The 210,740-nt window shown below is 39.2% G+C and overlaps 4 protein-coding genes and 3 long non-coding RNA genes across 10 annotated transcripts; 5 read left to right on the top strand and 2 right to left on the bottom strand.

Annotated features, from left to right (window-relative positions):
* Window positions 1-1,671: 1,671 nt before the first annotated feature.
* On the top strand, window positions 1,672-37,063 carry SEL1L (SEL1L adaptor subunit of SYVN1 ubiquitin ligase). The gene is made up of 21 exons (XM_014869841.2): window positions 1,672-1,834; window positions 8,856-8,893; window positions 9,250-9,472; window positions 12,882-13,049; window positions 13,615-13,720; window positions 15,451-15,613; window positions 17,058-17,111; window positions 17,218-17,277; window positions 17,882-17,963; window positions 18,264-18,418; window positions 19,166-19,222; window positions 20,222-20,290; window positions 21,879-21,956; window positions 23,076-23,138; window positions 23,906-23,993; window positions 24,267-24,415; window positions 24,990-25,155; window positions 26,611-26,685; window positions 28,296-28,468; window positions 31,753-31,881; window positions 33,100-37,063. Exons 1-21 carry the CDS (start codon window positions 1,741-1,743, stop codon window positions 33,301-33,303), a joined length of 2,394 nt encoding a protein of 797 aa, XP_014725327.1. The 5' UTR covers window positions 1,672-1,740; the 3' UTR covers window positions 33,304-37,063.
* A 7,247-nt stretch (window positions 37,064-44,310) lies between these two features.
* STON2 (stonin 2) lies at window positions 44,311-114,740 on the top strand. 2 transcript variants are annotated; one of them, XM_014869834.2, is made up of 7 exons: window positions 44,311-44,364; window positions 61,304-61,512; window positions 61,945-62,199; window positions 68,315-68,512; window positions 100,947-102,782; window positions 108,823-109,025; window positions 110,284-114,740. In XM_014869834.2, exons 2-7 carry the CDS (start codon window positions 61,425-61,427, stop codon window positions 110,365-110,367), a joined length of 2,664 nt encoding a protein of 887 aa, XP_014725320.2. In that variant the 5' UTR covers window positions 44,311-44,364; window positions 61,304-61,424; the 3' UTR covers window positions 110,368-114,740. The 2 variants fall into 2 exon arrangements, with proteins under 2 accessions (XP_014725320.2, XP_088023562.1); XM_088167436.1 differs by lacking the exon at window positions 44,311-44,364 and adding an exon at window positions 57,839-58,046.
* LOC148223385 (uncharacterized) lies at window positions 92,602-129,771 on the bottom strand. The gene is made up of 3 exons (XR_015804653.1): window positions 129,517-129,771; window positions 108,263-109,382; window positions 92,602-106,849 (listed from the first exon to the last, which is right to left on the bottom strand). It is a non-coding gene; the product is annotated as an uncharacterized LOC148223385 (long non-coding RNA).
* GTF2A1 (general transcription factor IIA subunit 1) lies at window positions 128,503-154,876 on the top strand. The gene is made up of 9 exons (XM_014869839.2): window positions 128,503-128,685; window positions 135,769-135,870; window positions 137,523-137,727; window positions 139,981-140,045; window positions 142,184-142,259; window positions 144,079-144,212; window positions 145,111-145,431; window positions 147,282-147,371; window positions 150,338-154,876. The coding sequence occupies exons 1-9, from the start codon at window positions 128,656-128,658 to the stop codon at window positions 150,443-150,445; spliced, it is 1,131 nt and encodes a 376-aa protein (XP_014725325.1). The 5' UTR covers window positions 128,503-128,655; the 3' UTR covers window positions 150,446-154,876.
* Window positions 154,877-156,912: 2,036 nt separating this feature from the next.
* On the top strand, window positions 156,913-165,513 carry LOC148223384 (uncharacterized). Its single transcript, XR_015804654.1, has 3 exons — window positions 156,913-158,613; window positions 159,157-159,208; window positions 165,405-165,513. It is a non-coding gene; the product is annotated as an uncharacterized LOC148223384 (long non-coding RNA).
* On the bottom strand, window positions 160,156-209,273 carry TSHR (thyroid stimulating hormone receptor). Of its 3 annotated transcripts, XM_014869836.2 has the most exons (10): window positions 209,078-209,273; window positions 198,330-198,401; window positions 195,110-195,184; window positions 185,494-185,568; window positions 184,247-184,321; window positions 181,468-181,545; window positions 180,414-180,482; window positions 174,055-174,132; window positions 165,387-165,575; window positions 160,156-164,608 (listed from the first exon to the last, which is right to left on the bottom strand). In XM_014869836.2, the coding sequence occupies exons 1-10, from the start codon at window positions 209,245-209,247 to the stop codon at window positions 163,204-163,206; spliced, it is 2,286 nt and encodes a 761-aa protein (XP_014725322.1). In that variant the 5' UTR covers window positions 209,248-209,273; the 3' UTR covers window positions 160,156-163,203. The 3 variants fall into 3 exon arrangements, with proteins under 3 accessions (XP_014725322.1, XP_088023563.1, XP_088023564.1); XM_088167437.1 differs by lacking the exons at window positions 195,110-195,184; window positions 198,330-198,401; window positions 209,078-209,273 and adding an exon at window positions 187,265-188,197; XM_088167438.1 differs by lacking the exons at window positions 184,247-184,321; window positions 185,494-185,568; window positions 195,110-195,184; window positions 198,330-198,401; window positions 209,078-209,273 and adding an exon at window positions 182,148-182,408.
* Window positions 190,119-205,616, top strand: LOC148223383 (uncharacterized). The gene is made up of 2 exons (XR_015804655.1): window positions 190,119-198,787; window positions 201,103-205,616. It is a non-coding gene; the product is annotated as an uncharacterized LOC148223383 (long non-coding RNA).
* Window positions 209,274-210,740: the final 1,467 nt, after the last annotated feature.

Below are 210,740 nucleotides of genomic sequence, written 5' to 3'. Positions count from 1 at the left end.
TCAAACTGTTAAGCCATGTGAGCTGTTTAGCTGTACTGTTATAAATGAGAGACAAAAGTCTCGATATTCAGCAAAATTTTAGATTGCTTTATTTGATATAGAAAGAGCAAGCAGCACGCTAGGGAACGCGAGGGGTCACCGCCCACGCTCCACCGAACCTTGGTTTGCAGCCTCTTCTTATACTGTGGGTTCTCATTGTTCACAAATTCACAAAGCCTTTGGGTGATAATTAGTCACAGATAGCCATCCGGTCCTTGTAGATGACCACCAGGGAAGTTCTGGAGGTCTGGTCTTTGTAGATAACCATCAGAGAAGTTCTGGGAGTCTGGTTTTTGGGATAGGCAGTATTGATTAGACAAAGGTAGGAAGGGCTTTTTGGGAAGTCCGACTTCGCAAGCTGGTAGCCGATACAACTTATTTGAAAAACATAACATAATATAACATAATGTAATGTAACATAATACAACATAACATAACAAGGTGATTTTAAACAGAATTATTTAATCATATAATTTCCTTTATCTAGTGTCCATGCTTCACTTCAGAGCTTAGTATTCTGGTTTATGCAAACCCCAATGCTTTTGTGATTAACACGAATCTTTTATCAATTGTCACAGTACTGTAGCTGAAAATAATTGACTGGTACTTCAGTATTCTCCTACTTAAAACCAGAACCACCTGTTATTTCTATCCAAGGCGCTTACATGCTCTTTAGACACCTCCTGCCTGGAGCAGTGCAGGCATTCCGTTGCATGCAGACCCTGCCCCAGCAGACAGAAAATCCCTCAGCCAGCCCTGTGTGGGACTGCACGTGCCACAGCTTCTGCCACTGTGTCCCATGGGAGAAACAGCCTCTGGTGGCCACTCTCGCCCTGCAGAGATCCCAAGTGTAGACCTGTAAGGCTGAGGTGGCTTTACACTACTGAGATAGTGTGGGAAAAACCCAATTTATATTCAGCACAGCACTCTTTACGGTATAGTGCTGTAAGGCGGTGACATTTACCACCCAGCCATGTTTCAGTCCGTTAAAGGCTGGGTTGCTAGTTCTCTTCCTCGTTTGCCTTTTAACTGACCCATAGAAAGATGCAATTCCTATGAGAACTGAAGAGTTGCATCTCACAGCGCTACATCGTTTTCTAGAACTGATGCCTTTCTGAAGATAAAGTTGCACTAAACTCTTTATGTTTCACATACTCCTGGTTTACGCATACACTTAATTTACTGCTGCTTCCATCCTCCTAGTTAATGAAGCGGATCCCATTCCCCGAAATTCTGCGGTCTAGAGTGGGCGGGGCTGCAGGCGGTGACGCCGCGCTCGCGCCCTGCGCCGTTCAGCGCGGGGAGTTGTGGGTGACGTAGTCCCTGCCCCTACGCTGGCCTCTGGGGGCACACGCTCCCAGGTGGCGCCGCAGCCCTCGCAAGGAACTGTGGGTGCTGTAGGAACGACGCAGGAGCCAATGGAAGAGGCCGTTTCTGTAGGACCTGCTCGCGCAGGGGCCCTCGCTGAGATTAGTGCGGCGCTATTTGCTAATGGAAGGGCGTGACGGGCGAGCCGGGCCTCCGCCAAGCCAATCGGAGCGGGCCATGTAGAGCCAGCCGTTCCCCGAGGTTGCGTGTGCTGCTGCCAGCGGCCCGTAGTCGGCAGTCAGCGCGGCAGCTGATTGGCGGCGCCGGTGCGGTGGGCGGGGCGAGAGAGCCGGAGTCGGGGGCGCTCGGCGCAGCCCCTCAGAGCCCAGCGGGATGGGGCGGCGGGCGTGCTGGGTGGTCGCGGTGCTGTGCTTGGCCGTGCTCTCGGCCGGTGCGCTTCCCGCGGTCGGAGCGCTTCCCGCGGCCGGTGAGTACCGCGGCTTCGCCTCCCTACGCCCCCCTGGGCCCGAACGCTGCGGCGGCATTGCCCCCCGGGGCCTGCGGCGGGGAGGGGGGGCGCAGAAGTATCTGTGCGAGTCTTGACGTCTGCACCGGGGTGCGGAGGCGGTGACAGCGGGGCAGGCGATCCGGTGCTCCCGCTGGGGCTTTGGGGTGCTTGGGGGCAGCACCGACCTCGCTGAGGCGGCGGAGCGGGGCTCCTGTCAGCTGCGTGGCCGCGGGTGGCCGGACCGGGCTGGCTTGAGCTTTGTTTCACCGGTGCTGCTCCATAGGCCTGGTAGGAGTCGACGCATTGCTCAGTGCGGTGCCTGCCTTATGAGCCCACTTTTTAGTGCTTGCACTGTTTAAAACCGAAGCGAGGCGTTTTTTCTCGCTAGAACGCATTTTCTCCCCAGGCCTCTTGATAATGCTGTTTTCAGCCTTATCAGAACAGTTTCCTCACCTCGATATGTAGAGAACATTTATGTGTCCTGTTTTATGTCCCCATAATACTTTTTCCCCTATCCCTATTTTGTTTTTATGCAGCTCGGGTTTTGTCTGATTTTCATGTGTTGTCATCTACTTCCTTTTCTGGGGTTTCTACCTCCCACACCCTGCTTTCCACCATGGGCTGGGGTGGGGGGGGGGGGATGTGCAGTGCATTTATTTATAAAGCCAGAAGCCACTACATTAACAACAGCCATATGCCGTGCTACTGGGGATTTGCTTTTACGCTATTTCAGGAAAGTAACTTAACATTTTTTCTAGAGGTAAATTCAGTAGTTCGTGGTTTATTTTCCTGTATGCAGTATGAGGTTGAAATTTAAAGTAATATTACTGGCCTTCGGATTACGTGAGCTTTGTAGGTCACTTGATAAGCCAGCAGGGCACTTTTGAAGTTATGGAAAGGATACACACAAGTTCTGTGAAACCAGAGAGATATAGCCAAACTTTTGAACTATATGGTCTCATTTATAGTGTATGTAATGAAAAAAGCTAAGGTGCAATGAGGCTATGAATGTCAGATGAACCATCTGTTGTGTATATGGAAGTTAGGCAATAAGGGCTGGTCGAGTGTGCATCAGGGGCTGTACTACCATGCAGCTCTTCTGTCTTGACTGTTTGTCCACTGTCACAAAGTTGTTTGTGAGCATGAAGTTTTGATAGTTTAATTCAGCCTGTGCAAACAAAATGTTTAGATTCAGTTGAACTAATATAATTAATAAGCCAAAGAAAGCACAATACATGAATGTAGGTTTAGGAGCTGCTTGCAAACTTAAATTGCTACTGTGAGATCAAACTCCTCATTGATATCCACAGTTAATTAGGAGAGGGTGTTCAGAGTCCATATTTTGACAGAAAACTATGAGAGGAATACATGTCTTGCTCCAATTTTTGACAAGAATCATTCTAAAAGTTGTCCTCACTTAATGCTTTTATTTCCCACAGTAACAGTATGGCTTCCTGTAATAGAGACTGGTATAAGCCTTGGGACTGTATATTAAATGCTTCCTTGAAGGCTTATTTGTTTTTAATGTCTGAGCTAGAAAGAGTCATCTGGGATGTGAGTATAGTGGGAAGGGTTTTCAGGAGAATGAGTAAGAATTCGCATTGCCTAGCTTTAGGAAGAGCATTTAATGAGGATTTTTTTTAATTTTTTTTTAGTAGTGAGCATTTTAAATATAACTTGAGCATTTAAAATATAACTCTTTTGTCATAAACTTTGTTTAAATCAATTTATTGAAAACTTGACTTGAATGCAAGAAAGTTCAGGCCTAAGGAAAGATGCACTATATTTTTTTAAACATATGATGTTTTCTGCAGGTTATGAAGGCATTTAAAATTGGGACTGGGGAAAGATATTACAAAGCACTGGCAAAAGCAGCTGAAAAATGCTAAGTGTGTGTGTTCTACAGACAAAACTGGCTTTCTGGTCATCGCAGCAGTGATGGCCTTCCCCTGCTGATCACTCATTAAGAACATTGAAAAAAATCCCTTTTTTAAATTTTTTTGTGATTGCCAGTATTATTTGATTCATGGGATTTTTTCCTCTTGTTCACAGACTAAGAGGTAAAAATGTTCTCGTTCTGCCTGAAGAGAGGAAGTGATGCTTCCTCCGACTCCCTGTGTGTTTCATGGCTGACTTCAGCAATAGGCAGATGTTTTTGTACTGTCCCACTGATTAGTGGGACAAATAAGCGCACTCATATACCTGTAGGGAACTTCAGCACCTATTCCTCCATAAGACAGAGATCAGTCTTCCCTGACCTTTCTGTTTTAACTTACCTGATTGAAAAATATTCTCTAAACTATTTGCCTTGCTGCCTGGTTGGGAATCTCAGTTCCTACTGAGGAACTGCTGGAGAGTAAGTTCTGTAACTAGTTAACCAGCAATTGCAAAGACGCTGGAAAAAAGATTTTTATGCAAGGTGAGGGTTGACCTATATCTCAATCTTCTAGTTGAACTAAAATGAATATGTTGCACAGATTGTAGCTGGGAACAATTTACTTGCTGCCAAGGATGCTTTGGAACTATTCTTGCTGAATAGGTGCCACTTAAGGATTTTACTTAGCTCACTGCTTGTTTTAAAGCTTCGTGTAATGAGAATAGCATCTATGCTATTGCATCTGTTTCTGTGCTGAATATATCAGTTGAAAATTTGGTGAGAAGAAGTCTGAGGTAAGATTTCTTTTTTTCCTGCAAGCAGTGGATAAACAGAATTTTTATTCTATTGCAATGTTTATCTAGTCACTTGCACAAAAACAGCATTGAAAAAAATTGCCAAAAATACTACAGGAAGTCTCCCACGGATGCTCTAAAGCAGTCACTGCCAAGAAGATTTTTGAGCTTGCATTTTACATGTATTTTTTGTAAGTTGAACATTCATGTGCTCTTGTGCTAACATATTATGTACCTCGTAAAGCATGCACAAAAATACAAATGAAGAAAGAATGAAAGAAAGGTGGCATGACCATTGTATTAAGAAAAGTTTTATGTGTTAAGAGTCCAAAAGGTATGTTTTTCCTGCAGCCCTGGTGGGTTGGCTGGCATACTCCCTGAGGTGTGCATGTTCCAGTTGGGAAATCCCTGCTCTTAGCAGAATCCCACTAGTTGCTTTGTTGTCATTGCATTTGAGGCTTGAAGAGCTTGGCAAAAACTAGAAGGAAACTGGCAACTGTAATCAGGGATTCATCAGAACTGTGGGAGACTGCTTTGCTTACTCAATTTTTGGCTACTTCCTGAATGTGAGTGACCATTTTAACATTGAAACTAGTCATATTTGTTGTAGCAGCAGCCCTTTATGGTATGTCAGTTGATCTGTTCTTCTAATACAGCAAAACTTTGAAACTGTTGAACTCCCTCAAGCTAATGATGTTATTGCTGAATCACACTGCATAGCTTTTCTGGTTTCTACCCTTCTCTTCTTAGTGCTCTCTTGAAAACAGTAATTCTCACAAAATGGTAGGACCTTTATCCAACATATGGTAGGATCTTTTTCTCTAGCATAAGCTGCCAGAGTACTTCTGCTGTATTTACATAGCATGCTTGAACACTGGTCTTTCTAACTAAGGAAAAATTAATACTTTTTAAAGCTGATTTTAATTATATATGAACTGCTGGATGGTTGAAAAAGGATTTTGGTTCTGTGAAGTGCTTTAAAGCCCTAGCTGGGCACTCGACCACCCAGCAATGTATGTAGCTCATCACCATTTGTAACTGAAGCATTCTGTACGACATTGTCAGCTGCCCAATTGAGCCACAGAGATTTTTGCCTACCTTTTCCTTTTGATAAATCATTTGGCTCACTTACTTGTTTAACAAATTGTGAAATTAATTCCACTTGGCCTTTTTAGAGGAGGTTTATAGGATTGGACAGCCTTGGTAACAGATCCAAATTAAAAGAAAAGAAACACAGTTGCTTTTTTAAATTGAACAGTGGAAAAGCAAGCTAAACTATCAGCTTTAATCTGTCTCTGAAGCAGGTGCATAAACATAACATCTGTGACTGTTCAATAGCTGAACCTTGACTAATAATCTGTTCTTAGGTCCAACTGTGACCTTTCATAGACCTTTCATTAACACTTTCAGAATAGTTTTCTTAACGGTTTCATAAGAGTAAACACACTTCTGTAAGTAGTGGGTGCATGGTAGTCAGCCAGCACTTCCATGAAACAAGGCTGTAAGTGATCCCTCCTTTAGTCGTATATTCATTATCTCTGCAACCTCATCTGCCTACCTTAGAAGTCTCAAAGCTAAGAAAAGTTAAATTAATATTTTGGTTTTGCTTTAGTGCCTTTTGGAGCCAGTGTACGTTCGAGTACAACTTCTCAGTAACAAAGCTGGTTTCTTCAGAGAAAATTTAAATGATGCAATAGAAAGGAAATAGATTTATTTGCTTTCAAGGAAGAAGAGCAAACAGTGAGCTCTACGTTATGTTGCTCAGCTGTTTCTTACGTTTTAATTTAGTAAACCTTTTGCTTTGCATATGAAGTTAAAATAAAGTTGTCCTTTCATAGATGTGCATAGACAGTACAACCTGTTTATATTTCTTCGTCTGTGGTCTTTTGACGTGACGTGAACGAACCTACCACCACATTGAAATCGGTGAAGCCTTTTTCAAAATGTTAGAAAGCTCTAGTGCTGTCACACGTATAGGCTGGTTTTGTACAGACAAAAACAATCACCCTAGGTGGTGTAGCTGTTAAAAAAACCCCAAACATGTTTCCTATTACAATAACAGGTACTTTATAAGTGCTTTGTATATATTAGAAGGAGCATACAAGCTACTGGGTAGGTTTCTCTTAGTTTTCCTTCTCTCCAGAAGCGTATCTGGATGCCTTGACAAGCTCGGAAGTTTGAAAGTGACATTTGGTCTTAGGTCAAAATTATTTAGTATAATAGAATGTAATATGTGGGAAATACAGTAAATGACAACTTCTTTCTTAATTTCGAGATAGAAACACCAGCAAGTATGCTAAATGTATGTGTATTTTCACTGAATTTAAAGACCAGTTGTCATATCAGGATCTGGAGTGTCAAAGTTCAGTGGTAGAACTCCTTATAACTTATCACGATCACCCTTATTTTTAGATTCCTCAAGCTGCTAAGCCCTGGGGTCTCTGCCAAAAATGCAGCTAGCCTTGTTCTTTCCTTATGCCTTCATAATGGTTTTTTTTTTCCAAACTGGTGTTTGTTCTTACCTGGCCTTGGTTGCTCCTTGCAGGGTCTGTTTCATCTGGAGTGCTCTTTGCTGTCTCCACAAGTTTTTCTGAAGTGCTCTACACATTTTCATTTTCAGGCCTGTAGAGTACAGCTGCTTAGCCACATCAACTGTTCTAGGTCCTTTTTAGTTCCATGTTTGCTGGCAGTCAAACTCTTTGAGCTTTACATCCTCTTCACCATCCTCAACAGGCTATTATTTATGTCTCAGTTGTACTCTCAATCATCTCATTACCATAATTCTTCAGCTTCATTTACAAATAAGACTTTGCATTTTTTAACTTCTATTACTCTGTTACACCTTAAAGTTGAATTCTCCCTTCTCTTGTTACTTGTTCCAATCAAAGGTTGTATTTCAAATAACAATATGGAATCTAGATTCCAGAAAGCGATTTCCAAGATTAACCCTTTTATTGTAAGGGTTATAGTACTAGACTTCAAAACATGACTCAATGAAGTGTCATGTTTGGAATTTGCCACTTCAGAGATGATTTATCTCTGGTAAGTCACCTTACTTGCATGAGAATGAAAATTGTACAAGTTCAGTTTGCTGCTAAGTGCTTACAGGAGTCGGCAGAATTCTATAAACTGTTGGAAGTGTTTGTGCAGGTAGCCTTTCATGGCTAACTGTAACATACTAAATGTATCTCATGTAGGGCATTATCTTCTATTAGGTTAGACACCTTTTCCAGTCACAGTGCAGGTCTCCAGCCCAAAAGTGCTTTGCCACTGCTGCGGGGCATTGTGTACCCCAGAGCCTCAGAAAGGGGGATTTCTAAACGCAGGAGGAGTTAGTGGCAACTTTGCTAAGTGGTCTGTTTATGTTTTGAGCTTTTATTTCAGTGTAAGTGAGTTGTGTACCAGAGAGAGGGAGGCCTGTATCACCTTCTTTGAAATGTAGGGGGATTTGTTTGCTGAAATGAGGTGGTATCAGATACAGATTACTGAACCAGTCACACCTCAGTGATGTTAATTTTAGAGGCTTCACATCAAAACGATAGCACAAACCCAGTTGTGTGAAGCACAATGAGTAGCCCATTTTAGTTAAAGGAACAAAACAATTGTTGCAGAAAAATTTCTGAAGAACAATGGTAAAGCTGTCATAAATAAGCTTTTCTGATTATCTTCACCTTTTCACCTGTATTATTTAGGCATCTGCCTAATAGCCTTTCTTCTTTACTACGTCTTCCAATTGTTCTAATGAAATATCATATAGCTTTTAGACAAGAAAGGTGACAGTTAAACAAAACTTGCATCTCTTGAAGAGTATCTTCAAGACAAACTAATTCCTCACAGATTTGAAGAGAAACCTCTATATAAAGGTTTGAATATGCTGGTGAGGCAGCAGGAAATGGCATTCTATAAAGGACAGTGTTTAATTACAAGCGTGGAGGTATTGATGCAACTTTCTGGCTGCTACTGAAGCTATTCATACTAAAACTGACTTGGTGACTAAAAACCTTACATTCCATAGGCCTTTTTCACTTAATGCACACCTTTTTAAGTAGTTTAATTGGACTCAAACCATTCAGATTATGATTTGGGTGTAGAAAAATCACACTTTTTTCCACTGTGGAGCACACAGTTGTGTTGGCATAATTTAAGGAAGAGGATCACCTGTAAAACATTTGTTTCTTCCTCATCAAAGCAATAAAGTTTTTCTGAAATGTATTAGTCAACTTAGTACACTAGAATATTTCAGAACCATGGTACAATATTGTAACTAAAGGTTTTATTTTTGAGATAGTTACTCATGGAAAAGCATTTTACTGACTTATGTCTCTTCTAGATGAAGAAGGAAATCAAGATGAATCACTGGAGTCAAAGGTGAGGAGATAAGTTTCTAGTCATTCTGTTTTACCTGTGGAATGAGAGCAAAGGTCTGACATTCAGAACAATGATTTGATTTTAGATTGTAAGCTATTCTGTAGCTCTTGCTGTCCCATTAATTTTTTCTGTGCATCAGAGAAATTAATACTGTGTTACAAGTTTGAAACTTTTTTTTTTTTCAAAGACCTGAAAGGGATAGAGGCAGTAAGAGTTGACAGAGGTAGCTCAGCTTACTTTTGCTTTGGCTCTTTAAGTTAATTAACCATATCTTTTAAGAAATTTTAAAATTGATTTTAAGCTAGCTATGCTTCTCAGTTTCTAATCTTCTAATTTATGTGGGTACTTTCCTTCAGACTTTATCTGCGGAGGATCAGGTAAAGGATCATTCCACTGGAACTCGAGTGGTAGCAGGCCAGATCTTTCTTGAATCTGGGAAATCGGACTCTCAATCAGAGAATGAAGAAAACTTTCAGAGTCAAGAAGAGGAAAAAGAGAATTCACTAGAAGAGTTGAACTCTCTAGAAATGTCAAATCTATTAAATAAGGATGTGGAAGAAGCAGAAATACAGAGTCCAGGTAACTGCTCATAGATGTTTGAACAAGTTGCTACATAGATGAGTCTGAGTAACTCCAGCATGTGGGTAAACACAAACAGTCATTTTGAACATATGAAATAACTAGTGTCTTAACCTTTCTGCAATGGAATGGTAATTGCTGCCTTTTTCATGAGTGAACAGTATCAAAATGTTTTGAAATATATCGTTATACTCTTAAAATGAGTAGTTATTTTCTGTGCTCTGTATATGTATACCAGATCCTGTGCTCTGTATATGTATAACAGCAATACAAAGAGAAATTTGCATCAGTCTTTTCAATCCCCTGGCTGTTTGCCTGGTGAGTCAATTGACAGAAACGGAACAAATAGTAGTGAAAAGACAAGCTTCCTGGAACAGCATTGAGAGCCTCAGGACAGCATCTAAATTGCATGTAAACTTAATGAAGGCTTTAAATAGAGGTAAAACCTTATATCCTGGGCCTAAATTCCCAGGAAATTCTTATATGGCTTTTTTACTCCATAATTTTATGATTTTTTGATTTGCAGTTAATAGTCAATGACACCTGGATGGCATAGTTGAGTACCTTAACCTTTGCAGCAGACTTTTCCTTTTTACTTGTACATAAAAAGTAAATCTTCAGTATTACTGAAAAATACAGTTATATGGTACTAATGATATTTGTCTTCTCAATTCATATTGAAATGGTGGAAGAAAGCATGAGTTAGTAAATGAGCTCTATCAGGTAATGGCCAAGTGTTTTCAAAGCTGTTTCCTTATTAGAGCAGAGCTAATATCAATTTGTGAAAACTCAGTGATAGGCTTAACCATTGCTTTTGATGCTGTATTGTACAGGAAGAAAGTATATAAAATCTAAATATCTTTCTGCCACGAAACAGTGAGCTAAGCACCACATTTAGTCAGTGTAGTATATTTCAAAAGTAAGCTTTAAGATACTTTTAGTCTCATACAAAAATATATCCAGCTGACTGGCTCCTCGGGAACTAAGGTTTTTAACTCTACCTATCAACATACTGCAAGTGACTTTCAAAAGACATAAGTTTAAGTCTTTCACAGTTGTTGGAACATCTTATGAATTAGGTAAGCAGTGTGAATAGAGGGTTTTTTCATTTTAAAAAAGCAATTCTCAAAGAAAAGTACATGTTTTCTGTTAGGAGAAAAGAGTGCTAAAGGACAGCTTTACAAACGTTTTAACTCGGCATCTGTCTGAGGTACAGATGTTACACCTGTAGATGAGCTACTGGTGACAGGACTGTATTAAGGGACATAAAAGCTTTCCTAAAAACAGGTTAGGTACTGTGTATGGTCATGACATTGCATAGAACAAAAGTATATTCTGCAAATTTCCATATATATTTTGTAGGATGTAGAACAAAAAATCAGCAATTTAGAATTAGTGCTACTAAAGGTTTTAACTTTCTAATTAAGTTGTCTTGCTCTCTTCTGATGAGTGATTGTTTGTAGCGAAAATGATATTTTTTTTAGTTATTGCTATTTTGTGCTCTAGGGTTTTATAACACTAAAGTTCCATACTAAAAATTTTTACTGAAAATTGCTCATAAGTTTATACTGAAATGGCAATTCCTGTTGTATTTATTTTCATATTGGAAGACTCTTATATTGCCAGTACTTATAAGTAGTCTATATTTGGGTTCCCTGCAGTATAACGTATGAAACGAGACATAAGTAAACTAGGATAAAATATAATGAATTACCACATATTTCATTCAGAGATAGTAAAGAGGTAGATTGCTTCTGGAGCATTTGATTTGACAAAAGCTAATTTATCCTCTGGGTAAATTGTCTGCCTCACTTAGTATTTATCGATGTTTAAGTACATAAATAACTGTCGTGAGCATTTTAACCTGTGATTGCATTGCTCTATTGCTCTTGGGATTAGTCTTTGTTATTATCTGGTAGCAAAAACAGCATTATGGTTGAACTTAGAATTTAAAAAATGCAAAGGGGAGCATTGGGGCAGAGTAATTTCAAAACTTTAGTATGCAGCTACGTCTCATGCAGAGGACTGTGTAAAATGTCTTTCCACACAGGAGACAGGTACAAAACAATACAAGTAAAACCATGAGTTCTCGAGTTATGCTGATATCCTGGACTTGGAGCTTGTTCAAATGACAGTGATAAGTGGTCTCATAAGTTGTAGTTACATGAACCGTCAGCAGGCGTTTGTATATTACTTGGTAGTTAACAAATGTCTGAAATTATTCCAGACTAATTGCATCTTAACACATTATTTTTGAGTGCAGTTACTGAAAATAAGTTTTTCTCTTGTGATATAATTAACTTGGAGTGATGTGGTGGAACCTGTGCCAAAGCATCCACTTATGAAGAGCAGGTCCAGCTATACCTGAAGACTTTCTATTGCTTCAAAAAATCAACATGAAATATTTAAACTAGTATAGTCTTTAGGCCTTTCAGTAATAGACCCTTTAAAAAAGAACTAATTTTCTCTGTAACTATAAAAATTACAAAGTTAATTTGAAAAAACTCTGTAATTGACATTCAGCTGCACGATTTTGCACGTTTTCAAATGAAGCTGAATCCATCTGTTGGATTTAGCTTAGTGAAAGAGGAAAACTTTTATGAAGAGGAAAACCTTTTGTAAGTCTAACTTAAATAATTCCATCTTCAAAACCTAGAGAATTCTTAGTCTTCATAGAAGATTGATTTTATTTTAAAATATTGTGATCTTGGAATCAGTAACCTTTGAAGTTTTATTGCCAAAAAAAGATAAATTGTGCTGTTCAAAGCCATTTTGAATGCTATATATATTGGCAAAATTAAATAACGATTTTAATTTAATTATTTTCAAGAGTAGAAAATTACCAAACTTAGAGTGGTGAGAATCCTTTCATCTACATCATAGTGATTTTACTTAAGTCTTTTCATATAGTTGTATGTTCCAGTATAGTCCCTGCTGGTACACCAGTACTTTCAATATAGCATTTTGTGATGTGTGGTGTTCTGTCGTGATTTTGTCTAACCCTGGGGCTAAAATGAATGTGCTCTGGAATGCACTTCAAGTGTGCATTACAAGGTCTTTTGCAGAGAATAGGAAGTGCAAAGAAACATTTTTATTGCCTACCAAAATAAATAGTCTGAGATTTGCCTTTTCCAATAAAAATGATATTTTCTTTGCTTAGAATTAAGAATATAAGAAACCATGTACCTTCTGCTTCATTTCACAATTAAAACTAAGAATTATATTTTTCAAGTGCTATTTAGAAAAACTGCTTTTTCAAGCTTTTGTAAATTAGAAATTTTACTGAAAACTTGATTAATTGTAGTTCATAGAAATTAAAACCAACATAGGAGCACTTTCCTGTATTTAATATATGATTTTAATTTGGGAATAAAGGAGAGTTGTCTAATTGCTGGGTGTGTATTTTCAGTTTTGACAGCTATTGGAGGCACTGCAGATGGTGAGCCCTGCCACTTTCCGTTTTTGTTTATGGAGAAGGAATATGCAGAGTGCACTGCCGATGGGAGGGAAGATGGCAGGCTTTGGTGTGCAACAACCTATGATTACAAGAAAGATCAAAAGTGGGGCTTCTGTGAATGTAAGCAACCTTTTGTTCCAGGAATGCTTTTTTAGGCTAGTGTTTTAACACTCTTTATTTCAGGATCAAAAAATCTCTGGCCACTTCATACCACAATAAACAGGTAATTACAAAGGCAAACTTTTCATGGTAGAAGAAGTTTTAAAAAATGCCAGTTCCCAGACCTGATTTGGAAATCTTGCAGTGAAGACATCTATAAAACTGTTTCTTAGGCTGTAGGAGGATAGGGGTTTGACACTTATACTTATTAATTCGTTGCAAAAGGCAGCTCTTCTCTGGGAAAGGTGCTTCTGGACGGAGGAACCTGCACAGCTTGCTTTTGAGCAATGAATGAAAACGTTTTATCAGCAAACTTGTACATGAGAGACGTCACACAAGAAGAAACCATCTATTAATATATCAAACACATCCATTAGACAGCTTTTTGTAATCATTGAGTTTGTTTATTAGTCTTCAAAACAATGTTTCTGGCTATACTTACCCTTTAGAACGAATAGGAATTTTGAGAGGATAGTCTTGAGTGGTGTAACTGGAACTCTTAATGCACACCTTTTTTTTTTTTTAGCTGAAGAGCAGTCTAATAAGAGAAGGCAGATGCAAGAAGCTGAGGATGTTTATCAGATTGGAATGAAAATCCTTAATGAAAGCAGTAAAAAGGCTCAGAAGAAAGTGTAAGTATACCTCATCTACCCCCACAGGAGAGAGATGATATGGCTGGTCTATTTGCTTAACTCGAAAAGAACTTGAATGACCTGCCCTGAGACTGAGGTTTATTGGACTCAACATCAAACTATGCAGTGATAGAAGATAGATAGTAAATTCGGGGTATTTAGAAAAACAAATTTATGCCTGCATTCCTTTGAACGCAGTAAAAATCGTGTAAGATTAATTTCTGAAGAGTGGGTGTTATCAAAACATTGACTTAATGCAAGATGATGCTGCAGTTCTCTAGCCCCAGTTTATACCTGGCAACTGCCCAGGAAAAAACTGAGAATGTGATATAATCGCCCTTTTTCAGATGTTTCTAACAATCTGGTTGGCATTCTGCTTCAAAGATGAAGCAGGAAAAATTGGCATTTCTTGTCCTACTCTGTTTTTTCTCCTGCTTTCTGATGGTATTGGTCACCATAAAAATAGTATTAAACTTAAGCTCAACAAATCATTAAAATTCTAATAACGAATGTTGTTAGAAGAGAGTAATGCTTGTAGACAAAACAAAAAAACAAGTAATTAGTCTTAATTGTTGTCTCTACTTTCTCATCTGTATGCATCCAATTACTGATTAAATAGGACTATAATTTAGAATTGCTGTGTTAATTTAGGTCTTCCTCCTATTCATGTTGACAACTTCTTCAGTAAGTGGTGACTTCCGCTGATTAATATGTGAGGACTATTACTATTTTAAATTTGTTTGTGGAAATAAGGCAGCGTATTTCTTTGTATTGGGGAAAGTGAGACACACTTAAAGTTGTCTGCACCTTTACAAAGACCAAGGGAGGCTATATCTGTTGGAGTAGTATCTTTTAGTATAAAACAGTGTAAGAATTCTAAAACAATATTAGGTGTTAGTTCTCTTGTACACCTTACACTTTCTTGAAAGATTAAGTTCTGTGAGGAGCTAGGTATGCCTCAAACTGTCCTAAAGTACAAGAGCAAAGCTGAGAACAGAAAGGAGGAGAGGTAAATGAAAATCTTGGGAGTGCTATCAAAGGTCCCTGAGGCTAAGCTGAAGCAGGCTTGCTGATACTGTAACCATGTGTAAAAGTTAGGAGGTTTTTAATTGCTGTGAAACCAGCTGCTGTGAAATTACTTTGAAGGGCTACTGTACGTTCTGAGACTGAAATAGAAAGAGGAGTTTCCAGAGATCCCCCTCATTGTTAGCATGGCTTTTTCAGCACAAATTGATTGTATGCAGCTGTCTTGGGCCCGAGGCTTGGTATTTTCACTGGAGTGATCTTGTACTCAAATTGTAGAGACTCCATCGTCTTTTTCAGGCTTGTTCTTTTTACCGTGATATACGAGACTGTTATGGGAGTGGTTCTACTGGATACCTAGTACAGGACTAAAAATTGTTGCTACAAAAGTAGGATCATTTCTTGTATAATAATCTTAAATAATAATAATCATCATCTTAAATTTCTTGTATATCTTGGAGAGGAAATGCATACTGCTTTGTTTATGGCGTAGAACAAACATTAAAATTCAGCATGTCCATTAACTCAAGTCATGAGTTATGGCTTATGTGGATGATTTGTAACTGGAACAAATGACTGTAGGTAGATGCATTTTTAGAAAATAAAGGCTAAAACAGAGAAACAAAACCCCTCTCCAGAATCTTCAGGTTTATGAATGGAATTTGCTGCTTTGCTTCAAGTTGACAAAGAAATTGTTTTCTCTTAAGAGCATATCAGTATCTTCTGAAAGCAGCTGACATGAATCATACCAAGGCCATGGAGAAAGTGTCTTATGCATTGTTGTTTGGGGATTACCTGAAGCAGAACATCCAGTCATCAAAAGAGCTATTTGAAAAACTAACAGAAGAAGGTTCTCCTAAAGGACAAATGGTGTGTATATCCTTAGATTCTACAGTTGCTTCTATAGGTTTATAAATGGTTTTTAGATTGTACTTCCTCTAGGGTGCTTTTATAGATGGCACCTGCACCCTCAAAGTAAACACAAACAGATCTTCTGTTTGAGTTTTAAAAAAAATCTTTTAACTACCAGTAGTATGGGATGGTGGTGATCTTTTAATTTAATTTTTTTCCCATTATATGACTGACAACACTGGATGTATAAGTCAAAAAAACAGGTAGATACAGATGACTCCAGCCAACAAACTTCCTGAAACTGTGTACTTTTTATGTGTTTTTTGTGCAATGTTGTGGCTTTTCATTTGCGGTTTTATCTGAAATAACACTGATTTACAGTCTAGGAAATAAAAACTTGGGAACTTGACATATTTAGTGGATTGGGACTTGCTTTGTCCCTGTGCCTTTGAACACAGAATTATTCATACTTACTCTTACAAAATATCCTAAAATATGGGTATTACTGATTTTAATGTCTCAATATCTACATATTGTTCAGTTCTCACTTGTTTTGGAAGTGTCAGCTTCTTAAGGAGCTATTAACTTTCTCTTTGGCTACCAAACCTCCATCTGTTCCCTGTTTAATGGTGGAGTACTGATTTACTGTAGAAAGCAGGAACATGTTTTCTGTAGAGACTTGATCTCTCAGTGATGACCGACTTTTATTGATCTGGAATTCAGTACTGTCTGCATGAGATAATTTTTGTGTATGCTTTCAGATTGCCTAGAATAGTCTTAGAACACCATGAAATATAGACATCTTTACATATACACTATCTTCTTTGCTACTAGTTTCTATTCTGAGCTACCAGCTGTAACAGGTGTGATAGGTAGAGCAATAACTATGTAAATCTTAAGAACAAAAATAACTTCTGAAAGCACCTCAGGCAAATTGCTCAGTGCATTCTGATTGTTTATATTTATAGTCACGGTTATGAGTAACCAGTGGCAGAACAGATGTAAAACTAAATTCTTAGGATCTGTGAATCAAAGTCTTCTATGCAAGGCTGTGGTTCACAGGTATTTACACTGGTGTCTGAGACAAAGTGGGTACATGAATAACCTGACAGATACTTCTTAGCTTCACTTGAGGGTCTTTAAACTGGGATACTTTCACTGTTTAGGACCTTTTGATTTGCACTTGATATTCAAGTCAGTAGTAGTTTGTTCCTTGCATTTAATTCGCTCATCTGAATTGTGGTGAAACACTAATTATGTTAGCATCCTAAGCAACTGAATAATTTAAAAACTTCATACTTTGAGAGGGACAGGGAAGACTATAGATACAGGCAGCACCAAACTGAAGGTAGAGCTTGGCATACTCTTTGCAGCTTTGAATCTTTATGCCTGTGTCTTCCAGGAAAACTCATCCTTGTTTTTTTTTTGAAAGGTGTGCTGACAAACTTTATTTTATTTCTAGGCTCTTGGATTTCTATATGCATCTGGCCTAGGAGTCAATTCTAGTCAAGCTAAGGTAATCTTGAAATTTTCAGTGTATGGACTTGTATTTTCTCATGGGGGCTGATGTTAAATAACTAATATTTAATAACTAATAATATAACTAATGATTTTGTTTTAAGGCCCTGGTGTATTACACTTTTGGAGCTCTAGGAGGAAATCTGATCGCTCATATGATCTTGGTAAGTAAGATGGTTAATAACTTTAAACATGGAAGAGTATTTTTATACTTCTGCATTTTTAGTGTTAAGATTTCCTTTCATATGAATAACCTGTCCAAGTACTAGATCATTTTATATGCATTGGGTGAGCAGTAGTATCTTCCCCATTATTCTTTTTTAATTCAAGGATGAGTCTACTCATTTTAAAGTATATGTCGCTGTGAATTTAAATGGACCATGTTTGCATCCCTTGACTTAAATCAGAATTGTCAGACTTAAGATGTTTATAATCTAATGAGAACTATGACAGAGATCTTTACAGAAAATGCTTCAATCAGTATTGCGAGATTTAAGACAAAGTGCAATATGTAAAGAAAAGGCTTGACATATTCACCTTTAAGTATCATTCTGCTTATTTTCTTTATCTTGAGTAATATCTGAAATGTATTGGCCACATTTAACCTTTAGGATTGTTAGTAGTTCATTTTTTATGTAGCTACAAAAGACTCATGGCCTTTGTCCAGCCTGTTGTCTCTTCAAATCCTGATAAAGTATTGTGAAAAAGATTTGTTACATGGCAGTGTGTTCTCAAGATAGTCCCATACTTACTTCATTTCCTTTCTAGGGTTACCGGTACTGGGCTGGGATAGGAGTCCTTCAGAGCTGTGAATCTGCTCTCACTCACTACCGACTTGTTGCTAATCACGGTAAAAGCTTTTTACTGGGGTAACGTTCTTGACTTTCTGTGTACTTCTGTATCATGCAACTGGAAGATACTAAAGTGCTCCCAACACTATTCTCTATAAATAGAGAATTCCTGCTGTTGAAGAAGTTTGCCATTTGGCTCTCCATTACGATATACTCTATCTCTACTGAAATGTCTTAGAGGCTATCAAAGTAATTAATTATCTCTTGAGTAACAGCTTGAAGCTCTGGTTTCACTAAGTTATGGTGTAACTTCTGCATTGAAAAAACATGTCTGAAAATTTATCTCATCTGTTTTCCAGTTGCTAGTGACATTTCCTTGACTGGTGGCACAGTGGTTCAGCGAATTCGCTTAGCAGATGAAGTAGAAAATCCAGGAATGGCAAGTGGAATGCTAGAAGAAGACTTGATCCAGTATTACCAGTTTTTAGCAGAGAAGGGAGATGTACAAGCACAGGTAAGATTCAGTTCACCTGGTATCATTCAGACATTTTCAAGAATTACAGGAACAGCTTTATGAAATACAGAAAGATATTGGAGCTTTAGTGTTCTCTTCATCCAGAATCAACCTGTTTCCTATTTCCCCATTAGTTTTTTGTTTTGACTTATATTTTAGTGTGTTTAAGGTAGAACTTGGACAGAAAATGCAAATTTTTTTTGAAAAAAAATCCAAAATGTTACAACTTTAGCATCTTAGGAATGAGATCTTGTTTTCACTAGAAACTAGCCAGACTATTTCAAGGATAGCTTCAGATGTTGTGGAGGAAGGCTAGATTAAAAAAAAAAACTGGTGTTGACAAGGATTTTAATTTCTCACTGCTCCTGCTCTTGTGTGACTTCTGCATTCTGCAGGCTGGACCTCTTCTACCCACAGTGCAGGAGGGGAGGATGCTAACAGAGGCAAATTGTCCCAAGCCAACTTGGTCATATAGGGTTTAGGCAGGATTCAAATGAACAGTTGCTACTTTACATCTAGGACAATATGTTGCTTCCATCTAGGATAAATTTCCATTTAGACTAGTATGAAAAAGTAGGAGTGTACTGTAGTTATTGAAGCAAATTTGTGCCTTCAAACTTTGTGACATCTTTAACTCTGATATTGTCTATCTTTGTGCATGTAATAAGCTCACCCGTATCTGTATTGCTAGAAAAAGGAAGTCCCAAGGGAAAAGTGACTTACTTGCAATGTAAAATTTGTTTTTAGGTTGGCCTTGGACAGTTGCACTTGCATGGGGGAAGAGGAGTAGAGCAAAATCATCAGGTACCATTTCTCTATATCTCTTATGCACATTATACTAGGAAGAGGGTGAAAAAGTATAATGGAGAAAACAGTGATGCAGAAGTGTGTAAGTACTGCTGTATGTAACAATTTCAGTAGCCTTGTTCAATAAAACTTAATCTTTATGCGACTAGAAGATGGAACTGATTTTTTTACATAACTTGTTTAAGACTAACCATCTTAGAAATGAGAGTGTCAAAAATAAAAACCGGTTTTATCAGGTAGTACTGGAGCTGGCTGAGCTTTTGTAAATGTAGTACAATCTTCATGATGCAGTGGGCACGCATTAGTAATCACAGTGTAGTTTGTGGCTTGCAAGAATATTTTGCTTCTGTAAACAAAACACTGCAACTTTAAATACTAAAGATATTAAGTGTGCATAGAAAATAAACTGCTTATGTAAGCTAGATACCTTGCTTCTGGAAGTTAAAATAGCTAACCTAGTCTTGAAGTACTTACTGAAAAAATGGAGAGCTAAGGATGTGCTGTCCTGAGGATTTCATCCAGTACAGTAATTATTTAACAGAAAGTATTTATGGTTTTATCACATTTAAAATACCTCAAAATGACTGCTTAAGGAATGTTCAGAGATGATAGTGAGTGGTCAGAAGGAGTATAATCAAAATCTGTGTAAAAGTAGAATAGGAGCTGGAAAATCTCACCTATTCTAAACAGAGTCTCATGGTACAATGAGAAAGTAAGATTTACCTCTGTAGGTAGTTCATAGTAATAGTTGTAGTTTGATAGTTTTTCCCCTTCTGGTTTTTGGAATACACTGGTTAGAGGGATTGCCACTTAATATTGCAATTACATAAGTGAAGAACCCTGTCATAGATTTTAAATTAGGTGGAGTTGGTAACTCTTATGCCCAGAAGAACCTGGTAACTTGGCAAACAAATCTACCTGCCTCTACTCCATTTGGAAGAAAAGTTACTCAAATCATAGTGATGGTGGTTAAAACACTTGATTTCTTCTCTACAGCGAGCATTTGAATACTTCAATCAAGCAGCTAATGCTGGCAATTCCCATGCTATGGCTTTTCTAGGAAAGGTAAGATATGCAGTCTCAAAAGTAAGAAAACTGCCTTGTAATGAAAAATAGTAAATGTTTCCTACTTTCTGGTATCAGACTATCTAAAACTTGAATTCTGGAATCTAAGTATTGCCATTTAGCTCCTGCTTTGAATTTTTCTGCAGGATTTGTGTTGTAGTGTTGTAGTCTGTTATATGTTGTCTGAGCTTACTTTAGGAATTTTTGGAGTTTTTTTAAATAGTGCTTGAACCGGAGGGGTTTTTTTTTTATCAAACAATTAAATATCTAAATGTCCTTTTTCTGTCGTGAAATTCAGAACTCTAAGTAGGCAACTATTTTTTTCCACATAATATCTGGGAAAAACTAGGCTTCTCAAAACTTTGCCCAGCAAGAAATAGTAAGTTGGGAAAGGAAATAGGAAGGAAATTCTTCCACTTTCATTCTGTGTAGAGAACGGAGGCATCCGAGTCAGAATTGCCAGTAGGCCTGTACTTTGCACTAAAGCCTGAATCTGTCTGCAGGGTGGGCCATTGTTTCAGTTATCAGATTTAAGGCCATTTTGTCTCGGAGCAAATCCTACCTGACCAATCTGGTTGCCTTCTGTGATGGTGTGAAAACAATGGTCAACAAGGGAACAATGTCTGATAGCAGCTGTCTAGACTTCTGTAAGGCCTCCAGCATGGTCCCATACAACATCCTTGTCTTCAAATTGGAGAGACGGGGATTTGAAGGGTGGAATGTCCGGGGGATAAGGAATTGGCTGGGTGGATATAGCCAGAGAGTTGTGATTAGTGACTCTATGTCCAGGTGGAGGCCGGTGACAAGTGGCGTCCCTTAGGGCTCTGTCTTGGCACTGGTGCTCTCTAATACCTTTACCAGTGGCACAGACAATGAGATCAAGCTCAGCCTCAGTGAGTGTGCAGATGACACCAAGCTGAGCAGTGCAGTGACACAGCTGAAGGATGGGATGCCACCCAAAGGGACCTGGACGAAACTGAGAAAAACCTGAGACAGCCTCTGAGGAGCTAAATCCTTATTACTCCATTTGAGTACCTGCTAAGGTTAGGCTACAATAAGCACCAGCTCTAGCTCATCTTTTTCAGGCTGTCATTGTAATAGAGGATTCAAAATTAATGTCCTTAAGACCTAAAACAATAGCATAATGTACTGTTCAGGGCACCTGACAGAAGAAATTGCAATTCCTGCCTTCTCTGTTGAAGTGAAGTGTGTTTAGTAACCAATTTTTGCTTTGTTTTCGCAAAGTATTTTGACTGCCAATACAGTTTGATTTCTACCGGTCTCAAGATTTTTGCCTGATTGCATGTTTTTCACTGCACAGTGGTAGAAATTAAAAATGAAGGGTATTGTCATGAAAAACTTCTAATTTTATGGGCAGTTCATATTCCATTAGAAAGTTAAACCCTCTGAATTTTACAGCAGAGAGTATTTTTTGCTTCTGGACAAGTTTTAGTGATTATTCAATAATGCAATAGTCAGAATAATCTAAGTACAGTAACTCTCTCAATATGTGTGCTGAAGATGCTTCATGGTCTTCATGCTAAACTGACTACTTCAGCTGTTCTTCAATAATGGCCTTCTCTTTCAGATGTACTCAGAAGGAAGTGATGTTGTACCTCAGAGCAATGAAACAGCCCTTCAGTATTTCAAGAAAGCTGCTGATATGGTATGATTATCTGTAAGGTGGAACTACAGCATGTGCACTAAGAAATTGTTTAGTTCTGAAATGCTGCAAATACTTCATGTGCTCTTCCATGTGCACACACCCACTCTCGGCTTCTGTCCCAGATTAATTAGCCCATAATCTTGCTTGCCTAAAATGTCAAAAACTGCTCTGGCCGTGGTTTCATGAAACTATGTTCAGCATAAGGAGTCTAACTCTCATGAATAGAGTCTAACTATTTCATCAATGTGAAATGTTGTCCACCTAAATAGTCTGAAATTCTGTGAACTGCTAGTGTTTGTTAATTTGAAGTTGTCTTGTCACAGGAATTTACAGTGCTTTTGTTTTGTGAATATATAATAGTTTTGTACCTCTCGTTTCATTGACTGTTTGCTTTTTGGGATGATGTTTTTTGATTAAGTTAATCCCTCATATCTGTCTTTGATCTATCTCTTATGGTACTGTTTGTACAGTTAAAGCATTGAGTAGTCCTCGAGAAAGGGTGTTTAGCATGTGAAACACAGTAGATTGTTCTGAAGGTACTGTTGCAAGATAACTACCTTCAATCAGAATGCTGTTCCACATCTCTGTGCTAAAGTGAGGATTTCTCTATGTGCTCATTCCTTGCATTCACTGAATTTCTGATGTATCCCATTGCCTATCCTGTCACTGAAGGAGTGCCATAGTGCCTCCTTTTGCAGGGTCAGTGCTTATAATGTAGCCCACAGGACAGCCACCATTCTACCCTTAACACAGGTTCTTGGAGTTCCTGGAGTTGTTTTGGGAGCTTCTGTAGCACCCAAAACATTTTGAAGTTGAAAAACTAAAGATGAGTAAGCTATTAATGCCCCATCTTTCTAGGGTTAAGGGTTCTACATCTTGTATGACACTGTAAAAGTGCACAGTAGACTTTCATAACTAATATAGAAAGTTTTTCCCTATTTATCAGCTGTGTAGTTACTGAATAAAAGTTACTATAAATGCTGTTTCCTCCCTAAATAAATATTACTGGGGCAGAAAATCATTCTCACTTGTTTTAATGAGGTTAAAGACATACCAGATTTGAAAGATATAGGTGTAGGTTTTGGCCTTCTTTACAGAAGTGTTTTTCTGTGTTTTCAGGGTAATCCAGTTGGACAGAGTGGATTAGGAATGGCTTACCTCTATGGAAGAGGTGTGCCAGTGGTAAGCTTTTGACAGTCGTCTTTTTAATCATAGGTGATTGTGTGACTTTTTGTTGTCAACAGATTTTTTTCCTCTAGAGGGAAGTACTGTAGAAAGTTAATTGTGAAGATTCGTTACACTGAAAATTCCTCGAGGAAATCTGTAATGTGGAAAAAATGTACTATGGAATTAGCAGCTATGAAAGAAATACCCTGATTTTGCTCTCAGAGGTTTGAAAATGTGGCTTAAGTCATTAGAAATGCATAGAAGTGTTCATTTTAGCAGGAGATTTGAGCTTGTCTACAATTTTCTTATGAAATAAAATAAATCCTAATTATCCCCATTGGTGTCTCTTGTGGGAGTGGAGGAACACTGAAACTTTTATTTAGTTGATTTGTTTTATTGCTTTTCCCATAGGAAGATTTCTTGTCAAATGTTTTATATTTAGGTATGCAAACTCAAGTTGAATTAGCCCAAAGTTGAGGAAATAAGTAAGTATTCTAGAAACAGAGCAGAGCTTCCATTCTGTTAAGCATAACTGTTCATAACAATGCTGTATGTAGATGCCAGCTTTGAGACAGCTGCAGAATTACAACAGGAGAAATATCATTGTAGTCTATTTCATTTTTTGCTTCCAGATTTTTAACAGAGGAATATTTTTACTGGAAAATCTTGCTGTAATTTTTCTGTAAAACAGATCTGTCCTTTCACATCTGCACATGCATATTTTCTCTCTTAAACGCTGGTGTATTGCAAGGCTCTAATGACTGGACCAAATCTTCCTACAGAACTATGAGCTAGCACTGAAGTATTTCCAGAAGGCTGCAGAACAGGGATGGGTTGATGGACAGCTTCAACTAGGTTCCATGTATTACAGTAAGTGGGATCAGAACTATCTGCCGGTCTAAGCACCTGTCCTTTCAGTCACTGTTCACTAGGTGGCGTTAGAAGTGTGTACACACTGCATGTAGAATGGGCTTACTACATTGAACCTGTATTTCATTCTGTTTTTTCCTAACATTTCATAATGCTTTTCTAGAGTAATTTTCAAGAGTACTGTATTTCATACAATGCTGCTTTTCAAGAAGCATTCAAGAAGCATCTTCTTTTCAAGAAGAATAAATAGCAATTATTTAATCTTTCTTTTAGATGGCATTGGAGTCAAGAAAGACTATAAACAAGCTTTGAAATATTTTAACTTGGCCTCTCAGGGTGGCCACATTCTTGCTTTTTATAATCTGGCTCAAATGCATGCTACTGGCACTGGAGTGATGCGGTCCTGTCATACTGCTGTTGAGGTAAGGTCACCTGTTTATAAAGATCAGTCATACTGACTTGCAGGAGATTGGCTATAATCACATCAGCCTGTATAGGACATTTCCAGCAGTGACTGCAGAGTCAAGGCTACCAAAAGGAAAAGTGATATGTTAGCAAACTTGTTTGTGTTTCATGAGAAATTTTTGGCTTTTATGTTATGTCAGGGTTAGATTTCCTTTATGAACTTCGAAGAAAATCAAATAATGTAATACAGAGCAAGCAGCAGTAACTTATAAGTACCAAATACTTCCTTTATACTTCCATTTCAGTGTAACAAAACAAAGATACTAAGTAAATCTGAGTAAGCATCTGAATCTTACAAGTTACTATCTTTACTTACTAAGAATCTTACCACTTACTAATCATCTATCTGCTTAGCAATTTGTGTCTTAAAGTGAGCCTGTCTTAAACAGTGGAGTTTGCTTGTCATGTTTTTCATGTGAAATGTAAATATTTTGAAAAGGCATCAGAACGTTAAAATGTTACTTCTTGCAAAACCTAAATTTTTGAAGTTCCTGACAACCAGTATCCTCCCCCTTCCTTTTTCCTCTGCAGTTATTTAAGAATGTATGTGAACGGGGGCGTTGGTCTGAAAGACTGATGACTGCCTACAACAGCTATAAAGATGGTGATTCAAATTCTGCTGTCGTTCAGTATCTTCTTCTGGCAGAACAAGGCTATGAAGTTGCACAAAGCAATGCTGCTTTCATACTTGATCAGAGTAAGAATCTGAATATGTACTGAAAACATTTTTTTCTGCAAGTGGCATGTTAGAACTTTAATGAATCTCTTGTCCTTTTTCGTGGTCTTCATGCTGGAAAGTAATCAGTTTTCATTTTTACTTCTAAGGATGACTTCATAGACTAAAAGTTAAAATACATTTAACATTCTGACTTAGGGATTTTAAAGTGGCCTAGGCAGAGAGACTTTAGAAACCTTCACAGTGCTGAAAATTCTCTTCCCTGGATTTCCTAAGCACAGTTGTAAAAGTAAGAATTACATTAGGTTTACCTTTGACATGTACTATGCACAGAAGTCTCAGTGTCCTTTGTTCTTTCTCTTGTAATGCATTTTCTCAGCACCTTCTTCTTTCAGTAATTTTACTGATGCTACTCTTGAAGCAGGACTAAGGAGCTGGGCAGTTGGTTCTCTTAGATATGAAAAAAAACTTGTCCCATGTGTCTTGACTGGAACTAGATGGCTAGAACTTGGATTTATTGGAGTTGGAAGTCATTGGGAGACAATGGAAGTACAATGGCAAATCTTTCTAGAAACTGCAAAACTCAGTATTTTAAATTTTCTCTATACCAAATCTAGGTCTCATTGCCAGCTTAGTATTGAAAGTACCTATTGGTGGCTGATGGGCTAATCTAACATCCTTATTTCCACTTCGTGTTTTTCAAAGGTGTCTGAATAATCTTTAGATAAGGTACAGTACTTACAGTCTTGGCTGGAAGTGCATGCTTGCAAAGAAACAGTATTTTTCCCTGAGTTAAAAAAACTCTTGGTTGTCTTTACTCAGATATATCTGCATCTCCACTGGAGATTGATTTAAAATTACTTCATATGTTTTATACAGAAAATCTTTGTGTCAGCTGTGGGATAGTACAGCTAAAACTATAATTACAGTAGAAGTTCAAGTTATAAATTCTTTGATTTGTCTGAATTCTGATAGTTCATGAACCTCCAAATTGTGACATGAACAACTTCTGAAGTAGCTGAAGCACTACCATGTGTAAGAGAGATTGCAGTCTCTGGCTGGTTAAGGAGTTTAAGCCTTTGTTTTACTGACTAGTCCTGGGTTTCAGATGGCCAAAATATAACAGGTTATACTTCAGCCTTGTATTTGTCAAAGTCCAAATTATGTTCTTTTAAGACTTGCATTTTCTGTCATTCCTCAAGTATGCATCAGAATCTCCTACAGCTGGAATGGGAGAGATGCTTGGTAAGCCATAGTTCAGGTGAAATTCTATAGTTTGTTCCTAGCTCTCTTATGTGGGCAGAGAAATGGAAGGGAGTTTTATAAGTTTCAGATGGGTTGAATCTCCTTTGTTCTATAACACAGATTGCTTCAAGTTTTTAACTTATTTCAGCAGACTGAAGATAAGCAGGGAGTTTCTGTGGCTATGTGTGCATATACCATAATTCTATTTAACTGGATTATTTTCTTCTTTAGAAGAAGCTAGCATAGTAGGAGAAAATGAAACCTATCCTCGAGCTTTGCTTCACTGGAATAGAGCAGCTTCTCAAGGTATGTCTGTACCTCACAATTCTAATCAGTTTGGTTTTTATGTTGAGAAATACATTCAGTGTAGGTTTGCAGCTCCAGTGTGAGCTGCAGGTTGAGCTCTGGGGGAGGAGCCCGAGGCAAGGGGCCATGAACTGCGACCTTTGCATAACAAAGGGCATGGGGACCTGTAGCCCTGCCAGGTGAGGAGACACAGCAGGAGCCAAGGACCCCAGACTTAAGTGTCAACAGACTGTGAGGGTATAAAATCCCAGGAATTCCTTCGTTTGGGATTCCGTCTCAGAAGTACAAGCTCAGGCTGTTTTTTGTATTACTGTGCTATTATTAAATTGTTTAAAAGATTCAGGCATCTGACACTCTGCTCTTGGAAACCCATGGTCAAAGCAGTATGGAAAGGTTGTCTGCCTGTGTGAGAGTGGGACAAGCAGGGAGTCAAGCGCCCATCTGAAGCCCTTGCAGCCCTCCAGTAAGAAGGGGGAGAAGGAGCTTCAGTCCCTGCAGTAACGGTCTGTAGTGGTGGAAGTGTGATGGCCAGAGTGCCTCCCATATGGTCAGACAGGAAGGTTAACTAAAGGTTAAGGTCCTTAACATTTAGTAGAGCCATTAACGTCTGATTTCATGTTTTGCTATGAAACATGTAAAGAGGGAAAGTGTAGCTCCTCCTGTTCAACAGAAGCTGTATCCCAGGTAGGGTAGTTGGCATTCTTTGTTCTGTTGTTAGCTGTAGTGTCATTACAATATCCTTGCATGTCTGAGCCTTTCTGTGGTTCTGAAGGCTAAAAGGACTAAAATACAAATGTACTGTTTCTTTTGCTGTTCTATATGGAATTATAGAGCAGTGTTAAACAACATTAGCAATGTTTACACTGACTTTTCTAAAAAGATATCTACCTGGAAAAATAGATCCAAGATCCTTAAGAGTAATTTGTTACTTTTCATCCTTTGAAAGAAATGCAATTTCCTATTCAAAGTAAGCAAAGTCCAGTGATGAAGAATGAAGCCTTGATGTCCAAACAACACAAATTTAAACTCTGGTGCTTGTGATCCTACCCTAAAATAAGCAAAAGTGGACTTAATGATTAAATATCTTGAGGTATCTAACTTCCAAAGGGATGCATCTACACTACTAGTTTTTGACTTTAGAGCAAGAGTACCATGCAAATTCAGACTTTCAAGGCTTTTAGTTGGAAGTTAAGAAACTGAGATGATGACATGGATGATGAGACACTTTTTTCAAGTTTCCAGTGTCACTACTTTTCAAAAATAGTTAAATCCTTTAAAGGCCATATAACAAATGAAATTTTTTTCTGTAATAAGTGACTAATTATGAACACGTTATGGGTTTTCAGTTGATACCACTTCATAGCAATAAAAATGTTGTTAGGATTACTAGGAAAAGGTCTTACCTGCAAATAGAAATTGGTTGTGTTTTGATTAGCTTAACCAAACTTAAAAAAAAAAAAAGGTGTTTATATGAACGGGTGGTGAAAGATAAACAGTTTGTACAAACCGTGAAAAATAATACTAACACTCCTACTGCATCTTCATAGGAAGCCAAAAGGGTTTTTTTGCCTAGCTATTATATAATTTTTTTGTTATTTCTTGATTTATAGGATATACTGTTGCAAGAATTAAACTTGGAGATTACCATTTTTATGGTTTTGGTACTGACGTTGATTATGAAACTGCGTTTATTCACTATCGACTGGCGTCAGAACAGCAACACAGTGCTCAAGCAATGTTTAATCTGGGCTACATGCATGAGAAGGGATTGGGCATCAAGCAGGTGAGTGAGCTGTAGACTGAGAATCTGCTTTGTTAGAGTACATTTGCTAATATTCAGTTAAGTCCATAACTACTACTGGGTTTTGGGTATTATGTAACCACTTAATTGGAATTAACCATGTCTCCCAATAATTCAGCAATAGGTAATGAACAAGTATATTGACTTCACACTTAACTATGTGAAGTAATAATGCATAGACAGGGAAGAAACATTTGCCCAAAACCCTGAATTTTGGCAAAAGAGTGCCATATGCTTCAGTAATGCTTTCGAGACTTTGAAGTGTAGTGAAATTAATACAAATCAATTTCAGGCTCAGGGTATTTTAATACAGGATTTTTCTCATCCTCTGTTAAGCATTGGTAAATTGTTTCCTATATCATGACATTTTGAAAACATGGTAATAAATCATAACCAGGACCAAGTCAGCTGTAGCTTTTCAACTTAAGCAAACTATACCATCTAAAGAAGACCATGTCTCTGATTCTCCTAGGAAGCCATGGTGTGTTGCTGTCCATGAGTTAATTCTTACGGAATCTAAAGCAACATATTTCTGTATGTGTCAAAATAATGTAATTGGCTATTGCATCCTAATTTTGAGCAGCTTACCTTAGTGTATAACTTGACCTGAAACCGTAAGAAATTACTTCATTTTCTGTATTTTCAGTGAGCTTCAACTTTTTTTTGTCTACATATGCACCTTTTAATTATTCTGTTGGTCTGTTAAAAGTCCAATTTTTGCTTCTTGACAAAATATGAAAAAAATGCAGAGCAAATCACAGGTCAGTATTGTTACTTTGGCAGCATCAGACAATCAACATTTGAAAAATGCTTAATGACCTAGATGTAGAAGTGACAATACAGTACACAAACTGCATTTTTTTTTTCCTAAAGCTTATTTTCAGATGTTACTTGAGGATGGTTTTCCCTTTGTAACTGAGCCCTCAAAAGTAGCTAAAAGCAACAGTTCAAAAGTTAGAGGTTTTATTAAAAAAAATTCTTTCAGGCATGGAACCTTATTCTTCTGTCTTGAATACAACACAACTTAGATCAAATGATAAAAAGTTTGGAAAGGTTATTGCATCGTGTTCAGCATGATGAGAAAAAGGATTCCCGATGCCATCATTTGTACAGAGTATTCTCCAGCCTGAAGCATAGATGGCCAAACACAGAGAGCCAAAATGAGTGCAGAGAGGTTATGATGAACATATGTAGTCTTGCTTTATGGAGAGGAGTAATACTTCTCTACTTCAGATCCACCATGGAATGAAATGTTGAATTACAAGGGAAGTAGAGATAGTTAATATAGGTATAGGAAAGGAGCACTGAGAATGTCTAAGCAAGGAAACTGCATGTGTAAAACCAGTCTTAGTTATTCTCAATATATAATGTCTTTGCTTTCTGTGTTTTAAAATTTTACAACTGTAAGATGAGAAGATGGAGATTTATGATTTTAGATAAGGCACAGGGCTGGGCCAGGATATTCTGAAAAAGGCTAAGACTGAGTTTTGCATGAAGCAGAATATTTGGCTTTCCTTTCACAGAATGGAAGTTGCTGAATTTTGAGCACCTCTGAAAATGACTGACAGTGAAAGTCATATTTCCCAATGTAGTAGGATGTCAACCACTGAAGTCTGCTCTTCCACTAGAGGATTCCAGATGGGACATAGAAACTGTAGTAGCACTGTAGCATGTTACAAAATTGGGGATTAGTGTTTTGAAGAAAAGGATGTGTACTTTAAATCTTTCCTCACCTAGATCCATGTCATTAAGATTGCAAACACTCCAGAGCTAGGGAGAATGTTCCAATAAGATGGCCTGCACAACTTCAATTCACTGTTCATTCTAGATAAATGTGGTATTTCTTAATGTGGGAGTTTTATTTTTTCCCACCAAACAGCTTGTCTTACTCTGACTTTAATTATTGAATAAATAGTCTTTTTCTTACACTTCTTGTACCAAGGTGATTTTCAAAGTCAGACCAGGTCAATGCCACATACTAAGCCCTTTCAGAAATGTAACACATACACTTTGACACTCTTCACAAATTTAATGCTGTCAATCTCTGAGGCTGCATGTCAGAATGAAGACTGTTTCCATAAACTGCGCAAAATTAAGAATGAGTTTTATTACAGTATCGTGTTAAAATTTGGTGTGGTATTTCAGTGCTATTTGTGTATTATAGCTCAGACTCTACAGTTTGCACTTTTCTGTCAAGTAAGGGTAAAGTATGCATAAGCAGAATGAAGTGCTTAATAATTAGAAATGAAAAGAAGCCATTATTTAGGATCTCCTTTGACACCAACACTAGCACAGTGCAAAGGAGGTAAGGAATCTTTTAAATAGTTACACAAAAGGCCAACTTTCCAGCCTTAATGAGTATTAAGAATTGTTCTATTAAATTAAAATACTAAAATGTGAGCTACTACATCTTTCATTTAAAATGTCGATTTTCATACTGTTATTTCCACGAGTGTTACGGAATTAAGCTTTTCTGTATCAGCGAGCAGTAAACCATTATGGTATTTCACCATCAGGAAATTATCAAATGGGCATGTGCCATGAAGTCCTGGAGATTTCTCTTATTTTAAGTGTCCAATTTGGAACACTTTCAGAGACACGTCTTAGACGAGCCTGTTCCTCACATCATTGGGTGAACATAGCCGGTTTGTATCCAAATATGCTAACATTGAACAGGATGTATCTGAAGCAGAGCCAAAAAAACACTGAAAAAACAAGGAAAGTTAAGTGATTCTGTGCGTGTAGCCTCAGTTCTTACAGTCACCAGCTTGTTTCAGTTGCTACCAAAGAGGGCACTAATTTAAGCTCTTCCTTAAATTGCTCTGTTTGTGCTCATACTTTTGCTAGGCTGCTCTCATTAATGCCAGTTATGTGCATTTTGGACAAGTAGTAAAATCTAATTTGTGTATATGTGCAGAAATGGTTAGAAGCTGCACTATGCAGCAGGCGTTTTGTAGTGTAACTGAGAAGAAATGCTGCTGCATATTCCTCTGAAACTTGGGTTTTCTTAGTCTTTTATGTTTCTTGTGATATTAGAGATGTTAGAATACTAGACTTACTGAAATATTTGCCTTGGTTTACAGTGGATAGGTTGAATATGTTACTAACCTGTTTGTGAACTTCAATTCTAGCATCAGTTAAAATAGCTTCATCTTCAAATTGAAGCTTCCATTTACTTATGTATTCAAAAGTGAACATAACTCAGAAAAAAAAACCTATGGTTAATTTTTCAAGTTCTTCAAAGCTTTTAATTTTCTTAACTTTAGGATATTCATCTTGCAAAACGATTCTATGACATGGCAGCTGAAGCAAGCCCAGATGCTCAGGTTCCAGTCTTCTTAGCACTTTGCAAGCTTGGAGTGATTTATTCCTTCCAGTACATACGAGAAATCAATGTAAGTAATGCAGAATTAAAAGAAAACAGCAGATGTGTTTTCCATTTTTAAAAGAAACTCAATTTGTAATCTTACTTGAGTAGAAGTATTGCTTCAGCCTTCTGCAAACTTAGGATAGATTTGTTTTCTACTGTTGATATTAAGAAAGTCAGTGAAGCTTTCATTCCTATTTTGCAGCTTTGTGAAACTGAAATGTGCACAGGCAGTGCTCTTCTGTGCTGTTCTTCCTTTGAAGAGAATTTCTCAAAATTGCTTGACTGTTCTTATCCATGACCATCTGCTATCAAAATGAAGCAGATTTAATTGACATAATTGCTCAGGGGAAAAAAAATATATCCCTAATTCTCATGATATTTTATATTCAGCTGTAACAACCCCATTGGAGTTGTGTTTTATCTCTGGGGTGGGGAAAATATATTTGTATTAGATAGTTTAGGTATATTGTAGTGTTTCTACTGGGAGATGGCCTGGAAAAAATTTATCTGGAATCAAAGGGAAGTCTTTTCAATATTTCTCAATGTTCTGACATCTTACTGCCTTTTTGGATTAGTTAATAAATTAAAATGATATGGAAGTTATTACCACTTAGAGCCAAAGCAGTTTGAGACAATTCAGCAAAGTTTGACAAATTATAGTAGTCTTGAGGCTGAGGACAGTCAAATGCTGTAAGTTAGTTGGGCAAATAGCACTCACAGAAGCAAGTATGCAGAACGCAGCTTTCCCTGGTTTTAAGTCTGCTGCTGCATATTTAAATTAGCAGTGACTGTGTAGTACCATCAGATACAGTACAGAAGTGCATGTTGGTTAATCCTTAAGCAAATGGAGTCTTACAAAAGGACACTTGAATCTAAACTAAATCTAAAAATCTAAATCACTTTAATTTCCCTGTCCATTACCTGCACAAATCTCAGCATTATACCACACAAGTGTCCTGAGGTTTAATGATCTGTCATTCATGGGAAAGCCACAAAACTCCATAATGAGAACTTTCATCTCTAGAATAGAAAAAAGAGTACCTCCTTCTATACAGCATGGCTCTTAATCCTAATCATATTTTAGTTCCTGGAAGCTAAGTATCACTGATGTGATACTTTTTTGAGAGGAAAAGAGCTACTAAGTTGTAAAACTGGTACTTGTACATGAAAAGTGTTACAAGTCAAAATCAAGCTAATTTTCCATTTGTGTTCTTTGACATGATGTGGACTTTTTCTTTCTTAGATAAGAGAGGTATTCTCACATATTGATATGGACCAGCTGCTGGGGCCTGAGTGGGACCTCTACCTTATGACTATCATCGCCTTGCTCCTGGGAACAATTATAGCTTACAGACAAAGGCAACACCAAGCAATTCCCAGACCAGCAGGACTGCGGCCAGCTGTGCCTCAACAAGAACCGCCTCCAGAGCATCAACCACCGCAATAGCAACAAGAGCCTCACTGAAAGAACTGGATTTTTCCAAAAGGAACAATTTTCATTGTGAATTAGGACTTTGGATCAACAGTCCCTCCCCCAAAAGAGGCACAAAGAAGTTTAAAAAAAGATGTTTGAAAGCTGCTTAGAATGATGCCTTTTTTCAGGGATAAGAAAATTATTTTGAAACTGATTTGAATGTTATTTCAGTGCCAATGGAATAACACTATGGCTTTTTTCATGGAAACACAAGAGTGCTACTACAAAAATGTTGCCTGCTGTATCTAGTTCCTCTTTATTCAGAGTCCTTTTCATCTCCCAGAGAGACAGAAAGCTTAACAGTGGAAAGGTTTTGCCTGCGTGATAGCAGTTGACCTTTATAAAAGTAATAATAATAAATTTATGGCAAATTTAAGTCCAAGAAGCCAAACTATATTCAAATTCTGAAAAGATTAGAGCTGTTAGGAACTTAAATTCTGACCTGCATCCCAGGTATTTCTATAGCCCTTAGTTCATTTTTTTTTAGTACTTCTTACACTTTGGTCTTTTAGGCTGTGTTGGATGGTTTAACATTAGGTTATTGTTAAACCCTGTGAAACTAAGCCAGCAAACATGCCACTCTCCATTTGTGTATTTTCGTTTTGGGTATTTTTCTCCATTCCCCTTAGACAGTTGTCAGCAGTCAGTCTGTAGCCCATGAAGTGGAGTGGGACAGATTGGATCTGTAAAGCTTATCTATCAGTTGAAAACTGTCCACACAGCACCCAGATTTCACATACTTCTAAAATTTTTCAGGAGCCTGTATACTTTGCAATCCTTCATGATATGAAACCATATTGGTAGTGTTTCTAAATTTAATCTATCTTTACTAAGAGGCTGAGTCTAGATTGCAGAAAGCACCAGTATTACTGCGCACACTGAAGAAAGGAGAGAGCCAGAAACCTCAGTGAATTAGCTGACTTGCTTTTAGAATTGGAAGTTCTGTGCTTAATTTTCAACAATCCTGTTAGTGATTTGCACTGCAAGAAAGAAATGTGTGTATCTCATGCATGCATCTGCTTAATGCATCTACAAAAATGAGCCACAAAAATGCATACTCTCTACAGAAGGGCATGGGCTTAAGCCAGTGATGCTACTCCAAAGCTACAGGGGTGCTCCAGCTGTCACCAACCTCTCTTGGACCTGGCATAGAGGAAAGTCACAGTAATGTTTCTGGCCGTGCCATCTCGAGGACCCCTTGTAACAAGAAAATCCAAAGAGAAAGAAGACTAGTGGTTTCTTGATGCCACCAGGTCAGTGTAAAGGCCTTTTAACGAGTGTAAAGAATATGACCTGTGGACTGATGATTTAAGACTGCAAGAGGAATCTTCACTTAGTGATGATTTTCATTAAACTATAATTTCCGGGGCTGGGGGTGGGAAGCAGTGGCAGAATAGTTTAGAAGCACGAAATGCAGAAGTGTCTGTTCTTATTTACCAATGGTAGTTAAATATTGGTTTCTGTACTAGCATTAAACCCTCTGAATATACTATCATAAAGTTGAATGAATGCAAATGAGGAGGCTTTAGCTGCTTTCTGACAAAAGGTGTTGTGTTTAAAGGGTTAAGGGCGTCTTTTCATGCAGATGTTTTTCCAGTGTATTGGCAACAGTGTATCAATACACTATTTAGAATTGAGATTTTGGTATGGTTTCATACTTGGTGTATTTGCAAGGAGATCATTGCACAATAGATCTCTAGTTTTGGGATAGAGGATTAGCAATCCATTCTTTTGTAAATGGAAATGTCACAGATGACTAGTATTAAAGGTACTAGTATTACATGTAGAACATCTCAGTACATCACAATGCTTATGCTGGTCATATAAAGACAAATCTTTAATTTTGGTGTGGAGGGTTGCAGCATGTCGTACAGGGATGTCTTGTTCAATCTTAATCATCATTAGCAGATGAAACAGTATTGAACTTAAATGTAGTGTCTTATATGTACAGCATTCCCCAGCTGCATTTCTAAGATACCATCTGTGATTTCTGAACACTCCCGCTGAAATACTTTGCCACTGTCACTTAATATCTCTTTTTAGCTTGGCATGAGTAAATTAAAGATGATATGGAAGATGTTTTTCAGTTAAATACCATTAGTTCATTGGTATTGGCCTCCTAGGCAATTTAACAATTTCATTACTGCATTATTAAAATGTTTTGGTTGTTGATCTATTAGAACTAAATTCTAAAAGCTCTATTGTACTTGCATGAGAATCTCTCATCGCTGCTGCTATGTGACAGTTACAGATGACTTTCAGTGAATCTGATGCATTTTTACATCCAAGAAATCAGCAGAAGAAAACTATTGAAGATCAGCAAGTTATTTCATTTTAAAAAAATGCTTTTTGAAGGAGCAATAAGGAATTCGTTCTCCTGCTTTTCTCCCTTCCACCAAATTACTACCACTGACTTTTCAGATGACATTCATTTGAATGTGGTGGTAGAAGAAAAAAGGTACTTACCATAAATAATGGCAAGTTAACTCAGGGATTAAAGAAATTAATAAGTTTTGTAAATCAGTTATCTACACCATGACTTAAGTTTGTGACAATCCCTTACTACTCTGTTCTGAAACTTGCATTTTGAGGAAAGTATATTAAATTCTTACTAGCAATATGTTCTTTGTTGTTCACTCAGTTAATCAAGCATCTTTTTCCTAAAGAAGCTCAGTTGCTTACTTTACTGCAGTGAAGTACTTTTCCCTTTTGGTAGTACACAGGTTATCTTATAGTTTATATGCAGGAGTATTTTAGAAGGGAAACTGGATTTAAGAGAAGCCTTTCTGGGTGTGTTCAGCATGGTTTGAATGGAAAAGTTTTATTGTTTGTGTGTAGTAACATGGGCCAGAGCCTGCTTATTTGATCTTCATAGACACGTGCTCTTCTTTCCCTGCACAGAAAATGGAACTACAGAGCAGTAAGTGTTATTGGTGGGATTTTTATATGTAGGAAAACTATGGGAAAATATGGAGAAATGCATTATTCTGCATCTCAAATTATTAATCAAAGACATTAGCTGTTCTTGCTAGTTCAAAGAGACACTGAACTGTTGAGAAAACAGGATTTTAGTTCATCACTGGTGAAACTTGTCCCAGAGCTATCTGTTGAAATAATTTTCTTGCTTTATATTGTCCATGATGGGACAGTGTAATAGAAGGTAAGGCCTTTGATACAAACATCCTAGTGAGACTCTAGTGAGATGGTTTTACTCACTTTTTAATCATCTTCCATAAGTCAGCTACTCTTATTAAAAAAAAAACAAACTATCGAATGTTTTAATTTGAGGGAAGAACATTAAGATATGGCTTGTGAAAGGACTTTTAAAGACTATGCATTATCTAATTTCCACCTATTATATGCTAGTTTTGGCCTATAAAAGGGGATTACACTTACCTTTGCAAGTTGCTTTCCTTTTAGATAGGCAACAATGAACTGAAATTCTATTTTTGTTTCAGAGAATATTAAACTGAAAAGATTTAGTTTGATTTGAACTACTGCAAATGCATATGGCAAATAGGGACTATTGGGGGAACCCTTTGTTTTTATCAGCTACAGTTCTTTAAAGGGTCTTGTAGGAGTTTTGTAAATTTATTTTGTATTTAAAATCAGTATAAAGGCTGGTCAAATGTAATATAATTGTGTAAACAAATTCTGTTAATAGAAAGATGTACAGATTCATTTTGTACTGTATCTTTAATCTTGTGAAATAAAGATACCACCTGTGTGGTTACCTGCAGTGTTTACAGTGGTTATGATAACAGAAGATACGAATTGCTTAGTTACATGAGCTGGTATATGCTGCTGTTCAATGCTTCCCTTCCTATAAGGATTCTCATACTTTCACTTCCATTCCTTAGGAAGGACAAAGAAAGGGGAAATGGATCATTAAGCATTTTGTCTTCAGTTATGCTATAAACTTGCCCTCTGTGTGTGTGTGTGTGTGTAAGATGGTGTATATAGCATTTGTACCATGCCTGGCAGACACAGAACTGCTGTGTGATTCAAGAGTAGTACCAGTAACTTTAGAATTACTACTGCATTTTCAATACTGATGCAGGGATAATTCAGTCAGTTGGAACAGATACTGGGGGAGGGACTACTCCAAGCTGACAAATCTGTTTCCTTTTCAGACCGTTTTTAGACCCATTCATCCCTTCAGGCTCTACCTGTTGAGACCAAGTCCTCCCTTGTTAAATTTATTTTTCCAGTGTGCTTGTTCATTGGGGAGAAGGAAAGTAAGGACAGTGGGGGAGCCATAATGGCTAGGAAAGGCATCAATAGGTAAGTGATCCTGAGCATCAGCCCAAATTACATAGTTTTCTGAAGTATTTGGAGGCTTTCCACATTGTCTGCTCCTGCCAATAGCACTTGTTGCAGGCAAAAGCAGAACTGCAGGTATTAAAGCCAGCTTGAGTTTGACTAATAAAGCTCAAGCTTACTGAGGTTAACCCTCCCCTTCCAAAAAAGTCCACTATTGGAGATGTGATGGTGATATACTCAGTTGAGGTGGAGTCAAGTATAGATACTTGATCTTACTTTTAGGCTGTAGTCAATATGGAGCTGTGTTCTGCAGAGCGAATTGAGTACCAGGTAAATATATGTTGTGGTGTGAGGCAGTGTTGGGTATTTCTGTTACTTGTTTATTTTAGGAAGCTCCAGAATAATGTTCATTGAAAACTAGTATATTTTGTTTGGGTTTGGTTTTTATATTGCTGTATTATCTGTATTTTAGACTTGAGAGTAAAACCAATTAAAATATAGAAACTATATTCTCTAATAATACTTACAAGACCTGTTTGATTAGAACATGTTACTTGATATAATGACAAAATGTTCTTCCTCTTCTCTAAATTATCATGATTGTAGTGGATTTTCATGGAATGGAATCATGACTTTGATTCCTTTTTTATAAAGAATAATTGAGGAAAATAGCCTACTTATTGTCAAAAATCTTCAGACAACAGTAATCAACTTCTTCTAAAGCCAAGGATGAAGGAAGGCAGTGTACCATCTATCCAGATAATGAAAACTATAACAGATAATCTTAAATCTTATTTTCAGAAAGAAAAGTAAGTGGAGATGGACTACCATTGTAGTTGCACTTCAGGCAGTAAGAGAGATAGATGTCATTTAGCTTCCACTGAGATGAGTTGCTCACATTTATATTTCTTTGGTGTACAACTTTGAGCTTTCCATATAACATGGGTTGCAATTCCAGATTTTTGAAAATAACATCGAAGATCAGTTTTTTGTGTTCCAAAATACTGAAATTATGGCTCTTCAATTCTGCTGTTAATAATTTTCTATATTTCCTTATTTTTAATATGCTTGTTTTTCTTCATTCTTCCTCGTGAACACAGGCTGTTCTGTAAAATTAGTTGTTCCAATTCCCATCTGTTATAAATGTGGCTCCATTTCTGTACAAGATTAATACTAGCTTTTTTTATTGCTTCTAATTCACTGCTTTTGCTGGGGGGGGATATAATATTGTACCTAGGGTGTGTGTTTGTAGCCACAAAGGAGTGTTGGACAATAGTGGCAACTTGGACTTGTTAAATACTTGAGGTCTCAAAGATTGGAAATGGAGTAACTGCCACACTTTGAGTCACTGTCATATTTCAGAGTATGTATGTGTGTGTATACACACACACATACAAAGAGATATAAGAAGTCCTTGGTGTCAGGAGCTTTGGAAACTTAAAAAAAATTAAATAATTCAGTACTCTTATTTCCCTCATATTAGTGGAGCAAAAGTTCAAAATTACAAATCACTGTAGCTTCTGGTAAGACCTGGTAAATAATTACCTTCCCATGACTATTCAAACTTTTTTAGTATGTAAATCATTCTGAAATGTGCCAGGCTGTCTTCCATTGTTTGAAATATTTTGTACACAGCTTCCAGGGGAGTGACCTCTTTTGCAAAGTTGAATCCCTATTTTCTTAGAGTACAAAATCTTTCCCACTAAAATAAGTGAAAATGTTTAGCAACAGGTGATGAAGAAATGTTTTTAAATCATTTTTCACTAAGATCATTTGGTGCAATATTTGAGTTATCCAAAGAGCTTGAAAACTCTAATTAAAAGTATTCTACGTTATTTGTTTCTGTCCAATCTTACTTAAATGTTTGTTAGGCTCCAGACTTTGCTATATACTGAAATTCTATAATGAATGGCATTTTAGATGCTTCTAAGTAATTTATTACTACTACTATTTGGAAAGTTTCCCAGGTGCAGTCAACAATAATTTTAAAGGAAAAGCCAATTTGCATTGCTAGTATTAAAAAGGGATATGTGATAAAGTCAAACATACTTCATAGACTTTGAAGTCATTATTATAGCTTATGTTAAAATTACCGAAGAAATATGTGGAATGTTGCAGTTTAAGGGTTATAACTTTGCCTTATACAAAAGATATACTTGAACAGTCATCCAGCTTTGAATTCAAAGGCTGAAGGCCTGGTGAGTTTTCCAAAGTGATTTTGTTACCTTCGTTACTGGGGCTGTGAGATCAGGAGGACTTGAGTTACTTCTTTTTGGGCTGTCTTTTAGTTTCGTCCCCAATTTTGATCACATTGGTTACAGGACTGGACAGTCCCTTTGGAAGAATAGCCACACCAAAATATGTATACGTTTTCTTGTGGAATCCAGTCTTACGTTAATGTTCAGCTGTAATTGGACAACTAAAGGATTTAATATTTTTTACAAATAATTCTGTGTTTGATTTGGTTGTTGAAATCTGGGAAACATTGCACAGAAGGGAGGTGACTCTAGTAAGAGAATTCAGACCCAGTGAGATAAATGTGGTGATCTCACTGCATGCAGCTGTGTTGGCTTTTCCTGCCTCTTTGCTAAACTAACAGCCTTACTGAGTTCCCTACTAGGAGTCCAGTTCTTTGGAAGTCAAAGACTGCAAGTAGGTAGGAACTCTCAAAACAGCAATAAAGGATTTCTTGATTGATGTAATCTCTCAGCTAACAAGCTGAATGTTGTATATTAACTGTTTGCCTACTCTATCTTGCATATTCAGTGAATAGCTCCATAGAGACACAAAAAATACTTCAGTTTTTTTGCACGTGTAGTTGCAAAAAATTGGCCTAATTATTTTGTTTGGGATTACAAGCCCCAAAGAGTTTACTCTTCACTACATTTGTCATTCTTAGTTCAGTTCCAAAAGATAGATTGATAAGAAATATTCTAAATGTTTCTGGCGATACTAGTTCAGCATCATGAAATACAGCTCTCAGGTTTAGAGTAAACAGTTTGCAAATAATCCCTTGGCTGAAAACTGAAAAACTCTATGGTAAATACTGAAAATTAATAGGAAAGTAAATTAAAAATAAATCCCCTTTAAGATTTCAGATCTAGTGTGCAATTAATGCCATTTAGCACTGTGAAAGGTGCTAGAACAAACAATATTCTCTGTCATCTTAAAATACTATTCCTTATTTAAACACAGCAAATAAAATATTTCCACTGTCTCATTGGAATTTCTAAATGCCAAATCATAAAGACTTTCTTGTAGTTACAGAAAAGGAAGCTTTCAAATTACATCAAATGAGTATGTTTGATAAGCCTTTATAAAGCTCTATGCTTATATTAAGCATTTGATGGTTCCAGATTTCTCCACTAGCCATTACACTCCTGGCACTGCTGTTCTACAAACTCTTCAGTTGCTCAGGTTGCAGGCAGAACAAGCTCTGCAAATACTGGTAATTCGGTTTGCTGCTAGATGGCAAAACAAGGGTGTCTGGTCATTGAGAATTGTCTTTCTGTGGGGAAAATACCGTCAGTGAAGGTGATGGCCTGCCATGCTGGAAATAGTGCATTTGTCCCAGCAATATTCGTTTTAAACTAATCTTGCCATTGCTGAGATGTGCAATTAAACAAATCTCTCCTGAAGTATGTGATCTTCCAGGCTGGGCTGTGGTAGCTGGAGCAAACACCATTCAGGTGAATGCACATGGTCTGAGGTAAGGGAGCCAAGCAAACAATCTTTTGGCACTACATATTTATTTTCTTTTACTGTTCAGTGTGTCAATAGCAGCTCATTGGCTGAGAAGTAGCACTCCTGTGAGACTACTTTGTGATACAGTACAAAGAAATGTGTGAAGTACAGACTTAATTGTGGAAGCAGGTCCAGATAGATAAAGAAAATCTCAAAGTGATTCCATATACTTCTGAATTGAGACTCTGTTGGCACACCAGTAAGGGTTAAGTCACACTGCCTCATTTAATATGATGACATATATTGAACTCTGTTAACTGACAAATTTAATTAAATTTGCAGTAAAGCTTGTGTGGGAAGCATGATTTTGTATTGGAATAAAATAGCATCATTTTCCAGGATATAATGTATTATTAATATCTTTATCATAAAATATTAACATAAAAAACCCTAGTTAGCTGTTAAGTTGAAAGAACAAAAAGGCAGGTGATGTGTATATTCAAAATAAATTAGAATTGTAGGAGCAGCAATGTTCAACCAGGAATTGAATATACTTATTTAAATAGAATAATTTTGGTTTTGGCTCTCTACTGTAATAAAATATTTCAGTGGAAAGGACCTATTAATAGTCATTATGACTATTAAGTTCAACTGCCTGACCACTGCAGAAAAGTGTTTTCTGTAATTTAGGTTCCGAGAAAACTCGAAAATGTGCGAACCTGTATCAGGTGTGTTAACCTGCTACTCCTTCCATTGCAGATCTTAATAGTTAAAGAATTTCAGAAATATAAAGCAAAAATTTCTTGCAAGTCCAAACCAAATAATAGTAGTAAACAAGAGTTGTGTCATATTGTGGTAATGATGTCGTAACTTGGATGGAATAAATAGTTTAAGAGAATCAAATGTTGTAGAACACGTTTTTGCTCTCCCCCTCCTCCTTTTTAAAAGGGTGCTTAATACAGGAACTTCAGTTTACCTAATATCAGAAAACTTACTTGATGCTAGAGCAAATTTAAGCCTGGTAATCTACATAAAAGAGGAAAAAGTGCTAGAAAGCATAATATATTATATGCAAGCCTTTTTCCTTTAATGGTTTCTTAAATTAGGAAACATCCCTTAGCCCTTAAGCCATCTAAAGGCTATCAGTAAATATGCTCTGTAGTGAAAAGAACGCAAGGATGGAAAATATATTTCTGGTGCTAAGTCTTAATCTCAACCTGATTGATGGCATTTCATGCTTTGTGCTTTAACAATGCAAGATACAGCAACCACTGCCACTGTTGGACTGCTTGTGACAGCATTTGTAGCTGCTGTCATGACTAGACGTTCAAATACTGTTTCAAAAAGTTACTCTGTAATAGCTTTTACTTCTATTCAGAAAACAAAGAAGAAGAGAAAACAAAGAAATGAGGTTCAGGACTTGACCAAAACCAGGGAAGGACTGATGATCTTCAAGTCTCTTTCTAGCCAGGATCTTTCACAGTACAGTACATCAGAGGTCAATCATGTTATTCTGGATTCTGGTTTTATTAAAGATAGGGAAGATAAAGGGAAACAATCAGAAAACTAATCTGTAGTTCTTTTGGCTCACTAAACAATCCTGAGAAGAAACAAAGACACCAGTTATACCTGAGTAGAACTATCCATGTCCTTGTTGAATTTACCCTGTACACATGTAAATGAGTGTGACAACCAGCCAAAGCCTATTTGGGCCCATGGGCAGATAATTCAACTAAACATCTTCCAGGTGATTGGCTTTGTCCGGGCAATCCACATCTTTTACTGCTGGATAAGACAGGAGTTAAAGTCCCGTTTGGGAATGTGCGAGTTGTATGCTCTTTTCTCCCAGCCACCTCTAGCTGGCACTCGAGTCAGTGCTTTGGGACACGCGATGTCCCCCGCTTGTGCCACGGGGGCTTTGGGCTTCGGTTCAAGTGTTCTCTGTAATGTGTGTCCCCACACTGCTCTGCACCAGGAAAACCCCTTCGAAACAATCAGGTGAACCAGACATGCTAAGCTGCGGAGTGTAACAGTTGTAATTACATGGTTATCTTACACTTTGCATTTGACATTTTCCAGTGTTTCTGCACTTAAAAAAAAAAAACCTCGTAGTTCACCCAGAGAAGAATAAAACTTGTGATTTGCTTTTTTTTCCCCCCTCTTTTTGCAGTCAGTCCCCATTACTAATTAAGGTTGTTATTGTACTGTTTATTGCAAGTGTTAACATTTCTCAGCTTACAAGGTTCAATTTTCGAGGAAGCTCTTTGGTGACTTGCTACTCCCTCAGCTCTCCAGAGTCCTTCTCTGAATCTGCTAATGGATGTAAATGTGCACATCTGTGCTCACGTTTGGGCTAATGATGCACATGTTCATTTTGCATAAGCTTCCTTTAGCTGGAGTCTTGGAATTGTACTGGGGTTAGATGTTAATTCCTCCATAAAGATATTTCCATATGCAAATTTCTTTCTGAACTATTTAAAGACAGAAATAAGATTAATATTACCATACAATTTATATAATTAGATTTGTAATACTCTTACAGTTTAACAGCTTAAACACGAGTTGGTTCATAGACATTGTATTAACTTTTTTATACTGCCTAATCTATAATCCGCGAAATTCATCAGGGTCCAACAAAATAAGTGAGGTGCGTGTTGTGTTAAGAGTGTGTACACGAACTCACCAGTTACAGACAAATACCGTTGTATTTAAGCGTGCCCCTTGAATAACCCCTACCAGAAGGATATTTTGTTTGCATAGCGCTTGTTATTTGCACATTGCTATTTATTTTTGCCCGTGGCTGAGCGGCGACGGCAAAGTCCGTTGCCTTTGAATCGTACTTGGAAGCGAGCCCTAAGAAAGTCGGGAGGGCTCATTGTCGGGAGCCCCTGGGCCGCCACCTGTGCCATGGGGCTGGGGGAACAGCGCCCGGCTGGGCTCGGGGGGCGGGCCGGGCCCGGCCGCTGCGGCGCCGCCTCCGCCGGGGAGCGCCCAATGGCGGCGGCGCAGGCGGGCCGGGCCGGGCCGGGCCGGGGCCGATCGCTCCGCGAGAGCGCCCGCAGCGCCCGCGGAGCAGCGCGCCCGCCGGTAGGTGCGCGGGGCCGGGGGGAGCGGGCACCGTGTTCTGCCTTCGGAGCGCTGGGGAAGGGGGGCCGCGGCTCGGGACTGGCGGGCAGCGCTGGCGCGGGCGGAGGACATCAGAAACTGGATCCGAGGAGCTCTAAAGCGAAGGCAGCCGGCCCTGCTGGCGGAGCTGGGGCTGCCGCCTGCCCCTTAGTGCCGGCGGAGCGGGGCCCCCCTCGGCTGCGCGCCCTGACGGAGCCGAGGTTCCCCTCCGCGCTCCAGCCCTTTCCCCGGCCGGCGTCCTGGCACCGCTCCCAGCCGCCACCATCCGTACCGAGTGCGGACCCGCTCCCCTCGGTGCTCGTTCCCCTCAGGGCCGCTCTCCGCGCACGGTGTTGGTGCCGGGCAGCCCAGCACCTCCGGGATGTGCGGCTGTGCCTGTACGAGCGGGTCGGTGCTGTCCGGCTGCGGAAGGGTTAACGCTCATTAGCGGCGGCACGGGGAAGCTGCTCGTATCCACCTACCCCTCAGCTGCTCCATGTAATTACTCATGGTTTGGATTTTTTTCTTGCTTGGGTCCGCTGAATTGTGCTGCTTTTGCAGCGTTTGTCTGCGGTTCAGATATTGCAAAGCAAACAAAAATCTCTCGCTCATCTTTCTGTTGTCGCGTTTGAATACACACTATGTAAATTACAGGTTTAAAACGTTCAAATTACATATTTCCATGCAAAGTGGATTTTTGTGTTGATATACGATATGACAGCCTTTTCTCTGCCCATTTGTTTAGTTCGTGCGTTAAATACTCTTTCTGTACTGCATCTCCACTTTTCTCTAGGGATTTTTGTTAGTTGTTTTGTGGATTAATTGGTTGTAATCAGCCTCAGATTCTCTGATTCTTTTTCGTATGGCTTAATCTTTTTGAGACTTCAGGTTTCCAGAGACGCAAAAGTTTAAAAAATGCTTCACTACTTGACTAGATCGGGTGATGGTTTGCAGCTCATGCTTTCTCATACTTTAGTTGTGACTTTTGCTGGGAAATGTCTTTAGCATAATATTGCAGTATTGGTTTGAGGGCACTTTTAGTATTGTCAAGGCAGGAATTCGGCAAACATTGACATTTCTTTATTTGTCAGTCAGATATGAATCATTCTTTTCTTCTGTGAAATGTGTATTTTGCAAACTTACTAGTCTGGGCAAGTAAATTTCAAACTACAGGTTCCTTGGAAAATTATTGTGTTTGCTAATTTTGGCATGTGACTGTGATTTTGTTTTTTCTTTTCTCTGCCAAGGTGATGGAAACATACCATGCATTACGCAGACAAGTGAGATCTGGACTTTGCCTTAATATTGTCCAGATAAACAGGTTTATTTTGATAAAGTTTGTGTTATCACCAAAAAGCTTGAAGAGCAGTTTCCATCATCTCAATGAGATGTATTATGCAGGGTTATGCAACGCATCGAACTTTCCTAAGTACTTAGTTTACTAGTGGCTAGGTTGTCTCTTCTCCAAGAATTTTCAGATTCGGTTGATTATAATTTAAAACAGTGTTTGCTATGGATTACTTTGTAATGTCATGCTTTTTTTTCAGGTAAATATTTGACATTTTCTGTATATTATTAATGGCTTTTTGTTATATTCCTATGATGCTTTGAAGTACAAAGTGAGCAGCAGTAACTCCCTAGCAGATCTAACATACAGGTTTCCTCACACGTAGGAACACAGCTAGCAACTTTAGCAATCTCTACTCTTTTATAGTTTTGGCTTTCAAATTGTTTTTAAAATATCAGTATCATCAGGAGCATGACCATTAAACTTTCCAGTAAGAGAAAAGGGTCGTATTTTTTCTTCTCTCACATGATGCAGTATATGTCAGTTCTGACTAGTTGTATGCTCTTATAATTTGTGTCTTTCTTTATCATTAAGAACAGAATAACATACCTTGGTCTTCAAATGCAGAGCTTTCCTTAATTTGAGTTCCTTGTATCCCTCACTGCGTCAGTGGCATAATTAATGCTCTGTGGTGTTGGTTTCGATTACAGTCCAAGGGATGCAAGGTAAAAAGGTAGCAGCTGCATCTCAGGAGTGGCCAACTCCTCATGTCGAGTTTGTGCTGCCTTGCCAGCTATCTTGTTAAGAACTAGCAGTTGGTACAGTTCCTTGGTTGAGAAACCCAGACTGTGTGTGGGTTAAAACCATATTGTGAGTGGGCTAAATACATCATGTTTATAGAGTCCATAATTTTCAGCTGTCTCAAGTCTGGCATCAGCAAGTGAGGATGAAAAGTGGTATCTAAGTGTGTTACAAACCTCTCAAGACGTTTTGCTCTGCAAGGCTTCTGTTGCCCCTGAAGCAGTGACTTTTCCAGTCAGTGAGACAGTTTCCAAGGTGGCATCAGCTATAAGGTCATGGCTTGTGGATTCTCCTGCTCTGACACTTGGCTCCTGGTAGTACCCTTTCTTCATGCAGCTTCTAACCCAGATATTGCACTGAGGCTTTGTACAGTAAGCTAATAGAATCAATTTTGAATTGTTGAAGTCCTGTTATTGGCCATCCTTCCAGCACCATCAGCTTTCTCTTTGGAAGCTGGAAAACCAAAAAGATCATTAAGAACTAAGCTGTAGAACTATAAGGATTCATGTGGTGGTGGCAGTCTTCTAACATAATCTTTGCCATCTGAAAGTTGTGTTTATCTAAGACTAGGAAAGGACAACCTTCAAAAGGCAATTCTTGGCCAATTTGTCTGAACTATTAGTTGCATTACTCAAAAAAAAAAAAAAGGTACTCAACTGCAAAATCAGATTATTTTATCCTTAGATGTCTTAGTACATTTCTTTGGAGTCTGTAACGAGGGATGTTTTCTTACAGGATTGTGAATTCTGCTAATGGATGTAACTTCACAAGTGGTTAACCTCAAGGAAGGAACGTCTGTTTTTGTATGTGTCGGGTATGAGCATGTGTTATCTTCAAGACTATAGCTGTAATTATGACCACAAGAATTTGAGTCCTAGGAAATTAGAAGCCTTACAACTCCGCTTGTGCATATGGAAACTTCAGGTATTAAATCTTTGCTCCTTGTAGGTGGTGAATGGTTTACCAAGGACCTTAAACAGGGCCAGAAATCCATCTACAGGTGTCTGTCTAGGTGAGACTGCTTCCCAAGAAGGGATTATGTATCCTCTATTGATTTCTGCCATCAATTTTCATTATCTTCTAAATGTTTAAATAAGGTCAATGGTGTGGAGTGTCCTATTTTTTTCAAAACTGAAAGGGGGGTAAAATTTCAGAAACTGTGTTTGAAAAAATTGAAAAGACGCAGTCCTGTGGCAATACCAGGGAACATACATCAGCGTTCCGTTTTTCTTTTCTGAAAAGAGTATGGATGCAAATACAGAAGTACATATTTAGAGGAGGAATGCACTTTTAAAATGAATGGCCTGATCACCTGCATTTCTGCAGTTGAGTTTGCATCTCGAAGCACATAAACTGATTCTGTTTGGGATAAAACTGAGCAGAAGGAAGAGCTCGTTTAATGTACTCCAAGTTCTAATGCAAATTCAGTCTACAGGATCATTTTGGAGATAATTGTAAGTAAAAACCACAAAAAAGGTAGTGAGAAAGTTGTGCCCTTAATGCTAAGTATTTCACTCTACCACTCTGCTCCTGCTGGTAAGGTTTTATGCTGTTTATGAGCATAAACTTAGGATATAGTCTCTTGGCCGACTTGACAACCCATTTTTAAATTTGGCATAATCATTATTATATATTAACAGAAAAAAAAATACAAGAAAAAGAATAAGCGTCATAGAATGATGCTAAAAGAGTTAATAGTAGACACCAATGCTAGGACACTGTGTCCCCTAGATAAACATAGAAACAAATAGTGCTTTTTTAATAGGAAATTATCTTAGAAGAAGATTACTGGAATGTATAGCTTTCGTATACATCAGTTCTGTAGAGATACAGTTTCTGAAGGGAAACCATAAAATTAAAGAGCTTTTGCTCTCTTCAATCCTGAAAATCCTTCAATAGGTGCTTTTTTGACAGGAAGTATTTCCCATAATACTGAAAATATTTCTCAGCAGTGATATATTAAAGTTTGTCAGTCAGCTGCAGTGAAATGTCTAGAAATGTGTGTAAGACTTCCTTGACGTTTATATTCTTAGGTGTGAAAAAGGCATGCAAGTCTAAGTTAGTTACCATACTCTTCTTGGAGGGGGATTCACCTCATTTGAAAATAGATCAGGCAGAGGACCCTCTGGAGGTGTTACGTTCCTTCTATTGACTGTAAGCAGAGCATCAGGTGACTATCTCAGATGTCTGACTGGGTGTCTGGAGTTAAAGGGTGTGATTCATCTTGCTTTTTTAAGGTAACTGAACTCAATGTCTCAGCACAACTCCTTCAGCTTGAAACAGAGGGCAGAACTGACCAGTGTGCTTCAGGATGCTACAGAGGTGCTCTAGTAGTTCAACACTATGCTAATATTCAAAGAGCAGACAGTGTGCTCCAGAGCTGAGATTCAAAGTGGAGTTCCTGCACCAAGGGTAGCAGACCTGCCTGTTGAGCTAGAGAGAAAGGATGTCTTTTTGCTGAGCTGTTTCTTAATTCATTATGCTCTTTTAGGCCAAGTTTTAGTTGGCATTTAGAGACATGAATATTTATAGAAACCAGTTCTCTGTGGGCTCTTGGGTTTGCCAGCTGTGAAATGAAAGAATTATCTTCAATTTACTTTTGAAATAGGGAGTGGCTATACGATACAGTAATTTTGCTATCTGAATCAGGGGCCTCTGGTGAATAGAAGGTACTATTTTGCAGAACTTCATGGTGGTTTTGTGGTTGTGTGGGTGATGGAAATGCATGAAAAATCTCTACTAAGCATTTTTGAAGAGAAAAAGTATTACTAGCTGCAAAACTGAAACCAGAGCTGGTCAAGCTCCACAGCACAAGGCCTGTTTATTTTCTAAAAGAGCAGTTTAAATTGAATAGCTGTATGGAAGAATTTGGCCTATGCAGTTTAATGATTAGTTGCTGTTTAGTTGCCAGCTGCTCCTAATGACAGAAACTTGCCAACAGAAATGCTCCTTTCTCTCTGATCCTTTCTGGGTTGTTTCAAGTTCACCACAGTTCAAGTATTTACCTGGCTAAAGCTTATATTCTATATATAAAAAATTATACATGGTGGAAATACCAGGTGCATGATCCCAAATTTATCCTAAATTATCCAGTACATAAATTTAGCATGAAGAATGAGATCTCAGTTGATAGGTGCATGGGTTACTTTGGGGACATTCACAACTGTAATCTCAAGTGTCACTGAAGAGGATAAAACTGAGCTAGAATAAATTTGGCAGATCTGGGCTTTCCTCTCCTAAATAACACATCTCTGACCTCTGCAATGTAAATGTCCTAACTCTCTGAATGTAGGCAGCTATATTAGTTTACCACACTGCATGTGGGCTCAGAGTTTGACACCAGCATTCAACTCTTTTTTTCACAGAAAAGTTTGCAGATTCTCCCTGTATCCAGTCCAGCTACTGGTATGAATGTGCTTGAAGCTGAGGCTGATTGAGGGTAGCCACAGACCTTTGGGAGCTGCGGTTCCAAACAGCTATATTAGCTCTTCAGTGACACTGAAACAGGCAATAACTTTCAAGTGATAATCCTTTCTTTTCAGAAAGTTTGTTGTAAAAAAGATTTCTTCTATTTCTGGTATTTTTCAGTAATTTCTAACATGCTTTTTTGTCTGTGTGAATTATGCGTCAAATTTACAATTCTGACAGAGTGAGTGTTGGTAACAGAGTGTCTCTGTCCCTTTGTGGGCCTGTGCCTTTATGAAAGAGGAAGTAGATACCTCAAATATTTTAAAATCTACTTGTCTGTGTCCCACTGTCAAAACTTGTCCACTGGATATGGCAGCCTTTGCCAAAGGTTATCTGGATTCAGCCTCCCAGAGCTGCCAAGAGAGCAGTAAGACTACATTAGCATTGCCATGAACTGGTATTTCCACATATCATAATGCTGTGCTACTGAGGCTGACTGTGGGCTGAGGAGCAGAATAACCATGGTCACTTTTGGCTACGTAAGGCTGTGTGGGAGGTGGGGTAACCTGACTGCATTGCTTCCATTCCCAGAGCAGGTTCATAAAGCAGCCACGCTCTCCAACACACTGCACTGCTGGCAGCGTTACCTAGGAGGGGTTGCACGGGCAGAATATTCAGATTCCAGACCTTGAATGAAGAAAGGCATTGGTGGTATGACCTGAGTGCCCAGCATCCATCTCCAGTGCTTTATATTGTTTTGTTCAATGAAGTGAATGAAGTCTTCAGAAAGTGGTTTTTTTCCTTTGTTTTCCTGACTACACTCCAGAGTTTTCAAAGCAATAGTGAACCTGTCTTAAACTTGTGGTGGCTTGGATGGAAAGGGAGTCTTGGGGTTTCTATGGTGGCTTTTGATCTTGTGTTTTTGTGGGTTTTTTTTACACAGCTGCTCTATTAAAGCACTTGCATAACACAGAAGAGGTCATGCATTAACCAAAAGAAGAAAGTTATGCAATATCAGACAGCACTCAGAAATGTAACATGAATTAAATTCTTGTCTAAAAATTTGGGATACTGCATTCCCCAAGCCCAGCTGGGAGCTGGAATATGTTCATTACTTCACTTCTCTTACCATGTGACTCATCTTACTCTGTGAGTTTCCACATGCATAATGCAGAAGGAGAGCACAGTTCTAGCTATATAGAATGGCTGGTCACCTGCTGTAGTTAAACTTTACGTGATTTCCTCTTCATAAGGAACTGTAGTGATAAGAAGTAGTGGGTAAAAATTGAAATAGGAGAAATTTAGGTTAGGCATTAGGAAGAAATTCTTTACTGGGAGGATGCTGAGACACTGGAACAGGTTGTCCAGGGAAGTTGTGGATGCCCCGACCCTGGCAGTGTTCAGGGCCGGGTTGAATAAGGTGTCACTGCCCATGACAGGGGTTGGAACTAGGTGATCTTGAAGGTCCCTTTCAAGCTTTAGCATTTTATGATTCTACGATTAAATGATAAAATACATGCCAGCTATTTGAAACTGAAGCATTATTTTTTTGAGAAGGAAGGAACAGGGAAATGTCTTGCTTTGCATTTATCTGCTTTTTCCTCTCTTTTCCTTCCTTCTTTTTTTTTTTTGAGTATTGATTTGGTGTAACTAAATTATTATATATCCTCAAGACATGGAATTTTGAAGGATTGAATCACATTCCTATGTTTCTGTGAAAACTGGAGATTTTTTTCCCATGCAAATATAAATAGTGGGTTTTTTTTTTTTCCTTTTTGGTTCTGTGTGGCCTGTGCATCTACACCCAGCTACAGCACTTGTGTCCCACTGGTTCAAGCCAGGCATACAAGAGGCTGCCACTGCAGAAGTTTCCCCAGCAAATGGTTTGGCCTGCAGGGACCTTCCCCAGGGTGTCTGCACAGCTCTGTCATGCACACAATATGCAGTGCTCCCTGCTATTCCAGTTTGGACAGTTTACTTTGGCAGTAATGCCCCTACCATTGAGTAATTAACCATTGTCCCACTCTTGGGGAGCTGGTAAATATGAATTTTGGTGTATAATACTACACATTTTTTAACAACCGAATGCTTTGTAACTGGACGTTTGTGTCAGATTAAAAGATGATCTCATGGAAGCCATGCAATAACATTGGTGTTAATTATTTGTTGCCCTCTAGCATGAGGTGCAACCAGTCCTTCTTCCTGCAGTTGATATCAGACTTGGCCCTGTCTCCCTGTTGTGGCTTCCTCAGCAAAATACTGAGTGTAATAAAATACGAGTCATTTGCTGCTTCCATATGCAAGAGGGGCCTGCACCACTCACACCATGTTCCTCTGCATCCCTTATAAGATTGCACCTTGATAGATGGTGTCTTGGATTTCTCTTTTGGAGTGCACAAGGTTGACTGCTGTCTCACAGGCACTATCGTCGGGGTACTACCATAGAGTACCACTTATTAGTGTGTGTTAGTAAAAAAAAAAGCCATCCAAAACCTCAATAAAACCAAACAACAAAAAGTGAAGGATTTTCTCATACCCTCTGTTCTACATCATTGTAGTGTACTATGCATTCTTATGTTTTGACAGCTAAACAAATAAAATTAGGCACAAATGCATTAGACATTACCATTGCAAACATACTCTTTTGTACTGTGTATGAATTTGACTTGTCAGAAACTTTGTTTCTACTTCAGATATATTTTTTGTAATATTATAAAAAATATTGGCTACCTTTAAATTCAATCTTTGCGCGAGCTTTTATTTTCTTTTTTTTTTCCTAGAGCTGTTTTTTCATTCCCTTGAAACAGGAGCAGCCATGCTAAAGGAATAGAGCCATCGTGTCTAATGGGCCTATATTTAGCCTGTCCAAAATAGAGAGTGACAACAAACATGATATTTGTGGGTTGCCCTGAAGGACTGCAGTGTCCTGGCATCACATTAAGTTGCATTTGACTCTTCAGACACTGGAAATGAGGACAGACTGGTCAGATCATCGAAAGAATTTTCTGCTAGGGCAAGCATGTTCCCTGTGATATCTCTTCCAGAGTACTGGGTTTTGTCTGGCTTTAAATAATCAAGCAGGGTTTCCTTAAACTGGGGGACAGCCTCACATTTCAATGTTGCCTTTATCCATAACAATCAAGAAGGATCTCCTTTGTAACAAAAATCTCTTTTTAAACTCTTTTCATAGGAAGAGTGCTACTGATACAGGTTAGAAGTTATAAAAGATGTCATAGAAATACAATTATAGAGAAATTATTTATATGTAAATAGTTGTTAGCTATATGGAAATAGAGAGAAGACTTGAACAGAAGATGACTTTGCTCAGTGTTCTTAATTACCCATTTGAGCCAACATTCAGCACAAGAAAACTTTGCTTTCATTCAGGGCTGCATCACTTCCTCAATAGTCCTTGTCTTCCTGATGCTTTCACAGTTGGATTCTGTGTTTTTCTCTCACTCTGAATCTGTTCTCCCGTTCTGTGCGTACTCACAGCTCAGACAGATCAATGCCCATCCTCTGCAGGCATACAGCTTCCAGTGAAGCATCTCTCTGCAGAATTCAGTTCCTCCCTTGTCTTGAATGTGGCTAGTGTTGGAGGGCTTGACTTCTTTCTTTCTTGGAGGTTTGCTGTTTTGTTTTGGTTTTTTTTGTTTGGGGTTTCTTTTTTCCTCTTCCCCCAGCTGTCTTAGTCAAAATCAGAGTTTAACTGATACTGACTGATAATTGTATCTACCGTTTCCACTGAAGGTGTTTTTACCTATCTTCTAGCATTTAACTTATTTCTAATCAGAAAATAAAGCCCTGGTTTCATTTGTGCAGTGGAAACTTGAGGCACAGAAAGAATTCTGCTGGCTCTCCTTTTACTGATGGAAGCAGGATCAGTTTTTGAGTTGTACAGTGAATACTTGAAATGCAGTAATTTGTTGCAATGCATATAAGCAGTGCTGGAAGTTAGTATCTGCCAGAATAGATTGGCATTTCATACAAGCCAGGTTGTGTGGTTTCTAAAAGAGCATTTATCATCCAGCATGATATTCCAGTAAACTCATTATTGCTTACTCCCTTCCCTGTTTCTTCTGTGATTAGTCCCAGTACAGAAGAGGGACAGATAGATAGGATTTTATGGTCTGTGTTCACTTCTTGATGGCTTTCTTCAGTGATGTCAGGCTGTGATGACAGTAGTTGATTCTACAGTGATTAATTATCGAACATTGTGCTTTTTGTGTTAATAGTGAGATAATTTAAAAAACCCACTTTGATAATCATCACAAGAGCAAATAAAGTACAGGAGCTCTTGGAGGGTTTGGTAAATGGTATATATCTGGCTAGCTTGTTTGTGCTGAATTTAAAAGAGAACATATGAAAGCATCAATATCAGATGTGCAAACCATGCCACTCAGTGGGAATTTTCTTTTGAAACACACGTTCCTTGTATGACTCACTTTTTGAGGTTTGAAAGAAGAAATCAATTCTTAAACACAGTTCCCTCCACATAATGTGGATTGGAGCATCAATTTTATATTGGCTACTGCAAATTCACCATCAGAAGAGAAGCAGAGAAGTATCTGTAACACACATAATGGGCAGGTGTTGAAGTCTGGAATCCGAGTGCTGCTTTGGATTTCTGCCCTGTGGAGGCCTTGAGAAAACAAGGAAGAGTAGTAAAGACCCTGTACCCACCATCTCCTAAGGGGATGTTTGGAACCTCTCCTCCCTTACTGCATTTAGATTTCCTGTTGCCTTCTGTGATCACTAACAGAATTTTGCTGAACAAAGTAAAACCTGATCTGAACTATTCTAGTCTTCTGGAAGAAAAACTTTAAATTAGTGGTTTTTTCTTCTATTTTTTGTCCTGTTTGTACAATACTGACTGGGTGAAAAAAGTGCCAGATTTTAGAGATGCAAATGTTCTGCTAAACAAATTGACACATTGCCTCTGTGATCTTATCCCAGTCTAGTTTTATTGCATTGTTGCTCTATATGGTAAGAGAAGCATTTGACTGATTGTTGCCTCAGATTCTAGTTTGAGTTGAAAGGTTGGCAGTTTGGGAAGTTGTCCTTCAAGTTCCCGTGCAATTACATGGCTTCAGTTACACTTTGAATGAATCATGTCCCCAGAGTGAGCTATACTGAAAGTCCTGAGATGCAGAACTTCTGTTTTCCTGATGTGATTGGTGATGTGAACTATCACTGTCAAACATTTTGTCGCACATCTCCTCTCTTGGTTTTTGCCTGCTGTATATTACTTCTAATAGTAAAAATAAGTAAATAAAAATTCATATTTTGTTTTTCACTGTTAGTTTTCTACAGTGTCTTTCTACATTTCTCAAGTTTTTAGGAGTACAAGTAATAGAAGAGGTTGTACAATTTTTCTCCGACATCAGACTTTGTCTCTCATTATGAGGCATCCAGAATCCATGAAGTATTTCTGAGGCATGGCCTTGACAGGAGAGACATTATTGCCTTCTGAACTGCCTAAATATGCTGGTATTGCCTGCAGGAGAGCTATTTAGGTGTCTTTTCTCTCTCTCTGTGGAAAACAGAGGAGCTTCTGTGGCAGATAAATTTTGGTGCAGAGAAAACAGCAGCTGTTGACCTTCCAGATATTCGCCTTGATGCAAATATTCCTGAGGGAGATGCTTATGACTTTCTTACCAATGCATCTTGTACAGACTCTCTTCTCTTACTGTCACTGAATTGTGAGCTTCCAGGAAAGCTGGGATGTGTGTTTGTGGCCTATGGTTTTATGTGTCCTGGTTGTGCTGGAGAAAATAAGGTCATTCCAGGTCACCTCAGCTTTAACGCTGCTTCTGCCAGGGCCTTGCAGCGTGGATTTAGGCAGATCACTTTGTATCTGTTGGAATAATTAGGAGTGGTCATTAGTATGGCTGCACTGGGTCCTGGGCTCAGGCAGACCCCCAGTCTGCTTTTCTGTCATTCAGTGTGCCAGATGGCTCTAGTCACCTTCAGTGCCACACTCCACCTTCACTCCATCTCTGTCTAAAATCACCTGGAGACAGCACTAATGCCATACCTTGTAGTGGCACAAGGTGGATTTGCTGTGGCTCTGCAGACAGCACTGCCAAGGCTTTCGTTACCGTTCACTTAGGGAAATCCATAATGGGAAAAGCCATCCTTTCTCCCAGAGTGGCTGCAGGAGTTTTATAAGGCATGTCCATTTGTCTCCCTTTGGGCCCGAATTCTTCCTTTCATATTGAGAGCTTTTGTGTGGCTGTTCCATGCACCAAGTAGTGACTGAGCTTCTTAAGCTACATCTGAAGTCACGGAGCTCATATAAAAGCATTTATCAGAGTGAGTAAAACTGGCCTAAGATCTAAAACAGAGTTTTACCAGAGACTTTCCCAGAGCAATTTACTAGCTGTCAGAACTGCATACATGGAGAAATATTGTCAATATTACAAATACAATAATCAACCAAATATAACTTTATTTCTGTCATCATCTAGGTCATTCATAAGGAAATCTTACCTCAGGCATTTAGGTAGAGGTTGGTAAAATGATTTTTTTTAGTAAGAATGATATCCAAATCCACTTATTTTATTTCATTGGGCTTTTCAAGTTCATTGTTTTGGTTTTTTTCTTGTTGTTTAACACTGTGTTTTGTTTATGCTGTTGCACCTTGAAGTACTTGGGACTTGGTTTTGATGCTGAAGAGCAGAGTTCCAGTTTGGAGTTTGTTTGTTATTCAGATCATGATGTGCTGATGGTCAGTGTTTATTTACAGGTCAGACTGAGAGGAAAAACTATGAGCTCTCTCTCACTTGGAAATTTGCCCAAGGCAGCAATCACTCCTCAGTTCATGCTACTAGAATAGTTTCATCTGTACAGGTTTGCCAAACACATGGTCAAGATAAAATTACTTATTTTTCCTTGAGATTTCCTGGTGGGAGTGAAGCATGCTTGTTACAAGAAAAGCACTGGTCAGAGTCTTTATTTTTCTTACTGTCCCTTTGGCTTGGTTTCTTTTGTCTTCTGTGTGGAATTTAACAGTTTGCCTAGTTGTTTTGCCACAATGGTCTCCTTCAAAACCAAATGCAAACCACCATAACCAGTGAATATTTCAGTTTCTGGGATTGTAAGGGAATGTATAAGCAAGAAAAGCAGAATCATTGTATGGATTACAGGATTTTTTTCAATTATGTTGCCATGTAAGGAATGGAGTCCATGTGCTTAGCACAAGCATGTTATTGATATTATATTTGGAAAACAAGAAAGTGAACAACTGAATTTTATTCTCAGTATTTTCATTCTGATTTTTTTTCTCCTGTTTTCCCATATAACTGTAACCTAGTAACTGTGTAGTGATTGGAAAACTGACTGCAGCCTGCATCATATGGATGTAACTTGAACCAATTGGAGAAATGACCCTTAGTGCTTAAAATTATTAACTGTGCTAAGCTGTTTCTACTAAGCAGAGTTGAAATCTCCTGAGAAACTGTTTGAGTTTTCTGTCCGAACACGAGTAATTAAATACTTCAAATGGTATGTTTACAAGAACACCATGCAATCAATTACAGATATTTCTTAAATCCATTATAGATACTTCTGATACTTCTAAACCTCAATAGTGCCACAAACATTTCTATTCATCAACATTACTACTGTTGGTGTTTGTACTCACATAGTGTATAAAGGTCCCACCTAAATGAGGGCTCATTGTACAAGGAGCTGGGTGTCAGACTTCTGGCACAGGATAATTATGTGTGTCTTTGTCAACTACATGTTTTGGTTTACCAAGATAAAGGGAGAAGGACAATGATATTCCTTTTCATCTGTTGCTGGAGTGGTGCTGTACAAGAGGGCAGACAGGTAATCACATCACAAGAAGGAATGGCTGTAGACTGTGTATTTACATAGTTTTGAAATTAGAGGTTTCTAGTTATCAAAGTTTTGTCATTTTAGAATGAACCTTCATCACTTTTAAAAAGGGCTTGTGTAATGTGTTTTATCAAAACATTGGGAGGACTAGAGACAAGGAGTTTCTCCTTCTGGAGAACTGGAAATAACTGTCACCTACTTGTCACTCAGATTTGCATGCACCACTGTGAAACTGTAATGTGAAAAAGGGGCACTTGAAGCAGAAGTTTCAACTTCTTGGAAGGTTTTTTTGCCTCATGGTCAAGTCACTGCCTTGGAATTGATGGTAAGGATAATTGGGATTAGTAGGTATAATATCTGCTTTACCTTGTATTTACTTTGTAGTGGTAGGAAATAAACAAACTTCTGATTCACTGTTTTTTACCAAAAATCTGATAAATTAGCTTACTTTTTTTAAAAAAACAGATCAGCACCAAAAGATTAGTGCACATAATAACACAAATCCAGAAGTAATGATCTAAACAATCCTGTTCATGTAGAGAGAAATAATGCTGGTGTGGCCTGGTAATATCTTGTTCCAAGAAATGTGTTTCCATCTGCTCTTGTGTGGGCTGTGCAGCATAAACTTTTGCTTTAATTGTAGCTCACTTGGAGTTTAAAGGATCCATTTGTTCATAGTACTAGTAGGCTCCAAAATTCATTCCTCTTCAAATAGCCAGCGATGTTTGAGAAGTCTGAAGAACAGAACACTCTGAAATTCACGTGTAGAGTACTCGCTGCAGTGTTTAAATAGTGGTGCTGACTGCTTTGTTACAGAGAGGATTCAGATTTACCCACAATTCAAATGTTCTTCTGGAGAGATTTATCTCTGTAGTAGTTCTGCACATTGCAGCATCGTTGTGTTAACTGAATGCACAGTAGCACTGGTATTGTGCTGGCTGAGGCTCATTGGCTCACAGTGGCAGTGGCTCAGGTCTTTCTTGAAGGAGGATTTTGGAGAGTGAATGAGAGGTGAAAAATAATTTGTGGATGAAGTATTTTGTCCACATAGTTTGCACAGGTGTTAGCTATACATGATTCAAATTCTGTACAGGCATTTAGGCCAAGGGGTGGGATTGAGGCTTTTTTGTGAATGTTGAAATAATGCCAAATTCTTTTTCTTTCTTTTTTTAAAGCCTAACATATGCATCCTCAAAAAGCCTCTATTCTGAATATCTTTGAAGTTATTAGATACTCAGACTGGCTTTCCTCTCTTTTTCAGGCAGCTTGTCTGAAAGGGTGTGATAACCCTGATAAGTCAACACAATTTCTCTTATTTAGCAAACTGAGAAGTCTCTAGAAAATTCCAGTCATGGGGAAGTTGTATAACCCTCAATGCACAGTATTCTGTTGCTTTTTTGGGTTTATAGAGCTCACTATCAATTTTAAAGTGCTAGTTTGTCTGGTACTAAGTGGATTTTAAGAATTATGTTTGTGACAGGACAGTAGGGTACTACAGGAAATCCATCTTAAAATGTTGGTTTCATTCTCCCCCATATCTGCACTGCTGAAACAGTCCATTTTCTTGCCTCCTTTCATATCTTTCTTCCCCTTGAAATTAAAAAGAAAAAATAAAAATAAAAATGAGCTCTACTACAGTCTCTGTGCATCAAGGGCAGGCTAAATTGTTTTCTTTTTTCATTTCCTGCCACTTCATGCTTCTGTCAGGACTTTTCCAGGAGAAAGGGCAGGTCAGTATACAGTTGTCTGGGAAAAGAAAACTTAGCTACAGATATTTAAACAAGCCCAAAACAAACAGCTTAATTGGTCACATGAGGGAAACAAGATGCCAAGGACATCCTCTCCTTCCCTCATATGGCATCCAAATGACTCTAAAACATCTGATTTTTTTTTCCTCTTAGCTTGCTTCTATGTTTAGCTTTGTAAGTTTCTATTAACAGCACCCAAAATAGATGTTGTTCAAGGCAGGCAGGTGTACCTGCCCACACTGCATGGAGACAGGGGTCCTGCCATGGCAGTGGAGGAAAAGAGGCTCAAGCAGCACTGCTCCTCCTGCAGTAGGAAATTGGTTGTGTAACAATGGAAACGTGCAGGATGACTGCTTAGGGGGCCATAGGCTCTGCAAAGTCTGTGGCAAGGGGATCAGTCTTAAGGCAATTGTACTTAACTATCGGGATTATCTCTAGGAACCCTTTTTTTGTGTTTGCAGGAAACTGTCCATTTTGCATTTTATTCTGCTCAAAAAGATTCATCTTTAGACACTGAGCATGAATTCTATCTAGTTGTAAGGCATGTTTGTGACTTCAAAACTTTCGAAGTTTTCAACTCTTTCTTGATTGCTGATCTGCCTTCAGCAGACAAAGGACTGTGTGGCCCTGAGGAGAATAATAATATTGGAAGCTACTTGATGATCTGTCTCCTTCAGAAATTTTTAAAGATGGAATGCATTTAAATATGTCTGCTTTTTAGGCCCAAATTTTATATAATTAATATGGGGTAAAGAGAAGTCTTGGTGAAGTATCTGTTTTTGTACACTAACATGAAGTTTCACCTTGAAAAACCCTTTAGTTAGGTGAGAGACAGGAGGCCAAGAAACACTGTTCAAAGCTCTTTCAAACAGTCAGGTCTGAGTTTCAGTATTTTCAAGTACTTCAATACCATGGCAACAAGAGCTTCAATGCTTGAATAATTGGGGACAGAATTAGCATATTTCCCTAGGAAGTCTTCGAGAGTTTTGAAGTGGTTTGCAAAACTGAGGTAGTCATGGGTGCTTGTTAGAAAGAATTTCTCTGCCTGGACCTGACTCTCCCAGTTACTAACTAACAACCAGAACACTTTCCAGTGCTTCATTCCATCTAGCAGATTCACAGATCTGTGTGGGGTGCATACCATTGGAGGGCCTACTAAATTCAGTTTCTGCATCTGGGAAAATATTTGCTGAGCTACAGCAAAATCATGCTAAACTGTGGACAAGGTCTAAGATGATTTTTAAAATCAAAATGTGAAGTTCCAGTCAAGCAGCAGAGTGGAAAGTGCAGCTAGATGAGAGGGCAGCTGTCTATACCCAGACCATGATAAGAGTCATTGGCCACTCATCCTCATTCCAGAATCAGCTACATAAATGTTATTGATAATGAAATGTGCAATTTATTGCTTGCTCTGGAGAGGGATTAGACATTGTAAGCAGCAATGTGGGCAAAAGACATGTTGACAGCTTGGAGTGGGGATTAAGTTACATCATAATCAAAATTTGCTAAACCTGGGAGAATAACCTCATCTGCTCTTGCTGGGATTATGAGAGGCATGGCTCCTCGAGTAAGGACCAAAATATTGGTTTTGGTGATGATTGGTTTTAACATGAAGATATTTCAAGACCCTCAGTTGCTTTATAAGAAGGAGTTGCTCATGTAACCCTTCTCTAGACACAGGTGACATTGCTGTTTCAAAGGTGGTAGTGCTTTGACAGTACTGTGACTGTGGTACATAAATTGCTTTAACATTCTATATTATAAAAAATGGTGGCACTAGTTTCTTCCATTTAATTTTCTAAAAGGCAAATCTACATCTTTCTTGTCTTTACAGCAGTTGAAAAGAAAATGTGAAGGAGATGTTTCCCTCTATTGGCTCATCTTCACTGTACCTCTCCCATTCTGCTTCCTCCTCTTTATGATCCTCAAGTGAAGATGAGTGACCTGCTGCCAATATGACATCTCTGACAAGTGTCATTGCCTCCCACCAGTCCGAGTGGGTGTCCTTCACTGACGAGCTGCTCCTCCCTGTTCACCCACGAGGTAAGCTCTCTGATTTTCTTTGAAACTGGTGAGACTTTCTTTGTTTGGTTTAGACAACTGCTGTCATATATCCAGCATGGGAGAGCTTGCCTTCTACATGGAAGCAGTTGGTGCAGAGATTGAATTATCTCCTGCTACTCCTATGTAATAGGAGAATTAGGGCCAAAAAGGCAAATTACTCTGCTTGTGTGATGTTATGTATATCTACTACAGGTTTTGGATCTGTCTTTCAAAATTCAAGACAGTATCCAACCAACCATGGAGGAAATCTCACCTGTTATAATCAAGTGCAAGACTGCCCAGTGTTAATCCAAAAACTGCATTAAGTGAAGGAAAATTTCCTACATTTAATGGCAAATCTTAAATGTTTCAATAAGAAACAATGAAATAATGTTTAAGCCTGTAAATCTTTCTATATTGTCTCTATTTTAGGTAGCACTGAAGCTCCTCCGGTGAAATGTTTTCATTCCTCAGACACATCCTCAGAAGAGAACCACAAAGCAAATGGAGAATTTCAAGACCTTTTCTGCACAGAGCTGGAAGAGGCAGCTGAGCAGCCCAAGGTGGATTCTGCTGTGCTTGGTAACCATGTTTGTCCCAGCACTGATCTGTCATCATCCATCAGTGCTTGGGTTCAGTTTGAAGATGCACCATGGGCCAGTGCTTCATCAACCCACCCACAAACAGGTGAGGCAAAAGCAATGAAAAGGTCTGTTCCAGTAAGATAACAAAGTACAGTAAGACCATACAGGATTTTTGCCTTGCTCTTTGGCTTCTCAAAGGTTTAACTTTGAGTAGTTTGTACTATATTTTAACATGATTAATGTTATCAGAGTTTCAAAAAGGGCTCACGCTATCCTTCTGGATTGAACAAGAAATATTTTCTTTTTGTAAAGAAAAGGAAAGCCTTTTGTGATTCACTCCACCTGTGTCTTGACTAAGTCTTGGAGACTGCCAAAATGCATGCATGGGGAAAGAGCATAGAGGTGTTTTCAGTAGTGACATTTCTTTCAAAGAGGTATGAGCAGCCACTGAAAAAGTCTAAAGCCATATTTGCCTCTGTAATCTGGGATTGAAGGAATGGTAATCACCTCTGTGATTATAGCCTTTACCTGATCATAGTTCTCGTATGTTTTTTGCCAGCAGTTAATTGATACCAACTAGTGTGCCAGTGCTCATCAGTGCTTCCTGCTGTCTTCTGATGCTATGATTAAGCAGCTGGAGAATTACAAAGACAACAGAAGTTTACCTTAATTCCAGCACTATATGCACTTTTCTTCAAATAGAGCAGTTCTTTCTGACATACTTTAAACATGCATGCAAATCCTCTGGCTTGCCTCATCAGCTTATGGTAACTGATGTGGCTATATGAGCTTCTAGCTTTCTGCATGAACAGACTTCTCTCCTTCCTTGCACGAAGTTGTGGAGTAATTGCCCAAGAAAACAATAGTTTACTTCTTCATGTTTAAATTGAGATTCTCCCTTATCAATTCCACTTTATGAATGCTATTTATTAAAGCAGTTTAAAGAGTTATAGCTTTCCTCTACTCACTGAGTCCATCAAATATTCCCTGTAACATGAATAATACTTCTGTCAGGAAATTTGGACTGTCAGCTTTGGATTAGGTCTTGGATAAACCCCATCTGGTTTTTCATCTGCTCTTTTGATGCGTGCTACAGACTAGTCCTTTTGAGACAGTGTGGGGTTAGACCTTTGTGCAGAAGTAGGGGAATCTTCAGGCTAAAAGAGATTTCTCTGACCTTCTTTATATTTATTTGTTGGTTCTTAGTTGTAAATAGTTACTTTTCTTTGTGATGTGGAGAGAAGGAGAAGAGTACCCATGAAGTGTAAATATGTAAAACTGATGTGCTCTACTTCTCTCTAGTTTCATGGCTATGTGATCCTTATGCTTACTAATACAGCCACATACTTTTTCAACGGAGCTGTTGGTTGCTCTGACTTGGTATTTCCTTCCTAATGTTGTTATCTCCTTGTTAACTGAAAAACTTGTAAATGCATCTTCTTAGTAGAAAAATAAAAATCTTTGCTGAACCTTAATAAAGCTAATCATAAGAAAAAGACTTCCATAAAACAAATTTTATCGTATATTGCTTGATGTCCTACCCTTAGAGGGACGTAGCCCAGTCTTAAGGTATATGCTTAGCAAAAGCACTGGCTGTTGGTGTGTGTTTTCAGTCACAGGAGACACTAGTCTGTAGGCAGAGGTCTAGGATATGCAGATAAGGAGAGTAGAGTAGACTTTCTGAAAGCATTGCAGTTTTGAAGAAGGCACTCATTTGTGCCCCTGTAGAGGCTTGTCCTGCGTGATCCATGTCACTGAGGGAGGATATTGACACACTAACTTTGGCATCTGACTGAGAGTCACGGAGGAGGATGGTTCCCTAACAGACCAGGATGTACTCCATGTAATTCTTGCGTGGGAAACTATTTATTCTGTATACTAACCCTAAGGAGGTGTTTCCTAAGGGTATTTTAAAATCCTTACTTAGAAGCTGGCCCCACTCATTTTTCTGTACCCTGCATAATAAAAGACCAGACCAGTGCATCTGACAGCCTCTAAAGCAAAACAGAAATGACAGCTCTTTGTTTCTGGCCCTTTACTTTGTGGGATATTTGACAGCAAGAGGTAGGATAAACTTCAGCCTAGTTGTTCTCCATTATTGTGCAGATCACGATTTTTTTCTATGGGTGTACGCTTACGCCCTCAATGGAAAGCCCCTGGTGACAGCAATTATTCATTTCCAGTAGCAAACATTCTGCATAAGAACAATAGCAAATACCCAGACAGGGGGAGGGAAGAGTATAAAGGCCAAGTACAAACAGAAGGATTGGGGTGAGAAGGATGGACACATTTGAAATCTGTTTCCTGTGCAGGCAGCTGTGAAGAGCAATGTCCTGGAGGCTCAGCACCCCTGGTCGCATTCCTGTCAGGGGTCCAGCACTGTTAGGAAATCGTCTGTCTGTCTGTCTCTGCTTGAGTAGCTGCTCAGCTGACTAGATAATTACAGGCTGATGGCCAGGCTGCCTGGAAACACATTTTGAAAAGGGCTCGCAAAAAGGGCTCTGGGATTTCCAGAGTGCCATGGGAGAAAAGGTCCTAGGAGAAAGAGATGCTGTCTTGCTCTGACATTAGGACTACTGTATTTTGGGGCAGGTTTCCCCAGAAGCAAATATTTGTCCCAAAGTGCTCAGAGTCTAAAAAAAATAACAATTTAAAGACAGCTGGAATGTAGTGGTGTTCCTAAAGGAAGTACATTTTAAAGAAAACTAAGGCTAATGCTGGACCCTTGTTGTTCTGGGGAAAGTGAAGACGTTATTGGAGGAGCAGAGGTCAGGGGATTGATGGCAAGAAACAGGGCTGAGCAAACAGGCAAAGAATTTGGAAGATAAAAAGAAATGTCAAAATCTGAGGTACGGAAATGAAAAGCACCCATAGTAAGCCTCACAGTGAAAACTGTCTTTATTTAGTATGTTCTTGTAAACCCTTCTACCAGGTTCAGGCAGAATAAGTGCTAAGAAAAATGTTTGTTTCAAAATATTTCTGCATTTGGGATTTATGTATAGTTAACTGACAGCTGCTAAATCATGTGGATTTCTTCTTAAGAAGCAAAAACTCTTGAGTGGGGCCATAGAAATAGTTACAGAAATTACGTATTGTGGTGTCCCCTTCTCTGTTTTCCTTTTACTGGGAAAAGAAGAAATTTGATTTTTGTTGATGATTATTATCAGCCTAGTCAAACTGTTACTGCTAAAGTGAAAAATGAGATTTTTAGGCTGACCCAAATATTCCTATCACAAATGCTACACAATCTGTAAATGATCACAGCCAGCAGGTGACAAAGCATTAGCATTTGTTACATAATGGGCCTCCAGCTCACAGTCTCATCTTCTATGAATGTTAGCTGCACTCTTCAATTCAATGAGGTATTCTTAGTCACCATAATTAGACTAAGGCAAGATGTGTTACATCATCCATCCTACTCAGCCACGCCCAATTTTTCCCAAGGGCTTTGTCTCGTTTTAAATGGCTCAAATTACTTGGACTCTTACCATTTCCCTTGGGAGGCTCTCCAACAGCATATCTGAGCTTAACTACTTTGTGCTGTTCTCTCTGAAAGTAGGCAATATTTGCAACACAGGATCAGCATCTGGAAACTACACCTGTCACTAGAAAAAAATCATGCTAAAAAATCATACTATGCTAAAATCAGAAAAATCTGAAGTCTTATGTAATAAGAAAGGAAATGATGCTAAAATGGTTTATTGTAATACAGTGTAGGGATCAAGGAACAGGTCTTCAAAACACCAAAGAGGAATTAATGCTTCTAGATAAATCTGCATATTAAAAGCCAATCCATTGTTTTAAGAATAAACATGTCAAGAAAAGTAAAATGCATGTTGAAGGAAATGTTTTTCATTTTGGGAAGCAATGAGTTGATTTTCAGTATCCAGCGAATGCTACAGAATTTGCATTTTAGGGATAGTTCTGGCACTGGTCTTTCAACATAAACAGATTTCTGAGAAATTCCTGCAGCAGAAAGGCCGTGACTCTCCTGCTATTGGTATTAGAGACTGAATTCAAAATTTCTGCAGAAGTGACCTTCCTCGTTTATAAATCTGGCTGCAGTACTTCCAGGAATCTGAAGAGCAGCAGCAGAAGTATCTGAAGAGAGATCTTAAACAGGTGTAGATGTTTACTTTGGCTTGTCTTGCATTTTGAGATTGCTAGATGGTCTTTTGGCTCAGCATAGAGGAAAATGCACTTCTGCTAGTTTTAATAATTAGTGTTGGGGAACCTAGAACAGTCACAGGTAGAAGTCGAATGTAGTAAGAATTTAATGTACATCTGTTGTAGAAAAAGCTGCCCATGGTTTTGGTTTTCCAAAGTGCAAGACTTTTTAGGAAAAAATTATTTTCTTTCAAGATGGCCCAACTTACTTGGAATAAAATTAATTTGCCCTTATATAGAAGCATTTCCCAACACTAGTCCAGTCAGTTGACTTCTTAGACAAAAATTGGGTTTGGAAAGCACAAAACTAGTTGGCAGTATTTGAGTTACTATATCTTACATGTTTCTAAATTAACCTGTTTTTTCATATTGCTGTGACTGACTTAAAACAAAAAGAAATTACTGGAAATCAAAGATTTTTTAAAATAAAATAATTCCACTGTTTCTAGGATATAAAACACACTTTAAAAAAAAAATCTTGGCTCCTGTTAGTGATCCATGTACAAAGCTCAGCTTTTCAGCTTGTCCTCTGTGTCCAAATAAAGGGTTCTGTCTGTCAAAGCAATTTCAGCTGAAGTTTTAAGGATGGCTTTTCAGGTGCCTCATGCTGTGTTTAACAAAAGGACTGAGAGAGGGGCTGACAGATTATAATCATACATTCATCATACTTTCTCTGCAGGCACAACACAGTGTGCAGTTACTGGAGGGAGGAGGGGCGGGCTTTGGCTGTGTGTCTGACAGCTGTCAACTTGTGCAATAAAGAGACAGATGTGACTTTCAGCTCTTCATCCTCAGGAATGACTGCTCAGAAGCCATACAATGTCAGTTGGCTCACAGCTATATATAAAAATTCTACTGCCTGCTTACCTGAGGCTGTCAGTGCAAATACACAAAATAAATCCACACTTCTCAAGAGGCAAGGCAGAGAGCGCTGTTTGGGTATTCTGTCTATGCACACAACAAGGTTTCCATAATGAGGAAGTGTCCCATCATATCACTTGGATGGAGAGAGATAAATCTTCTTTAACATTAATTTGTCATTTCTCTCCAAAGTATCTGTCAACAGAGTAAGGGCTGTTTATTTATTACATACTGAGAAGCGAATCTCTGTGTCAGTAGTTGTTCAGTAACTGTGAGATTTGGGGAGCATCAAGATCTTTGTTGGTTTAACAGCTAAATATAGATGTATTAATTTAGAAAACAGTTATTAAGCTGATATTATACCCATACACTTTTCCTTAGTTCAGGAAGACTTTTTAATCATAACTTTATTGTTTATTAGTATTATTTCCTCACTTGAGCCACCCATTGTTCCTAGCTTTCAAGTGATGTTGTAGGCAAAGAGTATGCAATACAAAAAGTACACAATACAAACTTATAGCAGTGTTCTAAACTCTGGGTGATGGTTAGGCAGGACTGAACTGTTTGACATGCAAGTCTGGCAAATGAGAAGAACAGGATTTTTGGTCTACACTGAGAAGAAATGTTATGTAGTATATTCAGATTGGGACTCTACATTCCGCATGTTCAGAAACAAAAGCCATCCTAATGCACATCAATCGGTCAATTTCAGGTTATTTTTATACTCCCCCTCCATGCAGAGCATTCCTGAGATGATGACTGCATTTGAGTGGGTGTCACAGATAGGGAATGCTTAACTAAATGTAATAAAACCACTTTAAGAAATCTGTGTTGCTGTAAAAACTCCACTGTGTTGCACAACAAACATATTCAGGTCTTGTCAGCAGTGTCAGAAACATGAAATCTTGTTCTGAAAAGTCACAGCTTCTCTGGTACTTGAGCAACAGGAAAGCATATGGCTGCCTGCAGTACAGAATTAAGGCAGTCAGCTGAGTAGTGCTGGAGGGTAACAGTGCCAGGCACTAGCTAAGTTGCTCTGCGTTTGTTATAAAATAACTGTGTTGCTGTGGATGTTGGAATATGTATGGACAGAGTCCCAGTACACTGATCTAGCATGTCTTTGGAATAGTTGTGATCTTTGGGTAGATTGCCCTGCATGTCTCTAATCAATACCTGTTTTCTGCAACCAGTGTCTGCATCAAAAGCACCCAGCTGGACTTCCCCCTCTTCCAACTCTTCTGAGAGGCAAGCCCGTGCCTCAGAGAGCAGCTGGACAACCAACTCAGAGGACACCAGCAGCCCAAGCATTGCTCCCTCCTACACAGATCTGCAGTCACTTAATACCGAGGACTTGACCAGTGGTAGAACATCTGCAGCAGATTCAGCTGGTAAGAGGGAAGCCTCCAAGCTTCCATCTCAATCTTTTTGATGCTACTCAAACTCACTGTTCGAAATTGGGCTACAGAGAATGGATCCAAAGCAGAACAAACTCAAGGATTGGGCAAACCAACATTTTGTTCTACTCTAATTCAAAAAAAATTCACACTTGGATTTTACACAGCACAGACATGCAGGCTCCTGAAGTTAGAGCCAAATGCAACTATGTACCTGTTGATAGACTTGCAGCATTTCTGGTTTTCACATGCCACATCAGCTTAAGCTGATCTAGGAACTAGTATGTTGTGGGAGAGACTGGATGCCTTTTCTGAATTTCCATGCAGAAGTTTTCTCAACAGTGTATTCAGCTGAGGCAGGCCCAGTTCTGCTTGCTCCTCTCTGTCTCAGTGAGTGCCAAGACACAGATCCAGTTTGCTGGAGGCGTTGTTTGCATAGTGCTTTGCACTGTTACTTAACAATAAATGTAGAGAGTGTAAGACATAACATAAGATGGTTCAGTAGCAGATTTTAACCATTTAAGGATCTTAAATCTGACCTTGTAGGGCTCTATTCAGACACAATCCTGATTGTGGAAAAATGTGCTATGTGGCATTGTTGCTTTTTGCTCCTCAGTTGCACTCTGGGTAATCTGAAGCAGGAGAAATAAAGCAGAGTGGTGCCAGTCATGTCATGGAGATTGAGAACTCCTGAATGACAAAGCTGACTTTCACAGTGCATAAAAAAGCTGACATGTCAGGACACAGAAAAAAATTCACAGCTCCAGGAGGAAGCACCTGTGCTATGTTGGAAGCTGTTCAACCCAAGCTGAGGAAGGTCAGTAGCTACCCAGTTTGGTGATGAAAATTGATTCCCTGGTGTCATGACAGCTCAGACCTGGGAGATATTTAATGTGTTTTCTCTCAGGTGGTGAATGCAAAAATATGTAGGAAATAAGATCTGTTTTGTGAGAATGGGCTAAGCCTTGCTGAGGTCATATGTCACTTCTATAAGAAGCATATGCTTACATCAGCTGCAAAGAGTATTATTTGGTGGTTCAGTGAAGCTGGGTTAGACTTCTAGGCAAGTTTATAAACTGCAGCTTGGTAGATGCTGGCTCAGTACTTCAGATGAGCATTTGTGGAGAAGTAGTAGCCACTTTGGATAAGTGCAACTGTTTCTTTATTCAAATAATGAAGTTACCACAAATCTGTGTGACCATTTTTATTTTGGAATACTCTGCTTCTCTGTACCTCTGAGAAAGGTAGAATAGGCAAGCTGGAGTATGTGCTGGATATTGCTATTTTGTTGATTTGGTATAGGCTGCTGTCACTGAGGCTGTCTCCATATGAGCAAAGGGAATGAGGGATGCCCATTCTGTATGTAACTTCACATCATATAGGCAAGTCAAAGGCAAAAGGGCTGCTGGATGTGCCTGTCACACATGTGGGATTATATCCTATATATGGCCCAAAGTAAAGCTGATACTTCAGTAAAAGCTCTGTGTGCAACTTTCTTACTATGTCTTCCTCAGTCAGTCACAAACTGACAAATTCATTAGCAAGATGAGTACAAAAACACACTCCAGTTGCCTAAAAATTTTTACAAGTAAAAAAGGAGGTAATAAAAGTAAGGCTGTGCCATTAGTTAAAATATAAGATACATTAATCATAAGCATAAGATACATAAAACATAAGATACACTTCCAGTACCTTAGTGATGCTGAAAGTTGTCCTGTCACCATGTGTAGAGTTTGCAAAAGGGCAGCATGAACAAAGTGCTGTTTGTCCTGTTCCTGGGATGCCTCACAGTCCACTTTCCGAGGTGGCTGCTGCCATCAGGAAAGTTTGTGGAAGTGGGGAAGCTGAAGACCTAATGGCCAGGGAATTGTTTTACAGTTCCAGCTGCTTTTCTGTTTTTCAGTCCACTGTCATCCCACCATAGCACTGCATAAGTGGACAAAAAATGTATGATCATTTTCTTCTCTCCATCCTCTCTGCTCCTCTCCAGAAATTCAGTTCTTTAAACCGACTTGATTCAAACATTTGATTTGCATTTCTCCCCTTAAAGGACTGGCTGCCTCAGTCTGTAGTGAAGTTGCCTTCATGGCAAAATACATGCCATTTCATTGTCTTGGTGGAGCCTTTAAAGAGAGGAATCCTCATGCTCTGTGCGATGATGAAGGCGCCTTGACTTTCTCACAACTGATAAAAATTTGAGTGTAAAACCTATGGGCTTACCTTATATAATGCATGTGTTTATGCAAAATACGGCCTAGGAAGGTACCTGAGGAAGATGAGAGGGACTTGAATGATGCAACCTGAAAGTTTACCCCTGCTACAGGGGACTGCAGAAAACCTCCCGACTGACGGAGCTGAGATAAGCAGACTGATGTTCTGTAAAGGCTGCAATGTTCACAGTGGTGAAGGTAAATGTTGCATGGGCAGAGCTGAAAAAGATTTGCTTTTCTATCAAAGTGCAGTTAAAAGATGCTGCACTCCATTGCCTATGTTTGTTTGAACTCTGGCACCAAGAAGCTTTTTATTTTATCCTCATCTTTGTCGGCACAGGGGACTCTCTAGCCCACAGCAGCTTGCCAATAAATGTGGGTCAGGTGATAGCATTTAAGTCCATTTAAGTGGGCATGTTTGTTTATAACAGCAAGCACTTTGCAACAGCTGGGGTGTCACAGTGTGTGTGAAGCACACAGCACAGTGTGGTGCTGGTGAAGTGTCCCTTTCCTCAGAGTTCTTACGATGCCTTGCCATGTCGCTCAGCTTGGATCAATGAGCATGAAAAGAAATGGGAACTTTTGGCCTTTGTGCTGTGCTCTGCAAGATAAGTAACACAGGACATCTCTGTTACTGATACAATACAAGTATTTGTTCCTTCTGTAGCAGATGCCTGTCTCAGCTTTCAAAAAAGGCCAAATATCTGCGAGACAGAGGAGCAAGGGAGAGGCCTTCTTGTAACTGTGGTTGTGGATCTGTTCTGAGGTTGTGCCCAAATACCTTACAGCTTGATTTAGATTTCTGCATTTCACCATTTTCTTTAAAATAATTTTATTTATATAAATTAAAATTATATTGTATACAAAATATAAATAATTTTATATGGTCAATATGTATATAATAAAGAAGATTTACATAGCTCATAAACTATATTCTATTATAAACTTAATAGAATATATAATAGAATCTCTCTGTATTATGTAATAAAGCTGTGTGTGTATGACTATGTGTAGGCATAAGTTTCCTCATAGCAATTTTAGGTGCATCATTGCTAATTGTGTTGTTTCTGTTGTGGTTTGTATCTTAGCAAAGCTGCACCTATGCCACGTTTGATGTTAACAGTTCAATTTGCTGGCCAGTTGTTCTCTTTGGCACTTTCTTGTATCTGTGGGACTACTGGGATACTGAGGAAATTTCTCTGTTATTATTTTATGAGAACATCTGCATGTTTGGAAATAGAAGGTTGCATGTGTGACCCCTAACTTCTCAAAATCCAGACAGTTCATAAATAGCACAAGGAATTAATTCTGAGAATGTTGTTATTTTCAAAGTAAAACACATCGATTAATGGGGTTCTGGTGCTTCTGTTCCAAAACTCAGAAATGGCAATATGGCAATTCTGATAAGCTCAGCTTCAGCTATCTCTTGACGGTAATAGAGGGCAAGTAATAACTTTTCAAATCTTTTCTTAATGCTTTTCTGCAGTAGCTCTGTTACATTTCTTCTGTAATGATAGCCAGCTAGATACTGAATCCCGATACCATGGCTGCAAGAATGGTATTCTGTGAGTTCCAACCAAGCAGCTTTGAAGAGACTGTATAGCTGTGCAATGTGATTGCACTGACTGCCATGAAGAGGCTACAAGCTCTGAAATTATTCCATGTTAATTACCGTGCCAAGGGGGAAAATAATATATGCTGATGATTGCCACCTTCCATCCAGAACTGCATTTCATTTATGCTATATAACTATTAACCAGCTTGTGCTGGTGTCCCAGTCCCAGACACATGAAAAAGTTGTACATGAGATCCTGCCAAAGCCAGCTGGAGAGGCTGCAGAGAGGAACATCCAACCCTTGCTTCAGAGGGGAGGGGGACTCCAGAGTACTATGAGCAAATAGCACCTAAAATATACTCTTAAACAACTCCAACCTAGGCTAAGGGCTAGATTCAGCACCAGACACAGGTTTTTTTTTATTTTTCATGTCAATACCAACTAGCTTTATATCCTAGTTGTCATCCCAGGTTTTTCTCATGCATTTTTAGTTTCTTGAAGAGTAATGAAGTAGTGGGACAGATCTGGGAAGTTAAGTCTTGATAATTCATAGCAGTAGAAGTGTTGTGATCCCAGGATAGACCTGTATACTGGGAATTAGCTCTTCTTCAAGGCTTCTTGGCTGCAGTATCCCAATGACCTCTGCAGTAGTGTTCAATCCTCATTCCTGTTTTGCAGTGGGGAAGCCTGCAGCTTGGTTGTGTGAGCTGGACCTAGGTGAAATAGAAATAGCTTTTGCCATGTAGACTGATAATCTTGCTCTTTGATGAAGGCTGCAGGTAAAAGCAGTGGACCAGAGTCACTGTCTCAGTCCCTCCTTTTGGCAGGAAGGAAGGCACAGGAAATCTGCCAGGAGGAAGGGGGAAGTGTTAGAATGAGGAAAGAACAGGTACAACAATAAACAAATGTTTGTTTCTATCTATTCAGTTGAGAGAATTACAAAATAATCTTGGTGTGCAGTCATCTGATTCATAGGCTTTAAAGCCAGAAAGGAGGACTGAACTGTCATTAGTATTATCCAGTCTGTCCTCCTGCATGTCTCCATGAGGCCAAAGAACCTCACCTGGTCATTTCTGCACCAAACCCTTCAGTTTGAAATACCCAGCACAACTGCAGGCTGTGCAGAGAATGCATTGAGAACAGCCCTGAGGAAAAGGATGTGGGGGTGTTGGTGGATGAAAAGCTCAACATGAGCTGGCAATATGGAAGAAATTATTTACTGTGAAGGTGGTGAGGCACTGGAAGAGATTGCCCAGAGAAGCTGTGGATGCGCCACCCCTGGAAGTGTTCAGGGCCAGGCTGGATGGGAGCAAGCTGGTCCAGAGGAAGGTGTCCTTGCTCATGGCAGGGTGGTAGAAACAAGATGATTTATAAGGTTGCTTCTAACACAAGCCATTCCATAATACTACCATGTCCTGAGCAAATATTTGCATAATATCTTTCTGATTAACCTCAGTTGTGGCAAAGTTAGTCCCTGATAAGCCATTTCCATCCCTTCAAAATTTCATTTTTGAAAAGGACTGTCCTAGTGATAACACTTAAAGCAAGCTGAGGTGTCACTGAGCTCAGCTCTGCCAGCTCTTGTGGGGCTAAATGTAGTCTGCTAACTTCAAGAAGTCCAATATCTGCCTCCACTATGCCCCAGAAAATAATAATGATTACTTATCTTCTCTGTTACCTTGCCTCACAAAGAAGAGCAGTTGATACTGCTGTACGACTATCAGATTCTTACTTTTTCTTCAGGAATGATGAGAAATGTCAGGGTGTAGGAGGACAGGATTTAATATGGCTCTTATAGTAAAAAAGGAGTTCAGAAGTGTCTGCTTATACTAATGCCTGCTAGACTGAGTCTTATGGTGCTTACCCCTGTGAATTAATTAGGCCTTCCCTACTCCTCCACGTTCTAGGAAAACCATAAGACAAGGAGGAGGCAAAGTGTAAGAGGAGAAAGTGACAGCATGAAAGAACTGAGTTTAATTTTCCTTATTGCTTTTATTATTGTTTGGAAATGTTATAATTTAAAACTTTATATATATATAAAGATAGTAAGTTTGCTGTTTAATTGAGTGTTTTCTTATCTGCTTGCTAGCACAGAATCAGTTCTGATCTCATGCATATCATTGGCCTCGTGCTGCAAACAGCTAAATGAACATCTCTTAGTTCAGGTGCTGAGTTTTCTTCTCATGGCTATTCAGAAGTGCAAGGTACAGTACCTGTGGATTTGTAGTAGGGTTGTCTTTTATAAGAGCGAAATGCTGAGCCTGCATGGTATTCTTGATGAAGTTCACTCTTTTCACACCTATTCACCAATGTTTTTACATAGTCAGATCAGCTGAAAGGACAGCAGAGAGAAGTCCAGGGCGAGTCACAGGTCTGACCTTCTGATCTGCCTTTATATAGGCAATATCCTGAGAAAACAGATGTGAGTAGATGCTTTGTAGTTTGTCTCAGGCCAGTGAGGCAGACTAGGTGGTACAGAGCCCTTTATTTCTGTTTGTAAGGCTGTGATTCCTCAGCCACAGTGTTTACGTTGGCCCCAATTGGTCTCTAATGCAGAAAGCCACATGCTGATATGATAAGCCTGAGGAGTTCAGCAGGAGATTTTGCAGCTGGACAAGACATTTCAGTGTAAAGCTTAATTGGAGATGGAATGATTAAGTGGAGCAGCTATCTGTGATTGCTGCATTCACAGAGAAACAGCTTGGTTTATTTGGACCAATTCTGCAGGATGCCTTCCAAACTTAAAGCTGCTGGGAGGGAAGAATCAAGATATCTCCCCACATCCAGCTCTTTCAAAGTGGAAAACCTCAGTGGCAGGCTTCAGCGACATCATCTCGCCTGTTGCATTCCATTCCTGGCAGCATGCTGCTGTCCTGCTGACAGGAGGCAGGAATGGCACTGTAGCCATAGAGTAGCTCTGGAGAAGCAGCTCCCAGCTCAGCCAGTGCCCTACAGCACTGGCTGCACCCCAAGGAACACAGTTCTGCAGCTCCTGAACCACAGCAGGATTCACCACAGGGAGAGGTCACCCACCTGAAAACTGGCATTTTCCACCCTTGATTGTACGTGGCAGAGAAGTAAGCAAGACTTCAGCAGTAGTACCAATTAAAAAGAGTTGTAAATCATTGCATGTGCTCTTGATTAGAGATCGAAGTTCTGTGTGGAATTTCCTGTCTGATTATAAAGGGGCAGAATGGAGCTGGCAGAGTAAAACAGCCAGTGAAAAAGCTGGCAGCAGCAGAGAGCAAGTAAGAATGAGAAATTTCACAATACCCAAATGCATGGATCTGCTTGTTTCTCTCTTGCTGTGTTATCATCCAAAACCTAAGAAAGACTCGGGGAATCACTGGACTGCGCATCACAGGAATTGGAAAAGTGATGATGAATGCCTATGGGGGATCAGTTATAGAATCATCTCCTCAACAGTGTGGGATAAAATGGGAAGCAGATTTGTCAAAAACAGGGATAGTGAACAGAATAATTTAAGCAAAACCTTAAAACTATGTTTACAGCTTACTTTCTTGTGCCCTTAGATACTTGTAATAAATGTCCATTTTTATCAGTACTTCTGGTTCCTTTTTTCTTTTATTCAGCCCCAGTGTTAGGGCAAAAATATAACTTTCTGTTCTTTCAAGGCAGAAATGAGCAGAGTTGGATGACGGTACTCTAGGGAAACTGCTGGTTTATGTCTTTACTTAAATATCTGGTTTTTACCTCATCTAACCTTGATCAAACCATATCATAATGGAGCACAGATATGGCATGAATTTTAATAATCATATTCATCTGTTATTAGAAGCAATTTGGTCCTCATGTTTGACAGATGAGACCAAGATCCTCTGCTTATATAAACTGGTATTTGCATTATGACTGTGCGTATTACATGAGAGGAAGAGGAGACTTCATGCTATTTCTTCATTCTGATCTTGGTTAGCAAGAATGAGAATTGTGATTCTGGGTTTTGTCACATGGATTCCAGTCCAATTTACTTGTCAGTACCCTGGTGATACTGCAGTATATTTCACGGATACTCATTTGAACTAATCACTTAGGACTCAATTTTTTAAAACTTAAGAGTGCTCAGTAATTTTTTGTGAAGTCCAGATCTGGGTTTTGCACCTAAAACTGTTTCCAAGATTCTCATGTCCCAGCTATTCTTGTTAGTTGAACAAAATTTTCAGACGCCTTCAGCTCAGTGTGCTCCTCTCCAAATCCAGCCATTTAATTTAGTGTCTAAAAGGGGATTAGAGATCCTGCCAACATATGTCCTGTAACTCTCTGTTCTCAAGCCCATTACTAGGCTTTGTAGAAATTATTCCATTTAAGCGGAGACTTTAGTCAACAATTTATTGAAGCTGCTGTATTTTCACTTGTAGACATTTCAGAGAGCTTTAAACATGATTCACTTAAGATCATAGGAATGGAATCTTTTTCCCAGGACTCTGATGTAAATGTATTCATGACCATTTCCTAGCCATGTGTTCCTGTGCCAATATTGTCTTTCAAATAGCTTTTTGCCCTCTCCAGTGTAATATATTTATATAGGGTAATTATCTCTCTCTCTGTGTTCATTTGCTAAACTGAATGAGACAAACTCTTTAGTATTCTCATTCTCCATTCTCCTCCTCATCCTAGAAAGCTTTTCTCAGCTCACGTTGTTGTTTGAATTAATGTTCCGGGTATGTGGTGACCAAAACTGCAAGACTGAGGTCTCACCTCAGCCTGATATCAAGATACTAGTTTTCCTATCTTTGGGAGTTATCTCCTTGATACATCCCAATTTCCTTTTGTGCCAGTGCATCAGGCAAGTACCCTTGCAGTACATTCAAACTGATTGTCTATGTGTGCTTGCTGTGTCCCGCCTCTGTTGCACATAGGTTTGTATGCTTGGTGGTAGGTGTGAGTCTTCAGGAGGGACTGGGGTGGAAAGGGAGCACATGCCAGCATGGAGTGTACAGAGAGACTCATGGTGCCCCGGGCAGGGCAGACAACTGGAGGGTGTTAGTGCATTTGTCACGGCAGCCACAGTGCCAGCTTCATGGCTGCCTGTGCCTCAGGGCTGCACAACGCTGCCTCCAGCACGGCCAGCTGGCTCCACGAGTGGGACACGAGGGTGGCCCAGGGTGATTCACTGCACCTCGTCTGCAGCAAGCCTTACCAGCCAGACAGAATTAGGATCTGGGTGGGAAAGTTTACATAAAAGAAGTAAGGGGGGGCTTTCCTGGAGGCTTTGCTTTCATGAACCCACCACTCCTCCTCCCCGAGACTGATTTGTTTGTTCAGGCTTGGTTGCCTCCAGCAACACATTATTAGTGCGAACTGTGGTGTATCCTGGGAGACCTGCAGGATTCCCTACAAATCTTTTGAGTTTTTCGTCTCCAAGGAGGAAGAGACACAAAGGCATTTCACTCTTGATGCAGTTGCATGTGCATTGTTCCCCTTCTTTGAGTGTTAGTGTGTCTCTTCAGCAAATGCTGTCATTGGACTGCACAGTCTTCATCTCGCATCTTCGTCTCAGTGAGTAGATTATGCTTTTCTTGGTAGAGCCACCAAACTGCATTGCTTTAAAGGCTGGATTTGAAAACATGCTTAGCTGAAGAGGTTTCAGCAGAGCTGTGTACTTATTGTTGCACACACAGATCTGTCCTTGCTGATGGTGGGTCTCAGGGTAAATCTGGCCTTAAGATAAATACGGATTGTATTACTCATGAGCAGTTTTCCTTGATTTAGCATGGCTGCAAAGGCAGTGAAGACACAGTGACATGGATTAACAACCATATGCTAAGACCATACATCTCTGCTAAAATCAATGCCACTGCAAATTCTTTAGATATAACCAGCGTTATGAGAGCTTCCCCACAATGTGATCAAACTCTGCAGGTATGCTTTTGATCTCTGCTTGGTTTGATATTACCAGACTCTGCTTCAGCTCCTTTGGCTGTTCTGTGTCCCAGGCTTGCAGGGACCAGCCTGTGTGTCACAGCACAGTTCAAACATCATGAGGAGCAGTTGATTTCCTAATTAGTCACGTATGTGTCCAGAGATGGACAGCATCAGATGAACTGATCTCCCATAAAGGTCAAGGCAGCTTTGCTAAGAGAGGTCAGTTCTCTCAGAGGTAGGTAAGGTAACAACAGATGGCATCTCAATGACAGAGGAGTGAGAGGCAATGGGCCTGAGGGTTTTTGTAACAGTGATGCTCTTGGTAATGGGAGGCTGCTGAGAGGGCAAGGGAGTTAGGGAAATGCAGAGAAAGTGTTTTAAGTGTGATCTACTTTCACCAGGTGCTTCAGCTGCCAAGAGACTCAGATGTTAAAAAGTGGTCACTGAGACTTCCGGCCTGTCCTCTGTCCCCCTGCCAAGCTAATCCAGGTCTGCCAGAGAGTGGGGGACTGCTGGAGCAAAAGGGTGAGCTCTGCTCTGCCGAGATTGACAGTCCAGCTGCATCCACAGAACAAAACCAGTTTGTCTCGCATCTCTGAACAACCCAAACCTGAACTAATGGAACAAACAGGTGTGAAAGGAGAAGAGTTTTGCTAGAGCCAGTAGCTCCTTGTCTGCTGGATAAAAGGAAAAGCATATCAGTAGAAATCAACCCATCCGTCATCAGATGGCAGGGAGAACAGTCTCTGTTCAGTGAGCAAAGGCACTTGAGAATAACCTGATTATTCCTGGATCATTCTCAAGTCAAACAGCATGGGACCAGGACCCAGGAGGCTTCTCCTGCTAGACCTGGAAATCCAGCTCATGTGCCTCGATATCTTTCTCCAAGGAAGAAGTAAGGAGGAAGAAAATACAAGGATGGATGACTAGGCTGTACTTTTTCTTCATTGGAATTATTTCTTAGTGAACAGCTTTAATCCTCATACTCTAGCCCATCTCCTGCTTTACAGAAAGGATTCAAGATGGCTCTTAAGCCTCCCAGCTGCCATTGCTCTAAGAAATGCTCTTTAACCCACATGGTCCCTTTTCTTTGCCATGGGATTTTCTCTCTTCCTGCCCATTTTTTCTCTTCTGGGTTCTGGTCTACTTCTATTTCTTTCCAATTTAAAATAACTTAAATGCTTAACAGCTTGTTTCTAGTAGGTGACCTGCTGCATCCTGCATTCCCTTCCAGCAGGGAAGGGAAAAGGAGTAAAGGTACTGTCATTCCCCTTTACTTGGCAGAAGGCCCTTCAGCATGCAGAAGAATTTCTTCATAATCTACTTCAAAACTTAAATTTTTTTCTTTGTTGACTGGATAATTGAAGTAGCAGTGTTGCAAAATAGTGAATGGTAATCTTGGAGAAAATACATACCAATTCTAGCAGTAGCTAATGTTTACTGGAATGCTCTGCAGTGTCATTTAAATTTCATCAATTCAAGTGGCAGTAATTTCTGCACCTTACAGGAATCTGAAGCTGCAATACTTCCCTACACATTTTCTATTTTGTATGGTGCTGTAGGAGTTTGACTCCTATACCTGGATTTCTACCATCATATTAAAAAAAAGCATATTATCTTTAAAACTCAATTTTATGGATGAAAATTTTGTAGATATTTTACTTCAGTAACTTCATTAAATCATTCCCCTGCCCCTCAAAAAAAATCTTTATTTTCTGTACTCAAACACTGTGAGTAGTGTTTGAGTATAGCAATCTTCACTAAATTAGCATAAATTGGGAAAACACCACTCAAGTTGATGAACAAGTTTTGGAGGCAAGTGGTCTCTGTGCTTAACATCATAACCACCTGGAGTCCCCATGCAATAGTCTAGAGAGGCATATAATACAGCCAAATTGCTAGAGTCATAATGAGCCTGTCACCTACCTGAAATAAAAGTGCAAAATATGTTATTGTGCCGTTTTTAATCTAATTGCCTAGTAATCATCAGGAAGTAAATACTCCTCACTATCTTTCCTGAAAAGATTAAGAACTTAACACTCCCTATATATTTATTTAGTTTCTTGTTTCAAAAGCCTCCAATCCCAGTTCTGTTTAGCAAATGCAGTATTTTGTATCTTTTCATATAAAGGGAGCTGGCTTTGCAATGTGTTTAATAAAGTCAATTTCCACTTTGACTATGTGCAACCAAAAGGGGAAGATGCTTAAAAAGAGGACAACACTATGGTGAATATACAGTAATGGTCTCCAAATTGTATGCTGCATCTGCCAGTACAGTTTACTTTAAAGTAATTTTCAAGTAAACACTTGTACAAAACAGTGAACAAATGGTCAAAATGGTGAAAATACAACTTCTGTTAAAAAATAATTTCTAGACTCACTAAGGCAATGAACTGTGTCCATGGCATGTTTTATACTCTGTCTTCTTTGATGAATGGCAGGACTGTTGAGCAATATAAGGATAAAGTAATTTTTAATTCCTGTGAGGAGGTAAGATGGTGGGAACAGTGAAGATCCTCCAACATAATTTTCTACTCTGTGTTTTCTCCCACAGAAATTTGAATACAAAGGCTGCCTTTATCAACTGCATAGTTTTTTTCCCCTCAGCTTCTCATACTTTATAATTTGGCTATGAATTTTAAAGAATGGAGCAGAGATTAGAAATTCGCACCCTTTGTGTCCTGTTGAAAGCATATCAACCCCTCCTCCTTAGACACTGCAAAATTCCTTGCTAATAAGGCTGACTGAACAAGTCTTTATTAAACTGCATGTTGCTGGGCTGGAGAATTTGTCTCCATCAGCCATTCAGACCATGACCTGGACAAATCAACCGTGATGCCTCAGATGTGGAAAGCCTTTGTTTGGCTTCTCACGTTCTGAACACAATTAGTAGCTCTGCAACTCATCCTTTTGGCCAAGGTAGAGTCATGCTGTTCCTTGCTGTAACTACTGGTCTTGAGATAAGTCACTCTGAGCATTCCTCAAGTGATTCAGTAGAATGTGATTTTAACCATGTAACTCCCAGTCCCATGGAAATGAGTGGTAGGTGAGAATAAAGCTGGTTACACACAGGTAGCATAGTCATTCTGTACTGTCTGTATTGGCAACCTAATAGGAAATGTAATTGGAGAAAATTTCCACTAAACTGGGGTAAATAAACTGACTTATGAAATATGTCTGTCATTAAGGTGACTGAGGCTTCTCTCAGCCTCCAAACACTGTGGTCCAGATGTTTACCACTCCTTATTTCAACCATAAGTTACAGTAGATGTGACTTTTGTGTAACATGGCGGAATATACAAGTCCTTCATTAAAAATCACCTTCCATGTGAAGATAAAGTAATTATAAATTATAAAATATAATGTAATATATAAAATAAAGGAGGTGGCTTTTTGTAATAGACATTAAAGGCTTAGGAGCTGTTTCGCAAATATGTAACTCCTTGAGCATGTCAGAGTTTGCTTTGCTCCAGAAGAATGAAAGGCCAGAGTTTTTAAGCTGTATTTCCTCCTCCTAAATCCTGAGGATCATGCATTTACTTTGGCACTGGTTTTGCTGCTTCTTCAGATTATGTCTCTCTTCCCTTCAGTGTTACTGCACTGGAGAAGTGCAATGTCTTCTACTCATTATGGTCAGGAGTTAAGATTTCAGATTTTTTGCCTCAGGCACTGGCTGAAGCCTTTCTCTGTTGTGTGCCTGAAAGTCATAAGGCAGCAGAAGCATGCAGCAGGTGAGCCTGCTTTCTGTCTGTCTGTCTATGCATATAATTAATTATCTGTATTTCTGTATATCTCTGGGGGGTGTGCATGTATACATACTCTTATTTGTAAATTCTTGCAAGACTTCAGACAAAAATGTCAGTTGTGTTTCTTGTTGGAAGAGATGGGTGAACATCATACCAACCCAACCAAGTGTCTCTTTAATCAGACAAGTCTTAACAGTGCTGTGTTCCCCCCTGGCTTCCTTACCCACCCCATCCCTCTCTATGCACACAGATCCTGGTCTCCTCAGCCACAGCACAGATTGCTTCGCAGCAGCAGGAGAAATGTTTTCTGTCATTTGGAATATTCTGAGCATTCTCAGACACTTCTGAACTAGCCTTGTCTTTAGGGCACAGCTCCTGCCTACTGCTCAGAGGCCAAGAAGGGCTTGGTCACTTGTGACAGGAGGTGCATCTGAAGGGATCTATTTCAAGCGGATTTAAATGGCAGGCATGGTTAGGACACCCTTAGGGTTGAAGGAGGCATCTCTCAAGAGTTCTCAGCATGAGAACTGGACAGCTGGACAGTGGTCTGTGACCTCTGAACTTCTCTACACATTTTTCTTCCCACAGACCTTAAAACGCTTATTGGCAAAATGCTGCTTTAGGCATGTGGATTTATGTAACAAGCAGAAACTTGTCAGAGACTGTCTCAGATTTCTCAGGTATCAGTGGGTTTGGCTGTTCATATTTTCAGTCATGAGAAGTTGTATTTAGCTCTGACTAGTGCCTGGATTATACCGTGTGTTACATAGCTGAGGAGTATCTGGCTTTCAGTTAATATTTTCTCCTAATGTATTTTGATGCCTTTCATTCTCTATATGGTGTTTTTTTTGCTTTGATTATATGCTGGCCTAAACCATCTTGTCCTGCTAGGATGATACTACAGAAACCCATTTTGGACTACTGAGCTTTAATTTTGCCATCTTTTCATCCCAAGAAAAGGATCCTGGAATAGCAACTGTTCAGAATTCAGTGGTTGCAAGATAAATGATAAACACAAGCCAAATGCTGCTGACCAAGGATTGTGTTCAGCCTGGGCTTGGTTCCTTCTCTCTTTCTCAACTGCTGCAGGATGAATACAGGCCAGCAGTGATAAGATACTGATCAAGAGCAAGTCCTCATCTGTTATCTATGCTTCAAATGCCTCAGGAAACAGAGTTGAAACAGACTGTCACACAGCTTTCATATTTTGTAAGTATGAATAGGAATAAGTATGAATATTAATCTGAGGTGTGATGAAAATTACACCTTCTCAGGGGTAGCTGGGAGAATTTAGAGACGATTTGCTCAGTGATCTGCTCTGCAATGAGATCCATTAGGCTGCCAAACAGGCCCCAGCAGTAAAAGCTCTATTGGTTAGCCATCTACAACACTATCTGCCAGAAAGGTGTCAGACATCCAAAGGACAATCTTAGAAGTGATGAACTGGACACACAATATTTATCAGCTGGTTTTAGTTTGTCTGTAGGGGTTGTTGGAAAGGTATTATGGCCACACTGAATGTTGACTGAGCTTCCATCAAGATCCAAGGTGGGGTTTTGATAGACTGGACCCAAACTGGCAATAGCAGAGTGGGTAGAATCCTTCTCTAGCATGAGAGACATGAAGTTCAGGTTGAGCTCCTGTGTAAAGAACAACAGAGTTGAACTTAGGTTTCCCACAGCCAAGCAGAGGCTGACTTACTAGCTTAATAGGCATTTTGGAGTGAATTTATCCTTTACAGTTTTCACAAAAGATGTTGACAGTTTTTGAGACATTCTGCTTAGAGATAATAACAGCTCTATAGTGCATGTATTTTTTTGGAAAGCAGGTTTTATTTATTTCCCCACAAATCTGATTGTATCTCTAATTTGGGTTAATTAATGTGCACATTTTAAAAGGTTTTCTTGTATTAGACAAAAGGTCAAGGGACTACCACCTTATGAGGAAAAAATCTGTTTCCTGAGAAACAAGCTTGCTTCAGTATGTCTATGACATCCCAGCACCCCATGCAGTGTTCTGTCGTGGTGGCCACATTAATTATGGATCCTAATTGGGAACAAGAAACAAAAGAGGGAGTCTAGGGAAAGATGACTTCATCTCCCTGCTCATCTTACATACTGTTCCAAACAAAAAGATCGAGGAAACAGACAAAACAGCAAACAAAACTATCTGTATAGGGTTTTCCCTTGGCTAAAGAGAGAAAGGATAAAATGAGAAAAGGAACACTGTTCACCTGGAAAGTCACAAGAGCAAGTCTGAGTTTTCATCTTTTCCAGCCAGCATGTTTGTTTAAGCCCACACCTTTAAAAGTTTTAGTTCAAGCAGTTTGTCCTTGGGCTAATTACTCCATCTCATTGTGCTTTAGCCTCAACTTGCTTTAAGCCTGGGAATTTTAAGCTTCTGTGAGAGAAGCTTTTTTTCACACTGACAGAGAACGCCTTGTCTGCTACATGAAGTTGTTACAACAAGGTGTGGGTGGGAAATGAGGCATGACAATGTTGCATAAGGGACAGCTTCACGGTTGGCAGACCTGGGGGGATTACAAAACAAATGTTCCAGTTCTTCCATTAATTATTTAATTTCGGATGAGTAGTATAGGCTCAACTTGGCAAAGGCCTGGTTTTAACCTACAGATAGGTTGCCACAAGTAAGGACAGCATGTGGCATTTCCTAATTTACCAGTTGTTTTGGGTTTTTTTCTGAAGAAAGGCATCTAAGCGGTGATCCTGACTCCTTGCCTGTCAACACATATGTAACCCTCTAGCAAGGCAGTCGTGTCTCTCCTGCAGGCTGGCAGGCACCAGCTTTGTTGCATGCTGTTGGGCACCTTTCCCACAGAAAAGACCCACACAGTTGTCCCTGCATTCCCTGATCACATTCATTCCATCACCTACCCTCACTTCCTTTCATCATTTAATTGACAATCACCATTGTTCCAACACCCAGAAATCATAGCTAGGCCTTTCATTTTTGCCACACTCCACCATTCAAACCATAAAGCCATTTACCTTCTGTGGGTAATTTCATGTACTTAAAATTATTTCTATACAGATATAATTTAATGGGTAAATGGAAAATCAATAATTTTTCTGTATGCCAGGAACTTTTTGGCATTACTTCCCAATTATCCAGACAACCTTGCCTTCAAACAATATGTCTGTTTTCCTCAGTGTGTCGAAATATCGCATGTATTTTTTCCTACATAGTAATCAATAAGGGGAAATGAGAAAAGCCTGAATAACCCAAGGAATGTCACAGAGGAGCAGAAGGATGTTAGCTGTTTTATCAGAGGCACTGACAGATTGTTCCTGCGGTTTTCAGTCTTACACCTGAACTGCCTGTGGCAGAGCTAAGGGCAAGGAAAAAAAAAATTCAGGCTAAAATAGGACATTTGGGAATACACAGAAGTGTATTTGGCAGGTGGAACACTCTGTGTTGGTGAACCTGGTTGTTTGGTAGGTAGGCTGGGTCTCCTTCTCCTTCCTTTTATGGCAAGAAATGGCAAGAACTTCCTGGATCATTAAGTCTAATTCCTGCTATCACAAATGGACATACCCTGTTATTGATGTCATAAATTGGTCTTGACTGGTGTTTTCAAACAGGTGGCTTATTCCTTTCATTTTCCATCTGTAAGACTGCACTGGAATCTCATACCCTTCCAATGATCAAAAACCATCCTCGAATTTCGGTCCTTTAGTTTGAGATAGACTCGTGTCTATGATTGGAAAACATAGGAAAATGTTTCCAAGAAGATTAGAAATGACAGACTGACTGAGTTCTTTAAAATGTGGTATGTGCTTTGCATTTAAAAGTTTTCTCTACATTTACTCAGTCTGGAGTAAATCCAAAACGTGCACCTGAGAGGACAAAGGGAAATCCCAGTCCTAAAGCCAGTTGGTGATGGAAGAGTTAACGGGACAGTAGTTCAGCTGCTGAAACGGAGAGCAGCCTGCTGCATTTCTGCAAGGTGATGAGCTGAAATGTTTGGCAGTTTGGTTTAGTTTGCCCCCCAAAAAATGCAGTTTTTTTACTGGAGGAAGAAAGCCCAAAACTTCGGGAGTTTTGTTCGGCGGAGTTTAACGTTAAGTTCCGCTCTCGTTCCGCCGGCTGCTCCCTGCCTGTCTGTCCGTGCTTCTCCCAGCTCCCGCGTTTCTGGGTGTGCCAGACCTGCCCCCAACCTGCACATTCCCCACCTCCCCGCCCTGGCCAGCGGGCGGGCCGGCGCGGAGCCGGAGCGGGAGCCGGGGCCGGGGCAGAGCCGCGGCTCACGGGCACGGCGGGCGCAGCCAGCCCCGCGGAGCTCCGGCCGGCCGGACCTGACCCCGCCTGAGAGCAGCCAGCACGGGATCCCGCCAGCTCGGCCGCCTCGCCTTCGCTTTTTTGCTTCGGTGGGAGGAGGAGGAGGAGCAGCGCATAAAGTTCTTTAAGCAGTAAGGTAATGCAGCGCGGGGCCGGAGCGCGCCTGGGCAGGCGGAGGGATGGCTGATACTACAGAGAAAGGAGATGGGGAGAAACAGCTCCAGCCCATGAAGTACAAGGGAACCTCCTGCACGGTATTTTTGACTTGGGAAAGTTTTATTTACAGGCAAAGTTCGGTGCTCTGAGCGCTTCTGGTAGGATGAGGCAGAGAGTTGAAGTTTCGTCCCCTGAGTGATTAAAAAGAGAACTTCACGTTTTATGTATGCAACTAAATCGGCATTTGATTTCCTCCTGTGCCTTATTCACAGCGCCTACTGCACTGGTACGAACGCACCGTGCTGTAGAGCGACGAGGATGTGGGGGAGGAGGGTGGCTTGCTTCGTGAACTTCCATGGGACGCTATTTCTGTCTGATCAGACGGAGAAAAATCTGACTGTTTCTTTGTAGTAGAAGCATGCAAAAAGAGCTGTATTAATATTCTCAAATATTGCTGAAATTATAATAGAAATTTGTGTCTGTTCCCACTGAAATGTTCAAGAAAGGGAAGGTTTGGAAGCAGGTTTTGCTGTGAGATTAACAGCTCTGAGCTGTTCTGTATAGAATTTCAGTGGGTGAGTGAGCAATTCAGATTCGTCAAGGCTGCATTGTTAGGGGATTTCAGTGCCTCGGTATTTGTTGAAAGCACAAGCAGTGTATTGCCCTCGTATGCAGGAATAAGCAGCTGGATTTACACAAAAGTGTACGTCGGGCACTGAATTTTGAAGTGCAAAAAAGCAAATTTCAGCTAAGTTGTGCTCTATAAGAAAGGATAATTTCATGCAAAACATTTTATTTCCTCTGTTATTTTCAACACCATTTAGTACTGCAGTATCATGTGTGTCTGAGTACTTTGAGAGCAGGTTGTGTGAGGACATCCTCACAGGTATGTTTATATTTGGCCTTCTGAATATTGGTCTGGCTTTCTTTGTAACTTGATTTTTTCATTTTTTACAGCCAGTTCCAAGATGCTCAATTTGACATCAACTCTCCACATCTAATTTAGTTTTATTAATATTTTTCTGTGAGGGAGCAGCACTAAAATTCATTCAGCTGTTTTGAAATTCATCACACAACAGGGGAGTGAGATGGAGGTGCTTAAATAACCATTGCTATATTTTTTCCCATGCAGATTAAAAGGTCAAAAAGCTTTAAAGTGATCATGTAGCTGGAGCTTCTGCATATCACAAGGCAGAGCACATCCCTGACTTAGGACCTTTGAGAACTAGAATAATCTCACCTGCCTAAAGCACTCCTGTGACTTCACTGAGCAGGGTTTTGTTAATCAGTTCAGTGGTTGATTGCCTCTGCATGGTTTTTAATCTCAGTTTCTCCGTGTTGCCTACCAACTACCACGTGTCACTTATTTGATCACAGCAATTTTTCTTTTATAATTTTCTGTGTAGGTGCTTACAGACTGATTGTTCCTGAATCTCCCATGGAGCTGATTAAATAGGTTGAGCTTTTGTCTTTTGGTGTGTGGTAGAGGTTTTATTCCTTTATATTGTTGTGAATCTTTTCTGAACAGTTCTCAGTTTTTCTGTGTTCCTGAATTCTAGACAAAAGATCAGGTTCCACCAGGAATCAGACCATACTACATAGACAAATGAAATTATTTCCCATCCCCTTAATGTTTTTCTCTTCCTAAATCCTATTGTATCAGTTCTTTTAGTCTCAAGATCACATCAGATGTGGTAATCATCCAAATCGTCTCCAGAACCACTGTTTCCAAAGAAGCCATCCATCCCATAATGTTGCCTACTTCTCTCTGACCCTCCTTACCTGAGGGAAATCCATGCACACTATCTCTAAGTACATTCTACTGAACATACCATTTACGGTAAAACACCTTTACAGCCAACAGTAAATGAGGTGTACAAAATTATTTCCATCTAAAAGTGTCTCCTACTGGCTCAGTGTAGCAAGAAAGGCTCCCTTTTGCCGCTTCAGCAAAATTGCTGCTTGTGGGATATAGGAGTTCTGCTTTACATATCTTTTATCTGCTGCATCGTGCAAGTGCAGACATCTAAGGAATATATTCACTCAGTAATGCAATCTGCTTGGCATCTGGCCATCCACGGGCAGACAGGGCAATATTCCCTTTCCAGGTGGTCCCTTGTTAGGAAATGAATGAAATAATGTAAATTAAAAGAACCAACCTGAACTTTCTCCTTCCCAAATTTAAGAGCTCCACCGAAGCTGGAAGCAGTTCAGATGAGCTTATTGTCTGTTTTGCAGCTGCCTCAGCATGTACAGGTTCCAGCTGGGACCAACAGAGAATCACTGAAATGCTGTCAGGAATGCTGATCCAGGAGACGCTGTCCTGACCTGAAGTTCATATACTCTTATGAGATCTCCTGTTCTCAAGAGATTTTCAGCTTGCTTTGCAGGTCAAAAAGATGATGAAGAAACACTCAGACTTTTGTGTACTTACATAAAACTTACAGTTTACAAACTGCTGGAGTGGACAGCTGCTGCAGGCAGGATCCTTGTTCTTCCAACCAAATCAAAAGTAAAGCTGGTCTTGGCTGAAAAGGGAATTGTTGTTTCCTCAGTTTCTGTACCCAAGCATTACAGAGAATAAGAAGGGAAATAAGAAGGTAAGAAGAGAAATAAGAAGATAACAAAAGATTTTTTCTTCTTTTTTCTTCCACTAAAGATCATTGAGGAAAAGGTCTTGCCTATCACAAAAACAACCAGAACTTTTCAGTTTGGACAGTGAGACCCAGATGTGGATTTTAAAAGTCTGCATACTGTAGAGCTACATGTACGTAGAGACTCAATGCTGAGAGCCAAAAGTTGGGGAAAGCATATAGGATTCCAGTAGCTGCCCTCCTGTTAAACTCTACCCTGTGTTTACAGAGGATAATGCTATCTATATTTATTCTTTGTATCGCGAAGGTATTGCCACTTCCATTGACTTTTTGATGGTTCGTGCTGTAGCATGCTGTGCTGGAGAAAGAGATAAAGTATGTAGAATTAGTTCTTGCCTTAAGTTAAAGTTGCAAACCGTCCACTCAACATCCTTGATCAGCCAGAGCTTCCTGTGAAATGACTATAGCCAGGAATCTGCCGTGTTTTCCTAACTATTTCTGGTGGACTCTGAAGGATGCCAGTTCCAGGCACGAAATGCTTTTAACGTGTTTGGCGTGTGTTGTTTTGATCTAGTTCAAATTCTGTAATTAGCGCCCAGGCTTGTCCGTACAAGCCGGTCCTGCGGAGGAAGGAGCCTGTCGCGAAGGCCCGGGCTCCCTGCACGGACACACAGCCCCGGGCTCCCTGCACGGACACACAGCCCCGGGCTCCCTGCACGGACACACAGCCCCGGGTTCCCTGCACGGACACCCGGCCCCGGGTTCCCTGCACGGACAGCCGGCCCCGGGTTCCCTGCACGGACAGCCGGCCCCGGGCTCCCGGCACAGCCCCGGCGGCCGGGGAGGGGAGCCCTGCGGGGAGGGCAGCCCGCTCACCCGCTGCTATGGCAACAGGCCGGGAATGCCTCTGGCTCAGCCATCCCGCTCTCCCATCCGAAGCGCCTGCTCTGCAGACAGCTCCATTGTCTGCCGGACAGTTGTCTTTCCATCGGCTTCCAGCGAAATAGCCTCTTCCCGAAGACAAAAGGCTCGGCACAAAGAGACTGAACAGGGCTAAAAGTTTAAAGGGGGAAAAAAATCCCCTTGATTTATGTTTTAACTATAGGGGAGAGAGGAGAAAAATAATTCTGGCTCCTCCTAAGTGATAGTTGGTGAAGAAGGAGAGAAGTCATAATTAGGTTTTGTTGGGATATGGTAATTGCTTCCTAATGCATCCTGAAACTATTCGCAAGGACACTGGCTCACCCACAGGACTGTGGCATGGTTTTTATCCCTACACAGTCAGGCTGCTGCCAATTGACAACTGTTCAGATCATGTAATGAGAGATCTGGATTTCAGTTTGCTTTATGAGTAAGCCAGTTTTCATATGCAAAATAATCAGAGTTGGCCCCAAGAAACAGTTTTGTTTAGATCCAGCTCAGAGAACTCAAGTGCAGATTTGCCAAATGTCAATAGATACCTTGTTTTCTGGAGTATGTTGTGGTGTGGTGATGATGGAGAAATTTAGGGGGGAGGATACTGCTGAGTTAGTAAATACAGGATTTAATCTTGGAAGCTGTCAGCATTTCTAGAGCATTAAAATTCTGGTTCAAATAAACACACTCCCAGTATATTCTCATTTCTTGTCTCAAGCAGAAACATGTTTTCCTGGAGCCAGTGGGAAGACAGAATTCTCCTTCATGACTTCAAGTGCTCTTATGTGTGTTTCTGAACAAAGCCTACAAGAAATGCCATTCCATGTGAGAAGTTAAATTCAAACCTTTCCATAGGGTGCATATTCTTGTCCACATGACTGGCCTTTTTGTTTCCACCATTTGACCTTGATGTGACCTAGATGAGTGGTACAGATCTGCAAACTGAAGAGATGCAGTGCAAAAGATCAGAATACATTACATTCCTAAATGAGTTTAGATCTTTCTTCTAGACTTGTTAACCTAGCGAAGTCCTCTCGTGATACTTTCTCATCTGACAGCTATTTCTGACATTTTATGTAATTCCTTTATCCAAATAGACCAGTGGACAAAAAAATTTCTCCCACCCCCATTTTCATAACATACTGAAGCAATTTTGCGGTATTATCTCATGAACAAAAAAAAAAAAAATCTCTTTTCCTAAGACACATCAGCTCATGAAATGTTAGAATAGAATGCTCACCAGTGAACTGAGCAGTCATTCTTGTCCATAGCAATGTTGTTCTTAGGTAACTCCTGTCAAATTTCCTCCACCAGTCAGTGCTGCTATGTAAGAAACTGCTTTTGAGTATTTCGATTATGCATGAAGTGTTGCCCATATATTTCTTGACTGTTCATTTGATATTTTTGTAGGAATACATTAAAATACATATTTTATAATCTGAGTACCTTTTGTTTAAGCTCAGTAAACTCCTCATGTGCCTCATTTCTCTAATCCCTGTTGTATCCTTTGGGCAGACCTCAGTTCTTTCAGGACTCTTCTGCAAAATCTCACATGGCCCTTCAGAAAGCTGAGCTTTGTTTACAGGGCACAGCAGCTGTGGGGGCCCTGTTGTTTTCCTTCACATTGGTCACATTCTGTGCTCAGCTCTTGTCTCTCTGGCGCCGCCACCAAAGCAGCTACGCAGTTTGGTGATAGAGGCAGTGATGTTTCCTATCACACTGGCCATATCTTCTTTTTTTTTCCTCCCTAATCTTGTCCTGTACCCTGAAGAGATTTGTAGGTGCCTTCCACATTTCCAGAATGCAGAAGTCTATTTCCCCTTAGCTTTCTGTGGTGTATTTTGTATGGGGATTGTCCTATTGACACTATCAGAACTCCACCCTACCCAGCCCTAACACCCTGCCTGATTCCTACTTCTGGTGCCTCAGGACAGAAATTTTCAGGATTCCCTGTTCCTCCCCTCTCTGCATTCCCAGCAAAGGAATGGTAAGCATCATTTGGGGATGAAATAGGACACACAGCTAAGACTAGATGGTGATGAGGGTTGCTAAAACTTAAAAATTATAAAAGAACTCAGTTGTCTGAGAAGTTATTCAGGACTAGCATACAGAAATTTGGACCTTGTATACTCTGTGTTTTGCCTCCAGCCAGAATCATATTGGATTGAAGATGCCTGTTAAAAATGGGAAAATGGGAATTTAAAATCAGCACAGAGGACTGAAGTATAGGTTTCTTCACTTCTCACCAAAGTGCTGTGATAACATAATGAGTTACATCTTTCCATTCTTCTTGTATGGGTCACTTTTGCTCAAACTTTCACACTTAAAAAGAGTCCCATGCCTTTCTGTTCACTGTAATCGCACCAACATGGTCCAAGGGAGGGAGGAGAAAATTGTTTGTTGTATCATTTCTCTTTGGCTGCATCTGTGGAGTGACCCTGAATAATCCTGTGTACCGTGGCAGCTACACACATATATACGAAAAGGAAAAACAAAACTCCAAATGACATAAGATAGGCAACAGCCCAGTATTTGGTTCTGTTTGATTTCCTGCAATTGTGAATAGCAGCACAACAGCTGGGGTTTTATGGTGGGAGCCTGGACTGGTTGTGCTAAGGGAGTCTCAGGCGTGGAGCAGATGAGTGTGGAAAAGAGGGAATGGCCTCATCAATCACAGCAATGTATCGTAAAACGAGCCAGTCTGTCATAGCAGCCTCCCAGGCTGGTCAACAGCTGCCTTGAGGTTGGAGATGACATGCTGATAACACCACAGGATAACAAGACTCTCAGATTTGGGCAGAGGACTGTATAACAGGATGATTAATTCAATCATGTTTGGATGAACAAGCTGACAAGTTTTCTGTCTTCCACCTTCTCTGGGAGTCCTTTTGTTATATGTATGCAATGGGTGAGCTGGGTCAACTCTGTTATTTTCCATAGTTGGCTGAAGTTGTTGATGGTACAGCTGTGCTCATCAGGATAGCAGGGCAGGCACAAAGTCTGACGGTTCAGCTGTGCTTTTCATAACACTCTCCAAGACAACCCCTGTAGCATCACTTTTTTTGGATGGTCAAAATCTGAGATCAGTGTCAGTGTAAAGGAGGCTGGAGTTAGGTTACCAGCAGTGGGAATATTTTCTCCTACTGTGTTCTGTCTCTCTAAATTGTTGTACTCAACGTATATCCAAAACACATCTTTAAAGGCTTCAAGAGGCGAAAACAGGCAGTGCAGCATCCTGACTCAACCCTGCAACCACCAGTATGACTTTTGAAGACAGTAACAGAACAATAGCCAAATAAAGTGGTGCCTATCTGACTATAAGAAGCATGTTTCACGATCTGCAAGCATTTGCTTTCCAAGGTCTTTGTAAGCCTTTTTCACTTGCCTCCAATATTTTTTGGTGGAATCCTCGTTGCCTCTAAATAGTGTGGACAGTATCCTGTTTCTCAGCCTATGGGAGGAGCAAACAGAAAGAAGCATTTCTCCTTGCAGTTCTGGTACATAAGCATTGAGCCTTAGCTGTTTACTCCAGTTTCTCCACCTTTCTCGTTTTCATCCAGATACACTTACTTGCAATGGCCAGTTCACAAAGAACTACTTTGATACACATAAGTTAAGTTTTGCTCAGCCAAGGGCCACAGCTTCTACTCTCTACAATTGTTTTATTCCCTACAGGAGCTTCCCTGCTTATTCCCTTTATTCTGTATGGTTCCTAGAAAACCCGCAAGCTTTCACATGATTTATGATAGCCTATTTATCAAACACACATAACAACAACCATTAACTATTCCTATTACATCAGTATTTTTGCTTTGCTACAGAGAGAAAACTTGTAGAGCAGAGGCCATAAATTGCTAGCTGAAGGTCACTTAGACAGTCACATGATTCAGATTAGCTCCTAAGACTTTTGCAGCCCATTCCTGCGTCATATCCTTTGCATCATCCTGCTTCTCAGACACCTTTAATTAATATTTTTTATTGAGGGTGTGGGTGTTGAGCCGGCAGGTGCATCTTCAGTGGTATCTATGTGGGTCAGGCATTGCATGTGGATCAGGCTGTCCTTTCTGTTCTCTCACACATCTTTCCGGCCAGTTACCTTCAGTCCTTTGTGTTATGTCTCAAAAATCCCTCCAAAATATAAAAAAAAAAAAAAAATCAGATACACGTGGCTTTGTTATAGCTCCTCTCACCTTTGCATTGAGCACCTCACCTGTTAGCTCATAAAACTTCCCTGTAGCCTGGAGCTCACATGTGCTTTGAGTCAAGAATAACTGGCCAAACTTGCTACTCTTATGCAATTACATGGTCTTCTCTGCATTTTAAACAGAAAATGTTTGCATAACAAGCTACAGGGGTGAAAAGTATTAGCATTAGGCAAAAGTTGAGCACTGCTATCTTCCATAAGTTATAGCTGTGTATCAGCTGTGTTGTCTGTGAAACACATTTGTCTTCACAGTTCACCAGGTGACTAAATTATTAAAACACATAACTGAAATTGAAGTTTCCACAGAATCTTACATTAGAAATTTCTAAATGGGTCTTTGGGGTTTTTTTTAAATACCAGCAATGACATAACTTGTTAATCATTTTGATATTGCTCAGGATAAAGGTAGTGTATAAATATGAGATTACCTCTTGACCGCATGACCTGAGATATGCAGACATATCTGGCAGACAGGATGTGAGCTGCTGACTTGATATGATATAAAACTTGATCCTGGGAAATGCCTTGGGCACAGGAATGAGGAAGTTAGTGCTACTATTTTTAAATGTTGTGAGGAGCCAGAAGTGTTTGCAGTAGTGGATTTTGAAGATTTAAAATATCCTGTCTCTTTCTAAATGATGTGCAGTGTTTATTTTTCTAAGCAGCGGGTTGAGCACTGGTACAGGCTTATTCAACATCCCTGTGTACTGACTTGTCTTGTTTTGCTAAAGAATCAGCACAAGACCGAGCAGATATTTGGGGTGACATTGGCTTCAGCCATGCATGAAGTACCCACTCAGGGATCAGAGAACCAGATATTTTGTATTGACTACCAAGTTGTCATCAGGCGATGATACCATTTTTGGTCACTACCAGTACAGTTTCTGAACTGATGGACTGGCAACAGCAAACCCAGAGTGTTTCAGCCACTTAACACACATGATGGTCTCCTGCCTTGGATTTTCCTATTGCTGTGGGAACATTTCTCACATTTATTCAGCAGGGACAGACCCCACACCTATGCAGTACTGCAGCAACCATTTGAATCCATAACTCAGTGCATGAGACCATAGCGTGTTCTTTGCTATCAAAGATTATCCTGCTCAGTGGGACCCCAGGTTCTGAGTGGATGCAGTAGCTGGCACATTTCCACCTGCAGTCTGGTACTGCAAATGTCAGGCTTGTTCCACCTGGTATTACCTTAAGTACTCAAGACAAAACTAACAAGGTCTGCAAACCTCTGTATTTTGTTACTCGTCCATCATATATTGCTTGAAAAGTTATGGCATAATGAGGTAGCGTATTTTCTGTGCATGAGAGATTTGTGTGATTGCCTTTTGTAAAATAGAGCTTGTTCAATGGATGGTAGCATCATCTCCTCCAAGATGAAGTGGGATTGTCTTTGCATTTATAGGGCTGGCTACATACTTATTCTTCTTGCCAAATACCAACTTCGTGAAGCATCCTGGGCTTGCAGATACATTTCTCTTTCCTTATTCACTCTCATTTCTTCATGAGGTCAATAGTCTCATCTCAGTGGCAGTTCCACTATTGAAGTATATGTTGTATGTACTGTGGATTAAAATCAGAGAGAGAGAGGCAGACATCTGTGGAGAGATGCAAAGTCCAAAGTACATTGAGGAAAACTGTCTTCATTTATCTTTGCCAAAGTACTTTTAAAGGAACCACTTTTGAAAAATGCTGTGCATGTCTTGTTCTTCTTATTTGCTCTTTGTTCTCCTTTTGGATGAAAGATGAAGTTGCATGATTCATCCTTCTGCAGAGAATCTCTCATTTTCTTACTGATCTCTCTGCTGAAACAGGTTCAGTTTGGTGTTTTCCAGCTCTGCTCTGTCCCTTCACACACAGGCTTTGTCTTGCCTACCCAAACAGGGAGTGTAAGTATTCCCGTGGCAGTAACAGTGACTAAGCCTAGGGTGTAGTCACTATCTTGGTAACCTCTGGACTGAGCACACCTTGCTGAGAACACAGTTAGATGACATAGTGGTAAAAATATGTCAGTCATATCTGTGCCATGTCTTCAGGGGTAGAAACGAAGGTGCTTTGCAATGAATCATGTAAGTATGCTTACTTGCTAAGACATTTACCTTATGAATATACCTGTTTGTTTAATAGAAATAAGTTCTCAGGTAGAAGAAGGAGGTTTTAATCTTTTCTCCACCACTTAGGTAAGATCTGTTCACAACTTGGCTCTAATTATAAACAAATAGTATTATGTCACATGTAGCATGTGAATTCTCTGAACAGGCAGAGTCTTATCTAAATCTTTTAAAAATCTTGAACACTTCTTCCAATTATATCAGTGTTAATGTACCACCTTCTGGCCAGCTAATGGAAACACACGGACTGACCTTCAGGAGCTTTCCTGACCTGTGGCTCTCAAATGGGCTAAATCCAAAAGGCTCTTTTTCTGTTATAGTTCTGGGACCCATTCACTACCGTTGTGTTACACAAGAGAAGAACTCCACTCTTTTAAGTATGTAAAGAAGTATTTACTTCGATTTCTTTTTAGAGTAGCCATCTTAACTAAAAAAAAAAACAACAAAGCAAGCTGTGTTTAAGTGATAAGCAGTGCTTTTGCTTGGAGTATGAAATGTTTTCTAGCTATGACTAGAAGAATTTTATTCCTTTTAAAAGTAACTGCCTCTAACACGTAATTCCTGCCTCATGTAAAGATGCAAAGTTTATTCAAGACACTAACAACCTTGTCCATTACTTGCATGAACTATGTCTAATTTGGAGTCTACTGTTCAAGTGATAAATTGGTATGAATTTGAGACACAGGCACACTTCAAAGCTATATATCTCTCTTTTCTGCAATGTTCTGGTGATTTTTTGATAGCCTGTGTGCTTGTTCTTGACTATAATTCTGTGTAGGAGTATTAGTACACTAACTTCTAAGTATTTACAGGCTAAAAACTAAGCAGTACATCTGGAAAGAATATTTCCTGAATATGGATATCTTCTGCACAAACCTAATTTATCAGTTTTGTGCACAATGTGTTACAGGTGCTTGGTTTTATCTTAAGACTAGCAAAATACATTCTGATTTCCTAGGCCACTGCATAGTAAAGACTGCAGAACATGTAAGGAACTTTTATAAACTGAGTTGCAGCCAAGATCTGTACAAGAGAAAGGGGAGTTCACTGTACACAGACTATGAATTGCTGAAATATTTTTTCAGTTATTCCGTACCATATCTGACATGCTGGTGGTATGGAATTTTTTTTATGAACCAGAGTTTTAGCTATTCAATAAACATAACACAATAAAAATATTGAGTATTTTTAAATTAATTCATGCAAGAAGGTTCTTCTTAGTTGCAAACTAATTTTGTTATCTTGAACATTTTCTTTATTCGAGGAAGAGTGAAAGGGCTCTGATTGAATTAATTACTTTCTCTAGTTGAATAAAGATAAACAGAGAAGAGAAAAATAATTGATAGCTTCCTGCGTGGTGCAGTGAGACTTACAGCTGCAACTACCACTGTTCTGGCAGTGTGAAACCAGTGTCTTACTGGTCAGTTCAGTCTTTTTTATTGGGAAGATGCTCTTTTCCTTCTCCAAGCAGCAAGGGTGGTGTGAATGGAGGAGACACCAGGCAAATTATTCAGGGCAATGAAGCACTGTAAGCACAAACGCCTCAAATATAGTGATCCTTCTTTCCCATAAACACAGACTTCTGTGTAGAGAGGTAATTGTTAGAAAAATCAGAACATCAATGGAAAACAAAAACAATGGTCAACAAAAACTTCTAGGATCCTTTAGATAGTATGTAGAGGACTGTCCTTTTCAACAGTTTTCTTGCAGTATGAAGGCTGCTGCAACCTAGCTGTGAGGGCTGAGTCATCATTTTCTTGTATTTAATCTTCAGTTTAGTATCTACATGATGGCTTACATTTAAAATGAAATATAGAAGTTCTTATAGAGACTTGTAGGGATAAATCAATGGAACCTAGATGAAATTTATTGTGTTTTAACTAGATCTGGAAGCTCCATGATATAATGCCTTTGTAGCTTCAGATGATTTAACTTCCTTTGACAATTAAACTTCTTTTAGGATTTATGATGAATTTGCAATAGTTAACCAAGTAACAGTCATTGTATTTAAGTAGCCACTAAGCCACTGCTGGGAACAGTCTGTGTAGTATTACTGTAGTATGGATTTGGAATGCAACTACTCTAGGTTTAAGCAGGCCAGATTTATGTGGCCTAAATTCAGACAACTGTGTTCAAAGAGATGTTGTGATTTGGCAGAGTATTATGAATTGAAAAGTTACCTAAGGATGAATCCATTCAACATGAACTGAGAAGTCAGTCAACTGGGAGGAGAATGAATAAGAGCAAACCGCAGAGATCAGATCTGTGACTTCAGTCTTTCATCTTGCACCTTCTTCTGCTGCTTATTTAGTCTGTGGTGATTTTGAAATGTCTCTTAGCTGTGCCATAAAACCTAACTTTTGTACTTACAGTTCAACATGTTGGAGAACTAAATTGCTGTTAAATTTTTGCATGTGATGTGATGTGTTAAATAGCAAGAGTAGAGGGCACGGCCTGTATAAGCAGTCACCTCTTCTACATACCAGAACTTGCAGAGACACTCAAGAGTCGAGGAATGCTTACAAATCTGTCTTGCAACCTATTGCATGTGGGTGATCAAGAGGTTGTGGTTTAGCCAAATAGAAAAATGAAAAGATGATCCATTAAAGAGAAACCAAAGCCTACTTTCCTTGTCAGAAGTAAATTATAATTGCAGGCAGAGAAGAGGTGGTCTGCTCTTGAGCAATCCAGATCTTATAAACACTGGAATTTTGGAAGTCCTAAAAGAAACAGGCAATGTTTTCCAGGAAATACCATAAAACCTTTGTTTTAAGGTGCTGCGTGCTGGACCAAAAGTTCTGGAAAGATGTGAGACAGCATAGGTGACATATTGTTGTGGATTGAGGATCAGAACAATGTCAGATTATTCTTCCTGGGTTCTTTATTACTTTCTCACTCAGGGTGTGATTGTGGATAATAGTCAGTTGGGTTGTTGTTCCCCCCTCCCCAATCTGTTTATAGCCTTGTGGCAATACTTTAGCAGATAAAGAATCCACCACTGCACCTTGTGGTGTGACCAGTACAGGGGCTACAGAAAGGCACTGTGTAAAGCTGGGAGTGAGATGGCAGGGTAGAGAAGAAAATCTGAGAAACTGAGACAATGAAACTTCTTTTCATATACACTTTGCAATTCATGGGTAGTCTGTAAAAGCTATCTGTTCTTGTTACTGCTTTGTATTACTGTGGCTTGAAAAACAAATTGGTATCATTCACCTTCATATATGATTCTCAAGTGTAATAACCCTTAGAACTTGGTTGATATGTTTTGTCCTCAGATCAGAAGGTTGGGTAAACTTACATATTGCTGGAATGAGAGGGCCAGAATATCGAGTTAGCCAAGACATTGTAATGAGCTCATGGCAGCACTTCGGCTAGCATGAATATTCCCTATTTCATATCCTAAATTAAGCTGAAATTAAAATTCAAATTGTCTGTTATGGTTGAGGCAGAATGGAAATCAAGCTCATCTCTTTTGGGAACTGGTGGCAATTTAAATAATGATTTAAAATAGTTTGTTGTTGTTGTTGCAGTAAATTATGCTCAAATCATAGGTGTACAGCTATACTACAGTGCTACATTTTACATTTACTTCCCACTTGTACTGAAGAACAGTGACTTGTGTAAAACATGGGATATCTGGGAGAAGCAAAAAGCACTTCCAGCACTTCTGTATCATGTAGAGCAAACATGGTGCAGCTAGAGAGTATAATTTCATACTGACTGTTCATTTCTAGGAGCACTCTGATTCATTAGCTCAGTAGGAAGAAAGTGGGAAGAAAATAATTAAATTTCTTAACACTGAGAATTTGTGCTCATTTTGGAAAACACCTTATTACCACTACAACAATCCTGGGAAGAGCTGGCACTGAAATAACGCCCTGTGATACAGTTTTCTACAAAGTGTCTTGGCAGACAGAAAAATAGAGAGACTAGAAAAACAGAGACTAGAGAAATAGCAGACAAAGGTGCCTTGTCCTGAGAGAGGATAAGGACAACTTCTACAACACAAATCACAAACATGTTTTCCTTATCCTAACATATATCCCTAGATCACAGCTTCTCCAAGAGATGTTTCAGAGACATCCAAGGACTGTCAGACTCTTGCACACTGGGTACAACAAAGAGTGTCTTTACTGAACACATCCTGGGGAAAAATCACACCTTTTACAGTGCCATCACCATACCCCATGTGCTTTTGTGGTAACGGCAAATGCACAGACAAGTATGTAGGGACAGATTGGAGATGAGCTCCCCCTCAATGTTCATTCCTCTTCCTACTGGATTATTCTCTAGAGCAAAGGGTATGGGGACAGAAGAGGGAAGAAAATGATAACAAGAGTGAGGAAACATTCCAGGCAAATAACAGAAGATAACTGTAGAGAAGAAATGCATCCTGAAAGTTTAGAGAGGGAAGTTTTAAAAAATCACCATGACGTGTGGTTTCTCCTTTAGGTCATTATGTTGGTCTGAGATCAGTACAATCAGTTCTATGATTCCTTTAATATTTCTTTCTGGAATCCTTCTCAGTACTCAACTCTGTATCTTTTAATTAATTCTTGTCAGACTCCTCAGCATTTTAGCCAAGTCTTTTGACTATCTTATCTATTTGAGTATCCTGAGTATTCTTGCCCAACATTTAAATAGCCTTCCTTGAGTGTGCAGACTCTGGAGGTTTTTATGTGGAGAGAAATAGGTAACTTCAGAATAATTATCTGAAATTTTCTCCCCTCCCCTCTTTTTTTAAAGACAATTCCTCATCTCTCCAGGAAGATGAAGAGATAGATATGGAGGCTGTCAACTGGCAGCTGAACAGCACCTCCATGAATGGCCATTCATCTACCCCAACCACAGCTCGCTTTCCCAGCTGGGTGACTTTTGATGACAATGAAGTTAGTTTTTCACCACAGAGCCTTTCTCCCTTGAAAACAGATACCCCATCCACAGAAACACAGGCTCCAGATGTTAACTTTAATCACACTACATCCTTAAAGAAAAGAGAACGTCCTAAAAGCACATTGGGAGACCTCTCCAAAATTCAAAAACTAGATCTCTCCTCTTTAACAAAGTTGCCTTCTGTTGAAACACCACCGTGGAGTGCTACTAATCCCTTTCTGGATGAATCTCTTCGAGATGTCCAACCCTCACCCATCAATCCATTCAGCTCATTCTTTGAGGAGCGAGAGAGGCGTTCCAAAAGTTCTTCTGTCTCCAGTGCTCCAGGCAAAAGCCAAAGAGATTCTCTCATTCTTCTCCACCAAGAGCCTGATACCATCAGTTTTCATGAGGCAAACAAAACTGTAACCCACACAGATGCTGTAGAGCAGCTCAAACAGCTCCAGATTGGAGACCCAGATCGTGTGAGCAGTCCTACCTTGCCTGATGATGACCCACTGATGCCGTATGATCTGGATGCAGCTTTATTTAACCTGGCACCAGCTCAGCCAAAGGATGGATGGCCAATGATGCTGAGGATCCCAGAGAAGAAGAACATTATGTCATCTAGGCACTGGGGACCAATATATGTCAAGCTGACCGACAGTGGGTGTATACAGCTTTTTTATGAGAAGGGACTAGAGAAGCCTTTTCGGGAACTCAAACTTGAAATCAATCATGAGATTTCAGAGCGCAAGCTGCAGAACTACGATGAGAATGGACGGATACACAGCGTGCGGTTGGACCGCACGACGTACAAGGAGAAAAAGAAGTATCAGCCTAAGCCTGCCATTGCACACACTGCTGAGAGAGAACAAATTATCAAGCTTGGGACTACAGATTATGAAGACTTCCTTAGCTTCATCACTGCTGTGCAAGACACACTGATGAACTTGCCAGCTTCATCAACAGATCTGAGCACAGTGGGACTGAATTATCAAGAAGAAGAAATCACTGTGGATGTCAGAGATGAGTTTCATGGCATCTTGGCCAAGGGAGATAGTGTGATTCTCCAGCACAGTGTGCTGACTCATATCTATGTTCTCAGCTTCCTTTCTGGTCTGGCAGAATGCAGACTGGGTCTTAATGATATCCTGATTAAAGGGAATGAAATAGTTGCAAGGCAGGATATTATGCCCACTACTACCACTAAGTGGATTAAATTATACAGCTGCCGGTTCCATTCATGTGTGGATGAGGATATGTTTAATAACTCCCGTATTATCCTGTTCAACCCCTTGGATGCCTGTCGGTTTGAACTGATGAGATTCAGGACTGTCTTTGCTGAGAAAACTTTACCTTTTACTCTGAGGACAGCTGCCAGCATCAATGGTGCTGAGGTGGAGGTGCAGAGCTGGCTGATGATGTCCACGGGGTTCTCTTCCAATCATGACCCTTTAACTCAGGTCCCTTGTGAAAACGTGATGATCCGCTACCCCGTGCCAAGTGAGTGGGTGAAGAACTTCCGCAGGGAGAGTGTCCTGGGGGAGAAATCTTTGAAAGCCAAGGTGAACAAGGGAGCCACTTTTGGATCAACCAGTCTGTCTGGTTCTGAGCCAGTAATGAGAGTAACTTTGGGAACTGCCAAATACGAGCATGCCTTTAATTCCATCGTATGGAGGATAAACCGACTGCCTGACAAAAACTCAGGTGAGTGGCACATACCATCTCTGCAGGAATAAACTAAAACAAGTTATGTATTTTGAAAGATAGGAAATACTGAGTTTAAATGGTGAGAGATATATCATCCTCTGTAGTATACCAAAGGGCATTAGTTAGTTGCACAAAATATTTTTCTGACCCTCAGTGTAATAGTTTTACATATACTACAAATATAGCTAATGATAAAAACAGTTTTAGGTTTTCTAGATGCAAAAATATGTATTCTGTCTCTGCTTGAAGGTATTTAAAAGAGGTAGTTCTTAGGGAAATGGTTTAGTGGTAGACTAGAATTGTGCTAGGTTAATGGTTGGACTTGATGATCTTAAATATCTTTTCCAATAAATGATTCTGTGATTCTGTGATTATGAAACCTAGGCATCAAACATCTGTGTGCTCAGTACTGTTATTGGAACCAGGGCTTTTTCACGTAACTTGCAAAAGCAAGATTCTGTGCTATGGGACTGAATGACAGAATCAGATAAATGTGCTCCAGCACATGTGGTATATTTTCCATGCATTGCCAAGCATACTGGGCCAGTGCTATATATTTCAGTGCATATGCCACAATTAATGCCTCTGAATTATCTGCAATGGGAGTTATAAGAGAACAGAAGACATTGCTCAACCATTTAAAAAAAATAGACATTTCCAAACATCATTTTTTGGCTATGTTTCTTTAATCAGTGCAGACAGAGAATTACAGCTTAAACCTGAAGAGAGAATACCAACATGAAACCCACTTTATATTTCTATCCCAAGTTTTTGTATTTCTAGTAACATGGTCATAATTAAACATTAAAATAATGTAGGCAAGCTACTGTTCCCTTTGGCCATTTCTGCCAGTTATTGTGTTTGCTGCCTGTCATCCATGGTTCACTGTAAAGCTGGGCAACTCAGGTTTATTTTTATTTGTAGTGAATTCTACTTCTTGACCTCTCTGATCTAGAATAGCTTCTTACAATGAGATGGACTTTTCAGAACTAATGCTGTAATAATGCATCTGGGTGACTGGGAGGGTTTCTGTATTCAGTGTTCCCTGAAGGAAAGTTCATTGTGGTACCAGATTTGGCACTCTCTATATGTTTTTCCTGAGTTTGACTTAGAGTGTCAGCAAAACAGTAACCCAGGTGTCCTGATCTTTTGGGTCACATTTCAGCCCAAGAACACTAGTTTACACCACCAGTTACATATTTGGAGGGATATCAGTGGAAAAGGGAAAGCTCCAGGTTTCCTGTAGACTGAGTGTAAGAAGACAGAGCTTGGAAATTTGAGAGAAATATAGCAATGAAAAATTAACCCCAGGCTGTTTATGAGCAATGCTTGTGAGGAAAATCTCAGTGTGCCATCTGCACGAGCTCCGGGAATGAGATGCTGTGAAATTGGGCCTTCTGTGGCATCTTCTCTCCGAAGATCCCAATGTACCATATAGACATCAGCCCTCAGAAAGCCCTCAGACTTTAACACAATCACAGAACATGCCAGTAGCAAACCAGGAGAAGAGGCAAAACTCCTGTCTCTACTTCCTCCTGCAAGGTGATGCTGCCTTACCCATTGCTACTCTGAGGGAGATATTGATCTGTGCCTCTTGTTTCCTTCTTTCCCATTGTGAATCTTTATTGTATATACACTGTGACAGGGGGAAGGAAATACATTACAGATTTGTTGCTGCTTTTGGACTCCTGCCACAGAGCATCTATCCATCAGTGTCATCATGCAAAACACAGGGCAGTTGGTATTTGTTTACATCCTGCGAGGAAGAGAGTGTCCTCACCCCTCCGGTCAGATCAGATGTAATTTCAGGGAAAGGAAGAGCCTTGGAAGCACTGTCTTGGCCAGGACACATGAGGTATGTGAGAGGGAGGGAATCCCAAAGTGATGACAGGGCAGGCCAAGTGTAGTTTAAATCTGACCTTGCCCTTCAGGGACTATTTCTGTTTATTGGTGGTACTTCAGCCCATGGTTCTCCTTTCTCAAAGTATATGGCAAACAAAGAGTGGTACTCAGAAGCATTCATTCCCACACCTCCTTAGATTTGCCTGATAGACATGATATGCTTTTGGCCAAGTGATACTCATGTGGGATCTAACTGCCAGCCTTGTGCACGTTTGGCTGTATCCAGCCCTATCCACAAGTCATATAATAACCCAGCTTCATGTATTTGCAAAGTTGTTATAAATGATTCAGTTCTCAAAACATACATAAAACTCTTACTTAAAACTACTCCACTGACTCACACTTCATACTCCCTTACTGTGATACCTGTAACTCATCTCTAAGAGCACTGCAAATATCTGGCCTGCTAAAGAACTGCTTTGATGCCTGGGACTCCAGAGCAGGAGAGGAGTAGTGGCATCACATTGGAGCTGAGGCAAGTGCTGCAGGTGGCCACAGTGTGCAGCTCCACCTGCCTCCAGAGGCCACACAATAGGTCCACACCACTTGGAGCATATGCATTGCATGGGTGCTCCAGCACTTGTGCCTGTCTGCCAGACATACTCACAGGAGTACATATGTAGGCACATATTTTGGGACTTTTTGTTCATCCAGTGTGTGTGCTCTGACACACAGTCCCTTGCAAACACAATCCCAGAACTCCAGAGGTCTCCAGATAGCCAGCTGGACCTCCTGTGCTTCGCTCCATTCTCTGAATGTGGACTGGTGCAGTCTCTGTGTAGAGGTAAGGGGCATGACCCCCAGCCCTGCCATCCACAGGAGAGCGTGTCCCTACTGAGCTCACTGCTTGTATGAAGGTTGTAGCATCCTAAGCACCCAGATTGTTAAGAATTATTTCAGCAGTTTGCATTCTTATCTAATTTTTTCTTTCTGTACTTTCTAATTGGATGGAGCCCTTTGCACTCTCACTCTAGGAGACAGCTTTATCAGCACTGTCTGTGTTATTTTGTAGCCACAGTATCTGCTTATGACTGAACATTGAAAAGCATGTGACCAATGAAGGACAGTGCATACTCTGACTATGATTTGACCTAAGGAAAAATGTAGACTGCATTCTACTGAGCACATTGCTGAAATCCAAATAGCAAATTTTACAGCTTGGTAAACTTTATTGTCTGTCTCATATTTAAAATTAATATGAACAAAAGAGTTGATGAAGAATGCCTGTTTGCAGGCTATTTACAGCTCCAGTTGCTGCTGGCTGGGCTTCACGTACTCTTTTTTTTTTTTTTTTTTTTAATCCACCAGTAGGGAAACATCCAATTAGTCTTTGATCGTGGGAAAACGCTCATTCTTATGAAGCAGGGATGTAACATCTATGCAGAGCCTTGGATCTGGATTTGAACTTTTCTCTAGTTTGGCTGTGGATCTCAGGCATGCTGCCTGGAATACTTTCTGAAGTAAATTATATCTTTTAACCCAAACGTTGGGATATTTGGAGTGTCATGAGTCATTTGGAACAGATTCTCTCCAATCACAGTTACACTTGCATATATATGAATTACCAGATTTTTGATTGTCAGAACAGACTGGTAGTAGATCAAGGAAATAAGAGGTGCAAAACAAACGCAATGTGTTGATTCCTCCTGATTTTACTAAGAAAGGTACCTGTCCATTAGAGAAAGAGCTCTGAATGAGCCTGTTGATCAGTCTGTAGAGGTGGTGCCTTGTGAGCCTCATGCTCAGGACAGTAATGAACACTGATGGCCTAGGTAGTTGTGCAGTAGCTTCAGTGAAGGGGTTGCTTTCTTAATCTGTTTGCCTTGTTATCTACCACACTGAGCTGGTTTAAATTAATAACTTCCATAATTTTTATGCCTTTGGGTGGGGGTGTTACCAAATGTCCAGTGGAAATTATGAAAAGTGTAAAAGCTCAAATCTCCAAAGTACCTGGCATGCAGTGTGCTCAGACCCAATTAAACACTTACCAGTGATACCTTCACCCATCTCCACCTCAAAAGCAGCTGAGCATGTGCCAGTTCAGGAGTGTTGCAGCACAAGCTGAACGTTCTGCAGCTGTGGATGTGGCTTGCACCAGAGCACAGAGCCATTCCTGGGCTGCTGGTGTTCTCCAGTCGAAGGAGGGAACAACCCACAACAAACTAGAGAGGAAAAGCATAACAAAGCAGATGAGCAGGAAGGATTATAATGTGGAGTCTGCTGAGAGTGGTACAGTGTGAGGAAAGAGATATGAATGGATGAGGAGCCTGAGACTGGGAGTTGATTTCCACTACTGAGTGCTGAACGCAGATTTTTGGAGCCAGTTTAAGGCATCTTCATAATGCAGTGCCAGAGAGCAGTGCTGTGTCACCCAAGGGTCCGGTGGCAGATGCTGAATTGTGCTGCCACCACGGCTGTGCCCACCATAGCCCAGCTCAAGAACTGGCCAGAAGCAAAAGCTGGGTGCTGAAGGAAACCCAGATCTCCCTGAGAGCTCCTGAAGCTGCTGCTCTCCTGTGGTGGGTGGGACCACCAGGAAGGCCTCCTGTGCACCACAGCTTTTGATCCAGAAAAAGCATGTCCACGGATGAAAAGCCAGGCAGGGCTGTCAAACAGAGATCCTGGCTTGCTCTAGAACCAGGGCAAACGAGTCAGTACTTTGCTTGGGATAATTAATCCTGATGAAAAGCAGATGTATTTTAATGCTTGCAGAACTTGAGCTTCTATATCTGCTTGGTACTGCACCCATTCATTCGTAACTTGGCTCCAGCTATGGTGCTGCATATCGCTGGTCTCTGTTGAACTGCACAGCCCCTCACTGGATTTGCTGCACACACATTAATTTACAAACCTTCCAGCAGTGAGGGAACTGGCTAGACTGTTTTGAAATATGAGGCTGACTCTAGATGAAATTCTTACCCAGACTTATACCGAGTAGAATTTCTTTTCCAGATCTATTTCAGAGGTCAAGTGGAATGTTGCAATGTCTAAGCCCTTTAGAGACTGCCTGATTTCATCCTATTGCAACCAGTCATACTTCAAAATCCTACATCTTGCTTTTCAGGCTTCAGTTTAACAAGGCTGACTTTGGGTTAAGCAGGTATATTCCTGCTTTTCCCAGTGGGAGCTTCTGGGCTTTCCCCACCCAGTTCTCTTTACTCTGCCTGCCTTCCTCCTTCCTTGTCTCTGTCCTGTACACCTTGCTGATCTATATGGAGAAGAACTTTCCTAGTGAACAAGTATTCAGGAATCCTAAAGCCTTATAATAAAGGCAGGCAAGGTTTCCATTCATTTACTTATGCATTCATTTACACATACACAGATAATAGGATCCTTTCAATTGGAAAGCCCTGTGTAGCTGTGAGGCCTTCATCCTCATTTTGCAAATAGAGAAACTGAGGCAGAGACATTAAATTACTTGCTCAAGAATTTAAGGAGTTGGCAGCAGTCACAGAAGAAGCCAACTTAGTTTGACTAGACATCCATACTTTAGTTTTTAGACATCACTGCTGTCCAGCAAAACAAAGACGAAAAAGTAATAAGGGTAATTTACATATGTCAGAGCTAAACATTACCTCTTTTTCTTGCCATCCTTAATGACCAGCCACCTTGTCATGAATTCGAGTGAGGAATAAATGGTTATTCTGAAGCTTTGCACAAATTTGCTTCTTGAACGTGGGAAAGTTATTTAACCTTATCCAGTAAATTTTCTTCTGCTGAAAAGGTGAATAACAATTTCAAATCAACATCAAATAATTCCAAATTCCTCCTTTCCTTACTATAATTTCATAACATTTCAGCAGGATGTGCCACGATGTACTTAGCATGTGACAGATACTGAGGGAACCAAGACGACAAATACCTTTACCCTACTGTGCTTGATTTACTTCTTTTATATATATATATATATACACACCCACTAAAAGCAAACTAGAGTGATTAGCAATCCTTTTTGCATTTTTTTTAATTCCTTTGGTAACTTCAACCACATTGAAGCAGGTAAGACACTTGCTATGAACTAGTTCACTTAGGGAGATTCTCAGTTTCCTGCAGCTTCGTGATGCTTCTTTCTCCTAGGTGTGGTGCTTTGATTCATCTGACACAACTCTCACAACTGTTTACTCTCTTTTTCCAGCTTCTGGCCATCCTCACTGCTTTTTCTGTCACCTAGAGCTTGGCTCTGACCGGGAAGTGCCTTCCAGTTTTGTCCGCTATGTAGATGTGGAATTTGACATGCCCACCACTTCGGCGTCCAAAGCCGCTGTTCGCTCCATCTCTGTCGAGGACAAGACCGATGTGAGGAAGTGGGTCAACTATTCAGCACACTACAGCTACAAGGTAAAACTGAGCAGTGCTAATCACCATGGTTACTTTGCATGCTTCATGGTCTTGAAAATTATGGGCAGACAAATGAAATACCATGGACAAAAGAGGTGTGAATTTGGCACATGCCAGGCTCTGTGTAGTCGCTACCCATGTGCAGCTATTGGTTCATGGCAAACATGCAGTGGATTATCCCTCAGCAAAGATGGAATAAATTTGCTTGCAGTTGCCTATGGAAGAGCGTGCACACAGCTCTTGGGGATTACCTGATAGGGAGAGTTTGAACAAGGAGTTTTGCTGCTCTTCATAGTGGGAATGCTACTGTGGGAGTCCTAGTGCAGTCCACTTAAATATTTCTTCCTTCTACCTGCCCTAAGGAGAGGAGCAGATAGGAAAGTCCACTATGTATATTCCTGCCAAAATATCTCAGTAAATTTGCATGTTAGCTGAATACTCAGCAGAGAAATTGGCATCCTACCTTGCCTTCTTTGAGTGCAATGATAACAGATTCTGAAAAGACTCTCATGGCAAATATTTTTACTGGTAGTTGTAATTATACTTATAGTAGTTTCTTAAATTCCCTGAAGACAGTATTTGATCTTCCTAAGTATCCCTTTTGAGAATTAAAACATTGGATTATTCCTGAGTTTTTGGAGATGTGGAGACTTAGAACCCAAACATAGATCCCCTTGGCCCTGACCTAATACAAATTGATATCTGTAGGCCAAAACACTTCTGAGCCTGAGGACAGCAGGGAGTGTGCTGATATTTGGGGTAGTGTTAGGTACTGCTTCAAGAAGCAGGGAGTTGGATTTGATAATCTGTATAGGTCCCTTCAAACTCAAAAATCATTTTAAAAAAGTCTTTGTTTTATACATCAGTCTTCGCAGACTTTATAATTAAGGCTGGTTTTCTGCTGTCACATAGGAAGCCACCTATTATCTGCAGATTTGGTTCTGGGTTTGTATTCAGGGTACATCTGGGAATGGTAATGAATATAAAATCATGTGAGTTCTCTGCATGACATCTCTTCTAGAAATTATTTCATGACACTGCTGAATTGTAGAACAGCTTAGATTAGACTGAAAATCCTTATAGTAAATACGTAAGTAAAATAAAATTTTCCCTAATCCTCAGTCTGTTTTTCCACACAACCCTTTCAGTTCACCAAGAGTTTCTTCACCTGAGGTCAAGAGCCACCACGGAGGAAGATTTGTGAATCTTTTGATTTCCTTTCTCATTAAAAATTTTCTTCCTCTTTTTCTTCTACCAGGTTGAAATAGAGCAGAAAAAAAGCTTGAATGAGGATCTGAAGGGAGAAAGCACTGCAAATGTCAATGAATGTGCTACACAGTAAAGGAAGATTAGTCTGCAAGTCCCAATAGGGGTGGTCAAATTAACAAATCTGGAAGAAAGGACTTGCAGGGGTTGGGTATTTATCTTTCAAAACATTCGGGACTACTACTTTTAAAATAATGCTCTGAAGAGTATAATTTTTTTCTTTGTGATGACCCATACTTTGAGAAGAATGTGGTCAGTGGCTTCTTTGGAGGGGATCCACGGGCTTTTGCTGGAACAGTATAAGTACAGTTGTACAGTCAAGCCTGCCTTCTCATCATTTAGGTTCTGCACTCAAGTATGGTCTGGCAACCATCGCAGCCACACCAGAAAACAGCCTTTATCTCACAGTCTTGCCCTGCCTCATTAAGAAGTTTGTTTCAATGCCATTTGGCTTGGCCATTGACTGAATTGCATCCTTCTGAACTGCCAAATAAAAATTCAGGGAGGATCAAGTGAAAAATTATATAAAATCTCCTTTCTGAAATGGTCCACAGAGTGAAAATCCTGAGCATCATTCTGGAGAATCAACACACTCTGCGCCTTAAACAAAGAGAATGGTCTCTGTGTTTAAGTAGATGAACTGCAGACAGGACAGCTGATCACAGAGCTGTTCCTCTGTTCAGTCCTTCCTGTCTCATCCCTCAAATGACAACATGTCACTGTGCACGTTTTCACGGGGTTTGCACAAGTACAAGAAAGCCTCTGCAATTTCTTAAAATTTTTACTTTGTAGTCTGAGCCGTTCTGGTATCTTGACTGAACATGGTCGTGGCTGCTAGCAATAGAGAATGTGTGTTACAGCAGTGGAGATACCAGAAGGACTTTGCTGAGATTAGATCATTCCTGCCTAGAAAGATACTAAAGGGAAAAACATGGGGGTTTAGTTTTGGGTTTGGGTTTTTTGTATGTTCTCTTGGATGGGTAAAAGGGTGGTTATTGAAAATGTCAGAACACAATTACTTTGACAATGTTGTTTGTTTTCCTGAAATTCCTTGGAAGTCTGTCCAGCACAGTATTATTTTCATGTTCTTTCTTGAACCTACAATATAAGTAATTTGTATTTTTATAATACTTCCATTAACTGGGCCCCAAAATCTCTTTTTAAAATTAACAAGCTTCTATCATGGAGATTTTTTATCCTCACTTAGGTGGAAGTAATAGCAAGTCTTAAAACCTCATTCTAAATAAAAATGCAGAAGACATAAATCACTCATTTACACATATTTTCCGAGAAAACAGTGTTAAAAATACCCATTTTTAGTTGTTTCTATGGCTTATGTAATATTTTGTCTCGTAACATTAAATGTAAAGTAAGTAATTTATTAAATCATTTATCTTTTGAAAGGTTACTACTGACTATAAAATACACATTTGGAAAACTTTGGCAATGTAATTTAATATCATGATGAATTAAAATGAAAGCTTTTTTATACATGTATTTCATTCTACATTTAATATAAAAAATTAATACACTCTTGATTTAACCCTGCGACTCCTATAAAAATTATTACAATGTTAAAATCCCAAATAAATAATGAAATTAATTTCATTGAGTCTGACACTGGTAGTGGAAGAATTTAAAATAAATTGTAGGGAACTTAAAAATGTCTTTTTTATGTGCACCTACAGTTCAAGCCTGCATCACCCTAGTGACACATACTTACACAGGTGCACCACTGTGAATATGTAAAATCTCAGTCCTTCTAGGACTTTCTAACAAGCCTATAATACTCCACTACAAGTAGCCCTTCTGGGCCTAGGATGCTCCCTGGAGCACACCAGTTAATAGTAAGCATTTGCAATATCTCTCTGTAAATGGAAGAATGCTGTTAACTTTTATGAAGAATTTTGAGATCAGTGGATTAAAATTTCTGATATTATTAGTGGTAATTTGTATAGGTTGTGAAATATCTGGGAGCATGGGGCTGAATTTGTGACTGACTCTCAGCTCTGGCACAGGCTGGCTGGGATGAGTTGCATGGCAACTCCTCTACAAAATTCACTCCTGTTCAAAGGCATTCCTGTCAAAGGATTTCTGGGTGGTCTTCCTGCTTTTCACTGCAGCTCCTAATGTACAGTTTCTGAAACCCACCATCAAGAAATTAAAAAAAAACAAAACAAGCTGAAGCAATGCTGAGATGTTACTGAGGAAATGTGTCAATGTTTTGTGAAAGAAACGAAGAATTTCTACTCTGACCTGCAGGTTCAGTGTCTGATTTTTTTGCCTATTGCCCCTCAGCTCATGGAAACACAAATAAGTAATACAAGTTAGCAAAGTTATGTTGTACACCTTAAGAGGGGAGAAAATAAAAGGAATATAATTTTCCATCACTGTTGAATTGTTAAACTGTTCAGCCGCTATCATATTTGTGCCACAGAACATTCTGTGTTCCAGTAACTGAAAGATGAATATATTGGAGGTCTATGGATTTCATTTCTTTACCACTTCATCGCTGATCTTTTTTTTTTTTTTAATTTAGAATCAATAAATGAAAAACCTGACTCTTATCTTTCTTGTGTAGTTGTACACAGAAGTACTTCTTCCAGTCATCATGAATTTCTTCAGGCAAAACTGGAAAAGTGTTCTGGTTTATATGAAAGCTATTTTAATCCAGTCTCATCTCCAGAGAGTATTTTTAGAGGTACCTGCCACTGAATTTTCAAGAATTTAGGATTAATACCTCAGCCAGAATTTCAGAAGATCTTATTTGCTTATTTCCTAAGGACTGTAGTAAGTAGTTTGAATTTTCGAAAGACTGCTAATAACCAAAATCTTTATAAAGTCTATTGTTGGTATCACCAGGTGTCTCAACTGAATTCTTTTTTCAGTCCAGCACCATTACGATCATTGAGAATTTGAACACTGGGATCCTAAGTGCCCTTACTGAGGTCTCCACTGTTTTTTATTGATTAAATAGTGCCAATTTTTCAGTGTTACACACTGCCACATATGTACTTTACATATACTCTTCACCCATGTGAGTATAGTAGTAGTTTGAACAGACTTTTGATTGGAGTGAAGGGAAAAGATCTGAGAAGTTTGTGAGTTTGAAAGTAGCAGAAATTATTTAGATACAAGCAGTGCCTGTAGTGGGGGTGATTTTTTTTTTTTACGCATGTGGAAAAATCTCTCTGACTAGTTTCAGATTACTACTTCCTTTAAGAAAGATGCAGTCATTGTCCTTTGATATATTTGAAAGCTTTGTAGTACTCAAACACTCCATGCAGGAAATGTGCCTTCAAGGTAAGCATATGTTTACTCCCTGAAGCAATTCTCACTTTCAGTCCTCTTTCTATTTCTCATTATGGTTTTATTATTTGTACTGTGGTAAGACTTGAGGCATTGTATGGAGAATTTTGCCTAGAAACATAAAGTGTCTTTGATCACAAGGGGTAAAGATGAGCAATATCTCCAGGCAGCTGAGCTTATTTTAGTTAATGTCTCTTACATTTATTAACTATCAACACTCTGCTAAAAAATGAAAATGACTGAATTCAGCTGAGAAATACTAAAACTGACTGATGTTATTTTTGTGTAGATTTAAATTTAGTCATCCTATGAAGGAGTCAGAAACAGAAGTGTCATTATAAACACTGCAGAAATAATTTTCCTTCTCTGGTGGGTTGCTGGCTGACAGTTACTTGATAGGATGTCCAACACCTGTCCACATTATTTAGTAGCTGATAAATCTTCCTCTTGAACAGTCACCTCCCAGGATAGAGAGCAATTGGGTGCAAAAGAGCATGAAAGCAAGTGAAAAAGCTGTATAAAATTCAGCCTGGAGGTGCTTACTTTTTTGCTTGCATAGAATTCTCAGTAATTTCTTTGGCCCTTCAGTACACTAATCAAGTCCTTGATAGGTCACCTGTGTTACAGATGGTGAAAAATCTCTTTCAGCGACTCTTAGCAGTTGGTGTGCATAGCTGTATTAATCTCTAGAACAGACCAGGACCAGAATTGGCAGCACGCAGAGATCACTTATGGATTAAGTACTTACCTTCTTCTGCCACTGAAATTAAATCTGCATCGACTTGTCTAAGATACAAAATTTTGTGTGGTAACATGCACAGCTGTTGCTAATGTTCCTGCTTTGTTCAGTCAGCCAGCCACCCCCCACACATTCAGCCATCCATCCTCCCATCCGTCCTACCTCCCCTCCCTCTCTCTCTTGCATACTTGCAGTTCATTCTTTGCACTATTGACATTGATTGGTTTAATTACTATTTTGTAACATGTTCCTACCTTCTTATTTTGTAAAAATAAGTAAGTCTATACACTGGCAAACTTCGTAGAAGCGGTTTATTGTTTTTCTTTATATCAGTTGAAATGGAATGTCATGTTTTGTTTAAACTATGTGAAAATTTAAATAAATGTTAAGATGAAACAGCATATCCACATTTTCACTGTGAAATTGAAGTTGTATGTGCTATATATTCTCATAAATCAGAGGTTCTTGAATTCAGAAGAGGAAAGGGAATAGTTTGAATAAGGGACAACATAAATTAGAAGTAATGGGACTACATACAGAAAAGAGATTACTTAATTTCATCATGCAGATTGAACAGTAGACTGCAAAGGAAATGGAGCAGGCCTAGAGCTTGAGCCACATAACAGTTTGAAGTAGTACTAACATAATATGGAAGATGGCCCAGCATTTGAACAAATCCATCCTGAAACAAAGTAATTGAGGATTGAACTTCTGCTCAGTGGTCTCTTCTTTGACCACTAAAACCAGGAGTACATTAAACTTCCCGTATCTTCCTATGATCAGAACATCTGTTTGCAAAGCAAATGTAAGGTCTAAACTACATAGAGTCCATGCTATGATTTTCTGTGTTCTTTCAAAGTTCAGTAAGCCATGTGTCATTTCATACATCTTCCCACTTTTCTCAGAGTCACTGAGACACACTTCAGTCTTGTTTTTCCCAGAAGCATTCCTTGTATCAGACTGAGGAGCTGGGCACTTCTCTTGGCCAAATAAAATCAGATACTCATAATTGCTGTTCAGAGTATTCCTCTGAGATCAATACAACTGACAGTAAATCAACCATTTTACAGTATGAGAAAATGGAGGTACACAAGGTACAATGCCTCATATTTGTTATTTAAGAGTAAAATCAGGTCAGCCAGAAGAAACAAGGAAAGTTAACATTCAGGGGCTGTTAGTACTAACACTAATATGCATAGTACTAACTAATATGCATAATGTTCTTAAAAAGAAAGACTTAGAGAAAAAAACTGAAATTTTAAAACAAAGGAGCTCAAAGTTCCTTGGCAATAGTGTAATGCTTAGAGATAAGCCAAAATAACACCCTACAAGAGATGGGGAAGTCAAGAGCACCAGTGCAATGTGTACCCAAACAAAAAACATTACTAGAGTGAGACAGCACAATTTGGAGAGGAAAAAGCCAGTTTTCTTTCAGTACTCTTAGTTGCCCTGACTAATCCAGATATGTTGTAAATTTTTAAGACAAAAAGTACTGAAGGTCAGCTGGAGATGAAGCAAAAGATGGAGGAGCAACCCACTGTTTCAGCTTAGGTGCAGGTGTGGGTCACAGCAGATGTGTCTGAAAAATGAAGTGCACCAGTCCCAGAAAAAACTAATGTCCTTTTGGTCACAGTATCAGAAGCCCAACAGCAACTAACTGCTGTATATAAAAAAGTAATTGAAATAATATTTTATACACTAGCTATGAAAGGTGCCTTTCTCAACTCTGAATAATAGGACAGCAAAGCCTCTAATGGACAGGGGTGAGAGCAGTACTGCCTTCAGTAGCACTGGGGTACTTCAACGAGTGGCAGACATGCTGGGGTTCAGGTGGTCTGGGCAGACTGGTCCTCCCCTGGTTTGGGGCCTTCTGCAGACTCCCAGTTGTTATTACCCCAGGGACTGTAGATAAACTGGGAGCAGTCAGCTCAGCCCAAAGAGCTTCTAAAGGAAAAGGCTGAATACAGGCTGAATACAGCTGAAAGTAACTTCTTAAATTGGGAGCCTCTTTTGTAAAGGTTTTCCTAATGCAGGACTGAAAAGGAGACTTCAGCTCCTCTGTGGAAGGGAACAAATTTGTTAGGGCATGGGCAGTTCAGCAATTGTACTAATACAGAGAGTACTCAGATTCAAAGGGAATGAAGTGAGAAAACCTCGTGTCAGTGCTGAGATGCAGGCAGAGTAGCAGATACAGCATGATGAAATTGTGACTTGACTGACATTGCTGCTTAGCAAATTGAGTCCATGGTATCAGTCCTCCCTGGAGAAGTGAACCACAGATTGGAACAAGGCATTTGCATGTGTGCTCACACTCCATGAGTTCTCAGAAGTGAAGGGACTCTTGCTCTCTAGTGGTCACTGCCAGGTTCTTGCCTGGATTATTGACCTGCTGCACCAAGCAGCCTCAATGAATCACAAGTCTCACTGGTTTTCAAGACTGTGAACCCCAGGCAGAATTTGGTCTGTTGTAAACCAGTTGGATCTCAAAATTGGGTGTAAGAGTTGACTACCTCAGCTGATTCCATGTTTAGCTGAGGACAACAGAAAAATTAATTTTTCAGTGGTGTTGACTAGCCTTTTCACCCAAGAAGTCCTTACCTGTCTACACAGTCATGCACATTAAATTTACATCCATGATGCACTTCAAATACCTCCAACAGAAAAAGCTGTAGTAGGATAATGTTTATTGTCTATAAAAAACAAAAGCATTTGTGTGTGTTGTATAGGCATGCAAGGATATAAACAATTATGCATTTATGGAAAGAACAATTCGACAAAAATGTTTGACCTTTTTATTTTCTGGACCCTTTTAAAAGAGACAGCCACTCCCCACTGTCCCGAGGAAAGCCACTGTGGCTCACTCCAAGTCCGGGCAGCCAAGCCCACTAACCCTGTCTGGCCAACTCCCATGCAGCTGCTGCCTCATTCTGGAAGTACAAAAATTCACAAAAGCTCTCATAAATTTGCATGAAAGATGTCTCCAAACACCAGCCATTCCTGTATGTGACCCAAACTACCACAGTTCTATACAGCCAAGTTCAGCTTGGGTTTTCAAGCCAGGTATTCCCCCACTCTCCCTGTCTTGAGGATTCCAACCTGCTGCTGTGCTCACAATGAGCACTGTGTACTATAAAACTGTGCATTTGTCAGAACACTGCACGGCTGGCAAGTGAAGGGGCTTGGGATGCCTTTCTCCTTGTTTGAGGCCACCTAGAGGGTCGGTACAGAGGTGGACACAAAGACTGAAAAGAATTGAAGACTATTGAAGACTTCAATTGAAGAATTGAAGAATTGAAGAGTAGTGACCAAGTTTGTCAATCCTTGATTGCAGTTTATGAAATTCTGTTGAGTATATTATGGAAATAGTCCTTGGAGAGGAATTAGACACCAGACCTACCCTCTCCCTCCATCCAAGTTGCTTTCTCTTTTGAGCTCACTGAACCTAGAAGGCCTGTTGCCAAGTAAAAGTACATAATAGGATAAATAATAGCACCATTTGAGGCTAGCTCCTTATCTGTTTGCTGAGGTGCTGTGGAAATGGAACTGTTTAAATACATCCTTATAATGTATTTTCTAAGAAGCAAATTGTTAAAAAAACGATTCTTCCAGAAACAAAATTATCTTTCTGTATTACAGCCTGGCACAAATACAGCTACATGCCTTTGAATATTAGGGGCAGTTTTCCTTCCCATTTACAAAAGAGCACAAGACAATCAGTTTCAATCTCTCCTGAAGTAGTTTCTTACCTAAATTTTAGGTTTAAGAAAATTATGTATTAGTTACTAATTTTCAGCTTACATTAACCATTTAGTATTTACCATGCACTGAGTCGATATTCATAGGAGTTACACCCAACAATCATTATTCTCAATGCAGGGGATACTGGACAGTTTTAGCTCAAAGAAGAAAAATTTGAAAGTGTATTTCTCTTATTTGTTTTTTGCTGGGGTTACTATACTGCCGTAGGAGTTCTGCCTCCCTCTTGTGGCTACCTCTTTTACTTTCAGCTTGGAAGAGAAACATTCACAGTGCAGCCATGATCAGAGTTCCTGATATAAGTCTCCTCAAGTTTAGTAAAAAAAGCCCGATTATGTCTGGATCCTCCTATATAAAAAAAAAAATTAAAATTTTAAAATAATAATAAAAATTGTCTACCTAAGAGAGAGATTCCTTTTCACACTCATGTGGGAATAACTGAACATATTTTGTAACATCAGTGGTAATTCAGGGTGGTTACGTTTTGTAAGTGGGTCTGAATGTTTGGATTCAAATCAGCCACATGTAGGAGCTCCACCTAGGAGCTACTAAGATACACTTCAGGGAACATGATATTTTCAAGTCATGCAAAAACCATGGCCTATATATTTTAGGATATCACTTTTTCTTTCCTATCACCTTCCATTTATATATGTAGTAGTCCTTTTCAAACATTAAGAAATCAAGCTATCTGAAGAGTCAAATAAAGTACTGTACCTCTAAGATGATAGGAGAACCAAGACAGCATTAAATGTCTGCCTTGGAATGGTAGAGCCCCAGCTGAATGCAGATATAATATCCTTCCATTGCTTCCCCAACCCAGAATATCTTCTCCCTTCAAAGTCCTTAGCAGACTTACAGAATTTGCAGGGTGACTGACCTTGAGTGTGCCTGCTCTGTGCCCTTCATTCTTTTGCAATTTACACTGATATCAATATAACCTGAAACACCATTAAGAAAGAGATGTGAGTTTTGAAAGCCATAGCTAGAAAGTGGGCACGAGGGACTTGAACATCTGCAGCAGAAGTAATGGAGAGAATAAGCTGCACAGTTCAAACACTACTTCTGGTCATCTTGCTTTGTCAGGTCTAAAACAAAGTGTTTTTCTAGTTCTACATCACTTGGTTGCATCCTCCAGCTTCATCCCCAACTTCATCTGGCTTTGGCAACAGGGCAAGGGACTTGCTTTGATCTCTCATATATTTTTGTAACTGTTCAGATGATGTGGATTCGAGACCTTATCACTTTGGCTTTGAAGGTACTCCGATTCACTTCATATTAGATGATACTCATCAGCACCTCCTTGACAGTGAAAACATTCATGGGAGCTGAGCCCAGCTAAGCTCAAAGTACGGACTGCCAGGGGCTGGCTACAATAACAGTTAGAACTTCTTGGAAAAAAACATCCCTTGTGCCTACAGACCACATCCAAGGCAGCATTGCGTCCTCACCCTGTATTTTTAACACTGTGTATCTGAACAGATGGGTCAGAGCAGGGTCAGTCTCTCCAGCAAAAATGCAGCTGTCTGAAAACTCTATAAACTGGAAGTTCTGTTTCCTGCTCAGCAGGTTTTCTGCTCATACCATAAAATAGTGCAGGTATTGCAGATGTGACAGGATGCCTCACTAGAAATATTTTCTTTCAACAGAGATACAGCCACACTGACCACTAATATGCCCAGAGCCTCGGTGGGAGAAGTGAGATGGCTGATGTCAGTAGGCCATATTGCAAATCGAGTAAGATCTATACTGGAAGATGATGCTTATGATGGAGAAACTCCCTTTCATTCTAAAGCAGCAAGGCAGGGAGTAGGAAGCAGCTGAGGGAAAATGTGAGTTCCAGTCTATAAGTGCAGCTTCCCATTTTTTGACATGTTGGCAGCTGTCAAAATTTTGTTATGCCAAAGACTCCCAGGTTATATATCAATTACCTTGAAGGCTGGAGCAGAGAGGAGCTCTGGAAATGGGTCACAGGTTAGGAATGACAATAAATGTCTAGGGTCCTATAGCTTCACTACAGGATGAACTGGGCTAGCTCATTCCTGCTGTTATTCTTTCTCTTAAAGCCAGGGACTCCAGCTGCCCAGCAGTTCTCACACTAGTGCACTTTTGCAGTGAGATAATTTGCCTCAGAATGAGAACTCCACATTAACTACTCATAAGCCACAGGTTGGTTCCAGCTGAGTTTATGTTCACTGTTCCTCACTGAGAAGACTAAATTCAGCCAAAACTGAACTGGAGTTGTTTTCCGCAAATTCCACCCGGTCCTGTGGAAAACAACCCTAGGACTTATCAAGGGAAAAAAAAAAAATCTGCTTTTCTGCTTGTCTGTCTGATGCCTTGATGCCTCTCATGCTGGGTCCCAGAGGGGACACAGGATCACCTCTGAACAGGCTGCCAACTGTAGGGCACACCTATGGTTTTTCCTTGAAAGCTGTTCACTCCTTGCCCTTAAATTAGCTCTATGAAGTTCTCAGCAACCCAGAAGCTGGTGTGGATTGCAAGGACACTCATCTGGGCACAAAGGAAGAGAAGTATTAAGTGGGAGTGAGCATCTGAAATGGAACAAACCTGCCTCGCACAAAAGCATTTTTAGCAGACATGTGAATATGTGGCTGGAGGAAAAACCACCGAGTAAAATACATCACAGCACATCTCTGCTTGGTGGCAGCAGCCTGTGTGCTGTCTCCCACTCTGCCAGCTGTGCCAGGGTAGCTGAGGCTACACACACACACATACACTCCCAAAGGTATCAGAGTTATCACTCACACAGACCAGCACCATGCCATAGTTACACACTGTGTATCTATATTCTGGCATACCCCAGGTGAATTACTCTATCTTAGGTCACCACACAGAGCCTGAAGTATGTAAGCTCCCAAAGGCATACTATATAGGTCACTCTGCAAATTTTTCTCTGTGGATATTTCACCTTCTGATGATTGCATATATAAGGGATAATTTTGCTAAAGTTAATTCAGTTCTGCTGTGGACCTCTGCACATTATAGCTGATGGCTGGAATATATGGTAGTAGTCAGTAAAAACATTTATCAGCATGCCATGTACAGCTCTGCTTTGGATCAGTAAAGTAGGACATCACGTATGAGGACACTAATTGGTATTTTTTAAGTCTGGCTTTTTTAAATCTGATTTCTTTGTTGTTTGGTGTCACAGATCAGAGCCAGCAATATTTTGGCTGTTGCTGAAACATCATCACAGCTACGTAGCTGTAACTCATAACAGTTACAGTCTGAGTGCATAATGTTACTACTTCAAAAGCACTTCAGTACTAATGCAGAATGTGTAACTCAGAGGCACTCCTTTACTTCACACCCTTTCAGAGAAGCTCTAACCTTCAGAATTTTAGGGACTTTTTTTTAGCTATTTAAGCATTGATACTCTAGTACTCTGTATTCAAATTATGAATCATCCAGTTTGTGGAGACTTCAGCATTATGTCAAACATGCATACGAAAAATGAAGGGGTGGTCTATGCTCTAAGACCAGTAATCTTCCTGCTACAAGTATGAGATTTTGATTACAGCAAGCAGGGTGTGCATTTCAGTAATGGCCAATTCTTATTCAATAAAAGGAAGCCTGGAGACTTTTCTACATGACAAAGCAGTTGGCAACAATGTTGTTTTGAAGCATTTCCTCCTCTGGTCACTTACTTCTACTTCTGTCAGCTCTTTCAGTTGCATTAACACATCTTTTGTGGAGCTGCCCTATGAACCAGATCAGGAAACTGATCCAGGTTAAAAATTAGCCAGCACAGGAGGGGAAATTAAAAAAAAAAAAAGAAAAGGCGGCACAGCAAGGAACTGACAAAAGCAGAGCGTGGTGGCACAGAAACAGAACGAGCACACAGTGGTATGGGAAGGAAGTACTAATGCCTGAAATCCTCATTATCACTGAATACTTGGGGGTCGTGAGAAAAACTGAGTCCGTGTCTCAATTAAGTTTTACAAATTAAGTGTAGTTTTGTCAACCAGAAACATTAAAAAATCCACAGTCTCTGGTCCACAAAATCCACAATGGCAAAAATCTCTACTAAAGTGTAAAATAAGTGCAGCATATGGCAAGAACCTGGAAAAGACCTACTTGTCTCCTCTAGCTGTACCTGATAATTCACGAGAAACAGGTGCTTTAAAGACCACGGTGCAAAGGTGTGAAAGTATTCCTTGAGGAAAGTCAATTTCCGAAGCAGAGGAGGCACGAGTGGTCCTAGAAAAGGAATGGTTTCTGCAAAAGCTGACATGGAGTCTGTATATGTCAGATAGGGAACTATGATACTGCTAGAAGAGAAATCCTGGCATTGACAGGAGAGGGTCAAGCAGTTGTTAGTGGCAGCTTTAGAAGAAAATCTCTGATTGATCCCCTGGCTTTTGTGGTGCTGTTCTTCAGTCTGAAGAGGTGAGAGATCTGTTGAAAACAGATTGGGACAGGAGCTACAGTAATGAACAGTAGCTCGTCACCTGCTCATGTAGTCTTCTGTGAAGCTGCAACTTGGGTGTTTTGCTTGGGGCAGGGGAAGATTGCTTTCTTTTGTTGGTAGCTATGTGGCTCTGACCGGATAACTAAGTGCATAATTTTATTGTCCAGTTTAGAAATGCCCTAATGAGAAAGGGATATATATAAGTTGTTAGCAAAAAACTATATGTATTCTGACAGTAAACAATCTATATTAAAGAAAAAATTATTCATATTTCCGACTTTGCTTCAGTAAATACTTGGTAAGAGTAGAGCAGGCCCGAGACTCTACGAATCTAATAATGAAATAAAATCTTCATGTGTAACTCAGAGGCACTCCTTTACCTCACACCCTTTCAGAGAAGCTCTAACCTTCAGAATTTTAGGGACTTTTTTCAGCTTTCTTGAAGGCCTAGCCTGCTCTAGCACTTCAAAGATGAGACTTCATTGAAACATTGTCTGCTCTCTGAAAGATCATGAGATGCAAAATACATTGCTGTAGGATGAGAAGGTTTAGCTCTCTGTGGGCTGTGAGGAGGGCTGTTGAATTGTACATATACTAGACCCTTAATACTGGTGTTAGTGTGCTTTGATAAAGCATATTGCTGTGCTTCAAATTCTAGATATGAGAGTAGTCCCACTAGAAGAATAGAGGGACTTTGCAGTAAGGGTGATGTAAGCTATTTCATTCCATTTCTGCCTTGCTAAAAAAAAACATTTTGGAAAACCTACTGCTGAAGGCAAAAGGGACATGTTTATTTGTTTTGGCTTCCAGCTACTAGATCATGGTGAGCAGACTGTTAGGAGAATGTCAATTAAAATATATATTTTATACCATTCAATTAGGGAATTTTTATTCAATACCTGAACAGTCTGAAAGTCATATCATGTAAATTTTGTTATGTGTCAGCCTCCCTTTTGATACTTGAGGGCTTGTTGCATCCAGAAGAGCTTCATTATGATATGTCTGCTTTTAACTTCTGCGTGTGCCCAACATTTTTGATTGTGGCTTGGGCCACTTTTGTTTTTAGGTCTGTATGGACACTTTAAAACCCCAAAGAAACAAAAAGAACAAAAACAGCCACCCCTCACAAACAAACAAAATTTCTCAAATTTTATTTAAGATTATATTCTCTCTTTGGTACAGTGAATGGAAGCAGTGAGAGAGACTTAGAGGAGAAAATAAGCTCTAATCTCACAATGTGTGAACAGCACTTCAAGAAGCATTTTCCCTTAAGAACATTTTTTTGACTGTCTTAGTTCTTAGTGTATGTTGTATGTTCCTGTTTTATCCTTTAACACATGCTATTGCAATTTGAAGTTTAAATGTGTATCTCACTCTTGTGGAAACATGCCATTTCAGACATTGGAGAAGGTTTACTTTTTGACTAATAATACTAATGTGTTGCCAAAGCTTTCTGAAAATTGTTCAATGGCTTGGCTTGTTTTTAAGGTAAGAGTATAATAAATATACTGGGTGAAAATTGTATGTTGTCTTCATGCCTGAAGCAGGAGACTTTACCAGTACAAGAGCAGATTGATAATGTGGACAAGACAACGATGACAACTCTGGAAGATGTGCTGATGGTGAGCATCATTCTGTCATCTCATCCTGTAATATAATTAAGACCAATTTTTGTTTTCCTTGCTCGACCACCCCCCTCAGAGGGAAGGGGAACTAGCAGACATAATCACAAGTCATCAACAAAACAAGTTTTATTTTGTTTCAAGAAAAACTAGGAAGGAAATTAAAAACCACTGTTGTCAGCAACACCTCGTACTAAGTCCTCTATTTTTCACTGTATGATCAGACATGATTTCAAAGAAAAATGAGTGTATGCTGATACTGCTGTGGTAGTGATTTCTCCAGGTGCAGGAGATCACGCATACTCATCATCTGCTCTTGGGGGCCAAAGAGTAGTTTCAAAATTTTTTTTTTTTACAATTTTCAGATGAACCAAAAAAACCTCAATTAAAAAAAAAACCCCTAAATAACAGAGAAAAATAGAAATTAAGATTGCAACTTACACTGAATGTGTTTTAACTTAACATCAAGATTTTGTGGTTCTTTCTTCCAGCTCAGTTACTAGCTGATGGTCTCCTGTGGCAATCACAGATACTTTGCATCTTTGACTTTCTGGATTCAAGAGTGTCCCATCCCTCCCCTATTAGCAAATACTTATACATCAGTTATCTCTTTGGAAATGTCTTCTTGAAAGATGTGCTGTGTAGAACAACCCAGTAGAACTTGCCAAGAACTTTAAAATGGAATGGTGGCCAACTCAAAAATCATACTGAAGAAAATTTATTTCTTCCTTGCCACCCCCTGCAGCTCCCTACTCACAATTTCCATGATAGACTACAAAGATGAACTACAGATATCCCCATATCCTAGACCCTTTGTATTAATTTAGCTACTGTTGCAGTGGTAAGTAATTTGCCCTGCTGAGGAGAAGCAAGGGATGCTTCTGAACAGGCTGGGAATCATCCAAGGTACACAATGTAGACTGTGTGTCTCTGACTGCAAAAAAGATGGTTTGTCTTCGTCTCAAACACTTGATAGAAAAAGAAATATGATTGTGTCTAGGATTGAGTGGGAACTTTTTAATATTATTTCCTTCTCTAACACACTAAGGATCAGTTTTTGATCTTGAGCACAAATTGTTTTTTCCTTATACTATCTCATATTTGGCATGATTTTTGCATTAGAGGAGAAAGTTTGCCCAAATGTCATCATCTTTGCTCTTGATGTAATGTCCACTTTCACTATGGGGCTCAAGTCTACATAGGCCAATAGCTAAAATAGAAGTGCCCACTCAACAGTACAGCTGACATTATTGCTAAACCTGGTGAAGCCACCCTGTCAGTGGCAGAAATCTCAGGGAGAAAGATGACAGACAGGGTAACATACAAACTTAGGAAGATTCATGCTTGCCCAGCAAACAAAGGAGAATGCTGGCAGATAAACATAGATAACTATAAAAATAATGTTGTTATGTAACTTATGCCTTCTGAGGCTCCCCAGACTATCAGAGTTGCTCCTGCACTGTACACAAGCATGTATGTTATTCCAGTCTAACAAAATGCTAAATGAAGTAGAATCCCTTAACATGCATACAGCAGGCAGCCAGGGTGAACCAGACTTCAGGAAGTGGCCAACTCGCTTGATTCCCCAAGCAGCAGCTGAATTGCCATGAATTAAATGGACCATTAGTCTGACTCAATGGGGCATTTCTCATGAGGGCTTGATTTTTTTCAGCAATATTCTTCAGAGGCACTCAGGGGTTCGCAGTGCTGTGCTACACTGGATATTAGTGCCTGAAAAACCGTGAGAGGGCTGTGCACATAGGTCTTGCCTTCTGAGAAGGCAGTCTGATGAAATATGGAAAGCAGCATGGCACCAGACTGAGGCAGTACTGCTAACATACCCACATGTTAAATTTTTAATCTATTTAGTAAGCACTCTGAAAAAGTGGGAGGGGGTTCCAGGGTATGAAACTGTAGCCATGCAATGCCTTCTTTTGAAAAGAAAAGGGGTATGAATGGCAACCTGATTCCTTCCTGGTAACATGCCAGTCATTTTGGCAGTTTTATTTCACAGTGAAGTACAAACTTTTTCCAAGAGACTACTACCTTACTATCAGAGGCATCAGAAGTCAAGTAACACCAGCATCCCAATGAATCCCTGTAATTCATTCATCAGACTATGAATTAGGGCTTCTGAGTGGGCAAATCCTCTTCAGTCCTATTGGCTGTGCTATGCAGGTGGAAAAATCCAGCAAAAAGGTGAGGTTGGACAGGTGAGAATGGTAGAACTTTGTAGACTATATTATTTTTTTGGCCAGGGGTCCAGCAATGCACCCAGTGAATACTGACTTTATTAGCCAACCCACTCTAAAGCAACCACTCATGTTCCTATGCAAAATCTGCACTCCAGCAGGGAAGGTAGCTGTGTTACTGTAGAAATGAAAGATTTTGATGAACCAGAGGGGAAGGCCTCCTGTATCCACTATACATATTAACAAACTCCTCCCCATCAAAAGATACCAGACAGGAGTTCCTGAACTTGTTACTAGGGCTAGTTAATAGAGAGGACTTCAGGCTGAAGGTTACATAACAAATGTAGTTTACACCACCACAATTGTTGAAGAAATGTAACGTACTATGCCTTGTGTATACCAAGTCAGAATTAAACGTTATTTTTCATTTCTGTTTGAGTGGACTTCACACAGGTGAGTTATTGGTGGAGATCTAAGGGATGAGTGGAGTTCAGAAGTTGTGCTAAGGACTGAGCAAAGGCGGGAATGGTTAACACTGATAGAACAATACTCAGAGTTGAGAAGATTTTCCTATATTACGTGCCTCTCATAGGCTACGGTAGAGAAAGAGGATAAAGAGGGAATGAAAGAAAAGACAAAAAAGCAGGAAAAATAGAAGTTAAGCCAGCTGGCAAAGCTCTGACAACCGTTTGCACAGACGGGAGATCCTGTTGTCATCGACTTGGTGAAGAATTGTTAAAAGCGGCAATGTTGCAGATCAGTAACATCTGTAGGCCTTAACGAGACCCCGAGGAAGGACATCTGTAAATTCTTAGGTTGTGCTGCCTGCCTCTTCCTGGCCAGCTCCAGCCTCAGCTACCAGCCCAGGTGGTGGCACACTGCCTACAACAGTGGCACCTAGGCCTGGGCAGCCTTTAATCTTGTAAGGGAAGGCACCAGTGCTCACAATGCTGAGTGGGGCTCATGAACTCCTTTCTTGTGGGCCCAGAAGAGCCATTTCTGCCTTGCAGTGATTACTTGTGGTTTTTAATTGCCTTGGAGCAGCCTCTCAGGGACTGAGGTGAAGTGTGTTGATTTCTGCAGAGCCTGGCACCGGTTGTGACCAGCAGCATGGGCAGCAGGGCCTGAGCCACCTCCTCTGTGAGGGCTGCCAGCCCTTCTCCCAGCACTCTGCCCTGGCGTGGCTACCACAGCCTAGCCCTGGCCAACAGCAGCTGAACACGAGTCAGTGTGTGCCCAGGTGGCCAAAAAGGCTGATGGCACCTTGGCCTGTATCAGCAATACTGTGACCAGCAGGACCAGGGCATTGATTTTATCCCTCTATTTGACACTGGTGAGGCTGCACCTTGAATCCTGTGCTCAGTTCTGGACCTCTCAGTTCAGGGAAGACATTGAGGTGCTGAAGTGTGTCCAGAGAAGGGGAACGGAGCTGGTGAAGGATCTGAAGCCTAAGTCTGATGAGAAGCAGCTGAAGAAGCTGGGGTTGTTTAGCGTGGAGGAAGGGAGGCTCACGTTTTTGTTCTCTACAACCGCCTGAAAGAAAATTGTACCCAGGTGGAGACTTGCCTCTTCTGCCAGGCGACCAGTGACAGAACAGGACAGGGAGGTTGGCGATTAGAGTGAATTTCTTCACGTAAAAGGTGATGAGACATTGGAATGAGCTGCCCAGAGATGTGGTGGAGTCAACACCCGTGGAAGTGTTTAAGGCAAAACTCGACGTTGACACTTAGTGCCCTAGTCTAGCTGACACGGTAGTGTTCGGTTATTGGTTGGACTCCATGTTCTTACAGATCTTTTCCAAACTAAACGATTCCGTTTTCCTGTCCCGCACGCGACCACGGAACGCCGCGCCCCGCCGCAGCCTGCCGCGCGCGCCTCGTGACGTCACAACCCGGGCGGGGACGGCGCTCCGGAGAGAAACGAAGACACTTCCGCCTCGATAGGGCCCGGCAGCGCCGCCGCGCGCAGCCACTTCCGCCTCGATAAATGTCATGGCGGCGAGGGCGGGGCGGCTCACGTGACGTGCTCTCGGCAACGGTCTCGCGGCAGCTCTCGCGGTGCCTCAGCCCCCCCGCCCGCGTCCCCCACTCGCCGGCCGCTCGCGCAGCGCTCGACTCGCGCTATATAAAGGGGCGAGGCGGCAGCGCGGCGGCTGCAGCCCCGGGGCCGCGAGCGAGCCCGGCACAGGCCGCGGGGCCGCCCGTGAGCCGGGGCGGAACGCGCGGGTGCTGGGGGGACGCAGCCGGGCAGGTTTATTGTTTTAGGGGCGACTCCCCCCCCGCGGTTGGGGGCGTCCCGGGGGGCTCGGGACATGGCGAGCTCGACTAACACAAACCCCGTGGTAAGGACCGGGTCGGGGGACGAGGGGGGCCCCGGGGGCAGCGCGGGTGGAGGTGGCTGGCGGGGCCCGCCGCCCCCTCCCCCGCACTCCCTTCCCTCCCGCCGCCCGCCTCGGGCGGTCCCGGCCCCCCGGCGGGCAGGGGCGGCGGGGGGCGCGGGACAGCCTCGCCCCCGCGGCGGCAGCCAACTTGTGGCGCCCGGCGGCGGGGAGAGAGAGGCGGCGGGAGCGGAGCGGTGGGGGCGCGGGGCGGCGGCCCGGGGGCGGCCCCGCGGGGAGGCCGGGGGTCCGGCGGGGAAGGGAAGGAAGGGCCGTCGGGCGGGGGGCGCCGCCGCCGCCGGCGGGAGGCGCCCGGGGAAGGGGCGAGAGCTGCAGGAGCGCGGGCGCTAACGCCCGCCCCGAGATGAGGGGAAGGGGTTCCCGAGCCAGGTTTCGGTTTTGCGGTGTCGGGGAAGCCCGCCTGGGCTCCGCTGGAGCCATTTTATGTTGCTTTGTAAGAAGGAGACGATGGTTGAAAAGCACTTATCCCAGTCCAGCCGGATCGGCTAAGCCGAGCGAAAGCCCTCAGCTCTGGCGAGCAGGCAGTATTTATTTTAAAAAGAGAGAAAAAAAAAAAGGGAAAAAAAAAAAAAGAAAACCCAAACTTCCCCCCCCGTTCCCTTCTCGTGCTTTCTGCACCTTGGCGGGTGGCTCGCTGCTGCACTTGTACTCACAGAGGTTTGCAACAAGCAGTCACACAGACCTGCGCTGCCACCGAGCCCCCCCGGCCGCCGCTCCGCTCCCCGGCGCGCCCCCGGCCGCGACCCCCGCCCCGAAGCGCTGGAGGAGACAAACCCGGCGTCCCGGCGGCGGGCTCGGCCCCCTTGTTTGTGGCTCTCAGATCCATCATGGCTTCCCCCTGCCTTTCTGCCTCTCTGCTCCTTGTGTTCCTCCTCCCTGTGGCTGCCCTGTTTATATAGCGCTATTGCCGCTCTCTAATATAGACTCTGCTAGGATGGGAAGGTGCTTTCCAGCCCCACGTCACCGCCTCTCCATTTAAACACCACATCAGCCTTTAAATAGGGAGCGAGCCGCGGAGCGCGGGCTGGGAGGTGCATGCGTCCGCGGCGGAGGCTGGGAGGCGGGCGGCTTGTCCCTCGGATTCCGACCGGCCTTGCCCATCGGCTTTTCTTCCCTCCACGCCGCCCGTCCCCGTCGCCACTGGGCTGCAGAGCGGTGGTGCTTTGCGGGAGCGAGGGTGTCTCCTAACCCGTGTAAATGGGCTTTCCTTTGCTTCTACACATCGCACAAAGACAGTTTTCATCTGTTCCTGCATTTGAATCTGTTTTACCTTTTCCTTCCTTTTTTTTTTTTTCTGTTTTTGTTTTTTAATTTTTTAAAATTGATTTTGCTTGGTTGGTTTTGCGTTTTGCTGTGGGATATTTTGTTTGTTTAGGGTTTGGGTTTTTTGTCCTTGGCGTATAGCTCGCACACGTTCCTGTGCTCCTGTAAAGTCTTCAAAGTAGCTTTTCTGCTGCCTGGGGAAGGGAGTGTTTAAACGGTTCTTTCCCAGTGTATCAAGGAGAGTTGTGGTATTTATTTTATGGCACTTTGCCGAGGTCTGACTACATCTGTCTCCCCAAAAGTGAAGTTAATATTCAAGTTTTATGCATGGGTCATGGGCTGCAGATGCTGCTCAATGATTTATGTGTGTTTCTGGTGCCTACAGTGTACAAATATTTTATTGCAGTCCAGGCAGAGCAGTGGTTTTGGAATTTTCACTACTTAATTCACTACTACAAAATATACAAAAGAAAATGTAAAGCATCTTAGTTTTCTTTTCCTAATCTGAAATGTTAGAGACCTGCTTGTGAGTTAGGTTAATGGAATTGCAAGGAAACATCTTTGATTTGATACTTTGCCAGCTTTTGTGTCAAAATTTTAGGAAAGTAGCTGTTATACAAAGGGCAGTTACTCAGCGGGATGCGTATTGAATGTGTGTGTTTTCAATTTTTATTTATTAACTTCTTGTTTTGTGTTTTTTATTGTAAGAAAGGTTTTTATTTCTGTGTAGTAAATTAGAGGTTTTGCTTCTATTTCTTGACCAAGGTAGTACTGAATAGCAAAAAATACATATGTTGAATAATCTCCGGAGGACTTGTGAATATTTTTGACTCAACAGTTTACTAAGACTTGTTTTCTTTCACTGTGTTTCTGTACTGGAAGTCCTTTTGAAAGGTGTCAATGTGTGGAATAGTAAAAGCCAAGCTTAAAATGAGACTGCTTCAGATGGGTATGTTTTAGGTCAGTTTTCAATTAATCAGTAAAATCTTACACTTTTATCAATTGAGTCTCATTCAGTAGCAAAAAATACGTTGCTTACCCAAAGATTGCCAAACATGAGTAGGAACATTTTGAAATGCTGCAACCACGTGACTTTAGTAGGAAGCTGGACTTGGAGCCTAATGTGTCAATAGCTTCACATCAGCATCTCTGATTGTATCTGAATTGCTAGAAATATGTTCTCTGTAATAAAGGATAAATATTAAGATGTTAACATTTATATGTAGTATAAGATTTTACGGGTGATAAAAGTAATTTATTTGTACAAGTCCACAACAACATTAAACTCAAATTGGAATGCTTACAATATAGATATATGTTACTTTTTACTGCACATCTTTGATGTAATTGTGACTAGAAGTAGTTACCTTTACAGTGTGCTCTGCTGGCTGCATGTGGCCAGCTTACAGCGGTAACTGTGTGGCTGAGAGAAAGATTAGCAGTGTTTCAGGGAGAGCTGCAGAAGCAACCAGGAACAAGCTATTGTCAGATGTACAAAGCATGCTATGGTCTGTCTCTCCATAACATGTTGGTTATTGGAAACACAAATTGCTGAAATCCCAAGTGTTGTGATAATAATTACAGAGGATTGCAGTTTTTGTACCCTTGAAGCAGAAGGAATGTAGGAAGTGTAAGCCCCCAAAGGCATGTGGCATTTCTTAAAATAGCTTGCTGGTTGCTCCTGGATTTGGAGTGTGTATAGCAGTGTCACCATACTCAAGAGTTTTCTTTTCAAGATGTACAGAGAAAGTAAAATATAATCATTTTCTTATGTTCCTGGAGGGGAAAATAGTAGATTCCAAATCTCTTCTGTGTGTTTGTGGTTGTATGTAATAAATCAGGAATTTTAATTGTTGTTTTTAATCTGTAGTAAGTGCTTGGAATAGTGTTTATTGAAGAGTGATTTGAGTATTTTGCTCTTAAAAGAGCTTGACATTTAAAGCAATGTACTCTTTATGAGGGGGGCACTTTAATATAAACCAGATGAAAGCACAATTATTTTAATAGCAATCTTTAAAGTTTCCATTTGTTCTCATTGCTTTCTCTGACTGAATACAGAAACTTACTGGAAAGCACACCTTCTGTGACATCTTTAGACTTACTCAGTCTAAACTGTATTCCTGTGTTTATTTTTTGAGTAAGCAATGTATGCAAATAGTTTTGTCATTCGACTCCAGAGTCTTAGATGGCTTATATAAACAGCTTCAGCATCATATAAATAATGCTTAAAGCGAACACTTTGTGTGTGTTGAAAACAGTACAGTGTGCTTTCTTTTAAAGTCTGGAACTTAGTGCTCTTTTGTGATTTTACTGCATATGCCTCTTTTGAGGTAGTAAAAGAGCATTTTGTGATACTCTTCAGAATTCCACAGTGGATGTCTCTTGAAGGCATTGCTGCCCCCAGTGTGAGAGATGTTCCACCTCGGCTGGATGTTCAGTAGGAGTGTACAAAAGAGAATTTCAACTGGACAGGGTATTTCTGAATATTATGTAAATGTGCATCAGTAAAATCAGATGCTGTTTCATTGTAAGCATGGAAATGTTTTGTTCTCTTTCCTTCCTTCTAATCGCAGAGTCATGAGTGTATAATTAGAAAAGTATATAATTAGTGTATGATTAGAAAAAGTATCTGAAAATTCTGACCCATTTTGAGATGCAGTGCACTGTGAGGCTCATGCAGAGGGATACGTGTGTACAGACTGCTGGTGGGCTGGTTAACCCACACCGTGCTCAGCTCACTCCACCCCTGCAGCACTATCCTGTCTGGGGACTTAGCTGCTTACTTGGGCTGTTGCAAGTAATGCAGAAGGATCCTGTGTCAGCAAGGATCAGCAGGCAGAGTGAACATCTGTGATTTTAACCTGCCTTTCTGAGGTCTTGCTAAGCTAATGCTGGACACTAGAAACCAGTAACTGCTTCAGTTTGTTTTTTCTATTACCTGCCTAGGGAAAAAGAAAATTCCCAAGCAGACTGTTGGGCTATGGAGTCAGTTTGTTGTATCTGAATGTTGCCCTTCTTAAAGGGCTTTATAGACTCAGAAGGATTTGTGAATATACCTGACTGTGGAGATAGGAGGAAGTAGCTGCTGTTAGAAATTATTTGGCCTGTTTGTGTAAAATCTGTTTTATTAGAAAAGTAGACCTAATAGGTAGTTTTAGGGAGAGGAGGATTAAAGGAGAAAATGCACCCTCCATCCTGCAGGAATTTTGATTGTAATTTGAGGCATACAGGTAATAGTTCTCTTGACTTAATAAAGTAACTTATATGCTTGAGGTTAAGCATGTTTATTTGCAAAGTGTGGTTTTGGCATTAAGTAACAGATGCTTTTAATGTAATAAGGAACAATATATGGAATAGGTTAAGTAGTATTTCTGTGCTAGTTGAATCGTATAAGCTTCATGCAATTTTTTTAATTATAGAAATAATAGGACCTAATGTTATTAAATAGAATGTCTTTTTGCATCTGTTATGAATTAAGTGGAAAAATAATCCTGTTAATGGTGCCTGGTATTTCTGAGTTACTACACAGATTTAAAATACTAGCACTCAAGAGAAGTCTGGCTTTGAAAGTCTGTTTCAATGTTTATGAACTCAGTTCATGTAGTATTTCAAACCTGGGTAAGAAAGCATGCACTATGGTATGTTTGGTTTCTTTTGGAGAAGTTATGGACATAGGTGCTGTAAATGTAGTTGTCAAAGATGACAAACTTACTTTGTTACTTGAAGACAGAAATATTTAGTGTGTTGTTGGGGTTTTTTTGGGTTTTTTGTGTGGTTTTTTTTTTTTTTTTTTTGAAAGACCAGTAGCAAAAGAATAAATGATAATATTTCAGCTACTTGATTCGCAGGAGCATGTTTTAGAGCTAAAATGTGATCAATAACATAGAGTCGTTTGTTGGGTTTTGTTGGGATTTTTTGGTTTATTTTTGCTCTTCATTTTCTTTTTTGGGGTAAAGGGCTGGGGCAGGAGTTGTTAAAAAAATAACTTGAGCATGCCCCAGTGTGGAGCTTTTTTAAACAGTAAGGGCATAATGCACTAAGCAGCTATCAGACTGTTTATTTCCAGGTTCCAAGTATGTTCTTTTATTCCCTTGAAATCTTTATGCATTTTCTTAAGTTTTATTTTCCTATTTTTCCCCCTTATATCTAAAAGTAAAGATATTCAGCTTCTTTTTTGTGCCGTTTGGCCACTCAGATTTTCCCTGTATGAGTAAATCATGAGCTACTAGTCTCCCTATATTATTCCATAATTTAGGCATAACAATTCCATAATATGTGAAATACAATTTTTAGCATGTCTGCAATAAATTCAGCACTTTTGGAATGGACTAAGAAGAAATGTCTGCATAAAATAAGTGCTTCAATGCATTAAGTAAATTTGTGTGGTTCTCACACTTCTGGACTATCTGCTTGTGTTTGGTGCAGATTTCCTGTGTGTGCTTTGGAGGCACAGCCTTCCTGGAGTGCCAAACCCACTGCACCAGTACAGGATGATTATTTTGCATATGTACAACATGTCTGGTGTGTGTGGCATCATTCAGGATTTATTGCTTAAGGGAGTTAGGCAGTGGGGCTGAGGAGAATGACAGTTTAGAGAAAGTTGTGGCTACTTTCTGGTAGTTTGAAAGTCGTGTACTTGCAGCCCAAGGAGCAGCCTTGGTCAGTGAAGTATATGTGGTTTGCAGGCTGCAAGATTGATCAACCATAATTTGCAGCTTGCAGTGCTACCTTGCAATTAGATGGCACAGATATTTAAGTCTAGCCAAAATCCCATTGAGGTTCATAAATACAAAGAGAGGTCTGAGCTGTACTATTTCAAAGGTGCAGCATGTGCATAGTACAGTTCTCATGTGGTTCTGTGAATTAAATTGTGCTTTAATTGGTCATATCAAGTGTTTACATTCTCTATTTCAAATTATACCTTAATTTTAAAATTCTCAAAATGGTTGAAGGTGGAAGGGACCTCTAGAGATCTTCTTGAACCCCCTTGCAGAAGCAGGACCAACTACAGCCCAGGATCATGTCCAGATGGCTTTCGAGTGTCTGCAGGAATGGAGGCTCCAGAACCTCTTTTGGCAACCTAAAGTGAACTGACAGTTTACTTTCCTTGATAGTTTAGGTGGGAAGGCAGTGTAATAATATTTTTTTAGTATTTCCCCATGAAAATTTTGAAATGTAAAAGCATAAGTAGTGATTGAAAACAGAAGTCTGTCTAATCTAATATCCTGTCTTAAGGAGTTTCTGAAAACAAATAAAGAAAAACAGGACATTCACATTAATCCTTCCAGTTTTTTGAGCCTTCTGTGTTTTTCAGCTCAAGATCATTCTGAGCCATACTTGGTGCATGTTGAACTAGTAAGCAGTAACAAGTTTCCTGTCTTTAATACACTTTACAACTTTGAATGCTCTTTAATGCATTTTGCCCACATCCAAGCATTTTTGCCTGCTTAGGATCTACATTTGCAACCAGAAAACAAATTGACTGAATGGAAAACAATCTCCTTTTCTCTGTTTTAAATTATACTCTTCATAGCTTGATAACTCTGGTGCTGTAGTTATGGCACAGAATATAGTGAGCAGTCCCTTCCCTTTTCACCTTGTCTGAGCTCTTTCTGATTTATATGTTCCTGGATATTTCAGTCGCTTAGAAGCGTGTGGTGTGTTCTGAAATGCAGGTTTTTTTGTGGGGGGAAATCTGATTTTAATGTTAAAGTGACAGATTATTTTTAAAACAGTGCTGACTAGTTACTGTTTTTTTTAAAGCCTAAGTTGTACAGGTCTGTAATTGAAGATGTCATTAATGATGTCAGAGAAGTTTTTCTGGATGAAGGAGTGGACGAACAAGTTCTCATGGAACTCAAAACAGTAAGTTGAACTTAAGAGTTCTTTTTAATAGACCAATACAGCAGATAGTTTCCAAATCTGACTACTGCTGTTCACTGTAGAAATATTAATTTTTAATTAATTAAGCAGTGTAATCTGCCTATCTTTTGAATTGCATATCATTTGAATTGCACTGTTGTATAGACAGATCTACTCACCCTGTTATTTTCCCTAATCTGGCAGCAGTCATCTGAATGCAGTGTTAATTTGATCCCCAAAGATCACTTTTAAAGATTATCACTGCATCTTTAAAAAAGGGAAAAATATGTTTATTTTAGAGACAGACAGTTCTAAGTGTTTCTCTGCAGGAAAAAGAAAATACCTGCACTGCTTGATGTTTTTGCCTTTCTGAAAAGGGTTGCATTGTTGGATATATTGTCAGATTTTTGCATGTATGGTTTGTCATTTGCAAAAGTATTGTCATTCGGGGGTTGGTACCTAATAAATCACGCTGTATGAATCACACTTGCCCGAAGCTCTGAATCAGAATTGTTTTACATGGAATGGGTTTGAACCAAAGGTCCAAAATAAAGGCAGGATGTTAACCTGGGCTCTGGTGGGTCTCCTATAGCTTTCTTCAAGTTCTCCAGAAGTAAAAAAAAAAGCCCTTTGAATGGGAAGGGAAAAAGTGGGGGGGAAGGCTAAACAAAACAGCAAAAAGCAAGGAAATTGGGCAAGTTGGTGACTTTTTGTCTCATCCTCTTCAGTGAACGTGGTGTCCCACATCCACAATATTTTTCAAGTATTGAAAAATAAATAGAGTGGGAAACAAATTTTGAATTGGACTAGACAGAAATGGGTGAAGACTTTTCCCATGAGACCATGAACTGTCTTGGTGGAAACACAGTGAACTCTATAAAAAAAGTACTTTAGTATTTGTGTCACAGATGGGTTCTCTTAATAATGTCAGAAAAAATTAATGAGGAAAGACAAGAAGGAAAATGAAGTATTGAAGAGGAAGGGAGCCCTAGCGGATTTTGAAATCATGAGTCCTGGGTGCTGTTGTCTTTTAGACTTTGATATATTACAGAATACCCGTGTTGCTCTTTTTACAAGAGCTGATTTTTTGCATCTATGTCTGTTCTTTGGAGACCTGTCAGCTGACATAAAGAACCATAGGGCTGAAGAAGCTGAATTTGATAGTGTGGTAGAAGCTATTTAAATTATTGTAGAGAGGCATTATCTTGGGTATACTGGTAGCTTCTGTTGTAGGCAGCAGTAGTTTTTAAGCAACTTTTATTGAGGAGTTCCAAGAGGAAATGGCTTGAGGAAAGCTGTAATAAAGAATTAGTTTTGCGATTAAAGAGATAAGAGAGAATATAGGGAAATTGAAAACTTGAACTCTTATTTAAAGTTACCGGTTTATCTCAATTCATGCTTCTATTAGGGTTGTTGTGAATCTTCCTTTCTTCCTTGGAAGAAGGAAAGAATGTCAAAGCTTAATCTTGGACTGACAAGGGATATTTAATTACTTTTCTTAACTCTGTGGGGTTATCTTTTGTCTGTATCTGCCTGAAGGCTTTTTGCACAAAATAAACAGTGAAACTCTGTTTTGGACTACTGTCATTATATTGTTACAAATCCTGTAGAGTAAAAGTTACACACAGATATTTTTCTTTCCTTTTCCAAATTAGCTGTGGGAGAACAAGCTGATGCAGTCTAAGGCTGTAGATGGCTTCCATTCAGAAGAGCAGCAGCTTTTATTGCAGGTGCAACAACAGCAACAGCAGCAGCAGCAACAGCAGCATCATCACCACCACCATCACACACCTCAGCCGCAGCAGACTGTGCAGCAGCAGTCTCAGCCACAACAGGTCCTTATTCCAGCATCTCAGCAAGGTCAGACTTAATCTCTAAACATTCTGGTAAAACACCCTGAAGTTAGTCCAGCTCTGTAGCATATTCTAAATCTAGGGCAGGATGCTTTTCTGATGGTTAACTTTGTCTACTTGTCCTCTATTCAATGGGTCAAGAAAGCTGTCTCAGTGAAAAGTGATTTGGTATTTGTTCTAAGTCACATTCTTTAGAATATCTTGAAAAAAGCTGAATTCTTCTCTTGGTCTCCTATAACATAACATGCTTTCAGAATGCACAACTTTCAAAATTCTATTAGCAGTCGAAGTTCAAGCCAATATACATAAGCAGTTGACAGTTTCGTCACGAGGTAGTAATGTCATTAGGAGCAAATTATTTCAAAAACCCTTATTGGTTAGCATAACTCAACGCTAAGACATGAAAAATACTTGTATTATACTCTGTGTAGGTTTTTTTTTTTTTGCTCTTAAAAGATTGCACACTGTGTAGATATGCATGTACCAAGGTGTATTTTAGCTAGGCAGAACAGTATTGTTTCTTGTAATAACTGTCTTGTGTATTCATTAATAGTTTAATGAAAAATTTTTTCAGCAATTGTTTAATTTGAAAACTGAGACAAATATTACTGGATTTTACTGCATATATGCTGAGTAACATATCTGCCACCTATGAAAGGCTTGATCGAATTTTCAGTGTGTTAAATTTGTTGTGACATAAAATATTTATCTCTGGTAGTCACAGACTTCAGTCTTCTTGTCAGATTTCAGGAATCAGAAAACCTATGTTGTCATAGGCACGAAAGATGGATAAAAGTTGATATCCCTTGCTGTCTTGCCTCAAAACCCAACCACCATATATTCAACACAGTACAGCACGAATGTGACTGGTTTTTCCATGGTGTTTGTTGTTTTGGGGGTTTTTTTGTGGTTGCTTGGGGGCACTTTTTTGACAGGGAGGGAAAGATGGATGTTGCTTGTTTTCTTCTTATAGTACTTTTTATTTTGGCTAGATATGAGTTTTGCATGTTGGGGTAGAATTAATTTTGAGATGAAAGCCTCTCAATAAACAGGGCGGGCGCGGCCGCTCACCGCGCCCTCTGGCGGCCCCTTTGCGGACGCTGGCCCGCGTTCCCTGCGCTAGAACATGGAGGTGCTTCCCTCTGCTCCCGATGTAGGCGTGATCCTGCCCGTGGTAACACACTTAAAGCTGATTTACTGTTGACCAGTGTTGCGGCTTACGTCTAAATGACCGCGTGGAGGCTAAATGAAATTAGGATATCAAAGCACTTCCATCACAGATGCAGCTTTATGAATTATTTGACTTACCTGTTCCGTGGTGGAGATGGTATAATAGTTCCTCACATGATCTAGTGCAGTCCCAGGGAGGGATCAGGATGATCAGCATGGTTATTGCTGCTGTCCTGGCACAAGTTCACGAGATTTCCTTAATCTTTTGCCCTCTTTAATTTCCCTGAAATTTGGAGATGCCTCACAACATGTACAGAGATCTGAGGGTTTCCTACCCCAAGATCTTTTCCAGAAACTCTTATCCCTAATATTCTTAATTGTCGTTTGTTTAGAAGATTAAATGGAGAATACTTTGTCAATGGTTAATTAATTCAAATTGTTCTGCCACTTTCGAGTTTACTGTAACTAATAATAGCAGTGGCAATATGCTTGTTCTATAGGCTTGGACATATGTGCTTCCAGATGATCAACAGGTTGTTTGTACAGTTTAGCTGTCTCTTTCCTTTAGCTCACCAAAACTGCTTTGTTGTGTGGGAGAGGTGGTTTATCACATTGGAAGGACAGGGAAGATCATGAGCCTACAGCTATGCTGGCTGTGTGTAGCTCAGGCTAACTGCAGCATCCTGTTACTCTTTATCTTGGAATAATCCTTGCTTAAGTCTGTTTTTAGAGTTAACTATTTTTGTTTTTTAAGAACTCTGATATTGACATAAATTTTATCAACATCTCACTAATACCTTTAATTTCAGAAACACATTTTCAGTCTTGCTTTACATAGTCAGAATAGGTAACTGAAGCCCTTGAAATAAGATCTGTAAAGGCAAAGGAGTTGCATCACCCACTGTTGAATATATTCTTTTGAGAGTAAAACTTACTAAGACTCGAGACAGCTTAGTATTTGTTTTTGTGATGAAGCTCAGCTGACATTTAGGTGATATTCTTTCTAGGTTACTCTGGCTTGGATGTTATTTGGGAAGATTGTGTATTTTTTGTTGAATACTGTTGTTTTTATTTGGTTTTTTGTTTCTAGCACCTCAGCAGCAGGTTATTGTGCCAGATTCCAAGCTGATACCACATATGAATGCATCAGGCATGGTAAGAAGAGAAGTTTATACAGGCTTACACTGTCATTATGTAAATTGTTTTGATTAAATAGTAAATACTAATTTCTATTAGTCATCAGATGATTAAAAGTAATTTAGGATACACTGGTAAACCTATCTGCTGCCTTTCTGAGTTTTGCTGCTGCACTTACAGTCTAGGAACAGTAATCTGTAACTTCAGCTCGGCTAACAAATCTAGGATTTACTTTGATCCTCTGCTTAAATGTGTTTAACCAAAATTTTTTTAAAATCAGAAATTGGGATACTGCTGGTATGAATCTCCATGATGATATGCTCATATACCAATACACCACCATTAACTGATGCAAGCATAATGTATTTGCTAGATGCAGGAAAAAGCATTAAAAATGCTGAAACTTAAGTTTATTTTGAATGAGAGATGATTTAGCATTTCACACAGATCTTTGCTGATCACATTCATTTGATTCACTAATCGTGTATCAACGTATAGAACTGGTCTTTTACAGTTTTCTTGTACTCTATCTCTAGAGGTTAGTATTGCTTATCTTATTTTGCTTTAAAGGCCCTGGCTTAATTTAAAGAAAAAGAAGTTGTTTGCAGAACTTTGTAGACAACCCCTAATATAAGTTTAATGTGTGTATTACAACCAGAACTCTTAGAATTACATTCTTACCACCTCTATGGTAAAAGCTCATGGAGCAAAGTTTCATGATGCAAAAAGTTTTGAAGCTGGAACTGCCTTCTCTTAACTTTTACTTTTCCATTACCTGCTGATCTTGCTACAGAAAAGAGCCTGAAATTGGTTACTTGAATAGCATGATTTACCTACAAGCCAAGAGCACACATTCACCCTTTTCTAATGTTTGACAACATTTCAATGGGATTTGTAACTTTACAAGTCCAACAATTAAATGTGTTTTTGTCTTGTCTCCGTTATCTCGGGGTATAGAAAAAAACTAGTATGCCAGGCTTTTTAAACTCCAGTGCTGTCAAAATGTTGTTGCTTTGTATACCACGGCAAACTACTGTTCAGCAAAGAGTTCTAATCAATTTGGAAATACTGTTTGTGTTCATTAGGAACATTTAAGTTGATATAAAAGAGTGGATCTGACATACTTTGAGTATTTTGGAAGGCAGAGAGTAATGAGAGTTCATTTATCTACCTTTGTTTGGGATGTGAGAATGCATACAAGCAAGTTTTAATTTAGTGTGGTGATCTCTAATCTTGGCAGATGTAGTTACTATATTGGCTAGACAGTACGGGGAGATGCTCTTTCTTCTAAACAGGAAGTAAGCACTCTACCCAGTAATGAAGTTTAAATCTTTTCAGTAACGTACAATAGTCAGCCATAGTTCCCTTATAGTAGGGCAAGGGAGGTCTTTTCTGTAGGCACCTGCAGTTGAAATGGAGAGGCCTCTATAGAGGTCCATCTTCTGCAAGTTAAGGACTTAATTCAGATTTTTATGTTTGGAGCTCCCATAATTGTGTTGGAATTCAGTTTCCTTGCAGGTTAAAATTGTTACTCATTGACAGTTCCACTTTCTCTTTGAACCAGCTGTCTTGAGAGAAAAAAATCAGTCATTCTGTGAACAGTCAGTACACAGTATGTGTAGGTTCACTCAAAGGAGCTCTGTGATGTGGGACTTGGCATGCAAATCATTTACAGAATGAAGAAGAGTGCAAACCTGATTACTATGCCTTGTGAAAACAAGGCAGGCAAACATAGTCATTGCTTCAGTACCTTATGTTTCTTCAGATTTGTAGGCCCATAGTCTCAGCGGCTTTGAGAAAGTGTAACTAAAGTTGCCAGATGAGCAACGCAGTGTTGTGCTGTATTGGAAGATCAGCAAAGAAGGCAGAGGTTTATCTGCTGAGCTTGCAGATAAACCAAGAAACTCCATGGAGATGCATTAGGGTGTGATATTTAGTGATTTTGCTTCAGTCTTACTATTAAAGAAGGAAAATAGAATAATTTTTATATGTAGTAATAATGTACAGTTGAAATGCCTGCATTTTAATAGCTGCAGGAACTTGTGTGCAAACACTATAAACAGCAATAAAAAGTCAGGTGTGTTTAGGCAGTATGTTATGAGATGAAACACTGTCAATATTACATTTGTGGTTAAAAAGCTGTTCTTGTATTTCAGAGTGCTGCAGCCACTGCAGCTACATTGGCTCTCCCCGCTGGTGTTACTCCAGTTCAGCAGATACTTACAAATTCAGGTAACTCTCTGAATATTGAGAACAAACTATCGTTTTATGGGGATTTAAAAGGGAAGCATTCTGGGCCTTACTTCTTGTTATTTATTGCTAAAAACACCATCTGGGAATCCACCCTAACAAGGTAGTGCAGTCTCTTTACTTTATTCCTGCATTTTTTGCCCACTGACTTTCTTATGAACCTTGTGGTTCTGCCCAAGGTGTTGTATGTTAGAATCTGTGTAAGATTTCCCCACTTAGAGGGAAGTTCTAGATGCACAAGGATTGGTGTTGGTGTCTTTCCCCTTTGTGTATTTCTGAGCTTTGTGATGCATGATCCGAGCTCAGGTACTGTGCTGGGTATAAAAGTAGGATCACTACTTCTGTGCCTTCAGAACAGCAGTGTCCTAAGATTTTTTTCATACCTGCTAAGCATGCAAAGTGGAATTTCTAACCTTCTTAGCAATGATAACTTAATTTCATATTTATTCTTTCTAAATACTGTTACGCCATGCATTTAGAATATAAGTAAATGTTATTTTGATGAGCAGTGTATCTGATATTTCAGGTACTTTCATATTGTGTTGATTTTATAAACCTGATTATAGATTTGCTGCACAGGAAATAAAGAAAGGCCTGAGAAATACAGTTTTCTAGATCTAGTTGCTGCTTTTGCTGGAGTAGTTCACCTTTGCTCAGAATCACATGGGATTTAACCCTCTTGTTTTAAACACTATAATGTTTCATGGTATATAGTTGAAGTAAAATGTAAATGTGTAGCTGTTCTAAAAATGAAAATCTTCCCAGTTTTAAGGAAGCACATCTAAGTTTGTTGTAGCACAGAATAATCTGCAGCCTACATTTGTTAGTTTTGTAGTAATACTTCAGTTTTAAACATTTACAGTAATTTCTTAGACTAGGGCTGGGGAAGTCATTTCAGGTACATTTAGCTCTTTCAATAAATAGGGCTTTGCATTTTTCTGTGAAGGGAGAACAGGAAATCCATCTGAGGGAAATGTATAAAGTTCAGGATTATCTAATTTAATTGCTTCTCTCTTCTTACTCCACCTTTCTTATAAGAAATGTGACTAATATTGGAATGTATGTTAGCTCTTACTTTTCAGAATTTCAGGCTTATTTCCAAGTGTGTGTTTTTGTCTTGGATGTATTTTGTTAAGTGATGAAGGGTATATAAATGGAAAAGCTAAAGGATAACAAAAGGAAATCAAGTACAGGCATTGTGGGAATAGGAAGGAGAGATGGACAATAATTGTAAGGATAGATGATTCCTCCCCCCCCCGCAAAAAAAATCACCTGCAAATAATACTGTAAAGAAAGTTAGGCACAGAGGAGCTTCTTGCAGTGTGGCAACCAGAAGGGAAAAATTCTGAGGAAAGGTCATTCCACAGGACCCTGGAAATACCCCATGCTGTTAGCAGTGGATAGAATTTTTTATATGGTGAAAATATGTACTTCTATTTTGGTTTACAATTATTTGTCTTTCCTGCTGTAGAATATGTCTTAAAACAGGAAGTATGCTCATAAGTGGGAGCTATTATTTAAAATACTGTGGTGTGTTAAAGGATTAATCTGTGGCCTGCAAAAGTAAATTTATTTTTGGATTGTATACCTCATGATCATATTTAGATGGCAAACAGCCCTTTTCCTTGTTTCTGGCACAGCTGCAATTACACACTGTCTTTTCACTGATGAAAGTGAATCATTTTAGTATTTCTCTCTTTGAATTGCCATTGGTATTCTTCCAGGAAGCAAGCTTCTAAACTAAGATAATTTTAAAAGTGAACTTGCACATTTGTTTAATTTGATACTTACTTTACTACAGGCCAGATCCTCCAAGTAGTTAGAACTGCAAATGGAGCTCAATATATTATTCAGCCACAGCAGCCAGTGGTTCTACAGCAGCAAGTTATACCCCAAATGCAGCCTGGTGGAGTACAAGCACCTGTTATTCAGCAGGTAAAGGAAGTTTTTTTAATAGGTACACTTGGAAGAAAAAAACATAATAATTACTAAAGGAGCTTGCATTTTTGTGAGTGGATTGAACTAGAACGAAACTCAAACAGTATAATTTAAAAGAATAAAAAGTTGTGTGAAGTGTGGCAGGAGTTTTTTGGTTATGTTTTGTGATTTTTTTTTTATTTTTTTTAGTTTTTTTTTTAATGAACAATCTTGAAATGTTCTTTTCAATGTCACTTTGATTCTTGCCAGATACTGACTGGATGCAGTTTAAAATTTCTTCTGTGGATCTCCTGATGAGTTGTATTATGTGCATAATCCTAGTTTACATACTTTTAAATTAGTTAAGATTATTCTGTGTCACATAATACTCAGAACAAAATACCTACAACTGGCACTCCTTGGTTATTTTAGTAGTGAGTACAGTATGTTTTTTAGAAAGATTGTTGATCATCTGCGAGGTCAGCTGTGTGTCCAGACTGTGTTAGCATTGAATTTATCAAAGTCACATTGTTAATATCGCAATTCTACAGTTCAAGCATGACTAACAATTTGTAAAGAGTTTAATTTTTTTTATGAAGAAGATTTTTGAAAATAATCTTTTACTTGAATTAAAACATTCTAGTGCTGTGTTTGGAACTCGGGTGTGGTGGTAGTGCTCATGTTTTAGAATGGATAGACTTTTAAATTTTTTTCTTAAATTTAGCAATGCAAAATACAGAAAATTAATAACAAAGCAAGAAGGTATAGAATTAAAAGTATGTAGCTGGTATAGGTGGAATATTTGTAACTCTTCTGTAATTAGTTCAAGTCAGATTGATATGCTTTGTTTCCTTTGAGTCTGATGTGGTAGTCTGTCATGTTAGCAGCCACAGTACTTACAATGATATTCCATCAGGTTTTGGCTCCTCTCCCTGGAGGGCTTTCCCAGCAGACAGGAGTGATTATTCAGCCTCAGCAGATCCTGTTTACAGGAAATAAAACTCAAGTTATACCTACAACAGTGGCTGCCCCTACACCAGCTCAAGCACAGATTCCTGCAGCTGGTCAGCAGCAGCCACAGCAACAACAGGCACAACCACAAGCACCACTTGTTCTCCAAGTTGATGGAACAGGGGACACATCATCTGAAGAAGAAGATGATGAGGAAGAAGAGTATGATGATGATGAAGAGGAAGAGAAAGAAAAAGATGGGGGTGAAGATGGCCAAGTAGAAGAGGTAAACTTAATGTTATGGTTGTGTTTAAATTTTTTGTTGGTATTTTGAAAAAACTATCTATATCAAATAATAAAATTACTTAAGTAATTTTGAGAATATAACTTTAATCTTTGTACTTCAGATTGTTTGTTTGTTTGTTTCCAATGTTGAAGTTATGGAAATAGTGTGTATTAGCAAACAATTCAGCTGGGGAGGATGTGGAGGGCACAGCAAAAATTAGCTGTGACCAACACCATTTAAAACACTTCAGGAGGAATATTTTTGATGAAGGCCAGTCATGAAATCATATAACCTTCATGAGCAAACAGAAACAGTCAACTCCACTTGGAGCTAAGTGTGTACAAAAGCAGGATGTTACGATTGACAAAAAGGAAAGCAGTATTTGGTTCAGTGATGACATCAACAGATGTGGTCTGCCTGTATCTCATTGGCTATTCCATTGCTTTCTGTTACACAGGAGCAAGTTGAGAACTCAAATTTGATTATAATGCATCTTCTAGAAACACATCTTATCTTGATTTAATAAAATGACACAGGAACAGGACTGAGTTGTTGCATTCTTAATAGTATGTACTTAATTTAGACTTTGAGTTGGCTTGGTTTTGGACTTCAGCCAGTGGTTCTTACTGAGTTTTGGTGTGTTGCTCCAAAAAGCCCCATAAGAATAATAAATAAAAAAGAGGTAGAGGATGAGGAAATACTACTAAGTTAAAGTACTGATACTTAGTCTCAGACAGGAAACTTGGTACTCCCTAAATCTGTCCCTAAAATGCATCTTGAACTGCTAGATTTCTTCCAAATTTCTCTACAGCCTTTCCAATTATTTTAGATTCCATTTAAAATGCCAGTATGAACAGCATTTCAGTCTGTATCACCCATGCAAGATATGCAGGTAAAACTTGTAAATAATCAGATTTTCTGTGGTACATCTACAGTGGTGTCTTAACACTATTTTTCTGTTACAAATTACAAGTTGGGTTCATATCACTTTTCCATTATATCATTCAGCACTGATGTCAGTTTGAATGTTTTAATAGTTGCCTTAAGTGTAAGTCATCATTCTTAAATATTAAGTGTTCCTTGACCTTAATGCTAACTTTCTGGAGGGAGTTTTTAGTATGCCAAGATATCATTATCAACATGTCAGAAATCTATTTTTTGCTTCCTTTACTCCTCAGCAGCTACTTAGAGTGGATCACTTCCTTAAAGATTTTAAACTCAGTTAAACATACCATAACCTTGAATGGAATTAGGACCTCTAGTACACCTCCTCTCACTAGCATCTCCTCCCTTTAGCTTATATATTTGGAAATATTTGTTGTCCTGTGTTTATTAGTTGTTGTTTCAGGTGTTGAAGTGTTTATTATTCACATAAAAGTGTGTATGTTGAGGTTTGTTTTCAGTTTTGACACATCAAATGTGAATAAGACATGGAGTTTTCTTCTTATGGTCACATCACTTACGTGCCCTTAAAAATGCAACTCCATGACTTGTTCACATTTGATGTCACCTTTCCACTGTTTAGATGCTTTACAAAAAATGAAAGTCTTCTTTCTTTTGTATGAACATTTACAGTGAAGGAGCAAGACTGGAATAGTTATGGTGACAAAAGGCAGCAGTGCTCAGAAATTGGCCTGGACACTGAAGTTCCAGACTAAAATTCATAAGGGTATCCTCTCAGGATGGAGGGTAGGAAGCATCAGTGCTCTGTTGGAAAGCCTAGTGTTGCCCATCTTAACTGTGTTTTGGGTCCTGTAGTTCATGGACAGCACTGTAGCCTCATGTTGATGATCAAACTAACAGCTCTAATCTTGCATACCATCATAGCTTTTTGCATATGTTTATTTCAGGAGCCTCTGAACAGTGAAGATGATGTGAGTGATGAGGAAGGACAAGAACTGTTTGATACAGAAAATGTTGTTGTGTGCCAGTATGATAAGGTAAATCTCTACAGAAAACAATCCAGGATTTTTACTTTCTTTGTTCTTCCTATCAAATTATAGTTTTTAAGTAGTGTCTTTGTTACTGTTAAATACAGGTAGATTTGTACAGACTATAATGTGAATGGAAATGAGAATTACCCATTGTTTTCAAAACAGGTTTGTGTACCATGTTTGTACTGAACTTGGTAATGAGTAAAGCTTATAAAAACTTTGACTGCATTTTATTTTTCTTCACAGTGTCTTTTTGTGCCCTTTAATAAAAGGGCAGTCTTCTGGGACCAAGAGAAGTGAACCATTGTTAAGTTTGTACATTTATTGTGGCTGTAAACAGGAAAAGTAGTCATCAGGATTTAGACTTGTGGAAAACTGTTTCTTGATCACTAGAAGTATCTTTTCTGGATGATAGGATAGTTACCAGAGGAGAATCCTCTTTCTGTGGTATGCATTGTGCTATATGAAATGGCAGTGTGGAATGCTTATGCTTGTATTGCTTTAAATTCTGCTGAACTGTCTGGCAAGAACTTAGTCATTACAGGGGATCATGCTTTCCCTGGAATATGCAAGGATTTATCTGTGCAGGAATCTTTTTAAATGTGTCTAGATGATATCAGAACCTTTCGGCTGAGGTAGTATGCAGATTATTTGATGTGTTCTTTTTTTCTTTTCCTGTACTCAATTAGTTGGGCTTAAATGAATAGGGATCCTTTATAAAGCAGGGGAAAAAAAAGCTGTAAACTTGAATAAAAACTCCTATGTTGCAAAGAATGGCTGTGTTAGCAAGTCTTCAGTTATGCCCAGACTCTGCTTAGACTTGTCATCACATTAAACACAGAATTTAAGACCTACATCCCAGCCATCTGTCACTTCTAAACTGTAACCCAAAACTGCTTTGAGGCAATTTGTAAGGAATAGTAAGGGACCTCAGACCAGCAGTCAGGCTTATTGGAAGCTGCTGAAGCTGAGCAACAGGAACTACTCTGAAATCCTCATTCTCTAAAAGGGTGGAATGGGAACTTGGTAGGGAACAGTGTCCATTGTTAACTTCCAGTGCCAAATACTCTGAAAGGACTTCATCTCTTTTCAAGAAACCATTATTCAGTTTGCCTCTAAAATACATAGAATCAGCTTAGATCTGAGCAGTTCCCTCCTGCCCAGTGTCCTGCATCACCTGATGGTGGGTGCTTCTGGAACTGTGAGACAAGAACCAACAGGTAGCAATTCTCATGCAGAGCTTTTTGCTACGATCCTTCTGTGAACTGTCTCTTGAGGAAGAGAAAGTGCCTTCTTCTCAGATGGCCAACAGAGGATCTTTTCCTCTACTTTTTAGAAATCAATTTGATTATTTTTGAATCTTTGAAAACTTTGCCTTATGACAAGAAGTTTCATAAATGTATTGTGTGATGTGTGGAGGATCACCTCGATTATAAACTCGCTTGTTTTGTATGATACTTCCTAGTTCTAAAGAGTCTTATCTTCTTTGCTTTCTTGGTTCTGTTTATTGTATTCCAGACCATCATAACCCTCCTCAGTCATATCTTTGAAATCAGAGCTGCACTTTGTTATTTGTACAGCTGTTCAAACATTTGATTACTCTTAGTCTCATTCTCCAGATATGTTTGATTTTTTCTATATCTTACTTGTAAGGGTAAATAAGGTTTAGGGAGGAGCACAGGCAATTTATTTGCTGGTCTAGCAGTGTTCTGCAATAGTTCGTGTATGCTTTTGGCCCCACTGGAAACAGCTGATATTCTCATGAGAAAGTCTTAGAACATTGGAATCTCATTCCTGACTTGTAATTGCTAGTTCAAACCCAGTGCTTCTACTGTTCATGTAAATTGAAACTTATTTTTTTCCCATGGTTACTATCTTCTTATGCCTTGAATGCCATCATTGTTTTCTTAGACAATAAGTCAAGGCAGTAACATCGTTCTGCAGCTCTTCAGTAACTGTTTTTCTGAATCATCAGTACATTGTCATTTTTGAGATCCTTAGTGAACTCTTAAACTGTGTTGGCTCCAACCAGCACAAATCTTTGCTGGAATGAACTCATTTTGCTGTAAAAACTGTGCTTTTTACCTGTTTCCTCATCTTTATTCAGTTGTTCATCTGAGGACCTTCCTTCTAACCTCATGGCAGCTGAAACGCTTCCAATGAGGGATTTTTGTGGAATGCCATTCAGTAGGACAAGTAGTGTATATCAAACCTTTCCTTGTTTCTGACTTGCCACTGACTGCCTTTTTCAGCTTAAAGTGAAAACAGATCAAGCAGTACTAGAAATAATTAGTAGAGTGATATGGTCATAGCTGTTTGGGTGCTACGTTACTGTTTCTACAGCACTAATGGTAGACGGTGAGACTTCCTATGCTTGATAAAAATTGAAAAATTGCAGCAGGGTTTCCTGGTTTTATGATTTATATAAAATTTTAACTTTTTCTAGACCATCTTTGTTCCATCTGTAAAAGTTTATCATAAACTTTCCTTTTGGACAGCATTTCAGCTTTCTGAAAAGTCTTTGTTTCTTTGAGTATCTGGTGATCTTTTGCTCTTTCAGATGCAGTTCTTGATAGATTGCAAGTGTTTGTCTGCTCTGTGCTTACAGCATGTGGTAGGGGGTTGTTGCTTTTTGGTTTTGTTTTAATTTTTCCAAGGTTTACTCCTCTGTCTTTAGACTGTTCTTGTTCAATTTTCTTTAGTTTTAAATGAAACATGTGGACTGGACATCAGGAGGAATGTCTTCACAGAAAGGGTTGTTAAACATTGGAATGGGTTGTCCAAGGAAGTGGTGGAGTCATTGTCCCTGGAGGAGTTTTAAGGAAAGACTGCATGTGGCACTCAGTATTTTTAGTGGTTTAGTAATGTATGTCTAATAGTTGTTTTTATTTTTCTAGCCATTATAATTTACTTATGCATTCTTACCTAGTTCTGATGCAGAGTAACATGTTAATGTTTTTGCCCATTTTTAGATTCACAGAAGTAAAAACAAATGGAAATTTCATCTCAAAGATGGCATCATGAATCTTAATGGAAGAGATTATGTATTTTCCAAAGCCATTGGGGACGCAGAATGGTGAAGTTTTAAAAGACAAAACAAAAGAACTCCCTGTAAAAGGAAAAAAAACAAAAGCAGGAAAGGTTGAGACTTGGATGTATACTCCAATCAAAATGTGTAACTGCACATCAGAAATAAACAAAAGTTTTGGAACAAAGGTAAAATGTGGCAACAAAGACACTACTTCAGATGAGCAAGCCATGGACTGTAGCAGCTATAGCATTGTCTGGGAGCTGGTTTTGTGTGTTAGGAATACCTTAATTATAAATTCTACATACAGGTACCTACAGCTGGTATTTAGCATGTAAGGCTTTGTCCCCCCTGCCCTTGATTTAAGGTTTTGAAATACTTCTTCCACTGATTGAAGGAACTATTCCCTTTGATAGATTATTAATCTGAAAATGCTTATTGTGTGTACAAATCTTTGCTTTGGACACTTCCTTTTGGTAGTGAGGATGGTCAGAATCTTACTTAAACTGCGTGCAAGCTTTGTACAGAAGGGTAAGAATTAAGGTATTAAATTTTAAATAACTTGTATAAGGAAAATATTTTTAATTCTGATATGCTCATTAATTATTATATCTATTTGTTGTTTTCAATGCAGTTCCCCAACAGGTTGTTGTTCCTAGCAGTTACACAATGGTAAAATTATGATTTATATTTCAAAATTATTTTAATTTCATGTGATAGGTTTTATCTAGGGCTGCATTTTTCAAATTTGAAGCACCTCATCCCCCCATTAAAGTCACATTGCTTAACTTGTTAATTATATTGCTGTTTTGTGGTGCTTCGCCATCACTGAATTGAAACAAGTAAGTTTCCCTTGATTTAGGTTTTTTTTTTTTTAAACATTTTTTGAAAGTGTTTGGAGATCCTTTGAATCCAATACCTAGGTAATGCCATAGTAGATGCATTCCTTTACCTGCTTACTGTGTATGTAGTCAGACACCCACAAGTAATTCAACAGACCACAGGAATAACTAAATTTTTAATACAGAAAATCACATAAAAATTCTAACATCCTGGCTGCAACTCTTAATCAAAGATCTGCTTTACTAAAAAGTATAGCCAGAAGTTACCTGCAGCAGTTAATCTCTCTAAAGTTTCCAGATGGCATGTAATTTCATGAAGAGAGCTGCACAGCTTCTGAGAACACAGATTTTCGTAGAGTATCTTTAGACTGTCTTGGTAACAGCAAATCAAGCAGTCAGATGCACTAAACCTTGTGTAGTCACTTTTTCACTTGCCTTTTTTATTGTTTGTTTGTTTGGGGTTTTTTTTGTGTTCAATTTGTGAAAAGCAACAAAGTTATTCCCCCCTCCTTCCCTTTCTCACCTCAGAAGTTGAAGAACTTTTCTTCCTGCACAGGGTCATTGTTGCAAACCCTGCTTTTGGAAACGCAGTTACTTTTGAATGAGGAGAGGGAATGGGCATTATACTTAAGAAACTGTTGAGGAAAGAATGTTCATGTGGCTCACCATTTCAAAAAAAATTTTGCATTTTTTTGGGTGCTTGAAAAGATGATGGAAAAAGGATACAACAAAGATAATTTTTACTAACTTGGATAAGACCATGAGAAGCAGGCATGATTTCTTACTGTATTTTTTGCTTGAGAATGAGACATCTTAAACATTATTTTTTTAAAAAGTCACAAGTGTATTTTAGCAGTATGTAACAACTACTTTAATTTTCATTCTCTGATTCATTTGCCTCCAAGTGCATTTGTAGTCTCAGTAGTATGTAGAAAGATCACAACAAATTGTAAAAGTTTTATTGCTGTGATTTTGTACACCTGCGCTCTCATTGATAATGACTAAAACTGCCTGTAGGCTATGTCTGGAGCCGTATGGTTGTTAGAAAGCCGTCTATATTCATAAGCTTTATGAAAAGTTACTTGATGATTCTTCTAATTGATTCTTCACTAGTGGAATCATCATTTAGACTGCATTTTTAGCTTGGGGCTTTCAAGGTTTCACAAACTAATTGGTGTTTGCTTTCTTTTGAACATCGCAGGTATTTTATTTTTTTTACCACTGTTGACACTTCCATGTACAACTGCAAGGAAATCAATAATTTACCAACTAATTTCTTCCCTTACCTTTTCCATGTCTGTTACCAGTAAGTCTTAAGTAGTGGACTTAAGAAAAATTCCCATAATGCTGCACAACCAAACCAATAAAAGAAAAAAACATCCCCTTTAGCTGTAGATTCCTTTTTATACTACTAGAATCCAGTTTACTTATACAACACTTTGTTTTCATACAACTTAGTGATATTTCTCACCCACATACATATGCTAGAAGCTGCATAGCCTCTCTATTTTAAGGGGTAGCTGAATTTTAAAGGTAATTAAGCTTAGTCTGTTCTGAAGGATGTTAGATGCTTTCTGAACCTGCACAGCCTCTTGCGAGCTAATTGTATGGTATGCTTTCCAGATAGGTTTTTATCTTCAAATACAAATATCTGTGAAGTTTTGGGAAAGCCAGTCAAACCATGCACATACCAAACTGTGCTCTTATTGCTACATCAAGTGTTCCTTTTTTTAAGTCAAAAAGCATGTTTTAATTTCATTTTATTGTAGCAGCTTGCTGTAAGAATGTAGTTTGCTTAATTTTATTATTATACTTGAATTTTTAATCATGGTTTTAACTGTATAATTGAACAGACCATTTCATTAGGTTCAAAAGAAACCATTCCTTTCAGAGGGCAAGGGATTCCCATGTTCATAAGTGATTTTTTTTTTTTCCCCCCTTAGAAATAGTGTGCTTTTTTTTTTTTCCAGTTTCAATAGTTCAGTATTATGGAAACAATTAATGGTTTCAAGAGGGCTTATGTTAAAATTTGCACAGATAATGGAGCACCTTTTTTATGATGGAAAAAAAATGGGGAAGATAACTTCAGAATTATAACCATGATGACTGATGGAAACTTGCAGAGCAACTGGGCAAAATTGAGTCTTGTGCCTTTTCAGTTTGCAGAATACCTGTTTTGCCAGTATGACAATGATTTCTGAGAGAGTAAATTTCCTGCAGTGCTTCAATCAGAAAAGCAACTTTTTTGTGCTAATTCTGTTGGGTTCTAGTGTGTGCAATCATTTAAAACCATCTAAGTGAAAAACAAAATTAAGTGTTTTCTTTTAAGAAGATAATAGAGAATTTAGTCACATAAGGAACTTTATTGGACTATTTAAATAAAATGTTTTTATTCCCCCTCAGTTGCTGGTTAGCAACAAGATTTCTTTGAGATTTCATGCTCCTTGTTCCTGCATTGTACTCACAACTTGCATTTAAATATCATTCAGTTTCCTCAACACTGTTTAAAGTGACAGTTGTGGTCCAAGTTTATTTCCAGGATTGATACGTGATTCTGAAGCACATTTTCTAGAAGAGAGCAAAACACATGTTGTGTCATGTAACCAATTTTTTTTTAATAAATATTTTCTTATCTTTTTGCTGCACAATTAGGAGTGTTTAAAGTAAACTTCATTGAGTCTGTGAAAATAATTTCACCTCTTGACAGCGGTAATTATGTCACCACATGACACTACCAGAGTAAAATTTCTTCATTTCAGTGAAGGAGTTAAGAGACCTTGTTAACTAAAGTTCGTATTGATTTAATCTCTTCAATTTGTAAAAGCTCCTTTAAAAACAATGAAGCCCCCCACAACTTCCCCCAAAGCAAAAGGTTCCTAATAGAATGCAATAAGATGTCCAGGAAATGAACAGTAGTTTTAGGGCAATGCACACTGGATTGATACTGGGCTGCCTTACACAGCACCGTGGGGTTTTGCTGTGTGCCATCCCACACCACCCATGCATCCCCATCTGATATTAGAGTTCTTCTCAGACTTTGAGATTAATGACTATACAAGATGAAGAAACTTGCATATTGTTCTGTATTGGTGTCTGGCATTTAAAGTCTCGTTTTCCCATTGCTGTGATTGGTTGGGAAATGTGTAAAAACCAGTACATTGGTTTCCATGTCGTCTACTCTTTTCAGGCAGTTCATGCAGTGTGTTTTTTTTAATTATTATTTGGTGGATTAGATGTTGTGAAAAAAGGAGCTTTTTTAAACAGGAAAAACTACCTTGGGTTAGCTATATGTACAGTCATCCAATGAGACATGTTCCAGAGTGCATAGGGTACCAATAGATTATGGAGTGGGGGACTATCCTTTTTTGCTGTTCTGAGCTACTATTGTCAACTGCTGTTGTACATATACTGTTATGTGTAAGGGGGTAAATATATTTATTATGTTTGTAAAATTCATTCTGTACAATTGCAGATCAAGGTTGCTCCTCTGTGATATACAGGATATTATGTTTCAAAGGCCATGCTTGGAATACGATTAGAGAACTTAGTATTTTGATGTACTAAGACCTATTTTAAGTTTAATATTTTGCCTTTGCAAAAACTTTAATTAAAGATGTTATTTAAAAATGTTTGCCACTTCATTTACTATCTTGCATGTGCATTTGTTTCATATATGCGGCTTATTGCTACTTTGTAATAAGGTTGAATATTCTGAATTGATGTTCATCACATGCAGGTAATTTCCCCTGTCACTCACTTGTTCAGTTTGCCATGCAGACTTTCCATTTAATACCATCACAATGTGTGCTGGGTTGACAAATCAAAATCATGACACAATGGTATAAAAAATTTGCAGTTTAATCGTGAGGCCAGACTTGCAGATTTCTCCCTGTGGTAGCCTAAGGCTTAGGTGTTGAGGTAAGATTGGTCAAACAACTTCATATGAAGGCCAGTGGTGCCCTGAGGTGCATTGGGAACAGTAGCCTGTGGGTTGAGGGAGGTGATCCTCCTCCTCTACTCAGCCCTGATGAGGGCACATCTGGAGTGCCATGTCCAGCTGTGGGCTCCTCAGCAAGGAGGTGCTACCTGGAGAGGGTCCAGCAAAGGGCCACAAAGATGGCCAAGGGATTGGAGTATTTCTCTCTTAGGAGAGACTGAGAGCTGGGTGGGTTTAGTCTGGAGAAGACTGAGAGGGGTTCTCATCAATGCATGTTAATATCTCAAACATGGGTGTCAAGAGGATGGTGCCAGATTCTTTTCAGTGATGCCTAGTGACAGGAAAAGGAGCAGTGGCCCAACATGAGGAGGAAGTTCTTTACAATCAGTGTGCCAGAGCACTGGCACAGGCTGCCCAGGAGGTTGTGGAGTCTCCCTGTCTGGAGATGTTCAGAACCCACCTGGATGAGTTCCTGTGTCACCTGTTTCAGTGACACTGGCTGGCAGGGGGGTTGGACTGGATGCTTTCAAGATGTCCCTTCCAACCCTATTGATTCTATGATTCTGTGTGACATCTTGATACTAGTCCTGTATTCGAAATGCAAGAAAATACTGAGAAGTAAAAGGCAGAATTCTTGGATTATAACTGGCCAATCAGTGTGTATTTTTTCTTTTTAATGCAGACTTCTGTTTGTAAAATACTCTGTTAAAGACTTGACCCTTGTTTTCAGAGCAGATTTCAGCACTCTTTACCCCTAATGCGATTATGCCAAAATTTAATCCTTTCAGAGCCAAGACATCTGTAGTACACTCAGATGAACTGCAGTTGAACCACATTTGACCTTCAGTGTGGATATACAACATTCAGAAAATTTGGTTTAAGACAATTTTTTCTTTAGAGTGAAGACTATCCCGGTTATTTTTGTGTGAAATGCCTATGTAATTACACCTTTTACATAGTATAAAAGTTTATGCCCTTGTGTGACCTGAAAGTGTTATATGAAATAGATAATGTGGAGAGAGAATAAGTGCAAATAGTGTTTTATGTTACAAACGATACTGAATGCCCATTCATTTCCATAGGTCAAAAACTATTCTCTGAAGATGGGTATTCATGAACTGCTATTTTAATAGGCTTTTTAATGATAACTATTTTAAAAATACATCTAGTTTTTGTTTTCCTCTTTAGTTCAGTTTGGTAAATTAAAACTTACTGAAATTGGAAACGTGGTAAATCCAAAACAAGGACTATCATTGTAAAAATAACAATCTCATAACAGCAAAAAATGTTGTGTGGATGGTGATTCTGTCAAGGTAGAAATGTTTTTCCTTTGCTAGAGGAACCAAATGAAGGAGAACAGTGTTGTGGAAAAATCCCTCTAAATGTCTGGAACATAAGACAGTTGGAGAGTCCAGATGCTGCTTTACAAGTACTGGAGCTACTGGATTTAATGTCAAGGTAAAGAACAGTCCTTCCTTGCTTGTGATGGGGAAAACCATTTTGATCAGCAAAATAAGGAAGACAGTCCTTTCTGCTAAAGCTCCTGGCTCCCTGGATTTTCCCATTTCTCCTAGGAATCCTGTGAGCCCCCTGCAGATAGGGTTCCCCATGGGTCCTGCTGTACCAGTGTCTGAGAATTTCTTACAGACGTTTCCTCTTGGAGGAACAGCTGGCAGACTACGTGGGCTGTCTGGTTCCAACAGGTAATGTATTCTGGGAAACACAGTGTTGTGGGAAGTACAGCATTTCAAAATAAAATATCTATTGCAGAATGTACTTGCTGGGAATGCTGCTTGTAGGCTTTGTTTTGGCCAGATTGCCTTTTGTTTCAGAAAATTCAGATTTTTGCAGGATGGAAGCCCTTTCATCCTGAGCTCTCCTGGTTCATGGTTTTAATGAAGAAAAAGTGTTAGTGCTGGGAATAATATTTCTGATGTCCTGGTTTTTGTGGGCTGAATTTGTCTGATTTTAATAAGTAGTTTTAATTTTAAAACATTATAGTAGCATTTAGTGAAGTTCTCTATGTTTAAGGAACTGACAAAATGTCTGGTAAGTGTGATGATGATACGGGTGTTAAAAATCAGATAGCTAAAGGTGAAGTATATTCATGTCACAGATGGTTTTGCATGTATCACTTAAGTTTTTGGGAGGGGGCAGAGAGAAAATAGAGCAGTTCTTAAATTTACCAAATCAAATTCCTGTTAATCTTTGTTCAGAGTATCTTTCATCTTTCATTTTCTGCCCTAAAAGATTTTCATGGCCTTAAACAGCTTTTTTATTTCTCTCAGAGGTTCCTGTGTTGCCAGGTAGCCTAAATCACTTCACATAGTATGTGGGAAATATAAAGTAATTCTTAAAATAGAATGTGGGGTTTTGAAGTAGCAGAGGAAGGAGATGGGAAGAGGAAACAGTATAGAGGAAAAGATAAAATAATGCAGCCAGCCCTTAAAAAAACAAAAGGGGAGATCGTAAACATACTTTCATGTCAAAGGAGAAGTTTATGTATGAATTGAAAAACCCCCTTCTTTGCCTTCTGGACTTTTCATGGGGAAAGTGCATGTGCCAGTGTGTCAGATGTTCTCCTAACTGCTTTTTAATGAAAGTATTGTTCTTGCTGCCTTATACTGACTGTTGCAGGGTTAAGTCAGAAATCTGTAGCTGACTAAAAAAGAAGTAGTTTGTTGTTTCCGTAGCTCCCTCTAGGCAGCAGCAGTAATCCACATATAACTTAGGGAATTCTTACTACAGTCAGAATGAAACCAGCACAAATACAGCTTTGGTGCAGTTTGGTATTTCAGTGCTATCCTGCATATGTCAGCAGCAAGCCATGGGGAAGACAGACATTCAACACCTCATAGCCTGCAGTGAGGTTTTTGTTAAAACTCATGTTACTGCTCAGGTTTTATTTGCTGCAGCTTTGCCTTCATAAAAGGCATGAGTACTGTAGTTTTTCTTCACTTCTTAAAGAAAAGTCCCTGCCATTTCAGCTGAAGCTGTAAGATGACCAGCATGGGCTTGGCAGTCCAGCCCGTTACCAGTCTCAGTGTTTGAAACCGAGGCTGTTCCTGGCAGCAAAGTAGGCCTTATAAAAAGTGTTACAGTATATATGAGTAACAATCCAATAGTTTCAGTCACTTTCTAATTACTGTTTAGTGAGCTCTTAGATATAGGTTGTTAATGAAGTTGATGTTCACAACGTATTTCTTTCCTTAAGAGAGAAGAAAAATAACCCAAAGGATACTCTTCATCTTCAGCTGCATATTGAATAGCTGAAAACCAAAATGAGTGGGTTCCTTCTCCTTGAACTCATTATCAAAGCTTCACGAGCTTCAGTGGAACTGCACAGGTGTGCATCCGTAAGGATATGACTTGAGATGGCCACAAGTACAAGCCCTGGCATTGCATATAATCAGAACGGCACAAAGAAGTCCTCCCAAAAAGGTGGGGTAAGATTCAAGTTCATTCTGTTAATCCCATGGAGGTTAAACTCTTGCAAGGGGTAACTTCAGGATGGCTCCAGTGAGGTCCAAGTCCGGTGCTACAGTTCATGAGACTTTTCCTCGTTTTGGAATAGTTACCCAATATATTCAGGGTGGAAAGTAAGGTCAGGCAGTTACAAAACTACACAGGATTGATATCCTGTCTGAGAGCCTAGAAATTTGGGATACTGTGGAAATTCGTACCAATGTGTGTACATGGGGGCACAGAGGGGACAGATGTAGAATGGGAATAGGAAGTTAGAGCTGATGAGTTCTGATAAAATACTCTGTGTATGGATCTCATAGAGCCTTCATTTTTTCACTTTCACATCATGGTTTCTGGTCACGCAAAAATAAGTCCAGTCAGATGGCAGTAACTAGACAGATGAAAAGTATTACAGCTTTATGGAGATGTGTTACTGACCAGCGTGAATTCGAGGTTGCCGATGCTGTCAGAATCTCCTGGTGTGCGTCACTAAGACCTCTTAACCATCTTCTGTTCCAGGGCATGATGAGGGCCCTTCAACATCTCGTGCATTAGTCCACGAAGCCTACATGTAAGTGCAGTATAATGTCATATATTTTCAGAATCCCTACAAAGGAGGGGGAGAGTGCCTAAGGGAAAGGCATAATATCCAACTAATTTCGTGCCTCACTGTCCAATTTTAGCAGCAACCCAGAAACCATTTGATTACTGAGTGGTTTTAGAGTGCAGATGTCTGACATGTGTTAGAAAAACAATACAGATTATGCTGCTAAGTCATCAACCTGCCCAAACAGCCTGTGAGGGAGGGTTTTGTTCATATTAACACATAAGCATAGGGCTTCTACTCAAATCAAGCTTCTCTTTCTAAGGAGATTCTTTGGTACAGATTTTCCTGTACTGTAAGCATTAATACTTTATTTATCCCACAAGAAAGGAAGCAAGAGGGCATTTCAGTTAATAAATCAAAATGCTGTAATAGTGATGTGAAATTTATCTTTGTGCTATTTTCAGAATCCAAATACCAATAGCAGGGCAGAGTGTGCTTTACTTTGGCTATAGCTGACCTGTTGCAGATGATGTCATCTAGAACCAGTATTTACTCTGTTGAAAACCAACATCTCTCTCTGGAGAGAGAGGAGACTAGGAGACAAATGTCATATAAAGCCATTAAATTGCTCAGAGGAAGTTACAAGTCTTCATAACTAAGGCCCCATCTCAACTTTACAGCTTTTCTTTCTTTTGGATTATCTTGGATGTAATGAATGATGGTTGTGGAACCCCTGAGCTCAGCAGTACTACTGCAGTTCCTTTCTTATCCCTACTGCACTGTCTGGGTTGGCCATTTAGGACATCCCTCTCACAGCTAGTGATGGATCCCCAAAACCTGCATCAGACAGCATGTGTCATGGGATAGGTCAGCCAAGGAGAACAATGAAGTTGAATGCAAAATAAATAGTTTTAACTTCTTTTATAGGAAAAATATTTTAAAATTTCTCAAAAAAAACCTTGTTGAATGTCTTTGAATTTCAAACAAAGCATTTTATTCCCATACTTTGCGTTATTTCTGAAGTATTCTAGAGAACATACATAGTACATGCCAGAAATAATTGCTGAGACAGATTTTAAATAGCAAGTATTACATAAAGGTGCACACAAACCCAGAAATGGCTCGAGGAATTGGTCGGAGCGGGAATGAAAGAAAATATCTATAGGATACAAACATTTACAAGAAAAGGTCTGGCAAATAAATTATTTAAATTCTATTTGCCTGGACCTTTCCAAGAGCTTCTAAAATACTTTTTCACGAAGTTAAACACAAGAAAGACTATGCAAGACAAACTGGAAATATCAAACTTCATTGATAAAGGCAGTATCTTGGAATTCTTTTAACAGGTGTAGTGTATATGCAATGATGAGAGACAGAAAAATTCAATAATATATAAATACATCTGTCATCCATTAGTAACAGCAAGCATCTGCATTAATTTACAAGCAACCTGCACTGGTCCAGCATACCATATCTTTCCAAAGTCCTACTAGTTTCTGTGAAATATTTTGGTTTAATATCCATGTTACTTTTAAAAGCACTTTTAACATAAGTATTTATTTAGTCTTTCCTCTCTTTCTGAAAAAAATATGATTTAAGCTTGGATTTTCTTTTCTACTGGTAAACTAGTGTCTATGAAGTCTGTAGGATAAATGTCCATTGAAACTTGATTGTCTTTGCTGCTGCTGAGATACTAAATAAAGGCACTCAGGAAACTTTTTCTCACTTTAATGATTATTCTAATATCAGAAGGGTGGCAGAACCTGGCGGGGGGTGTTGCATCTGAAAAGTCCCATGTTTGTATGGGACTCTCAGACATGGCCAGAGCATTACAAATGCAGCTGTTTCAAGAGGAAGGAGTTTTGCTGATCTGCACACTTAAGAAGCTGTCTTTGTTTCTGATGTAACACTGGGTGACCCCATATTACAGAAGAGGAGGTCATAAATTATTATTTCCATGAGTTTCAGCAGTTTTGCTTTCAGAGTTTGCTGAGAATCAACATAAAATGGAAACATGCGTCTCCCCCAAAATAAGCAGCTAAATTAGTCTATAATGCAATATTTTAGCTTTTTTAAAATGGCATTAACAATGATACATTATTTTCTGTAAGACCATGTAATGGAATTCATGAATCCAGGCCCTTGCTTCTGCTCACTGAAGCAGCCTTCATTTATAATCAGAAATACAAAATCGAATTGGATTTTAAATATTTGGAAAATACAGAATGAAATAGAGTTTGTACATGGCATTTGGAATCACTCAGTTTCCAGCTGTAGTAGCCAGCAGTTCAAAGGGCTCTACCATTGTTTTTTGGATACTACTAGCCTGCGTTATGTAAGTTCTGACTATTGTCTGATCAATTTAATTATAGTTCCACAAAGACTATAATTCCATGAAAACCAACATAGATATTACAAAACTAATTTAAAAATATCTACCTGAAGGTAAATATTCACACAATATTTTCCATTCTTATGCCAAGGCTTTCAAAGAGATGAGTGAAATGATCCATGGTAACGTTGGTAGCAGTTCTGCAGAGCCAGTCTGTGGAGCTGGCTGGGAACAGGTGTGATCCTGCCAGCAGAGCCAGGCACTCAGGCCACTCAAATGCTAACAACACAGCTGGTGCAGAGCAGCTCCTACCCCAAGTCCTGATATCTGCAGGAGGTGTAGAGCCAGGCCTCTGTTCATTTGTTTGTGAGCACAGCCAGGCTTCACCTTGGTCTGGCTCCATCTAGCAGCAGGAATGGCAGAAGGATGCTTTAATGCTCTAGACTGGAGGTTGTTCCTTGTGTCTAAGCATGGATTTTCTTAAGCACACTGTGGAGAGTATATGTCCCAGCTACAGCCAGGCTGTGGTCAGCCAGAAGATAACTACATGATTCTTGTAGTTGTGCTGGAAATATTACAAAAGTCAGGTAACAGATCTCAGTAAAAGATAGAGAGATGTTCTTAAAACATGTTGGAGGAGCTAAAAGTCAGCCTTCAATGTGGTGAACTGTATGGCATGAAGTAACCTAAAGGCATGATCCACTCCCTTGGTCTAAGTCAAGGTGGCTCAACATAGAAAATGCTAAAAGGAAAGTTCTTCCCTGTAAGGGAGAGGTAAGTAGGGACAGCAGAAGTGGTAAGAAAGCAGAAATTACAGGGTGTTCAGAGCAATAAACATGCTCAGATAAAACAGTGCTGAAACACAGTAACAACTGGATCAGTCATCCAGAAAACCCAACCAACAATCATTAACTTGACTGGGTAGCCTGGTCTTCAAAACAAATTGAAATAAACCAGCTCCTAAACAGGTTTATCAAAAAGCAAGAGAGCGAAAGTAAAGGATACAAATGCCCTAATGTTTCTTATCTGTTAGCTTATGTGCAGCTGCAAAATCAGTGATACTTTGCCTTTTACCACTATAAAGGCAGTATGAAGAAGATACTTGTTTTCCTACTTCACAGAGCTAAACCAAGAACAGCAAACAAAAGACTGGATTTGCTTTAGCTCATGATAACAAAATGAGAAGAAATCTGTTGCATTTTAGGCCTGGTGGAAGTTTTAGAAATTTACTATTAGGAAAAAAACCAACCTTTTGACATGTAGATATTGGAGAGCTTCAATCTTAAATTTGTTTTTAAATATGATTGTAATTATCAAACATTGTCCATTTTTTTCAACCATATAAGTACTGCCAAGTCTTATTGTTGGTCTTCTGCTTCTTACTTTTTTTTTAAGATGAGGGTACATTTTATATTGTCTCAGTTTATATATGTATATATATAAATTTTCCTATTTAGGTAGAGCATTCACATCTACTTCTAGAATTATCATCAGGACCAAGTGTTTTGCCCTCCACTGATAGGAGGTTCAAATAAGTGGTTTGTCTAAAAGACCACTCCAGAAGTACTTTCAGCTATAGCCAAGTGTAATCTATGGGAAAAGGATGTGGAGAATATTATCATCTCACTTGATTTGCTGTATGCACAATCACTTCTTGACCAGGTTTTGGCTGTGATACTTTGAGATATTATAGCTCAGTTTGCTTGCATTCTTCCATGAGAATTTGGTTCTGCATTGTCACAGCAGGAAGGTAATCATTGACTGGATCTTGAATGCTTGTAAGAATCTGACCTATCCCTCGGCTGATTCTCTGCCCATAAGACCCGCTGCTGTTTTTGGCTGAGACTGTCTGACCTCTGTAGACTTGAGCCTGATGCTCACATATACCAAACTTGCTTAGCAGGATAAACACATCTCTGCGGAAAGCTTTGGTGAAAATAGCGTAAAGAAAGGGGTTGGCACAAGAATTGAGTGGGTAGAAAAGTACCAGCAAAATCTTGGAATTGGAGACAGTTATCAGTGGTTTGTTCATAATGGCAGATAAAGCATGGAAAGAGATGGGAGCCATGCACAGAAAGTCCGTGAAGATCAACACAGCCATCCTCTTGGCGATTTTGGTGTCTTTGTCCCCTGACTTGTACTGGGGGTTTCGCACAGTTATGTAGATTTTTATGTAGCAGGCGCAAATGATGACAAAAGCTATAATGTTGCATATTAAAACAAAGACAATGTAGGCTTCAGCCACTGGTGTTTCAGTGTCCATAGGCAAGCAGATGCTGACTTTGTTGTAGCTGCTGACACCAACCAGTGGCAAAAGGGCGAGCAGGATGCAGGAGAACCACCCTCCCAGCATGATGAGCACGGCGTGCCGCAGGCGAATCTTGCGGTCAGGCCGCATGGCGAAGGTGATGGCGTACCAGCGCTCCAGCGTGATCACAGTCAGCGTGTACACAGAAAGTTCACTGGCAAAGACCGTGAAAAACCCAGCTGTGTTGCAGCCAGGCCCTGTCTGCCACTCTATGGCATGATTATAGTACTCTGACCTGGTGTAGAGATCCACTGAAGCGATCAGGAGGAGGTATAACCCCATGCAAAAGTCAGCAAAGGCCAAGTTGCACATCAAAAAGCGAGGTACAGTCAGTTTATAATGACTGGTGAGAAGAATGAAAAGGACAAAAATGTTGCCTAGGATGGCAAGCAGGTTCACAAACCACACCACAATCCTCAGAAACTGATATCCCATTATATCCTCACAGGGATTAAACTCATCAGGCTCTGGCGTGCATATTACGTCTTCATTGCTTCCGCAGACAGGATAGTCATAATGACTGTCAAAAGTCTGGACATCTTCCATTTGAGGGTTCTTGAGCTCTTTGCCAAAGCCAAAATTTCCTTCTCCACGTTCTTCCAAAAAAATGTAATAATGGGGATTTTCATGGAAACTTGTGAACTTGGTGTTTGTGTCATACACAGCATTAGTGTGGTCTGTGTATTCTTCTGCATAATCTTTGTAAAACGGGTCTCTGAAAGTCTTAACTGATCTCTTATGAAAGCTGTGGCTGCTCTGGTTACACATCAGGTACTCCAGGATCCTGAAAGAGTAGAGGGGAAAATCACTGCTGGCATTTACAATCTGACTGGTGCACAGCATCTGAACCAAGGGAAGGCTTCAAAAGCAAATCATCCTGAATGAAAATGTAGCTATAAAAACTTGATTGGATATATTTTTGTTAACCATATAATGTACGATAGCATTTCTGGGCTTTTTTTGTAACTATATTTTTAATTTTATCCCCAGTAGTAATTTTAGTTGTTTGGCACCCATAATCCATCTTTTTTGAGATTTATATCTTAGTGGGTAAGAAGACACTTATCTAGTCTTTATAGCTTCTTGGATAATAAATACAGTATTACTTTCTTTTTCACTGAATTGCTCACTATTCAATTTCTCCCAGAACTTCCATCAGTCTAATTTCTGTTCAGTAGCTTCTTTACAAGCCAATGAGCAGTACAGCAATTTGGAATCCTGTACCTCATAGTGTGATGCAGTTGTATTTACAGTCAAAAAATTTTCAGTAGTCAACAGCTTTTCAGTTAAAAAATATGAGGCTTGAGGCTATAACCTCTCTAATGCTTTTTTTCCAGGCCTTGCTGTAGCACATTACCCTTTTCTTTCTCTATAATTCTGGGCTCAGTAAGAGCTTTGCTGCAAAAGGTCCTACAAAAAAATTCTTTTATCAGTTTGCAATTGTAATCTGTTTCAAAGAATATTGTCTATACCTAGAAAAAATTGTTACAAAAGTATATTACTAATAAAACATTGTCTTTGCTGATATATTTAAAAAATAAATGCCGGTTAGTGAAACTCACCCACTTTTTTTTTTCCAGCTCTTGAAAGCACAGCAGTGACTTGGATATGATAGGTCAGCTCGCATTAGCTGAAGAAATACCTTTACAGCTGGTAATTTCTTTAAAGTCCATGTATTTTTGGCCATTAGTTCTTTTAGGCTTTCTAATCCTTTGGCTGGAAGGTTGGCAACAGCTGTTCTGGAGACGTCCCTAAGAAAGAAAAAGGTGACTAGATCAGATTTTTTTTCAGATTTTTACAGTTCTTCAGGAGTTTCACAGAATTCTACAATAAAAATCAATTCCCAAGGAGGTGGGGATTTCATATTGCCTTGCTAAGTTCTGATACCATTAAAATTCAAGTAGGCTGTTCATTTCTCTGTGATTTTCACTGTCTTTTAAAGGTCTTGTCTTTAATGTCTTATAGCATAGAATGTGAATTATAAAGAAATATCATAACTTCTAAAATTACACCTTTAAAGCCAACCAGATACAAAAGCATATGCAAACATACCATTTTAAAAATCCTTTAAAGAAATCACATCTTCCATTGGAAGAGTTATATTCCCTTAGATTTCTTTAGGTTCATTTTAACCTATTGGCATACTTTAATAGAAAGCATTGCAATTCCTAAAAGAATATTGTCTATATAGGGAAATTAAAATCTATCTTAGTCCATCCTGAATCTCTCAGAAAACTGAGTATTATGTTTGTTGCTTTCTACTCGTCTGCTGAAGTGAATTCATGAGAGAGATGATGCACAGTTGATGGGGAGGTGGCTTTCCTTTCAGACTGCCAGGTGAATATCACCTGGTCCTGTGGGATCCTCCACTACCTGTGACAGGAAGTTGTCATCACTGTTTTCCAGGAATCTCCTGGACTATTTATGCTCTGTTGTGTTGCTTGTATTGATTGTGTCAATATCCCAGAGAGGGTACAAAGGGATGCTCTATAGTCCTTTCTTGTGGTTATATCTTTACTTGTAGTTACTGGAGTTGCCCCCTCTTAAGTCTCCCTTTACTCCCTGGGTAGTTGCTATAGCTCTCCCCTTTCCACACGTTATCTCTGTTGAGACTGGCTGTGTCCCCATTGCCCTTCTAATGTAGTTCAAAACTCCCATAACAAGCCCTGCTAAGTCCTTTTCCCCCTTGGAGACATTTTATAGAACTCTTCTTCTGCAGAAAAATGTCTAAGTAAATTAGATCTTGGGATGGATTTTACCAAGACAAGGCTGGCCTTTCAGCAACCCTCATGGGTCTCCATCAGGTCCTCATGGTGGTGGCAGCTATCTGCAGGTAGGTTAAACACTCTGTGATGGGAGATGCTATGACTCTTTGAGAGGGAAATTGCAACTCACAAACACTTGAGAGTTCTTTGAAGATGTCCTGGCACAAGCTTATGGAGAAAGATGATCCTGTTTGTGCAACGAATTGGGAATTCTGACAAGCCTTGACAAAATCAGGTATCAAGGGCTGTTGATGTAACTAATCTGTTATGTGACAAGGTGAATGTCTCTCCTGGATTAATTGAAAAATAAAAGAGTGGGGTAAAAGCCTAAGAACAGATGACAAGATTTCATGCTAAAGGAAGAATGGAAAGTTAATTGGTATCTGAATATACAGGTCATTGCAGCAGGGCCCACAGAGGTGAGGCTGGCACTGGTACTGCTGAAATACTCATAAACAGTCTGGGAAGGAAGTGAGAGTAGCTGCAACAAAGCTTGTTTCTGGCAAAAAGTAATACAAGGTAGTGAAAGCTAAACCTGATTGTCTCAAGAAGCAGAAGTCTCTTATAATAGTACGTGACTGAGCAGAAAACGAATATGTTTCAAAATTAATGAATGTAAAGTATATTTGAGAAAAAGCAATTTTAACTTTACATGGATGACAATGGGGTTTAATTTAGCTAGCACTCTGGAAAGTTCCTGGAGTCCTCTGCAAATGTCAGGTCAGTGCTTTTAGTAATGTTGAAGGGAAATAGAATGCTAAGAGTTCTTGGGAAAAAATAGAGCAAAAAACTTCACTTCGTAAATCTAGTATGACTAACTTAAATATTATCTACAGTTCTAAAAATAATATATGCAGTTATAATAAGAGCATGTAAGAGCTGCAGCTAGGATGATAAAAATATCAAGTTGTTTATATATTAAGTAATAAAGTACAGATAAAGACTTCTCTTGGGAAAAGCTATGTCTGGAAGCAGCAGTAGTAGACTATAGTGCCATGCAGATTGTAAAGAATGTGATTGATAATGATTATTCACTCTTGTGGCATGAGTTTTGAAACACTTAAGAATATGAGGCAAGAGACTTAAAAATAAGAGAAGGCATAATTTTTCACACAACTGCATCATTGTGAAAATCAGTGCTGTGGTTCATCATGTAGGCCAAAAAGCTGAGTAACAAGAAGGTCAATATACCTTTTTGGCTTGGTTTTATTTGGTGTTGTGTAACATTCCCATCAGAAATGTCTGGGTCAGCAAGAACACCCTGGGGAACAAGGGCTCATGCTTTGGAAACAGCTCCTGAGAGGAGCTTCTCTGGATGTACAGGGCATGGAGCTGCAGCTCCTGAAGAGCTGTGAACAGAAGGGAGTAGCAGCCCAGGGCTCCAGTTGTGGAAACAATTTCTCAGGCAGCAGAGGTGAATATGCAAGGCCTGTGGCAACTCAAAATGTTACCAAGTGATGTTTAAAAGTCTGAAAGAAACTTCTGTTCAGTGAAAAGAAAGGTCTTGGAAGAATTAGTTGTAAGACTATGTCATTACTGTTCTCTTACCAAATCCTGTGAATTCTTTTATGTATTTGCCTATGGGTGTATATTTAAGCAGACAGGTCTTGTAGGTTTTGTTTTCAAACACTCTGTTTTATACTGGGGAGTTTGGGGGAAAGTTACAGGAGCAGATGCCTTGAAGTTCTTGTTGATTTAGGACTAATTCTGGTGTAGGGCTAGGGATAGACTTTTCCCATCCACGTGCCATCTTAAACACAGTGGCTTGGAAGTTTCCAAAATCCCAGTTTGGGAAGTCCCTAAACTGCTGGTATAGGGTGTCTACCAGCAAGAAGTCTTGTGACCTCTCTGTACCACTGCTATTGCAAATCAAAAAGCTTCCTGGCAGTCTGGTCATAATTTGTCTCTCAATGGAAGATAATTTCTTAGTTACTCTACCTAGGCCACACTTTGCTCTGTGTGTCAGCTGGCCAAGAGGAGAGTGTGGGATTCTCAGGGATTTTTTTACCTTACAAATCTAGTCTTGAGTATCTAATCAGATTCACAATCTACTTCAAGCAGCATAGCAGGTGTCTTCAAACTAGATTGAAAAGATTTAGAAATAATTAATAATCCTCAGAGCCATGTGAATCCAAGTAGTTGGAGTTGTCAAGACTATAATGTCTGTGCCTGCATTCATATAGAAGACACATTTTCCTGAATTTTTGCTTTGTGTGCTAGTGCATAGAATCATTAAGGTTGGAAAAGACCTTTAAGATTATCAATCCAACCATCAGTCTAGCACTCACCATGTTCACAAGTGCCATATCCACACATTTTTTTAACACTTTCAGGGACCGTGACTCCACCACTTCCCTGGGCACCCTATTCCAATGCTTTACAAGTCTTTCCACGAAAAAAATTCCCTAATATCCAATCTAAACCTCCCCTGGCACAACTTGAGGCGATTTCCTCTTGTCTTGTTGCTTCTTACCAAGCCCTGATCAGCCAAGTATGGTCAGTCCCAAATCAGTCAAAGATGATCAGTCCTGATTTTGGTCTGCTGAGAAAAATAGGAACTGACTGCAGTTATGTCTGTCTCATTAACATCTAATCATATTGATAACTAAGATGATGTTTAAACACAGCAGTACATTGCATGGAAGAGTGTCTTGCTAGCACTGCTGAGCTACAGTTTGCACCATTAAAGAAACACAAGAGAATGGGCAGGAGGTCTGATGGACTTGTCAAGAGGATCTGTCTCAAACTGGAGTGACTATAAGAGGCTAGGCAGGAAACTGATAAAATGAATGATAGTAAGTCACAAGGAGTGGGTGGTTTTCACCAGAAAAGTTGTGAAGCAGCTGAAGGAGGAAGTAGTTGAATGGTAAAAGAATAGTGGAACCTTCAGCTTTGCTCTCCTGCAGAAAGGCAGCAAACAAGCCACCACCAAATATGATATACCTGGGGAAAGTCAGCATGTGAGGGGCTTTTGTAAAACTAAGTCCTGCCTTGCAAACTTCTCTGAGTGTTGTGTTTATGATCTGCTCAAAGTCTCCTAGGACTTCTACAAGGCCTTTGACAAATGCCCACAAGGCTGAGACAGAAACCAGGCAGACACACTCTTGTGTCTGTTAAATGCTCAGGATTATGGAAAAGGCTAGCAGCATTCACAGCTAGCCTAGAGCCAGACCAGACTTCAGGTTTTAAGTAGCCATGGTCTAGAGCCCACTCAGGTACTGGGAATGGTGGTGTAGAGTTCTACACTGTGAGACTGAACAGCAATCAAAGTGCTCTCAACCAGTCCCAACATTTGGGTTTGGTAGCAGTTTTGATTTGTCCTCACATATTTTCTTATAAATCTCATGTGACGTTTCTAGGCTGTTGCTTATCTCAGCTGAAATTTACACATTATAATGAATGTTAAAGAGACATTGGAGAGGTTCAGATAAATGTGGGAATAAAATATAGCTTATGAATTCAGAGGTGTTGTCTTCCAAAACACCTGTATATTACAGAAGTGTTAAACAGCTATTCAGTTGCTCCGATTTTTTTTTAACTGAGTTATTATAATTTGGTCTAATTCTTTGTTGGTTTTATGAAGTCAGTATTTCAGAACTAGATCTAAGTGATAATAGCTTTTGTCAATAATCCTTTTCATTGTTGGAAGCATGCAATTGTATGCAATCCAGTAATAACAATAATTTAAAAGAGAGGTAAGAAAATGAGATTGAATACATCATAATACAACTGAGAATTTTTACCTAATCATATACAAATTTCTGAGTACTGGAATAGATAAAGCGTAAAATATAAAATAGATGGACTGCAGATAGTATTTTAACTCTATTGAAAGACTTTTTAAATCTAAAAATTAGCATCGTTTGATTAGCAAAATATAGAGTGCTCCTCTTGCTCAAAGACTTGCTTGTGTCCATGGGAGAAACCATTCCTAGATTAGGAAATAATGCTTTAAAGAGCAATTCTGCATTCTGCAGATAATTAACTACTCACATGTATCGTGTGTGACTGTAACATTGTCAGTTTGTACTGTGTGCTTTGTAAAAGCTAATGGGATAATGAGCCTGATTGTATTTTTGTTACACTCTGTTGAACTTTTGCTCTAGGCAGCAGCTCTTGTCGCATGTCAGGTCCACTGAGTTGCTGAATCCTTGCCAAGGTTTCATTTTGAGAAGAGCAATGTACTGTCATCATACTCTTAAAATAGTTTTCTAAAGGGAGTAATCTGTGTATGCATCCACATACATCTGAGTATACAACAGTGACAAAGGAACTAGAATTGCTGACATCTGTTTTCCTCTATTTAGTGATCACAGTCCCTGCTTCCTCTGCTGATGTAAACTGCATATTTGAAAAAAACATATTTGAAAAAATTACCTAGCTTTTCAATACTTATGTTTAATTATGTGGTCTGAGACCATGGCCAAACTCACACAACATATAATCAGGCACAATTCCTTGCAGTTAAATCTTTCTCATTGGGTTTCTTTAAAGGTGGAATGGAACATTACCCCCTTAGGGTGAATCCATGGCCTGTATTTCAGCTTTTAAATTGCTGTTGCTGCTGAAATCCTAATCAGAAAAAAAGTACTATCTGTGGGTCACATGTTCCAACTACCATAAATTCTTACCTCACTTGAAGAGTGCACATAGGGAACTCCAGACAATAAATAACAGGCAGAACTCCCTACCAGCTTGGTAGGGAGGCAAGACAGAATTTCTCTTTAGAGCTCCATAAATGTTCCTTTTCTGAAATTTTTAATTTTTTTTTTGTGCATACTGCTACCATGATAAGCAGTTGTATTCATTGTCCCAGAAAAAAAAAAAAAAAAGCAGTAATCTCACTATCATTTTCCATAGAATTAATTTTCACGATGAAAACGTTTGGAAGTAAAACTTTATTTTGAGGAAGATTGAATGGTCAGCTAACAACACTAAAGTGCCTGATCCAAAAATGACTTAACAAACTATTCCTTATAACAAGCTAAGTTGTTTACACTGCCCAAGGGAATATGGAAGGGTTGTATTGGTCAGACTTTTCAGACTGTTACATGAGTTAACAAATCAGTGGTTTCTGTAAATAACTCATTGGTCATGATGGTATAGTGGGGGTGTACACTAAGGCACCAATTGCAAGGACATTTTTTTCTCCTGTGCAAGGTTTTAATGACCATTGACACAACACAACCATAAACACTAGGTTTTCACTCAGTTTTCATTTTTTTACTTCAGCTCCCCTAAGGTAATGCAAATGTGGGAGTTTCAGAAACTCTTTTGTTCCTGATAAAATAATTCTAGTTTCAGATGATCAGCTGAGTGACTGTCCAGGTGGAAGGATTCCACTTTAAATTGTTGCTCATTTTATGGCAAACCTTTTCTACATCACACATGCAGAATAATTCCTGGTTATCTGTGGGTAACACAAGCCTCTAAGCTTCTATTAAAATTACATTAAAAAGACATTAAAGCTAACTTGAATTATTAATTTTGTATTGATTTTGGTTGGCATAAATTTCTTCACAGTATGGGGCTATGTTTTTGATTTGGGAGTGAAAATAATGTTGATAATACAGCAATATTTTAGCTGCCCTGGGCAGTACTTACACACAGCCAAGACATTTTTTGTTTTTCACACCATCTGACCAGCGAGGAGGTTAAGGGTGCATAAGAATTTGGGAGAGGAGAGCCAGGACAGCCAACCCCAGCTGACCAAGAGATATTCTAGACCTTATCAAATCATGCTTAGCAGTAAAGACTGGGTGGATGTTTGCCAGGACTGCCATTGCCAGGGGGCTGGCTGGGAATCAATGAGCTGGTGAGAAATTGTTTTTGTTACATCACTTGTTGTTCTTGGGTTTGGTTTGTTTTCTTCCCCCTCTGATTTTTTTTCTCAACGTCCCTTTTTTAGTATTAAGTTGACATTATCTCAACCCATGTTTATTCTCATTTTTACCTTTCTAATTCTTTCCCTCATTCCATTGGGTGCAGGGGCAAATATGCAGCTGTGTGGAGCTGAGGTTCAGGCCAGTATTAAACTGTGACACCATCCTAGGAACTTTATCTTAGGACTTGCATATGAAAGTGTCATGATATGAAATACTCTGGCTTTTTAAATCCACTGTTGATTCACTGTACTTACATGCCATTTCTGGCCTTCTGCCTTTGAGAAGCAATACCTCTCTCTGTAATGACACTATAGTAAGTACCACATCTCTCTTCAGTTAAAAGTACTGCTCTCTTCAGTTAAAAGTACATTAGCTGTGAAGGTACAGTCTAAGAGGAGATGGGTAGCTGAATGTTTAGACTGCAAGTATAAAACATGTCCTGAAATCAAGGATTAATGGTATCTGGGATAGCACAGTAGTTATGGAAGACTAGAAAAAATTCAAGTCATTTGAGATATCTAACTTGAAAATAGGGTAAAAGGGAGTTCTTTAGAGTTGGATATGCACATCCTAGGAAAGCATCTCTAGCCCCTAAACCAAGAGGTTTCGTGTAGCTGACACATCTCTAAGCTAGCCTTTGCTCAGGAAGCTTACCTGGCTCTTACAGCATACAATTTTTGCAACCTTTTGCAGCATATTGCAGCATAAACATTACTTGTTTACTGTCACCATAACAACAACACTGACACTTTAAATACCCACAATAATCAAAAGTCAAAAGTCTGTGCTTCTTCAAGCTCTCACCTGCTAGAGCCAGACCGATTTTCCAGAGTTGAAAATATTCTAAAAGAAAAACAATTACTTCTTCACCTTTTGTTATTGCAGGTAGCTGCTAGGATTCCTTCCAAGAAAAATACAGTTATTCTGGTATGAATAAGCTGTTTTCCTAAAGAGCAGAAAGTAAAACTTGTTCTTACATGAACTGAGCACTACCAGCATCATTTGGTTTTGCAGTGGAGGAAGAAATTCCCCTTTCAGCATTTCAGTTCTCCTTGTGATCAGTCATAGGCACTACATTACATACTAGACAATTTGAGTGGGGGAATGTGATTCTTCTGGAAGTTCTTCTTTAAAGTTTTATTTTCATTCTGTATTATGATTCCTGATTTTAATGAAAAATTCTTTGGACGATTATAACAGGCTGAAAGCCAAATAACATGAGAAAAAAGAAGAGCATCAGAACTATTTTTCTGTCTAAAATTATTTTTTCCTCTCTTTCAATTTCCTTTACATATGTGGTACAAGAGTCCTTCTTTTGTATTACAATTCTTTTTTGTACATAAAAGCCATAAGACAGGTTGTAGTAGAAGAATCTTCCATAAGAAAAATTGGTAGGAAGAGTATATGTAATGTAGGATGCAAGCATTTCAAAAGTCAGTTCCCTAAAGCACAAGTTTTGTTGCTGGTATTAATTTTGTAAACATGCCATTCCTGTCCCTGCTGCTCTGATACTAATTGTTAAGAAATTGTAAACTAAAACAGCATTATTTTTCTTTCTTATCTTATTTTTAGCTACTTACAGTAGAGTTGGTCCACTGTGCACTCCCAGAAATGCATCATCATTGATAACTTTGAGGTACTTGTTCTTGTGCAGATAGCTGCAGAAACAAACAAAATACAGTGATTTGGAAGTAGTTATCCATAGGTTACTGAAGATCTCGAGTTTACTTGCCTACATAGATGTACAAAAGCAAAATGTATAAAGGCCATCCATTCCCAACCACATATAGAAGCATAATCAGTTACTTCATTTTCTGTGTACCCAAGAAACAAAATAGAGGTTTTGCATTTTGAAAAGTAATTAAATTCCTCAACAAATACTTTATTTTGCTAATTTATTTATTATCTTTGTTCCAATTTTTTTTCTCATAGGAGCACATGTATAGACACTGTATCTTCAAGTACATATGTGTGAGGATGAGGTGAAATAGTTTTGTTTTCTTTTGTCAGAATGGAGTATGGGGAATTACATGATGGAACACATGAAAAAACAGGAAGCACTATTTCCCCTATGTTGTGAGTTCAATAAAATTTTTAAATGTGTAAAAATCTCAATAGTCAAGTGACGTTTTCTATACACAGGCCAAAATTTAAGATCGAAGTTATGTTGTAAGAAGAGCAAGGAAAGAGTGGGATGTTTGATGCCCCATTATAAACATTTACAAGCTAGCTTGTGGTGTAGGTAGTAAGGTAAGAAGTGCAATAGTAGGGTGGTCACAACAGATGCCAGAGGGTGTCTGTGAAGTTCACAGTGTCACAGAACATTCTGAGTTGGAAGGGACCCACAAGGATCATCAAAATCCAACTCGTGGTCTTGCAAAGAACAGCCCCAAGAGTCACACCATGTGCCTGAGAGTGTTCTCTAAACACTTAGAGAATTCTGTCAGCCTTGGTGCTGTGACCACTGCCCTGGGGAGCCTATTCCAGTGCCCAACCACCCTGTGGGTGAAAAACCTTTTCTAATATCTAACCCTAACCTCTATGACACAAGTTCAGGCCATTCCCTCAGGTCCTGTCATTGGGTACCACAGAGAAGAAATCAGTGTCTTTCTCTTCCCCTGACAAGGAAGCTGTACCTGCAATGAGGTCTCCCCTCAGTCTCCTCCAGGCTGAACACACCAAGTGCCCTCAGCTGCTCCTCACACATCCCCTCAAGGCCCTTCACCATCCAGCCCTCCTTTGGACACTCTCTAATAGTTTATTATCTTTCTGACATTGTGACCAGAACTACTCATAGTGAGGCCACACCAGTGCAGAGCAGAGTAGGACAATCCCTTCCCTTGCCCAGCTGGCAAGCCGTGGTGTGGAAAAAATTAAGTAAAGATTCTAATCCTATCCTGGTTGAAGTCATTGGCAAATTTTTCATAACATTTACTGGATACAAGCTTATATTGATCATCATAGTGAGAAATGAAAAGTAAATGCACTTCATCTGGGTTACACAACAGAAAAGGAACCAAATAATGCTTCTGGCATGTTATTCATTGGACATTACTCATGCCTTAAGCCTTGTTTCTTACAGAGGAAAATAGTTTACATCTCCTTCTCAGCTGTTGTTTGAAATAAGCTTTAATTCTTTATAGACATATGGCATTCTATCATCACCTGGTGTTTTCTGAGAACTGATTTTCATATTCTGTAAATGGCACACTATTGTTGTGAACATTTCCTTTAGTGTGAAAATCTCCTTATAATTTTGTCTGGAAAATGAATACAAAAATTAAAACCAGAGCAACTGCTAAGAATCAATCCAAGATTTCAACATCTAGATTGTAGTGTTGAAGGACACAAAAACCTGCTTAACCTAGTAAAACCCGTCTGCTTTAGTAACTAGACACTATTATACAACCAGTGAATTGCTTGTCCAATTTTGAAATATTTTCTCCTGATGTTTGAGTACCATAGTGACTAATAAATCTGAAATATAATAGCTAATATAGCTGATAAGGATCTTCAAAGTTACAAATAGAAACAGCTAGAGACTTTGGGAAGTACAGAACCATGTGTTACTAAGGAGGGGCTGTGATGTAGCTGCCAGTTTTCACATCAATGAGTCAGGCCTATCAGAATGTACAATTTCCTGATGCTAATTGATTTCAGTTGTTTAAGCCCTTTTCTTTTGGTAGGTACTGCTTTTAAATGGAAAGAATAAAGCTTTGGTAAATACTAAGTTGACAAAGAAATCTTATGTAGAATCAGTTTCTTCTGAAAGCGCCATTAATCCTGTTGTTACCGATAGCTAAATGATACAGAATGTCATTTAAATTCCTTGCAGAAGAGAAAATCACAACGGTGGTATCAACACATCTAAACAAATCTTAGAAGTTTTGGAAATCACATAGTTGATGTGTAATATCTAGCCTCAGTGGGGAGACTAGAATAATTGTAACTTTGGAGAGTTGGTGGATGGCAGTCAGATACACATGAATACCCCAATGCAAACCACAGGAAATCTGTAGTAGTAAGTGCAGAATCTGAAATAGGAGATGCTAATGTTTGTGTAGTGCTGTAAGTAAATGAAGGCGCTTGTTCACATTTTTCAATCCAGTCAGAGCAGCAAACCACCTCTACTCGTGTCTAACAGTCTATACGGACTCAGCAGTAAGGGAGGAGAATTTTGCACTAAGCCTCAACTACACCAGAAAGCACCATGACTGCAGTGTGCTGAGCAGGACCTTCTGAAGGCACGAAATACTAACATCTCAAGTGCTATGTAAAACATATGCGTCCAGCTGGACTATGAAATGAAAGTTACAGAAAGGGAGAACGGGTGAAAAAGATGCATTGGTAAGTGAGCAGTACTAAGGATTCATCATACGATTTTTCCATACAATTGTTTATCTTAACTCTAAGCTGTGCCAAGCACTATAAGTGAACCCTGAAAGTGTATACTAAAGTAAATATATCCTTGTGGAGTTTATTTTTGTGATTAGATTTTGAGATCACACACTTTCCACTTCAGTAAATTAAATCTGTAAAAGCTCGTCGCAAATATATTTTGCCATTCACTGAAAATATATTTTAAAAACTCTTCTTTCCTCACCAATTACCTTACAGAAATAAACATTTGTGCAGCAGCATTACTCTGCAGGAGTGATGCAGTTTATGGACATCAATGATGGGTTAAGATGAGAGATTCAATTATCAGATGAATGCTTTTCAGTAAAAGTGTCATTCAGCCCTTCGTTTCTGATTCCATAATTCCCTGCCCTTATAAAACTTACACAGCAGTACTGGGGTTTGCTGTTAAACACCAGTCCTTGTTGGATGACAAAATCAACTAGTTAGTGCTTTTATTCAATATGATAATGGAAATCCTTAATCCATGTTTTTTCACCTATACCTGCATTAATTTTTTTGTCCCCCTTTAATTACTTAGGTGTTTTAATACTGCAAGAGTGGTAGAGAAGCATAATGCATAGTAGAAGATAACCTCTGAGATTCCCAAAACGTCTTCTGATTTATGGATGGGACATGAAGTCTTTGAATAATTTGCCAAAAATTTACTATTGTTTTTGGTTGTTTTGCTTTGTTACTTATTTTTAGTCCTTGAGATAATCATTCAAAACACATTCAAATTTCCCTCACCCTTTTTTTATTAGTTTATTTTTGCTCCTATTTTTGTTATATTCAAATGCTCTTAGATCAGACACGGAGAAAAACTGGTACTTCCTTCACTATACAGTGGTAGATAAACAGGAGTTCAAATTAGAGTTGTCAGAATAGAGAAAATTAAATATTTGCCTCTTACATAAACTTAATGTCACTGCTAGAAACAACAAATTTCCAAGCTTGCACTTAGCAAAATTATACTTTATCCTGTCATATGGTAACCAAACTACTTCAGAAAATTAGTTTAGACATTTCAGTGTAGTTTATCAAAAAGATAAACGCTTTGCTGCTCATGTTCAACTCCCCAGTTTGCCTTGTACACCTGGAGTAGTGCTCTGCTCCAAGTAAATGTCATATGATTTAATTAGGAGAAAAGTGTTTGTTGTAATAAACCATTTTTACTGCTGGTAGATAAACCCATGAACATAAATCTAGTTTTAGTTATTCTGTTGGTTTTTTGTTGCTGTTTTGTTTTGGTTTATTTTTTTCTTTTTAAATTTGATTGACTAGTGCATCATAGCCAGTCTCTGGTAGGATTCACTTAGGATCATAAATTATAGAACATATCAGGTTGGAAGGGACCCATAAGCATCATGGCATCCAACTCCCTAGTCCTTGCAGGACAACGAAGAACAAAATCGTGACTCTCACCATCATCCAGATGCAGTTTGAACTCTGACAGTCTTGATGCTGTCACCACTCCCCTGGGGGCTTGTTCCAGTGACTGACCACCCTCTGGGTGAAGAACCTTCACCTAAGGTGCAGTTGAACTTCCCCTGACGCAGGTCCATTCTGTTCCATTGTGTCCCATCACTGGTCACCAGAGATCAGCACCTGCCCCTCCAGTGCCCCCCTTGAGGGAGCCGTGGGCTGCCACGAGGTCTCCCCCTCATGCTGCCCTTCTCCATGCTGGGCAGGACAGGTTATCACAGCCACTCCTCTTAAGTCTTGCCCTCAAGGCCTTTCACCATCTTGACTGCTCTCCTTTGGCCACACTGAAGGGTTTGATTTCTTGTTCATATTGTAGCTCCCAAAGCTGCCCCCAGCACTGGAGGTGAGGCTGCCCCAGCTCAGAGCAGAGCAGGACAATCCCCTCCCTTGCCTGGCTGGCCATGCTGTGGCTGATGCCCCCCAGGACACGAGTGGCCCTCCTGGCTGCCAGGGCACTGCTGGCTGAGATTCAACTGGCCAGTGACCAGGATCCTCAGATCTACTTCTGTGGGGCTGCTCTTCAGCCTCCCACTTTGTAATGTAGAACCAGGATTACACCGTGCCAGATGGAGAATCCAGCAATTGTTCTCGTTGAATTTCATATAGGTGGTGATTGCCCAGCTCTCAAGTCTGTCTAGATATCTCTGTCTCTTGGCCTTAAAAAATATCTTTTTAAAGAGTACTAATTACAATTATTTTTTTTCCTAAAAATAAGCAGTGTCTACAGAGGCTAGTATATGCTGTCTGCTCTTCTACTTCCCAATTCAATAAAGTAGATGTTTAGGACTTCAGATCTTCTAAAACTACATTTTCATTTGATTCTTTAATAATGATAAGAAGAATTCTAAAGAGGACAGAAGCAATAGCACCTGCATACGATGAGAGAAGCATAAGGAAAAATTGCTTCAAAAATGTGCAACCCATGTTTTGTCAAAATATAAGAAACGGAAGAGACAACACAGTTCATATATTGGCTAAGGCTTGGAAGGTATTGCTACATACAGCTTAGAGGCATTCAGTCAAGACATTGGCTTTATTTTGCCATATTTTGTATCTTGCAATTTCTGTGGGCACTAGTACAAACACTGTGTCCTCATGGAAAACTTCCTTTTTCATGTGAAAGCTTAAAGTAACTGAAATAATGTGAATAAAATCAGATCTATTCCAGATCTTTGGTTTAATTCAAACCTCTCAGACTTTAAGAAATCTAGCTAGCTGCTAAGCTAAAATAGGCAGTTTGGGAAGATTAGGACCTTGTGAAGGATGCTCTTATGGAATTCTTATAGAATTTAAGCCTAATTTAAAATAAAGTACTAAAAATAATAATATCTATCCTCATATCTCTCTGGTTAATTTAAGAGCCCACTATGAAGAAATCTCTTTACTCATGAGTGACAGACTCTTTGGTCAAGCCTCTGTAGGCAAGAGTAAGCTCTGCAAAATGAATGGAGTCTCTAGAATTCAGATTTATTCACTCTTAATGATTGAGGCAGATGATTTTGGGTATGGTGTAAAAAGGATATTCACTCAATAAATATTATTTTTTTATAAAATTCAATAAGAAATTGCAGGGAAATATGAAATGGTTGGTTCATGCTTTTGAGATGTGCATTTCATTTCCAGTGTAAGTGGCTGGTTCCTCTGAATTGCTCCCTGCACCTTACTCCACTCCCTTTTTGCAGGTAAGAGATACCTGTGAAAGAACTGCTACCATCAGTCCTACACTTACTAAAACAGTCTTGTAAAAAAGGAAAAGCATAATTATCTCCCAAATTGTCCTAGAAAAGTTACTGATCAAAAGTTTTACTGTAGCTTCAAACCAGAATAAAACTCACAATGGGATTACTTGCCATGATTTTATTTCTGAGCTATAAATACACATACTAAATGAAAGCACACTGCAAAAGACATTAAGCAATGATATTGTTATTGCTGGCTGAAATTAACATCCTCTCTTTCCTCCTTAAAAATAATTAAAATACATATTTCAGAGCCTCAAATAAGCAGAGACGTTTGGGGTTTTTCTTCTGAAAGAAGAGAATTACCTGCTACTTACATAGCATCCAGATTTGTCCCATTAAAAGCATGGCCTTGAATACTGGTAAAACCATTATTGTAGAGTTTACTGCAAACAAAAAAGAAATTACATCAGTGTATTTCGGGCTGCTTCAATATATGAATACCTAACATCTTATGCATCATTTTTCTTTGCAACAGCACATTTATGAATGGGTTAATTTTAATCTCATGAAGAAGCAGTAGTTACTGTGCCAGGTCAAACAAATGCCCAGAAGCATTCCTGAGTGCACCTGAATCAAGGATACCATGTGGTAGGTGTGCCATCTACCTATTTTTACAGAAATGATAAACTAAACCACTTCGCTATAATTTTCCCACACTTAAACTAAAAGCAAGGAAACAAAATTCTGCTAGGACTGATTAAGGAAGGCTAAAGGAACTAACAACTAGAAAAAAGGTCTGCTTTTACTATCAGGCATGCCTTAAATTTTTAGAATTCATTATTTTACTCCCTTAGAGAAAAAGGATTTTTTTTAGAATTTCTTTAGAATTCATCTGTTCACGTTCTAATGCTCTTCCTCCCAGGTCAGGTCATAACTCATTGCAGTAATTTCACTCCCATCAGCCCTTTCTTGTGGCTCACATTGACTGACTTGCATAACTGAACTTTATTTAACAATTTTCTTTCAAATATGACTCTTCTGATGTTTGCCATCCATTAGTTTCCATGGTATGCACCACTCAGGTCGAAAAAAAGTTAGGCACAGTTATAACCCTGCTGTAGCTTTAAAGGGGGACAACTTTGCAGGCTTCCTCCTTTGATTTATTTTCAAATATAAACATTCATTGGCACTAGGGTCATAGAAAAACAAAACCACTATAGTCAAGCCAGTTTAAAGGAAAGAGCAGGACTGATTCAAATAGCTGTAAAAGTTCAGAATTTATGCAAACTAGAATATAGATATTGTCTGTGGTGTTTCTCTGTTGCAAACTACTAGAGAGTAGGACAGGAATAATTTTATTTTTAAACATTTTACCATATGCATTACCAGAGAGGTAATTGCCTTGTGACTTAAACTGGAAGAACTTACAGGGTTAGAGATTCATTACAAAGCCCATGGAAAGCATTTGCAGGCACTGAAGTCATATAAGGATTATCTGCAACTTCACTGAAAAAGGAGACAAAACATCTCAATCAAACATCTGCCCAACAGAGTGTCTGGAGAAAAGCTTTCTTATTAATTGTTCTCTGCCTTGATAATAAATCAAAGTTTAAAACATAATTATTTATGTAAATTAATTTTAATGTATTTTAATATTAATATACTATAAAATAAGTAACATTTTCATATTTATTATATTATAAACTTACATTCATTCATTCAAATACATAATTTAAAAATAATAACATGTTTAATTATAGCTAAGGTCAGAAAATACATGTAGGATGAAGGATTGAGCATATTCCCGCATCCAGAAAGACAGCTCATGAGGTAAATGGATTTTGTAGTTCTGGTGAGGTATAACCTGTGTGATGATATAGTGGCTAGTGGCACAGACCGGTCCCTGGTCTCATGAGCCAGAGAATAGGCAGAGTGAGTAAGAATTAGCTACAGTGTCAATTGAAAAACCCACGTGGCTTTAGAGCTGAAATCCTGCTCTCTAAATTCAGATAAGATATCCAATATAACATATTATTCAGGACAGAGGCATTTTACTTTACAGAAGTGCATCTAGCACATCTCTTTCACCAGTAAGTGAAGTAACTTACCAATTCTTCTCACCTCTTGTCCAAAGGAATGTTTCACTATTCATTTCTTAAATACTTTTTTTTACTGCTACTCTGCCGTCTTAATAAGTACTATGTATCTTCAGACCAAAATTCTGTTGTAACAAAAGGAAGAAAGGAAAGCTAAAGAGATTTACTGTTACTAAACTGGAGAAAGGAGAGACGAAAAATCTGGTAGAAACAAAGGGCAGAGCAAAGTCTTTGATTGCCCTTTTCCTGATTTTTCCTGAATAATATAATAATCTAGAAATGAAAATATTGTGCAAAGTTTTCTTTTTCTTCATCTTGCAGATTAGGTACGGCCTAATATAAGGCCCACTCATAAAGTCCATGGGCTGAGAAGTCCTAACAATTCCCCATGTGCCAGAAATAACTTCATTTCTTTTCTGTGCTACATTTATGCATATATATGTGCTAACACTGAACAGTACCACAACGATTTTCATTCCAAGTAATTTTCACTGATAGGTGGTTTCCACCACAAGTTATTTGGGCTTGACATTTTGCAGATTGGTTCATTTTTTCTAAATGTTTACTTGTAAGTTGCTTGACCTCAAAGGCAAATAGTAATATAATGATTGGGTTTCCCCCAGCTATACCTTTTTCATTATTTAGAAATCTATTATTTTTCAAGAGCATTTCTTTTCTTGATGGAATAAACAAAAAGTCTTTCATTGAATAGCAGTATTGAGAAATACATATCATAGAGCTATCTTCCTCGAAAATGTATCTATTATTTAAAAACTCTATGCAGCATATAAGACCTATATTTATCTTTTGTTAGTTATTGCTATTAAAAAAAATATCAAGGCAGAAGTAAAACAATGTTTGGCTTTCTGCCAGTTAGAAAGGCACTGAGTTAGTTGGAAGAACACACATGGTTGTATAAACTGCTTTGTTTCATCTAGCCTGTTCCATTCTTGGTTCTCTCTGCTATGTAGAAGTAGATCTAACAGAGTTTTCAGTCTAAGCTGGAGCCCTTCTAGTTTTTGGGAGTCTCCCTAATAGTTCTTAAGATGTAATTATATCTCATTCAGAGCTCTGACTGACTCAGGTTTCAGTCTTGGAATCCTACAGCCAAGGTGAATGTGTGTTAGAACAAAGCTTATCTCTCAGAAGATCCTTGGAAGATCTCATTGTTTCCTGCAGGTCTACACTTTTTAGCAGAACAAGCAGCATTTCTCTATTGCTCTGAGGTTCATCTTGCCAGTGGCAGACCATGAATGCAGTGGGAACTGACCCTTCTTGACCAAAAACACTGCTTAGCAGCACTGAAACAAGGCCTGCAGTAGATCATCAATCACAACTTTGCAAATCACCTTCTAACATAACACTTCTTATTTTTAATTGCCTTTTGCCTAGCCCATCCACCATTCAAGCCTCTTCCAGCTGAAAACTGCTACAATATAAGATTTCTAACTCCTCTCTGGGACCAAGAAGACACTTTTACCTTGTGTCATCCTGCAAGTCTTCATCTGAGCTATTCTTCCTCCTCAGCTTGATTACAACCCAAAATTCTGACTTAGATTAACACAGATGGATGCTGTCTGTGCTTTTTAAATACCAAGAAACTCCTGCATATTTTTAGAGTTCAAAGCAGAACTCTTTGTTTCTGAAATTCTTATAAGGAAAATAGTGGGAAACCTCCTTGTCCCCCTTTGCATTCCCATTCTCCAAGAAATTGTTCCACAGTTTGCTTCACCATGCCAACACAAATTTGTTAGAAGAATTTTGATAGGATGACTTGATGTTAGCAGGATGTACACCAGCTAGATCCCGTGTGTCACACTATTCTGACTTCATATTAATTCAGGTATTGCACAGCCATTGCAAAACCAAGAACAAAATAAAAGCAAAGGGCCTTTAGAAGCTGTGCATCATGAATGTGCTGTGTGTCCATGTCTCTAATTCGGGTCAAATGTTAGGTGACTTGGTGCTAATGATCATTGAAATATTGCTTGAGGAAAACTGCTTTGTCAAACTTAAATGATATTTTTCTCAAAACCGGAAACCCTCATTATACATTTTCATGTGGTCTGAGGATGCCAGTATTCAAACCAGCTGTGAGGACAGATACTTACAGCAAAAAATTCACATCAAATGAATAGATTTTGTTGAGATCTGGAAAAACTTTGAGTCCAGTATTAAAAATACCACTGAAAGAGAGGAGAAACAGAAAGAATTACTGCATCACTGAACAACAATGAACAATGTATTTAAAGTGTTCAACAGGCAGGATGGATATTGCATCCTCTCTATTGTCAATCAAATCCTTTATATTCAACTATCCAAAACAGAAGGATGCAAGAACAATATAAAAAATTCAAAATACCAGACTTACGATAAATTACAGAATCTAAAAAATGAGAACATAGACTAATAAAACAGGCAGGCAGCTCTGCAGAGAGAAGCATCTTGTGAGGTTGATAGGAAGGAAATAGTTACAACTCTGGTTTGTTTTAACTTGACAAATTAAGGCTGCTTCAGTTAATAGTCTGGACCCCTGAATCCTCTATCTTTCACTGAGGCTAAGAGCTGTTCATAAAGCTCTAAAAAGGGAAACTGTCTTAAAATGTGAAATGCATAAAGTCCCTTCTTTATGAACTCCTGTAGAGTGAAAATAACTGTAGTTTTTCATTTTTAAAACTATTCTCCTGAAATGGAATTTCTTACTTCTTTCTTTTTTATTGCTTTCACATCTATAGGAAAAACCTGGACAAATCTCTCCTCCTTGCCACTGCCCCCACCACACGCACACAGAAGCTTTACTTCCAAATATTACTCAAAATCACAGAAGTTTCTTTAGAAAATCATGGGAAATTTTCAGGATTTTTCTGCCATAGAGGTCATGTGAAATCAGGTGTCTATAGGCGAGCTATTCACATTTGGCTGACAGGTGTGCTTTAAAACCCTGTGCAAATGTCTAGTGAATACCAAAGATGTGTATATATCTGTTGTGTCCCTTCTTCCCACTGTTTCCTACAAAAATAGAGTAAGACAGCACTTAGCATAAGAAAAGAGCTAGCTGTGGAATTTTGTCAAGGAATATTAGTGTATTCTAGATATTTAATGGATATGACAAATGGGAAAACTACTGATGAATTTGTGAACATGTTTTCCTTTCTCACAAAAGTAGTAAGAGTTCCAACCCCTATCCTTGCTGGCTTTGTCCTTGGAATAAAGCAACAGAGAAAAACACAGCAATCAGTTCCAAAATCAAATGCAAACTTACAAAACTGCTATAATGTAAAGAGTCACTTGTGAGATTTAAGTAAGAATATTTCAGGAAATTTATACAAACCACCACATACAGGTGCTAAATACTTACAGGTATTTCAAAAGTGGGAGGTTCTTAAAGGCATCTGGATCTATGTAATCCAAGTTTCTAAGATTACGAATTTCACTGTAAAAAGGGAGGAACATTGATAATCAATATTTAATAACTTATCACAACAGAAATCAGCAATGTAAAAATGAAATTTCAGGGACACATTTCCTGCAACAAGCTTTTCGTACTAGCCAGCATTAGCTCAAGATCAGAGCACTCTTACAATGATGTATTATCATCTGAATAGGTGCCATCCTGGGGACTGGCCTTTTGAAGCAAGGGGGCAAGAAGTACCTAAAATTTGATTATGGATCATTTGTCTGCATGGTCCTAAAATCAAAACAAATATCCTGTAATGGCTATTACTTTGAACACAGTGAGGGTTTTGTGTCTGCAATGTTGTGTAAAAAGAAGAAAAGTAAAACCTTCAGTATTTGTATATAATACTCCTATCAAATTATACCGATCTATGCACCTTATAATTTCATGTGCAATTTTTCTGCTTACTTTCTTGTCTGACAGTATTTTGTATTATTTTTTCCTGTGTCTTTTACAGAACTCAGAACACTTACAGAACTTAGTCACTTAAATTAACTTTGTTCTGAGACTTGAAATGGACACACCATTCACTACATACCCAAGGCCGGCAGTATAGAGGTTAGCATATCTCTTTGCTGTATAACAAGGCAAGGCATAACATAGACTTCATTCTGTATATCTTCTGTTTACTCTTATGTCTTTAAATACTTCTACCCAAGAGACAGCTTGGTCTGCAAATGGCTTTTTAGTCTGCACAGGCTGAAAAACCATTCTGACACTAATCACAGCTATGGCCACGATGGTGCTTTCTGTAGGAGTGTTGGGGGGGCTGCTGTCCCTTCAGCCACCACCATCATTGCCTGGAGTCGTGACTCTTCCTCATTTTTCTGAAATGTTTGTCTCTTCCCTTAGTACAATTTCCCTCAATATTTTTCATTCCTCTATTTTCTAGTAGATTTCTTTCTTTTCTATCTGTAACAGTCAGCACTCTGGCTGCACCAAGCAGACTCTGCCAAAATTCTCAATATTGAGGTAGATTCAATAGACCTACTAATTTTCATGTTTTATTAAAAAAAGCCCTCCCCATCACATGCACACTTTTGATTTCTTGGACTCTTTACTGTTTCCAGAAGGATATGGATGGTTTTGCATGTCTGCTTCTATTTCTTTACCTTAAATCAGCTCTGGACACTGGTGTCATAACACTGCTGAAACAACCCTCAGCCTTTCTTAAAATAGAAACCATATAGAAAGAATGATGCCAGGCTTCCTCCTGATACTAGCAGGGGAGCAATGAGTCTGTATATTATATATTCAGACTTATATAGAGAAATTTGATAAATATGACAGATTAAGATGGCATGGTGCAGGTGCGGGTTTTGTGAGTGATGTTCCAGCCTTAAGTCAGTCAAATAAGTGCTGCTACTGGACAGAGACAGAATCACAGAATCACAGAATCACAAAATCACAGAATCACAGAATTACAGAATCACAGAATCACAGAATCACAGAATCACAGAATCACAGAATCATACAATCACTGGGTTGGAAGAGACCTCCAAGATCATCGAGTCCAACCCACACCCTACCACCTCAACTAAACCATGGCACCAAGTGCCACATCCAGTCTTTTTTAAAATACATCCAGGGATGGTGACTCCACCACCTCCCCAGGCAGACCATTCTAGTACTTTAGCACTCTTTCAATAAAAACCTTTTCCTAATATCCTACCTATATTTCCCTTGGCACAGCTTGAGACTGTGTCCTCTCATTCTGTCAGCTGCTGCTTGGAGAAAGAGACTCAATGGGCAGAAACCAGTTGTATTTAATTTATCATGGCCTAACCGTGCCAAGTAACCTATATAATATAAGAATCACAAAATTGGGATTTAAGACTACCTCTGGAATTGTTTTAATAGGATAAAATCAACCCGGACAAGTTGTCTAAGAAATAAAAGTGGGAAAAGAGACAGAAGTTAGTAGATAAATCATGATGTAGACACTGGTACAAAGACTTCATCTCTCCTTGTATTGCTGTACTGACAAAACAGTTCTGTTTCACCTTTCAAGTCATCAAGTTTTCATTCTGTTTACTAAAACATTGCAGGGAAATGAGGATTTACCTTTTACTTGCATGTTAAACTGATGTCATTAATTGCTACAGTACTGCTACTGTAGTGCTGCATTCAACTATTCTTCACATCTGTCAGCTACTTTGAACTGTAGCTGTGTTTCTGTATTTAAAAGAAATCCTCTCAGTGTCAGTTTCTTGCTTCTCTCCAATGATTTTATTAGTTATGCAGCTATCACATTCCCAACAGTGGAATTTGCTTCATAAACATTAACTGACATATTTTTTCCATCACTGACTACTTTCAAAATGTTGGACTTGTGAGCTTCCTGGCCTGATACTCCTCCATGGACCAAACATATTCCAGGGAAAGAGTCTCCAGTTTAGCCTTTAGCCTGGAGATGGAGAATACATTGGAGTATCAGAGAGTCATCAAGTTTTGGGATGTTGCTATTCATAGTATTCTGTGTAAATTATTTGGATGAAAGTATTGGAAATAAAAATTCAAAATCGACAGATGGTATTTTTATTAAAATAAAAAATAATGTAATGAGATACAATTTTGATTTATTAAGTAATTGGGCCATGAGAGGAAATTTGCTGATTTAAAAAGGCAAATGAATAATTAATTAATCTGGAAATAAAATATTTTAAACAGCCAGATGAGACAGTACAGTAATGAGAGAAAATCTTAAATAATGTGAGTGAGGGAATCAATATGATTCAACTAAACATTAGGAAAATGTTTATATCCCTGCTGTTCAATTTTCTTGAACTGTTAATGTTGGGATTAAAAAAGAAGTATGCTTTAATATATACTGTATATTTGCATTTCATCCTACACTTTGTGTTACAGAGGTGTCTTAAAGCCCAGAAGGAAGAAAAGAGCCATTGTGGAGCAGCTAGCCAGGCTTAGAAGTGTCTAGTCAAAATAGATGAGAGAGGTATAAAAATAAAAGGTGATTTGACAGAAGTGAGCGTTACACTTAAGAAAAAATGAGGACAGAAATCCAATTTTCCCTACTTCTAGTCCAGTCAAATGTGCCTCCTGCATTTGACTGGCCTGAATATGTGGCCTGTCATCTTATCTGGGTGAAAAAGAGGAAGATCTTATGTGCCATGGATAAATGTATGTAACACCAAGACGACCAGGACACACAGCTGAGCTGCACAGAGTAGATTTATTCCATCATGTTGATGGCTGGAAGGATTCAAAAAGAGCAAGTAGAGACACATAGACTGCTAAGCTCAAATTAGCAGGGGCAAAACACAATGGGGTCCTGCCTTACATATCAAAGGGGGCCTGGAACATGTGCAAATCTTCACCAGGCTGTGTTTTACAATCTCTTATCTCCTTTCCCTGCTTACAAAGAGGCCCCAAGCCTATAAGAAGAATGCTTTTAAGTCTTTCACAATTTTCTGTTATCTTGTGAGAAAATTTAACTTCTTTAGCAGACAAAAAACAACCAGAACAAGCACAAATATATGAATTCTCTGACACTGTTTTCTAACATCTCCCTGGTGAAAGATTTGTCTCTGAATGAAAACAATTCTAATCCAATTTATTTTTCTCTCTTCTTGCCACACTTCTCTTTTCCAACCCTTTCCTCCCCACAGATCTCCAAATTTATTTCCATTCATGAACTGTGCCTGCTGTCCTTGTTTTAAATACTCAAACATCATTAGTCTTAGAGTACTGGATGGAATTCCTCCCTAAAATCACAGATTTATAGGATATCTATTGCTCCATTGATAATGGAGCCTATGACAATAAGCCCATAAGGAGGAAAGATATTTGAATAGCTCTGATCTCATCAATTAACAGGACAAACTGAATTTCACAATTTCTTTTACAGTAATCAGTCATGACTACTATACTCATAGGTGAATAAATGTTACAGGATCCTAATTTTCAAACTGTAATCAGAAGACTGCTGTGGTGTAAAGACTCTTCCCAAAAGGTCCATAAAGATAGAAGAGCAAGTTGATTATTAGTAAATTCATTAAGCAGGGTTTACACTTTTCTCATTTATCTTCTATGAATTGGTGAGTTGAAAATATTGAAACTTGTGAACCTAAAAAGTTAAGGTTCTTGGACAAGCAGCTCTAGGAAAACTATTAGGCGTTTAAGTTGCCTAAAATGCAGATAAAGCCAAAGAGTATACTTAAAATGCCTAGTAAGCTAGTTCTCAGATATCTAAGTGCCTATGAAAGTTGATTTTAAATTACTTTTGAAATGCGACTTTGACACACTACAAATAGAACAGTCATGGCATATAGCAGTGTAACAATTCTGAGTCCTTCTGAGCATTAAGTGCTTTTAAGATGTAAGAAAACCTGAGGCAGTAGGCATTTTTGTTCACCATTAATGCAAAAAGGCAAAATGTGTCCTAAACATACATTTCACTTTGCAGTCCTAAGATTAGTTAGAGATGCTCATTAAAAAAAGTATGCTGCTACTTACCCACAAGCTAAGATAATTATTTGTGGAGTATTTACAAAAGTATTTAAAATCGCATAACAAATTCTACTCTAGTCTTGGAAGTACAGAAACCATTTAAAAACTGGCTTATTTGTGCTTTAAAGACACTTAGTGTTTGAAATTTTTGTTCTGACACTCATACTAGGAATAAAAATGTACTAGGTTCACAATCAAATCACCACCTGTCTAAGAACAGCAATTCACTTTTCCTTTTTAATGAAAATACACAAAAAACTTTATCACATCAAGAATGAATGTGCAGAGAAAGTCACTTGATGTTATAAATATGCGTCCAGAGTTACAAATAACTATCAACTTATGTTTATTGCAAAGCTATAACTACTTTCAAATCCAAATGAATCTGAAAATGAAACTAATAGTAAGAATATTCAAATATAAGGCTAATTAATTAGTCAATTGAGACATATGTTTGCCAGCTAACTTTTCAGAAAGGTTAATATGCTATTTAAAGTTCTGTCTGAATTTGGTAACATTAAAACTAGCACAAATATTTACATATTTAAGGAGAATCTAAATTTCATTTACCAGACATGTTTTTCATACCTGTCTTGAAATATTGATACATTCTTCAGTCTGTTTAAGCTCAGAGTTCAGAAATTGCAAAACTGGCTTTAGAGTAGCAATATAGCCCTCATATGCTGAGATAGCTACAAAGACTAATGATATTCAGGTCAGCAATTGTGAAATGTTTTAAATAAGTTTTTTCATTCTCTTGTAATAACCTGGCCCCCTTCTCTACCTTCTGGGACTTTCTTTGTAGCTACCTTGGCTTCTCTCACTTGTACATCTACTTCCATGTTTTATTCTCTCCCTGCAGCCAAATCATCCATGTTATTTCACCTGCATGCACCTGTTTAAGCCTTTGCACCACTGCCACCAGACAAGTGGCTTAGGGTCCCAACAGTCTACTCCCTACCTCCAGTCTGCAGATTTTAACAAGATTTTTTTGCACAGCACTTATCCCAGCTCTGAAATTCACTGCAGGTACACAGCATTCCCCCACAAATCTCTTCAGGCTTCCTCTCCAGTTGCTTCTCTCTCCTTCCTGCAGTTCTGTATCCCATGGCCTGGCATCACAAGCTGTCCAAGAGGATGGTGGGACTGCCCTGGCCCTTGGCTCCATCTCACTGCAGAGCTGGAAGTGTTCCCCCATCAGCTCTCCAAACGACGTCACACAAATGAGGGAAAGCTACTTGAACCACAACCTTTGGCCTTGTTCCCAAATGCTGAGAGGGGTTTTTTATGTGGTTGTGTAAGAGGAGAATGCTTTATGAGTTAGGAGAAGAGAGTAGGGAGAGACCAGGAGAGCCAAGACACAGAGAAAGGAGGAAAAGAAAGACTGATTTTTTCTGAGATTCTGTTTGTAGGAATGTTTCCCTGAGAAACAGAGAACTAATTACAACAGTTTTTTTATTTAGTGTAATGTTACATAGTAAGGCAACTACACAGAGACACTGATTGCTAATCAGATGCTTTCACAATTACATTTACAAAAAATACAAATACATACTTATGTAATTGTATGAGAGAGACAATTCTGAATTCATAAACAGATATACATGAAAAAGGTAAAGACAAAAAGAGGAAAGAATAAACCATTGTGAGACAAATTTAATACAACTGGGGAGAAAATAAACAGCAAAAATTTGTTCCTTATTTGCATCTTCATAGAGTGGAAATTTTGCCATTAATTACCAGCAAAATTAGATGTGGCTCATTAAAACACAGCAGGTGATGAGTATCCTTAGTTTGCAGAAGTTGCTCAGTACTTGGAAGGCATGGATTCATAAATACATGACCTATGCTTAAAGAGGTGAGGACTGGAAAGATCAGAAAGTCACAACAGAGACACATGAATGTGGACACACACATTTAGAGAGCTAGGGAATTACAGCTTGGAAATTCTTTTCAGGCCTGGATTTCTCCTGACTCTCAGGTCCATTCCCAGGCTGACAAGCTGACTACACCTTCAGTTAGGGAGGAAGTCTCCCAGGGTGATAACATGGTGAAAAACAGAGTGGAATTCATAATAAAGATTAACACCTGGTGTCTTTCCTGAGGGATACATCCTGAGGTACTGTCCCAAGGATGTTTTTCCCAATTGTTCAATGAACTACTGTCCTGTCCTAGCTGCACGTAACACACTTTAAATACAAGTTGTCCATACAATAAAGTTGGCCTTTTCTCCCCAAAAGAAGTCCGTGTGTGTTGCTGTCTTTTCTCTCTCTTTGCAGCACAGTAACCACACATGAACCAAATAAGGACTGAGAAAATGGGTTGCTGAAGATCAAGGCTGAAGTGCACTAAATAAGCTTGGCAGACAGATCATGATGAACACAGGATGCCTATTCACATAACACTTGGCTTAAGGCAAAGTATTAGTTCCTCCCTTCCACAAACACTGAATTTTCCCTTAAGAAGTTCTTATGTCTAAAAACAAACGTTTAGAGAATGAAACTGTGTGTATAAGTTTCAGTTATGGTAAAAAGATTATTTACATAAATAATGTAACTGCACTTTATGAAAGTTCAAAGAAAAACAAGCTGTAAAAATAAAACTCTGAAATGACTTTTCAAAACTGTTAGAGTAATCTCAACCTCCTTTAAAATACTCTGTGATAAACTAGTATTATTTTAGCAATAATACTTTAAAAATACTGTGTAAATGGAGAACATTAAATTAATGAATGCATAGCACAAGATACAAATTTATCCCTCGATAATCCTGCTGTTTGGAAAGTAAATCAAACTCAACAGTAATAGGTTTTTACAAATCAGGCTTTAGAAACAATTCATAAAAATGATCAAATCTATAAATTGCTTTATTTCACAGCTTATATGCAACTGTCTAACTTGCCAGATGCTTAGATATTGCCTGATTAAATCATACATGTGCCTTACTTGCAAACAGGTTTTATAAACCTGGTAAGCGCTTTTGAGTGGTAGAGGTGGCCCTTCTTTGTGGGCTATCTGCAAAGGCTTAGGGTTTTCCTATAACTTTTGTGAGCAGAGTTCTGATGTCTTATTCTGGGTAGTATTTTTGGGTCTTGTGAAGAAAAAAAAAAAAATCTTGTATGTCTGTGTACAGTTTCTCTTTTGGCAGTGCTGGAGCAGGAAACATTCCCCCCGTGCCCTCCCCACAGCCTGTGCCAGAGGTGACATGAGAGTAGTGCCTGTGAACTCTGCTGACTCCTGCACAGACCTGCAGCTTCCCAGTCATGGACAGCACATCCACGCCTGGGGGCTGGAGTGAGTGTGATAAGGCAGTGATTTTGGAGCTTTCTGAGGCATTTCATTTTTAATTTCTAATAAGGTGAACCACAAAAGAAGTACCATATGAGGAATTTGTAGTGCATAGTGGCAGATGCTTTATTCATTGCTGATAAAGTGTGCTGCCAGTAAGTGTTTCATCAAATGTTCATTTGTGTTAAACAAGAAATTTTGAAGACACAACAACTATGAAAGAGGAAGAGAAAATATGGACACAACTGGTTTGGAAAAAAATCTACAGAATAGGGAATGGTATTATAACTAAAGGTAAGTACTGATAATACCAGAGCCTTGCTGTAAACTCAGGAATATTACTGGAGCAGGTTGTTGGCCTGAAGTAGATTTCGGGATCCTGCACTCTGCTTCTAAATATGCTAGTCAAGTTCATGTTCTCTTAGAGGAGTCACTTACATTCTCCAGCATTAGTTTCTCTCTTTAACTTCATTAACAATAATTATATTTTTTTCCTGTAACTTTATTAGTCTTTCTCATTCACACTGTGTAAAGTACAAGGAAAAAGAGAATAGAAAATACAGCAGTGTTAAATCATCATCTAATTCAATCTCTTTCTCTGAGTGAAGATTAAATAGATCTAGGGAATTTCAGATCATACAGCCTTAAAGGCCTGCAGTAGTAGAGACAACATCTCCAGGAAAAGAATTCTAGAGTTTATTTATACCAGCCATAGGAATACATTTCCTGGAAGCTGACATGAGTCTTGTCTAATGTACTTTAACTTTATTATTACTTTTTCAAACGTTAGTGTGAAAATGGGTGGTAGCTTTCACCTCTTGCAACAACCTTAAAAAATCAATCTGCCTCTGGCATGTTTTCTTTCTGGACACAAAAGACTTTTCTCTGACAATGTTTTCTGGATCCATGGTGACCAACAGTGCTCTCCCATGGAACCTCTGCAAATAAAAATATCTGAAATATGCCAAAAGGTAATCCAGCTGAGCTTTACAACAGTGGCACACTTTCCAATTCCTTCTTTGGATCAGTAATGGAAACATGGAAGAGTACCAGACACAGGATGGATCCTGTGGAGCTTTCTATTCAATGCATTGCATTCTTATTTTGACAGGGTCCTGATGGATGATAAGAATTCTCTGGATGCATCCTACCAGTTCTGTAACTGCCCTTAGAGCATCACTTGGTGTGGATTGGTCAGAACATGAGAACTAAAAGGTTCAAAAACACTTCCCAGAAGCCTTTTTACATATTATTCTTGTTCCATTTAATAACCATATAAACACTCTTCATTTTACTAATGCACTTTCAGAATGATTATTTATTTTTCATGTCTCCAGCTAGTGCCATTTTGCTCTGTGCCTTGGTCCTTCTGATTTTATTTCTGATGTTATTTCTGATGTTATATTACTGTTTCACACATACCTGCAGTAAATTGACAGAAAGAATTCTTAGTTGCCATTTTATTTCAACTTGACATCAAGCTCATGATGCAGTCCCACTAGTTTCTCACTATATCTACCAACATTTCTATGGGAAGATATAGAAGAGCAAGGGAAGCAAAAAGATGTATGGAAAACAAACAATAAAATAAGCTCAAAGAAGAGGCTGACTCACTCCACATTATGGAGGAAGGAAATGAGAAATTGAATATTTAGCTACATAGGAGACAGGAATGATGAACATAATCATGTATGTTGTTATTTCTACACATTTCAAATTTATCTCATCACTTTATTCATTTATTTAATTACAGTACTTACATGTGAGTGACTTTGCTCAAACTGTTGAAGGAATGGGCCTCCAGACTCTGAAGTGTTTCATCTATAGAGATGTAACTAAACACCAGCAAAGAGAAAAAGGAACAGGTCTCAGACACTGGGAAGCCACAGCTAGTGCCCATCATGTCACTTCATTTGCCATCTCATTATTTTTCTTATCCAGATATGATGACACTCAGAAAGAACCTGAGAGAGCAGGATTTAAATCAGATCAACACTTGGCAGCAGCTACAAGGCCCTCTCCCAGACCTTATTTTCTTCCTTCTCCCTCTCTCTACCTTTCTTTGATTTTTTCCAGCCTCAGCATCCCGTGTTGGTGCCCACAGCTGCCCCTGTTGTCCTCTGCTGCTGATGGAGAGCTTGGTGACACGTGGGGCACTTGAGGAGAGGACAAGCAGAGCAAGGCAATGGAAACTGAGTTGAGGCTGTGCTGTATCAGCTGGCACTGGGGAGCACAGGAGGTGCAGATACATGCAAGGAGTGGGGAGCTGTGTGGTGGCACTGCCTGTGGGACAGCAGTGGGCACAGGGTGGCAAAGGCACTGTGCTGTACAGGGAAGTGTGCACAGGGGAACTGTGCTTTACATGGGGCTGATGGTGGAGAGAACCGTGGGATGCTCCTTTTGGTGGAGAAGCTGTGGAGAAAAAACTTCAATGAACTACAGACTGGGTGTTTGTGAGGTACTCGTGAATGTGACCCCAAAGCATCATCCTAAACCCAGAAAAATTGTTCCTTATCCTTGACCTTAAAAGTCCTGAATGTTCAATGTGTCCTTAAGTCAGCAGAAAACACCAGGTGAAGCCCTTTAACCAAGATTTAGTGTATTTGTATTATTAACAGTGGAAACCAGAAATTTCTCTTGCATTTGAATAGCCTATAAAATTTTTGTATTCAGTGATGCCTTTCTGACAGGAATTAGCTTTGCAATTAAGCACATAATTAAAATTTTTTTCTTTCATTCATGCGCCAAAGCAGCACAGAGGGAAAGAATCTCTACTTCTGGCTATCAAGAGCACATAGACATGCATTCATCTAAGAGAAATTGTAGCTCTAAAATTTTTGTTTAAACATGGTTCATAAAGAGGACAACTAAATTTTTTATTCAGTGCAGACAAAAAACCCCATGTTTATTTGTGGAAATCATATAGTAGTTACCATATAGCAAAATGAATTGCTATATTTTGAACAGTAAACACAGTATATATATTCCCCTGTTGAAACATCAGAACATTTTCTAGATGAATTAGGAAAACCAGGAATGGTCTGGTAATTTTCATTGCACAGTTTTCATTGCACGGAAATTATGGGCTGGGAGAGGCAAATGAGACATGTGGTACATTAGAGGCCAAGACATACACATAAAAGTTGTAGTTAAAACACAGGTACTGATTCCCTAACCTGAAGTTTATATCAAGAAGGTGGGAGTTTTGTGGTAGTAGTAATACTATAAGAAATATCCAAATGGGCATTCAAATTTAAATTGCCAGTTGGAGCTTTTGGAACCAGAGAAGGGCTGACACCCTTTTATATTGAATCAAACTCTGTTCTAAACTAAGTTTATCCTTTTTATATATAATACTATACATCATGCAAGGGATATTCCTCTTTCTCCAAAAAAACCCCAAACAATACACCATCTATCTGATTAAACTGAGATGGTAAATGAAGCTTCAGATATCCCAGAACAATTACTTAAAAGGATGTTAGGAAGTCTTTATTTCAATATATCTGGATGAAACTATAAAATATAATAGGCAGGCCATGTTTTCCCAAAGTCCTTTTTCATGAATCCTTAAATGGTAATTCTCAGCTATTCAGTCAAGGCTCATACAGGATCAAGACTTGCTAGGAACATCAAGGGCAAGAAGAAGAATTCCTATTGCTACATTAGTAGTAAAATTTGAACAATAAAAAGTGGGCCTGTTACTGAATGAGGTGGCTTATTTAGTTAACAATGGCCACAGATAAAGCTGAGCACCAGACTGAGTTAAAGCCCTGTGCATTCTGGTTGGATCATATGAGCAGATTGTGGATAGAGCCCTCCTGAGGTCCCTTCTCAATTACATGGCTCTCATTCTGGGGAGTGAATTGTGAGGTGGCAGAGAAATTCACTGCATCAAACAGACATGCACAGGATCACAGATTACGGGCCACTGACAAGGACAACTTTTTGTCAAGATTGCTGACATCAATGAAAAGTTCAGTGCAAGGGCAGCTGCTGAGGAATCCATTCAGTGCAGGTAGCTCGGTTTGCAGCTGCAGTGTGAGCTGCAGGCTGAGCTCTGAGCAGTGGGAGCCCAAGGCAAGGGGCCAGGAACTGCTGACCCTTTGATAACCAAGGGGACCCGTGGCACAGCCAGGTGAGGGGCACACTCAGAGGCACAGCAGGAGCCAAGGACCACAGACTTCTGTGGGCTGAAACTGTGAGAGTATAAAAGCCCAAGGATTCCTTTGTTCAGGATCCCTCCTTGAAGGTACCAAACTCGGGCTATTTTGTTATTTAGTTATTGAATCAAGATTAAACTATTAAAAGATCTGGACATCTGAGACTTTGCTATGGGAAATGTGGGGTCGAGCTGGTGATGGTGTGAACGTAACTCTCACAGTGGCTCCTGGATGGTTGGACAGGAAAATTTCCTTAACACAGCCACCTTCAATGGGACACATGTAGACACAGCTGGTCCTGCTTTTGTGGACTGTATCCATGCATATGTTTGCACACAAAGGAAGTGACACAATGGAAGTCTCTCTTACACCACACAAATATTAATGTTTTGGTGAAAGTCCATCTCTAGTCCAGAAATGCCCCTGGTCTCCAATGAGATGTGCTACAAATCATGCTGGCAGCTGGAAACAAATTTTTAGCCAGGACTAGCAATTGAATATGTTAATTTGTTATGAGTGAAATAATTTCCTGTAATTTGCAAACTAAAAAAAAAATGTTTTATAGCTTTATTTATCACATCCACTTCAATAAAGGAGGAGTGGTCTTGTTCACAAATGCACAGAATGCCTTCCTATAACTGGTTCAGGTTATAAACAATAGAATTATTACCTTCAGTTCTAAAATATAAGTGGTGAGGTAGCAAAGTAACATAAACATTTTCATAAGTTTTTATACACAAAGACAGAATTTTGGAGAAGGAGAGTAATTTTAAACAAAAATTTAAAGGACTAGTATCAGAAATCAAACAGAACTTACATCCTAGAGATGTTGGGGAGATTAGAAAAAGCATCACTTGGAATTTTTCTTAGATGAGTCTCCAAAAACCTCCTAGAAAAACAAGTTTTTCAAGCAGTTAATATCCTTTGGTAAGTACAATTTAACATTAAAAAGTCCTAAACAGCTTCGGCTCTGCTCCAATATTTTTGTTCTTATCTTGTCTTTTCTCCATGTTGCCACCTTTGCTTCATTTATATTCATGTTTCATTATGTGGCTTGTTTTGTTTGGTATGCTCCATCAATCTCAATTGCAGCTTTCTACATCATCCCTCCCAAGAACTCAGCAGTCAGTGGTGACGATGGACCTTCCAAAACTCCAGGGCATGACCAGCAAAATATATTTTCCCATTGAAGTTAATGAAGTATTAAGAGAATTCTTTTAATAATTTCAGGCTCCACAAAGATATCCAGTCCCTCATTCTGAGCAAGAAATTCAGGTATGTCAGCAAAAATTGAATTAGAGCAATTGCATACTACCTCCACAGAATTCTCCATTTCCTGTGTAATAAATACTACATTCTTCCTCCCCAAACATCTGATGTGGGGGTGGCATGTACCTTATCCACTGCAGAAAAACCTGCAATATTTAAGTGAGATACTTATCCACAGCCAAGCTCTCAACAGAATGAATCTCCAGCAGACTCACTCCTCTAAATAAGAAAGGAGGAAATGCTTTTGAAAATCAGCCTATGATAGCTGTTAAACTTCCAGTTACAACCTGTTGTTGCTAATCTTTGGTTTTCCAATACAGTTTGGGAATACCCTTATGGAATATCTAGTCAATCAATAGTTTGAAGAATAATCAAGAACAAATGAAAAACTTTTCCCCTGGTTGCTATTTAACAACAGTAAAAGAAAAAAGAAACAAACAAATTAGGATGATTTCCTGATTCTGTTTTGTTTCATAATGCCAAATGTCTGATTACTATAATTATATTTGATTTACAGAGCCAAATATATTATCATCTTGAGATTTATCAAGCTTTTGGAACTTGCATATAAGAAATAAAACTGTAGAAATAGAGTTTAATAATAACAATATATGTGTAAATTCCTAAAGGTTTTGTCTTGAATTAAAGTACAAATTAAAAGAATGTACATTCCTATAATCCCAAGGGAAGAATCTACTTCCCCAGTCTACCTTCTCTACTCCATATACTTGTTACAAGAATGAATAAAGCCTTCTACTTTTCCAACAGTGGGTTGATGTTTTTCCTGATCTTAATACAGAAAAACAAGCTCCCAACCACGCGAATGTCAATTGGTCCAGAGGTTATATCCATATAGACATGTTATTTTAACATCCACAGCAGTATCAGTGATGTTACTTCAATAAGATATATTAGGGAAGTAAATATATATTTTACATAGTTGCCTCTTCACTTTAAAAAAAAATTTAAATGCACATCTACAAAACACAATAAGTAAATACACACTACCCAAAGAATTTTAGATTGAAATTACATTATTTATAATTTGAATTGTGTCAACAAAAGCTTTATGTATTTTAATGAACTATTCTCTACCAACACAGGGGCAAAAATTTACCATATGTCAATATGAAACAGAGTTTGTCAATTTGAAGCAAAGTAAAAAAATTTACATCTTGATTTCATTTTCCCGAGAAAATTATAACAAGCAATGACTTTCTATCTTTTATATAGGAGAAATAAACATAACAACAAAGTAATGGCTAGGTAAACAGCTATTGACACATTAGTTTCTAGGTTTCTATATCCAATTAAATCCAACACAAACAAAAAAATATTTTAAAAGCTATTCTGAAATAAATGCATTGTAGTCTTTCGTGGTGCAAAAATAGCTAGAAAAAGGCATTTCACATAGTAATACTCGTGCTGAGCTTACCAGAAGATGATTACCACCTAGTGTCCAATGCTCGTATTACCAATGTAGTGGGAATGAGGGAAAGATTCACGCAGCAAAGGATCTCTGAAAGTACGGAATCACTTCTGAATATGCAAGACTACATGGCTGCTTTCTTACAATTAGCAGTCCAATAGAATAACAAAAAGTATCCCTCAAAATTGGCCCAGCCATGAGAAATTAAAGAAATACTAGAGTCTTTCAAAATGAAATTGTACAGCTCAGTGTTTGGGGCACGTAGGTACTGAAAGTAAGCTCTTACTGCTAATGTATCCTCTTCCTACAAACTGAGGTACATATGGACACTGTCAGACTGACAGGCAAGAATTTAGGTTGGTTACTTGCTAATTTATAGCAAACAGAAAACACCAATCCACAGTGTAGGAGATTATCCTTGCTCGATTTGTGATCACCCGGTGCTTCTGACTGGATCTGAGTAAAAAAATACTTTACAGAAAGGAACGATCTCATCCTCAGTCAGTTTTCAGATGACACTAAGATGGGCAGGAATGCTGATCTGCTGGAGGGTAGGAAAGCTGTACAGAGGGTCCTGTACAGGCTGGAATGATGGGCCAAGGCAAGTGTATGAGGTTCAACAATGCAATATGCCAGCTTGTTGTGTCCCTCCCAGCTCCTTGTGCATCTCCAGCCTGGTGGGGCAGTATGAGAAGCAGAAAAGGCTGTGACTCTCTAAGCACTGCTGAACAAGAATTAATACATCCCTGAATTACCAACTCGTTTTCCAGCACAAATAAAAGTCCAATCCAATCCATAGCACCATATTTGGTACTATGAAGAAAATTAACTCTATTCCAGCCAAAATCAGGCCACTTTTCTGCAACTTTTTTTTTTTTTCATTTGCTCCCAGGCCTCTTAAGTCCTTTTCCTGGCAGCACAGCCTGAGGAAATGGAGCATTACCTGAAGTAGAGGATAGAACAAAGAAGCACTGAAGTGTACCAGACATACAGCAATCTATGGGACCAGACATGTTGCACTTAAGGGCAATGAGGGCGCTGGCTGATATCATTCTGGGGCTACCCTATCATCTTTGAAATATCATGGTGATCAAGGGAGATTATGTCTGAAAAACAAAAGCAGCATGCACGTCTTCCAGTGAGGCAAAAAGGAGGATCTGAGGAAACTCAGGTTAGTGGCTCCTATGTACTTATTTTTTGTGTGCAAGTAATTTTATACATTTGAATGTCCTTTTGCAGGTGCTATGTATACGATCAGAGGCAAAAAAAATCCTTTATTTTCATCTATATTTCTATCTTAATAATTCCTAACATTCAGTTTGACTTTTTGACCTCTGCCGAGCATCTGGCAGCAATTATAGGCACTTAGTGATTCTCTGATTAAACACAATAGTAGCCAGCAATTACAGCCTATTCTTACTCTCTTTCCCTGTAGGAGGTGAGCCTCTTCAGATAGCTCTTTTCTGAAATTTCGTGGTCCTGTTTGAACTTTCTTTGCAGCAATTTATAGGCTTTTAGTTCAATATTTCAGAAACCCATCTCTTCTCTATTGTAGTTAGAGTACATTTTATTGCAGGCCATCATAAAAGTTTAAAGTTCAGAGTAAAAAAAAGTAACAGTATTGGTTTTAGGTCAAAATAAAAATTTAGTTCAAAAGTAATGAAATAGGTATGTCTGTGATCACAATAAAAGAAACTATATGAGGCTGTAGTGTTTTCATATGGCAATTGGGTGAAGTCCCAGGTGACTGGAGAGGGGGAAGCCTTGTACCCATCTTTTCAAAGGTAGAAAGGAGGACTGTGGTAACTATTGACCTGTCAATCTCATCTCTGTTCCTGGGAAGATCCTCCCAGAAGCTGTGCTAAGGCACATGGAAAACAGGGAGGTGATTTGAGACAGCCAGCACAGCTTCACCAAGGGCATGTCCTGTCTGACCAATCCAGCGGCCTTCTCTGATGGAGTGATTACATCAGTGAACAAGGGAAGGACTACAGATGTAATTTATCATTTTATCATTTATCTGGCCTTCTGTAAAGTGTTTGGCACAGTGCCCCACAGCATCCTTCTCTGTAAATTAGAGAGAGATGGATTTGATTAGTGGAATGTTAGATAAGAAATTGGCTGAATGGTCACATTCAGAGTGTTGTAGTCAATGGCTCAGTGTCCAGATGGAGAATGGTGAAATGTGTTGTGCCCAGTAGTGGGCAAATACACAAGTCTTGTGCCCAGCAGAGAATAATACCTTCATCAATTAGATACACAGTTGGATCAAGTGAACCTTTAGCAAATTTGTTGATGACACAAAGCTTAATGATGCAGTTGATATACCTGAAGGATGGAATGTCATCCAGGAAGACCCGTACAAGCTCAAGAAATAGGCCCATGGAAATCTCATATAGTTCAACAAGAACAAATGCATGGTGCTGCACCTGGGTCAGGGAAGCTCCCAGTATTATCACAGGCTGGGGATGAACAGATTGGAGCAGCCCTGATGAGAAGGACTTGGGGGTGCTGGTGGGTGAGAGGCAGGACATGACCCTGCAATGTGCACCTGGAGCCTGGAGAGCCAACTGTATGCATGCAAACAGTGTGGGCAGCAGAGCAAGTGAGGGGATCCTGCCCCTCTGCTCTAGCGAGACCCTACCTGGAGTACCACATCCAACTCCAGAGTACTAAGCACAGGAAAGAAGAGGACCTACTGGTGTGGGCTCAGTGGAGGGCTATGAAGATGATCAGAGAACTGGAACACCTCTCTATGAGGAAAGGTTGAGAAAGCTGGGCTTTTTTCAGCCTGCTTTTTTCAGGCTCCAGAGACACTTTATTGCAGCCTTCCAGTACTTAAAGAGGACTTCTAACAAAGTTAGTAGTGCCTGTTGCAATAAGGCAGGGCGTTATGATTTTAAATTAAACATGGTCAATTCAGACTAGATATAAAAAAGACATTTTTACAATGATCATGTTGAAACCCAGGCACAGATTGCTCATAAAGGTGGTAGACTCATCATCTCTGGAAGTATTCAAGGTCAGGCTGGATGGTACTCTGACCAATATGATCTAGTTGAAGATGTCCCTGCTCCTTGAAGAGGCAGTTAGACTAGATGATCTTCAAAGTTACATTCCAACCCAAACTGTTGTGTGATTCTGTGCTAAATTATAGTATTAGGTTTTGTTTCAATTGCCATTATGGGCTCTCCAGCCTCTATATTTATGTATCTACTTTTTTTGTGAGAAAAAAATAGCTCAAACTTTTCATGTTGTGTGATTCGATCTTTCTTCCTAGAGTGCCATTTAAAATGCCTGTTTCTCTAGATCCAGACAGATCACACTCACTGGCTGGAGTTCAAGAGAGAACTAATCTTCTTTTAGTATGTGTCAGCAGCTCATTGCCTACATTTAGGCTTAAATTGTAATGTTTACTGTAGCTGCTCTCATTGCTTCAACTTGTGTTCATAGCATTGCAATTTTCAAAATCCTGAGAGTATCATTTCCCAATGACTTGGGTAAGGTATCAGGGCACTGGCTGGATTGCACAATCTTGAATAGAATAGAAGCTGTTGACATAAAATGGCCTTTTGCAGATGGCAAAGTAGAAAGCTACTTTTTCTACTCTAAATTTTGGCTACCACATAGTAGCCATCTAAGTGTGGTTAACAAGCTGCTATGCTATTAGCGGCTTCACAACATATATTGTTATTTTTTTTGAGACTCTTTAATGTATATTGTGTGAACATAAGGATATGTAAGGGCTGAGTCCAGCAGAACACAGAAGCATGTTTAAAGTTGAGTTTTTGAGGAACTGAGACTGTATCTCATTTTTCTTATTCGTGTTTTGGAAGATTAGCATTTCACAGTAGTCTCTCTGAACTGCATGTGCAAAGGTTCAGTCACACTTGGTGATGAAGGCAGATGATTTAGACATTTTTAAAACACTTCCTGAGACAGTCCTGTTTTCAAAATATAATCACTTTCTACAGACTGTTTTGAGGTTCTGTAAACCCATGTTAAGGAAAACATCAAACATTTATTGATTTTGCAAATATATAAACAGACTGTATGAGTCAGATTCATGAAAAGTTGCCTTCTTAACTGAGATGAGCTATTTGCAAAAAATTTGTAAATTATTCCTTAGCAGTCACATGGATTTTTTTGGGGGGGGGTTAAAATTTAAGCTTTTTTTATTCCTTTTACAGATGTATCAATAAGCTCTGTTTCCCAGTTCAAGAGAAGGCTGTTGTGTGCTTCTGAAGTGTAATGGGTTGGAAATGTTATGTCAAAAGAAAACACTGTAATGAAAACTGACTATAGTAGCAATTCAAGATTCAGTGTAGTGTAACACTTACATAATCAGTCTGTTAAACCACTGTTGAAATCAACTCAAAAAATAAGAGATTTTTAACTCTGGTATAAGCTCTTTCACTACTGTGATGATCAAAACTCATCATCTTCTCAAACAAGGAAATGATACAAATGAATTTCTACTGCCTTATCACCAGTGTCTTCTGTAAAATGTGTGATATTCTCATTGAGGTTAATCTCTTCACAGCATTTACAAAAGAACTACTTGCAGTCCTTCTGCTTTCTGTCGAGCAAGCTATGTGTGTAGTTAAAAAATGCTGGAGTGATGATTGTTTTGACTAGGAATGGCAACAGCTTTTTGGTTTGTGCTTGTACAATTCCTAGCACTTGATGGGTTTCTGTGCCACAACACGGGAAATTTAAATGTTCCAAATGTACAATAAATGTTACCTATACAATGAATGATAAGGAATGAAAGAAAATATTGTATTCAATGTTCACAAGATATTATTTTGGTCTTTAGTAGTTTCTCTGTTCCCTTAGTCCCTCATTCCTGTTCTTCACCTGCTCACTTTGAGTTGGCCTGTGTATGTAGAGTAAAGCAGAGCACAGTTTGTAAGTTACTTCAAGAACTCTTAGAACAGTGCTTCAATTTACCATTGGGATTATGAACAAATCCTTTCCCTTTAACATTTCACTTTAACTGAGACAATAATACATACTAATTTTTGACCTAGTGTATTGGACATAATGTATGTCAAATGTAGGATTGTTGTATGTTAATATCAGGATTATAGAAGCAATACCATGCTTTTCTAAGTAAAATATGTAGGTAAATATAACAAAAAGTATCAGAATTTACAAGAATGTATAGTTTTATGTAAAATATAGTATTTAGGAAACATTTTATGTTGCAGCCATGTACACAGAATTATTTAAATCATTGCCTGAAAGACAACTGATAAAACAATTTCATGGATTTGGTAAATATAATGGTGTTTGTTAAAAAAAAAATTAATTATTTTAAGACGGTTCAAATCTGGCTTTGTCTTCAGAAATTGTCAAATGATTTGACAAATGAAAATAACTAAATATTTTTTTGAAAATTAATTAATTGCAACTAAAACGTTATTTCAAAATGTGTAGTCATTCTCTATTACCTACAGAATATACAGAATATGTGGGCATTAATAAAAAGGCAATATTCTACCTATGGCATATATACTGGAGCAAATGCAGAACTGTAGCTTAATACCTAGTGTAAAGAGCATATTCTTGAAGACTGTACTGGTTTTGTGTCTATTTATATACCTATTTATTTATATTCCACTGTCCTTGCCTAATATCCTCTTGTTCAATTTCAATCAAGTTTGATTATGTTGATATTAAAATAGCACCTGGGTACAGGATAGAAACCTTATTAACATGGGAAGGGAAGGGAAGGGAAGGGAAGGGAAGGGAAGGGAAGGGAAGGGAAGGGAAGGGAAGGGAAGGGAAGGGAGAGATTAAATTATTTTAGTAGGTGAATGCAGGAGATGTAATGCACACTACATAAGAAACAAAACTTCATTACTTTTATTGTCAAATAAAAGAAAAATAATTAAAAGCAATTATAAATAGATTTATAAAATGAAAATAATTGAGAAGTGCATTGAGGTGATGCTGGGATAGTGATACCATCTGAATATGTTATAATGATGCCAAGAAGCATATTACAATAGTTCAATAATTATAATGCAATTATATATTTGAAAAAAAGTTCAGTGTGGTTTTGGTGATCTGTATGTGAAAGTAAACTAAAAAAAAATCTTGTACTGATAAAAGAACAACTTCAAGATCAATATCTGTGCATTCAGGCATTCTGCATAAGAGTCTGCATTAACTATATTTGGATAAATAACAGTTTAAAATAAACAGGCTTTTCTTGTTTAAGTTCATGTCACTTTTCTACTAAAAGAGTTAGAAATAAACATTTATTGGAATTTCTTATAAGCATTTCTTTAAGAAGTGTTTACCCCATTCTCTTAAAGAAGAGAAGAGAAATGAGAACAGTTCTGACTGAATAATTAGAACAAAACTTTAATTGGAGTTTCAAGATCCTGTGCACTGAAAAGAGCTCATCATCTCCAAAAGCTGGCAAAGTGTACCTAGACTCACCAGTCTCTTAGTCCTACAAACCTTACAAAACTGAATAGCCACACAAAAAAAGTTTTTAAATTGGCAATCTTGAGGTTCACATGTTACCACCAAGAAGCAGAATTACTTTGCCTAAAGTAACAAACTTGCTGCATTTAGGGAAAATTATAGAGAGTTTCAACATAAAATGTGCAGATATGTACAGCTACATATTTCATCTCAGAGAGGAGTTCATTTGTTCTTAAGGTTAGCAGAAACTTCAATTATTTTGGAATCTTTTGTCCTTGATTCAGAACTGCTGCCTATTGTACAGCAAAAGAATGAAATGATGATGGAATCAGGGGCATACAGTTTACAATCTCTCACGAAATTCTGTGTGTTGTTTGAACTGCTACGTGTAAATAATCCAGTCTGAAGCATCTGAAAGCACTCTGAACAAAAAACATATATAGGTAACTGTTATGACTCCCATTTAACATATGGAGGGAAAGAAATATTAAGACATTTACAGAGAGCAAGGACCACAGGATCAGGTCCAGACTTCAGCAATTCAAATAAAAGAAGAAAAATAAGCACACTTTATCCAGAGAGAAAACTTCAAACTGAAGTAAAAAAATGTGGTGGTTTTTTGTGTTTGATTGGGTTGCGTTTTGTTTGTTTGTTTGTTTGTTTGGGGGGGTTGTGTGTGAAAAGAACTCTGTTTTCCTTATCTCCTCAGATAATTCTCCCATTTGCTTTCAAATAAAATACTATGCAGCACATGTTGTACTGCTTCTGCCATACACTATAAACTCACAATTGTCACTACCTGGAATATTTTCTTGACATGGCAGGGAGTACATTTCTTGAAAAGTTTGCAATGGTCACTCTAATAGGTACACATGATTAAATCTCACGCCAAATAAACAGAAAAATATTTCTCAGTTGTTTTTGTTAATTACTTTTCTCATGGAAAGAAGATCTTCAAAGGGTGTTTTTGTCTTTTCAAAACAATGGCTTATTATTTGACAGCCCCCCATTACTACAGGTGTTTAAAACACTAGAATTCCAGTGGCCAAAGTGCTTTATTTGTGGAGCTTGTACTCGGAGAAGTACTTCTCAGCCCATCAATCCAGCATATTTCAAGGAAGGTATCAAATTTCATTATGTGATCTCATTGTTTCTATTAACTATATTAAATGCCTGTACAAAGGCATTTTCTCCTATAAACTGAAACTGCTATATTTTCTAACTTGTCATGGTAGATTTCAAAGAACATACTACTTGGTGCATGTCATAACATTTTACTGCAATTTCAACCTAAATAAACCGTGTATATAAAAGCATAATAACAAAAAAATTTGTATGATTTAAAATCTTATTAAGTGAAATACTGCAGTCTAACCATCCAAAAAATTAAAGGCAAGCAAAAATAATGGAAATAACATAATTTTTTTCCCTTTCTTTCTAGGCAAGTGACCAATTTAAGCTTTTACTTTCAGTGCTAAAAAATCTGAGAAGCATTCAAATAAGTTCAAATAATTTAATGATTCTTATTTATATAAAGTCCTGAGAATCATTATCAAGACATAAAGCAATCAATATGTTACTGTTTTACCTTGCAATTAAATCAACTGAGTTTGAGTTCATTTACTTTATTAGAAAGTGATCTATATTTACAAATGGACCTTCCCATAGAGACTATAAAACTTTAACCTCAAGAAACAAAGTAAAAGCCAGGAGTGATTCATCTGCTCAGTTTTAGCTGACAGGTGCCATATGACACAAGATACTCATCTGGCTTGGCAGCAAGAACCCAGACAAGACCTTCTACTGTGCCTGTAACGTACCAAACACTTAGGCTGAGGTACCTGAATTACTCTATCACTTTGGCAAGCTCTAAATTTGCTGCTTTATCCCATGCTCCACACTTCCATCTGAAGTACTCTCTCTCCCAGACACTATACTTGGATTCTCAATATCCATGGGCTTTTTTTTCCTGGCTTTGGCAAAGAAGCTGAAAATGCATAGAGCCTTTTGTGGAACTCTTTGTGAGGTGACACATCCAATACCTACTAGGTTTTAATCACAAAATTTTGTTTTATTTTCCTTCCACTCACCCTCTAAGCACTTGCCACACAGAATCCAGCCTACTGCTCACTTTGCCCACAAACAACCCAGTTACTTATTTTCCCATATTTTACACAGAACTCTTAAGATCCAATGAACCATCTCTTCACAGCCCTTTAGGGTTTGAGAATCACTTTTCCTACCTCCTCCTGCCTCACGCAGTCTGCACACTGCTGTTCCCGCTATCCTGTACCGCCCAGGTAATCTGCAGCACTTGACCCCTCTCACCACTTCCTTATCTCAAAGGACATCAGCTCAGAGCATCTCCTGCCTGCAAAGAATAAATACTCCCAGCAGGCTTCCCTAAACCATCCCAATGTACTCACAGGGTCTGGGTGTCCTCCGGAAGGCTGGGAATAAAGGAGATGTCCCTGCAAGTGATTTTGTAGTCCTCCCAGTCAGAGCACTCGCAGAAGGCTGAAGGACACCTCTCTAGACCCTGGCTGCACAGCACCAGCACCAGCAGCAACTGAAAGGCTGCCGTGAGGCACAGCATCTTCCGCCGCCCGCTCCCGCTCTGCCTCTCGCTTCTCCGAGGAGGCGAGGAGATCCCAGAGCTGCAGGGGCAACCACGCTGCCCCGCCGGGAGAAGCTGCCGGGGAAAGGCGGCACCTGTGCTGGACAACGCCGCCTCCTCACTAAGCGGGGTCAGGAAAGGTCTCAGCAAGCCCTGCGCGACCTCGCCATCGGGCAGGGTCCCTCTCCTCGCCCCAGCCCCCCGCCCATCCCGCCGGCCATCCTGGACCTGGTCCCCCGCTCCTCCGCACCCCTCCCGCGTGGTTCTCCGGGGCCCGTTCCCCGGCAGCGCCGCTCCCGTCCCGGGACCCCGCCGCTCCCCGCGCTCTGTTTGCAGCCGGCAGACCCGGCGCAGCCCCGGCGCTCCGGGGCCGCCTGCCGCGGGCGGCCGGGACTGCGCGGGGCGAGCGGGATCTCTGCCCTACCCAGCCCAGCCCTGCCCAGCTCTGCTCTGCCCGGCCGGGGCGAGCCCTGAGCTGGCAGCCGCACCGGCCCGTCGAGCCGTTTTCACAGGCAGCGGCGAAACGTCGGACCCCGACCATTCCTCTCGGAATCTTTGCAGAAAGAAACAGGAGGAACGGGACTGAGTAAGAGCCATGCTAACTCACCTGTGAAAGCAGTGAAATTAAAGCAGACCTTTACAGCGAGCAAATATTCACTGACTGCAAGTTAGATATGCACTAAATGCAAAGCAGTTTAAAAAGCACTGAAAATTCAAAAGAGTGATTTTGAAAATGGCAGGATAGAGCAAAAGAGGAGAGAGTAGCATCTCCCACATTGTCAGAAAGATAAAATCCATTCACCAAAGGAAAAAAATGGAGGAAAAATCTAACCTTGACAGAAATAAAGTGGAATTATTGCCACCTTAAGCAGGTACAGAACAAGAAAAATGTCAACATAAATGTTTGTAATCTTCAGAGGTAGAAACTTGAAAATGTAACCTATGCACAGTATAAATTAGATTACAATATTTTCGGAAAAATAGTTCCCCTCCAGCTACATTAGAGTTATTCAAACGTTTTGAGTACAATTTATCAGATACTATTTTGATACAACTCTTTAGAAGTACTTTAAGTCAGTTCACCAGTATGTGCTTCCTAAATGTAATTAATCCCCTCAACACATCTTTTTAAGATATGCAAATGATACTATGGCCATAAAGAAATACAATATAAATCCTGATCCTAGGGGCTTATGTTAAGTAGTTAAATCTTGTGTAAATGAGGAATCCCATCAGTTACACTTATCATATTTAGGATTGGGTATCCTTAGTGGTGTCCCGGAGAGGGGACAAACTGAAGCACCCACAGCAGTGTCCTAAAGAACTTCACACTGCATTGCATGAACTCCCTTAGAAACATTGGCTGTCCTATGCCCTATGTCCTCCTGACACGCTGCTCACATCTGTAACTCACCTGCAGTCCTAAGAGCCACCACCCACCACCACTTTTTGGTGTCTGTATCAACCTGACT

The sequence above is a fragment of the Sturnus vulgaris genome, chromosome 6 (genome assembly GCF_052056855.1).
Source record: "Sturnus vulgaris isolate bStuVul1 chromosome 6, bStuVul1.hap1, whole genome shotgun sequence".
Lineage (NCBI taxonomy): Eukaryota > Metazoa > Chordata > Aves > Passeriformes > Sturnidae > Sturnus > Sturnus vulgaris.
This window is presented reverse-complemented; position numbering and strand designations above follow the sequence as displayed.

Coding starts and splice junctions, on each gene's coding strand:
- SEL1L (XM_014869841.2), top strand. CDS start 1,741: ATGGGGCGGCGGGCGTGCTGGGTGGTCGCGGTGCTGTGCTTGGCCGTG. Junction 21,957..23,075: donor TCAAGAAAGCTGCTGATATG/GTATGATTATCT, acceptor CTGTGTTTTCAG/GGTAATCCAGTTGGACAGAG. Junction 26,686..28,295: donor GAATAGAGCAGCTTCTCAAG/GTATGTCTGTAC, acceptor CTTGATTTATAG/GATATACTGTTGCAAGAATT.
- STON2 (XM_014869834.2), top strand. CDS start 61,425: ATGACATCTCTGACAAGTGTCATTGCCTCCCACCAGTCCGAGTGGGTG. Junction 61,513..61,944: donor CCTCCCTGTTCACCCACGAG/GTAAGCTCTCTG, acceptor TCTCTATTTTAG/GTAGCACTGAAGCTCCTCCG. Junction 109,026..110,283: donor CAGCACACTACAGCTACAAG/GTAAAACTGAGC, acceptor TTCTTCTACCAG/GTTGAAATAGAGCAGAAAAA.
- GTF2A1 (XM_014869839.2), top strand. CDS start 128,656: ATGGCGAGCTCGACTAACACAAACCCCGTG. Junction 140,046..142,183: donor ATATGAATGCATCAGGCATG/GTAAGAAGAGAA, acceptor CTTGTATTTCAG/AGTGCTGCAGCCACTGCAGC. Junction 145,432..147,281: donor AAGATGGCCAAGTAGAAGAG/GTAAACTTAATG, acceptor TGTTTATTTCAG/GAGCCTCTGAACAGTGAAGA.
- TSHR (XM_014869836.2), bottom strand. CDS start 209,247: ATGCTGTGCCTCACGGCAGCCTTTCAGTTGCTGCTGGTGCTGGTGCTG. Junction 180,483..181,467: donor TGTAATGAATCTCTAACCCT/GTAAGTTCTTCC, acceptor TTTTGTTTGCAG/TAAACTCTACAATAATGGTT. Junction 164,609..165,386: donor AGCTGGAAAAAAAAAAGTGG/GTGAGTTTCACT, acceptor CTACTCTTTCAG/GATCCTGGAGTACCTGATGT.